Source organism: Sinohyriopsis cumingii, chromosome 2 (assembly GCF_028554795.1).
Source record: "Sinohyriopsis cumingii isolate HCF-2022 chromosome 2, ASM2855479v2, whole genome shotgun sequence".
Taxonomy (NCBI): domain Eukaryota; kingdom Metazoa; phylum Mollusca; class Bivalvia; order Unionida; family Unionidae; genus Sinohyriopsis; species Sinohyriopsis cumingii.
The window spans coordinates 62,800,176-63,076,038 of record NC_142962.1 but is presented as its reverse complement, the minus strand read 5'-3'; the positions used below and the strand labels follow the sequence as shown (position 1 = coordinate 63,076,038).

Sequence of the window (275,863 nt, the reverse complement as noted above, 5' to 3'; positions counted from 1 at the left end):
ATATGTTTAGAACTATTTTTTAGCTTAGCGGTGATGGTGCATAGTACCATACTGTTGGGGAACATGCAATAAAGAAAGGCAATGCTGCACAACACAAGGCTCTCAATTCCGTTTGTTTCTGTGGCATTATTTTGATTTGTAATCAATACAAACGGCGTGGAAGAATTCAACAACGGCATGGAAGAATTCAGCAACTTGAACTTGACATGCACATACCCTACTTTCTCTTCCGTTTATGTTTAAAACTTATTTATTTTGCATAAATTGTACCCTTTTTGGACGCGATACTGACACTAGTATGTTTTAGAGATGGAGAAAACCTGAACGTTAGGAGGAAGCCACCAATAATTAGGAGAGGTAGCCACTTGCCCTTGCACGTGCCGTATGAGGGTCCGGTGCTGGGGGTGGGTGGGTGCAAGAAGCAAGCGATGTCAGATTTGTTGAGATCGGATGAAATGTTTTTACAATGGATTTAACAGATGACGGTTCGATTAAACATTCTTTTGAAACAAATTTAAAACGTTTAGACTAAACTGTCTTACCAGAATGTATGATTTTCTCAAGTTGGTGAAAGTGCTTATATCTTACGAGCAATAGGGTTGTGCCTCTTACCGCTCCGGTGGCCTAGTGGTTAGAGCGTCCAACTCGGATGATGGAGGTCACGGGTTCGAACCATGGCCGAGTTATACCAAATACTTATAAAAATGGTACTAACAGCTGCCTCGCTTGACGCTCAGCAATGACAGGTTAGTGTTAGGACAAGTTGGCCCGGTGTCAGGATAGTGTGACTGCGTGGGTCATGATGCCCTAGTGCTAGGCATCACAATAAACTGCCACACTGCAGACATCGTAGCGATATGACGAAATTTGTTTTAAACAACGTTAAACATCCATATCACACACACACACACACACACACACACACACACACACACTTACTTCAACATCCGATTGCCATTCTGTGTGACTGGCATACCTTTAATATTTTAACCCCCGTGTCCATTCTGCGTGACTGTCATCATCGTTGTCCTTATTTTCAGTTAAGGAGGTATATATGATCACAAGTGGAAAATATGGTTACAATAAAAACGTAAGATAAACTTTAATAAGCGAACACGCATAAGCTTTTGGACAGAGTACATGGAAGCAATAAGAAAAAGTGTGCTGATTATAAAACATTCTGTCGCGATACATCAATACTGCATTTCTTGGTACATCTTACAACCATCAGCAAGGATATCCATCAATGATATTACTAAATAATCAGGACAAATAATGAAGGAAACAACAAGGAGCAATATGCATATCATTATATTATAAATTCCTCTGTTTAAATAATACATCAAGTAGTTTTGTAAAGTGTTATAACAGATTACACGATACAAATGATAACGTGTACCAGTCCAAGATGGCAGAAGGAACACTGGCACACAGCGGTCAACATATAATTTTACAGTAGGATGATTTTATTGATAGAGGTAAATTGATGTATATTATGGTTCGCTGAGAAAGAGAGAGAGGGAGAGAGAGAGAGAGAGAGAAACTTTGTGCAACTATTAATTTGTGATGTATGCATCGACTTCTCCAATAATCAATTCAACAGCTGAATCTGACAGAACGTCAATTTACTGTTTTTCTATTATATTGATTTATTAGGTTTACTAACATCATTGTTACAAATTCAAGATTTTAAAACGCCATTTGTTAAGATACAAACACACGTACACCACCAACAATTATCTGAACTTTTCGGGCGACACCAAAAAATGTTCGAATCAGCGGAAGATGGTATTTATGACTTTTGGCTATAATAAATCTGCATGTTTTGAAGGCAGATGTGACTTTCATAAACCATTCATCCAAATGAATGAGGTTAGCATAAATGAGTTTCTACTATAGTTATAACGCATACATTGTGGATAAGTTATCATTGCATACTGGCCTGTAAATCTATTGCGATGCGAGGCCATAACGTGAGCTTTCTCAAGATTTGCTGCAGCTTGACGCCATGGCATATGCTTTCTCAAGATTTATGAGATTTCAAAATTAAAAAAATTCCTATATTTGTTAATATACAAGACAAGTTTATGTAAGCTTTTTTACAGAAGAAGAAAAAAAAATCCCATAAGATTATACATAAAATAAATATAAATAATTATTATGGCACATTGAAACCATTGTGCCATGAAAATGTGGTCTCTCGAATGAATCATATAAGTATGTAATAATCATGATCCTGCATGGAAAATCTGGTGTTTCACCACAGGTGAACACAGTGATCTCTCAAGACGGTTTTTACCTTATTAGCATTGTACATACTTAAGTAGGAAGCACCAACAAAACACCCCAAAGTTTGCAGTAGGAACAATTTAAATCAAGTTTCGAAAGGCATTGTGATAAAATTTGTTTTAACATTGACGTAAACATTACAGTTGTTTAAAGTATTCATACCTCTGATATATTTTCGAAGTAGGTCCCCGGGTGGCCGAGTAGTCTAAATCGCTCGCCTTGACCGATCACCTCATCTCACCCCTGTCCACGTGGGTTCGAGTCTCGGCCAATGTGGATATGTGTGAAAGCTTGCCAATAGCTTCCCATGGATCGGTGTTTCTTACCGGGATTTTCCAGGCTTCTTCCTCCACCAGTTATATTGGCCGCCATGTATAGCCTATTTTGTGCACGAAAATGGCGTTAAACAAACAGCAACAACAACATTATCGACTTTCTTAGTCATATTCTTCATTTGTTTTCCAATCCACTAAACCTGCTTACACAGGCGATTGAAGTTAGACAGGCGATTGAAGTTACACAGGCGATTGAAGTCTTTGATCTACCGTCGCATAAAGCGCTGACATATCATGATATTTTCTTATGTATGATATATTTTAAACGCAAAATGTAGACACGGATCACATGGTGCATTATACGACGGAGATCTGGGTCAGCATTATTCGTATTTTGGCGCGATTTATTCACTTGCAACTACGGTGAGTACGATTCGAAACCCAAGTCGTGCAGATGCGTGAAAGAGATTGACCGAAATAAACCAACGACTGCAATAAAGCTATCAAAACACCAGGTTGGAACTGTTATTTTTAAAATATTACATCTTCCGGGGAATAAGTACAATTTCATAGAAATTGACAAGCAACACTTGTTGTGCGGACAATTAAGTTTTATGAGGTAAAAATCCCTTCAATAATGAGGCTATGAAAACGTCAAATGAGGGTGGAAAACGTTGGGTTACACTCTCGAACAGACAGGGATTGATTTCCGTCGTGTTTTGTTGAGAATTCAGCGGCGTTAGGGGAAACTATACCGGAGATAAGACTGGTAACTTGGGAAACATGAGACCAATTAAAGAAGAATATAAACAAATTGCTTCTGGCAAGTGTAGATCTTGACATGTTCGGAGAGAGAGAGAGAGAGAGAGAGAGAGAGAGTTCTGTTTTCAAAATATCTTTTTGAGCAGAGAGCAGACTAGATTTACCAATCTGGTAAATTATAATGACAGGTAGTTTGGAGAAAGTGAGCAGTTGAATTTACTTTAAGCATTTTGTAACATTAGCAAGTTACAAGTGACACAACTTTAACCAGACTTTCTAAATATATACTCGGCTTCGAATAACTAAAACGATGCCGTTTAATCTAAACGATCCTAACAGCGGCATCAGGCTTAGAGCTCACGGCTATTTATATGTAATCACAATGTCATACCGTACCTCGCTCAGTTTGTGTTTCGTTTGGTGTGTGTGTCGTTTGCCTCTTATTATGGCAGGATTAAATTTAAATAGACCTATCGTTGTTGAATATATCTGACAATTTAGGTAAAACGTCCTTAAAATCGCCTTGACCGAATTTCATGTTGCTACATGCGTGTCCATGGTAAACAACAGTACCATAAAAGTATGCCCGCCAAATGTCCTTGATTTTGATGACTGAAATTTGTATGCAGAAACTACTTTTCTTCTTTCAGTCACGGTGACCATGACCTTTGACCGTTTCATTCCAAATTCGATAGGCTTCCTCCAAACCCCCACATGTAAGCCAAGCACTAAGTTTAGTCGGGGTCTGTATATAGAACTAATGTCATTATGTAGAACCCTTTTCATCCCAAATCGACAGACTTTTTTCTTACCCTAAGTGCAACCCATCCGTAATGTTTGGTCTAGGTATGTGATGTAAAACTAATGTTAATTTTCAGTCACAGTAAATCTGGACTTTAACCATTTCATCTCGAATCGAAAAGTATCGTCATTACCCCAAGTGCAAACTAACCACAGTGTGGTAACTGAAGATGATTTAGAATTCAAGTTATTGAGCGTAACATTTTTTTCCTCAGTCACAGTTATCTTGACCTTATCCTTTCTGAGACCCACATCGATTGTGTTCTTCCACATCGATTGTGTTCTTCCACATCGATTGTGTTCGATTGTGTTCTTCCACATCGATTGTGTTCTTCCACATCGATTGTGTTCTTCCTTATTCCAAGTGCTAGCTATCCACAAAGTGTGGTAATTGTAACTGTTGGAAAAATTTGACCCAATGGACAGGCAGTCGCACGGACAATTCAAAATATAATACTCTCCGCACCGTATTAAAAGCCTCCATGATAGCTAGGTCACAATACCGTTCACACCACTTCATTCAAGGGAACTAAAAAGATTCAGTTATGTTCTGTTCGACTGGTATTTCTCCATCTGCTTGTACCCGATCGTCCGTCTAGCGCCTGCAGAGGCTTACAAACTTTAAAAAGTGTTTCTTTAAAATAAAATGTTACTCATCAAATTTCTGCTAACAAACATGTTTTCAAAGGTATTTTTTTAGGCAAATAATGTATTTGAACGATTGTTTCGGTCAACAAGATCGGTAAATCAACCTTATGTGTAATGTTACGTACTGTGCACTACATCGGATTTTACTAGCGATGTTGAAATCGTCTATCCTTCAAGATAAGAATTTATAGAATAAAAAATCGTACTAACAGCACTCTTAAGCAGAGATGAGGAAATATATGATTTAATTGGAAGGTGTAGATCCTGGGGCACTGAGAGCCATGTTCAGTTACAATGTGGTCCATTATATATATATATATATATATATATATATATATATATATATATATATATATATATATATATATATATATATATATATATATATATATATATACACATATATATATATACGCACACCCAAAATCATCGCCAGATTTATTCAACACTTCGAAATATCAAAATCTACGGCAAACGACGAACAAAGAAGATATTTATTTCATAATCAATTTTTTTTTAAATTATATATATTTCTTTATTACCAAAACAACATTACGCTGAAAAAGTTGGATGCCTTGAATTTAGGAATTTATCGATTACAGTTTAAAAATTGACATGAATGTGAATGTGAATTATTATTATTATTATTATTATTATTATTATTATTATTGTTGTTGTTGAAAATGCTTTCAAAATTAAATATTTTTCTTTAAATATTATAAGTTATATGATATCTTTTATCAGTTTATAACTTGACGAATCTCATCATGGTTAGCTCATTGTTAAGTACCTTTCGGATATTTCGAGTGGTCATTTTTAGTTTAATTTCAAATGTCCATCTTTATGGCTCCCTCTTTGAAAGGAAATATGAATTAGAATTGTATTTAGGATTAATTTTACGACAGCAGAAGCTACGACAGAGCCAAAGGTCAACTAGCTGCATCCTAAATGACAACAACAGGAATAACATCATCATCAACAACAACAACAACAGCAAGTACACCAATAATAAAAATACTCTTAATGATAATAATAGCGACAACAATAGCTACTAAAAAAACCATTAATTTTAACCTTCTAGATATTCCAAACTTTCAGTGCTTGCTTATACTGTGCGTCAGATATATGTATTGAAACTGGACTCTAACAAGTATATTTAAACATGCTGGTTGTGTGGCCATTTGGAAGTACCAAACTAAATATAAGAAATAGGACGTATACTCAGCGTTATACTGTACTGTAGGACTTCAATAACTCGAAGTACTGCTAACCTAAATTTCCAGTTTGTTATTTCGAGTTTCTGAGATCGCATTATTGAGAAAGCGGGACTGAGCGAGCCATTCGAGTTTCTGAGATCGCATACAAGACAATGCGGGATTAGCCGAATCATTCGAGTTACTGTGGTCGTTTCCAAGAGCATGCGGGACTGGACGAGTCATTCCACTGATGCTAAATATTCTGGTGATTCATGTTTGAATTATCAAAATGGCACTGTGTTTCAATAATTTATTTTTTCCTTGGGATATGGACAATGGCTTACGGCTATCTTATTAGCTTTCGTTATATTCTTACTCAGAATATAAACTATCACACTCTGATTTAAATATGTTGAAATTTTTTTCATGCCAAAGTTACAGATTTTTAATTATTCATTCAGAATACATGAATATAGGTAGTTCGTAAAGTCGAAATGGTAGATTCATAAGAAATTAACACGTGTTTACTAGGCGTCCAAAATGTTTACTTTTTCTGTTGGTTGATGGGGAAGGGGGTATCTTTGCCAATTGTGCGCTTACTCTTTTACTTTTTATTTTAAAAGTGATAGAACTGAGAAGTTCGCGGAAGTTGTATTGAACGTAACATCGTCGAAGTGCGTCTAACTTTTTTCTAAATTAATTACAATATATGTAACTCAGAAAAGAAAAATAAGAACAACAGACCCGCGCGATTTCTCTTTTACATGGTTGAGAAAACTTTATTAAATCACTTTTACATTTTCCATCATGACCTCGTCTCCGCGAAAAAAGAAAAGCAGCAAGAATTAAATTAGGACATAAAAAAGAGAAAAAAATAAAAACTCAAAGAAGCAGATATTTATGTCTGCAAAACCTGGTCCGCCAAATTGTTGCGAAATGTGTTCTGCGTCACCATTTGAGATAAATGAGAAGTAGAGTGGGGCTTTACAAATCCCATATTTATAATTATATAACACACTGAATTTTAGAGAAGTGTTCTTTCTTTTTCGTCTTTTTGTAGTATTTTATTTTAATATACCTATTATGACAAAGATATATATATATTTTTTTGCATTTACAACCATTCTTTTTACATTTGTAAGTGCTAGGTATTTATATCGTTTTTGTTGCATTTTTAATATTTAATGTCCTACAAATGTAAAAAAAAAAAACAAATTCTGTATATGTGACAAGAATTCAGCCATATATGTAAAAGCAATCAACCACAAATATGAAAACATTCAAAAAGGTAATCAGTTTTGTTACAAATGTGAATGTTCAAAACCATGTTTTGAAAAGACAATGAGACCAAAGTTATAAAAAAAAACGTCATTGTCAGTGCTTCTGAAACTTTCCAATCTGTGAAAAAGACAACAAAGTCAATGCTTTATTTTCGAATGTATTTCGAAAAAAAGGAAATTTGAGTACATATCAAAATCGACCATAAATGTAAAATTCGTTTTCCATTTATTTAACTATTTGAAACTTAAAAATGTTTTAAATAAACTTATAACGGGTGTCAAAAGAAAAATACCACATTAGTGAAGTAAAGCTACAAATGCAGCAAGAAAAGTCACTGACATTTGTATTTAGCCTTAGTGTTTCCTTTTACATACATAGTAAATTATTTTTGTCACTGTTGTTACTTTATTACTTTTATGGATCATATGTTTGACACATGTAACAAAGAGTCTACAGATTTGTATTTCATCTCTACATATGGAGTCAAATTCTTTCGATCGTTTCTACAGGACACATATATTTTCAGTAATTTATACATGTAACGGTGCTTCAACCTACAAATCCTAAAATCTATAAATTTCAATATTGTTTTGACAGTCAGAATGAAATTAAATTTAATTTAATGATTGTTAAGCAGTCAGTATCATCGATTCTAAAAATAAATCTCAGTATGAATCTAGAACCATAGAACAATTTTATCCATTCAGCACCCCACCCCACCCAAGCAAGGGAATGGCACCGATATAATTACAGGGGCTGGTTAAAAAGTCCTTTGCCTTCGCCGAAACGATGTACATACATCAAACCTTTACTTAATTTATTATTAATAAACACACGTGTGCGACATTTTTGTGCACATGTTAAATATAAAAAAATATACTGAAGTTTCAGTTTAATTTATATCTAGTCCTTTGTCGAAGAATGGTTACCGTTTTACTGATATTGTTTGCATAAAAAATGTTGTTGGCCGAATTAAATATGTTTGTGCGTGTCTAAATGCAGCAAAATACACACTTATTCAACACATTGTCAGAAATTCATTTAAGTTCCAGGTCCGAAAAGCGACATAGATTCCGTAATTCGATAAAAATCGGCATGTTTGGTCAGCCTGGAACAACGTTTTTTTTTTTAAACATAATTTACAGTGCGATTTCTTTTATTGCAAAGATGTAAATGACGCAGTGATTATTGTGAACACAACTAACCGCACCTAAGGCCGTGTATGTGACATGTTTAAATTTGAAAATATGTATGCAACGGTAAAACTGTTCAGAGAGATGCCAACAGTACAAAGCCACTTCATTTACAGTTATCATAAACAGCGTCGAATCAACCCAGAAATCTCAAATGTTTCATCAAAAATTATTTTTGTTGACCTTTTCCCTGTCAAAGATACAACTTTGGCTATATTTCTACGCGTCCAAAACAAACCAGTGTCACAGAATTCAAGGTGGAATTCGGCGTTTGTAGATTAATAATGAATTAGTTCCTTGCTAATCACCAAAATTGCCAAGTGATTGTTCTCATGGGGAGGGGTAATCATTTGCTCCACTAATGTCCTCATCCTCCCTCGTTGCTTTATTGGAAACGGACAGAATTCCTAGCGCCAGTTTATTTACATTTCTATTGTCAGCGGTCTCGGCTGCATTCAAGAGGGAAATTAATATTGAGTGTGTCACTGTGATTATTTGTATTGGAAATAGATGGCTTGTTAATTTTACACATAGCGTAACCAAAACATTATTGGAATTAAATGGAGATAGTCTGCTGAAGTGGGGAGATGGCGATATATGCTGAATTACTACAATCGAAGACTTCATAAACATAATGTGTCTTAGAAAGCAGCCCGACAAATGGGGTGGGGGAGGCATTGGCGAAAAGCTCTGCAAATTTCTTTGTTATTCAGAAGAAACAACCACTACTGAAATGTTTTAACTATGATAAAGTGCCACGCTATTTCTAAAGTTTCTCATCTTTCTACCCATGTATGCATGTATGTATATGTCAGGTTTCACAAACATGTACCTTTTGCTTCGATTCTATAATATTGAAAACTTGCCTTTTCAGATGTTGTCACTTGTTATTTTATTTATTTATTTACATATGTTTTACTTTTGTATTATCTAGAGAAATATTAAATAAACATATGTTATTTCTAACAACATTATTGCAAATAAACATGAACCACTTGCTTCACATATGACATTAAAATGTGCGTGTTCAATTATTTCGAATTGTATTTATATATTTGTTTATCTATCTTCATATTAATTTTGCTTTGAACCTATGGTATAAAACACGTATGTATGTATGTATGTATGTATGTATATATATATATATATATATATATATATATATATATATATATATATATATATATATATATATATATATAAAGACGTACAGTTATTATTTGTAGTAATATTTCAGACACACCATTTGTAAGAAATTAATGTTCATCATTATTTTCACATATTTGGAATTTTTTTAAAAACTCACCAGTTTTTAATTATGGATCAGTTGTCAAGATTAAAATCCTTTAATAATATCGTCTAAAAATTTGTATTATGTCTGTCTGCCGTTCTCATGTATTCTTTCTCGTTTTTTCTACTTAAGTTCCAGCGCTTGTAGTGGTGATCCTTTGCCTTTATGATTAGCTGAAGAAAAAAATTATCTTCCGTCAATTTAATTTTTATTCAAGGTATATACATCATTAAAGGGACTCAAATGAGTATATTGTCTGCAATCGCACTTCCTTGCTAAAGTTAAAACATAGTTAACAATCAAAACACAATGAATTAAATGTCCCCTACTTCAAATGCTTTGCTTATTAATTTTACTTCCAACATCTCCTCCACACACAAAAATTAAAACATCCGAATCAAGGATCCTGCAACATATTGATCTACCATTTGTTGTTACCGTAAATGCATTCTCATTTTGTACCTGGCTTTATTACTATACCGTCGTTAACTTTTTTTTTAAAGCTTTTCCAATTTTATTTGGACTATTTGTTAGCATGTACTTTTTTGTACTATTCTCATTTTATACCTATTGTTTGTTTTAATAAGACTGTAGCCAAGGAATCGTCATTTTATCTTTTTTTGTTGTATTTTTTTTTCTCAATGCAGAATATGCTATTTACATATTGCTGATTTTCAGAAATTTACACATTGCATGTGTGCATCTAATTTATTTACAGTTTAGTCCCGTATAAATGTATATCCAAGTCGTCTCATTCTAAAACACTATATACGTTTTTTAATTATTGCTCGACACGTCAATAGTGTCCTTTAAAATATATCTTTTTCATCACGGATTTGTTATATATCCAGATTTAGTTAAGGTTCGTTTATTTTGAACGTCAAATATTAATGTTGTATAAGGAATTCTCGAATGCAGATGTTACATTACTAAATCTTTATTGGACGGAATTCTCATATTTTATGTGTTCTGTAATCGTACTTTGATACAATTGCATGTTGCATTTTCTACAATTTATCTACGTAAACTAAGGTAAATGTAGGTTTCATGAACCTCGTGTTTCATTAATATTACATGCAGGTATGCAGATCAAACACTGCCCTCTATCAAAGCTCGTACTGATTCGAGTTAGCATGGGGAGAATCGGCTCTTTTAATACGATTATCATAATTCCTAGGCAAAGTTATCTATGTCTCAATTATTTTGCTTCTTTCGTTTCATTTACCTCGCGACGTATTCTTGAATCTCTGAAGTCCGAAACTGGAAGAAAAAAAGTAATTGTAACTATAAAGTTATATAATGTCAGAAAGAAATAACTTTCATTTTCTACATAACAGTGTGTTAACCTTAAATGACGTTCTTGTGCTAAAGATTACCTACCTTTCTGTAATCTGGGATTTAGGGCTTAAGATTCATACTCAAATTGTTGCGAGATTATAGGGCCAGGACTTCACGAATATATAAATTAATATGTTTATTTAATTTATTTGTTAGTTATTTTGTGTATTAAGAGACGGTTCTGATATATATATATATATATATATATATATATATATATATATATATATATATATATATATATATATATATATATATATATATATGGAAAATGCCTTGAAACACGCACACATATACACGCATACACACACAAGTACACATTACACCGAAAGTGTTTTCTTGCGTGGAGGTGGGAGGGGGATCAGTGACGGTTCTTAAAGTGGGCGATTGTATGTAAATCAAGGGAATATCAAGTGACTCTTAGATTCGGGAGGGGGAGAAAAACAATTAATCAAGTCAAGGCCCACCCCCAAACCCTCTGCTCTGTGGGCGATAGCAGAATAATTACGCAGTAATTGACGGTGCTGAGTTCATCAAAATGCGATGAGGTTTAGCCCGCGACCAATCACCGTGCTGAGAGTTGAAACAACTTCTGAAACTTTTAACATCTGTGAAATGGAGAACTAAACGAAAGCTGTCAAAAGCTGATGTAGGGTCACTACGGATTTCGTTTTATATTAGTATATACTTGGTTTGTACAAACTCTTAGACATAAAGATTTTATGGATCATAGCCCTCGTCAGATCTTCAAAAGGAATTTAAATTTGGAGAACCGTGTGATCAGGAATTACCACACATAGTATCTGAGGACTTAATTTGCACGGTATATAAAGTGTATAAAAATGAAGCGACCCTGGATCTAATGTCAACGTGGTGAAATGATTATGCAGATTTTGTAACTGGAACTTAATATTCAAAGAGCTTACATTCTTCTGCTTTTCTTATACTATACAATTTAGCCAATATTTTCAGTTATTGATAATTAGGAAGTGACTCTATTAAAGCAAAAATGTTCGTGAACAATTGTTTAGGATGCTATCAATCGTCTGCTCCTGTGTATTTTTGGACACCATTTCCGAGCAGTATTGCTATGGAAACTCACATGGACAAAAAGGTGTCATCTTTTCAGATATCTGACATTTTACAACTGTCCACCTCGTTAAACGGTTATTGTGGGGACAACAACAATATATATTCAAAGATGGCGCCAAAGGAACTTCCCTTGAGGACAGGCGACACTGTGTCACGTGATCGCCCTGCGCCTTCTGCCCTGGGGCCGTTACAGGCACTGTGTGCATCAGATGTAAGAGGCTTTTTGTCCCGGCCTCTCGGGCAAACTGGGCATCGACACGGCCCTATTCATTTTTCGGGAGGAACGTCAGCTCAGTTAAAATTTGGTATTAGCAGAATTCTGGCGGATGATTTCGGAAAAGCACAAGAGAAAGCAGAGAAAGGTATCTATTATTTTGTTTTAAAAAAAATATTTTGCATGACTGTATGGTTAGCTTTCAAAACTGATTTTACTGGTGCCAAAAGTTATAACAATCAAACATTGTCAGTTTCGTTTACATAGTTCTTCATCCGTGGAATATAGCTACTTCCACATATAAATAAACCGTGACAATGTAGAAGAAACTCAAATGTTTATACAAACTTTATTTCAGTGGTTACAATTTTTGTTTTGTCAAATCAGATCAAACCGATAGGTGAGGTTTTTATACGTATTCAGTAAAGTGCGATATGGCATAATGTATTATCACGACTTAGAGCAATGAAGGTTGAATAGTCAAGTTTGAAACAAAAACACAACAATACAAACAATAATGAAGCTTCTTTTTTTAGTTTGGAACACATGCTTAACCAATTAAATTCATTATATGGAGCATCTAGAAGACTTGTTGGTGTAAACATAAATATTCAACATGCAGTAGAGGGTATGTTGGTGACATTCGCACTATTTACGATGCTGTACTGGATATTTTGGTGAAAATATACAAATTTAAATGTACTGTTGTGATTATATTGGTGTTATTCCTCCCACTATTCACTAAGCTAGGGGTCTTAAACTCAAACGACCCTGAGGGCCACATGAAAGCATTTTCGATGGTCCAAGGGCCGCGCCACCTCCTTTATTACTTCTCGTTAAACTTTGTGACGCCATTCACTTTGCGGGCCACATGATACGCTTGAGACCCCTGCACTGTGCAGTAGTGGGTATGTTGATGACAATTGGTGGACGAAGTACCAGGGAAACCCCAGAGAAGATAAACCGACCCACGAGAAGCTACTGACAATCTTTCTCATGTACCCAGGTTAGCTGAGCCCGAGACTCGAACGCACGCAGAGGTGAGATGGCATTCATCCGGTGCCCCAGTAATGAATATGTTGGTGTAATTCCAAATATTCACCATGCACTAGTGGGTATATTGTTGAAATTCCAAATATTCGCCATGCATTAATTTATATATTTCCGAAATTCCCAATATTCATCATGCAGTTTGGGTATGTTGGTGAAATTCCGTTTAAAATTCACAATGCAGTAGTATGTATGTTTGTGATATTCACAATTTTCAGAATTAGGTATGTTTTGTAAAATTTATGCACTGAGCTTCTTTTTTTGAAGAAAAAAATCAGTGACTATTTGGTTACACATCTTTTCCATTATTCAGACAATGGATTCAAAGCTAAATTGCAATGAATAATAATAATAATAATAATAATAATAATAATAATAATAATAATAATAAATGGACTTATATTTCATGGACTAAGGAAATTGTACACGTATCTATAAGACTAAATCGACTTGATATATCGATATGGTTGAGGACGTGTTATATGTAATTTTCGTGAGCATGGCAATCTAACAATTAATATAACAAAAGCCAGCCACATTTCAATGCTAATAACCCTCCATTATGAACAGCATTTCAATGCTAATAGACCTCCATTATGAACAGCATTTCAATGCTGATAGACCTCCATTATGACCAGCATTTCAATGCTAATAGACCTCTATTATGAACAGCATTTGAATGCTAATAGACCTCCATTTTGAACAGCATTTGAATGCTAATAGACCTCCATTTTGAACAGCATTTAAATGCTAATAGACCTCCATTATGAACAGCATTTCAATGCTAATAAACCTCCATAATTACCAGAATTCCAACGCTAATAAACCGCCATTATGAACAGCATTTCAATGCTAATAAACCTCCATTATGACCAGCATTTCAATGCTAATAAACTTCCATTATGAACAGCATTTCAATGCTAATAAACCTCCATTATGACCAGCATTTCAATGATAATAAACCTCCATAATGACCAGCATTTCAATGCTAATAAACCTCCATTATGACCAGCATTTCAATGATAATAAACCTCCATAATGACCAGCATTCCAACGCTAATAAACCGCCATTATGAACAGCATTTCAATGATAATAAACCTCCATTATGACCAGCATTTCAATGCTAATTGACCTCTATTATGAACAGCATTTCAATGCTAATAAACCTCCATTATGAACAGAATTTCAATGATAATAAACCTCTATAATGACCTTCAGTTCCAATTCTAACAGACCTGCGTTATGACCAGCGTTCCTGTTAAAAGAGGCCTCCATTATGACGAGCGTTGGATAATTTAGAGTCCGTAGCCATGATACTGCTACTCTTATTAACCCGTCGAGTTTTTATCCGATCCGTAATTCATGCGTAATTATTGGAATCTCTCAAAATGTTCTTGCAAAACTAAATTAAAATAACAGGTCGCATTACTCAAAAGTCTGAGATTTGTTAACGTAAGAACTCGTTTATGGCCTCGTTCAGTAATAGTGTAACTAGTTTTCTATTTCTTATTAGATATTTAGATTAGATTTTGATACTGTATCAGAGATGAAGACCAGTTTTCTGTACCTTATAGGATTGTTAGTGATATAGTATATTCAAGTCCTAATTTCTACTACGTTTATTATAAGCATCAAATAGTTGTCTTATTTAAATAGGAATTTTCATTTATTTGACAGTGTCAATTTCTGATATTATCTATAAAAGATTGAAATGGCTTATTTCGTTTATCCTCAACTGTGCACGCAGAAGCATGATTGGTTCAAATTATTAACGTACATGGTTATTTCCTCTCAACCTGTAATACATCGCAGAGCTGAAAGAAATTACGTACAGATCTTAATTGGAATCAGTAAGCAAGATCGTGTTTTTTGTGTTGTTTTTTTTTAAGGAACTTTATTTACATCTTTAAATCATCGTAATGTGTGCGGTGTGGTGCAATTACTATTCCCAACAAATCGTGCATTAGCAAAATATCGTAATGTATGCCATGTGATGCAATTACAATTCCTGATATATATTGAAATCGCAAAATATCGTAATTTGTGTGAAAATGTATGTTTTTAACACTACAGCGAAGTCTAACAAAGCAGCAAATTAGTAGAGAGGAGAAATACGTAAGATTAAGAAAACTATTTTGAATTGTAACATTTATTCCCTTCTATGAAAATTGCAATAATTCTGTATGGCCCAATTCGTAGTACATTCTGTTTCTACTGTTTGTCTTTGAACGCCATTTATTGTTTGCATCTGAGACTCCGTGTACGACTGTTAGCGGTAATTCAACAATACAATAAATCAACACTTAAAAATATAACGAATTTTATATATACACACACAAGTGCCAATCTATCCAAATTATAAAATATATATGTCCCAATATTTTTAAATTATAAAATATAAATTCATATTTAAATTAGAATCAGGTGAACTATTTAAAAGTATTTCAGCAAATTTTGTAATTAAAAGGGTAGGATATCGGTATTGACATAATTTGTGCGTACCATGCATGGCAATGAATTCATACACAGTCAATACTGTGACTGGAAATTTAATTTAAACTTTGAGATCAAATATCTCCCAAGGGATGTGTCCATCTGCACACAATGTTGAGATCAGATATCTCCCAAGCTATTGATGATTACGGAACTTTTGTAATCGAATATGCACTAAACTATTAATGATAATTACATGCAATTTTTAGATCGAATGTTTGAAACTTTTGATGATTACTACATGCAATTCTTAGATCGAATATGTCCGAAACTTGTGATGATTACTACATGAAATTTCCAGATCGAATATGTCCGAAACTGTTAATGATACTTTCATAATTTGAGATCGAATATGTCCGAAACTTTTGAAAATTACTACATGCAATATTTAGATCGAATATGTCCGAAACTGTTAATGATAATTATATAATTTGAGATCGAATATGTCCGAAACTATGAATGATTACTACCTGCAGTGTTGAGCTCGAATATGTCCGAAGCTATAAACGATAATTACATGCAATTCTGAGATCGAAAATGTCAGAAACTTTTGATGATTACTACACGCAATTTGCTATTTTCTCCTTTATAAAATTCGTGATATTTCTATAAGCTTTTGATTGGGAGATATTATAATTTCTAAATACCTCGTTTCGAGCATAGTCTCGTTGTTTAAAATATTATTTGACTTTTAGTTTAGGAAATTTTCTTAGGAACTTGTCATATTTCCCTTATTTTCAGAAAACAGTCAAACAAGAAATGATCCGGACCGTAGTTTCACAACTTCTAGTGGCTTCTGCGGTTGTTCTTCAATCAATTGTCCAATCAATTCAAACTTGTCTCATTCCCGCCATGCATTGTCAGCAGTACACGCGCTACAGCCGCCGCAGTATCCTGTCCCTCCACAGGGATCAGACTCCCTACCAGGTAGGTGGCTTGTACTGAACTGGCACTCATTCACATATTAAAGTTTTCAGTGATTATAATTCATTCATAGAGTATGTCCGCAACTAATTCTGCACACGAGTTTGCCTCTTGGATACTGTTAGAGACATGGTATAATTGTTCTGTTATTATTCATGAAGGTAATGATTTTCTGTTGGAAATCTAATAATAGCAATACTAGTGTTCAATAAGGTTATCATCGAATTTACTGAAGGTACTGTAAGATAATGGGTCATTTCTTAAATGACATTTATGCCAATTTTACGCGCAATAGTTAATAAAATTAAATGCGGACAATACTGAAATTATGCTATTTCCCATTAGGGACATTAATAATCGTCCAGATAAGACACATCAACAACAAAGTGTATCTATCTCTATGTTTCAGTTTACAAGCATTCGGGTTTGCGCAGTTTTGTAGTGATTGCAATGTGTTATTTTAAACTTAGTTAAAGGGGGAATGTAATACTATGAAATAATTGAAGATTCCGATCTTTTGTATTCAAGTACAACAAACATATGCAGATAACTAATAAATGCACGAGTAGACATACCATCCCAAATTAAATTGTATAAATTTACCTCAAATAAATACATCATCCTATTCAATATCTGCCATGCGTCTACCACTTTTAAAATATACGTGTATGACTTGGCCATCGTTACACTTCACGCGAATCTTTAGACGTGGAAATGCAGCAAAGATGACTTGTTTATGTAAAGGTTAAGAGCAGAAAAGCTGAGTGTGAAGAAACAAAGTTGGAACCTATAAATATCGGGGGGAAATGTCCAGAAACCATATACAAATTATTACACAATCGGTGACATTCTCTGAATATGTTGGAATTTCTTTCATCAGCCATTTAATTTCAAATTTAAGGCGATAAAATCTGCTTGAAAGTAACTGTATTATTTGATGATACCATGCTTTCTCAAACGACTACATCTGATTGACTTTCCAACCGCAAAAACGGGGAAACCTATGGAGAATAATTTGGAAGCTTTTCACCAATGGTCTTTTACTCTCTCTCTCTCTCTCTCTCTCTCTCTGCACATTTCTGTGTCATCTAGACACAACGTGTTATTAACTGATAGCGCTGTTGTATTCCAAGAAGGGGACTTTCAAACTGCATTCAGTAACTTTAAAAGAAAGAAAATGCAGCTTGTCTCAAGTTCTTTTGGATATTGTGGGCAGGTGAAAACTAAATGTTATTTTTATCAATGTTAATATATCATGCGATTCGTTTTGTTGTTATAAAATGTCACTAAAAAGCCTTACAAGTAGCTAGTCGGACTTTTTGTATCTTAAGATAGTGACATGCACAAGTAACAAAGTGATGATGTTACTAATCTAGATTTTGACTGTAATGCCATGTTTCAGGTTTTGCAACAGTAGCATGTTTACTGGTATGGGTTGTCAATAACTAAGCTGCAGTGACATTGGTCCATACTTTTGCTTTGTATTAGAAAGACACTGCATTATGTTAATTAAACATACATGTACTTCAATCAGAATCTACTCACATCTTTTGCGCATTTTGACAACGTGTGACTTGCGTGTCAAAGTCGGTTTAACTTCTGTATTGTTTTGTGTATTATTAAATACTTTATTATGCATACGTATAGGCATCATTTTATTTCTAATATATATTATTTTTCATATACTCTAAAGAACTCGGAGTCATTCTCCGTGAACTAGTGTCAAGTAGGTTGCATACTAATGTTTGAGTTCGAATCTGAGAGGAAAATATTGGTACCTCCAGGAAATAAGTATTGTCCAAATACACACAGTTCAGGAAATACACACAGTTCAGGAAATACACATAATTCAGGAAATACACACAGTTCAGGAAATACACACAATTCAGGAAATACACACAATTCAGGAAATACGCACAATTCAAGACGGCGTTCAAATGATGGAATACTATAATGGCTCTCACACACACCCACCCCCCTTGTGACCAAAACATGTTTGACAATAAGTAACATTTCAATATATTGCATAGTTCAAATAAAAGAATAATGAGAAGAGGAAAATATGTTATATCAGGTTTGTGCTAGGATACAAAATTAAAAATCTACAAATGTAAAAATAGTAATTTAAACGTAGATATTTAATTGCATTTGGAAATGGAATGACCATAAACCTTGTTAATAATAATAATAATAATAATAATAATAAAAAGAAGAAGAAGAAGAAGAAAAAGAAAAAAAAGATCCGTATCATCGTCATTCCAAGAAGTTGACAGACTTATACAGATAAATAGTATGGACAAACTACAAATAAATATTTTTCATGGTATGGTCGATTGATCTTCGAAAAGGAAATAAGAAAGAGTCACTTCATGCCATACGCTTAATCTTACAAAATCAAAGGGACCTATAAATTATTCTTTTTTTTACAAAAACACCAACACCAATCAAAAGAAGAAGAAAAAAAAACGAAGAAAATGAAGGAAAGTTCTATTTCACTGTGACAGTTCGTTAAATTAATGCATATGGATTTTTGTTTTTGACTTCCGAAACACGTACTCATTAAACATATATTCTGAATCGACACTTAAGTCAAGTTTGCACAGAAGCTGGGTCCAACTTCAGCTAAGGTATCGTTTGCCAGAAAGAGCTTTTAAAATTGACATAACCTGCAAATTTCCTACGCAAACTTTCTGAAAAACTGTTTCGTACATATAAACTTGCCATAGTTAATATAATATTTTTAGCTAAATTGGTGTATATTATAACTGTGTGTACAATATGGCACAATACACTGATTCCACACTCATACAGTTTAAAATGTCTTAAATTCCGTTGAATTTGATTTTGTTTTAAATTTACGAAAAAAGCTGGATAGAAACGCGTGACAGAAATGTGGAAATCACTTTTGAATTATTTCCTATTTTCTATATTACCTTTGGTAAAAAGAAGAATGAATATATTTGTCTAGCCTGTAAGGTTATAAATCGAAAAAATGGAATAAACATGTTTTTGTTTGCATACATTTCTAATATCCTCGAACCCTTTAAACGCTCCAAATGATGACGCCGTTATCAAGAAATTTATTCAGTGTCAAAATTATAATATTATAAGTTCTAATTTTAACTCTGTAATTTGAAATCTACCATAAGAACTGGGCCCGCTAGTTGGTTCTGGAAAAAAAGGCTATAGATTAAACTCTCGTTCAGCATTTCACGGAACAATTTTGCCACTTTTTTAAATGAAACAAATTACAAAATGTAAACAAAGTCTCAGAAATGTCTTTTTTTAGGCTTTATAAGTTATATCTCTGTATAGTCTGTTTGATGCATCTTGACTGTTCTTAAAATTTAACACATTTGAAAAGTTCAGGACAACATTTTCAAGCATACTCGCGCATGTACATGGTAGTTTTTAAATTTAAAATTTAACAATTTTGCCCATTGTTATAATTATTTTTATATGCATCTAAGACAACTAGTTGTCCAATCCATAAAAACAGCAAATAACACGGATAACCTCTAAAAAGAAGTAACCATGTACTTTTTGTGTGCAACTGGATATGGCCACCACCAGTCCCATGTACGTCATAACAGGTTGACGTTGGGTTGCAGCCAATCACTTTTTGTCCTATTACAGTTAAATCTAACCAGTAACACCTACTTGGTAATTATTATAAAGTGTTTGTGAACTATTGAAGAATAGGGCAAAAATTATTACAAGACTTTAAAACAATTATTGAATAAAATCTACCGGAATACATCAAAGAATGGCTTTAAAATTTAGTGGGGTCATAATTTCGTAGACTTAAAATCTTTGCAGAGAATTGAATTGTATATCCAGTCAAATGACAATAAACGGACAATCAATGGCAAAAATAATGTTGTCCTGTATGTATTCTGTTAATATTATAAATAACCATATCAGGGGAATGTAGCATTAAAGTTATTATTATTTTTACATGTTTTAGTTTTATGTTGGATCATACTTAAGATGTTAATATTTTATTCTAAAATAAAAAGGTTTAATAAACATACAACGCGGTCTATTTTCATCGGTAGGATTATATCCACGATAAAATCGTAAGTATACCATATATAAACATGAAGCAGAAGCAAGAAGAAGAAACGTTCCCAAAAGTAAACATTTAACAGTTTTTATTGAGTTTTACTAATAAATTCTTTCATTGTCAAGATGAAATATTCTGAACAAAATTAATATGGGATGAGATAAGAATTCCTTTAAACAACTGTCCTTTATAAGTGGAATAAGAATTCCTTAAAACAATGCTCATAAGATTTCCTTAAGACATTGGTCGTATAGAACTAGAATAAGAATTCCTTATGTCAAAGGTAATATTAAACCATAACAAGAATTCCTTAAGACAATGTTCTTATAAAAGTAGAATAAGAATTCCTTAAGTCAATGGTCATATAAAGTAGAATAAGAATTCCTTAAGTCAATGGTCATATAAAAGTAGAAAAAGAATTCATTAAGTCAATGGTCATAAAAATTCCTTATGACAATGATTATATACCATTAAAATAAAAATTCCTTAAGAGAAGCTTCTTATAAACGTGGAATAAGAATTCCTTAAGACAATGGTCATATAAAAATAGAATAAGACATTCCTTAAGTCAATGGTCATATAAAAGTAGAAAACGAAATACATAAGTCAATGGTCATATAAAGTAGAAAAAGAATTCCTTAAGTCAATGGTCATATAAAAGTAGAAAAAGAAATACTTAAGTCAATGGTCATATAAAAGTAGAATAAGAAATCCTTAAGTCAATGGTCATATACCAGTAGAATAAGAAATCCTTAAGCCAATGGTCATTAAAATTCCTTAAGACAATGGTCATATACCAGTAGAATAAGAATTCCTTATGGCAATGGTCATATACCAGTAGAAAAATAAATCCTTAAGTCAATGGTCATAAAAATTCCTTAAGACAATGGTCATATACCAGTAGAATAAGAATTCCGTAAGACAACGGTTATAAGAATTCCTTAAGGCAATGGTCATATACCAGTAGAAAAATAAATCCTTAAGTTAATGGTCATAAAAATTCCTTAAGACAATGGTCATATACCAGTAGAATAAGAAGTCCGTAAGACAACGGTTATACCAATTCCTTAAGACAATGGTTATATACAACTAGAATGAGAATTTCTTACGACAATGGACATAAACCAGTAGAATAAGACTTCTTTAAAACAATGGTCAAACACCAGTAGAATTTATTATTAGTAGCTATGTATTATTAAAAGTAGTTTTTCCTTGTACATATTTAGGGAGATTTTTATACCTTGTTAGGTCCATTACAAATGAATGAAGGAGAATCGGGATTACACTGCATGTCTTTTGATTTACATGCATCCCAACAATTCCAGATAATTCAGAACATAATTTCGAGTTTTCATATTAATGCATTTAAGTTGCGTTACAGTACGTCTTTTTCACTGTTTAAATTTAAGTTAATCATAAAACGTAAACGTCAAATGAAACCAGACAAGATCACAATAAATTTCAATATATAACATATATGGGAGGGGAAAAACTGACAAAGTGCATCGAAAATTGTAGCTCTGTGGTATAGCTTAAGGGACGAAAGGAAAAACAAAGGGCGAATAAGCATGATTGGAAAACTTCAAATTCATCTGTTTATTATGCATATTCAAATAAAACAAGGTAACCTACATTTTAATTTGGTTCTTAGCAATAGATAATATTGAAAATGCTTATTTAATTCGTCCCCTTACTCCTCGGTTGTGTCATTTTTATTATAATTGCTCATACGACATTTTTGACCTTAGTTATGTTAAATTTATGCTTTGTTTTGTTCTATTCTGGTTTAAATTTAATGTAAAAATGAAAATAACCAGATAAAAGAAGAAATTCACAAAAGACTTCAAGGATTAAATGACAACCAGCGTGTATGTATGCATGCATGCATGCATGCATGCATGCATGTATGTATGTATGTATGTATGTATGTATGTATGTATGTATGTATGCTTGTGTGTGTGTATGTATGTATGTATGTATGTTATATATGTATGTATGCTTGTGTGTGTGTATGTATGTATGTTATGTATGTATGTATGTATGTATGTATCTATCTATGTATGTATGCTTGTGTGTGTGTGTATGTATGTATGTATGTATGTGTGTGTGTATGTATGTATGTATCTATGTATGTATGTTTGTGTGTGTGTATGTATGTATCTATGTATGTATGTATGCTTGTGTGTGTATGTATGTATGTATGTGTATGTATGTATGTATGTATGTATCTATCTATGTATGTATGTTTGTGTGTGTGTATGTATGTATGTATCTATGTATGTATGTATGCTTGTGAGTGTGTATGTATGTATGTATGTGTGTGTATGTATCTATCTATCTATGTATGTATGCTTGTGTGTGTGTATGTATGTATGTATGTATGTATGTAAAGGTTTAACAGAACATCAGCACAATCGCGCTAATTAAACTAAAAGTTTTGAAAAAGTAAAGGTAAAAATCCTCTAAAACATTCAGAAGATAAGCTCTTCCAATCAAACGTAAACATCGAGTCCTACGAGATGGAAGATAAAGATGCTTACATCCTTTAAAAGGAATATAAAATAAAAAGATGAAATCAAAGTAGATAAATAAACACGCCGAATAATACACCCAAATCAAAAATACATTCTCCTTTTGTTCAGTTCTACTTGTATTACGAAATAATAAAACAAGCTAAAAAGAAGCGGCGGTTCAATGCATGCTTGCTAGAGCAACCCCGGAGGCATAAACGCATACATTGGTGACTTCACAAAGCTAAATGTATTGCAGTTTCTAAAATGAGGTAACAATTTTCAAGCAGGATGAAAGCACACGGATCTAATCCCGTCAGATATTTTCTAATAATGCTGACATAAAATCCCCAAAAGATCTTACAAACAGCTGTCATCATTTTATTTTAATATTTTTGTGTAATTAATTGTGATTTCACCTGGTTTCAACATCTTTCGTACGCATGGCAAATGGATCAAAAACAAGTTGTCCAACTTAATGGTTTCCATCCATTATAAAATTACAAGCAAGTTGGGACAGGTAGACAAACTTTAATTATTAGATTAACTATGTATGAACAATCTGAAAAGATAGAGACAGAAACTGAGACAGTGAACTTTATGTTGGTGTGGTCAGTTGGTACGTGCTTTTTTTCCAGTTTAGAGTTTGTGTTTAGGAGATTACCACAGAATAGGAAGATTATTGTGTGAACGACGCATCTGTTTGTGCAATGGTAAATCGTCTTGTTTTGATAACAAGTTTTCATTTACTTTTGTATATAGACGTTTTGTTCAAAAGCATATTAACCATTTCGTAGAAAAGTCGTAGTTATAGTTAATATTAAAATTAAGTATGTCTTTTATTGTTTAAATTTTACATAATCTACACTAAAATATTAAGTAGCAGTTATTTTATAAGATATGGTAACCGCAACAGGAGGGATAAAACATTAAGTTTGCCCGAAACAAATCATCCATAAAGTACTAGATATATATCTCAGCCTTGCTGATAAAACAGTGGCCACAGGCTGTATAGGAAGATGCTGAAACTGCGGTTTGTTACACTATTTCTTTTACAAGTTTTCATATTGGGGCCGTTTTGTTTTTCGTGTTTACATAAGTAATCTTAGTTGGCTTATTAGTAAGAAATAACAATAGTGACTGAAATAAAATGTACACATACGCGGGTAAAAAAAGTACCCACCCCCAATAAAATTCGATTCGAGAAGAATCAATATATTTAAATCATGTATACTGCAGTGCTGTCCAACCCGAGGCTCCTGGGCTGATTTTAAATGGCCCGCTAGAGCTCGAGCAGCTATATAGTCGTTGCTTTTCAGTTTTCTGCTGCGGCCCTCGGCTTCAAGAAAAACATTTTTCAGTGGCCCATGGTGTCAGAAAAAGGTTGGACAGCACTGCCGTATAGCATATACATAAACCGGGCATGTGATATGGAATTAGGAAGGCTAAATAATAATAATAATAATAAAAATAATAATAATTATTATTATTATTATTATTGTTGTTGTTGTTGTTGTTGTTGTTCTTGTTGTTGTTGCAGCAAAACATTTCGAAACTGACGGATAAATAATGGCGGTTTGAGCAGGGTATCGGTGTATTAACATAAGCGTAAGGAATTTCAAATACACATTAGGGTCAATAATTATCTTTAGTACTTGTAAAGTATATAGTCCTGTCCGTCAGAACGAAGTTATCTTCAAACACAGAACAATCTGTATTTTATGAGTTAAGATCACATTACACACTACAGAATTACAAAGAAATAGTGTTATTGTAATGTGTAGACAGTGTTCATATAAAGAAATGTGTACAAGAAAATTTAACTGTAGTTCCCTGTTTGGATACAAATGAAGATGAATAAATTTTAAAAATTGGTTTCCTGGAAGGACAGTACCAACTATTATAAGTTCTTGAATCAAATACCAACAACATCCAAAACAACAACAAAAGAGAAAATAAACCCCCAACAAAACAAACAAAAACAAAACAATAAAAACAAAACGTACATTAAAACATTACTTACTGTGGTAAGACTTCTTCAAAGAGCTGAACAAATCTGTTTATATATATATATATATAAGAACGAGAAAGAAACATCCTTTGAAAATGTTTTTTTTTTCTGTGAGTACTGATCAAAGCAGTACTTTAGCAAACAAATTACAAATATTGTTGCCGAATGAAAGAGCTACAACATTATGATAATAATATTTGTACTATTTAAAAAGTAGGTCGGTTTCCAGATTGCACAGGTATCGGTTTGCCGAGGGTTACCTATAATGTTTAGATAATTAATTGGCAGGATTGGTTTAATAATAATAATAATAATAATAATAATTTATATTATTATTATTATTATTATTATTATTATTATCATTATTATTATTATTATTAATTTTAATGCGTTAACCATGATACTGATGCTAACAATAACAATAACGATACAGAAACAATGTGCCGTGTTTAACCGGTTTGCAATCAGAACACAAAATTACGTTAATTTTACAGTATTATATTCCATATGAAATGTATGGTATTTATTCTCTTGCACGCCTTATTAAAATGTCAAATGTAAAAACGGTTCAAAGGAAAATCGTCTGACGGAGTGAGATAACGAAGAGACGAATGGGAGTTGCCTCGTTTCGGAACACCGAATGTGTATGCCAACGCGGCGCTTTGCAAGTATGATACAAGCTTATATCAGACAGCTTATTTACTTGTATGATATAAATAAAATCCAATACACAATCTCCCTCCTGATATGCATCACATATATTAGCAAAATACTTCTGTGTGGCCCGGTTTGTTAAGCTGCTAATCACTGCTACAGTGATACCCTATAAATTGTCTGTATCTAGAGACGAGAGAACGTGCTTTCAGACATGCACTGGCTTCAATTACCGCCACAAATGACACGTGACGCCCAGGTTGAGAAATAAAATATCACCGAAAGATCACGAGGAGCACATAAATTTCTTCAATTAGGAACCATTCTGCAATCAGACAAAACATCAATTAGCAAATGAAAGAAATAAACAGGATTACAAAACGCAATCATTATTCCTCTTTTGTGTTTTTATTAAAATAATTGGGCTCATAATGTCGGTAAGCGACTTGGAAAGTAGTTAATTATTAGGGTAAACGTTTCTCTGTTAAATACAGAAAAAAATACAAGCATTTCAGCCGTCTTTCCCAGAAAGCAAATGTTAAATAGTACAAGTAGTATTATTATCAATAGATAACTGGACATAAAATTGTCAGATTTTAGTCTAAATATAAAAACGTATCTGATTATGACATTTATTTATTTTATACTAAAAAAAATGATTGCGATTAAACCAACGCACATATTATCTTCCATCACTTTTTGAAGCCAATTAGTTGTATACTTCATCTAGGAAATTTCAGAAGTTATGAAATAAATTTTAAAACGGGATGCGTGTAATAAATTTATTAGCACTACACACACACACACACAACATATCTACCACCTGTGACAAAAGTAAGGAGATCATATGCTTGTCATTTGGATAACCCTTGGTCTTTGGGTCAGCGTCTTCTAACTCGTGAGTAATGTAATACAGCTATCGTGTTCCAATAGCTGGCCGTTTGGACCGCCATTAAATTACTAGAATAATATAAAAAGGCAAGTTAAAAGTTGAGATAAGCATCAATTAAATCCACGGTCTAATATTGCTCTAATTACCAACACCTGTTTTGAAAAAAACTATATGAATAGTAAATGATAGATTCAATAAATTTTTGTACCAGCAAATGTGTAAAAGCTGTGTTCAAAATATCTTAAAATAGCAGCCGGATTTTATTGATTATAAAAGTCCCTTGACATTTGACATTTCGGTTTAATTTTAATATGCGCCATTGCTGCACACGTGAAAAATGCGTACAGTTGGCATCAGTTTTCATACATTTTTAGGTAATACTCTGTCTAACTGAACTATTTCACGTTGTTTTCATATCTCTGTTAAACAATGATCGGTTTTCAGCTAAAAGGTTTCTAAGACAATAACAAGCCGGGTTTCTCCCAAATTAAACGCGTAAAGCAGTTTACAGTGCATGCACAATGTGTCAAGGTATAGACAAACCCTACCCATCATTCATAGCGGTAAAACATTTGTTGATACCAGTTCGACCCTAACCTGTATCCGTTTAATTGCCATATGAAGCACTGTCTTAATCAGCTGAACCATAATATGTAACAACATAATTATCAATTCGGAACATTCATAATACGAAACTTTGTGTCAAAAAATGTATCATCACATCCATTTATGTTACATGAGATAAACTCTCCCAGGTAGGTAAAGACTATTAAATTTATCGCTCATACAGCCAGCCTGCAGCACATGAATTTTGACTGAAGACGCTGTACTCTTTTCTTAAACTTGTTATTTTAGCGTATGTGTGTTTTTGGGCCTTTTTATTCTTTACAATGAGAGTACTTTTTCTGTATGGCGCCTAAGTGGTTGGAGCGCCCGACTCGGATGCAGGATGTCATGGGTTCGCATCCCGGCCAAGTCATACCAAAGACTTAAAAACTGGTACTAACAACTGCCTCGCAAGGCGTTCAGCATTAAGAAATTAGTGTTAGGACTGGTCGATCTGGTGTCAGGATAATGTGACATTATGCTACATGTCTGCGGCATAATGCTACAGTGCTAGACATCACTATAAACTGTCACACTGCAGACATTGTTGCGATATGACTGAAACACTGTTAAAGCTACGTAAAAAAATTCAAATCACGCACACACTCTTTGTCGGACTGTCCTTTTCATACATACACAAACTGAGACAATATAATGAATGAATACTGTACCCATCACCCCCTCCCCCCCCAACCGCTTATATTGAATAGAGTAACATATAGCTCATTTACTAGGGTGTAAAAATACCGGATTTCCTTGATCTTTCTTCGCGGAATGCTGATTGCTGAGCAATGCAACACACTGCATCTAGTGTTTAGTTCTTGCTGAATGTAAAACTATATATACGCCAACGGAACCGGTGTAGGTAGATACAAGTTCTTCCTTTTTATTGGTAGATCAATTATAAACTGAGATAAATTATTTTAATTCCCTTTAAATATATACAATTGATTAAATATTGTGAATTTGTTACACATCATATTTTAAATTTAAGAATTTAATTTTTTGTACAAATTATTTTAATAAATAAATAGTTAAAAAGAAGCAGTATAGATGTAATAGTAGATATTTAAATTGCAGAATAACTTCTAATTATATTTTGATCACTTTTCTACAAATAAAAAATAAAATAAAATTTCAGTTCTGTTGTTATCTACAAGTAAATTTTCATTATGTACACAACCACTGGGGAAAAGATAGGGCCAGTTGGAATTTAAACATGTAAGACAGATAAATAGTTTTCAGACGGTAAATCCAATAGATTTTTTCAAACAGACGTTCGATTCTGAATCACCAATATCTTGTAACCTTAATTGAAATTTCCGTAATGGAAACCGTCATTCAAACGTGTGGAGGCATTAAATGAAAAATATGGATAAATAAAGTTACTTATGTTAAATCTGTTTGTTTCATGCTTTTAGATATTTACTGACGGTTTTGCTTAACAAATTTGTGTTTAAAAGTTATCAAGTAGATACCATTAGTATCATAACGCATCTGTAATGTTTTGTATTTGTTGTGGTATTTACTGTTATTTAAATAATTATTTTCATTAATGAGAAAACAGTGAAACATCTGGCGTTATTAATAAAAACCGTAAATAATTTTGAAATATGCTAAAATTGTGAAATCTGATGTCAGAAACAACATGCCCTACTCTCCGATTATATTTTTTTTTGGCATAGTTATAGTTTATCTTAACTCCTGTTATTATTTATGCTAATGTACATATAAGTTCTTCCATTCAACTTTATTTCATTACTGTGTTCCTTATACACTTACAAGGCAGTGTAGGTAATAGTTACTTGTCCCTTTTGTAATAACATTTTTTCCTTTTACCCCTGCTTCTATCGTACTTTTCTTTATGCGATAATACATCTTTCTTTTACGCTCTCACAATATGCAAGACTTTTCTGTCCTATACCCAGCAGTGCCATCAATTCGTATACAAAATAATGTGTTAAAAATACCATCAAAACCATGCAACGAAAAATTTCAAACAAGGAACTAAATTCTTGCCTATTCACATATATTATTAGTAATCTCTGATAAAAACGTGTTAGATGCTATTGCTATTCGTTATATCCAATTGCTAACTCTTTGTTACATGCAATTACTCGCGGTTACACTGCAATTACTTTGTTACATGCAATTACTCGCGGGTACACTGCAATTACTTTGTTATATGCAATTACTCGCGGTTACACTGCAATTACTTTGTTACATGCAATTACTCGCGGTTACACTGCAATTACTTTGTTATATGCAATTACTCGCGGTTACACTGCAATTACTTTGTTATATGCAATTACTCGCGGTTACACTGCAATTACTTTGTTATATGCAATTGATCATTGCTACATGCCATTACTCTTGCGTTCTCTGTTAGTACATTTTGTAATGTACCAACCTTATTATTGCTTACACATTTAAAGATTATGTTGATCGTGTCGCACTGTCCTGTGTTCTTTGATTAAAGTGGATAAAGAAATATATCAAAAGAAATTAATAACTATTTTCATTTGCTCATTACATTATTTCGGAAAAATGCGAAAACCACGGCATATAAACGTTAACTCTTGCATGCAAGGAAGGCTATACTTGCCTTCATTTTGTTTCATAACTTTCAGAAGTGATAAATGCTAGAATTTCCTTGAGGTCAAGTTACAGATAACGGGTCTAAAAGCTGGAGAAAAGTTTCAACGTTCAAAATGAAAAATTACACCTTGCTTAAGTCATTTTGGTTCTCAGATAACATCTAGCGCAACTTTTATAAACGATTTGATGAGATTTATTTCATGTACACGCCACAATTTACAAGTACCTTTGACTCTAATAAAATTATATCGAAATGACAGCTGATGTAGAGTAAAGAAATAAAATGTGCAAATTTATTACAAGATGACAATTTTCCTTTGTTTCTCTGTAGGACCATACTCGGTTCTAAGTACGGACACTTCTATTGGGCATCATGCGAAAAGGAAGAGGTCATGGTCACGTGCCGTATTCTCTAACCTACAGAGGAAAGGGCTCGAGAAGCGATTTGAAGTGCAGAAATACGTCACAAAACCAGACAGACGACAACTGGCGGCCATGTTGGGTCTTACTGATGCACAGGTATGATTGAAGGAGAGGGTGATGTTGATTTCAGCAATAACAAGAACGTACAACCCTATATATATATATATATATATATATATATATATATATATATATATATACACACACACACACACAGAGCAATATATATATATATATATATATATATATATATATATATATATATATATATATATATATATATATATATATACACATACACACACATAGCAAAATCGTCGCCCTCTGGAGTTTAGTTACTGTATTAAAACTTGAGTAACGACATATCTCTCGATTCTTTAAAAATGCTTTCACCAGTTGTTCTATACATTTTGCATACCAGGCATCAGCTACCATGAACAAATGTTATTTATTTAATTGAATGATGAGATAGCAAACACAGCAAGAAAGATATAACATATTTTAAATCTGTAAAGCACTGAATATACATATATACATGTACACGCTTTCATAGAATTACTGCTACTACTGATACTTCAGAAATATTAGACAACCAAAATTTTTTTTTTATAGGTAAAGGTTTGGTTCCAAAATCGACGAATGAAATGGCGGCATGCGCAGCAACAAAAAGAGAACGAGAACAAAAAGGACCCCAGTAATACCGAAGGAGTATTAGAGAAAGAAAAGGAGAAAGAAGTTATGAGTGACAGTTCTTCTTCTGAGGCAGAAATAGACGCCACTGATGACGAGGAGGTAGCAGACGTAAAGACTCCAGAGACACATATCAAATTGGAAACGCAAAACATTTCTTAACTGTGACGTTTTATGTCTTCAAATTGATCTATTGTTTCTTTCGTTATTTTCGCAAAAATTGACAGATTAATTAATATCCGAGTGTTCATAAATATTTAACCACTGTTCACAATCATGACTAGGAAAAGCCTAGGAAACGATTGAAATGTAATCCTATTTCATGGTGCTAACAGTGCTAAAATGAAGTATTCCATGTTGAGGTATTTGGATATAGGTTGCATTTCTCACATAACGATGCAAATTTATGTGGTGTATTGAGACTGCATATATATTCATGCAGTGGTCTTTGTAGAGATATATTTAAAAAAACAAAACCATTTTTCGATAAACTATTCCAGAATCTAATGAGGAAGACAACGATCATTAGGGTACACAATGAGAGAGAGAGAGAGAGAGAGAGAGAGAGAGAGATGCTGCATTAACATTAAAACTATGAGCGTGATACTGGGGTGGGTGGGTGGGTTGTTGTTTCATTTGAATATCCTCGTAGAGGTGAGGACATTGTAATGTTTGCAAAAGCAAACAGTCAGAATACCTGGCATCGAACATTTAAGCTTTTTTGGTGAATATGATCTTTTAGCAATAAAAACCTTTTCAAACGTTAGTTCACGAGTATTCCACTTAATCTCCTTTAGACTAAATATCTTAAACGTTGACTCTGGTGTGAGCCAGTAAAAAGCCAAACCTTAAGTTTATGAGAGCCACTGCTCATATCACTTTGTTTGTTCACCTGTGCCCCTGTAAGCCATAAAGGTGATTTGGAGATGAGTATTCCATTGATATGATTTAGTGCAGAAGCTATGGGGGATATGAAGATGCACTCACTGGAGTAAATTGACCAAATCTGGACGGGCATGTTGAAATATTCCAAAACCCCAATACGACTTATAAAACGGTTAAAACTTGGGCAAGACCACCCAACGAAACGCAGTTCCACCACTATAGGGAATAGCTACGATGTCATAGCCTCAACTTGAATTGTTGTGGTTGAGGCTACGAACATATCCCATATCATGTAATGGAGCAAAAAAAAAAATCATCACTAAAGACAGAAAAACAAACAGTGTAGAAATCAACTACATAAGTATAATCATGTTGTGAAAGAAATTTGGCTGATTTTGAATTTATTAAGCCCTTACACGATAAAATAAATTGGCATGGTTACTCTAACCGTATCCTGTCCGCCATGACAGATAACGCAAGACTCTCGCCGTGACCCTTTTCAACGTAAGGCTTGCCAGACCATATTTTGGATATTATTCTACGCTATATTATTATCAATTAAGTGCGAATAATCGCTTCTTGGTGGAATTTCAAAGTTGCCGATAAACCGTATTTACTTTTAATGCGCAGAATTTCTGACCCAAACGGAGACAAATTTTTATTACGATTTGTTTACATTTCCAAATATGGCGTCAATGTCCTTATATGGCACACAAACAAACGAGGCTGAGAACGGAAGTAATCATTATTTGAAATAATATGGCGGACGATCTAAACGAAAATATCGGCTAAAAAAGGTAAACGAGATTTTACAACTATTTCTACAATGATTTTCGATACTTCCGGTATTAAATATGAGAACTACTCAATTTATTGGATTATATGCATGGACTATGTTTAAAGTGTTATTATTAGGCTAAAAGAGTGCCGGGTGTGAATCACACCCGGCTTGCTCCATTAATACTTATATGCTCATGTTAGTACCCTGTCCACGAGGTACGAGTAAGGGTACTAATATTAGTACTATATAGGGAACAGATGACATTGTATTCTCCTGTCTATATTTATTGCCGAGAAGTATTTGACGACAGAAAATTAGAGAATGAAAACGGGGGGAAAAGCAGTAAACCCGAAGTAAAACCAAATACAGCATAGAAGAATGACGAAGACACGAATTATTAGTACTTAACATAATATTGTAACACATATGTATATCATCTCCTCTCTAACACATATAGATATATTTGAAAATCATTTTCTATGGTGGGAATAGAAAGGAAATGGAACGAATGGACGAGAAACGGGTTAAACTTTTGCGAGAAAAATCCACCAAGTTTTCAATCCATCCACATAATGTCTGCTAGACTCTTATCAGGAACGTAATTTATCCCTTTCTCGAACACAGGATTTAAAAGGCTCTGGCGTGATCAGTATGGGATTGTAAATGTGGCCTTGTGATGAATGTCATAGTCTGGTTCTCGGTTTCATCAACTGTTATGCATGCTTGGTGTTTAAGAATAATTTAGCTATCAGTCTCAAGCAGATAAATTTCTCGTTAACCCTGATAATTTAATTTGTTCATTAAGAGATTAGCTGTAATATAAAGTGAGACTGAGAGAAAACTGGACCAGTCGTTTGCTGGAAACGTAACACCCAATATAATTGCTCCATTACCACCGCAGTCGATAGCACAATTACAAAGTGATGGGCTACAATAACTTAAAAGGTGACCAATCATCGATCCCAGAATCCAGCATCGAGCGTACATAAACAAACATATGAACTAACGAGCCTATTATCATCACATGATGGTATCCCCTGGGATAACCCATTCTGAATGACCTTTAGATTCTTCCATGGACATGTAGGAAATGGTTTTAAAATTTGCTGTACTCTGAATAGGATGATGTTTGCAACTCGATTTGCCAAGAACATTTTTCATTAATGTTTATGCTCATTTGTCATTAATAATAATAATAATAATTAATACTAATAATAATAATACTAATAATAATAATAATAATAATAATAATAATAATAGTTGTTGTTGTTGTAGCAGGGTTTAACGCCATTTTCAGCACAAGACAGGCTACAAATGACATGCCAATATAAATAGTGGAGGAAGAACCTGAGAAAAACCCGGAAAGAACCACTGACCCACGAGAAGCTACTGAAAAGCTTTCTCGCATACCCACATAGGTCGAACCCAATGCTCAAACCCACGCAGACAGAGGTGAAATGGCAGTGATCCGCAGCGGCGAGCGCTTTAGTCCACTCGGCCACTCGGGGCCCCCGATCATGTGTGTGTGATCTGGATGTTTAACGTAGCTTTAACAATTTTTCAATCATATCGCTACCATGTCTGCAGTGTGCTAGTTTACAGTGATGATTAGCACTGAGGCATCATGCCGCCGACATGTAGCATGATGTCCCACCCAGACACATTATCCTGACACCAGGCCGACCAGTCCTAACACTAACCTCTTAACGCTGAGTGCCAAGCGAGGCAGCTGTTAGTACCAGTTTTGTAAGTCTTTGGTATGACTCGGCCAAGGAACGAACCCACAACCTCCCGCATCCGAGGTGGACCTTTAACCACTAGGCCACTGGAGCGGTACACCCCCGATGATAATAATGATAATGATGATGATAATAATAATAGTCTCCATTGCTTTCAACGAAAATGCGTGAATTAGGAGACCCGGACTGTGCATAACTATATCTATAAAAAAAGAAAAACACTAGCGTTTTATTTCATATCAAGTTAGAAAAATATCAGACAATGTCTTTAATTTGGCGACCACGCCTATGTCTTTCTTAATAGCAGTAGGGTCCATATATCAACTTCTTTCCAATAGGTGGCAATGAAGTCCTTGAAATAACTGTTTGTTAGTGGAAACTAAATGCCATGTTGTTACTCCTGAACATCGTATCACTTATCTACATTTTTTTTTATAAATTCAATGTCTTTTGCAGTACATGATTAGCTAAGAGAAATATCGATTTTTTTTCTTTATCACGGAAGTTATTTTACGTTGTGTGTGTTGTACGATCAACCCTCCTCCTTTATCCGGGCTTGGGACCGGCAGGGACTCCCTGGCGGAGTTACTCTTGAACAGAAAATCTGAATGAAATATCCCCATATTATCTAGTTTACAATTCGACAATAACTTTAAACAGGCTGAGAAGTAGTGCTTGTATTTATTGTACAAAGCATGGATTATCTATGACCTGAGACGTCAAAACATTTTTCGTGATGCGAGGAAGATATCTAAACCTGAAACCGAAGCCGTCGAAATTCTTTTCCGGGTAATCGACAAATGGCAAATCATATGGCGGTTTTTGACACACACACAAACGCTATATATATATATATATATATATATATATATATATATATATATATATATATATATATATATATATATGACGCGTTTATTTCGTATAATTACAGTAAATGAATGATAAAAAAATGAAAGATATATTTTTTACACATTAATGTAAAATATTAATTTTAAAAGGAACGAATTTTATTTATATCGATAAACAAAACCCCAGTTACGTTCATGAAATGGCACTGTTCGCCATTAATGAGATGGTAAAACAAGCACAAATGAGGTAACTGATGCCCCATTCCTTTCGTCGACCTCATCAATCAATACCAAGCTGACAACAAACTTCGGATAAAATCCACAAACAATAAACGAATTACTGTCCGGAAATGAAAACGGGTGGCTGACAATTAAGGCCTATAACTCTGCTATGGGAAAAAATGCGGACAATCGAACTCGGCCAATGTCTAATGAAAATAAATTTGTAACCCAAACTTGGATGAAATCCAATAAATAAAATAAAGGAAGTTATTGTGTGGAAGCAAAGGTGAGTGGTCTGATAACGAGACACTATAACTCTAATAAAGGATGACGCAGAATGATTACTCAAAACCAAAAAGGGGTGCATGAACATAAAGACGCATATCAATATATTATATGTAAACATAAGTGAGTGGTACTATCAAGGGGCTATAACTGCGCAAAACCGAAAACGCTGATAATCCAAGTTAGCAAAGGTGTAAAAAAATCGAGCTACGTACCAAATTAGGACGAGACCCAATACTAATGCTGAAAGTGGGGGGAGGGGGTGTCAGAATCCATAACTCTGCTAAATGATGGCGCAGAACGCTGATACTATAACTCAGCAAATGATTATTCAATATCAAGCTGGATATCAAGTTAGGTTCAACTTACTGTGCGGAACAAAAGGCAACGTGACCGACTATCAGGGACTATAACTCGCCTAAACGACGGTGTAGAATATTTACAAAGAAATCGGGTCAAGGTCTCATCATTAACAATCTAACTATAAACTTCAGTTGAAAGCCAATAATAATAAAGAGAGGTACTGTTTGGTACGTTCACAGCGCAGAACAGCTTCTCAATATTTTAACAGGGGCACGAACAATTTTGACGTCTGAGACCAACTAACGTCATACAATGCCGCTCCTCAAACCAGCTGTAACGGGACTAATTATAATAACTATATGTATACTCAAAGTTCACAGATTTTCAGTAAATATCCTTGCCAAGCTGATTTCACGCTCCCCCCCTTTAAATTCAGGTTTAGCCACATGAAAGAGAAAGAAAGTCATATACTTGCAAGAGACACATTATATCACAAGACAAATTCCCACACTAAATTCAAGCTGTATTTCTGCGACGCTTTGAAATGTGGAGTCCACAGGGAGTTTCGCATATATATATATATATATATATATATATATATATATATATATATATATATATATATATATATGTGTGTGTGTGTGTGTGTGTGTGTGTGTGTGTAAAATTCAACTATTTATGTCCCTAGAATACAAAGTGAAAATTTAAAAAGTACAGTATCCTGGTTTAAATCCCAATTAGTCCTAAAAGTTTAATCACAAGTCCAGATGTATAAAGTTCCAACTGAATTCCAGTGGTATTCCAAATAAGTTACAATATTTAACGTGTTGCTGTTCCTGTAGTCTCGAACGTGGTAATGTGTCAACAGCTTGGAGTGAGTGATGTGCTAACAGTCTTTCGATATATCACAATAATATAATCCAAGGATGTTCTTGTCTGAATTTACTATAATTCCAAATTGATATTCCAGTCCAAGAATATTATGGATGAGCACTTTGTATTTCTTATGAATAATCTTTTGAATAAATAGTTCCACCCAAATAAAAAACTGAAGACAACAATAAGACTTATTCTGCATAACGCTGTAAAGGCAAGAATGAGTAATTTCTCAAGCAAATAACATTATATAAAAGCTAAGACACAACAAATATAAACAGGACGAAGGTCAAAAGTTCATTTCTTTAGCATTCTAAGCTGTCAACAAGATAAGGACGATAAAAAAGAACATTGCAAACATCAGGTACAATTAATTTTTTAAACGTCCTATACTCAGCTGAAGATAAACATGTTTACTCCCATTGATAATGATCCTAATATTTAATCTACATTCATAGAGAAATATTAGCTAAGTAATATGCTGTTTACAAAATCAATGTCCCTAATTTGGTCAAGGTCAAGCACAAATGTATATAGCCTATACTCATTAATAAAAGCCAGCAAATAATACAATTTAAATATACAACGCAACTTCCCTCCATGTCCAGAGTAGGTCATATCAGTGACTGAATGACCACTAATGACAGTGCCGTTTTAGACACTTTGGACGCATCAATCGTGTTTCATAATCCTCTGTGTGTGCACTGGTTGACTGCACATTATTGACCATCGAATCCCAATGGCCGGAACCTTTGGTCAAGGTCTGCAATCTTGAAAAATAAACTTACTGTGCAAAAACCATTGTTTTCTTATTTAATTTATAATAACCTTTAATCTTATACTTCAAAGACTTATGTATTACCCTAATGCAAGCCAACCACAGAGTTGATTCAAAGAGATAGCACTACTGACTAGGACAAAAGTTAATTTGCAAAACTCATTTTTCATTGAGCAACAATGGCCTTCACCTTAGAACCACAAATCAACTGGATTCTTACAAACCTTATATGAAAGCCCTCCATGAAGTCTGGTCAAATAACTAAACTAAAGTTATCATACCCCCAATTTTTTCCCCGTCACTGTGACCTTGACCATTTCGCCCCAAAATAAATATGCTTCTTTAATACCAAACATGTGTATCAAAGGCAAACGTTGGTAAAGGTGCAATGTCGAAAACTGAAATTTTGGTTTAGAAACCAGTTTTTCTTCTTCAATCGGTGACCTTGAACTCCGACCTTTTGACTCCAAATTCGATATACTTCTTTCTTATCCAGTGTGCAAGCTATTCGCAATGTAGGATCCAGGTCTGTGATGGTAAACCAATGTTTATTTTGTGGAAATCAATTTTTCTTCTTTAATTTACGGTAACCTCTGTCTGCGTGGGTTCGCGTCTCAGGCTCGGCTAACGTGGGTATGTGAGAAAGCCTGCCAGTAGCTTCTCCTGGGTCGGTGGTTCTTCCAGGGGTTTTTCCAGGGTTCTTCCTCCACCATTAATACTGGCCGCCATGTATAGCCTATCTTGTGCTGAAAAATGGCATTAAACCCTACAACAACAACAACAACGGTAACCGCGGACTTTTGACCTCATGAGCTTTAAATCTATAGGTTTTACTTCTTATACGCACACCATCCATATAATTTGGCAACTGTAGATAGCGGAGACCTGGAGTTATTGTGTGGAAACGAAATAGGAAAATGGTAGACGGCCGGGCAACATAACACGCTCCATAGAAAAAGGAATGAGTGTGTGTGTGTGTGTGTGTTGGATTTTTAACGTAGCTTTAAAAAAAATTCAGTCATATAGACAACGATGTCTGCAGTTTGGTAGTTTATAGTGACATCTAGCACTGGGGCATAATGCCGCAAACATATAGCATCATGTCGCTCCAAGTCACATCATCCTGACACCAGGCTCAACAGTCCTAACACTAAGCTTTTAATGTTGAGCGCCAAGCGAGGTAGCTGTTAGTATCATTTTATTTATGTCTTTTGGTATGACTCGGCCGGGGTTTTAACCCGCGACCTCCCGCATCCGAGGCGGACGCTCTAGCCACTAGGCTACCGGAGCGGTCTAATAAAAGGAATGAAAAAGTGCCCGTGGGCATATCTTGGGTTATACTTCATTCGATGGAAGGCAATGAAAAAGTGCCTGTGGGCATATTTTGGGTTATGATTCATTCGATGGAAGGCAATATTTGGTATTAGACTGAGTATCACATAAAACATTAGAAACCTGAACTAGCAAATACCGGTTTATTCGTCTATTTTGTCCTTTTCTTAATTAATCGACATAAACTACTGTAAATACGTTCCAGCAAACTTGTGATTACTGAATGATTTGTTAATTTAGATCATATTTGCTGACATGATGACGATGAAGATTAAGTTTTCATTCCCACAAACATTTCACTATTTTATTAAGATACACTAGTGTTCACTGCTAAGAAATATAAACGTAAGCTCACAGACACTTAAATTTCTGACCGAAATCCCGTAGCCCCACCAAATTTAAAGAGTGAAAAATAAAAGAGGCAGAAGTGGATATACACACCCCTCCCCCCGCCACTCCTATAGTTATATATTTAGATTCTTGAGAGGAATTACATTATTACATGCTCACGTTTTCTCAATGATAAAAACAAATCGCCCAAAGACTTTGTACGAATAAGGTTCTCGGCAGCTGAATTCTATCTTAAAACACCACCATAGGAACAGCTGTTTTATCCAGCCTACACATCTCCTTTAATTACCCCATCATCAATTTGTCAAACATAAATTACAAGGCACAAGAAGTAGCTAAGTTCTGTGCAGAAAGCTCCACGGAGGAATATTACCACATATATTCACTTACGAGTCAGACCTAAATCCCAAACGGCAGTATACTGCACTCGATCGTACACAAGACTCCCAAAATAAGATGGTTCAAGAACTCACACTGCATTTCTCGGGTTCCGATCGATTATCCGTGTCTTCACATACAAACCGTAATTGTCCATCCATCCATGGTATTTATTTTCTGAGTTTCTTGGAGTAGTTGTCATCTCCTAAAACTATTTTGATGACCATACGAAACACATTCGTTTCTGTACGAAGTGTACGAAAGAGAAGACCAAAGAGGCTTCGACTGTTTCAAGATAGCAGCTCCGCCACAAAGAAGACCTAGACAAAAAAACCACGAAACTTGTAAATGATCAATATACATCAATTTCTGTAACAGAGTCGATATGAAAAAATTAAAATCGTTATAAGTAGACAAAACTAGATCTCTTGGTAATCAACCGCCGTATCAGGGTGAATTTCCTTACTTACGGATTGCCCAAGGTGAGATAACCTATACCACCCAGTTGGTGGATCATTTCTAGATTTCATTTTCTAAACCTACCGTAATAGATATTTGATTTTATGGAGAAAATATCACGAATACTGCGTGAAAGACTGGGAGAGGGGGTGTCATAGCATCCTGAATGTATGCTAAATTGTAAAAATTGCAGGGGTGTCTAACGACGCGTACTCAATGCCGGTAAAACCTTAATTTTCCACGTGTAAATTCTAAACGATTCACAGGCAGTCCGATATTAAATTGGATAGATGTCCTGTTTAATTAAGAATATGCGGACCTTACAGATATCCAATAATAGTATATATGCTGAACTTGGCTATACGTCCACTGGAACGAATAAGAGGTCATGTACGATAAACATGGTATAACAAGAAGCAAGTTATATGTCATGAGCAACACACCTAAGTTTTACAACAGTAAGCAAAGGTCGAGCCCATGCACGTAAAGAGGATGTCATAATTTAGCAAAGAGTTGATAAAGCTGCAACTGTGGCAAGCATTAAAGATTAATCCATTCAATAACTAAATGGGCGAAGTCTCAGAAATATCGATATACTTGCCGGTTTGAAATGAAGGAGTAAAGTTTCAGAACTAGAGGGAAAAAAAATCACACACACACGCATATATATATATATATATATATATATATATATATATATATATATATATATATATATATATATATGTGTGTGTGTGTGTGTGTGTGTGTGTGTGTGCATAGTATTAATAAAGTTCAGCATGCTGGGACGTAACGGGCAAAATGGAAAAATAATTTTAGTGCTCACTGAATTCGTGTGCTTGCGTACAACATTGGGTGTCTAGGTTAGGTTCGGTTTGGTTTGGTATATTATGGCACGGCAATGTAAGTAGGTTTTCTTTCGTGTCAAGGCAACTGGAATAAAGGGTCTTGCCCAAGGAAACATCAAGACAGCAGATCGGGCTGAGCCGATGGTAGGGTTCCAATACGCGCCATACCGGTAACTAGTCTCTTACGCTGACCACTGAGCTCACCTCCACGTCCGAGTAAGACAGCCTCTACCCTTGACAAATTCAAAAGATAGAAGCAAACAAAGTAAAGAGAAATAAACTCTTCACTACCGATAATAAGCGCGAACTCTTCAAAAACTGAATGTCGAAGGTATGTAATTATTTGGCAATATTATCTGACATTCCCCCCACCCCGTCTTTTATATTCCCTACTTAGCCTGGAGAAAGAGAAGCATGCTTACAATAAACAGTTGAGTGCATAAATGAAGCAGGTGTCATAATAAGGCAAATGCCCCATGCAGCCAGAGTAAGATGATATATGTTTTACTAATCAGTTTGATGATTTGCAACTTTATTTAATACGGTTCGGCTGCATACTGAATCACCGGAGAATGGGGGGGGGGGTCATGGCTTTTTTCATTGTGACGTTCCAGAGTGATATATACAGGCATACATCAGCGTCAAATTTGAATGAATGAGTAATAATTGAAGCGATTTCATCTTTCTGTTTACTTATCCTTCTTCTTAAACGGGCTCTTTAAATCTGCACAGAAATCATTAAAGTGATTGCAGATAATAGGTTTGGAATCGGTTAGCACTAAAAAGCAATTCGGCGCACTTTGAGTGACGGGGCGGATGGATTATTTCCTGCCTTCTTCGCGTTTGATACAGATCAGATGGCCCGCCAAGTAAACTCGATAGAGGTCGGGGACAAGCTTATAAATTGCTCCTTGCATATTTTTGGAAATTTACTGAAGGATGTGTTATATCTGTCAGCAATCCAGATACCAAACTCAAGTATTATTTGGAAAAGTCAAATAAGAAAATGAATTTATTTCAGGGTTTTGCGTTTTCCAGTTCGAGAATAATGGAAGAAAGGTCCGCTAATACGGAAAAGAAGCAATTATAAAGCTGTAAACGTATCAAAACAAACAAAAATAGTTCAATTTTCGAAACATTTTCTCCAGTGGAACTTTTCCATGAATTGTCCAGAGACGACTGGCTTGTGTGTGAACTAAACTTAATACCGCAACCCCAAACTCCATTTTATTTTTTTAAATAACATATTAGTTGTTACGGATAAGATGATCTCGAATTTATATTTCAAACATCATTTCCTTTTACTAATTATCTACTATTCGAATTTACTGACTATGAAAAGGTCCAAACTTTTTATACCGTTCTCGCGGCAAAGGAATTTTTAACACGGGTTTCGTTGCAATTGTATTTTTGTTTATCGCGACAGTGACCATATAGAATATTCAGAAACCGACTCGACGGTATATTTCGTTGTTGCAACGGTATATTTTATCGTTGCGTCAGTAATGTAACAGACATAATTGTAACTATAATGATTTCAACGAGAAAATTATGTTACTCCTGCGATGGTAGTGTTGCCGTTGAAACTAATTTTATTGCCGCAGAGCTAGCATGCTGTTGCAACCGTAACGTATACAGTTGCACACACACACAAAAAAAGGGAGAATGAAAAAAAAAAAAGATCGTCGCATCGATATTATCGCTGCAACGGTATCCCAATACCATTGCAACAATTATTAATTCAGCGGCAACGCCACTGGTGTTTAAAATACCGTTACAACAGTAAACTTTATTGTTGCAACGGCAAAAATGACCGCAGCGTCAACAAAATTTACCGTTGCAATATATGGATATCGTTTAAAAGGTACCGGCAGTTTAAACCCTTTTTGTACACTACGAGTTGTTGATGTATTATGGCACAAACCCAGGGCCCTTTGCAACAGCCTGTTACAAATGAACGCAAGACCCAGTGCTAGCTGCACGAGAGACTCGTGGAAAACTATACAAGTCCGCTGTGTAATCTGAGAAATAGACGAAGGGCGTCAATATTTCAATCTGATTTATAAGGAAGACAGATATAAAAGTTATTCTATGCTGATAATTATAATTTCATCACTTAAAGGTATGAATATCTGACGCAAATGATGTATTTTTAATGTTTTAACACCAAGACTCCCTCATATTATCTCAAAAGATCACAGATGGCTGTTCTTGCATTTAAATCTTGGCATTAACCACAAAAGTCTAATTAAGTACTGGTCGGTGCGTATCTAATCTTCGGGATAAGAGGAGCAAACTGCATTTTGAAGAACCACTGCTGAATGTACTTATAACTGAGTTGATTAGAAGAATGCAAAAGTTTCTTTTCATCTATTACTTCTCCAAATTCTTAAGTCGAAACTGATCCAAATCGAACAAAACAAATGAAGAAAGAAATGTGCAATGTAAAAGTGTGAATTTGGTTTTAAATTAAGGAGGAAAAAACCGCCCTTAAATTTGTTTCTGATTGAATTCAGAATGTGCCACAAAGTAAATGATGATTTTTAACTTCTTGAAAATTCCCTCTAAATATAAATGGACAGGGGAACGAAAGAATATGGGCTCATATTTAGTGTCATTATATCCATGTATACTTCGGTATGGTGATAAATATTCTAACTGACAAGTAGGGGCGTAGAACGTGCCGATAACGGGAATTCTGAGCCATCAGGGGGACACAGGGGCAGACCTTTCAATGTCCAGTGTCACAAACAGCTGTTACTAATTTACTGCTTTCCTGACGTGTTCCCAGGGTTAAACAACATAAATAATCATCAACTACCGTACTTTGATAAAAATCCAATACGGTGGCACTTTTGTTACTGAATTAATAGAAAACATAAAGCTAACCCGAACCTCCGGCTTTCACTACCGAGCTGACTAAAAACAGTAAGTAAACCATCAGTAAATTCCAACTTCAAACAAATCCATAAACGTTCACAGAAAGTAACATTTCTGTACAAAACGGCAAAAATTGGTACACTTAAGAATCTCCGACAGTTTGTCTTTCAGTAACTACACGACAAATATGATATTGTAGGAATTACATTTTCCGTACTTCTGGTGATAACTCGTACATAGTTATTGACGATAAATAAAAGATAACGTCATTTTTAACTTTCAATATTGTAAAATTCATATTCAAATGGCCATTTTTAATGGGACTTTTTTAAAAACATAAATAACACTTTCACAGTTTCAATTTCCTACAAAATAAGGCCATTTGAATTTTACTTTTTCATGCCTCATGATAAATTTTCAAAAATCTCCATTTACCACACAAGTCCGATAGATTAAAAAAAAAATGGAAACCTATTATGTCTCATTAAAGCATCTACAAGTCCAACATATCGTTTCGAGGTTTCGGTAATTCGAAATTTTTATGTTGCAAGCAAAAGTATGTTATACACCTGGATTTAACCAGTAATTCGATCGATTCGGGGAACTCTAATGAATTATCTTTCTGACACACCGATTCTTTACAAAGAAGTATATCAAAGGATTCCTAAAAAAAACCCTTTTTTCCCATGATTTTTCTATTACTTTTCCATGTTTATTTTCTGTAATGTTTACGATGAAGAGGCCGGAAAGTTGGCTTCTACACGGGAAATAATGACAATACTGATCAAGATAGGAGAGATAATCAGCCTTCAGTAGGTAAAGATGGCCATTTCTTCCATATACAGTCATCTGATGCACCCACACAAAAGACTGACAAGCAAGTAAACGGACTTTTCAATGATTTTTCCATTATTTTTCACGATTATTTTTCTTCTAGGTTTAATCATGATGGTGAGAACCTTGTAAATACAGTTTTCGTATCTATTGGTTATCTCCGTCTATTACCTGTTTTCATTTCCATTGTATAGTGTATACATCACCCTATTTCATATTCAATTATCTCACAAGAAAGAAATGCATTTCGAAAAACTATAACAACACGTTTTGTTCCATTTAACGTCATAAAGATATCAGAAATTGAACATATAAAGTTAAGGAAATGTAATTAGGCATGTTACGAGTCACCAATTTTCGACGTTCATAATAAGAACTAAATTCTCACCAAAGACTAAAAGCAGTTTAAATGAAGGCAAGATCTAAAAAGAAGACAATTAAAACGTTATTATCATTTGTATTTACTACAAGTGTGGAAATTAGTCAAATTAAAGATATATTTACTTAAAGTTTTACGAATAATTAATTGGAAGCTGTTAAAATACATTCAACGTGTATAATATATCAAATTAAAATAAATTATTTCGACAGTTACTTAGCATATACAAAAGCATTCACGTAAGAGAGGAAAATAAATTAAACAGATGTTTAAATTCAAAATTTACGAACATAAAATTTATTCTGTTCTTGTACTTTTTCATGCTGCACAACACGTTTTTGTCATGAAGATAAATACCAAAAAAAATATTGTAAAGATTTGTTTATTAAGGAATTAACTGAGTATGTATGCATGTTAAAAAATTTATTAAAATATACTTTTAACAAAATATATGAAAGTGGTCACTGGCTTCATGCGATAAGCCTTCATGAATTAATGGGGGGTGGGGGGGCTGTATACTTTGTGTTAAATATATAAATCCAGATTATCCAGTAACGTGTATTAAGTAGTTATCACTTTCATTTTTTCCCAACCGACTTCACTGTGGTTTTAGTGTGTTTATTTTGCGAAGGAACCATTCAACTTTTTGACGTAAATTAAGGTTAAAATAAAACAAACTAAATCTGGTACGCATTATCGTATGAGTTATTTCCAAGAGTCATCTCAATAATCATTTTCAACATGCACGTGGAAATATGCAAAGGTATACGAGAATAATTACAACTGAATCTTTATGCACGTTACTATACTTCTACTTCATAACCGTATCTGCTGTCGTTTTCTACGTATAGGATACATAACCGTATCTGCTTTCGTTTTCTACGTATATGATAGAAAACCGTATCTGCTGTCGTTTTCTTCGAACAGGATATGTTGTTGTTGTAGGGTTTAACGCCATTTTTAGCACAAGATAGGCTATACATGGCGGCCAGTATAATTGGTGGAGGAAGAACCCTGGAAAACCCAGGGAAGAACCACCGACCCACGAGAAGCTACTGGCAGGCTTTCTCACGTACCAACGTTAGCCGAGGCTGGACTCGAACTCACGCAGACAGAGGTGAGATGGCAGTGATCCGTAACGGCGAGCGCTTTAGACCACTCGGCCACTCGGGGCCCCTCGAACAGGATATGTAACTTATCTGTTGTCGTTTTCTATGCATAGGATAAATAACCGCATCTGCGGTTGATTTCTGCTTTCAAAACTTAGTTTCAAGTGCTGTACGACCACTCTGATGTTCTGCTTTTGTATCCTCTTTGACTATGCAAGTCGTCAATGAGCACACACATAAAAACAGTCGATAACCCCCACCCCCAAAAAATTAGCCATAGGGATGAGAAAAGCATTAGCTAAATATTTATTTCTACAGTTCAAGCCCGTGTAAAAGTTAAGACCATGCTTTTACCAATGGATCCTACCCACATGTTAAAACAAAGAGAGACTAGTAACGAGTACCAGACACATTTATAAAAGTTTCTAAAGACAGAAAACTCATAATTCAGACTACTATTAAAATATGTATGTTAAACATGCAGTTATCTGTTCAATTCACTGTTATCTTTTCTTGCGGTTATCTAGTTTTGTCGTTTTCCAATGTACAAACGAAATGTTTGTTTCTTGGTTTCAACAGCACTTTTAACACATCGCTGGCCATACTATGCGGGGGAAGTGAAAACTATGTGCCTTTCCAAAAGACAAACCAAGGTTGCCGACCCATACTGACCTGGGTAGGTATCGAATATAATACTTGGATTACGAATCCGGCACAAAAATTTAGTTTGCGTGGCTCCCTTTACATCGCGTTACGTATGTTCATGCATCTAATTCATGACAAAAATACTTCGTTCAAGCCATTATTTAAGCCTACGGACGCGATACTCCCGCGAACACAGAAAGCGTTTCAAAAACGACGATTTAGACTGAAGTCCATGCTCTTTAGAATTGTTCGGGTGGATCGAAACTGAAGTAGTGGAAGCTGTGGGTGTGGAGTGGGATGGACAGCAGTGACAAAAACAAACAATTTGCAAAAGATTTATAGTATAGAGTAATACAGTAATACATTTTTATGGAAACCTTTTAATGTATTGGCCATACGGGCAGATGCACAATGAGACAAAAACAAATGATATACGTCCGTGTGGACGGCTTCCTGAAAGACTGAATGTCATTATGGCATCAAATATTGCCCGATGTATTATTGACAGCGTAAACTATAGCAAAAGTAGCAGTGCATGTTATGTGTACGGTTATGGCATTGATTTTTCATCGGAATGACTTCCCTTGATGTTGAATTAACGACAATATAACTCATAAGATCAGCATATCTTTCCTTTATCAAGAAAACCCCAAACCAAGGTACATACAATCAGTAACTGACTCTACTTGACAATATACGGCACATCACCAAACATCGTATCGAAAGAATCAATTACGCGGCTCATAGACCATCGACAGGACTACATACATTAAGGCATCTCTTATCGTGAGATAACTGATTAGTACTGGCATAAAACAAATCGAATCCTGTACTCGCTAAATCCGCGATAACAAATACACCCTTTTTTGTACCATAGCGCTACTTCAGGGAATACGGTGCCGTCAGTTTGTAAACACGCATAAGCTGGCTATTAATAATTTTAACAGAAATCTAAAAGGATACAATATACAGTTTGGTTCAGGCTCCCCCCCCCCAATGTGATTATATATATATATATATATATATATATATATATATATATATATATATATATATATATATATATATATATATATATATACCCCCCCCACCCACACACACATACATACATACATACATACATACATAACAGTACAAATAAATACTAGTTTGAAACTAGCATCAGCGCTGCCAACTCATAGAATCTTTATCAAAGGTAAAATTACAAAACTGTCTTAAACTGGACAAACAATAAACGCAAAAACAACCCGTTGCATTTACAAGATTTTCTATGGTTATGGATCCGATGGAAGCATTATTTCAAAATATTGAAGACTGCGCCATATTGGTTGATATTCGATGATGCATATAGACTTCCTCATTGGTCCTGCTATTGTACAAGCATCTATTTAATATCTCCGAACCCGAATACCTCCGTTCCATTAAATGCTGCGAAGTGGCAACAAAGGGATTAGGGAAACTTTCATCGTTTGTTAAAAGTGTGTATAAAGCAAATCCAGACTAAACAGTGTTAACGGGGCAGCAGTTTGTTGGCAATTAATAGATAGCCTTGCGTGTGATCATTCCTTTACCATCGTTGCAACGGAGATACGGCTGCATATAAGCAAGTTTAAAACTAAATGAGACTGATTAAGGATAATGAATGTTACAGACGTTTCCATTAATTTATGACACAGCCTAATGACAAGAGGCTGGTCAGTCTTGAAGAAGCTGGCCATGCAGACATATTAAGATACAGCAGGGACAGTATACAAAATAGGGACTGGAAAACTCGAGAGAACGTCCGCTCCCTTACGATATGTAAATGAGTGGCTGGTTGAGCAATAAGATAAAATGCACACCAGGGCTAAATGCCTACTGGCTAAAATAAAAAACAAACAAAAACAACTTGTGATAACACTATAACTTACCTAGAAGTGTTACGTTGGAAACGACTTAGATTTTCTGCCTTTCCGAATCTAAACAATTAAAACGTTGAGAAAGTTGGAGCAATGATAAAGTTCAGTTCATTTTAAAAAAAACCATCTCGTTAAGGTCTAGTTTGACCATGAGTACTGTCATTACATTTTAAATTATATCTTCTAAATATTCAGCAAACAACATAAAAATTGATTCAGTTTTTAAATGATACAAACATATCTTCGGTGCATACAAAATAGGAAATAAGAAACGATACACAAATTCGAGCAAGATTTGATTCTAAAGTCGTTTCATAACGTAGATTGTGGTTATTTTTATTGTGTTTAGACCCTAAATAATGTCCTTAATTAGAGACGAGTTTTTCTTGTGCAGACCGCTCCGGTCGCCTGGTGGTTAGAGCGTCCGCCTCGGAAGCGGGAGGTCGTGGGTTCGATCGCTGGCCAAGTCATATCAAAGACTTACAAAAATGGTTGTTGTTGTTGTTGTTGTTGTAGGGTTTAACGCCATTTTTCAGCACACGATAGGTTATACATGGCGGCCAGTATTAATGGTAGAGGAAGATCCCGGGAAATTCCCGGAAAGAACCACCGACCCTCGAGAAGCTACTGGCAAGCTTTCTCACAAACCCACACTGGCCGAATCCGAGACTCGAACCCACGCAGACAGAGGTGAGATGGCAGTGATCCGCAACGGAGAGCGCTTTAGACCACTCGGCCACTCGGGGCCCCTACAAAAATGGTACTAACAGCTACCTCACTAGGCGCTCAGCATTAAGATGTTAGTGTTAGGACTGTTCGGCCTGGTGTCAGGATAATGTGACTGGGTGGGACATCATGCTACGTGTCTGCGGCATGATGCCCCAGTGCTAGACATCACAATAAACTGACACGCTGAGAAATCGTAGCGATATGACTGAAAAATTGTTCAAGCTACGTTAAAAATCCTAATCACACACACACCTTTCTTGTGCAGTCTCCTGAAAATTTTACTTAACAGAATATTAAAAAAAAAATGCCTAAAATAGAACAACTGATGTGAAAGTGATTCTAGTCACTTTAATACCAAAATTTAACGCTCATATTTAAACCGTAAATGAAGCCTTTAAAATTTACTTTTAAATGATACCAAAAAGGACCTGATTTATTAGAAGAGGAATCAATGCATGAAATAGAGTAATTGATATGGATTCGAAAGCTCTGACAGAAAAGAGGTTCACGTTATCTCAAGGACAGAATTTGTGCGCTTTGTTTTGATCCAAGCGACTGTCTTTAAATCAAGTTTAAACCGTTCTAAATGGCGTTCAGTCCTCCTAAAACAAAATATTTATCTTGTAAACTGTACCAAATAGGACCTGATATAACAGAACACGAAGAAATGCATAACACAGTGCAATTGGTAGGTATTTGTAATTGACAGTCGTAAAACAAAGTGGTTCAATTTATCTCAAAGACAAATTCATTGACTCGTGTATAGATCCTTGATACGGCCCGTACAATTACAATTAGCTTTATAAAGGCTTGAGCATTTTACATAAACTTTATATAACTTGTAAATATATCGAATATGACTGGGTTTAATACAATACGAAAAATGAGTCAAAATAACAATTTGATCCGCATATACTAGCTTAGTCGAGTCCAACTGCAAAGAAACAGATCTGCTGTCGCATAATGCGCCGGCAGATCAGGATCTTTGTTGTTTTCAGTTGACTCGACTTAAAAGCGAGTGTATACAGTATATATTTGAGAGCTGCGAAGGAAAAGTGGTTTAAGTTATTTCAAAAATAAAGAAGTGCATTGGTAATGAATATATTAAGCACACACACACACACACTATTTTCAATGTCGATGTCAGACTCGCATTTTAGACTCGAAATAATGGCCTTTTTTAAAACAAAAATTTCAGAGAAAACACAAAAATGAAAATACCATTTTTATTTCCGTGTGAAATGTCGATGATATATTCCATAGATTTTACAGAACAATACGATCAAATCGCATATCAAGACGGAATTTGAAAACGCGTGTTCTGGCGACATAATTGCAATACGGCTTTCCAGAGGTGCTCTCGCTTAATCACGAATGTCGACATTTTGTTACAAGAGAGCTTTTGATCCGTCGCGTATCTCTGTTACATGCCTTTTCTCCATTGCAAAGTTCCGAAACCCGCTGGTCTTAACGAATCTGTTTCAACACCACCCAAAACGAATTATGATTAAAACCTTTCGTTTCGTTTGCATTTTTCATACAACTCTCATAAATCGAGCAACAAGGGAACAATGACATCCCTAAATATAAACACTTTAAGGGTCTGAAAGGGTCGTTTTACTGAAAGCTCATAGTCGTTATCACATGAAGCCATTTGCGGTTCGAAGCGGATGCATGCCATATATGCGGTTTTGCGAACCTCAGTAGTAAATGGGGTCACCCTAGCGACAATGGGAATTAGCATTACAGAGACCCCTGGGTCACTCTAGCGACAATGGAAATTTAACATGGAGAAAAATCGTGGGTCACTCTGGCGACAAGGGAAATTTAACATAGAGAAAAATCGTGGGTCACTCTGGCGACAAGGGGAATTGAACATGGAGAAAAATCGTGGGTCACTCTAGGGACAAGGGGAATTGAACATGGGAAATAGAGTTTGGGTCTGTCTAGGGACAAGGGGAATTGAATATGGGATTATTTTTTTTTTATTTTTTTAAATTTAAATTTAAATTTAAATTTAAAAAAAGGGGTAGGCAATTGAAAGGCTATCTCTTTTCGAGAAATATGGCTGGCCCTGAAAAGGGCCTTTGGGTTTTTTCTTCTTCTTCTTTTAACTTCTTAACTTTTTCCACCATCCTCTTATTTTGTCCATCATTCCTTTCTTCTTTTTCTTTTCTGTTTCTGGTATCCAGTCCGGGTGACCCATGGCTCGGAACTTGGCCTGTATTTTCATCCAGTTGTTATTCAGTTGGTCGAATTCTAATTTCTTCTTCTTATTCTGTTCTTCCTTTCTTTCTTTAGTCCACCTTTCCTTTATGTTTTCTACTTCTTGGGTCATCACTTGTTTCATTATTTCTTCTCCTTTTTCAACCTGTTCAGTCCCCTCTTCATATATGACAACTCCGTCCAATACACTATATGTTCTAGGAAGCACCGGACTTGGATGACATAATCCAGTGCCTCCTTCAAACTCCCCACTCTTACATAAGATGGGTCAATAAATCCTCTTGATTTGTTGATTTCATCTTCTATCATTCCTTCTATTATATTTCTGGCGGCCTTTATACATTCGACTTGACTGGTTACCAAGTGTTCTTTATCTTCATACTCCCATTCCTTTTGTATCCTTTCTATAGCATATTCTGCATCTATTATCCAGAAATAGATATGCCTCAATTGATTAAATAAATCAGTCACTTGCGTCATCTTGTCTAGATTATTCTTTGTAGAATGGTTTGAACGACGAATACTGTGGGTTCTTATACGAAAAGCGCGGACGTGAAGGAAAACATCCCCTACTTTTATCATTTCATATAACAAAACCCTAACTATACTCTCCACATACGCTAAGAAACAATAAACAAAATCCATAATCTACTATCCACACAATCGTACGTGAGCGCTTACAGAACCCTAACTATACTCTTCACCTACGCTGAGAAACAATAAAGAAACCCATAATCTACTATTCACACAAACATACCTTAGCTCTTACAAGCACCAACACACAAACACATACCCTCACACTATCTTAAAAAAGAGTTAGTGTTTATATTCGCACTACTCTACCTACACATTGGCAAATCGATGGTTATTTCTTTTCTAGAGTATTGGGTAGCCCTGAAAAGGGCTGTTTTTTTGTTTGGAACTTCATGGACACCTGGTTAATGGTGGCACCTTCCAGGCCTGGCGCCGCATACACATCTTATCCCCCAGTTACTTTTTACCTTTTGGGGGGAGAGAGCAGAGGCAGGATATGTCGCTTCAGAATCCCAATTTTCGCTCTCTGGGATTCTGAAATTTCTTCTTCTTCTCTCCTTTTCCTCCTCCTCCTCTTCTTTGTATCTTCTCTCCTCCTCTTTGTATCTTCTTTCCTCTTCTTCTTTATATCTTCTCTCCTCCTCTTCTTTGTTTCTTCTTTCCTCCTCCTCTCTTATCCTTCCCTCCTCCACAATGGCTTCCGCGGCCAGTTCATTTAATATGCGCCTGGCATATTCCAGATGCACATGAAGTTCCAACAGTTTCTCCAGTCTCGTGTTCATTTTTGGTGTTGATCAATCAACAAGGGTAGCTGGACTGCCGAACGAGTTTCAATTTATAGTGAAAGCGCGGACTTGAACGAAAACATCCCCTAAAAACATAAAATTGATCTTACCTAGATCATGACCATAAAACAACGCGCCGACCTAAAAGAAACACTCACTCACTTTTTATGCTACCCATCACTATTTTAAAATTTTTTATAAATCACTTCAATAGACTATCCACATACGCAAAGCAATCCAATCTAACTCCAAAGATACACCTCAAACACCAAAAAAGACATCATTTTAATCTACTATCCATACCAACTTACTTAACCACTTACAAACACAAACACACAAACACATACCCTCACATTTTTTAAAAAAAGAGTTAGTGTTTATTTTCACACTACTCTACCTACACACATTGGCAAATCGATTGTTATTTCTTTTCTAGAGTATTGGGTAGCCCTGAAAAGGGCTGTTTTTTTGTTTGCTATGGCATTCTTTTTAGTTTCTAAGAATGCGATGTCCTCTGAGGAAAGACTTTCTGGCGATAGGTCTGCTTCTTCGGAAAGAGAAGAAGAACTCTTTGGTGTCGATACGACAATCGACAAAGCCTCTGTCAGCTTCAGGTTGCTGCTGCTGCTCTTGTTGTTGTTGTTGCTGCTGTCTCTGAAGTCTGTACTTCTCTGTCCATTCTTCTTTTTCCCTGTTCATTTCTTCTCTGAAGAGCTCTTCTATCAGGTCTTCAGTGATTTTTAACATTCTCACATTCTCTATTTCTTCTGGCTTCGGTATCAGACTGTGTCTGACCCTATGCAAATTCACGTAGGCTTCGTTGAGTTTAGCTAGTTTGGAGCACATCTTCTTAGGAGGATGAGTCGACAATGGATGGTTAGACTGGAAACAACCCGGTTCTTAAAGTCAAAGCGCGGACGTGAAGGAAAACATCCCCCACACGGTTTTTGAGTCGCAACGTTTAGTGAGTGTCATGAGAGGGATAGTAAGAAATGAAAGAGCATCAATCCAACATTCTTATAGCTAAACAAAAGGCAAAGGCATTTTTTTCAAAACACAACATTTTTTATTCAAAAATCACTTAACACTAAACAACAACTCTAACATTTTTAACAATAATCCAACAATATAACATCAAACAATTTTTTTCAAAACAGAACATTTTTTATTCAAAAATCACTTAACACTAAACAACAACAACTCTAACATTTTTAACAATAATCCAACACTAAAAGTTTCTCCACTACGTAAAGAGGGATAACAGTCTTCCATGGTTTCTAGTAATCTAGGATGACTTCTCTCAAACTGTTGATTTCTATGGTATTATCGAATTCTGCATACAGGATGACGTTCACCGTTTCATCAGGGTCTCGGTCTTTAAACTGAATTTCCACACGAATCTGACCGGATTTTATAGGGTGGAAATGTCCCTCGTCGCTGCCTTGGTCTGGAGTGAAATCGAAAGCCCACAAAGCGTAGCCTCCTGCATAATCCTCGTACGTAATACCGTGACTGGTATTGGTTCCTAACTGTCCGGTGGCTTCGTACAGGGACAAGTACGATCTCAAGTAATTCTTCTTGGTAAAGTCAGGTTCGAAAGGTCGGGTACACAAGGTCTTGCCATCGCGACTGACTTCGATTTTGGACACGCCAAAGTGTTGAAAGTAGAAAGGATTTTTTTTCGGCAGCTCCGTTGAAGGCTGTATTCTCGACGATACCAACGATCAAACGTTTGGGTAACTGTCCTTGTAACAGATGATCTTCAATCATGGATCGCTGTCCCTTGGGAATGGTGAAGGTTTTCACTTCCACGCGTCGTATGGGATACTTGGCGGTCGTTCTGCTCAACGTCTGACTGATGTCGTTTCCCACTTTAGGTAACACTTCCACACGGCGTACGTAGAGTCTGGCTTCTAGGATTTTGGTTTTGTAACCGTCACTATCAGCCATCAAATGGAAAGCGGCAATGCTACGATTCAGTCACAAGGTGGACATCCACCCCGTTCAGCAAATACTTTTCTTGCAACCACATGTCCAAATGCAAACGATCCATCAGTTCTAAACTTGTGTCGGCTCCCGTGATTCTCTTTCTTCGTTCTACAAATCCATCATTGTTGTCTTTCTTTTCATCAGTTTCCAATATTTCAAACTTGGTAGGTTCGTCAGCTTCCCATACCACACAGGCATTGAGATGAGTGTTCTTGGCATCTATTCCGTACGTCAAGAGATTTTCCAGGTAGGCACGATAAGGGTAAGTATCCATGCTGCTACTGACCAGTTTGTTATTCAAGTACAAGTCCACTCCACTGAACAAGGAATGCATGAAATTGTTGACGGGAGCTACTGCTTCATCGTCTATAGCACCTCCAGTCTTATCTAGAATTTTGACTTTCAGGTACAAGTAACTGCTATTCAGATCGATGTAATCTTCAAGCTGTCCTTTGATTTCAAACTCGATGGGAGCGGAATCGGTCAGTGAGGAGACGGGGTGAAATTCCACCCACTGGGATTCTTGCATCGTCATCATCGTGGGGGGCATGGCAAACAGATCCAGTTTCGTCTTGGAACAAGCGCAAGATTCTCGGTGCATCATTTTTTTGTCTCTTTTCTCAATAATCGAAAACGTCTAAGTCTCGAACGGTTCTTCTTTTCTTGGCCTTTCTCGCTTGAAGTCTGGTGAAAGGGTGTTTTCTTCGTCGTCTCTTTCTGCCTTGTCCTTGCTGAATGCCTGACTCGGTAGCGTGCAGGGCATTTATAGGTGTTTCTCGTTGGCCTAAAATGTCTTTGCCCGTTTGCAGCAAGACATTTTTGCCTGCCCTCATGAAGGCTTCTTTAGGGTTTTGTTTGTCGATGATGACATTTTGGAGAAATTCTTTGCCTTGCGTCAGTGCCGCATCTTTCAAGGCGTGCAATCCGCGTGTCACCATCGGTTTCAACACCGGGGCCACCGAACGAAAGGCCGATTTTAACATATCTCCTAAGCCGTGTCCTCGCTGTCGAGCAACCCCTCGGTACACTGGATACATGACTTAAGAGTCGTGAGAGAACCGTTTTCGAAAATGGAGTTTCACCGTGACTTTTCCTTTGGTGAATGAAATATTTTGTCCCAGATCTCCTTTTATAGCAATGTTGACCGTGTCCAAATACGACTTACTGACAGGCAAATAGTGAGGATGGACAAATTCGCGGTGGACGTGGTAAGTGTTTCCACCTTCCTCGTCAGCGTTCGTGGCAGAATCCACTTTGAAAGGAATGACACGCAGTAACGGTACGGAGGTGTGTCCCACCACGTTGTACTCCACCACATCGGAGTACACAAACATCAAATTCAGTCCTTGGTTCAGTTCTACCGGGGCACGAAATAACTTGCTAAAAGACTCGTTGTCGTAAACGATGGGTAATTCGCTTTTCTTCATCATGCTCATTCTCAGGTTCATGTCTCCGCCCAACATGTCATACAATTCAGGACAAAATAAAATGGACAGGATTTTACTCCGTTCAAATTTCATCAAGAAGCGACGACCTGTTTTGTGGTACTCCATGGTGACACTTTTGTTAACATGCTCCAAAGCTTTCAGAAACACGGCATTAAACCTGGAGGCTATGGTGCTGACCAAATGTTGACCACTAAAATAATAGCCTGGGGAAATGAACAAGTGATAGGTGGTGTACTTTTGTGTACGGGTTTTCTTGTCATATTTGACATTGCTATCCATCCACTGTTGCAATTGTTCGTCATGAACTTCCACATCAAAAAAATTTTGATTGGGAAGGACATTGAGGACTTGGGTCGGGTGAATCATTTCTACTAAAGCCACTTCCCAATGGGCTTCGTGATCTAAGGGGATGGCTTGAGGTAATTTGGCCGTGTAACAGCACAACGTGTTCTTGGGAAACACCTCCATGGAACTGTCACTGGGTAAGGTTAAGTAAAATTGGTTTTGGTGACTCATAATTCCAGAGTTCTGTGGCTGTCCGAGGGGTTACTGGACGTCAGAGGCGTGTCTCCGCCCAAAATGGGGTTCTGGTTGTGGTTGGAGTGGTAACTGGCACTGGCACTGGACACAAGGTTCCCGTGGTTCCCGTTCGAGGTGAATTTCAGGGAGGGATTAGGAAGCAGGTAACCGATGCAACTGCTCAATAAAATGGTCCACAATTGTTTGTCTCCTTGTTGCAAACTCAAATTGGCGATGGCTGCCCCGATGACACAATACACCACGAAGATTTGGCAGAAAAAGACGATTTGCGTTTTAGGCACACGTTCTCCACACCACACCCACAAGGGTTGTTTTTGTAAATCTTGCACAGAAGAACTAGGGGAAGGAGGAGTGGTCGACGTAGCTGCGTCTGTGTGAAAAGGCATGATGGTCACTTCTTTTTATAGTCGATGACTTGCGAAGCGTCGATCCAAGAATCAAAACTGGGTGGATATCCTTTCCAACGTACTTTGACTTCTTTGACACGTCGTTTGCCCACTTTACGGGTTCTGCGTTCGAGAATGCTTTCGATGTCGTACACGTCGTCTTCTTTTTTGGTGACACGTTGTAACTCGGGCAAATAAAACGTTCCTTTGAGCACTTCTCCGTTCATGTCTTCCAATTTATAGACGGCAGGATGACGGCCATGCACTCGTCCAGTGACGCGAAACAATTCGGTCGTCCAGTTAGGTAAGTAACCTTTGTCGAAAGTGCGTTTGGTTTTGCCAATGCGCACCCAATCTCCTACGGCCAACTCTCCACTTTTCTTGGGGACAGCCCTCGTCGGGGACGTACCAAACAGGCGCTCAAACACCAACACTTCGTTGTCGGGAGTCACGTCTTGCGGGGCACGTCCAATGCTTCGATGGTAAGATTGGTTGTACGCTTGCACCAGGTGGGGTAAGATGTCGATGTACTTCAGAGTGTGGTGATGCGTAAAATATTTCCACATGCGTTCTTTCAAAGTGCGTTGAAAACGTTCCACGATGCTGGCTTTGGTTTCGGGATTCTCGGTGGTAAAAAAATGAATGTCACGTTTCTTTAATTCTTTTTGGAAAGCTTGGTTCAGAAATTCGGTGCCTTTGTCCGTTTGCCATCGAAGAGGGTGACGACCGCTTTGTTTCAGCACTCGTTGCAGGGCTCGCACTAACTCGCTGCTCGATTTGGAAGTCAAGGGTACGACCCAAGCAAATTTGGAAAAGACGTCGATGACACAAAACAAATATTTGTAGCCACGATTGTAGCTGGCCAAATGAGAGACATCGGCTAAATCGGCTTGCCATTGATGATCGATGCCTTCCACTCGGGTGCGACTTCTGGCAAACTTGCGTCGAATGGGTTTGTGTAAAGTGTAGGTAGCATGTTCTTGTAACCATCGTTGCACTTGAGGTAAACGGAGACTTTTCAGTCGAGTTTTGGCAGCACGATACAATTTTTGAACTCCTGCGTAACCTGCAGGATGCGAGGGATCGTAGTAAATGCTGGCTAAGACTTTTTCCATTTTTTTTGTGTTGGTTGGTGTGTTAATAAGACACCCACTCTTGGAGGATGCTACTCTTTTTCTCTTGGGGTATTTTCTTGGATTGCAATGCTTTGCGTGTGCGGCCAGCAATAGGCGTCGAAGAGGAGAAGGATGTCTGAGCGGGGGATATCGGTTCTTGTTTCACTTCTGTCTTCACTTCTGTCTTCACTTTCTTGTTCTCTTGTGAGGAAGAAGGGGTGGCCATCATCTTTTTAATCCATCCAATTCTGGAGGTAGGTGGTGTTGTTAACTTGCGTACTTTTTCTGGAGGAGTTTGAAACCCTTCCTCTTCTTCTCCTTTTTCTGTCTTGGTCACGGGTACTGGTGGTACTGGTACTGGTACTGGTGATGGTGCTGGACTTTTCATCAAGGTCTTAAAATCTTTCAGAGTGGGTAGAACTGTTTCGTCTAAAGCTTTCTGGTGAAAGAGTTGCAGCCGTTGCAAGAGTTGACCGTACTTTTGCGATTTTTCTGTTTCGGACAAATCTTGGCGATCCATCAAGGACTGCAATTCGTGTTGTAACTGGGACATCTCGCTCAAATGGGGATTGGGAGGTAAATGCGGGGTGTGTTGTTCTTGCCACCGATGGTATTCGATCCATCGTTTGTAAGGCACTAAAGCTAGTTTTCGTCCTTCCATGGGGTTGTCAGGGGTCGATTCTGAGATCTTGGGACTTCCGAGGCCTTTTTATCTTGCTCCCATCAGTCCTCCCAACATGGTTCCCAAGACTCCTTTCAGTATGGGGCCTAACAAGAGAGGTAAAATACCTCCACGTTGCACTAACATCTTCTTTTTTTGACGAATGAGAATTTTCTTTTGAACCATTTGGCGAAGAACGTGACGATGTTTGCCTAAGCATTGTTTCTGGTGTTTGGACAAAGGGATCGTGCCTTTCAAAACGTTCAAACAACATTCGCACACGGTATCGATGACCTCTTTGGAGGCTGTTTGAATGAGTTTTTTTCGTAGGGGTGGAGAAGCTTTGGACAGGACAGATAACATGTCCCCATGTTTGGCTAAACGTGGTGGCAGTCCTTTCCTTTTCTTTCCTTGGGGTTTTCTGGAGGGTGACATCTTTGAGTCTTCAGGAGCACCAAAAAACACTGATACCCGACTTGGTCACAGGCCTTTTTTATACTGGAACGCGTCGCCACTGATTGTCTTTACGTCGTATTAGTTTGAGGACAGGCATGACACGTCGTGCAGGGGTACGTAACGGACTAAATCGAGCCAGCTCTTGCTTGGACAAATCCAGTAAACTTTGTAACATGCCCGATCTTTCTTGAACTTTGATTTTAGGAGAAGGTACTTTGTAAGCAGCAGCCACTGCCACTAAATTGGAAGGTCCTGCCACTGGGGAAGTTCTTTTGGGGGCCATCAACGGAGAATTTCTTGGTGTGATCAACGTCTCCAAGTACTCTTCAGTTCTGGGTGTCATTAACGGAGAAGTGGACAAACGTGAAGCTGCCGGAGACGCAGTCACCGCCGTGGCAGGTCGTGGTTTGCGAGTGTAAGGTTGCGTCCTGGCCGAAGTGCCTCTCTTGCGACTAGTTTTCTGTGGACTTTTCTTTTTCTGGGGGCTTCTTTTCTTTTTCCGGGGTGGTGGTGGTGTCTGGTCAGAGGAGGGTCCTGCCACTGGAGAAGTTCTCCTTGGAGACCTGGTCTTTTTCTTCTTGGGGCTTCGTTGGACTTTTGTCTTGGGTATAACTTTGGGGGCATTAGGATCCCATCTTAAGAGTGAGCGAATGATGACCCCTCCTAGAGTACCGCTCCCTCCAGGTTTCAAAATGATTTGTTTTTTGGTTTGAGTGTCGATGCGGGGATCGGCCAGTTGGACCAAAGCGACTTTGTTTCGATCGAAAAAGCGTTTGGTTTGATGAGGAATCTGAATGATTCCTTGGAGTAATTGACGTGCCGTCACCGTGAACCATCGTAAGACTTCTTTGAGACTAGCTTCTAAGACACGAGCTCGTGTTTGTGGATGTTTTTCTCGACTGATGCCATACAAGGCACGAATCAATTTGACGGGAAGATGCGACTGAAGGGACGTCATGTTCGCACTGAGAGTGAGACAGACGAAAAAGGGTCTGAGGTTTTTATAGATTTTTTATGGGGAGTGAAATGAAGTCGAGGACGGAGACGTGTACAGGACAGGCCCTCCGTCTTGGCACCAGTGGTGAAACAAGTGGGTACGAAATCGCAAATCCTCGGGGGTCGTAGGTTTCAAATCGACGAGTAAATAGGCGTGTGGCGTTTGAGTGGCATCGTCGTACGCCTGAGTCAGCCAAGGCGTTCCTAACTGTTTGGCTAAGACTTGCACTTGCGATTTACCTCGAGGGCTTTTAAACAAGACCACGTAATGCGCATTGAGACTGATGGTGCGATGGGCTTTACTTTGTTGAAACAAATTTTGGGTGATGTAAACGACACTGACATTACGGTGATGCCCTTTGCGCGTGAACCACAGTTTAATTTCTTCTTCGTCTTCTCCTAACATGTCGTCGAAAATGACCAAATGGGTTAGACGGGAGTCAGAGACGATGCCATCGTCTTCTTTAGGAATGCCTTCCACAAACACGATGGAATCGCCTTGACTTTCTCGCAAGAGGCTGTACGCCGATTGCCACTCTTTGTAACACCACACGATTCGTTGAGGGGGTCGATCGATCAAATGATGTTTATGTTCGATCAAACGTTTGACGAATTCGGTTTTGCCTGAACCGCTAGGTCCAGCAATGAGCATGTTAAAGGGATGGCGAAGATACAAAGCCTCCCAACTGGCACGATCTAAGTGTTCGTCGATGACTTTGACAGTAGAGGAAGAGGGACAGAGACAGCAGAGGTAACCATGGTGTGAGAAATGTCACTTGTGACACGAAAAACAAACAAGACAAGAGTTTATATACTTTTTCAGAACACGTTTATTGAATGTTTCAAACATGAATACGAAAGACAAAAATACATAAAAGCCAAAGGCTTAAGTACAAGAATAAAAGGCACATGATAACCATCAACGTGGAATAAACACAAGTGTCTGTACAACATGTTTTGGGTAAAGTTCTAACCAGTTCTATAGTAGGGGTAAGGTCACACAAGTGTCCTCCCGAAAGGGTCTTTCAGGCCTGTCCACGACAGTCCTGTCCTGGGTGACGGGTTCTTCTGGCACCGTCACTAATACAGGTTGAAAAGTAACTTTTTTCCTTGAATAACTCTCGTGCATACTGGGCCGCCTCTTGTGTCCAAGCCTCAAAACCCTGGTCTCGGTGATGTCCAACATCTGACTCCTAACCAATCTGGTTTCTTCTTCGTCAACGACATGGTAAGTTACTTCAATGAACAATGAACTATCGATCTTGCCTAGGGTTCCTTTTTATATACAGACCAATACCGACGTGACAGTACGGTAAGGTGAAGTGATTGGGAAGTCGCACTCGCTTCTGGTATACAATTTGATAGACTTTTTCCAAGGGTCGACTGACGATGTGGTGAGTGGGTAAACGTACAATCTTGTTTGGTTGATAGGTGTCACTTTAAAGTTTCCATCCTCTCCCGATTGCAAGGCTTCTTTCAATACCCCAAAGTTGACCACTCGACTGGTACGATGATTCAGAGTCAGTCCTTTCACTTTGCACGTCGTGTGCACTTCTCCTTGTTTGTCCCGGTATTCGTAGCCGTAATTTTTGGGACCACCACTGACGAAACTTAGAATCTTGTCGTCGGGATGCTCGTCTGTCCAGGCTCCTAAACGGTCTCCTTCGATGTCAGGGTGCTGTTGAATCGGGTGATGGATGTAAATGCAACTGTCCGTGTCAAAGTACAGGACGCGTTCTTCTAACAGTTCTAAAGCTTCGTACAATTTTAAGCGAGCATGAGCTGTCACGTAAGCCGCAATGATGACATTTCCAAAAGGGTCGTCTTGTACAAAGTCCAGATCTTCTTCGTAATTGACCAAGATCAAATCCTCTCGAACGACGTCCACGTGTTTCATGTATTTGGTTTTGTCGTGAATCATCTGGAAGTAGCGGGAAGGTTCTGTCAAATATTCCGTCTTGGGTAAACACGGTCGTTGTGCCATTTTACCCCACAAGCAATTTAACATCACTTTGGCAAACGATCGCCTGCCTTCGTTTTTTTCGATGTGGTCTAAAGAGATGCCTTCTTGTGCGTAGTATTTCTCTTTGAATTGTATTTGGTCTTCGGGAGTGTGACACCAGGAAGGATAGCCGCTGGCTTCTTGTTTCAGTTTCAAAAAGGCATCCACGTAGTCGGCGAAAATGCCTTTCTGAGTAGGGTCACCCTTGTGGTACTGTTGTGTCTTGGGAAAGTGGCAAATTTCGTACACTTCTAACAGTTGGTATCCCATGTCCAGAGCTTTGAACAATTCCACGCTGACCCAGGTTCCCGTCAAGGCACGTTCTTCCTGGCTGTGATGGCAAGGTTGGTCCTGGTTGCACGTTTCGGCACAAGTACGGCACAAGGGAAACATCAGTTTGCCTTGACAATGGTGAGGTAAGACGGGATGGTATAGGTTCGTGGGAGGCAAAACTTTACACTTGATCAAGCCTTCGTATTGTCGAATGTTGGCCAGGTCGATGTGTTCCGTCAACAATTGTGGGTGCCCTACAGGAAAGCGACAATATTTGCACACGTAGGGATACAGCGAACACACGTCCAAGTATTTGATTTCTTCTCCTTTCTCTTCGTCGGCTTGGTACAGCAAACAGGTGGCATTGGTCCTTCCTCCGTACAAAGTATCCCTCGGGTTCAGCGGGTCCATGAACTGGTAACTTTCCACGAGGCGTTTAAACTCGGGATCGGTTTTCAAACGGTGATCGTACTCGTGTTCCCACATTTCCACCACTTGGTATCCTTGCTGTTCTAACTTTAGGCGTCGCTGACAAGTGTCCTGGTACAAGTCTTCCATGGTTCGTTGCAAAAACTGATTTTTAGTGTCACGGTCAGGGTAACAGACGGGACATCCGTGAAATAAGCAACCGTTAAACTCGTACACGATCTTGGGGTTTTCTAAGTCCCAGCCATCTACCGAATACGTTCCGATGGTCTTTTCGCCTCCTCCGTTGCGGACATGCTGAATCCATTTGTCTTCCTTGTCGCACAAGTAATGTAACCAACGTAGGGCTTTGACCGAGTATTGACGCTTGACATAGTGGGTCGTTTGAGGACTGATGACAGCCACGGTCTTTTCAGGCATGAATCGTTGGCGGTACACTAAGGAACACGCTTTGGCAATGGTGCAAGCTTCTTTCAAAGGATCGACCCCTCCGTGTTCCATGAACAGTTCTCGAAATTTTCCACAGCAACGTCGTAAAATGTCCACGTCGGAACGACAATACTTTAACATTTCTTCCTGAAAGTCGAAGGGTCAGAGGCATGAGCCTGGTACCAAGCGTAGAAAGCTTCTCGTTGTTCGGTACGCATGTTGTCGGGGTCGTAATAGTGAGCCTCAGGTAAATGGGGTAGAACGGCATGTTGATTGGCTTCCGTATTGAAAAAGTGTGGAAAGTACCCTTTAGCCATTTCTGTCATTCCAAACGTTTTAGGCATTCGACTCAAAGGCATGGCCAAGTAACTCATCGAATCTTTAAACTGTACTTGTCCCACTTGCATGAAAATGATTTTGGCTCCGTTGAAAGTGACTTTAGGACGTTCGGTGCCTTGTTCCGTATAGTATCTGAGAAGAAACTGTCCATCGTATCCGGAGAAATTGTGAGCCATCACCGTGGCATGACGATGACAATCTCCGTAACGTTCGATGTCCTCTTGGCTCCACGTCTTGTCGATGGGGTCTAAGACCCATTGGGCAAAATCGGCTAACGTGTTTGGTCCCCGAAAGATTTTTTCACGTCCTCCAGGAATCTTGCTGCAGTGAGGGCAATGACTGAAGATAGGTTCTTGAATGCACTTCTCGCACGCTCGATGAGCCACGCAGAAATTAGGAATGTGAATGCCAGTCTCTTGCATGCATTCGAAATCGAAAAAGATGAAATTGCCTTTCTTCTTGTGACCGTCCTCTTTCTCTGGTGGGGGTTGGTATTTTTGCACGTAGCATTCGTGTTCCAAGTCCACGATGTGGTGACAAATGTGACATTTTTTCTTTCCTCGACATACGTGTGCTTTGGTACTATTGGTACGTATGCCTTGTCCACAGGTAGGGCACATTCTCAGCAGGTGACAAGCACATTTCTTCTGTGAACCTTGTGTTTTCAAATGTTGTTGGTAACAGGTAGGACTGACAAACGTGCGCAGACAAGTTGAACAAGGCACTGGTTCTTCGCTCAGACAGGGTGGAGAGGCTAAACATCCTGGGCATTTCCATCCACAATGTTTGTGTTGCTCTCGATTGTTATAACGATAGTCACATTTCTCACAATAATAAACATATCCCAGGAATCCGGTGATACTGGTAATGGTATCGAAATGTTCATCGTGATGATAGACATGAATGTATTTTCCGTCCTTAAAATCTTGGCCTCGAAACAACAGAGACCCACGCATTTCTTGAGGGTGCACTTTCAAGGTGTAGCGTGGAGCTAGGGCATCTTGCAATTTTTGCATCTCAGGAATGCCACATGGTGTGTCTTTGGACAGTCCGGCTTGTTGTAACAGGAGTTCTGCTTCGTTTCGTTGTTTGGCTCGGTCCGATCGTTGAATAGTTTTCCAGGTTCTTTTCCATTCTACAGTGTCGTTCTTGTTGGCATAGGTTCGTCCCACCACGATGGCACGGGCTAAACACATCTGGTCTTGAGGGTTGTTAATTCGGACGAGACTTGTTTTGGTGTTGCGAAGGTCGTCCACCAATAACATCTTTTTGCGTCCTGTCCCTTGAGGAAGAGAGACGTGGGCCATTTTCAGTGTGGCTTTACCATCGGTGATGTCAAACTGGTCATTAGATTGTTGTACGTGTTGAATCTTGTCCATGATTTTGGAAGGGGTTAGTTCTGCGGGTCTGCTAAACTCGATCCAAACAGGGGATTTCAAACCGTCGTGATCTATGGATAGTGTCAAGCGATCGTCTTCTTTGGGTTGACATTGTCGCTTGAGTGCGGTGAGCAAAGAATCCCACATCTCGGTGATAAACCCTTCTGCTTTCTCCAAGGGTACGTCGGCCTTGAAATCTTTAAACTTCACCGTGTAGGTGTAAGCCGTGGTTCTAAATTTTCTAGAGGAGCGCTTTTCCGTCTCTCGAATGGAATAGTACTTTTCAGGGTTGACTAAGGGTGGTGAACTTGGTTTAGAGGGTTCGGATTCTGGTTCACTCATGTCCTCTTCAAAATCACTGGCATGAATTTGTGCCAAGATTTCAGCCCTGGTACGAGGCGATAGATCACGTTTCTGCCTCTTACTTTCTTCTTCTTCTTTCTTCTCGAATGAATAGGATCGTTTCATCTTGAGTGCAAAACGTCAAATGACTCAAGTTCAAACACCATAGACTAATTTATAGTCATGGCAAACCAGCGTATATAAAAAGGGTGTGTCTTGTCCTTTCACTATTCATTTCACTCTCAAACCGAGGAGAACGATGGAAGAGACTACCCAGATGGAACGTTTCGTCAGAGCTTTGCGAGGGGTCATTAGAAAATTCTCTTCAGACCAGCCGACGGACTACTCTCCTTCCTTTCGAGATAAAAGTCAAGATACTTGCTATATCTGTCAGAAGAAAGGGCATTGGTCTTCAGAGTGTCCAGACCGTCAAAAAAGAAAAAAAAACAGGGGCTAAAAAAGACAAAAGTCAAGATACCTGTTATTATTGTAAAGAAAAAGGACATTGGTCTCCAGATTGCCCAAAAAAGAAGGATTCTTCAGAAGAAGAGAGAGATTCTTCGAAAGAAGAGAGGGATTCTTCAGAGGAAGAAGAGGAAGAAAGAAGTCAATTCTATTTACAAGAGGCAAAGAAACAGGAGAAGAAAAGAAGGGAAGAAAATGAGGAGAAAGAAGAGGAAAAGACGGTGAAGAAATTCAAAAAACAGAGAGACTAAATAAGGAGAAAGAAGAAGTCAATGAACTTTTTATTAAAGTGTTCTGTGGTGCATTGTGAATTGGATTGTAAAAAATGGAGAAAAGAATACATGAAAGATATAAGGTAAGTGTCTTTGAGTTTTGATTTTAAAATAAGAAGCTACACTCACGCACTCATACACAGACACGTACTATAAGGGTAAAATGGGTGGGGTTTATTTTTGAGTTATTGGCAAATTGAAATTGTATTTCTTTTCGAGAAATGTGGGTGGCCCTGAAAAGGGCCTTTTTATTTTGGTGTAGGGGTGAGTTTAACCAATCAACTTTAACTGCCTTAAGCCTTTGCCACGGCCAAGGCCTACTTCTGATGATTGGGTTGAAATCACTAAGGGTGGTACGATAGGCTTAGTCACAGGGTTGGCGTGTTTAGCTCGGGAAGGTCGTATTCTCTTCGGTCGTGATAAAGAAGTCTGATACATTTGTTTCAGACTTCTTAACTCCGCTAAAATGTCCAACAGTACCGTAGCCGTTTGATTTTCACCCTCTTGTTTCTTTGCTGCTACTTCTTCTTGCTGTTGTTGCTGTTGTTTTTTTCTTACCTCTTCTTGTTGCTGTTGCTGTTGCTGTAGGAGAAAAGCTTGTTCCGCTTCCTTTTGTCGTTGCATAAATTTCTCCAATTCTTCTTTCTGTCTCTGTCTAAAATTCTCCACTTGCGGTAATGAAGAAGGTAACGAAGGTTCCGGAACAAATTCTTGCGAGGTAAGAAAATCCACAAAATCCCAATGTACCTCTTCTGAAAGTAAGTCCGGGTTCCCTTGGGCAGTCTCCCCTGCTGGTGCACCCCAATGGATCGTTTTCTGAGTTTCCGTCATGTTGAATCACTGTCGCATAGATTGACTGCACACAAGCGCTAACGAATCTATATAGACCACGTGACGTCACAGACTGCTCTCTTCGGATTGGATGCGAGCTGACTGAATTTTGTAACGCGTGTTCGGATTGGTGAATGAATTCAATCCGTTTCAATCCTTCCTGTACCTATAAATAAGCGCAGTTCACTGCATTGATTCACCTATTCTCGTCGCTTCAAGATGTGGACCACAGTTGAGTCATCCACCCTTGTGTCTTCCATGATGTTTAGGACGGACATGCTCATGTATGTCAGGTCCAAGTGGACTGTTGTTGATAGGACAGATACTAGTCAATGGATGAGGAGAGTTTACATAGAAAGACAAGGATGTTTCAAGAGGGTACTTGTGTATGGACCGGCAGTTAGAAGGAGTTTAAGAAGAAGAAAAAGAAGATGTGACAGATGCCATCTATGTTAATATTAACATAAACCGAAAGGCCCTTTTCAGGGCCAGCCATATTTCTCGAAAAGAGATAGCCTTTCAATTGCCTACCCCTTTTTTTAAATTTAAATTTAAATTTAAATTTAAAAAAAAAATAAAAAAAAATCCCATATTCAATTCTCCTTGTCCCTAGACAGACCCAAACTCTATTTCCCATGTTCAATTCCCCTTGTCCTTAGAGTGACCCACGATTTTTCTCCATGTTCAATTCCCCTTGTCGCCAGAGTGACCCACGATTTTTCTCTATGTTAAATTTCCCTTGTCGCCAGAGTGACCCACGATTTTTCTCCATGTTAAATTTCCATTGTCGCTAGAGTGACCCAGGGGTCTCTGTAATGCTAATTCCCATTGTCGCTAGGGTGACCCCATTTACTACTAACCTCACTTGAGCTTTACGGTTGTTTTGCATTCCTGTCTTCAAGTTAGCTAAAACATATCGCGATGGGTAAGAACGAGCGACAAATGGTAAAATTATCTTATCACCTAATATAACATAACAATCAAAAACGTGCAGTAAAAATACGATCGCCTATTTGCATAGGTCACCTGTACGAAGCTTATAGTAATCTCCAACAGACTCGGTAAACATTAATTATCTCAAAGAAAATAATTTCAAACTAAAGCGATCGTGTGAAACAAATGTTAGCCAATACTTTCATATATTTTTCTTAAACGTTTTCTTTTAATTTTAATAACTTTAAATTCAAACTATATAGCGATTACTGTGCTGACGTGCCGGAAATCAATATACATATATACTAACTTATATATATATATAGTGTCACAGTGCATAAATTACAAAAAGTAATATAAAATTTATTCCAGACAATAATTTGTACAATGGATGCAAAAAAATGCCATATCTTCATGAGCTAAACGCTAAAAATATACATAAGCCTACAAATTGTGAAATGCAGGTCGCAGTGGTCGTCTTTTGTTGCAATAGTGTAGTGATAATGAAGATCTAGTTTGATGAGTCTAACATTAACAGATGCTGAAAAACTTCAAGCACAAAATTTAATCAATGAAAGCCTTGAATATTAGTCAGTGTGATCTACTTTTGTGACATGGCTATTTTTAAGATGAAACCAACCCGCCTGTTCCATGATTCCAAGATTAACAAATACTTAATACCGGTTGCAAAGAAAACACGACTTAAAACGAGAAGCCAAGAATGTACAATGTACATGTATATATATAAAGCTAGACCCTCCGCAGGGGATAAGTGCTACGAAGTTCACTCCAAATTGTTGCCTATGACGTAGGAAAAGAGAATGGCCCGGATCCACTGATGCTGAACATAATAAGTATATGCTGTTGTATGTGTGGACGCCGATGTTGACTGTCATATAAATAGCTCCACTCTACTTCGTAAATGCGTGCTAAAAAGAGAAGAAAGAAAACATGAAGGAAATACATGAAGAAACTAATTAGTGTAGTGACGCCAGTAACGTATAATAAAATATTAAAACACGTTATCTCTCACCTGTTATCGATATTGTGGAGAACACTACCATTGTTAAAATGCGATCGGGTAGCTAAATAAAAATATTTAATTTTAAGAAATGAGTTAATGACAATAAAATATAATCTTGGGATACAATTTTAATTTAATAAGAATTGATAGCTAGGGCAAATGATAAACTAAGACGATATCCTTTCATCATTAAGTTGCTTTGAAATTTTGAACTTAACGTATTAGGAATCCGCCCGTAACCTCTTGAGATGCCACATACATTTTCTCAAACACACCTATGTATTTAGTGAACTTTCCAATTAAGTGGGTACTTTATGAAAGATAAATCGATCTACCAACAATGTGGCTTCTTAAAGACATTCCTCTCTAGTTTTCCCGATAAGAACGACCTATTGGAAAGAAAATATTTAAAAATATATCGATGGACCTAAATAGAAAGAGCGACAAGAGTATACTTATATCTGCTTCTTTTAAACGCTTCTGGTATCTTAATCTCCAACAATCCTAATACGTGCTCATTTGTACAACACTGAAGCTTGTGTCCTCTGCTATTCAGCTACAAGGAACATCCAAAAACCGTACATTTCTTCTTTCCTATCTTCAATATATAGTCGTTTCTTACATGGCATTTTATCCAAACTCCTTAAACATTACGTGATTCACAAGGACATCGAACACCTTTGATATTCACTAAAGTTGACGAGGTCACCTGCTTTATTGTCTATTTGTCCTATTCGTATTGTATTCATTTGAAAACGTGACACAATCCAACATCGAATAAGGAGTCAATGGAAGTCAAAATAGTATTCTTATTAGAAGCAATTCATTTGTTATGGATTATATGCCACCCCTACTTCAGGTTCCCGATAACCCTCCGACTAATAGGCAATAAAGAAAAATGTCTATTCTGATAGACATGAGAGAATCGGGAGTGCTCTGTCCCCCCGCCCCCATTTTTCGTTGCAGGATTTTAGTTTTACTTCTTTGTGTGTTCTCTCCATCTCTCTCTCTCTCTCTCACACACACACACACACACACAATGAAATTTTTTAATGATTATTTCAATCGTTATCATTTACTTACTTTTCTTGTTATGTTTAGTAGCACCTATTCAACATCGCAGAGGGGTGCGGTTATTCGTGTGTTACATGGTTTGACTTCCAAAATGTCAACATCTGAATTTAAGCTCAATCGCAAAATGCGTGTCAATATTGTAAAAGTTCAAAAAGGGGTTTTCTTACATTGTTCTAAGCACTATAGAGAACCCTAGTAATACTTAAATTGAGAGAAGTCACCAAGCACAATACTTAACTCAAGATGTCCTGCAAAACATACGTCAAAAACTCTCGAAGACAAAAGCAGGTACTTTTTAAAAGTGACTGATGCAACTCGAATTTATAAACCCGTACACGTTTTGTGAAATAATCAAGCGACTCTAACCCAATCCAAAGACTATATTTTTGATACTACCTCTGTGAGAACATATTACTCTTTGGTTACTTTAGTGTTAATCTCCTACGACAAACGGATAGGCTGCATGACTCCGGGAAAAAAAAGCCTTAAAAAAAACACCAAAAAACCCCCCAAACAAACAACAAACAAACAAAAATAAACGCAAAACGTAACCGAATTCCCTGCCGAATGAAATGAAGGTTTCGCTGACCAAATTTGCGAGGGTCTTAATGTAACTGACCAGAACACTTCAACAAAGTTATAAGTTTCTGTGGTCAGTAATGCTAATATTGATCTAAACAGAATACTTAACCCAAGTCACTAAGACGTGAAATATATGTCAGTGACCTACATTTGTTAGGGAGATGCCGTAGTCACCAAGACGAATCTAATTACCAATGTCACGAGACAGAATTATCTGTACCGCTTTGTCGTTTCTGTTATGTTTTAAAAACTTTGTTAAGGACTCTTTACGGCGAAATGGTCTATGCCTTTTTTTCCAGCCTTCTAAACCTAAATAGCATACTGTGGTTTACGTCTGTTGCGAGTTCCTTAAACGTTTAGGTTTCGATTGCAATACTTGCTGATTTGTTGGAATTTCTTCGGTACATTTCGCCTGTACTAGACATGACAGTGTTACGTGTTTAGGCCTTACAAAACGTAACAAGAAAAAAGCGAAGAAAACAAGCTTTGTAAAATTTAACAAATAATTTATTTCCCTTGAAAAACAAGACAAAAATGAGAAAAGGAGCTGTCAAATCCAAAAATAATCCAAGAACTAAAAACTAAAAGTCCTAGTAATAAAAAGTCCTAATGAAACCGAGTTCGAATCCCGATGAACTCCAAAATGGAAGGCGATGATGTATGTTGTGGTCAGCGTCGTATTGATGTGATGTGTCAACAGTTCTTTGTTGAATATCAGAAAATAATATTCTAATTTGAATTCTGTATAAGTTTCGATAAATGTTCTTATCTAAGAATTAATTTAGAGCACGTGTATTTCCAGGGAAAAAGAAACTTGAAATCCAAATAAATTTAAGGAAACAAAATAATTAGCCCAAAACTGGTGAGAACATATAACACTTTAACTTCTCAAGTGTTAGGCAAGAATGAATATTATTTCTCAAAACATCAACACCAAATCTAGCAACCACGGAAAACAGATACCCGGATGTGGGTGAATTCTCTGGGAAAACATAACTGATACATGTTATTTAACACGTAGTCCAAGTATGGCCTCAACTCGACTTTATAAATCTTACTCTGAGAAAGAATTTTAAAAAAAAATTGTATTCAAGCAAATAAAGTTACATTACAATAGCAAGTAATGGAATAAAAAATTAAACTTACAAATAGATTAAATCAAATATAAATTAAATCAAATATACATAACAATAGAGCTTATGTAAATATTCTGTTTCACAGTTACTGTTAGTAAAGGTAAGATAGCTCAAAGACTATCTTGAACTGCGGTATATATACGACGATTAAGTCACAAGACAACACATTGTAAACAAAACTGCACAGGATGTTCAAATCACTACCTTTCATAAATCCAACTTTGTATGTAAAACAAATAAGAGAATCTTCAATGCAAAAGGCGCGAGCTTGATAAATATAATAAATGTTAAAACGTATAGACACAGGGATACTTCTAATACTTCTATACTTACATTCTCGCTGTCATGTAAAAATTCTTGATAGTGGAATCCGAATCAGTAATTGTAACTAATGGGAATATATATATATATATATATATATATATATATATATATATATATATATATATATATATATATATATATATAGTTACTTCGCTCGCAAGGTGAAGCAAGATTCCCTCGAAGGCACTGGCACTCTGTTGTCCGAAAAGAATTTCCAGGAATCCAAGACGAGTCCGTTTCTCCATTTAGCTGCAGAGTACTGAAACCATCTGACATTCTTGGGCGATAAAAAAAATTAAATCAGAGGATGCTGCGTTGATACTGGCTGACAGTCAGTACAATTTTCATTTAGGACCAATCTGACACCATAGGAGGGGGCCGCGTAGTTTAAAGTGCTCGCGTTTACCGATTATAGCCATCTCACCTCTGTTCTTGTTAGTTCGAGTCTCTGGCCTGGTCAATATGGTTATGTGAGAAAGCCTCCCAGTAGTTTCTGGTGGCAGGTGGTTCTTACCCGAATTTTCCCGGTTCCTCCTCTACCAGTTCTACTGGCCGCCATGTATATAACCTAGTCATGCAATGAAAATGGCGTTAATCCCACGACAATGACACCTTAAGAAATCTTTCCGTGAAAACCTCATGTTGATATGAACATTCTAGACGAGTTGCGATAACATGATTTTCAAGATGTTGGATGTTTCAGTTAGGGCATGCGTGTGTGTGTGTGTGTGTGTTTTAACGTTTCATGGCACGCCGCCAGGTAGTTTAGGAGGTGTAGCGATAACAAGCATGCGGTGACGGACAACAGGCTATTCCATAAATCCCCTTTGATCTATGACCAGTAGAGCTCAAAATCGGCTGTACGTTAAGAACACAGCTTAACGTTATGTATTAGTATTCTTTAGAGTATAAAGTACAGAGCAAATATCATCAAACTCGATCAATAGGTCTTTGAATAGTGACAAACTATTCTTTCGAATGTTTCCTCAACAAGTTCATAGTAGGTCACTTAACAAATTTACGATAAATCGTTTTCATATTTTGGTCTTGCAACATCTCTAGCCCAGTTTAGATTATCGATTGATTCCTTCTCAATATTATAGATTATCGACTATTGGGTAAATTCTACTTTGGAAAGCTGGGGTGGGGGGAGGGGAAACAAAAGTTTTGTATTTTAAAAAAAAAGATATCGGCTTACCCGTTTTGAAGTTACAAGTTGTTAAATACAAAATTAATTCAACTTTAGGCCAAGTCAGTCGGACACAATAAACGCAAAAGTATTGCTTGCTAAATGTTGAAAGGCGAATACAAAGATTATAAATGGGCAAAAAGAACAAAGTCTCTATGTTCAATTTACATGCATACACGTATTAGCAGAACCCCATCAATAAGGTTTGATCATGACGCGAATCTTTAAACACGTATGAACGCAAGCCGAATTCGCGTTTGTCGACCGTCGCGAAATTTTACGTGCAACATCTTTTGCAAAGTTCAAATCTTCTGCACGCTGAAACATCGCAATAGATGGCAAGACACGTACTTCAAATAGCATGGCTTTCAACTTAAACCAAATGTTATTTAGATACTTAGGTACACATAACAGTCTGCATACGATAAGTACGATATTTTACAGATTATGATACCGAACTGAGGTGGGATCCCCTGTGCATGGTATCTTCTCGTTCAACCCTCACCAATGCGGAGTACACTGCACCACATTTTCGTTTCCATTCCAAAAATTATTTCTTGATTCTTAAATTTTCAAATTGCAAACGCAAACTTGCCGGAATCATAATCTTCCCGTACTAGTTCCCGATACAAAATATTTTACTGAGGTTAAAGTAGCCTGTGGTAAACTTGTTATGCAGTTTATAATTATTATCTATAAGGGTATTTTATCATTAAATTTCTCGGCCTATGTCGTCTAGGCCCAATCTCAGTGAACACGAATTCCGCGAAATGCCTCCTCCGTCATGGCACAATACAGAAACGCATCAAAATCATTCTGACCAATTTTTGCTCGCGGTATTAGTCCCCAGTAAAGAACCATGGTGAGTAGTAAAATTCAAGATGAATACAACCATCAAGGTGTATGACTGTATATCCAACAGTACAAGAACAACAGACCTAAAGTGTGGTCACAATGTCAATGATCAGTTTTGGTGTTCTTGTCGTGGCTTTTTGATCAGGTCTAATGCAGTGGATAGAGATTTTCTTTGTCTTTGTGTGTATTATGGCACAGCAACACAAATAGATTTAATGTCGAAGGTTTTGAAATAAAATGTCTTGCAGAGGGACACAATTCGGTTGCGGACACGGTCTGATCCAACGGTAGGACTCGAATCCACACCCTTTTATCACTACTCTGTCATGTTTGGCAATTATGTATTGCTTGGCTTGCGCTTTCTACCCCACCCCACCCCGAAAAAAGGAGGTGCGTGTGTGTGTGGAACGGGAGAAATGGTAGCAAGCATGCGTGCATATATATTAAGTGATTAAAAAAGAGTGAATGCAGATGATGGAAAGTTATTCTCCCACTGCCTATTTTCACCTCCATGTACTAGACTTCCCTGGCCAGATACGCGACCCATGGGCTGGTACCCAACCAATACAGCTCTGGTCGTCTCTGAAACCACTAAGCAGGAGGTCCTACATTAGATTCATATTCTAAGATAATTAAGCTCCCACTTAAAAGATACCAAGTCGTAAGCTTTACCAGCTATAGCTAGCCGACAATTCCGCATTAGGATAGTCCTTGGAAATAAACTACTTATAATATCATTTTTCGTAAGGATGTGTCGGTACTTCTATTGATGATTCAATCTTTTCCTGGATGACGATGATGTGAATACGAGTGTCCAAGGGAATCATGTTGTTGCCAATCTTGTAGAAGAGTGCGAGATGGAGCATGCATCTTCTCGTCCCTAAGATTCCCCAGTGTAAATTTGAAACATGGATGTCATTAGGACCGTGCTCCAAATCTTGCAGCTCATTGTTGTATTATTTCAATCCTTGTAACTTGCTATCTCTTGTATGGGGTAAACACAGCAGCACATTATTCCAAACCCGATCCTACCACAGCGATGTCAGCGTTCGTCATAATTTTTGTACGCTTTTCTGATTTAGATTCTGAGAAATGTAAGGGCGTTGTTAGCCTTTTAGCTTATACCAAGTGGTTTGTCTAATTTTAATCAGATGATATATCGAATCGTATGAACGTGGAGGAATTCACTCACTGTAGGGAATGACCATTTAGAGTGTAATTAAGGAACCGGTCATTTAATTTTCTGGAGGTGACCTGGGATGTGCTTAAAAATATTACAGCCCTTAAATTGCTTGAAAAAATATTCTTGCCCTGATTAACATAAACAAAATCCTGTTATGTGCATTGTATTAGTTCAAATACTTACATTAGCCTGGGCATATATATATATATATATATATATATATATATATATATATATATATATATATATATATGCATGCATGCTCGAATGAAAACCCCAGCCCTGGCTCACGAATGTCAAATGGTAGGTCCCTAAATGTGAATGAACTATGCGCTCTGCTCATTCTAAGCACATTACATTTTGATGGGTAGAACATTAACAGATCTTGCAATAGGTGCAGATCTTATTTTACGATCTGACAGTCAGTTCTGTTTTTATTTTATTTTTTTATCTTTCTGTACACGATGCAATCATCTGCAAATAATCGTATGCGTGATCTTTCACTGGGGCAGGTAACTGATAACATGAAGAAATTAAAGTAGTACTAATACAGTTCCTTGTGGTACTCTGCCGATGAAAGGTGCCTGTCCACAATTAACTTGCTCGGCTCGGTTTCAGAGAAGATGTTATATCCAGCTACATGTTTAGTTTCAAACGCCGCATTAATGAAACTTGTGTTGGTGGGATAATCGGTCAAAAGCTTTTGAGAAATCTAGTATCATTAGGTCAATATGTATTTGTGCAAATTAGCGATTTTGTCATCTATTGTGCCCAATAAGTTGAGTTCGATGCTCAGAGCTGGAAGAGCAGTTTCAGTAACATCGTGGGAGAGTAGTGTGTACAATAAGGCCAAGAAGAGCACGCTTTAGTTCCAACATCGTGGACGCACTATAAAATGCAAATCATAATGATCACTTAAGTATGAAATAATACATAATGTGGGCTATTTTGCCAGTAGTGAGTATAACTTTCCAAGATGAATACACCCATCAAACTTTATGTACATACAACTGTGTCAAAGAAACCGAGCTAAAAACGTAACATAATCACTGGAATATGAACAGTAGATCACTATATCCAAGTTGAATAAGGGAACATCACGTGTCTTATCCAAACGGACACAGGAGAGTGATGGATATCTGGGAAAAGCGAATGGATGTTGCTTTGATCCATGTTTCTAGTTAACATATCTGCCATTCTCTAAATTTTGTCTAATATTAACATTTCTAATTTGCATTATTATGTATTATCCGAACTGTCGCAGCTGATATGAAGTCGCTTCTACTTATCTAACCCACTGATAGTCGAATAAGAAACTGTATTTTGTTGTTGGACGTATTGGATATCACTTTATATCGGACGCGTAGCCGAGCAACCCGGGCTGTGCAAAAGTGTAATCGCATCATTCTCGACGCGGAACGAAAAAGTAAACTTGGCGTGTTTCATCCAACCGGACGCAGAGCGATGAGATGGATTTTTCAAATTTGACCTGCTGTATAACGAATAATATAAACAAAAATGCCGTACATCACTTAGAATTTGTAATCCTTATGCTTAGTCAACACGTCGCGGAGCGTACAAACGCAGATTTTGCATAGGCATGTACTTCACCAGAAATTTGCATACAAACTCATTTTTTTCTTTCTTTGGGAAGCCAAATATCTCAAGGATTCCCTGAAAAATCATTTCTATCGGGTCCCTTACATCTGTTTTATCGTAACATACATAATATACACTCAAACATAATTGTAGATTTATTATTTCCTCAAATCATCCTACACTGAAAAAAAAAGAATCAGTAACTGAAGACGTGACTGATAAGAGAAAATGTAACCCACAGTTCCATGTCTATATGTTAATGTGACCAAAAAGGAAACAGCGCAAAAACCAAAAGGTCTTGTGGTTTTGCGGCCGTTGATTTTAACTATATCTTATCAAATGTGCTATTGGCTTTGATGCAAACATTCTATACTCCTTAACACGGCTTTTGACGCGAAGACCGTTGAGATCAGTAATACGGAAATCTACATTCGGATAATTGGATTTATTTGGATATATCAACTTTCCATCAATTATAATTTCTCTCTGTGCATGAAAGACCGAAAAGAGAGACAACCTGTTGTAATAAGATCCGACTTTTTAATACCAATATTTTATTTACAGATAAATTTATTAAAGAATTTTGTCTTCATTAGTATATTGGTACGTTTTGTTCATACGAAAGTCCCAATAGCCATTTTAACAAGGTACCGTTCTGAGTTTTAACTCAATCAAAATGGCAATGCACTGGTTGTGCATTATTTTTCAACTGGCAGTTTAGTTTCAAAGATCAGCAGTGTTCAAACAAAGATTTTATGTGTGTGACACGTGTCGAGTTTGCAAGGAGTTAAATATTTCGCTTACAATACGTATATGACCATTATCCGGGCTGCGTTTCTCAGAACTATAGCTTAAAAAGATTCAAATGCAAAATTAAGAATATTGAATTACTGCAGGACAAAATGTACATGGTCGATTTTATGAGTTCACGAGACAAGACCCATTAAAAACAGTATGACAGTTAGACTGAAACATAAATCTACGATATTACCGAAATGTAGTCTTTAATAATGTTTTCTTCTCTGTCTGATAGGGTACATTCAGGCAAATACGAAGTCGATAGCGGAGGATAGATATCATTGGGGTGGTGATGGGGTGAACAAGTAGGCAAGGGATCCATGGAAAAGGTTACACCACAGGTGGAGGCCCATGAGTCTAAGTCCCTAGAAGCTATTGCATTTCACATATTTCCAAGACATACTTTTAATCAACTGTAAAAAAAATTAATAACAAATACTATCTGACACCTTCCGATTGTTTTATGCTCATGTGTGTGTGTGTGTGTGTGTGTGGGAGAGTTGATCGATACAAAAGGTTTTGCAGACTGTGTACAGAAATAGATAAAACAAAGTTACATAACAAACTTTCGCATGTACATATACCATGTTTTTGAACCAATGTGTACAATGCGTAAAGAATTCGTTATGGTTTTATCAAACGGATCTACTTCTTTACGGTCAAGTACAAAAAATAGACTGCGTGGGTTTGAGTCTTGGGCTCGGCCAGTGTGGGTATCTGAGAAAACTTGAGGTAGCTTCTCGTGGGTAGTTGGTTCTTTCCGGGGTTTACCGGGTTCTTCCTGCACCATTTATACTGGCAGCCATGCATAGCCTATCTTGTGCTGAAAAAATGGCGTTAAACCCTATAACAACAAAAACTAGAAATTGCCGTAAACGTCACGAGTCGCGCCAACATGACCTCGTGTAAGGAATATATTAAGCGGTTTTCAAATCATTCAGGGCCTCCCGTGGCATTGTGGTCTAAAGCGCTCGCCGTTAAGGGTCACTGCCATCTCACCTCCGTCTGCGTTGGTACGTGTCTCGGGCTCGGCCAATGTGGGTACGTGTGAAAGCTTGCCAGTAGGATTGTATGACTTATTTTGTGCTGAAAAATGGCGTTAAATCTCGTAACACCACCAAATAATTCTTCCAACTCTACTCTTATATTTCTTCTCGTGTGAATCTCTGGAATGTCCTATACCCAAGATCCACGTTTCTCCAAGTTAATTTCGTAATGATAGTGTCCTCCTCTGACATCAACAAATGCCGTTTTTCTCAGTGGCATCTCTAATTCTAATCCACAATTCTAATGCACCTGTAATGAAATACAGTTTATGTTTCTAAATATAAAAAATAAGACAAAAATGGAAACGTAAAAAAAAATGCAATTGGAAAATGTAAGGTTTCTGATTAGTTCACAGGTTTAGAAATGGCCAATATTATATTCTAGTGACAGATAACGACTCTGGTGTTAACGTCCCTTTATCTGCTGAGCACCCATTTCTAAATGTGTTTCATATCCTGTTTGAAACGTGTCAAATCTGATAACAGTAAATTTTCCCTTACCAAATGCCCCTCTCGCCAACACATCTAACCCTGTAACACTTGACCTCCATACCGTTTGATCCGTCAAACAAAAGAATGTACTGCTTAATTTGTCCTCAAATCTGACGCATCTCAATATACGATTTTGATTATAAAATAGGTGGCCTTGGTCGTTGACCTTTTTACACCCAATCCTATATATATTCTATATCCAACAGTAACCATCTTATGTTTGCTGTTACCATCCGGATTTTACTGTCACACACATATATATATATATATATATATATATATATATATATATATATATATATATATATCCAGGTGTCGGGCATGCTGCATGTGCAGATCACTGTATAAAGCATTCTTCTATCTATCCGACTGTTATCGATGTCGACTTTACGAATATCATTCTCCGTCATTTACTACAATTTTAATGTTATTTCATCGTTTCAAAGATGGTCACGATTACACGTCATGATTACAGTGAAAACGATCCACTTTCTAAAAGACCGCTGTCTGCAAAAGGTGAGTGTGAAGTGACTGCTGTGATTGAAGCAACTGATGAAGAAGCTCTACACAGTAGAAAATAATTATGTTATCACGGGCATAAATCCGTCTGCTAATTTTAATATTGTGAAGAATCTTTGTAACTTTGTCCGAAAACCTGTCCTGGCGGATAGATCGTTTGCGATGCGCGAAGCCTGAATGTAGAGAATGATGTGTGCTCTTTTGTAGGAGACAGCCCTTGTGCTGCGAAAGACGATCACTCTGCTGTTGCAAAGTCTTGGGCTGTTCTACTCGCAGGGCGAGAAGATCGTCGAACCAAGATCGTTGAGGCCACAGAATGAGTAAGCAATCGAGATTAGTACTATTAGAAGTAATGTGGGAACATCCTGAAGGATGGGATAGCGTAAGAGAACATGCGTTCCCCTTGCAGGCTCAAAGCGTTCACTGTCCAGATTGTCTGGGATTGGGGAAGTGTAAAAGGTAGCTTGTTTTTTTCAGTCTCTTCGCAAACAAGACCAGCAAGGGTCTCCCTAAAGTCCAAACTGGGAATTTTCAACGGACTGACGCAATGAGCATTCCGTGAGGAACACTGCATCTTCTGGATAGACTGTTCACCAAAACATTCGTCTTGCCAGGAATGAGACGAATCCGTAGGATAATCGCTTCCGAAGATGCTCATCGAAAGAGGTTCCAAATTTCCAGAGAGAGAGAGAAGATGCATGTGTGTCTCTTTGTCGCAGTAGGTACATCTTGTCCTGTCGACTCACCCTTGTATGCTAAGATCACAGCTCTCATTTTCAAAGTGTTGATGTGGAGGGCATATTCTTCCCGGGACAACGATCCCTGAGGATCTATCCTTTCCGGCTCCAGATGAGCGCCTCACAGGTAATCTGACGCGTCTGTGACCAAGAGTGGGGTTCGGAAATATGCATGGGGATTCTAACCCGAAACTAGCCCACATTTGCTCACCAAACCAGGTGATAGTGGAAATCAGGTACCGGATAAATCTGAGCTATCAGTTTGCCATTAGGATAAACTGGAGGGGCACATGTGCAATCAGCCCAGGGGAACCAGGTCTGCCGTACATAGAAGGGGTTTCAGAAGGAATAGACGGGCTGGCGATGAGACCTGGTTTTTCAGTACCGCCAACATGGCCAGGATTATGTTTGCTGTGTCCTGCAGTACACGGAACTATCCTTTGTTAGGCAATTTTATCTCCACGTATAAGAAATCCTGAGATGAAACCATTTACTATTTCTATAAGTTGGGGATAAGGCCAAGTCTTCTCACTATGGACCAACTGCGAGCCAGATCTAATCTAAGGGATTCTAACTGGTTTTTGTGGATAAACCAGCTGTCAAAATACTGGAGGATACGGATTCAAATTGACCTTAAGAGAATGGCAACTACTCACATGACTGATAAAAGCTCTGGGTGTGGAGCGCGAAACTGAACACAAAGAAAAACGATTGAAGAAAAACCGAAGATACACATCCCGAAGGACGATGGAGACTCAAGCCTCAGCACTTAATAACATTCCCAACTGAGGCTGTGATCTCTTGAAAGGGTCCTCAGGCAGAAACGCGTTGAAGGTGGAAAGGTCGTCTATTAGAAAAAACTTTAGACCTTTACTAGGGGACAATAAAAATCAGAGAATGCCGGAGACTTGTTTTGAACATTTTCTCCACTGTACCCTTCTGCAGTAGGGAGTACACCTCAATTTAATCGCACCAGACTCAACTGTTGATGGGGTTCCTTAACAGAAGAGGAAGTTTACGAACTGAAACTTGTATATTATATGGTAGAGTGGAGCCACCCATCGTCCATTAACCTCGAACAAAGCCCGAAAAAGAAAGTTTGACACACACGGGAATCGAAGGAAAATGGATACACCGCAGGAGAGAAAGCAAGTCTCTGGGACTGCTATCCCCGTTCCTTTGGAAAGTGAGACGTGCCAGCAAACTTCCTCCCTTGGCCTCTCCAGTCAACTCTTATTGGGTCCAACGTCTGGTCGATGGGTGGGTGTCTGAATTGAGTTCGCTTTTTGGATTGGGACTGCAAGACATCGAAACGCTTCACTTCCTGATTGTTTCTGACAATGCCAGACGCGGATGCGATGGACTAGTGTTCCTGGTCCCTCGGGTCTTGGAAAGCCACGGAGGGAATGAGACCGAACAAGGTCTCTGCATCCGAGGAAGCGGCCCATATAAGGTTCCTACTGTGTTCCAAAAAGAACTCGAGAAGTGTCCAAAGCAAAATCCCTGCGGAGGTGGAGAAGGTCCGCTGGTAATACCATGGATATGGACAAGGCATGCCGATATGTCTTGACCACTGCTTTCAGCAAGCGCTTAAGTGCGGCTAGCGTCAGCGTGTCCTGTTCTGCAAGCTAAAAGGGCAACCAAAAAAGATCATTATTTGGGGATGTCATGTAACCTAGCCCTAAGCTCTGAGGTCTCCAATATATTGACTGAAAGGCGAGCCCATCTCCCTGCGGAAATACTCATTTGTGATGCTCTGGCATCTTTGGTGGGAGGCTTAAGGAGCCAGGCAGAAGTGTGAACCCAATAGCTTAAGGGTCTCTCTTTGGGGAGGGGGACTGACCATCCTTCACGAGGACTAGCAAACTCATAAAAATACTAAAGTTTTGTTGTTGTTGTTGTGGGGTTTAACGCCATTTTTCAGCACACGATAGGCTATGCATATCGGCCAGTATTAGTGGTGGAGAAAGAACCCGGGAAAATCCCGGGAAGAACCACCGACCCACGAGAAGCTACTGGCAAGCTTTCTCACATACCCACATTGGTCGAATCCTAGACACGAACCCACGCAGACAGAGGTGACATGGCAGTGATCCGTAACGGAGAGCGCTTTAGACCACTCAGCCACTCGGGGCCCCCACTAAAGTTTTGAAAAAGCTAATTAAGAATAGCATAGTAAGACAGCACGCGAAATTCTGTGCGGGTTATTACCCCGGGAAGTTTTTCCAAACTGGAGAAAACGTTGAGCCAGTGTGAATGGGTGTACAGTATGCTTTTTGTGTCCACACATACCTAGTCTGTCTCCTAGACATTGCTGAAAAGAAAACATCTGAAAACAAGAACAATAATCTTGGCTAAAAATATAATCTAAAAGTATCTGCGTGGAACGAGAAATCAATGCAATGTATAACATTACTGTATCTACCCAGGGGTCTCTTATTAACATGAATTAAAAGAACAATACTGATGTTTCAATGACAATGATGTCAACGATACTTAATTCAGGGTACTGGAGACGAAAAATAGAATCCAGCAAGCCAATATGAAATACTAAAAAGGACTACTATTCTTCACTGACTATAATCAATGAAACCGTGTGCGTACTACTTAATATATAAACGAATAAAAATTGGTGATGAGGGACCTCCTTCCGTGAGTACAACTCGGCACTGAACAATTGAATTGAAAAATATTTTCCTGGTGATATGTACTCAGTAAAATTAATGAAGGGTAGGCCTCAAACCAGACTGGCTAGGAAAAGGAACCCTAAATACCAACCTGAAGTCTGGAAGAAAAAAAAAAGTAAACAAATCAATTGTCACGATAAAAGTTTACCCCAAAATGAAACATTAAACAGCGAGCCAATTCTGACAAAAGAATAAGCAAAGCGACTTTTTAAAAAAAAAAAAAAAAAAAGAACGTAATATGCACCACTTAATTGCTACGTATGGAAAATAGATGAGGACAACTGTGTAGGAGTCAGTCATTCAAGGTCGACTTTCATAAATTTTTGGAGTTCAGTCTTTTGGAGGATGAATTCTTACCCTAAGGGTGAAGGTAATTTCAGTCCAAGAATGAATAAGCTATGCAGCAGGGATGTATTAATGACATACTTTTCCGAACTTTGCTTTCGAGAAAATAAAATCTGGATAGGAGAAAACAAGTTGAAATCACAAATCTTTCATTGTAGTCAGACTGTCAAGTGAGTTTTTATGCATTATTTTACTATGCAAACCACCTGGTCGTCCATGTAAGTGAGCCTGACTCGGTTAGTGTCAATAGACATTTGTATGCCTTCAAAGTTTTACCAAAAGTTGTGGAACATTACCGAAAAGACCCGTCCGTGTACTGGTACCTGATGTATCCATCAACTATACCACATAAATCGGTCACTGTAATTGACTTACTGAAGGAAGCCAGATTCCAAGCTCTGCCACATCCTCCACACAGCTTGAATTTAGCTTCAATTGATTTTTGGCTAAATCCCATTTATAAAAGATTGCTCAGAGGCAGAAGATTTGAAAACCACCATGCACTTGAAAATGCATTTTCCAGTGTATGAAAATATATATAAAGGTTCATACAAAGTTGCATTTAATAACTGGATAATCAGACTGAGAAAGGGAGTAGAGGAGCACGCCGAGTACTCTGCAGGGATGCACTGACGTCTTATTTACTAATAAAGATCTTTCTTGCACTGCGAATTAATATTCAGAACTTTTTAAGCATTCCTCATACAATGAAATGCCACTACGTTGCAAAATAAAATAATAATTTTACTACAAGTGAAGCAGTCAGAACATCTGTAACCCATTTTACGATGATAAATCTAGCATTGCCAGTCTTACTAAGTCCACTCTTTCCTTTATTTGGCTTGGTATTTATTCTTTTGGGTGTGGGTGGGGGATGGGGTTTGCATCCGCCTAGAACCAGTGTTCTGTGTTTGTGAAGTGACCAATGCTTGTTCACTGTAAATGCAATAATTAACATTCACAGACTTATATTTCTAAGATTTGAGAATTTCATTCCAAACATGGGACTGAAATATAACTTTGAAGTAAGTGTGATAGGTGCATCTCTAAAAATCTGTGTGTAAAACAGATGACATGACAAAAAATTACTGACGAAACTATTCCTGAAACTGTAAAGACATTAATTATATGAAATAAGGTATGGGGAAGTGATGAAAGAACTAAATGTGTGGAACAGAGGTAGATATAACACCATATTTATTCATAAAACCTACCTCCTTTCAATCTATTTCTTTTCCTGTATGCATGCATCTTCAGTACTAATCATTCTACACCCTGAAATAGCCGTGATATTCATCTTCCATAGCGTCATGGAAAAGGCGGAACGATATTCCAATAACTGTTTACAATAAAAATTAACAAATTATTCAATAACAAGGTTTGTACATTAAAATCCACAGTTTATTTCAAAACTCTCATTATAATCTGGGAATTTACATCGATTTTACAATTGCCAGCTTGCATTTGGAAACATGTGAAAGTAACTTTTAAAAGAGCTAAATTTAATGCACAGGAAGTTGGTAATGAATGCTAGTAATGTAGGTCCATCTATCATAAGAATCATCCAATTAACAACCCATTACTCCTTTCATACGTACATAAACTTGTATATATTTTCACATACAGTGCATAATATTCCCTTTTACACGTAAACAAATACATTTTGCAAACAAACACATACAATGGATCATTATAAAAGAAATATGTGAACATTAGAAATGTCAAGTAGTGAAAAGTGAAGACTGATGATGACTATGCTTTAGTATGGTGTATAATTAATTTTTAATTTAATGTAATTCCCTAACTTTTGCACCATATGGATCATCTGTGAAATCTTGGTTCTAGCATAAAATACCCCTTTACACTGATCTATATTCTGTGTGTCCGCATTCTCTAATGCTTTCATCTCTTACAGTCATGCACTTTTTTATTTTACAGCATTACCAATATCCTGGTCCAATCTAAACATGAACATTTCCTAGTTTACATCATGAATAAAAGCTACAACAACAAGACCAAAGATAAACGAAAGATCCAGATTTAAATCAATGCAATATATAGAGTCATGTGATACACAGACGGAACTTGACCATTCATAAAACAGATTCAAGAACCTTGATAACTATCTTCCAAAACAGGCACAATGTCTGCCAAAAATAGTTCAAATTAGATACTCTACAGGGGCAAGTTACTGTGTATATTTGCTTATAAGTCAATCTGTAAACAAATTAGCACAATGCACCTGCCGATCAGGGTCTATGTGGTTTGTTCCACTGATTGCTCCTAACAAAATGCAAAGACCCAGATCTGCCAGAGCATTATGGGTCTGTGCATTTTCAGTTATATTTATAAGTGAGTATATATGGTACCACTTCATACCAGTAGCAAAATATAATTGGATTTTCCCATTCTGTATAATTACTGTCACAATGTAAAACAAATATGCATTCCTCAGTCTGCATCTAAAATAGTAAAAATGATAAAATTGTGAACCAATGTGTGTCATACAGAACATTCTGAAACAATTATGCTCAATGCAAATTTTTTCATACATTTCAAATACATATACTGAAATAATAGCTTACCTAATTACAAACACCAAGATATTCACATGCAATATTTTTATGAAGTAATACTGTACTTTATGTCTAGCACAATACATCATTAAAACAAAAATTAAATGCTGGGAGATCATCCATTTATATTGTAATATGTATCCACTATATTCAGGCCATCTGTTGTACCTGGTGAATATGCATGCAACATGCTTGGAAATTACCTCAAGTAAGAAAGAAAACTGAAAAACTACCAGTAAGACTACAATAATAATGTAAACATGTCACTATCAAGCAGTTTGAGAAGAATGAATCATGTCCCATAATATGCAACATTCCTTCAGTGGTGTCTCCAATCTTCTTGACAGTTTCTTTCCACAAATCAGTTTATCTGTCATATTTCCTCTTCTTTTTATTTTAGATTTTCACAATCTCACAAAACATGATGCCATTACAAGTAGACAGGGAGATTCCATTAAGAACAGAAGGGATGCCTTCTTTCTGTAATGATTATCCCATCTGTAATAGAAAAGAAACAGCACAATGGGATGCCTTCTTTCTTTAATGATTATCCCATCTGTAATAGAAAAGAAACTGCACAATGACCCTCATAAACCTTTCCTTGGTGGTCCTTTGAGGTAAATTATATACCATATATACTTGCTTATATGACGAATCCAACTGCAGAGACCCAGATCTGCTGCTGCATATTAACACTGGCAGATCTGGGTCTGTGCAGTCTGTAAGGAATAATCAGCAGAATAAACAGCACATACTCTGATCTGCAGGCACATTAGGCTAGGGCATATCAGAATCTTTGCTGTTTGCAGTTTGACCCGACTTATAAGTGAGTAAATACAGTAGTAGACTAATATTACCTTCCAAGTGCAACAGACACTGTACTGGCCTGACAGAATCAAGATAACACAAGCATGCAGGACACATTGGAATAATTGAACTTAACAATGTCTTATCAAAGAAACTTCCAATGGAATTTATCTCACTTCAAGCTTAAGAATGAAGAAGCCACTTGCTACAAACTTTAGGGCAATTAAAGTGTATTATGTGGAATGATACATGAGAAAGATATGTAATGTGACAATTACAATTTAGTAGTATAGGAGGAACGATGAGAAAAACTTAAATCTACTCTTAATGAAGCATGTTTATTGAAGATAACATAAGACTAGTGGAATTAAGCCATTTTAATCTTTAACATTTATCTGATGCACAGGTACACCACCTACACAGATCTGATGGCATGTATGGATTCTGCACAAATGTAAACATTTATGTAAACAATGATATATGGTAACTCTTAACTACACTTCAATTTTAAGCATGTCACTCAGATTCCTGAATTAAGCTTTGAGATAGTGCACAAATACCTTGAGTTAAAATATCAGTTTACATTCTGTCAGCAATCGGAGTCTCACAATGACAGATACCTGAACTCACCACATGGTTCAGTCATATGGCCTAGCCAAGCTATTTTTCAAGGACTTCAAAGTTTTCAAGCAATATTTTGGTAATGAAATTTAACTTTCTCCATATCTTACTTTGATTATTGCTGCATAAATAGGTACAATAAGTAGATGAAAATTTTTTGCAATCTGCACCACTACAGCAATGGGATACTAATACATAAGGGAACTACCCATGTTGTGTTTCATTCGAGTCATCCAATTTTATCTGATTTAATATATTCATCTATTATTTTGTGAAGACATGAAATTACAAAAATACTGAACTTAAAATGCAATATATTTTGCACAGCTCAAACATTCTGTATTCTCAAAGATAAATGAAAGGAATCAGTGTAAAATTTTAGAGTTTTTCTACAAACTGAAGGAGTTTTCACAGCATCCCATCATACATCAATCATTTTTTAAGGCTGTTCAAACCATGACACTTTTTTATACTTTATGACACCCGATCTGTGTAGAACTGTATATAAAAATGCAAATACAACTAAACTAATACCATTTTACAAATGAACTGTTTACAACATTCACTGTTCTTCTCTGGAATAAAACTGCACAATATCAAACTCATGAAATAATATACAAACAAAATAGTTAACGGCAAAATATACTTTTTGAGTATAAACAATTTAAAGGGGAGGCTTTGGAAAAACGTCTTACCACCAATATTAAGACACATAAGCTGTGTAAAGGGGAGGTTACTGAAGCCCGTCATACCAATGATATCATGGTTACATAATTGGTGTAAAGGGTAGGCTATGGAAACCCTTATTGATATCATGACTACATAACTGGTGTAAAAAGGGACACTTTGGAAACTTGTTATAACACTGTCGTCATGACCGAATAATTGGTGTAATGGGGAGACCATGGAAACTTGCCTTATCAATGATATCATGACCATATAACTGGTGTAAAGGGGATACCCTGGAAACCTGCCTTACCACTGTTATCATGACCACATAACTGCTGTACAGGTGATGGATGCTATTGAAACTTGCCTTACCAATGATATCATGACCACATAACTGCTGTAAAGGGGATGGATGCTATGGAAACTTGCCTTACCACTGATATCATGACCACATAATTGGTGTAGGGGAGACATGGAAACTTGCCTTACCACTGTCATCATGACCACATAATTGGTGTAGGGGAGACATGGAAACTTGCCTTACCACTGTCATCATGACCACATAATTGGTGTAGGGGAGACATGGAAACTTGCCTTACCACTGTCATCATGACCATGTACTTGATGTAAGGGAGACATGGAAAGGGGATGCTGTGGTAATATGACCAAATAAATGGTGTAAAGGGGATTCTATTGAAGCTTGTCATACCACTGACATCATGACCCCATAACTGGTGTAATGGGAAGGCTATGGAAGCTTGTCTTATCAATGATATGATGACTACATAACTGGTGTAAAAGATATACTATGAAAATTTACCCCACCAATGATATCATGACTACAACAAGCTTATAAATCATTATGAGGAAATACTCACAAAGAAGATGCTAATTATATTATTTGCAAGCTGTACACAAGACACAAAATGACTATTTGAAAGAACAATAAGAATCACCAAACAATCTTTCATTGAAAAAACAGAAAAAGAAAGAGCTTGGCGTTTATAATAAAGTGCCTTAAATTGTGGGGGAAAATATCTGGCTAAAAGATACAGATATCAAATGTGTACCCGAGGAATGAGGAAAATACATGGGTGGGGTTGGGTGATTCAAGCATTTAGCTATTTTAATTATCATTTTATAAAAGGAAGCAAAGTTTAATGATTTCTATTAAGCTTGGAAACAGAAAACTTCTTTCTGAAGAAAATGAGATCAGACTAAATGGACCACATTCAAAATCTGTCACACTTTTAATGGTTTCAACCATTATAATATTTACTAATAAGAATGCACATTTTCTCTCTTACTAACTGTTCATATATAACTGATTGAGAAGATATGGCAAGTGGGGCTGGTAATTATCTCTTGAGGTTCCTGCTGGAGTTTTCTGGCTTAACAAAGCAGAATAAAGATTTCAAAATCTTTCCCATTTTACACACATACCCATCCCTTTTTTGGATATATATATATATATATATATATATATATATATATATAGCTGGATATATATTCTAAACGACATAATCATCCACGACTTGATCAAAACATGTCTCTGTAAATAATTTTCTTCACATTTATATAGTTTGAAATCTCTGAAAAACTGCAGTAACAGATAATTAATGAAAATTTGGAGAGATATTTTCACATTAAAACTCATCAAAATAGCTTTTTAAAATGACACGTTTCATCTTAATGTGGAATGCATTCTCAGCATAACAATACATCACCAGTACAAAGGTAAGTAAGAACATAAAAACTCACAAGACACTGTGTAAACTTGCTTATAAGTCATACCCAACTGCAAAATGCACAGACCCAAATCTGTCATCACACAATGCACCTGAAGATATAGGACTATGTAGTTTCTTGGGACTAATCAGTAAAACAAATAACACATTATGCAATGGCAGATCTGGATCAATGTTCTTCTGCAGCTGGACCTGACTTTTATGCAAGTATTTACAGTCCCTCACCTTTGTGGCACAGGCTGGAACTTTTACAACACTTATATTTACATAAGGAAAGTACTCAATGTATTCTAACAAAATGGATTCAAAAGCCAACTGCAAAGAGCCAGATCTGCCACTGCATAATATACCAGAAGATCTGGATCTATGCAGACTGTTAGGACTCATCAGTAGGGCAAACAACATAGACCCTGATCTGCGAGCAATTTGTGCAACATCAGGCCTGTGTGTATGTTGCTTGCAGTTGTACTTCACTATATATATATATATATATATATATATATATATACACACACACACACACACACACACACACACACACACACACACACACACACAGGTAGCCAGTGACTTATTTTTAGTGTTTTGATCTCATTGCCCATTGTGTACATTGTAAGAAGAATAAAAGCAGAGACAGGGACAAATAAATGGACAGATGGAGAAAGTTATTAATATACTTGTTCACTTTTTCAAGTGTGGACATAATAAAATAGTTTGCAACTATATATATATATATATATATATATATATATATATATGAATGAATGGGCATTTCAATGACTACAATTTATTCTTGCTTGTAAGTCGAATTGTAAACAACAAACCGACCCTGACTGGCCACTGCATAATGCATCGACAGGTCAGGATCTATCTTGTCTATTCTACTGATTACTTCTAACAATCTGCATCTGCCACTGAATTAAACGACCTGGATCTATTCAGTATGAAGCAAGATTGAACTTCTAAATATACATGTCAAAATTTTGAAAATCAAATTCTTCTGTCTTGATTTCATATTCTGTCCATCGTGTGTATATTTTTCCTTCAATGCTGATACAATTGCTAGGTCATGCAATTCAACATTTAATGCAGGTTACTTCCTTGTTCCATCGAGTCAGAGAACATTCCATATTAAAATTTCAAATATAATATGCATTCACATACATGGTTTTCTGCATTGTTTCATTTCAGCTCTTTTTTAAACCAAAGTTTCACATTCAGCCTTGGGACTAAAATAATCTATGTCTATCACAGCAAACCTCTCAAACAAACTTTACAAAATAAGTCTGTATTAAAAAGAAGGTACAATTTATTTTTTAACACGATTCCGGATGGGACTGGAATGATCATTTAGTATTTGAAAAATATGTGAATAAACTTTCCAACTTCTACATGATTTTTAAGTAAGTGATTTTAGGATATGGGTACAACTGAAAAAGGTCCTCCTGTAGCTCATAAGGACCTATACAAAATTCATGCATTCCTTTAGTGAATCGGGTAATACACGTAATTTAACAAATCTAACAGTACATAATCTAAACAACTTGCAATAATTTTGTATCCCATAAACATGTGTACATAAACGAGCCATGAAGATGACATGTCAAAATAAAAATTACTGAAGAGTACCAGCATTCACAGATCTACAATAGAAGTGAATAGGAAAGTTTTATGTACTGCAAATAGAAAACAGAACAGCACTAATTTAGTCTTTTACACAGTAAAAACTCAAACTGCTTCAATGCTTTCAGTTTAATTAAAGACAAATCAAAATTACAGTCAAGCAATCTGTGAAGGGTTACTGATAAGGTATTCATCAAACCAAAGATAGGCAACTGCTAGTAGCAATGGAGCTAATTGGGGAACAAGAGGTCTGTATTAATATAAACACCACTTTCACAAAAAATTACTATAAATTTTACTTTTAATATCATTATTTGTAAGACCCCTGGGGCTTTCTTTGCCTTCATTACATACTAAGCCCCCCCCCCCCCCCCCAAATCCTTAGGGATGAGGTAAAGAGAACAATATCCTCACTCAGGTGCATGAGGAACAAAACAAATAAAGACCAGAGTCTGGTCTATTGCAGGGGTGATTTATGTTTGTTAAATGGGAGTTACAATTAACTACAGCCTGATTCAAGTACTGACAATTTATTATTTGCCTGTTTCTCTGTAATGAGATAAAACAAGCTCTCCTCTGGCTCATAAATCAGGGGCTCTTTCAAACACTGTGGAGAGAAGATAGTATTTAAGAGTGTGAATGACACTCAACACATAGTGTAGGGTGATTAGCAATGACTAAGAAATCAGCCTGATGTATACACAGACAGGGGATGGGGGCATCTCAATTAACATCATGGGGGACTGGGGGAAAATAAAGATTGCATCTTGTACAATACATATGGATGACTTAATGAGGCTGATGCTGGTGAAATATGTCAGGCTTGATTTTGATTACTTTCACAGGTGTAACTTAATCTTCATTCTATCTCAAGAAGAAATGCAACTAAATACATCATGTGAATTTATTGGATGGGTAGTATAGATATTAATTAATTTGTACATTGCATGGTTGCTATAGTACTAAGAAAATATTTTCTGCCAACTACAAGTTTAATTAATCAATATAATTGTCCTCCTGATAAATGTCACAGGAATATCTACTATATTTAATTAAAATCCTGAAGACAAATGTCACATGTGTATATACATAAAGTCCTTTTCATAAATGTCACAGGTATATCTACTATATGTAATTAAAGTCATGATAAATGTCACAGGCATATCTACTATATAATTAAAGTCCTTCTGATAAATGTCACAGGTATATATGCTACATGTAATTAAAGTCATGATAAATATCTCAGGTATATCTACTTTATATAATTAAAGTCCTTCTGATAAATGTCACAGGTATATGTACAATATGTATTTAAAGTCATGATAAATATCTCAGGTATATCTACTATATATAATTAAAGTCCTTCTGATAAATGTCACAGGTATATCTACTATATTTAATTAAATTCCTTCTGACAAATGTCATAGGTGTATATACATAAAGTCCTTTTCATAAATGTCACAGGTATATCTACTATATGTAATTAAAGTCATGATAAATGTCACAGGCATATCCACTATATATAATTAAAGTGCTTCTGATAAATGTCACAGGTATATCTACTATATGTATTTAAAGTCATGATAAATATCTAAAGGATATTTACTATATATAATTAAAGTCCTTCTGATAAATGTCACAGGTATATATGCTACATCTAATTAAAGTCATGATAAATATCTCAGGTATATTTACTATATATAATTAAAGTCATTCTGATAAATGTCATGGGTATATCTACCACATAAAAATGAAGTGCAACTGCAAAATATGAAAATAATACCCATAAAAAGAAAATCACACTATGTTAATTTGTTTATATTGCCTTATGGTGAACTTGTCAAGTCTTATCTATAAACAGTCCTAATCTCTGGCAAGCTATCAGCTCTAAGATTTACCATAGTTCATCTTAGCTACCTGTGTTGCCATTATATCACTAAGTGTGCAAAGCATTATGCAGGTTGCTTGTAAGTGCAACTTAGGGGCAGTAAAGTCTCTATTATGGTCACCATCTCTACCATAAATTGTATATGTATGCATATCATCTCTACCATAAATTGAAATGTATGCATATCATCTCTACCATAAACTGAAATGTAAGCATATCATCTCTACCATAAATTGAAATGTATGCATACCATCTCTACCATAAATTGTATGCATACCACTGCTGCATTTTTAGATATCATTTTGTCTCTTAAGTGAAAAATCAAGGTTAGTGCTGCCCAAAATGAACATTTTGAATGCTACCAGTTACCATGTATTAAACCTCTGGAGATTCAAGAAAAGTCAGCCCCCAAGGATATATCATAGAGAGGGCTGGGAGCCACCTAGGGAGGGCAGGGTACAGCACCCTCCCAAAACATGCGAGTGACAACACTGCCTTCCATGTACTAGATTTGACAGTCATCACATAATGTGCCAGTAGATTAGGGTCTAAGTTATTGCTATTATTTCTACTGCATAGTCCTAACAAACTGCATTGACTCAGCCCTGTTAGCACATTATGCTACTGCAGATCTGGGTCTGTGCAGTTGGATACCACTTATCTGCGAGTATAGATGGTAATAATACTGAAAAGAATTAGGGTAAAGAGTGTGACCCCAGTTACATGAAACTTTTATCCCCATGAAATCATATGTTCATCTCAAACTACAAAATGGAGCACAAAAAAAGGCAGTATTATAAGGAATATGTGTAATATGGTTAACAAAGAAAATCAAGTGGTAGTAATGATTATCTGAATGTTTGTCTTCATCACTGTTTCTCACTTTCTTGTCCAACTACAGTACAAGATGGAAAAGCATAATGTTGGTCTTCAACTTAAATCTGGAGACAACAATTTGTGTATAGGTGATAGATTTCTATTTATCAACCTATTTTTTTGTACCTGACAACAAATATAAATACTGCAGAAAAAGTAAAATGTTTGGGAGCACTGTCAGAAAAGGCTAACAGGTGTATATCATGATTTTCTAACAAAAAACTTCTTTGCCATATAAAAGCAAATGTAACAAATTTAAAAAAATTAAAATTTTCATTCATCAACTTCTGAGATTAAAAACAATAAAAGAGGACACAATAATGAAAACAGTGATGACCTTAAATTTGGTCAGTACTTGCTTTCAGAAACTGAATTAAGAAAACTAAGATGTAACTGACAACTATATTTTCAACAAGTGGTCCATGCAATTTGCCACAGAATAAAAACTGACAACAAAACTGTACCACATACATGTATATAACTGTAAATGTCTCATGATGTTGATAACCTTATAATTATGGAAAAGGGGGAGGGAGAGTTCTGCTGATTACTTTATGTCTGATCTACCCCACAAATGCTAGAATTATAATGTACACATTATTAAACATTAACAGTCTTAACATTCTTGATTAGCTGCTTGAAAGACAGTACTTGTATCTAGCCATCTGCTAATGTAGGCAAGACACAAACTGTGTGTCATCTTAAATATATTTTTCTGATGATACATCCAAGCTTGATAATAGCCCACTCCCATCTTTTACAGTGATAAAATTTATGCAAACGTTTACTCAAGAAAGCCTTATCCAAAGATACCTGTCCCCCAATTTTCAGTGCATCTACAGAACTGGTCCTTGGGCTAATCCCAGTAGAAACAGTGTATGCTGCAGGACCAATATGTTAGTCATACTTTTAGTCCAGTATCACTGTATTAAAAAGGTTACATAAACTATCATTTTTTTTCCTTCTATATTATCTCCACCTCAATTCTGATCAGAACCACAAATGGTCTGCCGCCTGGAGTCAAATTAACCAGCTTTTAAGACTATCATTTCAATCCCTAGCCTGTGCCTCAGTATCTTGATAATATCTGCCAAGTGCTTATCTGGCAAACTAATAGTTTGTTTGGATCTTGAATTAGCTTGTTGTGCATAAATCTGCTTTATTACTTCTCAGTTTGAATAGCAAATCCACAATTGACTACCAGGCTCAACCTCCTGTCACAAGTATAACACAGAATGGGTGGCAGATGTATTAGAAGGAAAAGACACAGAACCAGTCAAGTTCTAATTCATGTATGTCAGAGGATTCAAAAACAAAATTCTGTGAAATGCCTTTTTATCAAATGACATTAATGAGCTTAATTATAAATGTTATTATGGTTTACATTAGTTTTTCAAGCAGGCAAACTGTGGAAAAAAGAAATATTCTTTTTTTCACTTAGCAAGCATTATATATTTCAACATGATAAAAATCATATTTACTGTTTCAGCTTTATTTTAAGCACAGACATGTAATCTTGATAGTTTAAACCAAAAAATATCCCATGATTCTCAAACCTAGATGGCAGACAGTCTGGATCAGGCATAACCACCCTCTTCTTCTAATCTTGGATGTTTTGCATCTCTCAACACTGTGTGAAACATCAACAGGAGGAAAAAGCCCATTTCTCTGATCTTACAACTGCTTGCTTCAATCTTAAACATACCAGTACAGCTATTTCTCATCAAAGATTTCCAATACATACATACACACATACTCAGGTTTAGGTCAGAGCCAAAGCACAAACAGTTTAAATTAAAATCTGCAATTACAGATCACCCAATAGGATCTCTCGGATGATAATAGTGTTGAGAGCAAGCATCAAATCAATGATGCAAATACTGATGAGTGAGTCTACCTATTTGACAAAAAAATTTGGAACACAAATTTTTAAATCATCAAGGATGTATTTATAACCCATTATCCCTGTACACTATTCCTTATATGTTGCTCTTACTTGTCCTCTTTTTTTAGCAGCCTATATTACCTTATTCCCTTTTCCCTTAATTTGGGCCCTTCATTCCCTAAACTGTGCTTCCTTTCCATGAGGCATCATGTAAGTTGGTTTCTAATTTTGATTTCCTTGTCATTTATTCTAGAACTCTGAAAATTTGGCCATAATTTAAAAAAAAAGCATTAACCTTAAACTATGTAAGCAATTTCTATTAACTAAAATCAGAGTGACTTACATGTGCATAAAATGTTTTAACAAATTTAGGCAAAAGCTAAATGTGCAAAAGTTCATTTAACTCAACAGCAAAACGTTACTCAAGATATGCCTTGTTTTTTGGTGTAAGTTTAGTATAGTAATATATATATATATATATATATATATATATATATATATATATACACACACACACACACACACACACACATGATGATAAATAGAGGCTATTTCACAGTTGGAAATTTTATCTCGAACATTTCTCTGTTGGTTCAAAGATATCTTTTATATGGGCATGTACAGCACATGCATCTATATTCAGTCTCTATCTGCATGAACACAACATGAAAAGCTGAAATACTGCTTTATGGTGGGAGAACTACATGATAAGGATCATAAAACCATGTTTATAAATCAAGTGGAATAAAGGTCAGAATAATCAACCTTCCCACCAGCAAGGTTTGTGTAGGCCTGCCATATCATATAAATATTATTACTTAAGTATAAATAATCTCAATTATGGAAACCATTTGGGCTTGATGAGGCTGTAATAGATGGTAAAAGTGAAGACTGATCATGCAAGGAAATCTTAAGATGCTTGCACCTTATAATTCTTACTTTCTGATTGTTTATCTTTCTCATGTTTTTCCCACAAATTTCAGTATAAGAACTATAAAAAAGGAAGACTTTGTCAAGAGGAATAATGTCTTTATCACAATATTATCAATTTTATTTAGGATTCCCAATATAGCAAAGGGAGGTGGGGTGAGCTATTTCTTTTGACATTTCACTGTCATCAAGTGGAGAGACAGAGAGTAAGACAAGTTTCTCTGCTACATACACCATAAAATTCAAGAAGCATGTTATAGGTTGTATACAATTTTTAGACCCACACACTTCAGGTGGTACAATGTATAAGGGAAAATGATTTTTTGTGGTCATATCTTTCATTTATAAATACCATGCAGACTATCAGATCCAATTGCACTGATCAAGATCTGTCAGTGAATAATGCACCAACAAATCTATCTATGGAGTCTATTAGGCAAAATCAGTGGAACAAACAATACTGATCTTGATCTGCCCACACATTATGTACAAACTAATCAGGATCTATTTTGTTTGCAGTTGGATTGGAATTGTACAGATGGATGGGACTTACACACAAGTATATACAGTATATATATAGCAGAACCAGACTGGAAATATTTTTTTGTACAGCAACAGTTGTGGATACCATGTGACACAATGTGTATCTATTAATCACTCATCATCCAAGGCTTAGTCTTATCATAAAATACTGAGATTATCATTTTTAAAAAAAATGATGCATTCAGTTACTTACAGATGAGATTTAGATAACAGAAATTTATATAACAGAAAGGACAAATAAAATCCGAGTGCCTCCCTTATTAATAACTGAAATGTTACAACCAACAGGACATAAAGTATACAGGAATATTTTATTTATAACCTTCCAATCCTAAACCTTCACATTTTTTTGACTTTATCAATGCAAATTTCAAGATACATCTTATTTCCAAATGTAGACCTTGCATCTGACTGCACGGATCCCAACTCATTTTAATCATGATTTCAAAAGTCTGCATTATTCTGATTGGTTAAATTGCCACTTGTTGTCTTAACTAAAACGTTATTGCAACCTCGCATGCACAAGTGAGAGTGTTACAAGATTCTGACAACTCACCAGACATCTTGCCTGTGTACTGAGTTAGAGCATGCAAGTTGGCTTGAGTGTGCATAATGTATTATTAAGCACTGACGGAAAGTATTTTCCATCTACCTCCCCCTTTCAGCAATCCATATTTGCAGTTTTTAAAACTACAATTAACATGGATAAAGTAAAATTATCTTTTTTCAAAAAATATACTGATATTACTAAAAATTTAAATAATTATTTACCTAATTAGCTGAAAAGCACACCCTTTGCATCACTTCTTTGCTTTTTAAATTGTTAATTTTTTTTATCAAGAGCTCTCTTATTCCCAACAAGGCAAAGGACAACTACAAAACTGTCATATCATAAAACAGCTGCTGACTTTGATTTCAGCTGACTTGAGGCTTTATCAATTCCCCAAATTTGCATGCATCCAAGTTGAATATGATTTTCTGTCAGTAGATAGATTCATGCAGCAACTCTACAAATAATATAATACCCTGGCAGATCAAGGCCTATGCTGTTTGTTGGATTTCAAGTGAACAGTTACTGCAATCTGATTAAGAACTGACAGGTACTGACAATGGTTCCTATTTAGGTGACCTTTGGAATTCCAGGTCCCATTTTTAGTAACCTATCCAATAAAGCGTTGCATTTTGTAGGGAGCTGTGAGAAACAATATGTACCAGACAGCATTATTCACTTTCATAAATGTAAAAACTGTAACCTGTTTGGTAATTTGAAAGTCAACAGAACATAACCTTGTACCAGTATTGATTTTATTCTAATTTTATTCTAATTGCAGTTACTCTGATCTGTCTTAAATTGTTTGCAGCTGGATGAACATCAAGAATGGGTAAGACTATTGGGTTCTTCTCTGAATTTTTTGTATCAATCTGTTCCTAGATCAGGCACTGTAACTAAGAGACAACAAAAATTAATGCCAGCATGCTATCAGTGTAATATTAATCACCTGAAGTTCACGATCATGGAATTTAAAATAAAATGTCCACAATGATTTTGTAAAGATGAAATTCACATGCATTCTATGCCATAGGTTTCTTTTTATCTTTATAAAAAGTTGAGGAAGTTCCAAAACAAAACATCAACATTTTCCCCCATAAATGTCAAGGAATATATGCAGCTAAACAAAGTACAGTTATACATGCTGTAATATCCCCCCACCCCAGGCATGCCTTGTAAATGGTGCTCCATTCTGTGTGTTACATTTACCTACACAAAGAAAGTGCTTGATAGATGGGGCAAAAATCATGCAGGTGGCATATACAGCTTTCTCTCATAACAAGGTCATTTATTAAAACACAGTTCCAAGTAGAAGGTGGATATTGTTGTGGACCTATGCCATTTAAATGTGGTAGAAAAATTATATGTATAATGTACTTCACTATTATATGCTCTCATTATAAGGTCTATGTACTTCACTATTGGGTGGTGTCATTATAAGGTCTATGTACGTCACTATTTGGTGGTGTCATTATAAGGTCTATGTACTTCACTTTTAAGTGGTCTCATTATAAGTTGATATATATAGTTTACATAGCATTATAATGAGAGAGAACTGTATTTCACATATTTTCCTTCATGCTTCCTGGTTGATTAAAACAGTTTTAGAATCCTTCTAGATATTTGGCAAAATGCTAAATTCAAACAATTCTACAAAAAATACTGTCTTGGCACAAACCATGTTTTGTTGTATCCCAAAATGTGACTGTCAAAAACTGAGGAACAAACTTCTACACAAAATCTTAAATTTACAACAATTCTGGCAGAAGAATCGTATCTCTATGGCTCTACCATCTAATGCAAGCTCAATAACAATGGATTATGTTCCAAAATCACCACACTCTTCTTTCAAAAGAAAAAGTACATAGTCCTGACATAGACTCTGAAAGAGTTCCAATCCCACTTTTACTCTACTCCCAACCACTGCAACACTGATATTATGGGCACGGAACCCAGTGATGAGAAAGTTAATACAATATTTTATTCATTATGGTGGGAGAACAAAACAATGTTAAAATCAAGAGTGGTATAATTGTCTCAACCCACAGTTTAATTACTGCTTCCCAATGATTATTTAACACATATTTGCACTGAAGCTAAAACACAATGTGCAAGTTTCATGAATATGTAAAATGGCAGACTATGATCCTTAATGATTCATTTAAATATGAATGTCCATACCATTCATTATTTTCTTACAAAAATGTGTATACATACACTGACAGTAATTTTGAGTCTATAATCAAAGATTTTGCTGAAAGTGGATAAGAAATATCTATACAATAAAGATACAAGTTTATGTAATATAGTGAAGGTCACCTAATTATTATCAGAAATGACAAATAAATCTGTGAACAAATGATTATGTAATGATTAATCTGTGATATACATTTTAAATTTAGGGTCCATAGGCAATATTGATAAAAAGTCATTCGTCAATGATTGCAAATTTAAAAAAATATTCCATTCCCAAATGCAATTTTGGACAGTCTTTGTTCTGTCTGATGAAAGGAAGAATTGGTGAACTGTAAAAATCATATTCTTCATGTGCGACCTATTTTTAAATTATCTCCTCAAATAGGCATGTCAAGGAAAGTGAATATTCCCTCTTATGCCATCAATAGCTAGCTATTCCATTCAAACGATTCATAAAAAAACTGGACTACTGCTGAAAATACTGCCTGTGCTCATCTGAGCAATTACACCTGCACTCTTTCCTTCCAAAGTCCCACTGATAATCTCAGTGGTTTTGGAGAATGTTGTACCTAAACAGATAATGAATATCCATGCTCATGAATTTGTATTAGCAGGTAATTGTCTGTGTGTGATTGATAGCAACATGATCTTATTCATAAAGTTCTGTTTGGGCACAGATTCGAAGAGTCTTACATGACATTAAAAATTGTTTTTATTATCCTGCCCAACACCAGTACCCATCTACCCCAATCCTATAACAAGACAAAGTGAACACATGTGACACTTTTTGTTTATTTCAACAATGTGAATGACACAGATGATTTAATAAAAGAAAATATTCAAGATACGAGCTTTACATACACATAACAGGCTGGTATTGACTTATAGTTGTCCTGTGTTACAATTAAAACTTTCAGATCTTTATACCAAACCATTTCGTATAAGCAGGTATTCACTATATCAAAGATTTCTTGGTTTTTATGTAGAAAGATATCAATATATTTGTAAATGAATGAGATTCTTCAAACAAAACACTACCTCGGTACAAGAAATTCTATCAGATCACAAAGGGTGTCATAACTGCATAGGTTTACTCAACAAGTGAGTCATTATATCAATTTCAAGAGTGACAAAATACCAACAAAATCTGGAATCCACATATTTGAATTCACTTACCTGAAAACATGCATTCAAGCCAACCATCAGTAAGATAATGTAAGGGAGGCAACCATTTCGGACTGCACTGATGTAGGGGAAATATTATGTTACAACCTGGACTACTATTCATAAGTAAATAATGCACAAAAAAAAAGTCGTCAAATGAAATATTTCCTGAAAATATTTGATACATTTTTGACAATGGTTTATCAGTCTCTAGACATGGAGAATATCCTGGTGAGTAATTAAACCCAATAGAATTAATCTACTCCTATGTCAACCAGAAGTGGCAAAAACATTGGCTGACTGGTTCAGTACTAACCTCCCACCTTTCCAAGATCCACCATATCCTAGTTGTTGTAATATGTTGTTACTTTAAGAAATTGGGAGTAAAATTAAGGTTTAAGGGTACAATAAAACAGCAAAAAACATTTCCATGTAACTCTGCATGAAAAGTAATACACAAATTGTTGACGTAGTAATTCTTATTGGGCAGTATTGTTTAGTTTTATGCTGGAATTTAAAAACAATTTTGTTATATTATGCACAACATCATTATGAAGCTCTTCTCATTGGAACACACATACAGATAACACTTTTGAGGATTAAAACAATAAAGACGTAACAATTGCCAAATAATACAATAATTAATTTTACAAAAATGATAATGAACAAATATAAAACTTACCTCCAACCTTACCTTTCTTTCATTTTCAGTAAATGCATTCTCAACCTTGAAATCTTACTTAACAAGACAAAACAACATAAAAAGTAAGCATATACCTTTATTGTTAAAAACTTAAAAATATTTTGTTCTGTTCAGCTGTCTGTCTGCATAAGAGTCATCTGTAATCCGTTCCCAATCCCTCTGTGTTTGACCAACAACAAATCCCAGCTCTCTACGTCTTATCTGTTCCTTTCTCTCCTCAATATCTGCCCAGCGAACCTAGATAATAAAAAAAGCAGATACTGATGGCGGAAAGCTGTTCTTTCTGTCTATATTCTAATTAAATCTGTTGTGACTATTGAAACTGTATAACCATTCTAATTAAGTCTTCTGTGACTACTTAAACTGTAAAGCCATTTTTCTAGTCATTATTTAATAAGGGAGTGGCAACCATGTTGTAGTACATCCAATCCCTCCCAGAGCTGACAGCGCTACAATTCACTTAGGTAAATAGTTACGTCATATCACTGACATCATAAAACAACCAGTTCCTTTCAAGCTGCTATTTAAAAAAAATAACCGACATCCTTAAGATAACTGTCATCATATGATGCAGCAGTGGGACATGGGTCTACATGGTTCTAGCGATGATTTCTTGGAAATGGCTCAAACACAGAGCTACAGGTGTATTCAATATCTATTTTGTTTGTTCTACTATTGATTTCAAGGAAACTGCATAGACTCTGATTCTAGGTCTATGCTATCTTTGTTGATTCACGCTGTACACTGAAAAGCTGAATATCCCATGGATGACTACATTTCTTGGTTTTAAACCTTACCCTCTTCTTTCCTGGCTGGGATGTTCTAGTGTAATAGTCATCTGTCAGCTGAAGAAAGTCATCCATTGATTGAGGAGAATGGGCTTTCCTCTTGTTCCCATGTACCAAACCATCCAGTTTGTCTGAAATGATGGGCATTTAAGAAATTTTCCAGAATTCTATTGCTTAGGTTGACAGTACAAACAGTTCTTACAACATAAGCTCTACTTCTGCTTAGATAGATCAATAAAATGGTTACAATGATTACACCGTTATTTCTGCTTAGATAGATCAATAAAATGGTTACAATGATTACACCGTTATTTCTGCTTAGATAGATCAATAAAATGGTTACAATGATTACACCGTTATTTCTGCTTAGATAGATCAATAAAATGGTTACAATGATTACACAGTTATTTCTGTCTCAATATCATCTATCAACAATATTCAGATATAATGAAGTCATTTTTGGAATCACACACATTTCACTGCACGGTAAGTGCTCACAGTGGCTCAATTTTGTGGGATTAAAACCTTCCCATGGTGAAGAAAACTGCAGAACAGGAATGAACAAGAGTCCCTCAAAGGGTCTGACACTACTCTCCAAAAATAATTTCCAGGAACAAGATAAGACCATTTCCTCTTTTTAACTGCTGAGAGTTGATATACATCTCTGATGGTCTTGAGTGAAAAGTTTCAAATTAGCTGCTCTGGCAGCCATATTGACAGCAAGATTGCCACCATTTTATTTTAGGACAAAACCAGACGCCATCAGAAGATTTTCAACGACAGCCCCATTCCAATATGCACATCCATTCAGGAGAATAAGTTTCAAGATTTTCAGTATATCCACAGTGGCAGCCGTACTGGATGCCTGTTAGGCATCATTATCATTTAGGTCAAACAAAGTATTTTAAGAAGTCTTTGTTGAAAACCTTATATTAATATGACCATCAATTCTGGAGGAGTAGTATTAACAAGATTTTCAAGTGGCCATACTGAATGTCATATTGGCACCAGTTTTTTTGGGGGCCAACAAAATATCATAACAAATCTATTAGTGAAAACCCCATAGCTGATATGACTTTCTGTTTAGTAAAGAAGTAGCAATAACAAGATGGCTGTCATGGCAGCAATTTTGGACGTCAGACTGGCACCATGGCACCATTTCATTTAGAACCAACTTGACATTATGAGAAATCTTCTGGTGAAAACCCGATGCTGATATGACCATCCTTTCAGGAGAAGAAGCAATAATGATTTTCACTACAGCAACTGTGGTGGCTACTTTGGGTATCTGAGTGGAACCATTTTCATTTAGTGTCAACTAGCTACTATAAGTCTTCTGGTGAAAACCCATGTCATTATGACTTTCTGTACAAAGGAGTAACAATAACAAGATTCTCACGATGACTATTTTCAAAGCAAATTGAACTTCAGATTAGCACCTTTTTCATTTAGGACATCATAAAAAGTCATTTGGTGAAAACTCCACGACAATATAATTTTCCATTTAGTAGGAGTAGCAATAACAAGATCTTCAAGATGGCCACTGTGACAATCATAATACAAAATAATCCTTTAATAAAAAGTGGATGCAAAGTGTGTGTGTGTGTGTTTTCTTTTAAGTATTATCTGTTTCTTCTTTATTCCTTGGAAAAAGCTCTGGGGCATATGGATCATCCGTTTTTCATGCAGAAAACAAAAACCAATGTATCTTAGGGAGTACCTAGTTTTTCTCCTGATACATCAAGTTCCCAGCGACTCTTCTTGTATGCCTGCAAAGACAACATGACAAGTTATTTCAATTTGAATGGTGAATGGTAAACATTAATTACCTATGAGAATAACATCAGTAGAGTGTATCAAAACATTATATCTGGGGCGGTTGTTTGCAAGGTACAACTTGTTTTAAAACCCATTCTATAACAATGTTTTCTCTAGGACAGGTGATTGTATGAATACCCCTAAATTTAAGAAAATGCAAGCATGCAATCTGTGCATGTAAGCACCTGATTATCAGATCAACTGCCATAACTAAACAGTGGCTTCACACAGAATTAAATTATCTTAGCATTTAGCAACCTCACTGGGTGGACATACAGTTTCACTACTCTGTAGTAATGTCTCTGATGTAATGTGAAATAATGATGCATACAATGTAGTGCCTTTGTATTAACACAAAACTGCTGCCACTTTGCAGATAATGAAGATAATTGCAAAGTTTAATGTTGATTCATTAAAACTTACTTATCACACATATTTCTTGGAACATACTTGTAAGGGTCTATACAGAGATACACTTCTCATAAAAAATACTCTTCACCTTAAAAATTAAAAATCCTCCCTTACCAAAATGCCATCCTGAAAATCCTGGAGAAATTACTACCATTTTACTCGTAGAAAGGACAAGCTAAGATGCCTCTTATGTATTTATTGGAGGCTACACCCTTTAAGCAGTCCTCACCCCCCTTACCTTTGACCATTAAAGACTCGCCTGTCAATCATACTAGTATCTATCACATGTGGCAGTATGGATTGGAAAATTCCACCCGTGGGATAATAATTTGTGGGAACATACAAAATTTGACCAATTTCCTGCCCATGAATTAGGAACCTGAGAGAAGGATTTTCTTATATAACACATACTTGTACAAATGGTTGATTATTTTTCTGATATTCCCATGTAAAAAAAATGTGCATTCTAAACAACATGATGACTTACTGGTACAGTAAAGAATTACATGGGCACAGTATCCACCGATATTTTGGATGTCGAGAAATTCAGCATCAACTCTGCAATTTGTTTAAAACACAGATAACTACAGTTACCAAGTTAAATACAAAAGAAAACAGGATACTCCCTTTTTGTTGCATCTGTCTTTTATTTATCGAAGTAATACCTTTAACATTGAATTTAATATACCAGTAGGGTGTAGTAAGGTTAGTAATGTATAAACAGATGGATGGACATAAACATGTATGCCACAGTGATCACTATATCAATCTGCCACCAAAGCAGAATTTATATATATAAAAACCACAGCACACATGATATCATGTGACGATGTACTGAAAATGTGCAAAGGTATTGAAGAAACTTTGCCATCAGTAAGCTTGGATAACAATCATGTGTGATGTAGGATAGTGATTCTTTGCACGGGCATTCCACCTGGAAAATTACTAACCAGACTGATATGGGTTATTTCATGTCCCTGCTGAACATTGCACAAATTTGGGAAAGTAGAGATGGTACTTTGAGCTAGAAGGTGTACTGACACTGTTATTGTTAATAGTGCTCAGTTACTACAGAGAGGATCTTACATGAGTGCTCATTTCAAACGAAAATTATGAAACAAGTCGATTGAGAATTAGACAGCTAAAGATTGATATTTTTATACAAGTTTAATACATTTCACTGCAAACAAGCACACATCTAAAATTCCATTTACCACATTTAAAAAAATGGATTTTATTTTATGAAACCACTGAAATGACTTTACATTCAGGTGGCCTTGAGCATTACACCCTTTACTTTGAATGACATTATGATGTCATCTGATGTCGTTATACATGTTATTCATAAAAGAATTATGAAATAAGTATATCAATGTAAATAATACAGTAATTATATGCTAAATAAAGTATGAAATGAACAAGATGTATTCTTTTCAAGCCTCGGCAATCAAATAAGTAGAATTAATGAATAACTTTAAGTAAAATGAGACGATCATGAATTTAAGAATCTACTTACAGGGCTTTTCCATGGTGATTAGGAATGATGTCTGGGCCCATCATTTATGGACAGGTTTATCCCTCCAACAAAATATTTCAGTGATGGTGCCCTTTCTCATCAGGATCAGGGCCTTTTTTGGCCCCTGATGGCCTCTTAAAACAAATCCCTTTTTTCACTGCCTGATTTGGTTCAATAAACCACGAATACTGTTCATTCATATAGTGTTTTGACTCAGAAGTACAACTGTATGCATCCTGTTATGCAATTCCATTAAACAACATCAGAACAAAGTATTATCAATGTGTCATAGTTTGATACTAAACAGGTATAATAACAATATACGACACATTTATGAATTTTCTTTTCAGTGATGATATTTTAAAAGATTTTACGAGGAAATTAATACTGACTGACACTTGATTGTTGACTGTGATTAGAAAGTCTTATTTTTAAGATATTTAACAGCAACAACAACAAAACAATCTGTTACAACCACTGTGCTGTCAAAGAACATAATACAGACATGTTCACCATGACAGATGTTTATCAGTAGTTCACCAAAATCTGTCTGTAAGTTTAGCTATCCATCCATAGCTTGTCTTTGTAAAACTGGAAGCTGGACTGGGCCAACAATGACAGTTTGTCAAGAAACTTACAAAATATTCATGTGGCTATTTCTAACATGGATGATCCTCTAATCAGTTGTTGCCCCCACCCACCCCCAGCCACCCAAGCCCAATCTTTATAATAATCATTATTAGCATACACTAACTTAAGGATGGTCACAAGAACATCTCATCTGTTACTCAGCAAGAACATCTCATCTTGTTACTCAGAGTGACTATAAATCCTATTGCATTTTTAAAAATACTTGTCAGCAGTTTATGACTGCATCATATGTGTAGGCTTAACCTCAGTCGTTATCCTACAGATGCCTGAATTTAATATATGTAATTTTCAACCAATTCAGTAATCAGGTAGAAAAGCCTAATAAATGAATACAACTCTGGTATGTAAATCTTTCAGAATAAAGACTCAGCCTGTAAAAATGATTTTAAAAAAAACCATAGCTTGTATTTTTGTAACACTGTCAAAAGAAAATATGGTGAAATCATAGAAGTAAACAGATCTGAAAATAATAGAATTTAATCTGTACCCTTTGGAGTCTTCCTGGTTTCTTTCATATATGCATTCCCCCGTCTCTGACAACCTATTCTGATTCAGATATTCTATTAACCTGCCCTGTATACCCAGTGCCAACAAGAGGCCCAAGTGAGCATGAGATCACTAACTTGGTTAATATCTGCTTAACAGCCAAATGCCAGCAGTTGGTCAAGAAATTTGAATCAGTAGGCTGCTTTCTGTTATCAACTGCATCTATTATGAAAATATTATAAAGTTTCTCCAATTTTTGTACCTTTATCCATATCCATGGCAGATTAAGCATTATTTAATACTGAAAGGTCTCTATGCCAGGACATGTAGTGTCAAAGTTGGTCGAATTCTGTCTGGTTGTTTTTAGAATAAAGTTATTTAAATACTTGTCAATGATTAATGGCTCAGAGGCATTTTTTGTACAAATCTGAAAGCACTCAATGCCAGGACATTTTCTGTTACATGTGGTCAAATTGAGTTGATTTTGAAAAATCCTTTACATTTCTAATTTTAGTAATGGTGACCATACTTGATAAAGTTGTTTCAAGGTACAGCAGCCATATTTGATAGTAGATCATTATTAGTTGTACAAACTTGAAGCCTCCACTGTCAGGATGACATATGTCAAATCATTTACTGGTCAAGTATTTGTTTTTGTCTAATTTTAGTAATGGTAATCATATCTGATGATGGAATCTTTTGAACAAATGTTAAAGGTCTTGAATTCAGGATGACTTCTGTAAAATTTGTTCTTTTGAGTTGTTTAGGAGAAGTCATTTGAAGATTTTCTATTTTCTAACTAGTTTTTCTTCAATGAAGTGTCTGCATTTCATCATTTCTTCTTCCTTTTTCACCCACTGGTCTAACAAACTAGGTTCATGCAATTATGTTCTCTATGTTATGTTGAAAAACTACCTTCTATGTAATAGTCCATCATTTCAATGCAGAAGTACACTTCTCTATTCCTGCACTGACATAGAAAAAGTCTTTTCAAATTTTTACAATCCCCACTCTGATTTTAAAGAATTCTGTCAATAAAATTTGGAATGTTTTTCATGTATCCTTTATTAAAAATGTGTAATAATTCAATAAAATCTGGAATGGTTGGCATCTCTACATTAGACAAGTATATAACCAACAATCTGGGATTCATACATAATGTTATAGTAAAATACATGTACAGTGGTGTCTCCCTACAAAGTACCCCAGTATAACACCATCCCCACTGATATAATATGGATGCCATATCCATGGCCAAAATACTGTTTGAGTTTCACAAGAAACATTATATTGAAGTCCCTTCATACTTTGTATGTGCTTGTGTATTATGCACTCCCAGTTGTGAACAACATAAATTCAGACCTGATGTCACAATGTGTCAGAAAATCACAGTTCACGCCCTCAGTTCTACTCCTAATTTCAAACACAGAATGTGTAAACCTTGATTTGCTGTTGCGTATACAACCTCAAATTTAAGTCTCTGTTACAACAGTGTAAATACTGTATGGGTCACATGGGGTCTGAAGAAGGCAACTGTTCATGGTGTGACTTTGCCACAGCAAGCAACAGTACTGAAAATGTTTGATTATTTTCTTTCAATAAAAACTAATGGACAGATGGATATTAGATGGAACCTCCCATGGGCATACATGACAAGTTTTCTGAAACATATCAGGGAGATCAGTGTTCAAAATCAGAGATCAACATTGCAACCATTTTTCTCATAAATTGATGAAAAAGTGCACAATCTGGCAAAATTAAGTAAATTAACTACAACGAATAATAATTACTAAACTTTATTAATTTTCTTGTTATTTTCTCGATCTCACCAAAAAATGTTTTAAGAACCTTCTCAAGAATCACTGTCTGTGCTTCAAAAACTTATGACACACTGGTACCTCAAACACTCAAACTTAATTTTTTTCATGTACTATCTTTCAGTCATGTATAGAAGCTATTTTTTCAGCAGTACACAAATCATTTGAAGGTCTGAGTTGAAAACAATCACACTTTGCATTCATCTTACACAATATTAATGATGAGTTTCACTGCACACATTTTACATATGATCCATTTAAATCTTCCTCAAAATGCTGAAACAGCGCTCAGGATTTGCAATCGCTGGATTCTGGTAACCAAGGGTCTGCAAGGTCTGTTCATGAAATGTAAACTTAGCTATCATCTTTGCTGTAACTTCCTCAAAGAAGGATCTCACACTCCTGAAGAAGCAGCTCAGCTGTGTTGGAGAAATGTCATCTGGATTGCTGTCACTTAAGGCACATTATGTGATGATTTCTCATTTGTAATTTGCTGTATACTTTTCAAGATAATTTTTCCTTTACTAGAAAGTTTCAAAGGTGTGTTGCAAGTTGTGCAATACACAAAGTTCTCTCTCCCTGTTTACTACACTTCACACTATTAAATTCATCTATCCAAGCGCACTTGAACTTGCAAACATGTTTCTTTTTTTCAATGGCATATTTTCCTTTGAATCCATTAGTGTACACTTCCAAATAGTACCAAAATTATTAATTTCCAAACAGAGCTGGAAATACCTATGTCTGGCAGATGTTGTTTTAGCTGGAAAAACCTATGTTTGGCAGATGTTTTAGCTGGAAATACCTATGCTTGGGAGATGTTGTTTTAGCTGGAAATACCTATGTCTGGCAGATGTTGTTTTAGCTGGAAAAATCTATGTCTGGCAGATGTTGTTTTAGCTGGAAATACCTATGCTTGGCAGATTTTTTTATTTCTGGGAGTTACTGTAGATAAATTGGTAATCAAAAGATGGTGTTGAAAATCAAAAGACTACCAGACAATGGAGACATGGCTTGGGGAAGGGGAGAAGAGAGATGCACAAGTCATGGGGAAGGGGAGAAGAGAGTGGCATAAGTCATGGGGAAGGGGAGAAGAGAGAAACATGTCACGGGGAAGGGAACTATTATTCCTTTACATCTAAGTGAGCTAGGAGGTGAATGCAGCACATGCTGGTCCCAATTGTTATTTTTACAAATTTCATCTATGACTGAACCACATGTATCTCAGACCATGTTCTAATTCAACGTTCTCCTTATATAAATTTATTTAAAAAATATAAAATATATGCCAATAATATAAACATTATATAACTAGATATGCAAAATCAGAGATGGATGATATACTAAAACCAAAATACTGGGCAATAAGAAAACCAGGGCCTCTATGTTATGGTCACACTCAAATTATTTACATAAACTTTTTACCTTGAACCCATGGTCAAAAGGACAAGTAAGCACATCGCAGAATAAACTGGTCTTTACTTTTTAATTATTTACCCAAGTATAAACTGAATCCATTAACTGGTTATGAAATATAAACAAATGAAACCTTACCAAAACTGTTGACTAACCACCCCAAAAATATCAACACCTGTGGAAAAGTGACTTATACATCTTTCCTACTAACCTGGGCTTGACACTAATACCAAAAAACACTTTATGTAAGTCATGTACAACTGCAGATCAAGGTCTTTGTTGCTTGTTCTACTGATTGCTCCTTACAAACTGTGTATTGTATGACAGCAGATTTGGGTCTTTGCGGCTTGCAGATGGACCCAACTACTAAGTGAGTATATATGGTACATATTACTATAATGTGTATTCACTATTTGTGAAATTATGAATGCAGAACATGGGAAAATATAGGAACATGTACATCTACAACTTGTACCTGAGAGACAAGAAAAATGTAGCAATTCAGCAGGTGATTTAAACAGTTAATCAATAAAGGCTGTGTTTGGCCTGACCCTAATGACAGCTCATAAGGCTACAATTTATCCATGAAGTCTATCTCATCTCTTGGAGCATGAATTTTTCATCTAAATGGTAAATAACCCCATCTCCAACCCAAAGCTAATGCTTTTGTTCTGCTGGGTGAAAGAGCAGAATATCACTACTCACATGGAACATTATGCATGGGAAAGGGCACTGTCTGCTTGCACCATGAGAATGCACATCAATATGACCTTGATGTCTCGTCATTTGATAGCAAGACATACTAATATGTTACAAGAACACAACCTATTATAAAATCAATTATGACCCTATGGTATTCTCAAATTGTGTCAAATACAGGAAATTCAACCAAATGCTTCATAGTGGAGTAATAAAAATGTACAAAATAAATGGCCAAAAGATATTTGAACTCTTCATAATTTGTGCAATTGAGAATGGATGCAGAACCTGTGTAAAAACAATATACTGTGTGGACAGTAAAAAAAATGACAGTGACCATAAATTTTACAAGTCTTTAGCTGTCAGTAACAGCTCAAGTCAATTAGCACACATTAAATATGCTCAAAAGATTGTGTGCATGATGTTCTAATTTTATATCAAAAGTGGATTGGATTTTAATGTTCACATATGCAATAAAACCTCCTAATTCAGACCACCAACTGGACTAGGGAGATGTGGTCTGAATTTGGAGGTATTCGGATCATTATTTTGTTGCCTTACATAATTCAAAATAATAAATGTGATTGTTATTGAAAAGTGATCTCAATTCAGAGGTGGTCAAAATATTGGGTTTTCTTCACTTTCTTCTCTCTCTCTCTCTCTCTCCTGTATTACTTGAACAAAGTATGCATTTGGTCATCCTCCATTATTTGTAATTCTTTGCACATTGATTCCCCGAATGAAAAAAGTGAAATTAAAATTTACCTTTATAGGTAACATACAGGAAAAGGTGTTTTTTGTTTTATTTTCCTTTAAAGTGGAAGTCTTGGAGTACAGTATAAAACATTTTGGAAATGGAGGCTCCAAATACTATAGATACTGGGTTTCCTAAGTATCCTATAAGAAATAATCAGGTGTTATTGAGTCCTGTATAAAAGTTCAATCAAAAACTTTGGGTTACTATTACTAACGTTTACAGCAGGTTTAACTGATCAACACGCATGGGGAAATTCTGACACTCAATGACAATGAAGATGACATCATTATGCATACATCATGAATGTCTGCAATTATTCAAGTGGTTTTATTATTGAACCAAAAAATTTTGCCAGTCTATAAAAAAGTAATCTTTGTTTACAACAAATTCTTTCTTTTAAGTTAAACTTGTTATGCTCTTTCTTCTGATGTAAAATATTCTTTATTTGTAAGGTAATACTGGTATTGATAACATGCCATCTCCCCCACCCCAATGATACTATATCCTAGTGTGAAATGAGATAAAAATAATCAATGACCTGGATGAGAATTTGTTAGCATGAACTCCAGGCCACAAATTCTGACCCTCAGGTGGGATTTCTCTATTCCACACCTGTGCAAATGATGCAGTCTATTATTAATGTTGCCTATTCTTCACAGGTAAGATTAAAAGCTTCAACAGATGCAACTTACTTCTATGCTCACACAATAATCAAATGTTCAAAGTACATCTATATCTGTGATGTTTACACTGATGTTCAACAAACAAGTTAGTCATCAAAATGGTTCAAGAAAACATTTCCCAACCCTTTCCCTTCCCTTAAATGAGGAAATATGTATGGTAAGTTGGTACTGTGCTGGGGTACCTAGAGTTCAGGGTATAAGTCGTGAGTTGAAGCTTACCACCCCCTCACCCCACCCCCAGTAATTCTTGGTAAAATGTTTTTTGTTTTCTCTCTCTCTCTCAGAAAAACTGAATGTATAAAAGCTATGAATCCCTTGGCTCTCGATATACAAATTAAAATTAGAGAAATATGAAGTAACGACAACTTACTTGACCTGTGTCTTCTCTCCAGGTGGGCTGAGAACTAAATGATGACTCAAAATAGCAATATCAGTCCAAACATGTCAGTTATGTCCACTTTTACACAGACACAATTTTATAGGACAAAATGCAGGTAACAGTGTGGTACGTGACTGTAACACATGAATCAATGGTGAAAGGACTACTGTACAGAACTCCAGCATATGGTCTACCCAAGCTGTCTGGGTTGAAGAGAGAACTCTGCACATATATATATACTACTTACCCCAACCTCCTCTTCTTCCTCCTCCTCTTCCGCTTTGGGTTTGGCAGGGGCAGCTGGAGGTTCAACAACCTCCACTGTATCCTCCATCTCTACCTACATTATGTCAAAGAATAAATGAATGGAAGAATCATATATAAATATATAAATATATATATATATATATATATATATATATATATATATATATATATATATATACATACCTACTAGTACCTATTACCATCAGCTCTAGGAGAAAAAAAAAAAGCAGCATGCAATTTACGGTGAAATGAATCTTATCCTGATGTTATGGGAGCCAGAAATTGTACCTAGAATATATATACAGATTCAAGCAGCTGAGTCATGTGTACTGCTGAGTTTGTCTGGATTGGACAAAGACCTGGAATAGCTATAGTCTAGATTTGACTGGTTTCATTCAGTGTGCATAAAATGAATATGAGGCTAATAATGTTATGTAACTTAATTTGTCAAGTACCAAATTACATGGATTTGTCAAGTACCAAATTACATGGATTTGTCAAGTACCAAATTACATGGATTTGTCAAGTACCAAATTACATGGATTTTGCAGTTGCTACAAAGGAATGACTTTCATAAATGAACCTACATCCATCTCAGAGCCACATCAAAGAATCTACAAAAAAAACACATTTTTTTATACACAAAACTATGAAAATTGCTTCTCATGAAAACAAATGATTTCACAGTACCGAAAAATAAGCTCCAGTTTTAATACTTTATGGCCACAAAGGAAGTAGGTCTTACTATTTGCGACAAGGTGATCTGGATATTCATGGTTCCATGATGCCAAGGGCTTGGTCATCAACAGTAGCAAGGGGCAAATCTACTTCCTGTATAGCCATGAAGTTATTGTTTTATTACCTATGGCTAATTTCAGTCATCTTTATGAAGCAGGATATAATTAATAACCAATGAGAAGGTTTTAAAGCCATGGCCACTTCTTTGTACTGTCTTGTAGAAATCCTTTTTTTCTTCTGTGTAAATGAACTATATTTTTTTGGTCAGAACTGCTGGTAAGAAGCTTCTTCTGTTGCACAAGCTTGAAAGTGTAAAGCATCCTTGTTCACTGAATGTTTTAGGTCTGCCCTGACCATACATATTTTCTGTTTTCCTTCTGATACTGCAAAAAAACCTCCCAATAAAATAGAGATCTGAACAACCAAATAGGAATACTTCAAATCTGTATTCAAACATTTCTTTTTAAGCATGCAATCTCACTGATTTAAAGTGTTTCTTGGTTGAAACATGCTTTCCTCATTCTTGTTCTCACCATGTGTTACACTGAAGTCCCTCAAAAAAAGATTGCTATTCATCGGGTGTTGATGACTCGTAAATCCCATTTTGAATTTCTTTAACATATATTTTTAACCGAGGTCTAATCCTCATCAAAAGCCATTTGCTTTATTATTTTTCTTAATAAGGGCACTAATCTTTTAACTGATCAATATTAAATGACCTCTGTGATACAAGTGCTTGGACACACTTTTACAAATCAATTACAGTCAGACAATACAAGCATGTCAGTGATCTAGATACATCAGTTGAAGTTTGCCTATGCAAAATTCTACTGGACATGCAATCAGAATCTCAGATTAGAGATCACATTGGTTTAATCTTAAGTTAAAAATAGGAAAATTCAGAATAGTTGGCATCTCTGCATCTTGCTTTAGCTTCAGTTTTTCTCAACACAAGCAGATGATCTGAATATTTCTGCATTAAATAAAATTACAACTCTTTACAGTTTTAATTTACAGGTGATTCAAATGCCTGATCTCAAAACAAAAATAACCAGGATCATGAATCAAATTTATTTCTTGCATGGTGTCAATACATCCTTCTCTAATACATTCAAGATTTTAAAAAGTATATGGGTCTCGACAGGGTTTATTATAGTTACATCACAAAGTTTCTTCGCAAGCTCTCAGGGCTGTTCCATTAAAACATACATGCCAGGGTAGTTTGGTTTCAAAATTGCTTCTGTGCCAGGCTGTTTTTTCAATAAAACCGCTTCATCAGGTGGTTGAAAAAACTAGTTCAGGAGGTCTATCTAAAAGTGCAAGCTAAACGTAATCAAAAACTTTGACTTTTGATATCCAGTCATCAAATTCGTATTTTATGTTATGCATGATGCAGTTGTTGCCCGTCATGGGTATTTGAACAGACAAAGACTATAAAATCTTGTCACTGGTCAGATATAAATAGGTCAGGGAAAGTCTACAATGTCACCCTGCATTTGAAGTTTTACTAATCACAAAGAGAAAAAAAATCTCTGTCTTTATTTTCTTAATCATAAGGAACACTAGCAGACTGATGAATAAATCTGACAAAATGAAAGTAATAATTCTACGGCCACATTAATTTTAGTCTCAGGAGACTTGGTTTGCATCATTCAGATCAGATACAATGCACGCTGTGAAAAGAACAGAATGTAGCTGTACTGTGACAAAAATGGCATTGAAACATGTTTTCGACTGGGGAAGAGGTCAGTATTAGGTTGAGAAAGTACAGCCTAGAGAAATAACTGACAGCCTTGGAGGTAAGTTCTGCTAGTTGTTCAGCAGGTTAATCAAAAAGTGTTAAAAGACTAGTAAAATTCCGTTTATTGAATCAGAACAAATGCTGTTGTCGTAGACACTCGTTTTTGTTGGTCAAAAGCCATTATAACAACAAAAACTTATCTTCATCCAATTAACTCAAAATGACCAACATGCACAGTATCGGCGAGGGGCAGATTTCACATTAGTTACCTTGTGCTAATTGGTTTAAGGGACAGAAATGAATGCTTGTGTGTAAAAGTCTCCATTGGAAATTTTAACTCCAAAATGTAATTATTCCATGTCCAGTTAATATAGATAATTAAGATGTTTTGGAATGCAGCTTCACAAAATTTAATTATTTAACGGTTATCAGAGCAAAATTCAGATTGATGGCACTTTAAAGACGGAATGGAAGAAGTACAGAGCATAATAACACTGGAATTACCATTGTATGTTTGTATGAAGTATCTTATGAGACACTTTAAATGAAATAGTTTCATGGATTCAGTTGCATTAATTTTAATTATTGTGACAGTTTAAAAGAAATTATAGAACAAAAATAAGAATTATCTTGAAACCAATGAATTGGTGAGTAATGGATCATTGTTCACCCAATCTTCCAGTTATTTCTGCATATCCATACCTAATAAAAAGTAACTTTTGGTAATCTAAGTCTAAATGTGTTGGGTTTGTTTCCCAGTGATCCTTCAGATCCTTAATGGGTAACAGTTCTTATTTTCATTGGTGTTGGTCATAACCATGCAGGTATTTATTAACAATGTGGTCGGTTGTGGCTTGTATACAAGCAGATGATTATTACAACTTTCTGCTTAGTATCCAGCCATCTCATTTTCTCCACACAATTTAAGCACAAAGATGCCATAGTTGCAAGTTGAATAAAAACATTGTTGACTTTATGTTTACATTTTCTCTATGTACATGTCAAGTTGATAAACATTTAGACAGTACACCAGGCTATCATCTCCAAAATATACACAGCATATAACGTAATTGCTGCTTTACATTTCATGCCTATTTTTTATTCACCTGAATAATTTTCATAATGACTGCACTAGTGGTCATTTTTGAGTTCACACATGTTAGTTTCTGTGTGAATCTTTTGTTGCTTTTGGATTAAATTTTGTTTTGTTGAGGACTGTCCATTTTGTATATACACACATTCATAAACACCCCCCAACAAATTATATCGGTGGGTGATTCTATTGTTCAATAAATTGTCTGTGGGTCCTGAAAGGCATTATTCATATCTTAGGGTGGCTTCCCAATTTCAAAACTGCCTTCCTCATGTCCCATGTATGTTTTAATGGAACAGCCCTCAGTTTAAATACACATATAACCGGTGATATACCTTTTGTTAGAACTTACACACAATTTGTAGCAGTATATTGTCTTACCTCTGTTATAGAAACCTCTTGTAACAAGGACCTGATATCTAGGCGGATAAAATGTCTTGGGGTGTCTTCCCATTTGGACTTCAACTGTAATCATTGTGATCAAAATCAGTTTAGATTAAACACATTTATTTCTTAATCTGTATGAATAATATTAACACCAGTAGAAAAAATTAGAAATTATTGATCAGAACATAAAATTATTTGGTTCTGCATCACAAGCCCTTTTTTAAGAACCTTATGATGCCCAATGTCACCTTGAACTCAAGGTCAAAAGGTTGAGTGACAATGTATCAGAATAATCTGACTTAGCTTCAATAATTATTCATCCAGATTAAAAGCATAATCCAATAAAGGGTATAGGAAACAAAAGCAAATGAAAAACTTAAACCAAAACCTCAACCCAAATCTTCAGATAGTAATCTTGACCCAACAGTCAAAGGGGCAAGCATGTCACATGACATCTTGTATTAGCTTCATAATTATTCAAACTAAGTACTTGATCCAACAGTCAAAGATTCAAGCATGTCGCATGATGAATTGTCTTAGATTCATAATTATTCATACTAAGTAAGAACAAAATCAATCATGGGGTTTTGGAAATATAAACAAAAGAAATAAACAAAAAACAAACAAAACTATAATGCAAATTTATGTGACTTTAACCCAAGGCCAAAGAAGTGTGTCATAGAATCAAGTCTCTAGGTTTCATATCAATTTGTTTCATGTATCATCAAAATCTATCAAGAGATTTAGGAAATACATGCAACTTAAATCATCAAAATCTATCAAGGGAATTAGCAAATATGTGGAAACTAAATACTTTAACCAAAGCCTTAATAAACTGTTGAATCTACTGGTGGAAAATTAACTGCTTTGTTCTGTGCCAACAAAAGAAATCAAGATATTTTAACTCCTTACACTTGCAAACTAAGCTGCTTGTTTTTGCCATCTTTACTTGTATTCTCATTTTTATCAAGCAGAGTGAAAAATCCCTGAAGGGAACAAAACAGATTTTCCCTGAATAGTAAAATATTAATTCCTTAAGTATATACATGGTGAAAAATATACCTGCAGATCGAACAAGTTGTCATCTAGTATTTAACTAGTATATTAAATACCTCTCATATCTAATGTCTCTTCTATCAACATTGGTTGCAATTTGTGTCAAATTTTTACTGTTGTTTAGCCTATAATTTTCCTTCTTGTGTTAATCATACTTTCCATATAAAAAGTGTGTATAAAACAGTTTTAAGAGAACTGAAGAATTTAAATTTAAATGTCTTAAAGTATTACATACCTTTTCTATTTCTCTTTGAGTTCTTTTGTGTACATTCCTCTTTACACAAGTTGACACATCAGCTTGCATCTCAGACACGTATACCTAAATGACATTAAAAAAACAATTCATAGATCAAACCAGTTTCACATCAAACAAGTGAACTGAAAATCATGATATAAATGCCAAAAGAAATTTTAAGCTGACAAATAAACAAATAAACCGATCAATTAATCAATAACTATTGGATCAATAAACAGATGAATGTATCAATCAATCAATCAATCAATCCTTCAATCCAACCATCCATCATACATCCATCCATCAACGAATTCATCAACCTGCAAATTATGATTGAATTTTATTGTTGTTGATGGGTTTAACACCATTTTTCAGCACAAGATAGGCTATGGTGGCGCTCACCAGATAATATGTACTTTTGAGAGAGTGACGTATGTAAGGTGAAGTAGTTCGCATTTAAAATATGCACAGTGGAGAGAATGTTTGCATATCTCTATGCTACATTAATGTAATGTGGATGATGTTTCTTTTGGATATTGTACTTTTGGAAATTTTACACGATTTAAGCACACTGCTAACTAAAATGACTGCTCCCTTGTGTTAAAAAATCAGTCTGAATTAGTCTAAAGTACACTATACATAGCAGCTATTAAAATAGGGAAAATGAATTTTGCCAGACTAGACAATACCAGCTTCTGAAAGTGCAATGAATGAATTACCAAATATATAAAATGTAAAAAAAGTTATCGGCTCTTTTTTATACAACTGACCTCTGAAGTTCAGGAAGTGAAAATGACCAAGTAGAGCTAGCACTTTTTTGAAAGGTGCACATTTGAAGTAAGGCCAAGCTGTATACTCTATAACCCATAGTACACCCATCAATCATACACCAAAATAAAGGGAATTAAAGGTTCTTTGCATTATACCTAAGATATACAAGGTCTTTATTAAATAGCCAGTATAACCAGTGAGGAAAGCCGGGGACATTCTTTTTCTTTAAATTCCTAACCCTATGCAAAATGTGAAACTGTATAGCGCCACCTATACATGGCTGCCAGTATAAATGGTGGAGGAAGAACCCAGGAAAACCACAGAAAGAACCACCAACCCATGAGAAGCTACCAGCAAGCTTTCTCACATACCCACATTGGCCAAACCCAAAACTCAAACCAATGCAGACAGATGTGGGATGGCAGTCATCCGTAACAGTGAGCACTTTAGACCATTCGGCCACTCGGGGCCCCAACTGAATTTGTGACATACATATGTTAAGTATGAAAAATATGGGCTTTTCCCTTTAAAAGAGCATACTAGGGTTAAAGTGTTAGTTTCATTTAAAACCCACAGCCAACAAACAAGACTGTCCCTTTCTACTCATCACAAAAGGGAGTACATTCTGGGACAACATGAACCTAGTAATTTAAACAAGAGTCCCTTGAAAGGACTGATGATATACCCTAGGCAAATTAGCTGCTGTGTTATATATAAGGAATGTCAGACTGGCACCATTTTCACTGCACAAATAGAGGACATCTTTTGAAGTCTTTTGGCAAAAACCCCATATCATAATGATGAGAAAGACCATCCCATACATTTTATTGGTCAATGACCAGATTAACTAAAATACTGTTAACAAAAAGGTTAATCTAAGGTGTAGATGGATGCATGGATGGGCAGAAATGTATACAGATAACAAAGTGATCACCACGTTAAGTTTCCATAATTGCACACTCAACAAAAACATCTACCCATACCAATCATCCTATCTTCCATAACTTGTAAACTGTTTTAAACAGAATAGCCTTAAGAAATTCTGACAAATATTAACTTGGAGTAAGTTTATGAATAAATTTCTCTAAATGCAATGTATAAATAGTGATGAAGCAGCATCTAGTATTACCTTCTTTGACATAATCTCAGAATTTCTTCAAATTGAGATTTATACTGGATACTGCAATGCATAACCTTTGGTAAACCATCAGAATTTTACCAAAAGAATTGGGGCCCCGAGTGGCCAAGTGGTCTAAAGCGCTCTTCGTTACGGATCACTGCCATCTCACCTCTGTCTGCGGCGGTTCGAGTCTAAGATTCAGCCAATGTGGGCATGTGAGAAAGCTTGCCAGTAGCTTCTCGTGGGTCGGTGGTTCTTTCCGGGGTTTTCCGGGTTCTTCCTCCACCATTAATACTGGCCGCCATGGATAGCCTATCGTGCTGAAAAATGGCGTTAAACCCCACAATAACAACAACAACAACCAAAAGAATTAGTATAAATATAAAACCTGGACAAAATGGATGAGATACAAAGCTGAAATAAGAGACAATTTTTCTAGAAATAATTTAATCATAGTGAGATTTTCTCTATCATTCTATAATAAAGTTGTATAATTTTTTTTACAATCATTGCAATTACTGGGTACCAAATTTTATTATTCGCAAAGATACAGGAATATTTTTCCCCACCCCTGCTTTCCAAACATAACAAAGGTCAGTTGTCTTATAAACTTAAAGTTCATAAAATACTTGTAGCTCCATAGCTGATCCCATCTGTGCCAACAAGTGGTGGAACATGATGGGTTAGAGGTGTCAACTGTGAAATGAAATAACAATCTAATTAATGGACCAGTTTCACAATTCCAGGAAAACAACGCTCTCGATTATCTAGCAAAATTTCTTAATTCCAAAATGAGGCAGTCACTGCTGGAAGATTTACAAGCAAATAAAATGCTAGAATGTGAGAAGTAAATCAATTACAGCCTAGAAGATTTACAGTGCTTAACCATCAAACAATTAAAATAAATCTTAAATCTGAACAATGATAGTATTAGAGGACAAATGGCCACGCTAGTATTGTGTACCTATGCCCTGAATTTGCATGGAAAAGATGACTTGCAGTTAAAATAATAGGTGTAAGTGTTATGTTGACATCCAACATTTCACAATGTTATGCCTCGGCAAAAATGCTGAATGGACTGGAGATTTCTTTTTTAAAATATCAAAAACGAATTTCCATTAGATTTATGACTATTTAGTAGAGAAAATGAAAACAGTGATGAAAGGAACCAATTTTGAAAAAACAGATTGCATCTGCATTATTAACTGAAAGGTCTGTCATTGAGATTAAAGTTTCAAGGAAGAGACCTTATCTGTATACGTGAAAAGTATCCATGAAAAATAAAAAACCAAAATTATAGAATAATCTAATTTAAAATTAAAATACTAAAATTATAGAATAATATTATAATCAAAATATTAAACTATGGAATAGTGTTATTTTATTCAAAGTACTAAAACTATAGAACAGTATTATTTTAATTAAAATACCATAACTATAGAATAATGTTATTTTAATTAAAATACCAAACTAAAGAATAATGTTATTTTAAATTAAAATTGTTTAGATAATTGTCAGACGTAGATCCTAGATTCTGAAAATGTGTTTATATGGACATTTGTACCATTTGAAACTAACATCAGTACATTAGTCAGAGACACGTAGATTTCACTACAGACTAAAATCTTTACATTTGTATTAGTCTAATTGGACCAAGGAAAATTTATTTTAAATTTAAGTTCGAAAGAAGTGGGGGGGGGGGGGCCTGCTGCTTTCTGAATCTGCAAGAATAGTGATTATTTTTCTACAATGAGTGTAGCTGCAATTAAAACTGCATAGGCATAAACATACCTTGATAGCTAAGCTGTATATGCATCAAAACATGATTTGACAAATATTATTAAAACTAAAAAAGAACCTGCTTAAAATGATTTTGTGCAAAATAAGATAAAATATATTCTAAAACAAACTTTTAATAAAAAACCAATTTTTAAGATATTTTTCATTTGCTTGGCTGCACGTTATTTTTTAAAAAATAATTTAGGAACAGGTTTCATTATATTATGATTATGATTATTATTATTACAGATCTATGTATTATGAATGCTCTTATCTGTGTATCAACACTATATTAAAGTACATGTACATGATGTCATTATTCAGACTGTCCAACACAGATCTCCACTTCCAAGTCAATATAAAGAATGTCCATCCAGCAGTGTTAGCCTCATTTTGATTTTTATAAGTCAATATCAAGAATAGTAACTGGTACAAAACGTGTACTGTGAAAGGGGTCTATTGTCTAACATTTCTATAAGATGGCAAATTAAAATCTTAAGATAAGTTTCCTTTGCATATAAGTCATTAGAAAGGAACTGAAACAAATTCTGTCACCGACTCACCTGAAAACCTTTTGATTTGGCATAACTCCAAAAATCTTCAAAATGCCGTACTTTGTCAAATACAGCATCTATAACAATGAATGGGAAAAACCCATCATCTATTGTCTTCTTAAAACTTTTCAACATGTTCTGCCTGTATGTGTGCTCCATATCTGCTTCATATTCATACTCCAGGCTCTGAAATAATATGCATTCAATAATATTGCTATCCTATCATGATTGGCATTTAACAAATTACAAGCCACTACACTGTTTTGTCTCTTTACAATGCAATTCTATAAGATGTTAAAGCAAACTGCTCTATAAGTAAGGCCATGTTACAATGAGGTAAAATATGGACATTATGCCATTTTTGGATAGTACACTAATTGGTCTACAATACAGGTGTGCTTGACCGTTTCTCTTCTTATTTGTTAGTGCTTAATATTTGTACATGGCTTTGATGCTAAGCATGTCTTTTAGTGTTGTAGTTTCTTACATGGCCCATGATCATGCTTTATCTGACTATTCATTCAGATCTAAGAACACAACATACTACATGAACCAAGTTAAGCTCCAGCATTTAAACATATTTGGACAAGCACAACACACATAAAATATATCTCAGTTTCCATATTTTACCCAGACAATGCATTGTAATTATGATTGACATATCAAAACTTTAACTAGTGCATATCACCTTTGAAAAACACATGAAAAGTCAATGAAGCGTTGATTACTGTAGAATCAACAGAACTATCAAATAAGTGGTTTAAGATATGAAACAGAACCAAGAACTATAAAGTATATTTTTCAAAGAAAGGCAAATAAATTGCATATTTGATACATTACATTGTTATTAAAGCTTCATGAAATGTATCAATGTTATCACAATGCAGTATCCTGCACAGCTTGGATGTATTTATGACCTCATAGATGAACAAGTTAAAAGTCTCTTAAGTGTATTTCAAGTCTGTGAGATCAGGTCTAGGGTTTGCACATGTCTTTTAGAAGATAAAATCATGAGAAAAATGTTTTGTTCCCAAAAATCTGGTAGAAACAGAGTAAACAGTCACTAAAACACTGAGTGACCTGGGGAGGAAACCAGCTGTGCTACTGATACAGATCCCATCATGTCAAATTTAATCTTTTGGGATCTCTCAAACAAAAGTTAGAGAACAGTAAAAATGTATTCACAATGGTTTTTACCTTCAGAAGACTGATGTGTGTGGAACAAGAAGGGCAAGAGATGGGCACCCCAGTCAGTCATACTGAAATCCAGGTGAAATGATTTCTAGCAGCTTATGCTAAAATTGAATACCTGCTGTGAGCTATGAGACAGAGCCTCATGTAATCCAAAGCACTGTTGGGTCTAGTGGCAAAACTGCCACTGAGATAGAATGACTGTAAACAGGGTTTTCATATTTTAACAGGCAGACAGATCCATAGCAATGTTGGACTAATATATGGGGTTCCTGTTCAAGTCTCTATATGTGGGATTCCTGGACTCATATTCAAGTCTCTGTGAATGAGGTTCCTGGACTGATACTCAAGTCTACATGCATGGGGTTCCTGGACTGACATATATTCAAGTATCCATGAATGAGGTTCCTGGACTGATATTCAAGTCTCCATGTGTGGGGTTCCTGGGCTGATACTCAGGTCTCCATGAATGAGGTTCCTGGACTGATATTCAAGTCTCCATGTGTGGGGTTCCTGCACTGAAACTCAGGTCTCCATGCATGGGGTTCCTGGACTGATATTCAAGTTTCCATGCATGGGGTTCGTGAACTGATATTCAAGTCTCCATGCATGGGGTTCCTGGACTGATATTCAAGTGGAGTCTTGGACTAATATTTAAGTCTCTCATGTGTGAGGTTCCTAGACTGATATTCAAGTCTCTATAAATGAGGTTCCTGGACTGATACTCAAGTCTCCATGCATAGTGTCCTTGGACTGATACTGACATTGCCATGCATAGGATTTTTGGACTAATATTCAAGTCTCCATGTGTGGGGTTCCTGAACTGATTCAAGTCTCCATGAATGAGGTTCCTGGGCTGATATTCAAGTCTCCATGAATGAGGTTCCTGGACTGATATTCAAGTCTCCTTGCATGGAGTTCCTGGACTGATATATTCAAATCTCCATGCATGGTGTTCCTGGACGGATATTCATCTCCATACATGGCATTCTTGGACTGATATTCAAGTCTCTGTGCATGAGATTCTTGGACTGATATTCAAGTCTCCATGCAGGGGGTTCTTGGACTCGTATTCTGTCAAAGAAAGATTTTCAGTCCATACATATAGAGGACGACTTCAAAATTCCCATGCCTGCAATATTTCTGTCAATGGCTGAGATTCTGGTATTGAAAGAATACATTTGTGCTGGTCTTGAGAATGCCTCTGAACCAGTGCAAGATATCAGCAACTCAACCAGACTGTAGTATCTGTTTGAATAAAGGCTGGTGTTTCTTGCCTTTAAGGCCCATAGATGCAGGAATTTTATAAAAGGGCATTGATAGAGCAGGAGGGGGAAAGAACTCTAGGCAGAAGCTGGAACACTTCTTCAGTGGGTTTACAGATGGATGTCATCTTCGACATAGAGCAGAGAAGGGATTTGTGAACATACATCTTCGAAGTCAAAGTTAAAGGGTGATAAGGTAGCCTCCTTTGTTGGTAGTGAAGGCCGGACAGGGAATTATGATGACTGGGGCTGGGAATATGTCAATGTTGTGAAACAGTAAACTCCAGATGTTGGCTTCTGATTGTCTTCAGAAGTCTAAAATGGATACCGGGTTGTTGGAAAAAGGAAATTGCCATGGCTAGTAATTGATCATGATGGAGTCATGACCTGAGATGAAACTGTCACAATCTGGTCCATATTGCCTTAATTGGATGGATATTGTGGGAGATATAATCACCAAATCCAGTGCTGGTTAGGTTGTGCATTCAAGGCAAGGCTGGGGATTGTAGTGGTATGACCAGGTGCCAGAAGATGTTTGAATCTGGAGTCTGGGATAGGACATGCTGGAAAGACTTGAGTACAAGTCAAGATAGTTCCACAGCTTGAGTAGACAAGGCATAAATGTGGCTGATTTCAAATCTGAGGACTGGTATTGGCCACTGAGGGACAGAATACATGACTATAAATGGAATACAAGTATGGTAATGACTTGTCCAATTGGGATGCCGTGTTGTGTTGGTACTGGCACATTAGCCTATTAAGTGTTGGTGTGACCAGGACAAAGTGTGGAAATGTGGGCAACAATCTCACTGCAGTCATGTGGACAGGCTCTGTTTTGGTAGATAATGCTGGACCTTTCACTTGATCAGCAACTTTTCAGCCACTGGTAAGTGCATAAAATACAAAGTTAGCAAATGAAGCAGAATTGGATGCAAAACTACCAACATCTGAATCCTCTGAAGACTGCTTTTTGATTTCTGACTCTCATTAACCCAAGATAATTGTTTGGTAGAAACCATTGCCAGGTCACATCTGTCCACTGTGAGAGAATTTCACATGTATGGTCTGAAAGGAACACCACCTACAGCATACTTATCAGTGGGGAAACCTCTTTTGGTTAGGATAACACGATTGCCATAATAATTTTAATTTTTGATGTAAATTTCCATCTGGAGAAAACCATACACTTTGATAACTCCATCACACACAATTTTCACTGCATTTGCTTTGACTCTTTCTCTACAATAGCTTAAGTCTAGAATGGCAAAATTTGCCCAATAAATAAAAGGAAAATATAAAGAACTCCTTACCAGTTGTCTTGCATCTAAAGGCTTTTAATGTTGAAGGGTAACATGTTACAAGTGGCACCTACAAATCATGTAGGTGGAGTGATTATCTTAGCCACCTCAAGCCTTTTATATGCCCTATACTTTGTCCTGCCCATTGTAACCAGGATCTGAACAGAACCAAAATATGGCATACATACATGTCAAATTAGTCAAGTGTTAGAACTCTAAGATTTCGGTGAAACAGACACTAAACAAATGGAATAAAATAATGGAGAAAACTACTCCTATGGTCTAACTGCTAAGAGTATGTGAACATTTACTTGGAATAAAATGTAATAAAGATCAAGTACAGAGTTATATAATAAGCAGTTCGATCCACTGGATAATTATGATGGTAACCCATATGAAGAAAGAGTCCAACTGAAGTGTAAAATATTCATCTACAATGCCTGCACCAAAGTGAATGTACTTGGGATGCCTTTTAAGATGCATGCTAACCTGACACAAGAGGAAGTAACTGAGGATTGACAGGGTTTGGTACCAATATTTCTATCCATGGGGAGACCATTCTTACCCAAATTCTGTCTTGGCAAGAAGATTAAGTTTGACCACTTTTCTTGCTAAAACAAGCAAATCAATGTAGAAATGTCTTTTTCACTTGAAAGGGTTGCATTTGCAACATAGTGGATGTTCAAATAACATTATAATCAGAAAATGTATTTGATGAAATTCCATAATTATAGTAATTGAGCATTTTCAGGCAAGAAACATTGAATACTTTCACCTACTAGAAATATGTCTCTAATCCATGTAAAATTTATGTAGAAAAAATTGTTTTAAAAAAGAAAACATTGTAAATCATATAATTTTTTTATTTCAACACTTGCTGAAATTGAGCCCTCACACTGTCACAGGAAAAAAACAGACTGAATTTGTGTTTGTAAAATAATGCAAAAATGTTCACAAAATTAGAAAAAGAGACACTCAAAGGGATTGACACTACTGGGATAAAAGAATTTCAAGGAATTCAAGATAAGACCATTTCTTTCAAGTGTTGAAACCTTCTATGATATTCTATAGCAGTAAGATTTTGAAATCAGCTGCTGTGGTATGCATATCAGATGTCAGCTTGGCACCATTTTCATTTAAGAAAAAGTGGACATCATTTGAAGACTTTCGGTGAAACCCCATGTCATAATGATCATATATTCAGAGAGAGTAATGACAACAAGATTTTTAAGACAGACATCATGGCAGCCATTTTGGATGTTCAACTAGTACCATCTTCATTGAGGACCACCCAGGTATAATAAAAAGTATAATGGTGAAAACTCATTTTGATATAACTATCCATTTGGAGCAAAGTAAAAATAATATTTTCAAGATGACTTTACATTCAGGAGTAACAATATAATGATTATCAAAATAGCTGCTTTGATGGCCATAATGGATATCAGACTGGCCTCATTTTCATTCAAGACCAACTGAATACAATAAGTCTTCTGGTGTAAACCTTGCATCAGTATGACTTTTTGTTACAGTAGAGTTGTGACAACAAGTCTTTTATGATAGCTGCCATGGTAGCCATACTGGATGTCAGACTGGCATCATTTGTTTTTAGGACCAGCAAGACACAGTAAGTCTTTCTGTGAAAATCCTGTGTTGATATGATCTTCCATTCAGGATGAGTAGCCATAACAAGATTTTCAAGAAGGCCATCATGGCAGCCGTATTCAGGTTCAGATTAGCACTATTATCATTTAGGAGCAAGTAAGCGTCTTTCAGTGAAAACCTGATGTTGATATGTCCATCCATTCAGGAGGAATAGCAATAAAAAGATTTTCAGATGGCCACCATGGCAGCCGTATTTGGGTTCAGATTGGCACCATTTTCATTTTGGACAAAGTAAACAAAATGCTTGTGTTGATTATACAGACATTTCATCTGGAAATTCAAGCACTTTCACGGACAAAAATGTAATTTTCAATGACCATAATTATCTATTCATGCATTAAGGAAGAATATTGATTATGGTATGTACACTCCATACAATTTCAGAATTAAATACTTTACTTTTAAACAAGAACTCTGAAATATTTTTTGTTAAACTAGGCCCAAGTGAAAACACAAGCTTTAGGGGCTTTGGGATATGGGCGGTGGGTAGGTGGGGGGAGGAAACAGCCATTTCATTTATATCAGTTTGGGAGTTAGCAGTCTTATTTTTAATTCCTTCTTGAGTCTGTCATGCTTAAGCAAAATATATTCAAATTTCATTCTTGTTGTTGATGTTTCATTCTTTTTATGATTATCACACTTACCATGGAATTTTAAAGCACTTTTACTCATGTATCTGGCTAAGGTAACTATAGTTCTGCAAGTCAAGTTACATTGATGGAGGGAATTTATAACTGTGGTATATATATATATATATATATATATATATATATATATATATATATATATATATATATATATATATATATATATATATATATATATATTCAGTTGTCAGATCTTAGCGATATGGCACTTGGTCCTATTTTGAATGCATTTTTCCAGCAATTTCACAGACTGACAATGATGCTGTCAAAAGTATGTCAATTTCAGTCAACCAATGTAGCCTGCTATATCAGTGTCAATTCTTAAACAGGTTGCAAAAGAAATGAAAAAAGTGCCCTCCCTTGCATTATATAGTACATATATGATACATAGGTAGATTATAAGCAATGATATGAGCCCCTGTGCACCATTCTAATGCAGCAGCTTTCAACAAATAAAAAATTTCCAACAGGCAATGAGCTTTAACCTCACATCCCAAAAAAATTACCAGAGTATCTAAAAAGGGGTAGGAAAGGTCAGAGGAAACTCAAACAAACGACTTTAAAACAAACCTATAAACTTGCACAAACTTATTCATTTCATTCATCAAATTATAATTTCTAACCAGATTGTCACCATGGGTTCCCAAATTCTATCAACTTGCTGTTGCTTAGAATCAAACTGGAGTTTCTGAGTTTCTTAATACAGTTGTCATACCTGCATAGGAAGGTCAGTGTTTTCAAGTAAAAGATGTAATAATTTCAGTAATTCTTGTTTTATATTTTTGATTTAGTTTATATTTGATTTAATTTAATTGTTTTGTAAGTTTTAAAATTTTTTATTGTTTAATTTCATTATAGGTCAAAAAAATGTAATTCTGTTTACTAGGAATTTGATATTTTCCAGAAATTAGTTTGACCTTAGAGTTGATCGTAAACACCAAACACTGTATCTTATGCTGACCTAGTTCCCGACCTTAATTCAAAAATCACTGAGACAAGTATACAACTTTTTATTTTTATCTTATTCTTAGAGTAAAATATCGGTTTTTGTCAAGGGATTTTTCTTTACACTGGAAAGTGTGTGTTTGTGACCAGTTTGGGAATTACATTTTCATTTTTATTTGAATTATTCTGATTCTAAAAAATTAAAATCTTTTTCCTGGAAATATTTGAGTGCTCATGCAGAATTATTGCACAAAGACATTTATTTAAATTTTATTCTGAAATTCAAACACTGGAATATTACTGACTGTGAAATAAAAAATGAACTGTAGATGATACAACACCATATGACTACAGTATACGTCATCACCTTCCATTTTGGATTCTTCATCAGGATTCGAACTTGAATTCATTAGAACATTTCATTATTAGGACTTCTAAAATTTAATTCGTGGATCATTCTTGGATTATTTTTGGATTTGATTCTTAAAACCCTAAGTTCTTATTTTTTTCATTTTTACAGCATTTTTCCAGGGAAATAATTTGTTACATTTTTAAAAGCTTGTTGTTCTCACTCTTTCTTTTGTTACTGTTTATTTGAGTCTAAACAAGTAACATAAGATTCTGTACTTTTTGACACTATATCTCTTTTACTGGTTGAATTTATTTTAGAAAAATTAAAACCAGACACTGCAAATATTGGACACAGTCGACACAACTTTTACTGAAATGGATGATTCTATAAACCAGAAAAGGACAGTGAGCAGTCTGTCTTCTTATTTACATTAAGAATTTCAATTTAGTTTGAAACACATATCTTGACAGTGTTAAGGACCTCCTGGCAACAATTCAGTTAGAAATTATTAATTGATGAATTAATGTTATGTGCATTTGTTATCTCTTAGATGCTTTTCAATTTTAAAATTGGTAGGGGTACAAAACAAACAGGAGAGTGTATGAATACTATAGTGAAGATTCAGATGAAACCAGAGTATACCACCTTATTGCAAAACCACAATAAAATGAAATCATGTTTGAGATAATTAGAATATTACTGAAATGAGCTACATGACGATACCTGCCTTAAACAGGAACCATGTTATAATGAAGCTTAATAGTGAGGTAATTATGTATCTCACTACTTGTGTTAATATGATTAAATCTTTCTGTCATGCAAAATAAACCTTTAATGTTGATGCCACTGTAACATTGATGCAGCTGTACAAGTGATACCTTACTTTCACTACGTTTATAGAAGACAGACATAATATATTTTATAAACAAATAAGTAACACACCTTTTTCTTGACTTTTTTGCCAGTCTCAGGGTCCTTTTCAATCTTGTCTACTTCCACCATGAAGTAGTCATCTAGGCAAAGCATTCTAGGGGCACTGCCACCATTGGCACATTCCTTATCCTGAAAATAGACATTATGGTTCTATCAGTGTGGATTTGTAAAAAAATACATTTTTTGAAATAATTCTCAATTTTTATTAAACATATGGCATGACCCCATTCCCCCAAAAGCTGCTGATGTATCAGGACACAACTTCATGTCAGACCCCAAGGCTCAGTTGTGATCATAATCCAAGGTAGGAATGCAATAAGTGAAGTATTCAATGTTAACATATTTTCTAGATAGGAAGCAACAAGAGATCTAGTTGAGAGTTTGACCCTGAAAGTTTTTCCGACCGGAAAGCATTTTAGAGTCACCAAAACCTGCAGGTTTGGGACACAGGCCACTGGGCAAGAGGGGATAAACCTCGCTGACCAACTTGTTGAAAGACCAGTTCTCTTCCTCCTTTACTTACTTAACCAATGGTTGAGAGTGGGGAGGGGACCTGAACGGAGGAGTACCACATCAGTTTGTTTTGTATCAAAACTTGTGTGCATCAATAAGGACAGAAAGGACAATTTCATCCCACTCTCTTTCCTGGAAGACAGGACTATGTGATCCAATGTCTCTGTTTCAAGAGAGACTCGAGGGGGAGAGAACTGGTGACTCCTATTGCAGAGTTAACAGGCTGTCCTTAGCAATGGACTCTCCACATATTTTGACCCAACTTCATAAGATGATGAAGCTCCACAGACTACAGTAATGTCTTCATTATGGTGCAGGTGAAGGCCAGAAAGACCATGTTTTCATGTAGGGAAAGGACCAATCACTTCCTGTGGAGGAAGACCACACATCCAACAAGGATTAGGAGCAACAACTGGGAAGGTGAGAATGCTAATCAGGTCACTTTCCCTAATCTGACATCTGTAAGTTGATTCCCAATCCTCCATGGGATGAAATGGCAGACTGGAAGGGGCAGAAACTTGGCATGATCCTTATCCCTGTACTATACGGGCTACACTCACTGGTGCCTTGTCACCAGACAAAGACATATCAGGTGACTCAAATCTGTAGAAAGAGCCTTCCTTAGACCTGATAGACTTAAAACTGAGCTCTCCAATTAATTACCAGGGGGCTCAATTCCATTGCCCACAACATAGCTTTGGTACTGAAAGCATGCTGCTCCCCTCTTATAGGGGTGGGGGTGAGACTCACTTTCAACCGATACTAAGCTCTTGGCTGGTAGAGGGTTCTGCTCCCCTCTCATGCAGATGGGATGACCCTCTGCCCTTGTGGATGAGACAGGTGCTAATCCACCCAGTGATGTGCGACTTGCTCTGTCCTACTGGAAACAAAAGGATGCTGCTACTGCCTCACAGAATGGGGAGGGTGCAACTCACTCTCCATCTGTTTATAACCTCCCTTGGGAGAGAGCCCACTAACCCTAAGAGTCTCCAAAGCGACATGGTTATTCATTCACTGAGACCTGAAGGACTTGGAGAATGACAACCCCAAAAACTCTCTAGAAGACAAAGATACATTTTCCCTCCCTTATTATGTGCATCTCTCAGTGAGATCCCACCACAGGCTACAGAAGGGACATGCATCTGTCCTCTTGGAGTGTGTGCAAGATAAGCATGTTGGGTGTGTCCCTGGTGTTTTCCTTAGACACTGTACCAGTTAATGACATGGTTTCTGAACCTTGCGTGGAAACTTATGTTTTTGTCCCTCAAGCTATGTTTCTACACCTTGCACTTCTGTCCATAATATGCAAAGTCCACCATGTATTTATGGAATGACAGCCATGATGATAGTTTAATTTATTAATCTCAGGCAACTCCAAAGTGCAAGAATGGAATGGAAACTGTGATGGAAAATTTTAAGTACTGAACTTTGACCTTGAAAATGGGACCCACAATGTCGTCTTTAACAAACTTCTAATGATATAAACAAGTATACCAAGTTTACATCATTCGTCTCAAATGTCTCTACATTTATTGAATAAAGGTGTGAGGGAAAAATAAAAACATGATGTGACCTTGACTTTGAAGACAGGATACCCCATCCCATGTGGTTTGCAACATGAATGATAATGTATAAATATACCATATGTCATAACTTTAATCTAACATGGCTTGAAATCTAAAGACTACTGAGCATTAAGGAATGTGCTAGGGTAAACTTAAAACACTGAGCCATGACCCTGACATTCCACAATGATGTCACATGTTCTCTTTCTTAAATGCAGGACCAAAGAGGTGCCTATCCATTGCCGGTAATTCATAATTAATAAAACAGTCACCTACCCATAAATATCACCAGATGGTATAAACTACACACCTTCTGATTTTACAATAAACAATCAAAACATCATCGATTATTTACAGTGGATTCCACAAATTAATTTTTTCTCTCCAGAAACTGACTTGTCTATGGTAGCTCTGAAACTGATTATGGCAACATCAGTGAAACACACCCATCTATGGGAGTTTAAGATTTTAGTAAGCACAACAACACTGCTGCTCTTCATAAATCATTAAGTTATCATACTTGAACATGCTGTTTTTATTATGCTGATTTTGTCTTTTTATTATATTGTCCTTAAACTTTGAAAGATTTAGCTGAAATATGAAACAATTACAAAATCAACATTATACTCATTTACTATTTCAAACTTGGTGAGTTGTTTGAAGTAGGAAACAAGTCTTTTAAAATATTCCTACAACATGGTAATATAAGTAAAAATCAAACTGTACAACATGCAGACATATATAACCTGCAGGTGTGTGTGTGGAAGGGAATAACTTGGATAACCCACATGTTATATTCACTAATTTACAGAATACTAAGTTTTATTGCTTGAATCTTAAATGGCTTAAAAGTTATGTAGCAGAAAGAAAACAGTGAAGGAAAACTTAAATAGTGATCCCTGACCATGTCCTTACAATGATGATCTATGGATATACCAACTTTCATCCTTTAATTATCTTTTTTTTAAAGGTTCTGTGAGGTTTGACACCATTTTTCAGCATAACAATCTTTACTTTGTGGCCAGTATATTTGGTGGAGGAAGAACCTGGAAATACCACAAGAAGAATCACCGACCTACAGGAAGCATGCAAGCTTTCTCATACATCCAAACTGGTTATCCAATATTGAAAGATTTTTATGCCAGGATGCTTTTATTGTTCAAATACTGTACGGTGAGTTTTGGTTGTAAAGTTGTTGAAATGTTTTGCCAGTTTGAGTAACAAGTCTGCATTTGATGGAGGACTGGCATCATCTGTATAGATCTAAAATGCCTTCAAGGTAGGATTCTGTCAAATATGGCATAATGCTGCCTAGTGGTTAATGATAATAATTCTGCAAGAAATTTTTCTATTTTTAGTCAAGCAGATATCTGACAGCCAATCTAGGGAAATACTAATACTTTAGAAAAAACAATGCATGCTGAACACTATTTATAACATAACTGCATTTAAATGAGACTCGCAGATATTGAGTGGAAATTTCTAGTCCTAACCTCACCTGTTTTAGTCATGACATACAGTTAATACATACTTCTGATGTAACTTACTCAAACCAGTGGTCCCAAGAAATACAAATTAACTGAGATCGACTGTGTAAGAAGTTTTACCTTGATCAGCTTGCTAACATAGGTTTTCCCTGAGCCAGGCAGACCACGGACAATGACAACAATCTGTGGAGGTCGGCTCTCTCTACCAGGTGCACATAACAAGTCCTCTATTTTGACAACTTCTATCTTGGGCCCCATAGCTGTTGGGGGAGGAGGCCCTGGTGGGGGTCTAGGCTCTCCATGTGAAGAAGACATGTAGGATCTGTTTGTAAATGGATCCCTGTTCATCGGGGAATTATAGCCCCTGTGAAAGAAAATTAAAGATCAAAATACATATAAACTATGCATGATACCAATTGGAAAATAATTCTACCAAAAAAAATCAACTAACTGTGCCATTCCAACAAGATCCCAATTTTAGAATAATACATGCAATAAAATCAGCATCAAAATATAAAGTCCCTCTTCTCACATTTGTCAATTCCACAACCCAGACCCAATCCAAGCAATAGATCAGTGCACACACACATGCACACACACAGACAGAGCATATACTCAAGATGAAATAATCATCTCTTTCATTATGAAAGTTGCAAGAAGAATTACTAACTTCATAGATTTTTTTCAGAGCTATATTTTGGTATCTAATTGGAAAACTGACCCCTGTACTTCTAAGAATACTTATTCTGGAATATACTTGTGCTATTCTTTGTCTGCAAATTATAAGGGTAAAGGTACTGATTTCTAATCTGACATAAATAAGAGTTGTGTGATCTAATGATTGCTGGTGTGTGATCTAATGATTGCTGGTGCATAAAGGTCGAGTTAAACTATAAACAATTTAGACACAAATCAGCTGTAGCATAATGCATCAGCCTATCTGGGTCTATGTTTGTTCTACTGATTAGTCCTAATAAACTGCATGAACCCAGATCTAGGTCTGTGCATTCTGCAGTTGAATCAGCCTTATATGTGAGTTGTTGTTGTTCTGGATTAAACACCATCATTGTCTGACAGGATATACATAGTGGCCAGTGTAACTGGTTGCAGAAGAACCTGGGAAAACCCCAGTAAGAACCACCACTGACCCAAAGAAAGCTACTGGCAAGCATTCTCACATACCCACATTGGCCAAGACTGGAACTTTATCCCACATAGAGGTGAGATTGCAGTTATCAATAAAGGAGAGTACCACACACACCCCCATCCCCATCCCTTATGAGTGAGTATATACGGTACAAATTATAAATTTTTCAGATATATGGCATGATACTCAATATATACCTGTGGTACCTCCCTGATTATCCAGGACACTCCCTGATTTGACTCTAACATTTCACATTAAAAAGTGGGAAAAACATGTCAAATTTCTCTTATGTGAATCAAGAATTTCCTCATTTATTGTGTAAATTTTGGAAAAATCTGGAAATGAAGATGTTCTTTAAATATTAAGTGTTAACATCAGAAAGAAAAAGCCCCAAAAGTGGTCTTGAAGACCTTTAACACAGGTTATCGAGCACTGAAATTTTATATATAGAATCAAATGTGGTTCCTAAAGGTAGCTGCTCTCTTTAAATAAATGACTTTAGCCTAGGTTTGACTGCAATTGTATGTACTTCTAGTTTAAAAAAAAAACAACAGAACCACTGCAGCAAGATTTTAAATATATCTAAAATATCTGCACAATAATCAGCATGAGATATCATGACAAATTACACAAATAAAGTACATTCACAATAAAATTCACTTTCAGAAGCAATGAAACAGAAGTGATTATGTTCTATACTTAGAGATGCTTGGTTAAATTATTTTTTTTTAAACAACTCTCTTGCCTTTGATGCAATTAACAATGGTCAAGTTGTCAGACAGAACAAGAGTACATTTTCCAGAAAATATTCTCTACCATAATTGAAAGGCATTCACTATGGCCTTATCTCTAGAAAATCAATGTGTAATGAACATTAATGAAAGGGCCAAACACCACTGACTTCTTCGTTGTAGGGCAGGGGGTAAAATTCCTAGCCCGTCATTCTACCTCTTGGACAGATCATAATTTCCCATGGTTGATCTTGCAGCAGGAAGCCAGCCGTAAGTCAAATGAAATCATCCCACATACCAAAATGGGACCTAATGTAGTCTGCAATTTGGATTGCATCATCCAGTCGACAAAGTTTCAGCTACATATGGAATAGAAGAATCATCTGTATAGGTCTCAAGAACACGAGCCAGGACAAGGAGATCTGTACTGAGGAAACCCAAGAGGCAAGGAAGTTTCAGGTTAAAGTTTTATTCTGTAGTAGATGGTAGACACTACTGAGATACTTTTTGAGGCAAGTTCCTTTGGGAGAGAGACTTGGTTTAAGAAGATTCAAGTCCAGTAAGTGAAATTTTGGGATGGGATGGAATTAGATCAGATCTGCCCTTGTTGACAAACAATCCAAGGTAAAGCTGAAGCAAGCAAGGTATATTTGTCCTGACACAACAGATAATATGCCTGGTGTCCATGTAGAATGATGATCTGGTTGTTGGAAGTCACAACTTGAGGTAAATGGAAATGCAGCAAGACCCAGGAACTGATATTCAGAATGAATGAGAGAGCCCATAACTGGTACACCATGTCCCTGGAACACAAACCCCTGGAATTTTTTTTAAAGACCCATGTATGAGAATGAGAAAGAACACATCTTGCAAATTTAGTCTACATGCAAAATTCTTCCTCCTGAATGGTACTGAGAAGTGATCTTGGAATCTCCATTCTGAACTGTGGTGTCCAAAATAAATTGGTTGAGAGAGTTTCAATTTATAACTGTAAAAGATTTGCCACCGGCTTTGGGAAATAAGAAAAATCTAGTAAAGTTTCCATCTGGAACAATTTTTATCCTGTTTTTATAAGTATTTATTTCTTATTGCAGAATGGTGGTTCTGTACAGATCTCTTGGAATGTCTGTAGTGATGAGAGCCCCTCAATGCTGGCAAAACCAACTTGAACATGGATTGTATTGCTCCAACATTCTGATAGTCCAAACTAGCTGATGAGTATCAAGGACATCCTCTGATCCATATGAATGGTCTTGACATTCTCTTCCTGCATCTCTGAAGCCAAAAATCTCTTCAATCAATGTGCTGAAGTCTGAGAAGCCTCATGCGACATGTGCAATGACTGCTGGCGAAGCAGGTTTGGAACAGCGAATAAGTCTGATAGTTATCTCCAGGCATTATTCTGTGCATCACCAATGGTCTAGAATTTTGATATTGAACATCTGGGAATGAGGCCTAAATGCAATAGGTACTGGAACAGAACAGAGCAATAACTGATTATGGGCCTGTTCAATTACTGACCATAGTACTAGAGTCTGGCATTGAGTAGCATTTTACAATTTACCAATTCCAGTGCCAATCATATGAGCTCCCCCCCCCCATGGAATGGTCATTATCATGTGTTGGGCAGTATCTATAGTATGAACCTGAAATGGGTATACTGGGAACTAATATCACCATAACTCATCCAAGTAGGTTGAGGTTATGTCAGTACTGGTGAGGTCCATAGGCAGCTGCTGTCTGCAGCCCAGGTCCAGAACTCGCCTAGGAACGATCACCATGTACAGAGGTGTATCCGTGTTGCTGGCATATTCACTACTAGTTCAGAATAGCCACTGTAAAAAACTCGGTAATGGTTCCTAGGGTATGGCTTGTTGGCACTGTGCAAGAGGCCCAGGATGCCCTGGACTGCTGATTTTTCTTCTGAATGGGAAAGCTTTCTGCTCTCAGAGATTCTGTCAATGGAAGAAGCCTATTCATCAAAGTTGTTTGTTTGGCACAGTTTTGGTTACCCTTATATCCTCAGAAACCCAGACCAGCATGAGCACACACTGAATGTATGGCCTGACTGACTTCAGCCAACTTGAAAGATTTGTATCCTGAGCACTTAATAATGAGAGAGACGATCAATGGCATAGCCTGGGGAAATCAGTCAAGCATTACTTTAAATTTACTGTAAAGAGGATGCTATGAATGAAAAAAATATAGCCAGGGATATTACACGCATGACATTACAACATGTAACAACAGAACAATTACTGGACAGAGTTTAAAAATAAGGTAAAGGAACAAGTTAAATTAAAATTACCACAGACGATAGGGCAGGTAAGTTAGACAAATAAATTACAAACTATCAATCTACTGTAAATAAAGCAAGAAATCAACAGAAGGGCAATGGAGCATATGCCCCTGATGAGCTAAAAACTCCATCTACTCAACTGATAAAAAGGCATAAATGCATTAAGACTCTTTGAGGTCTTGAAAAAAATTGTGCTTCCAAGAATGAGCAAAGTAGTAATAGATGACTAAAGGGATTTTGGTGCCAAGTTCTTTATTCATGGGAAGACCACACTGTTATGTATACCTCATTTAATTTATATTTGAATTAATTTGTCTGTCTGTAAGTTTTAAAAAAAATTATTTTTAAATTTCATTACATGCCAATGTAATGTAGTTTTGTTTACTAGGAATTTTACAATTTTTCAGTCATATCGCTACGATGTCTGCAGTGTGACAGTTTATAGTGATGTCTAGCACTGGGGCATCATGCCACAGTCCCATTATCCTGACGCCAGGCCGACCAGTCCTAACACTAACCTCTTAATGCTGAGCACCAAGCGAGGCAGCTGTCGGTACCATTTTTGTAAGTCTTTGGGATGACTCGACTAGGGATCAAACCCATGACCTCCAGCATCTGAAGCAGATGCCCTAACCACTGGAGCAGTAAAAATACCTAATAACAGAAACACTTTCTATTCCTGATTTTGTTCTCAACCTTGATTCAGAGATCACTGAGACTGTTCTCAACCTTGATTCAGAAATCACTGAGACAAGTAAACAACGTTTCATTTTTATTTTATTCTCGGAGTAAAAGGATTGGATTTTATCAAGGTCATACTAGGAGTACGTGATTTTTTATATGTAATGGAGTATATGCCCCTGAGGAGCTAAACTCTTTTCTATTTTGCAATTCTGGGTTTTCCGAAATTGTGCAGTAGTCAGGTTTTATACTAATGTCTATAGAGATATTTCTCAGTTGGGCTTCTAAACAATGGGATGTAAAGATGTTCATTTTGTTTTGACAGTTTGGAGTTATAATTTTTATTCAAATTATTTGGATTCTAAAAGATTAATTCTTTTTCCTGGAAACATTTGAGTACTCATACGTTATTTTTGGACAAAAACATTTATTTAAATTTTATTCAGAAATTCAAACACTGGAATATGATTGTCTGTGGCTCACAAAGAACTGTAAACACATCAGCTCTATAAAGATAACAGAATATATCATCACCTACCATTTGGGATTTTTCTTCGGGACTCAGACTTGAATTCATTAGAACATTTCATTACTAGGACTTCTAAAATTTAATTCGTGGATTATTCCTGGATTAATTTTGGATTTGATTCTTAAAACTGTAAGTTCTTATTGTTTAACTTTAACAGTTTTTCCAAGGAAATAAAGTTGTTAAGTTTTTTCAAAGCCTGTTGTTTTCACTCTTTCTTTTGTTACCGTTTATTAAAGCCTAAACATGTAACAACTCTCATCTAACTTTCACTTGGCAAGCAGCTGACTCTTTTTTACCACTTCTGCTGCTAAAACATGCCAAAATATGAAGTGAACGTCTTATTAGCTTGACAGGCTAGATTGAGAAGGTAAGGATATGCTCTTAATGCATGGTAATTTATCTTGACAAAATATTTTTATTATTATTAATTTATCAGTTAACCTGCTAATGACACATTTACTTTATTACTTTCTCCACACATAACTTCATGAAATATAATTTTTAGCATGTACTGATGTTTTTTTTTTTTATCTTTGTTGGTTTTATTTTTCATTCTTTGTAAAAAGTGTCATTGGTAAAGGCTAAGTCAATATGTACTGAAATCTGTTTCTGATGGGGAGTGGTGTGTCTTTAATTCTTCATTGGTGGATCATTTTAGAATGGGTCTTTCCGGTCATGGAATGCAGGAAAAACAATGTAACCTCACATCATTTCAATAATAAAATGTACAAACTTGCAATGAACATTAAATGATATCTGAAAGACTTCAACTCCAGATGTGATAAAGCAATAAGATAAATAAAATGTAGTCTGTAGAAATTTTTACCCCCCCACAAAAAAAACTTGATAACTTGATTTGCAAGTTGATCGATGTAAGCTGCACAATTACCTGTCTCTACTGTCGGCACTGTCTAATGGTGACTGGCCATGTCCATAATCTATCACTGTCTGAGGGGCAACAAAAGGTCTGGGAGGATCAGCTAAAAGAGATTATATATATATATAATATTAAAAATAACAAATATGATTAATTGTTTGTACAGACTCATGGTATTACAGTCACATTAGATACTCTTTTTGACAATTAGCAAGTTGCCAGTTCAGATCAATAAATAAGTGAATAATCTGGCTTACCAGCAATTAGACCTGTACAGCATTAGCAAATCCTAAGTGTGATGTGTGTACAACAAATACACATACAGAAATGATGCATATCACAGCAAGTATTGATTTGGTAACTTTAACATGAAACTTCAACATGATGTACATTGTGATACTGAACTTGTGAGGAGACATGCATAACAATATTGAAAACTTCATACTGCAGACATGACAAATGTTTTTGTGACCAGGACTAATGAATTTTCCCTAAACTAGACTGGGAAATTATCTTCAAAGAGAAGGCCATACTCTACACAGGGAGGTATTCTTGTGCCTCATTTAACATTATTTTGTAGCAAACGAGAGCAAAATGCAGCTTTATGGCAATGTGCAGGGTTTGAAATTAAAGCTTAACAGCTATCCTGTGGTTAGTGACTTTGTCCACAGACCACTACAACTAAGCCATCACTAATCTGCTGGTGCATTGAAATGTTGCTATCATAACAGTTATTAAGTGGTCATGAGCTGTTAATTTCTTTAAGGGATAATTGATCTGTTTATACCTTCCAACATTCTACACTTGATGAGATACAAACATGCTCATGACACAAATGGACTGGTGTTGAACTACTCATTCAATAAATTACTGTGATTATTGTCCATGCATACTTCTTACATGTGGAATTAGCTTGGTGTACTACCACAAAGCACTGATTCATTTCCAATGATAACAAATGATATAGGGTATCAGGATAGTATTTACAAATTGGAAAAATTCACATGTGCCTACTTGGTGAATAATTCAGAATCCTATGAACATTGTGTTTTAATAGTGATATTGTTACTGATACACATTCAATGCACTGTGCAGCGACAATTGTAAAATATAAGTATCTGCACCCACCACAAAAGCAGCAGAAATAAGATGAGAAAGCACGACTGCAAATATGATGAAGAGAAAACACAAATGGCTGAAGTATGACCCAGGAAAGACTGATGTTATGAACTTTCTGCTCTGAGTATTCAGAGAAATATGAAAGTTGGTGAGGTACTGAATTTGTGTCTCACTGAAATACAGTCATTGTTGTTTTGAGTTATCCTTAATGAATAAAAATGTTAGATCAGAAAATGAACTGGCTTATGTTTGACTTTAGCTGGATCAGTGAAATATAGGCCAGATCTGCACACATTTTAATTTGGTGATCCTGACTGTTAGTGAAAAGAAAGATCCTGATTTTGAGCTTAAATATGCTACAAAACAGGATATATTTCTGGAAACAAAGTGCAACTAATGATTTCATATATATTTGCATATAACTCATTTGTGTTTAGAGAACAAAAATGTTTACTCTGCTGAATTACATATGTTGGTATGAAGACAGTATTTACTTTATAAAAGGGTTATATAAAATTTGGCAAAAAGGATCTTAAAAATATATACTTCTGTATAAAAAGATATGTATATCCACTTATGTCTGGTTGGTTCCCTATCAACTACTTTCAATGTAATCTCACATGACCTGTATATTAAATGGAGTTATTGTTAACGACACCCACAGCATGGGATTCTGCAATGAAAACTGCCTGAGTCAGTAGATTTCTAAATATTTCAATGGTAAGATTCACAGCAAAGGCAAATTTGGGATTGTGAAGATTACTATTGATGATAATGCTTAACAACATGTTCCCACCTTGGACTGACTATACAAATATGTGTTGGGCATGCAACCAAATGATCTAAACAGCAACTGTACCTCTGTTGACTGAATTCCACATCCTCTGAAAATAACAGTAATAAGCTCAATAAAATCAACTTGGGATCAATTCACCTGACTCTCTTTTTATTTCTTCCACAATGAAGTGGCAGCCCAAATTTCCCTGTTGGTCAATATTGCAAAATTATGGGGGTTTTCCAATCAGGAACAAGTTTTTCTCCTGACCGTTTCAGAATTTTCCAGAAATTTGGTAACCCTGGCTTTCTGTAAACTTTGGTATAATTCTGCCAAGCTGTTTAAAACTTTGCACTGTTGTAAAATGGCAGCAACAGAAGAAGGTGGATTGGAATCATTTGTTTAAGTCTGAAAGTCCTTTATGCCCAAATGTTTCCGTAAGGTCTGGTCAAATTCTATCTACTAGTTTTCTGTAGGTGTGTAAATGTTAACATATATTATTAATAAAAGTGTCCATCTCTGGTCAGATTGGCATCATCTGCTAAAAATTAAAGGCTGCCAATGCCAGGATGCTTACTATCTATTACTTTTCAAGAAGCTGTTTCAAGGTTTTTCAATTTTTAGTAATTAGGGCCATACATGATGGCAGATTACCATTATTTGTAAAGATTGAATGGTATTCATGCCAGGATGCTTTCTGTAACATTTAATTGAATTCTACTCTGCAATTTTGGAGAAGAAAATGTTTCAATATTTTTTAATCTTTAGTAATGGCAGCCATACTGGATGACAGTGAGCATAATTTTAAAAGTCTTCATGCCACAATTCTTTCTTTCAAAAGTTGATCAAATTATGTTCAGTGTTTTTTTTTTTTTTAGAAGAAGCTGCTTCAAGGTTTTCTATTTGCAGTAATGTCCGGTACATTTGATGGTTCAATAACATCGTTTGCACAAATATGAAAGGATTTTATGTCAGTATGCTCTGTGCCTAGCTTAGGTGAAATTGGTCAGCTGTTTTTTTTTTCTGAAACAAACGATGAATGAGTTTTTCTACTTTTTACTTAACGATGGGTATTTCTGATGCTAAATCAGCATCATTTGTAAAAATGTGAAATTTGAGTGCCTGGTAAGCTAACCAAGAATATATGTAATTGAAAATAGGTCTCAGCTTTATTCATCAGAGAAAAGAAATGTTTTTAATTGGTATTGCTGTCTTGAACACTTAAATATGGATTATAAAATTAAAGTTACTTAACTTCTTGAAAGTCATAAATATGCATCCATATAAACTTTCATTACTATTCATATACAAGAAATTCCCTAACTACACCATATTTTTAAACTAAGCAATTCTGTTTTGATAAGACAAGTGACGAGTTAAAAACAGTCAACTATTCCAAAAGAGAAAGCTATAAACTGGTCAGCTATGCATAACAAATACTGACTGGCAGTAACTGCAGTGAAATGCTGCAATTACCAATATAAGATGCAATGTACCTATTTAAGATGTAATGTACCTATTTTAGATGCACCCAATGGAGGAACCGAAGCAGTTGGTTTGTGTCCATAGTCAATAGACTCGGTTGGTTTAAAAGGGCCAGCAGCCAATCTAGGTGGGTACTCCACAGGTGGTGGTCGCTCACGGTAATCTCTGTATCTGTCATCATAGTCCATCCTAGAACAGAATGAAAAGTAGTTTACAACCAGATGTATTCCTCTCTCATACAAAAGAAATAGTTTCGGAGTTTCTCTTTCCCCCTCATTTGGAATATGGAGAAATGATTATTATTATTTTTCTAAATAAGGAAGCAAATTATACTTCTTTTAAGTCTTGTATATGTGTTTATGTGTTTGCATGTGTATATGGACTGTATTTGTGTACTCAAGTTGAAGAGATCTGGGACCCGGATGTAGACTGTAATTATAAGGCATACAAATTGGCAGTAAAATGCAAATATTGTATCAAGTCACAGATATCATTGTGTTTAAAATTGCCAAAAGTCTAATAATTTCATGTTAAAAAATTACTCTGGAACAATATAATAATAATAATAATGAGGACTTTGTATAGCACCTAATCTTTAGAAGCTCTAAGCGCTTTACAATATTAGACAACACCTATAAGATAAAAAAAACATAATAATATTATTACAAAAACAAACAACATGAAATTAGAAAAACATTAACAAATAAAAAACATGCTGAGAATATTTCAGGTAGGAAACATTATTAGGTCTTTAAGTTTGTTCTTGCAGTCGAAATAAGTGAGTTTTGAGAGCCCTCTTGAATGTGATCACCGTGTCTTTGTGTCTAAGTTCAGTGGGCAATTCATTCCACGTTGCTGGGCCCTGGTATATAAAAGAACGCTGACAATATGACTTTGTTTTCATAGTGGGAATAATGAGTATACGATTGTCAGAAGAGGAGCTTAAGTATCTTGCTGGTGTGTACACATGGGTGAGGTCAGATAGGTATGTTGGACTAGAGTCTGACAGTGAAATGTAGCAGAGAGAACAAATTTTGTGTTTGATTCTGGATTGAATGGATAGCCTGTGTACGGTACAGAGCAGCGGGGAGGTGTGCTCTGTTCGTGGTACTCTAAGTATGATCCAAGCAGCTGTGTTTTGAACTTTTTGAAGTTTCTGGAGTAGATGTTGAGATGAACCAGACAGAACTGAGTTACAATAGTCCAGTCTTGAAAGTACTAATGAACACACAAGTGTTTTGGTGGCATCAACTGAAAGATATTTGCAAATTGAGCTGATGCGTCTCAGCTCAAGATATACAGCCTTGCGTATGTTCATGACATGCTGGTACAATGTGAGAGTACTGTCCAGAGTAACACCTAGGTTTTGTACTGATTGTGTGAATTTAATATTGGTGCTGCTGATATTTATTGTTTGAGGTTAAGGATGTGAATGAGAAAGTCTTTGTGTTGTGATCAGAATGGCCTCAGTTTTATCATCATTCATCTGCAGCTTGTTACAAGTCATCCATGATTTCACATCAGAAATGCACCTCTCTACACCTTGGATGGTAGCATCAACTTCAGTTGGGTGGCTAGATTTGTATATTTGGGTGTCATCAGCGTACAATTGGTGAGACACTGGATGATGACCTATGACACTTGAGAGTGACTGAGTATACAGAATGAAGAGAACAGGTCCAAGAACAGACCCCTGTGGAACACCACAACACAGATCGACTGGGCTAAAGTGTATTCCATTTGCAGATACAATTTGTGTCCTGTTGACCAAGTAGGACTTGAACCACAGTAAGGCTGTATCACAAATGCCAAATACATGCTGGAGACGGTGAAGTAATATATCATGGTCTATTGTGTCAAATGCTGCAGACAAATCAAAGAGGGTGAGGACTGTAATCTTTCCGCTATCCAACATAGAGAGAATGTCATTAACTACTTTTAGAAGAGTAGTTTCAGTACTGTGGCAAGGGCGATATGCAGATTGTACATTGCTACAAAGACTATTTGAGTTTAGATGAGATACAAGCTGGTATAGAACAACCTTTTCTAAGATTTTTGAAATGAATGGGAGATTAGAAACTGGGCAGTAGTTCTTTAAATCGTTATGGTCTAGTGTTGGTTTCTTCAGCAGAGGCTTTACAATGGCAGTTTTGAAAAATGATGGGAATTCCCCGGATGAGAGGTATTAATAACATCAGTTAGTGAAGGCAATACTGGATCTAAGCACTCAAGCAGCAGTGATGTTGGAATTGGATCAAGTTCACATGACTTTGGTGCACTCTTCATCATGATTGTACGTATGAAATCCATAGAGACTGGTTCAAATGCTGCTAATGGTTGCCGCTCAAATTCTGTATCCCAACTGTATGGTGACGAGTCAATTGAAATTGTGGTGTCAAGCTTATCTCTAATGGTTTGTACTTTGTCACGGAAGAAATTTGCAAACATGTCCGGAAGGTCGACTGGAGAGAAGGTAGTTGGAAGTGGTGTTGATTTGTTCCTTGACATTAGCTTATTAGTAAAAAATCTCGAAAAGCTCTTTGCAGCTGGAACTTGGCTGGAATATGCCAAAATTTAAACTGTATAATAATTGGCATTTCATATAAACAAAATTTAATAGTCATTTACAGTGAAACACTGGTAATGTAAAACTCCACTACTGATTGTAACTGAGTTTTTATATACATGTGCTAAACAGACTCAAGACCTTCATCCACTAAAACTTCATCAAAATGCCCATAACAACAATTATGGCAACTTACATTTTTGTTGATTTTATATTCATTTATACCAGTCATACAGTTCATGAAAGTTTTCAGTACAGATTATTTCAGTAATGGGTCATTTTTTCAGAATCTGATTACACATATGGTAATTATTTGCTTTACTGGGATCCTCCTACATCCATATTCCTCTGGAAGGTTATTATTTACAAGCCCAGAAAAATACGTAAGGCAAAAGCAACATTAAAGAATTTGGACATTTTTGGATGAGGTTAACCTAAAGGTGTGATCCAGTACAAACTAGACTGGTTGTTGAGCACAGTGATGTCACAATGAAAACTCTGTGTTGAAAAAATTAGAACTACACTTTTATTTGTTATGATAAATCCAACGTCCTCTTTTCTTGACCCAGTTCAGTACCTGGTCGCCAGAGCAAAAGTGAATAGCTATCAATAATTTTTATCGGGCAGATTTTTAAAAGTTGAGGTGCAGAGCATTCAACAACCAAGACTGAATAGACTATATTAGCATTAAATTTTAGAACAACATATATTATTTGAGTGAATGTGCCTACATGACCACAATGACATACACTTTAATAAATATCTGTCACAGGGAAATATATCTAATTGGATTGAGGCTAGAACCAGAGACAGATGCTATACCATTTGAGCTATCCAAACCAATGTACACAATCCATTCCTGCAACATTCCTCATGCTGTTTGAAGACACATCCTCATGTCTTTATTATCCATGATCATGCAGACCTACTACTGAGGTTTATTAAATCAAACTAATGATATGTAGGACAGGTCTATATTGTGTGATCCCACCACTGCCACCAAATAACAGGAAAATTATGTGGACAGACTGGGTCTCAAACCTCTGATATCCTGAACTATAAACAGCACCTTACTATTTAAGCTATCCGAACTGATGCACCTGACCAGATCCCGTGACAAATCCAGTATTAAAGACCTTAAGCCAAACATTAAATATTTTTATTTAAAAAGTAGCGCACCCACGCAAATTTATTCAGGTAAGTTACATGAAGATCATCTTCTGTACAAACTTTCATTACCATATGTCCATTTTTGTGTTGAACAGGACTTTGGAAGGATGGATGTTTGGAAGGACATAATGACCCAATAAAGCTTTCAGGTGACTTAGAAAATTCTTCATTACAGTAATGAACATTGGCTCATCAACAAAGTTAAAGGTGCTGAAATCTGGCCTTTGGGCCTTCAACATTCAAGTTGGGGAAACAGCCAGAAATTTATTCCTTGCATTACATAGTTATAACAGTAAACAATATAATTGTATGTACCTGTAAGGATCATCAAAATATCCCCTTCGTCTCTCAAAATCATATGATGGTAGCGGTAGTGGTGGTGGTGGTGGATAACCAAATGGGTCTCGTCTATCCATGTAGGGATCTCTTCTATCCCAGAAGGGCTCTCTGAAGGAATTTGGTGAGAATCTTTCCCTCAAAGGTTCCCTGTCATGGGAATCAGGAAAGCGGTCAAAGTGATCTGGACCTGTTAGTGGCGGTGGGCCCCTTTCACTCAGTCGAGTTGGTTCCTGTTTTTAAATATTAGTGTAATTAAAAAATCATTAAACAATAGAAATATGAGTAAATTATGTCAATTTTGAATGCATTTTAGTCAAAGGATTTACTGCGATTCCAATTTTTGTGGGGTACCAATTTTTTTGTGTGCTACAGACCACAAAATTAATGACCCAACTAATAATGACCCAACTAATAATGATCCTTCTGTGGAAAAATCAGACATATTCTGAAAATTATTGCACTTACCGTATATACTCGTGTATAAGCCCATTCGCTATAAGCCGACCCCCAAACTGAACAGGTATAAACACAAAAAAGTGCATGACCCGCGTATAAGCCAACCTACAACTCCGAGACATCTCAAGATGCAAAAGGTAAGTTCTAAATGCATTTATTTAGGCAAAGGTATATTTTAAAAAAAGTATGTGTATACTTATCCCTAGGGTGGCGTGCATGATTATTAAAAAGAAATGGTATACACTTGTTTGAAAAGTAATTTATCTAATTTTCTGTTTTCTTATTGTTTCTGCCTAATTTAGATTTGTGTATAATTTGATCGAACAATGACAAGAATTTAGCATTCGGGAGTTGCTGTAACACTACCTCTCCCTTTTGACTAAATTACTGTTTGTTTATGCATTACTGCATTGGACATTCTATATCAGTGCACCTGTAATTATGTTTTTACATTGCTTTGAAATTGTAAATACCTAACTCATTAAAATGTAATCCCAGTATGACAATACAACGAACAAACAATACGATTTGATGCTAATACTGTAAAAGCTGAGTTGTTGTTTGCTTTGATGTAAGCGACCTTACACCGCACCTGCCAACTTTCATGCTGGGAGGGAAAAAAAACCTCCCGATTTTTGTGGTCGCTCCACGCTTACCTCCCGATTTCATAATAGCTTCCAAGTTTTGCAGAGAACTCCCAATTATTACATTATGTCTTTGATTTTCATTTCTTCTAAACAAGAAAAGTTCTACATGTTCTGTTGTATCACCTGTGAATTATTGTTGTGATGAAATAATTACTTTACTATAAAGAATTCGCTTCTTCACTAAATAGAATGTTAAGTTTAAACATTATTCATGTAAATTACTGATATTTTTTACCTATCCAATAAAAATAAAATAAAAAAAGCAGAACCAAAAGATAAACCACAACAATAAAATCATCCACAATTAATTTCAATCACAAGAATGATCACTATGAATGCTTTAACTCCATCTGCTATAGCACCATTCCCCGAAAGAAGCTTACACAAGTGAACACCTGACATTTTTATACCGTATATACCAATGATAATTAAATTAAAAGGAATGAAATACATACCACGCAGCAAATGTGTCCTTGAAAAATTAATTCAGAAAACATGTTTTAAAATAAACAGTACTAAATGCTTTACGAGTTGACAATAAGGGAATATGGTCAGATATATAAAGAGGGGAAAATAGTTGACACATGTACAGTACCATGAGGCTGGCTATAGTGGTACCTTTAGTTCAACAAAATTGGGAATCCTTTATTTGCCAATCAATTACTGGTGCTTGCATAATATGCAATAGTGTAAAACGTGGTTTCTTTCAATTATGGCGGAAGGCCAATCGTTTTCACAAAATAGTTGCATGGATAAGGATTAACTTTTAATTAGTCGTGCTGGCTTTCTTGCTTGTTTATTTAAGACTAATCTTTAGCTATTGTGCAGTTTGAGCACAGCTGACCAGAATATGAAAATAGGGCACGTCACAGGGAGAAACAGCAAGTCTTCTTGCAAATTTCACGCATATTGGACCAGGAAGATCAATCAATATTGAGTGAAAACATTGCCTTAAAAATGCCACAAAAAAACAGCCCAATTTTAGGTCCCAATCTCTTTTTATTTTTAAATTCATTCTCCGTCTTGGCTTTTGAAAAGTTCATAGGTATATGCCTTTGACCCTGTTTTACAAAAATACTGTAATCGTGCTAATATTATGGAATAAAAGGCAATTACACATCAATGTACTTGTAAAATTCGCCGACTATCAACATAGGAGATGCCAAAATATTCAAACTTTCCATTGTGTGTAAAGTTATGATGTTTGTTCAGCTAAAACAAAAAACTAAAATTGATTTATGTTGATCTTAGTTGAACTACATGAAAATTTCAGCCTTTATCATTACCACTCTTCCTGAACATGTAAATTATGATGGTTATATGCCTTGTACAATTAAACGTGTGTACCTTTTTAAAAAAAGTACCTCAATTTGTAGGATCGCTTATATCATTGAAAATGAGTAACTCGTGAATGCATGATTCAACGTAAATGAAACAGCTATTAAGGACTAGCTGAAATGTTATCTGGAGTTCTTCTGGTCGAAACAATGAATAAAGCAAAATCTGCATCTTAATATGTTTGGGAATAAGTAAGGATTTAAGTGAGGCTATGCACGCTTTGCACTGTGTAAGTACTGTATATTATACTTCAGCATGGTCTCATTGGTAAGCTTAACTGGCCCGTGAATTATTAAGTCTGTATTTACCTTTATTTAACTTCGTGCTGGAGAAATCAGAAAATATGCACATGAAAAAAAAAAATAACAAAATTAATCATAGTACTGTATAACAGTTTAATAATGTCGGGTCAGCAAAAGTTACTCTTTTCTACATGCCTATGTCTTAGGACACGGAAAGAAATATTGCTTCGTGTCCCAAGATTTACAGCCATTAAAGTAGTCAACAAAAAGATTTAAAAACAGTCAAGTTTAGACACTGGCCCGCAGATAAGCTGACCCCCCTTCTTCCAGGCCTTTATTTTTTCCTAAATTATTCGGCTTATATGCGAGTATATACGGTATATACCGATGAAAATGTCATTCTTCACATAGCCACAAAAGCTGATGCCCATCAATGGTTAGGCATATTTTGTTTGGTTTTGTGAAGTTGCAAACCATTTTTCAGCACTATAGGCTATACTGTTAAGCTTTCTCGCGAGTCGCGTATCACTATTGGTTGTGCTGAAACCTGAACTCAGGAGGACAGAGGCGAGATATGTGAGTGATCTGTAAAGTCAAGTGCCTTGACCCATTCAGCCATGCAGGGCCTCCTAATGCCCGTGAAATTAAATGAACTTCTGTATTTCTCCATGGGGTAATTTCTCCTGATAGATGGAAATGTGTATGCATAACCTAAAAACAGTGCATGCATAACCTAAAAAACAAATATTATTCTCACAAAATCCTTTCTGAATATTTTTCAACTGCAAAACATGTTTCACATGACACACCAATACCATGGTTTTAAACTTGACATGGATGTATAATGTATACCATAATGAAAACAGTGCGGACCCAAATGTGCTCTCTTAAAATGCACAACAGCTCAAGCACTATGTTGTTCAATTAATACCATGTGTATAATGAAGAGCACTGGTGCTGATCTGCCATGTATTTTGGCAAGAGAAGATCAGGGGTTATGCTGTCTGGTTCTACATTTGACAAATGTAACTAGAGCGTCTTCGATGCCCAACAATGGCAAGCCCTTTATATTGTATTAAATATCCCCTTCAATGAAAGTGACCTGGAATCATAATCCAAGATCTGTTATATATTATATATATATTATCTACTGAATTCTTAATATATATATATATATATATATATATATATATATATATATATATATATATATATAATCTACTGAGTTCTTAATATATATATTATCTACTGAGTTCTTAATATAACACAGACTACCACTTCATAATGACTTCATTATGACTTCTCCAGCAAAATGCACGAACAAAATGAGGCAAAAATAAATAACTCACAGGACTCCAAGAAATGGCCTACATGTCATACACTCTTGTAAATGGCCAACCAATTTACAAAGTTCGGTGAATTATCATACATACTCGCTTGTAAGTTGAGTGCAACAATAATAAAAGTCATATAGGTAGATGCATTTACTAAAGTTAAATTTTAATTGGTGCTCTAAAATTTATTATTAAGATAGTTTAACCAAAGCCTATTCAATCCTAAATGTTGAATGCTCTGCACCTTTAACATACATGCCAACCACTGACGAGAAAAGTGTAATCCAAGTGGATAAAAAGAGTAATCTGAGCAGAAAAAGAGTAATCCGCATATAACATGATAAAAATTCAATTAGAATATGTACAAAATGATTTATTTATCCCTCTGGACTTTTAACATCAAATAAAGCTTTAAGTTTTTGTATATAACACTTTGAGATTTAAAAAGCAACAGACTCTCATACTGCATTTTAAAACACTTTATACCAGCTGAGACTATGAATGTTTTGCACACCAGTAGAGCACTAAGTGCTGGGTTACAGAGCCTGGATCTGAATTCAGTTTTATTTTTGTTAACAACACTGAAAAATCTCTCAGTCAACTTTAGAATGGTAAAGAACCAATATTCCTGTCATAACCTGACAAAGAAGAAGAAAGTTATATCTTACAGTTAATGGGGCTTTTAACTGGGAAATAAGATGAAAAAACTCGGTCCACATGAAGTACATTGTCAGGCAGAGTGCCAACCTGATACTTCAGGAGTTCTCCTTCTAATTTATCAGCAGCCTTTCCTGCAGCATGGTGCATCATAAGACAGAGACAACCTGATATGTACAATGATGGAGAAATTTTTCAAAATACAGAATGCATACTAAATTGCCCAATTTTCATGGCTTCTGCAATTTTAAGTGAAGTATCTTCTGCTAAACACCTAACAATATTAGATGATTTTGTTCTTGCATGTGCATTATTTCTGCAATTTTGGGATCAGGAAACATTCATCTGAACAAAGGACCAATGCAGTCTTCTACCGCTAGTGGTAGTCTGTGTTATATTAAGAACTCAGTAGATAATGCCTCTACATTTATAAAATTTGTGTCCACAATTAAGTTCTGCTGTAAAAAGTAAGTTACCTTAGTATAGGAGTTAGTAAAATGAGCTAATTCAATGTTTCTTTGTTTTACCACCATGACCAATATTAAAATCCTTTCCATGCAGCCTGCAAGGGGCATGAAGCTGCCCTATAATGGAATGCTGTAGTGTGTAATTCATCTATTTATCTCTGAATCGGTTTTTCATCTTTTCCTAATCCATCTGTGAAATTATCTGAAAAATGTTTTTGCTCTAACACAAGTATTGACTAGAATAAATCTGACTTGGCTTTTAGCGCCAAATACCTAGAGTGGTTCTGTACCAGATATGAATTAGAACAAAGAATCTGCGTGCAAAGATTACAAGTTTGAAAACCAGTCTGTTCTCTCCTAACTAAGCCATACAGCTGCTATAAATAGAAATCGAGGTCAAAAGTAGAAACCAGCATGTTTCTTGGAAATAGGGCAAATGCTATAAATAGAACATACTACTGTTAGGAAAGTGCATGCAAGTCTTTGGTCAAGGGTACTCTTATGTTGTAGTTACTAAGAAGCCATCACGTCTAGAATATGGTCTGTAGGATTAATGGGATGTTAATAAAAACGAGAAAACAAATTATTAAATTTTTTAGGGGGATATACCGAAAATGCATAATCCGAATACAGTTGCTTGTAAGGCGTAATTTAGTGAGAAAAAAAGCGTAATGATTATGCCAAAAGCATAATGGTTGGCACGTATGCTTTAATCTCATCAAAAATCTTCCAAAACATTGTTGATTGCTATTGACTATGGTAACCAGGTGCTAAAAATTTGGTCAAGAAAAGAAATCCAGTTTATTGTAACAAATAACAGGGTAGTACAAATTTGTTTTCAACGTGCAGCATTCACTGTGAGATAGCTTGTGATGTTCAATCTGATATGCACTGATTGACACCTGTAGGTTGACCATGTCCAAAAATGTCCACATAACTTAACACTGTTTTTGCCGTAAGAAATTCTCAGGGCATTTAAATAATGACATAAAGGAATATGGATGTATGTGGATCCAAATAAAGCGAATAATTACTATTTAAATGTCTGCATAATCAAATTCCAACAAATGATACCTATATGTGAAATAGTCAAATCTGAACGCTACATGACCTGTATGACTTTTACTATAAATGCATCACAGACCCAGATGACCTTCTGTTCAGAAGAGTACAATAACAAGATGTTTAAGATGGCTGCTGTGGTGGCCATACTGGATATCAAATCTGTACAATTTTCATTTATGAACAACTAGATATCATTAAGATGTCCTTCATTGAAAAGCTGATGATGCTATGACCATCCATTCAGGAGAAGTAGCAAAAACAAGGTTTTAAAGTTGGCTGTTGTGGTTGCCAACTGGATATCCAAGTCAAATCATTTTTATTAATGGCAAACAAGACATTAAAAAGCAGTCTTTGGTGAATCCCATTTCAATGCCTTTATGTTCTGGAGTGTAGATTTAAAAAAACTTTCAAGACAACTGCCAAAATGGCCATATTGAACATAAGATTGGTGCCAGTTTTGCAAAATCGCCATTCATGCTGGAGAAGTAATAATAACAAGATTTTTAAGATGGCCACAGTGTCAATCATTTTGGGTGTCTGAGCAGCATCATTATCATTTAGGACCAACAAGACCTTTGGAATATTAGTTCTTCAGGTATATGACCACAGGAACTAGAAAAAATAAAATAAAAGTACAGCTATACCCTCTCCTCTGGCAATGTATCCTCTGGTCCTTCTCCTTGGATTGGACCTCTTCCTTGGTCACGATCATAATTGTCTTCTTCCCAGCCTCTTTCTTCCTCTTCCCAATTTCTCTCATCATTCCATTCTCTCACATTGCTCTCAAAGCCCCTTCTTTCACTGTACCATTCCTCTTGCTGGTCTTGTGAATCCTGACCATGTTGTGCTTCTGGGCCAGGTTTATTACCCCAACCCTTTCCTCGAGCTCGCCCTCTGCCACGCTCATTGCCGCGCCCTCTACCACGGCTACGGCCATGATCTCCATGATGAAATTTCCTGTTGGTGTTAAAGTCATCTGACCAGCTTTGTTCGCCATGCAAATTATTGTCAAACTGAAACAGAAACATTGTAAATGCAATATATACATTTTCACTCTCATGCCACCATAATCTTCCTGCAAAAATCTAAAAGTGTAAACAAGAGATAAATATTTGAAATAAAAACAACAAAAAGTTAGATGAATTGCAATGGTAATTTATAATAGTATCATGGTTTATGCATCTAAATGTCTTTATGAGTTAAGACATGTTTGAACAAGAGTAAGCAAACAGAATGTCACGAATAATGTTATTTTTTCCAAAGAACAAATTGAATGAATATTCATTACATGTTTAACAATACATGTGTCTCAGAGGTCTCACAGAGATTTTAAAACTGGAGTCCAGGACTCCTAGTTTGGGAAAAATAGGAGTTCCACCAGCAAATGTTGCAGTCCACTACCAGAAGCATATTGGGCATACCTGAAGTGGCTAAATTTCCATATGAGAAGAACCAGTGGTTTCCACATCTTTGCTAGCCAATGTTCCAATAACCCTATCTACACCTTGGCAGATTGAACAGCTATAGAGGTGCTTTGTCCTAGCAACATCTATTGGATTTCATGTGTTGCCTTCCTTAGTATGTAATGCAAACTAACCTATAACATGGTACATTGTACACTGGCTGAAAACGGTGGTAGCAATTGACCTAAACAGGATACTTTGCAAGTTTAACATCAAAAGTATGACTATGTACCAGAGGGAAGTCACTACAGGTCTATCTGAGTGAAAGGTATTTGTGCAAACATGGATTGGCACTGGAAAACTGCTTATTTATCAGTCCATTCAAGTTGTGTGCTCCCCTTGTCTCAATCATGTAGGAACAGTGCTCAAATTTAAACAACTGAATTTTCATTGGATGCGGTGGCTTGCTGGCTTGGATACGGTGGCTTGTTGCCGCATCCAATGAAATTCACAGACCCATAGCACAGAAATATCTGCTTGATATGCCAAGGTGTAGATAGGGTTATTGTAACCTTGGCTAGTGAAGATGGTAGTTTCCATTCAGTTTAATTTTCTAACTTCTTTACACCACTGACATACAGCTCTAGTTTGTCCATCAGAGTGAGACTGAATTATATCAGGCCAAGGAAATGTGTTAATCCAAGCACTAAGCTATGCATCACACACTTTCTTAAATCTGGCTAGTGTTCCATGCGAACTATCAGTGCTAGCAACTTTAGCGCTCATCTGAATTGTATTACAATCTTCATCAGTTTGCCGTTTAACTCCAAAATACTTGTCCAAATTTGCAAACAGCATTTTGTCTAACTTCAACATGTCTTGATTTCGAGGCCACATGGACTTCTTCTTTGGTTACACTTTGAAATGAACACAATAATGAAAGCTAAAATTGTTCATTGAATGCACTTTTATACACATGTACATCACTGGGTTTTTCTGCCCACGAATTCAGTCATTGTAAATATCAGCACATTTTCCCACTCAGCAGGTCTTTGAAGCAGGACTGACAAGCCTTTGAATTTGCCATTCAGTTACGCATGCTTATGGAGGACTCCTACATAAGTGATTTTATGCATCCCAGATTTGAAAAAATTGCATCCAAATACGTGTTATTAAGCGTTTCCGAGACCTATGTGTCTTATTAAAAATTTGAAAAAATTTCATATATCTGTCACTATTTGTTTCAAGGTATCCATGCCAGTCTTAGTAAGATATAATTTACATACAAACCTAAAATCAATGTTTTAGATGTACATCAAACTGACACGAAACTCCATCCTCAACCTATGAATGGTGTAAATACAGTACCATAAAGTCAGTAGCCACTTGCATCAATGTCATACATAGAACACTAACATCATTGCTATTTCCAAACAATCTCCCGACAAAAATATAATTTGTACTTGCACACCTAATATTTTGTAATTAAAACCTTGGCTTTAATTATTTTTTGTAACTGCTTATGCGTGGAGTCTTCAAGTCCACTTATATAAGACTGACTGAAACTGACCCAACTGTCAAGAAAACTTCAAATAAAATATGCCCAAGATTTAATTTCATGTAGTCTTTATTCAAACTGGAATTTAATTGTCTGTCTAGATATCTAAAATATATAATGATGTCTGGGGTCTGTGATAGTCAAATTAAGGATTCAATGTTTTATCTATTTCCACTGATTTGTCCTTCTTGTGACACTGGCCAGATAATATTTCTCCTAGACAGATAATTTTCCATTGATCTGCCTTCTTGTGATACTGGCCAGAAAATATTTCTCCTAGACAGATAATTTTCCATCGATTGATTCTTCTTGCGACACCTGTCAGATAATATTCCTCCTTGACAGATAATTTTCCACTGATTTGTCCTTCTTGTGACACTGGCCAGATAATATTTCTCCTAGACAGATAATTTTCCATTGATTGATTCTTCTTGCGACACTGGTCAGATAATATTCCTCCTTGACAGATAATTTTCCACTGATCTGTCCTTCTTGTGACAATGGCCAGATAATATTCCTCCTAGACAGATAATTTCCATTGATTTGTCCTTCTTGTGAAATTGGTCATAATATTTCTCCTGGCCAGATACTTTTCCACTGATTTGTCTTTTTGCGATGCCGGCCAGATAATATTTTTCCTGGACAGATAGTTTTCCATTTGGAAATAATGGTACTATTAACAGAGACAAACTTTCATCAAAGTATACTCTAATACTTGTCAGAGTAAATGTTACTTTCAAATTGGGTAAAATTTCCAACAACTGTTGATAATGCACCCACAATACATTGCCAGATATAGTCCTAAATGTAGAGGGTGCCAAAATAAATACTTTACATGCCAGTCTTTATCGTTCTTTTGTTCTTCTTTTAAACATAAACTTTTTGACTCTTGTCCAAAACAACTTTAGTTTCAACTTTCATTTCTAAAATTTCCTCTTTACCACTGGTTTTCAACTGTTTTGGTTATGTCTCTTTATACCATGAAATAACATTAAGGTATGCACGATTTTGTTGAGAAATAAATGTTTTCTTCCTTTAATCTCCTGAATCGCAAATTCTTTAAACAAAGCTTCCAAAATCATTAACACACGCACGATTATTACAATTTTATACTTGGACCTTGAAAGATTGTCTAGGAATATCGAAGACTGCAATGAACAAAATGAGAAAGAATAAAAGCATGCCATGCTGCTTGAGATTTTTGGTCTCACAACATGTTACTTGTTTCTAATTGCCACCATCTTTTACAAAAAGTTCTGAATTGCAGAACACAATATTCCTGTAATTTCTACATTCAAATTTTTGTTCTGGATAACTGAATTACTGTCTGTTTCTGGCCATCTGTCAGTTCTTCAATGTGAGGTGCCAGGTTTGTTTACATCACCAGTGCTACAAATTTACAACTTCTGACTAAAGTTGGTATGTTCTAATATATATACACATATATAATCAGACTTACATAAGGATTCTTCTCTAGGTTGTGATCATTTGGTATGTTCTAATATATACACACATATATAATCAGACTTACATAAGGATTCTTCTCTAGGTTGTGACCATTTAAACTAAATTTCTCTAAATGACATTGACTTTTCTTACTCCAGTAGTTAGTCACCATCTGACCCAACACTGGAAGTGGTTCAAGCATGCAGCATTAACTTATTCGGCCACAGCACTGTTTTCAGTATTTCTGATGCTATGCCTCAGAAGCAAAAAGGTGTGTCTAGTTGCTTGTGCCGCATAGTTTTTACCTGTTTGAAAACATCATGCACATGCATTCACTCTTACCTTAATTTCTCTTCTTATATCCAAACAAAATCCACAGAATTTTCACCATTTATTTCAAATGAATTTGTCGACACATTGATGTAATTTTTTCCCTATTTGTCAAAGTCTTTCACAACTTATTTATACAGTATTTACAAAATTATGTGCAACGTTTATCCGCAAGAACTCCATCATCATCACTGTCAGCATCATCATCTTCGGACGATTCAATCTCAGAAACTTCTATGTCCAAATCTAAATCTCACAAAATATCCAACTGCTGAACATATCTGTCCTCAGCTTGCTCTATATTTTCAAGATCAAACCCGAGAAACTCCACATTTTTGCTCTCATAAAAAATCACTCTTCCGTCTGCCATCATTTATGATTTTTCATGAACAGAACACGTGTAGTTAAACCGCTCGCAAACTTTAGCCCTTGGCTTCTGAACAGTTCAAATTTCCACAAATGAAAGTAAAATCATTTCTGATTGGTTTAATAGTTGTTTAGTTCTTGGAATAAACCATTTCTAACCAATCAGAGACATTGTATCTAACACACATTCATCACGCCTGGAGACGGGATCGGCCATTGAATGCAGTAAACAATTCACGACTACAGGCAGGATCAGCCAATGAATGCAGAAACTGGATCACGCCTACAGACGGGATCGGGGCCGAATGAGTTAACATCATCTAATAATGAGTTAGCAAAACACCACGAAGGCATATCAACTGTCAGTGCATCATAATTTCAGCTACAAAGTGAAAGGTCATCCATTTACTGAGTTGTACATTACTCAAGCCCAGGAAGAAGATTTACTCATGTAAACTCCAGTGCAGTGGTTAGGAATACAAGGGCTGTGCATAATTTGCACACCCATTATTAAAAACTGTCCATGAAAATGGACAAATCAGGGCTTTCTTTATCAGCCAGTAACTGGGTGATTTACCTGGCTACTTTTACTTTACACCCCACTATTTTAAAGAAACCTCTATCTTCGTTGGGGGAGGTCCCCCCAAATCCCTGCCTAATTTTGTTAACTCATCCTCTAACTTTAAATCTAATGGTCCAGGAGAAATCACAAATTCTATTTTAGAAACAACCAATTACAACGAGCAAATCCACTGAAAATTTGTATACAAAGTTCACAATATTAAGTTGTTCTCAAAGACAGGGAATGTCAGTCAAAATTTGACAATTCTTGTCAGAGTATCTTGATGATTGCTAAGGAAAATGGCACAAAAGATTGACCCAAAACAGTTCAACCTACACACAACATTGTGCTTTGAAGTAAAAAAGCTTTATCAAAGTAATTAGATTACTGATAGAGGACTCAACTGACTCTAATTTACACAAGATGAGATGGATGAACATAACTCCAGAGATTGTCATTCATTGTCCTTTTTAACTGTCAAATAAACATTTAATTATTATTAATACTTTTCTAAATTTTCTTTCTTTGTATGTCACAACAGGATTTATCTTAACAGCTGAGACATTAGAAGCATTACTGTTACTTCCTTCCCAAAGCATTTTCTACAATACGAGGAAGTTTATCTATGGGAGATACCTACTATCAGATCTAATCATTTACATTATTTAGAGTTGCCTCCCATGACATACAACTGACCTGAAAGGCCAGTGGATCTACACTTTGTAACTTATTTAAGCATGGCATGTAAGTTTGTCTTATTACTGGTTAACCCCTCCCACCCACCCCGAAAAAAAAAAAACTATGGTAGTATAACTGAATGGACACTATGGCATAGGCAAGATGGGATTCACCCCACCCAGCCACAACCATGATGTACCTTTAAACAATATAACCCTAAAATCAATCATTTGAATATTATACACTACTTGAATCAGAGCAATTGATTAGTCCCATCATACACTCTTCTTTTGCCTACAACCCTCAAAATCTTTTATATTTAAAACTGGAACAAAAATCAGAGCTAATAGCACTGCAATGTATTGTTGTATTTACCCTCTCTTGTTCATCATTCCAATCTTCTTCTCCCATACTTTCTCTATATGGCATGTTCCTCTCTTGTGAGCGATCACGAAACTGATGGTGACCTCCTCTCTCAAATTTATTTTGTTCATTTCTCCACTGGTTTCTTTGCTGCATATCTCTCTGATGCTGAGCTTGCTGGTTCTTCTGACTATCATATTCATTCATACCTGGTCCTTGGTTTGGTCCAAATCTACCCTGCCATGGCCCCTGTGATGGAATTCGTTCCTCTTGTTCAGATTCTTGCAGCCACCCTCGGTCACTCATATTCCAATCTTGACTGAAGTTATCATCTCTATAAAACTCATCAGTATATTCTTCAAATTCATTAAATGGAGGTTGATTTTCACTGTTGTCCTGACCAGGCCCTGTAGACTGAGGACCAGCTTCAGGAATAATTCCTGGGCCAGACAGAACCGGTTTAGGACCAGATGAAGCTGGCTGTGACTGGTTTGATTCGCCAGGCGGCTGCTGGGAACCAGATTCTTTACCTTGTGGCATATCAGGAGGCTTGGGCACACTCTGCTGAGTTCCTCTGGGCGACTGTGGAGGTTTATCTTCAGGCTTTTGCTTAGAATCTGCTTTCTGTCCTTCTTTCTTTTCATCCTCTGATTGATTCTTTTTGTCATCAGTCTTCGCCTTAGCAGATTGATCATCCTGTTGTGGTGTTTTAGATTCTGCTACTCCCTAATATAAAAAAATGACAAAAAAGTTAATAAATAATAAACTAATCAAACCAAATTTATCTGCAGTGTTTCATCACTGCAAGTCAAAGTGTAGAGTCTTGACTGTGAGATTATTTCATACATACATTTATTTTAGAAGAGATGAATATTTATGTGACTTGTATTGTCCTTCAGGTATGTGGATCTTATATTGGAAAATGTATGTCCTTGTTTTTATTATACAAGGTAGAGTCCAAAAAAATTAACAATATCCATCCTCAATGTCCACAACAGGATACGATCTTCATTTATTTTTTGCAACTGCTGGTCTGAGGGTACTAGGTTTAAGGTATAAGATAATAAGTATATTTAAAATGCCATATACAATTCATTTTATTTACAATGAACGTGAATACCATTGAAAGAATGTGGTTTCTTGTTGGAATTCACAAAAGTATGAAGAATGCAGCTTACATGGATCTTGATGGTGCATATATTTGTGGGGTATATCCAAGGTGTCCCCTTTTCTAAAATTAAGTTTACACTAATATTATGTATTTATAGACACTGAAGAAACACATATTTGTACATGAAAGAAATTTAGTGACATATGCTGCAGCTGAACCAAAACTACACAATTTAGGTTTCAGACACTTTCTATGTTAAAACATATGGGCTTTTTTTTGGCAATGCTGATATGAAAGAAAGCAACATGCAAATAATAGAAGCATATAAGACAATTCTCTTTCATTAATACTTGGTGTAAACAAAGAATTACTTTTATGATGGTCAACACAATGAATAATAATTTTAAAAATAAAATCTGGCCTACCAATCTATCTACCCTACAATTTGTTCTGGATGAAACCAAAACACACACAGATCAAAGTTTTATAGCCAAAACTAACTTGTGGAGGGAGGCAGAAACCAACTTGAGTCACTGAGACAATGACCTTTGACCCTTCTGATACCAAAATTGATAGCCTTCATCCTTACACCCAGTGTAATTCATCCCAAAAATATATTCCTGGTCTGTTATGTAGAACTAATCTTAAACGAGAGCTCCACAACATTTTTGGTTAAACAAATCCTGGATGAAGACACTGTAGCTCAATGGACTTCGGGACATGGGGATACAGGTGTGATCAACTCATCTACATCATCCTGAATTCATTCCTAAAGTTGATATTTAATTCTTATTAAGCTTTTCACTCAAGAACTTTAAAGCACTTTACTCACTGATCTAGCTGAGGTAACTTTAGGTCCAAGTCCTCAGTTAACTTATGGTGAGGACTTTAAAGCATATGGTCAAATGCACATACATTTTCTGAAAAGTTGCCAGACCCTGTTGGTTCTGTTTTATTTCTTCACCAATTTTAACTAAATAAAATATAATAATGTAATGTAAGCAATTTTCACTTGTGTCAACTTTCAAGGACTGCTGAGCATTTTCTTTTCCAATACATTTTGGAGCTGATCTCAAAATTAGGTACTCTCAAGGCAGCCAAAGTTCAAGCATTTTTCAAGATTGTGCAAACCTTGTTCTGACACTGGCATCAACAGGCTTCTTTCTTACCTCAAAACTAATGCTATTGCACAGAAACCAAATTTATTCCTTCCATCAATAACCTTGACATTTGACTCCAAAATCAACTGGGTTCTTTGTTACTAAGTGCAAACCATTTGCAAAGTTTGCTAACTGCAGATGACAGAGGAATCAAGTTATCATGTAGAACCCCCCATTTTCTTCTTTTAGTGAGAGTGCTCTTTACCTTTGACTTTATGAGCATAAAACTAGGATCTTCCCTACCCCCAAATTCAGTATCATAACATTATATGCTCTGCCTGATGGTGGGCATATAAAAATGAACCAACCTTTGGTCCAAATGATGGCTTTCCATCAGGTTGGTCTTTATGTTCATTGTGTGTGATGCTGCTATCCTTCTGATTCTGAGCTCCAGGTGGACAAGCAGGTCGACTGGCTCCACTTGGTGAAGCATTAGGCACACCTGGCTTATCTTGTGTTACACTGGGTCCAAGTAGTCTAGGAGGTGTTGAATTAGGTCCAGGCATTCTAGATGGTCCTAAATCAGGTCCAGATGGTCTAAATGGTGCTGCATTAGATCCAGGTGGTCTAGGTGGTGCTGCATTAGGTCCAGGTGGTCTTGGTGGAACAGCATTAGGTCCTTGCTGTCTGGGTGAAGCACCATCAGGTCCAGGCTCTCTGGGTGAAGCATTACCAAGTTCAGGCATTCTAGGTGGTCCTGCATTTGGCCCAGGTAGTCTAGGTGGTCCTGTATTAGGCCCAGGTGGTCTAGGTGGTCCTGCATTAGGCCCAGGTGGTCTAGGTGGTCCTGCGTTAGGCCCAGGTGGTCTAACAGGTCCCACATTAGGTCTACCAGGCCACCCAGTTATAGCACTTGGCCCAGGAGGTCTGTAAGGTCCACCTGAAAGTCTATCCATTGGGCCACCCATCAGTCTTCCACGTCCAAAATTATGTTGACCTCGAGGTCCACCAAATCCAAAAGGTGGTTCGTCTTGGAGTCCACCTGTACTTTCCATAGCTTCCTCACCTTCTCGGTCATCTTGATCTTCTCTGAAGTAAACAAATAAATAAAAAAACTATTGTTAGAATTCTAAATATAACAAAGTAAGGCATAGTTAGGACTGAATTCATCTGCGACCAAACTGGACAAATCATGTCTAGCAGCTGGAACTAATGAAACATTTTAGTAGGCATGTACAATTTCACATCAATTACACAGAAATTTTTTAATAGAGCGAAACCCACTGTAATATAATGGCTGGGGTCCACAAAGTGCCATAATGTTATATAATTTATTATTCAAAATTGAGACAATGATTTAGCTGAATAAAATATTAAATGTGTATCATCTTGGTTATACAAGATTGTAGGAATGCAAAATGGGCTTTAGTGACCCAGTTACCAACTTTAATTGATGCATATTAAATACAAATACTTCAAACTGTGACACGATGCATTGGTACATAGATGTATATGACAATTTGCAACACAATAGTGTAAATACATGTGCTTTGCCAACTGATCTAATTGCATCCAAATTACAGTAGTAATCCCATTAAAGATACATGCAAACAAGCATAATTTATAGAACTTTCTTCCCAATAAACTCACAAACTTATGGACACTATTATCATACTTTTTATTCAGAAATTTTCATGCTGGATGTGTCAGAAGGAACTCATTTTTCTACTGACAATGGAATACCAAAATCAGACATTAGGAATTTCTAAAAAGAAACTTGTTTTTAGCTAATAAATTAAATGAAAGTTGCACAAGAGTATCTGACCCTGTAATATACTCAAGATGAAAACAGCAACAGAGATTTTCTGTACATGCATATGATACACTGTGACCTCTTAACTAGGCTCAAGTTTAGAATAAACGAGCAATCTTCAACAGTCTAAAAGAAAGAAGCAAGAATAAACAAAAGAATCCTGTTATGATTTGAAACATACATTGGTTCTATGACTTTGCATTACTACACAGCAAAACTGGGAGTAGCAAATCTTTCTACCACAATAACTTGTCTAACACAGCCTAGTAGCCTGCATTTCTCAGAGTAATGTGGGGATATATTTATATTCATGGAGTCAACTTTCGAAGTTAAGATGCAGGGGTGGCAGGAGCTGTTGAGGATATATGTACATGTTAATGATCAAAACTACTTCTAACTAATGGTTGATAAGTCGTCAATTTTCTGGACCACTGCAGTACACTCAAACATATCTCATTCCAATTTTTATAGGATAAACAATGGGGATAGAATTTAATGTTTACCAAAGAATGGAGTTATTTTCAGCCACCAGTCACATAATTAACTGCAATACATTAAAACGTTTACCAAAGAAATGAGTTATTTTTAGCCACCAATCACATGACGATTGGCTGCATATGTTCAAGCCACATGTGCATGAAGGTGGCAGCTTTTGTTCATGATTGTTTACAAAGCAGTGCATCATCCATTTGCTGTAGAAATAATGTCAACACTAAGCAGGTACTTCTTGGGTAATAAAATTTGTCCATTTGGGAAATAAAACTATTTTAACTAGGACACTGTCTGATGCATGGGCGTGTACGCTAGTTCATTATGCAGGCAAGGATGGTCTATTATTTTGCCCCAATTTAACAATAATTTACACAATACACTGATGACAAGCAAAATTTATCAATAATATTGTTGATGGTTTAATACACACAAGATGAACACTTATCAGGTTCATTAAAGAGCTGATGTCTTTCAAAAATGACTAGTTAACAATAAGTAAAGGGACAGACTACAAAGATACTGAATATGCAATGAACATGAACAATTAAAAACTTTAAATGTCTTTAATTATTTTGAGAAAGGCAAATCCATTTTTCATACAACACGTTTCACCCGATTAAGAAATAACCTCATTCATTCTGACAATATGACTTTGGTGCAGTTAAAAAATCAGTCATGAGAAATTAGTGAAGAGGTTGTGTAACTTCTGCAGCAAAGCCATGACTTTGAATTCATGTTAAAATGAAGCATTATACAATGTGGTGTCCCTATGAAATTGAGCAAAGTTTTATGAAAATCTCAATTTTGGTCAAATAGAACATATTGTATCTTTCACAATCCTTACAATTACAGTTTGTTTCTAAAACGAAAACTGAGTTCAGGAATGAGCACTGCTGAAACAAGACTGGGACCTGCATGCCAAGTTCATGATCACAGTATTGCTTTAAAAATGTGTAAACTTAACTTCACGGTCAAATGTAGAGCTAGTGTGTTGCTGAATGAATGATCCAGCTAATATCATGATGATGAACCTCCAGCATAAAGGAGTCCATTAAGAATTTATCAGTTTGAAGGGAGACTGATGGCATTAAACAAAAACTAAAATAACAAGCAAAACAAATGCATTTACCCTTACCACAGATGTATTCACTATTGTAAGCTAGTAGGTGGTCTGGCCACATGCTATGAAGTGAAACAAAAATTAAAGGTAAAAAGATGAAAAGATCATCAGAGGGCAGCTCTCATATCACTGAGAGAAGATTGATTCAAGTAGGTCCAAGATACTGTTTTTGAACTAATATCATGAAAAAAAGACCCTCTTGCTCTTGGACTGACAGGTTTTCTTTATAGTGAGGACAATCCACCTAGAAATGGTGGCTGCCAAATTATATGAGGAACATTTAAGAGGTTGAAAGGAATGATTCTGAAACTTTCTTGTCCCTTCAGAGGAAGCCAAATAAAACATTAGGGCCCTAACTAAGCAACGGTGCCTATCTTGATCATCACAAGCAATATACATGACTAAAATTGGGAATCTCAGTAAGAACAGGAGCTACTGAAAGTAACTGATTTTTAGACTGTAACCCTGGTTGGCACAGAAAAATCTAATCATACTAAAACATAAACAAACCCTTTTCCATGGACAAAAACCCTGCCAACCCTAACAAGACCTTTGAAGTAAGGCAGTTGATAGTAGTTTTCCTTAAGTCTGACCAATTTTCAGCAAGTTCCAACAAAATATCAAGTACTGCCATTGCCAATTTGGAATACATGGATTTAAAAAGTTTTCATTAAATCTGACCAATTTTCAGTAAGTGTGTGTGTGTGTGTGATTTGGACTTGTAATGTAGCTTGAACAATTTTTAGTCATATCACTATGATGTCTGCAGTGTGGCTGTTTATAGTGATGTCTAGCACTGGGGCATCATGCCGCAGACATGTAGCATTATGTCCCACCCAGTCACATTATCCTGACATAAGGCCAACCTGTCCTAACACTAAACTCTTAATGCTGAGTGACAAGCAAGGCAACTGTTAGTACCAATTTTTGTCTTTGGTTGATTGGAAGATGTTCTTTAGTCGCAGCCAATATGCACAAAAGTCCAGGGGTGGGGGCTTATTGGGCAAAGCATTGATATCAACTAGATTACTGGAGACAGAGTCCTGTGACAAAAACAAAGGGGGGTAATAGACCTTCTGCTGCCAAGAGGACTCTTTGCCACAAGAAAAATTCTGCACAAGCTCCCAAACCATAGAAGAAACTGGGAGCAGAAGATCAAAATGAGAGTGGGACCCAGAAAGTCTCTTCAGACTGGAGAAAATCTGAGCATACTCAGCACCTCAGTTATTTTACTGGCCAAATGTATAATTGACAAACAATACAGCTGAAATGATTTTTTTTGAAAATCCAAGTGGCACTGTGGTGGTGGAAAGTGAGTGGAGAGGATTAAGAAAAATCCCTCCACCATCTCTCTGTGCATCCTGATCGATTTGCCACGATGGCTCATTTGCCACAACGGCTCAGAGAATTGCTCTGCACACCTGCTTTCTCACAGAGTCGGTGTGAATGACCTTACTGTTTATGAACCCTGCAAGCAAACTCTTTAAAGGCTCGCGGAGAGAGATAGTGTGGCACTGATTTATTCACATCATTATCAGCTTATTATAAACATTTCCTAGTTCTAATGTAGATAATGTAATTCCATATAAAATTTTAGATAATATTAACACATTAACCCCTAGCGACGACTTTACGGGGCAGGAGGTAGTAGCCTACTTCCAAGCTCTGTGGCGTCATGGTCATGCATGACACACTAAAGTGGGTGGTATTATAGAAAGGTAGATAGATGTAGTTCTATAATGATACCAAATAATCTGGAATATCTAGTTGTACTGCAAAATACAGATAGAAAAACCTCATTTTTTGGACCCGACTTTTTTATAACCCAAAATTAGCCTGTGGTCGGAATCCGATTTTGTGTCCTGATTTTAGACTTTTTGGTCTCAGATCTAAGGCAAACTGGTATGAACTGCAAACAGACAGATGAGCCTTTGTAAAAAGTAGGATAAGATGGGCATTTGGAATAAAGAGTGGTCTCCATAGAAAAATAATGGCTCCATTTAGCAACAAAAAAAAGGGCCAACTTTTACCCTTCTGCTCATGTGGGAGTCAAATAGCCAATGAAAAACGATGTTTCTAACACAACTAGGCAGTATGTTATTGAAAGATGACTGGGGATTTGGTATTTTCGAGTCTATTCAGAAATAGCTTTCAAAATGTGTTTCCTACTGGATTTTCAGGCAAAAATGACAAAAAGCTCCAGGGGTTAATGTGTTAAGAGAATGGCAATGCCTTGCAATATTATTATTACTGGACATTTTTTTAATCTAGAAGAAGTTGATCAACTTCTTTTGCAATAAGTTTAAGCTTTTACTTTATTCAAAGAAATATGAACTTGCACACAGACTTCACGAGAGGCACACCATCTTGAGCTTTTCTCGAACAGTATAAATTTATCCTACTGTTTAAATATGAAAAGTAATCCTCTGAGGTATGGACAATCAAATTCCAGATGACAACTGTTTCTTTTTAAAACAAGCAAACAATAAAACGGAAAAGCATGCATTAAGTCCTTAGGTAGAAATGGTTCAGTCACAGGGCTGAATATATATGTACACAACTATGGATTATTACAAATCTGATTACATGTGTACTGTCAGGACTGACCATTTCATTTATGGGGCTCTATTGTTCTTTCTGACTGGTATGTTTTTTGTTCTTTCATTCATCAAGTATGACAAAAAGGATGGCACAATGTCCCTCTTTTACAATACAGATCAGAACAAGACAACTGTTATCAAGCATTTACCAACCTCCCTTAGAATCTTAAATGGGCTCTTCCTAATACGGACTTTACTTCAATTGATGTTCTGCATAAATCAAAGCAGTGCCCATTTTATAAAATATAAAAATCATAATAAGATGTTGTTGTAGGGTTTAATGCCATTTTTCAGCACAAGATAGGCTAAACATGGCAACCAGTAAAAATGGTGGAGGAAGAACCTGGGCAAACACAGTAAAATATAAACGACCCATAGGAAGCTACTGGCAAGCTTTCTCAGCACAGATCTAATTCTTATAACAATTCTGATGCAGTTTCCTGTTTGTGAATGTTGGCGTGTCTGGCTATTTAGACAAAAATAATGAACATGCAAAATCAATTTCTCGGATTAGTATTTGGCATGCTTCCATATGTGGTGTACTGTTTTACAGCAGCTTACTGTGGCTGAGTGGATAAACATGTATGCATGCGCATGTGCACACCCAATCATTGACTATGGAACACAAGGTCATGAGTTCATGCCCACTGGCGGGAATAATCATTCTTTTTTCTTGATGACACTGTAATGTCTTGTACAGTATTAATATTCTTTCCACTGATAAACTTTTCCAGATTTCAGTTTTTGTAAGTGTATATATATAATTTGTAAAAAAAAATTTTAACTAGGAAGAGTGCCTAAAAATGTCAAAGATAAAAAAGTAAAGCACTGATGCATATTTTAGCTATTATTTATTAAATTTACATGGGTGAAAATTCTTTAAAACATAACCAGAATTATGAAAAACTTTCATGACAAAAACATCTTTTTGGCCTGGTGTGAATGATAAAGGCAGTAAACCTGGCAATCAGGAAATACTTAAACAGTTACCAAAGGATGTAAAAAAAAATGTTTCTAATGATAGCTGGGTCATTACATAGCTTGCATTTAAATTTAAATTCATTATTTTCTGTTGTTTTTGTTGTTTGTTATTTATTTAAACGAAAGAGGCTGTCATTGGGAATTTTATTGTCAATACCTCAGATGATTACTTTTCATGTTTAAAGAGCATGACAAATTTACACTGTTCAAGAGAAGATCAATAAAGTGTGCCTCTCATCAGGTCAAAATGTTAGTTTGTTCAGACTTCTTTGAATAAAGTAAAAGTGTAAACATATTGCAAAAGAATTCAATTAACCTATTTTAAATGTGCAGAATATGCAAGACTTCTGAAATTATTTTTTTGTATTGTCTAAATACATGATCCCCAAAAGTATCACTTGAATTTTGAAATGGTATCTGATTGTAAATCACTCATGTCCCAGTTTTTCCACGGGTGGTCTTCATTCATTGGCTGTTCAAACGTCAAAAAGTAGTATCTACCAGCCCCTCTATGGTGCAAATGCCACCAGTTTGCCAGCCAAAGCATGGTGATGATTTGCAGAATGGTAAAGACGATACTCTGTTTGGTACCTAATTTTGAACTATTTTGATATTTTGGTCTTTCTTTGGTGGTCTCCATGCATCGTCTACTCAAATATTAATTATGAATTTTTCCCAATCCCCGCTGCATTAACTGGTCACATTTGTATTAGCTGAATAGTTAAGAGGAGGAAATTTGGGCATCCGATCTCTACTTCTGTTACCTACTGGCTGATCAAGTGATAATAGTCCCCATATATTTTGGTGTACAGACAGCCACTCTTCAACCTACGAGTTAACACAGCTGGGGGTTTTGATTAAGCTCAGTTAACATTATATCTGATGTGATGCTTTGAAAATAAATAAAAAACAGATGATGTGAGAATTATTGGACTGTCAGAAATAAAGAATTCTACAGTTTTAAAAAGGTGTGAATAAGTCAACTTACAATGCACTGAGTTAATCATTGACATTGTCTCAAATCTTGTACCTGACAATGATAATAAGTTTCATGGCCCAATTTGTGCTTTTTTTTAATGCAAAATGACATGCTCTATTAAAGTTCTGCAGAGACTGGACTGTAGTCAGAAGGGAAAGACAAAAATTGTCTTTATATGGATTCTGGGATAGTGGGATTAAAATCTTAAGAGTAAACATGATCAAGTAATGTATTCGACAAAGCAGAAAATTTTCCATTCATTACTGTACTAATATGGCTGCCAAAATTTAGTAAACATCTACTGGGTACCCATTGATTCTATGAATGGTTACCCAGCTACTTGATCAAAGGCAAGTTGTCTTAAATGTATACGAATCTGAATAAGCATTCATTAGAAGAGGCAGACCTCTTCTTGAGACTGAACAAGTACATATATTAAATTTGCAGCTCAATCAAAAGGTTTGTCAACTTGAAAACAAAGTAAGTGATGCTTTACAAGCCAAGGGTTTTGAGGCCACATGCACTGGCAGAAAACTTGGGAAATATCACTTCAGAATTAAACCTGACTTATGAAAAGGAAAATACAAAAATTAAAACTTCTATTCCATCAAACAAAGCATTATACAGCAAATAATGGCTTATAATACAAATACAGGTTGTTAGTATTTGCATGAAAATGGAAGCAATTACTTAGAAGCCAGGACCTTCCATTAGATTTAATGTTGGAGGGTGAGTTGCCAAAGGGGGGGGGGGCAATGGGGATATAACTTTTTGTTTTAAAGTAGCCAGGTGTAAATTAAAAGTAGCCAGGTAAACCACCTGATAAGGAAAGCCCTGTGAAGTGATACACTTAATAACAAATACCAATGGTAAACAACACTGACAGACACTTCACTTTGCAGTGGTTTGTATTTAATTTACTCATATTGCTTTCAAATTATTAAAATCCAAATAACTGTCAATACAAGTATTGTGTAATGAATACTGTCATGCAAAGGATAAACACTGTGCATACCATAAACACATTTCATTTCTGAATGGGAATAGAGGCACAAAAATGTCAAATTATTTGAATTGAAAGTATTTTTGTCTACTGCAGACATCCAGAGTTTTCAACATTACTCCCAGATTTATCAATTTTTTTTGTATGTCACACTTATAAGTTGACCCCTACTCTGCATGAATAAAATTTTTAGTAACAAAAGGTCAACTTACAAGTGAGTATATACAATAAACAGGTACCCTATGGATCATTTTATTAACGGGTTATTATCAATGGCCAGGTACTGGAGTACCCAGGCATACTTACCAACTACCCTATGTAGACCAATTAATGTTCAGCAAAACTGAATCATTAAATAATTTAGAGCATTCTGGATACAAAACTTCATTACAGTATATGAAAATATTCTGAGAAATTAAGAAAATTTACAAACTTTGAAAAGCCTTCATTTTTACTGTCAGGGTTATTGTACAAAAAATAGTATAACGGGATGGGGATGGTCAGAATAAGCTTAATATTAATTGCATATTGATAATGACGAGTAATCCAGACTATTTTAAATGTTATATTGATTAACTTCATTAAAATCTAATGGGTGCTACTCCCTGAAAACAATGCCTTCTAAATCCATCTCATCCTACCTTTTCTTCCACAGTCATTTCAGCAATATATCTTTGGTGCATGCTCCATCTGCAATGCTGTAAAACCTGACAGAGGCTAATAGATAATTGATCCTCAAATATGTGTGTAAGTGTGTGATTTGGATTTTTAACATAGCTTTAAAAAAAAATCAGACATACCACTATGATGTCTGCAGTGTGGCAGTTTATAGTGATGTCTAGCACTGGGACATCATGCCGCAGACATGCAGCATGTCTCAACCAGTCACATTATCCTGACACCAGGCCAGCCAGTCCTAACACTGACCTCTTAATGCTGAGTGCCTTGTGAGGCAGCTGTTAGTACCATTTTTATGTTTTTGGTATGACTTGGCCAGTGTTCAAACCTGCAACCACCTGCATCCGAGGCAGACAATCTAACCACAAGGCCACCATAGTGGTCAGGATCCTCAAATAAAATGTATAGATAAAAGTATTTAGAATACTGATGGTACAGAGGCTTGAAGTACTTACCAATCCTCAAATAAAATGTATAGATAAAAGTATTTAGAATACTGATGGTACAGAGGCTTGAAGTACTTACCAATCCTCAAATAAAATGTATAGATAAAAGTACTTAGTATACTGATGGTACAGAGGCTTGAAGTACTTACCAATCCTCAAATAAAATGTATAGATAAAAGTATTTAGAATACTGATGGTACAGAGGCTTGAAGTACTTACCAATCCTCAAATAAAATGTATAGATAAAAGTACTTAGTATACTGATAGTATGGAGGCTTGAAGTACTTACCAATCTACACAAGACCAGTTAGAACTCAGAGATATTGTTATTTATGGTACTTTGTACTATCGTAATCATACTGCTCTGAATAATCTGTATAATATCTGCCCACATTATCTTCACGTCACTAGAGAATTTTATATTAACAAGTGAAATATCATTTGAATAATTATTATGGTCATCTCATTTTAAATGCATTTGCTACTATTGTTTCAAATGTTGCCATCAGCAGAACAGTAACTACAATCAGGTCGACTCATTTACATAAAGATCTATACTTTGTTACTAAATTCAATAAGATCATTTAGATCTGAGGTCTCAAACACGTTGCCAGTGGCCCATGGGTGGCCAGTGGCTCATGGGTGGCCTGCAGCCTGTCAAGCCTTATCCTGTGGCCCACAAAATGATTGGTGTCACAAGGTGTCATCAGAAATAACAAAGGTGGTGCGGCCCTTGGGCCATAGAAAATGCCCTCATATGGCCCTCAGGGTGGTTTGAATTGAGACCCTTGATTTAGTCTGATACTATGATTAGTAATACAAACCATATTTGGTAAAAGAGAATGGACATACTGACATTAGCAATGAGCAACTGAAATCCTGATTGTCCAAATGGCACCAATTACATAACTTTGTACATTTTCTACTAGCAAATTTGCAATATGCTGCGAACAGAACCACAACCCAGCTGTACATTCAGTATTATATGACTTTTAATTGTATCTATGCATTAGACGAGATGAAACTATTTTGATAAAGAAAAGGGTGTTAATCAGGATTTCTTTCAAACCACAAAAAAAACCAACTTCCTTTTCATGCCATTTGAATTTCAATGAGAACAAGTCAAGGTCTGAAAATAAGCTTTTGATGGCCTTTTGACTTATTTTAGGGTATTACATATAAAAGTACTCTTGATGTCTATTTAGGTATAAGCCATCGAGTAAACTACCTTGTATCATAATTATTATCATCCATAACAGTACAAAGCATACCCTTATTTTTATTTACTGCATGTCTAGATAGTAACAGCATTAGCAATGTGCTTGCCAAGTACCTCTGCTGTCCTAGAATCTATTCCAATTAAGCACATTCAAGGGCATTAAAGCAGTCACCAACCAAAGTTTGATGGTTTCTCCTGTTTTTTCATGTTTCAGCCATCTCAACATCTGAGTTGTTAAAATTGTGTTATATGAGTTGTTAGCAGGAATCGTAGGATTAATATAAAATAAATTCAATTCAAATTTAAAACTTTCTTTCCTGCCTTATGATTCTTATAATACTTCAGCAATAAATCCCCATGCCAATCACCTACCACAGTTGAATTTACTTACTGTTCCTCATTCCACTCCTCATTCCATTCCTCTTCCTTCTCTTCACCATAGTCTTCATCAACTTCTTCCTCCTCCTTCAACTGCATTGGAGGTTTGTCAAAACTAAGTTCCATCAGGGGAACAGGACCCCTTGCTCCAGCCCCTCTACCACCTGGTCTAGGTCCATGCATACCTTCTTGACTAAATCTTGGACCACCAAATCTTGCACTGACATTAGATGGAGCTTCAAACCTTGGTCCCTGAGGACCACTAAATCTGTTAGGGAGTCCACCAAGTCGGTTGCCTGGGAATCTTTGTCTTGCATCATCTGGTCTGGGGTTATCCATTCGAGAACTAATTCCATCAGGTCTTGGTCCCCTCTGTCGGAATCCAGGACCCTCTTGGGGAGGTCCACCAAATCTTGGTCCTCTGGGGCCATCCATATTTGGTCCCTGTGGACCACCAAGAAGTGGAGGATTCTGATTCATGCTTTGTCCACCAAAAGGTTCCCTTGGTCCCATATTATCCCCTGGAGGTCTTCGACATTTCATCTTCTCCATTCTAGCCCGAATTTCATCTGGATGTGATGTACCAAATTCCTCTTCTAGCCTCTTTTTGGCTCTATACATCTTATTAATATCTGAAGCATTCTTTGGCCTGAATTGGCCTGGTCCATATCCAATTTCTGTAACAATTTTGAGATCTCCCATAATTTCCTTTTCAGCCATTTCATCAAAAAACGGTTCACTACCTTGCTCCTCTTGATCTTCGAAAATCATGTCCTCTTCTCCCATTTCAGTGCTATCCTGGCCTTCTTCTCCTGCATGGAAGGGCCCCTCAGATGGGGAACCACCAAATCTAGGCCCTCCTGGGCCTCCAATTTGTGGTTTCTTTCCTAATATGCTTGACCTTGGTGGCCTTGATCCTCCTTCAAAATGAGGCATCCTAGGGCCACCCATTTGTGGCTGGTCTCTTAATAAGCTTGGCATTGACGGCCTTGATGCTCCTTCAAAATGTGGCATCCTAGGGCCACCCACTTGTGGTTGGTCTCCTACTAAGCCTGGCATTGGCTGCCTTGATCCTCCTTCAAAAGGAGGCTTCTGCTGGCCTCCAACTTGTGGTGTGTCTCCTAGCAAGCCTGGCATTGGTGGTCTTGATCCTCCTTCAAAATGTGGCATCCTTGGGCCTCCCATTTGTGTTTGGTCTCCCACTAAGCCTGGTCTTGGTGGCCTTGACCCTCCTTCAAAATGAGGCATCTGAGAACCTCCCACTTTTGACTGGTCTCCTAATATGCCTGGCGCTGGTGGTCTTGATCCTCCTTCAAAATGAGACACCCTAGGACCTCCCACTTGCGAGTGGTCTCCAACTAAGCCTGGCATTGGTGGCCTTGAACCGCCTTCAAAAGGCTTTTGAGGACCTCCCACTTGAGACTGGTCTCCTAAAAAGCCTGGCATTGGTGCTCTTGATCCTCCTTCAAAATGAGGAATCTGAGGTGGCCTTATTTCTCCTTCAAGACGTGGTATCCTAGGGCCTCCCACTTGTGGTTGGTCTCCTAAGCCTGGCATTGGTGGCCTTGATCCTCCTTCAAAAGAAGGCATCTGAGTACCTCCTGCTTGTGACTGCTCTCCTAATAATCCTGGCATCTGTGGCCTTGGTCCTCCTTCAAAAGGAGGCATCTGAGGTGGCCTTGTTTCTCCTTCAAATGAAAGCATCCTAGGGCCTCCAGCTTGTGGTTGGTCTCCTAAGCTTGGCATTGGTGGCCTTGAGCTTCCTTCAAAAGGAGGCACATGAGGGCTTACTGCTTGTGGTTGGTCTCCTAATGTGCCTGGCATTGGAGGCCTTGGTCCTCCTTCAAAAGGAGGTATCTGACTTCTTTCCATTGGAGGTCTAGGACCTGCATCTATCAAAGGTCTTGATCCTTGAGGGCCAGGGCCTCTTGGACCTTCAAATCTAGGAGCTTCAAATCTTGGGCCTCCTAACCTTGGGCCCTGGACACCTAATGGTGAACCTTGATGCCCCTGGTTTGTAATTGCTTGTTCTGCCTCTCTTTTCCGATGCATTATATCAGCCTTTTTATCCTCCATCTGGGTTTCATACATCTTCCACTGCTGCAGGTACTGATCAAACTGTTCTCTATTAGGATGATCTGAAATTAAACAGAAATTACCCAATTACAATAGTATACATGTAACAGGCTTTAAAGCTATCCAAGTTAAAGGAGATCAGTGCTTTGAGTAGATTTTAAAAATACTTTTGAATGAAGTGGAACATGATATTTTCTTAAGCAGTATGAATCACATCACTTTACTTTATTCCTTAAGAAATGGTAAGGAACTTTATTTACAGGATAGCATCAAGGACTTCTCTGCACCAGCAATACTGAGGTTTAAGTTCATTAAACTTGTTCATGGATGAGACTACATAAATGAAACTACAAGTATCATTGATTTAACATAAACTGTTGCCACTGAAAATGTCAGAATAATTCAACTGTTAGATTTGTGGTATTTAATTGTCAATGATTCTCAAGGTATAATGAAGAATGGTGTGCAATTTTCTCATGTAAATATGCCCTTTACCATTTCCATATCCTACTGATGGAGGTAAGTCTAAGACCATAATATGTACTAAGTATTTGCATTCACAAGTTTCTCTCTTATTCATAACATTCTGTCATATTCTGCCTTCAGCGTAAGTTAAAAAGGGCAATAACTCCTACAATAATCATTAGAACACAAAGATTTGTCAATGCATGCATCTTTAGACCATAAGATGAATGATCTATAAAGCAGCTGCAAAACAAGTTGTATTCAAAAGATTCTGTCTTTTGCTGCTTTCAGGAGCAAAACAAAATGGTACAATGGAACAATGCAATGCACATCCCTGGATGCTCATGATACAAAGTTTTCTTGGTGATTCAATGACAAATGAAACATGTTGCATTCACAGTATTGTCATACACTACATCCAGCAATAACCTTAGCACATTAACCCCAAGAGGTTTTTGTCATTTTCACCTGAAAATTGAGTAGGAAACACATTTTGAAACTTATTTCTGAATAGATCCGAATACACCAAATCCCAGGTGATCTTTTAATAACATACTGCCTAGTTTTGTTAGAAACATCGTTTTTCATTGGCTATTTGGCTCACGCATGAGCAGAAGGGTAAAAGTTGGATTTTTATATATTTTTTTTGCCAAACGGAGCCATTATTTTTGTATCGAGACCATTCTTTATTCCAAATGCCCATCTTATCCTACTTTTTGCAAAAGTTCATCTGTCTGTTTGCAGTTCATACTGGTCTGCCTTAGATCTGAGACCAAAAAGTCTAAAAGCTTGACACAAAATCGGATTCCATCCATGCACAAATTTTGGGCGGAAAAAAATTTGGGTCCAAAAACGCGGGTTTTCCCTCTGTATTTTGCATTGCAACTAGAACTTCCAGATTATCTGGTATCATTGTAGTGCTACATCTGTGTACCTTTCTATAATACCACCCACTTTAGTGCATCATGCATGACCTTGACGCTACTGAGCTCAGCAGTAGGCTATTACCTCCTGCCACGTTAACTTGTTGTCAGGGGTTAATGTGTTAACTCATTCAGCCCCAGCACTGTTATCAGTATCACTGCTGCTATGCCCCAGCATCACTAAGCTTTGTCTAGCTGTGCCCCATAGAGTTTTTACTTGTTTGGAAAATTTTGTAAAGATCACGTACATGTATTCACTCTTACCTTAATTTCTCTTCTTATATCCAAAAAAATCCATGAAATTTTCACCAATTATTCCAAATGAATTTGTCCGCACAGTGATGTATTTTTTTCCTATTTGTCTAAGTCTTTCACAACTTATTTATACACTATTTACAAAATTATGTGCAACATTTTTTGAAATATCATATAATCAGCCCTTAATTTCACTGAAATAAACCAGGAAAATTGAATCTGTGGTACGGTTTGAAACATTTTACACATAAATTTACTTGGCATTGTTCACATCCAGTTGTTGGTTCAGATCGACCACTGGCCAATGTTGACATTGCTGTTAAGTTGTATGCACTTGATCTGCATGTCTACTCCATTCATGTACATGTTGTACAGTTTGACTGGGAGTGGACATGGAATATCCTTGATGAAACCACCCGTCTGCTTCTGCCTAATAGCAGTGGCCTCACTGTCACATTTGGTACACAGTATAGCGATATTCTTCTTGTCACGCCAAACTGTAACTCTCATGTCTCCTTTCTGTTTAATTATGCTTTGGCCCGGCTCCTTCAGCTTTACTTTTTGTAATCCACATGGAAGACTCTTTCGATCTGATCGAACTGTTCCGCAGCCATACATACCTTTTTTGTCAAAGCTGAAGAAATAGGTCTGGAGAGGTAAAACAAACTGTCAGAGTAGACATGGTGTCCAAGACGAAGCAAAGGTTCCATCAAATCAAGAACAACCCTTTGTCCAAGATTCAATTCTGGATTGTTGACAGTCCTTCCAGTATTAACCTTTAAGTCACCAACATATCCATTATGAGGATCCACTTGAACCCATACTTTGATGCCTCTCTTGGTCAGTTTTAAAGGCACATACTGCTTAAAGCCCAGTTGTCCTGAAAATCAAATCACTGCTTCGTCAATGGACACCTCACAATGTGGGTTGTATTTGCTAGTGCAGGTGTTGCAAATATGCTCCCATATTGGTCAAATGTGGGCCAGTTTGTCGTGACCAGGTGTTCTTCGAGGTGGGTTGTTGCTGGTGTCAGTCACATGAAAATATTTCTGCAATTTTTCTAATCTTGTACAACTAAATTTCAGTTCAACGCAGGAAGGATGGAAAAGTTTGTCCTTATACCAATACATATCTAGGGCTGATGCTGGAAGGAATCCCATAACAACATGAGCCCCAATCAGAGCTTTTATCTCATCTGGTGTTGTTGGATTCCACATTTTGTTTCGTGATACCAAGATGCATTTTTGGGCATATGCATTGGTTTCATCTCTGTAGATAACAAATGAAAAAAATCAATTTCTCTTTCTTCCTTGTCCATGTTCACTGTAGGTCCGGGATTCGGTCCACTAAAATCATCGATTTGGACGGGCCAAAGATGATCGCTCCAATCTGATAGATCCATGAGAACTCTATGATCATCGCTATCAGCATCCTCTTCTTCTGACGATTCAATCTCAGAAACTTCTACGTCCGAATCTAAATCTCACAAAATATCCAACTGCTAAACATATCTTTCCATTGCTTGCTCAATATTTTCAAGATCAAACCCATGAAACTCCTCATTTTCACTCTCATTGTCATCATAAATCACTCTTATGTCTACCATCATTTATGATTTTTCATGAACAGAACACATGCAGTGAAACTGCTCTCAATTAGTAACTGCTGGTTTCTGAAGAATTCAAATTTGCACAAAGGAAAGTAAAATCATTTTTGCGTGGTTTAATATTGGGCTGATTCTTGGAGAAAAAAACATTTGTAACCAATCAGAGACATTGTATCTAACACATTCACCACAACTGGAGATGGGATCGTCCACCGAATGCAGTAAACAAACCATGACTACAGGCGAGATCGGCCAATGAATGCAGAAACCAGATCATGCATACAGATGGGATCAGGGCTTATGTATGGATGTTGCTCACAACTGAACCCATTCCAAAATATCACATATACCGGTAAATATAGTTAGTTTCTTGAATCAGTAGGTTACTGTCGATTTCTTATCTGTTCCATAATGCTGCATTAGAGTTTTTAGTCAGTCAATGCCATTGTCTGCTTCTGCAGACAGAGGTATTCAAATAAATATCTTTACTTTTTATTTCATTTTTTCATCCTTATTTATTCAATTTATCTTAACCCTGATATGGATATATGGTTTTATAGCAAATGATGCGCAGAGCTAAATCGATTTAATACTCTCCCAGCTCCAGTAATCTGATATACTTCATAACTTTAAAAATCAATGTCATCAATACTATCATCAGCTAGTATTTGGCAAGCAAAATCATAATATAAAATGAATCACTCTGGGAATCAGACATTTTAGGTTTTTTAGGTAGCACATATTTTAAACATGCATTTGTTAAACTTCCTTGAGAGAAGGTTCCAACCATACCATGATGGTTATTCCAGTGCCAATCAAATTTAGTTAAACAACCATTTGTCATGCTTGCAGAACACAGATGTGTAAAGAGTTGCCAACCCGAAAAACAGACGTCTTAACAAAAACAGTTGAATAAAAATTGTAAACTTTGCAGAGTGCATTTTTGGATGCAAAAAATTTGTGGGAGTTTTTGCGTATCACTTATCAAGTAATGGCTTTTGCATGAAGTTTCTCTGTTACTTTGCCAATACTTCCTGTCTGGCACACAGGGAACAAGCTACATTCGTTTCTGATTGGTGGTTATTGTTTAACCTAGAACAGAACAGGCAATTTACCACCAATAAGAGTTGATTGTAACATATTTCACTGATACAATTCAACGCAGAAACTTCACAAAACAGTGGTGATTAAATGACGAGTAAAGTACTTCATTATACATGCTGCTGGATTAAGATAATTAGCAGGAAATGGAGGAGGGATGGCAGATAACAATCCATGTCACTTTGTATTAATTTGTAGATGGTGAGCGAGTATTCGCAATAGCCTTTTTTTGTTTTTACTAATAACGAGTGCTTGTGACTGCAAATGCCATTTCAGAATAATTCTAAATTTAAAGAATAACAAGGCAAACTAATAATAATTACTCAAGACTGCAGTAAGTATTGTTTTCTATCGAATCTCCTCTCCTGTATCGATGTGTATCATTACAGTTAAAGTACTGATGCATTAATAGATCAGTGAATTGTTTCACCTTATTGCATACTGTCAACAGATCACATATAAATAGCCATTAGTTACTGTAAAGATTGGGAAAAAGGTTGATTTTCTAATTGTTTCAATTAAATAGCATAACTTTCTTTATTACCATGCACAAATTTACAAATGTTTGCGAAGACTGCAGTTTTATGATGAGCTAAATAAAAATACCAAACCTATGTTAGTAAACAACAAAATGCAGCCACAATAAACTTTCACTCTTAAGAGTGTAGAACAAACAGATATGAATCCAATTAGCAAATTCACGAGTCAAACAGCAGTCAGTAATAAACTTTACATGCAAAATTTTCAAAAAAGACAGTAAACTATGAAATATAGATTACACAAACCATTTTAGCAGTAAGTGTAAAAATACTTATAATGATGATTCCTCTAATCAATTTTCATAATTTAAGGTAAGATACATACATGCCAACCCCTGGTGAGGAAAAAGTGTAATCCAAGTGGACAAGAAGAGTAATCTGAGCAGAAAAAAAGAGTAATCCACATATAACATAACAACTCAACGAGCACATGTACAAAATGATTTATTTATCCCTCTGGACATTTAACACCAATTACTGCTTAAAGTTTTCATATATAACACTTTGAGCTTTAAAAAGGAACAGACTCATATTGCATTTCAAAACACTTTGTACCAGCTGAGAATATAAATGTTTTGCACACCAGTAGAACACTAGGTGCTGGGTTACAAAGCCTGGATCTGAATTCAGTTTTACTGTTGTTAGCAATGCTGAACAATCTCTCACAGTCAGCATTAAAATAGTAAAGAACCAATATTACTTTCATAACCTGACAAAGAAGAGGAAATTTATATCTTCCAGTTATTGGGTCTTTTGGCTGGGGAATAAGATGAAAAAAATCAACTCTGTCTGCACGAAGTACATTGTCAGGTAGAGTGCCAACTTGATACTTCTAATTTATCAGCAGCCTTTCCTGCAGCATGGTGCATCATATGACAGTGACAACCTGATATGAACAATTATGGAGACATTTTTCAAAAAATAGAATGCAACTCCTTTATGAATTCCAGTCATCGCTGATCCAGCATCAGCTGAAAACCCCTTACAGTTCTGCCAACTTACATTTATTCAAAGCATTATCAAGCAAATAAAAATTTGTTTTCTCCAGTGGAATCTACTGTTATCTCTGGCAATGAAAGAAAAGCACTCTGACTTTGCCCTTTTCATTGTCAAAGTCTCTTACATAGACTGGGTACAATGTTTTGTCATCATAATCACTACTCCTGTCTGTTGCAAGACTAAACAGCCCAATTTTCATGGCTTCTGCAATTTTAAGTGAAGTATCTTCTGCGAAACATCTAAAAATATTAGACAATTTTGTTCTTGCAAATGCATATTTTCAGCAACTTTGGAATCAGGAAATATCTGTTTGAACAAAGGACCAATGTAATCTTCTACATATTGAGCTGCGATGCATCAGCTCAATTCGCAAATATCTTTCAGTTGATGCCACTAAAACACTTGTGTGTTCATTAGTACTTTCAAGACTGGACTATTGTAACTCAATTCTGTCTGGTTCATTTCAATATCTACTCCAGATACTTCAAAAAGTTCAAAACACAGCTGCTCGGATCATACTTAGAGTACCACAATCAGAGTACACCTCCCCGCTGCTCTGTACCCTACGCTGGCTATCCATTCGATCCAGAATCAAACACAAAATTTGTTCTCAGTGCTATGTTTCACTGTCAGACTTTAGTCCAACATACCTATCCGACCTCAACCATGTGTACACACCAGCAAGATACTTACGCTCCTCTTCTGACAATTCTATACTCATTATTCCAACTATGAAAACAAAGTCATATGGACAGCGTTCTTTTGCATACCAGGGCCCAGCAATGTGGAATGAATTGCCCACTGAACTTAGACACAAAGACACAGTGATCACATTCAAGAGGGCTCTCAAAATTCACTTATTTCGACTGCAAGAACAAACTTAAAGACCTAATAATGTTTCCTACCTGAAATATTCTCAGCATGTTTTTTTATTTTTTAATGTTTTTCTAATTTCATGGTGTTTGTTTTTGTAATAATATTATGTTTTTTATCTTGACATATAGTTTGTGAGAGTTGTGTAGTCACCAGACTAGGAATGCAAATGGCCAGATCCAGGTCAAATTTCAGCAACGATGTACTTTCGTCTCATCTGTTAGTGCATTAAAGACATAAAGAATGCTATGATAGCAATTTCTGAGAAAATAAATCATATTCCTATCAATTTCATGCAGGTATATCTCAATGAAAGGTCGTTCATGTTTGCTGGGCTGGCTAGTAAGCGGCTACCCCATGCTGACACCAAATGGTGTCAGAGAATTCCAACTTTTTGATAGGGAATGGTCTCTGACCCTACATCCCAACTTAATGTCAAAATATCAAAATGGGGTGAATGGGCCAGAGGAAACTTGGACTAATGAAAACCTTCAACCAAAACCTTACCACAATCTGATTAAAATCAGATTTCAACTATCGTATGTTAAGATCTGACAGTGACCACTTAGGGGTCATGTGTTGGTGACCTTTGTTATTACCATAGTCACTAATTTTATTGGCCAATCAAATGAAGTCTTATACCTTATATTTGGGAGACTGAGTTGTAGCGCAGAAGAGCATCAATGTGTGCTGAACCATTTGATTCATTTTCAAATTTTTGAAAGCTGTATATCCAATGGCTAATTCAAAGGTCACCAAAACAACACCCCTAAGTGGTCACTGTCAGATCTTCACATAGGACAGTTCAGATCTCATTACATTCAGACTGAACCTTACCACAAATTTTCTTTGATGGTGACCTTGACCACAACAAAGGGGTGAGAATCCATGTCACAGAATGAATGAGCTTCATAATGTTTTAACCAGGTTTGAATATAAACCAGAAGGGGTTTAAGAAATACAAGCAAATTTAAAACCTTTAATGAAACAGTCCATGTATATTGTCTTTGTATGTAACCTTTGACCACAAAATCAAGGAGGCAGAAGTGCCCATAGCAGAATGAATTGTCTTACATTTATTAGATTTATCCCAAGAAGAAAATCCACTAAGTTGTTTTACACAAATCAAAAAACTTGAACCAAAACTAAAATGCAAATATTGTGACCTTGACTCCAGGTCAAAGGGGTAAACAAACTGATCATGGAACCAACACAAATTTATTTTATATGACTGTGACCTTGAATCCAAAATCATGTGAGATGGAGTTAAGCTTATAGTAGCATACATTTTCTTAGCTTCCTAATGATTCATGCCAAGCATGATGAGAATCTTTTTGGGGCATTAGGGAACTGTTAGCCAATGAAATAACTTTTAACAAAAACTTCAAATGTTCTTGACTAGGATCTTAACACAAGGTAAACATTACAAGAGAAAATGTAGCGGAATAAATCGTCCCTGCTTCATAAAAATTCATGCCGAGTATTATGAGAATATATCAGAGGGTTTAGGAATATATGCAAATAAAAAACTTCAATCAACCCTTAGGAAACTACTGCCAAAAATTAAAAAGCTGTTGCTTCATCTCACTATCAGAAAATACACATGGCACTGGTGTTTGTTAGCTAATGTTATATCAATTAACTAAATCCAACAAACCAGTACATTTGCACTGCACAGTAATTTGTCAGGCTACTAAACAAATTCTGAATATTTCAAATCGTCAAATTTTATTGTTTTAACTGAAATATAACTTTTATTGCCTTTCACATTTTCGTGATCACAAGTGCCAACACAGATATGGAAGTTATGTATAATAATAATAATAATAATAATAATAATAATAATGAGGACTTTGTATAGCGCCTAATGTTTAGAAGCTCTAAGCGCTTTACAACATTAGACAACACCTATAAGATAAGAAACATAATAACATTATTACAAAAACAAACAATATGAAATAAGAAAAACATTAAAAAATAAAAAACATGCTGAGAATATTTCAGGTAGGAAACATTATTAGGTCTTTAAGTTTGTTCTTGCAGTCGAAATAAGTGAGTTTTGAGAGCCCTCTTGAATGTGATCACTGTGTCTTTGTGTCTAAGTTCAGTGGGCAATTCATTCCACGTTGCTGGGCCCTGGTATGCAAAAGAATGCTGTCCATATGACTTTGTTTTCATAGTGGGAATAATGAGTATACGATTGTCAGAAGAGGAGCATAAGTATCTTGCTGGTGTGTACATATGGGTGAGGTCAGATAGGTATGTTGGACTAGAGTCCGACAGTGAAATGTAGCACAGAGAACAAATTTTGTGTTTGATTCTGGATCGAATGGGTAGCCAGTGTAGGGTACAGAGCAGCGGGGAGGTGTGCTCTGATTGTGGTACTTTAAGTATGATCCGAGCAGCTGTGTTTTGAACTTTTTGAAGTTTCTGGAGTAGATATTGAGATGAACCAGACAGAATTGAGCTACAATAGTCCAGTCTTGAAAGTACTAATGAACACACAAGTGTTTTAGTGGCATCAACTGAAAGATATTTGCGAATTGAGCTGATGCGTCTCAGCTCAAGATATGCAGCCTTGCATATGTTCATAACGTTGGTGCAATGTGAGAGTACTGTCCAGAGTAACACCTAGGTTTCGTACTGATTGTGTGAATTTAATGTTGGCGTTGATGATATTTATTGTTTGAGGTAAAGGATGTGAATGAGAGTGTGAATAACTTTTAACAAAAACTTTAAATGTTCTTGACTAGGATCTTAACCCAAGGTAAACATTATAAGCTCTTTTATTCCACCTATACTCATGTAACAGGCATGGACCAAGGATCAACAAGGAAGAATGTTTTTTTTTATACAAGAAGGGATAAAGTTTAGAGGGACAAAGCACCAAAAACTGTGATAAACCTGTGATTCCACTCTCAAGGTCCAACCATGGTCAAAGCTATATTCCGTTCTAGTCTTATCACACCAACTCCCTGTGTCTATGTCCACAATATTATATTTACTCCACCCTCCTAGGTCAGATCAAAATTTCTAAATCCTGTCTTGTTTATGAATTATACAATGACAATCCAAACAATCCCAAACTTTTGAGGTGATTCATTTATAATGATGCTGGAGATGAAATGTATTATGCAGATATATAAATGTACCCAAGGATGACTGGGATAACACACTATTTACCATCTTTAAAAAAACACAGCCAAAACATGACAAGCAAACTACAATAACACTGATTTACAGTAAACACCGCTCTCTATTTGAATCCCTATATTTAAATCAGTCTGAGTACACACTACATGTATGTACATACTCTTGTTTTCTTCTTGCCAGTCTATGTACTGTTGCTTCCACTGAGCATACTGATTCTCAAACTCCCTCTCCTCCTGCATTATATCATGCATAGCTCTTGTGGGATCTACAAAAAAAAATTTACAAAAACTTATTTGCAAGCATCTTTTGTCACTGTAGCAGCTCTAAGTACTGAAAATTAAATGAATGAAAACTGATTAGAATGAACAAGGTTTATATTTTTAATTAATGGTCCATTTTAAAAACAATTATGATAAATATAAATCAAAAGTAAACACCAAGAAGTGTCCACATTTCATCATGGCATATGCACACACTTTATATTACATCCCCTATCACTTGCCACCTCCATTCTACAATCCAGGGTTCATAAATTTAAATCTGTGACATATACTATGTTTTGCCTTGCTACCAATACTCATACAAACTTTCATCTGAAAATAATAACAAACATAACTTTTGGCAGGAAGGTTAGACTTTTAACCCTCTCCATGGGACTCCCAAAAATTACACTACTCTTCAGATGACCATCACATGGGAAACATGTAATAAACTTGTGGATGTCCACTAAGCATACGTGTAATACTGATCAATCATTCTGTCTGTACTATTATTCAGCAGTATCTAAACACAATAATAGTTATGATTCCAGTTAAAAACTAAGTTTTAAAAGTGCAAAAAAATGAAGAATTACTCAAATCTTTAGCAAGAACAATCCTTGCAAAAAATTTAAGCATGAAGTACAAAAAAAACAAAACATAAATATCACAAGACATCTGATAATTATCTGTAATAAAAGGTTAAAAGCAATGATACCTTTGAAAGTGATGAACCTCTTTCACTCAGAAATTTCTCAGTGTGTTTTGGGGAAAGCCACTTTGCTCCCATTTCCTTATAAAGGTATAACCAATAAAGTGTTAAAAGTGCGATCAAAACCAAGAAAAACTCTGGAACTGAACCAAGATAGCCTGACATTACTTTCATGTTAATTAAAATAATTTATCCATGTCAATTTTACACCAAGTGTTTATTGTATATCAAAAGAATGACCATGACAAAGAAAATATACAAAGATAAATAAAGATTGCTGCCTCTATTTTTCTACTGTAAAATTAAAACTGCAGACAAATTTCACATTGAGAGTCCCTGACTTGTATATATCCAAAATAAACATATACTGCATGCAAATGTGTCATATGAGACTGTAAATTCAGCAGCAAATGGGATCTACTTCAATCACTGGCTCAAAACATAAAAACACACTGTGGATTCTCTCAATACACTGCTGAAATTTCAAACTGCAATGAAGCCTATACAATGACTTCAAAAAGATGGTATTAGTTAATGGTTTCCTACTAAAGGTGTATTTTATTTCATCAATTTGAAGGAACTTCAAAGGTTCAAATTACTGATAACTAGCCAATCACATTGATAATCATTTGTACATGTCTCACCAATTGATAGCTCAGTAAAACTATATAATGTTCCACCCCATATCAAGTGTTTAGGATGAGTTATGGACAGATACGCCGAAAGAGACACAGAGAGAGAAGTGATCACAATATCTGCCCACCCACCCCACCACTACCCCTGTCACTAAATCATGAGGATGAGGATGATGACAAATAGATTTAATTAACCGATTGACTGAAGAACTGAGAGACAAAAATTACAGAGATTAACAAATAACTTTAAAAACAAAACTCAAAATGCATCCACTATTGGTAATGATGTGAATTTGTGTCATTCTTCTGACATAACACAACAATCAAATGCCAAGATGGTTACTTCATCATAGTTTGTGAAATAAATGAAGCGATTACACCTGAGAGATGTCTATCAGTACTATTAGTAGTTTCCTAAAGTTTAATCCATAAATTTCACTACCTGTTTGTATTTTGCCACACCAACATGACTGCTGGTCCAACATAAAAAGTTTTTGAAGAAATTCACTAAATATGCAGCTGGCTATTTCTAGCACCATCGATTCAATAACTACCATTATTTATTGAATTTGTAAAAATTAATCACTTTTCTTGCTGTTCAGCTAATTTGCGCACAAACGAAAATTATAATTTTTCCATGATTTCTTGACCAAAAAATTAATATTTCTATTGTGAACTGTTGATCTCTGCATAATTATAGGTTGAAAAGTACTTGCATAACATCATGTACAAAGATGCATACATTATTCAGTAAATAAATTTTATGGAAACTTTTATTTTGTATACTTTAATCAGTATAATACAGTGGTGGTTTTTAGGTTTAAGGTTTTTGACTCACTAAGTTTTACTCTTCAAATTTTGGTTCTGACTCCATAAATTTAAACCTGCTGGTTCTTGGCTCAACATCCTGACTTCAAGCACTGGACAGACTGATACATTGCTGGACAGACATGTAGAGAAGACAATAACAAAATGTGGTGTCTCTCCTGCTATGACAAAGTGGCATTTGAATGTACCAAGTGAGATACTTTGAAATGGCATAACTATGTATGTAACTCACTATTAAATCGCCTATTTATAGGTCTGTTTACATATGAAGTTTGAAGATCACAAAGTACAGTTAAAATCATGTTTTATACCCAACAAATTGTTTTTAATCATTTTAGGCTCCTAAGTCATTTCACCTGAAAGAGCAGGGGGCGGACCTTGAGGGGGTCCCCCTAGGTAACCATACTGCCCCCACTGTGGTGTCTGCTGTTGCCACTGCTGCCACTGGTTGTTTGGCTGTTGCCACTGAGATACAGGTGGTTGCCACCCCATTCCAGGTGGAGGTTGCTGCCACTGTGCTGCAGCTGGCTGTTGCTGTTGTTGCAACTGTGTTGCAGCTGGCTGCTGCCACTGTACTGCACTTGGTTGTTGTTGCTGCTGCTGCCACACTTGTTGAGTTTGCTGCCACTGCTGTGCTTGTTGCTGGAGTTCCTGAAGCTTCTTGGACTCATCTGGGTCAGCAGGTTTCATGTCCTCCTTGAATTAAAAGACATTTAATTGTAAATAATATGTACAGGTTAAAAATTACAACAGTTTTACCAACATAAAAATTCTGATTTTAAGTATAATTATTTTTACATTATTAAAAGTGTTTTTATGCAAGTGCCAGTGAAAAAAACTTTAAATCACCAAGTCCCTAACATTAAAACCATGATTGTGATACATTTGATACAATCAAAAGGAGAAATACAATTATACCATGGCTCACTCCTGGACCTCAAACAGTTAACAAGATATAAAGCAAAAATGAGAGACAATAAAATATAGACTTCAGAACTTGATTTTAAAAGACAGAACTAAAAATGTCAAATGTAATACATCTTATGGTGACAATACGCAAGTATACCAAAATGCATCCAGTCATCTTAAAAACAACTTATAATTATGAATCTGATGATCCACCAACTGTGCTACTAGGATGTGTATATTGTGTCAATGATTACAGATTGACTTTAAGATAGTAGTCATTTGGAAACAACATGCTTACATAGCCAACTATTGTTGATCATTGTAAGTTGTAAATAATATACTGACATAACTTTTTGAGATTAGAACATTCTAAAACAGATTTGCTTACAATCTGATTGAAATTTTTCACTGAAATCACTCACATCAAGGTCAAGAAAATATACTCATACAGGGACTTGGTGGTAAACAAATAATTTTGTTATTTCAGTCTGGGAATCCAAGATCATAGTTTACAGGTATGTTTAGACATAATTCAAGAGGAATTATTTATTTAAATTATTCACTGGAATTACTACAGGCTCAATGACATTCAATTACATATTATTTTGGAATTACTGAGAACTCATTCAAAGACATTTGAGATAACATCACTGAGGACAATGAAGATTTGGAATTCATTCAGAACAATCTATTCTTATGGATATTTGATAGGAGATTTAGGATTATTTGGGATTTAAGTCATAATACATTAAGTGTTGATAAAGTTTTCACTCTGTGACTCAGAGATATAAATTGTTTGATTTTATTAAACTTGTTGGTTTGGCTTATTTCTGTTGCACAGTGTAACTCATTAATCTCTGGAGAATTTTTTTAATCATTTTTGCCTGAAATATGAGTAGGAAAGAAATTCTGAGGGTTACTTCTGAATACATCCCAATAATCGGCTTCCAAGAGATTTCCTTTTAGCCTGATGCCTAGTTGTGCTGGAAGCATCATTCGCTCGCACATGTGCAGAAGGGTAAAAGTCCTTTTGGACCCATCATTTTTATGTGCTGGCCACTTTTTACTCCACACCCCCAGATTATCCTACTTTTTGCAAAAGTTCAACAGTCTGTTTGCAGTTCAGTCTGGTCTGCTTTAGAGCTGAGGTCAAAAAGTCTAAAACCCAAACACAAAATCCAATTCCAACAATGAGTGAATTTTTGGTGCAGAAAAATTGGTCTAAAAAAATGTTTTTCTCTCTGTATTAATGCGAGTAGATTATTTGGTATTATTGTAGCGCTATGTCTACTTTCTTTAATACCACCCACTTTAGTATATCTTAAGTGACCTGGACAATACAAAGCTCGGAAGTAGGGTACTACCGCCTGAAGCACGAGCATGGGACCAGACATTAATAAGTTAAGACCTAGAGTTCTAACAGCTACTATGGCTCAATAAGGTAAAATGATACTATATATATATATATATATATATATATATATATATATATATATATATATAGTATGTAAACACACGTATGCATGGACATGTAACCCTGTTTTTGATGAAAGGATCTCCACTGGTATGCAAAGACAGGACTCAATAAGGCATGTGACACTTTATAATGATGAACATGAGGCAGTTCTGCATGAATGTACCCTTTACTTTAATCCTTTTGAAAATGTAGTCAATTGCTAAAATAGCAACAGAATTCCTATTCAGATTTTTTAGCTTTAATTTGAAGTACATGTAATAAACTACAGGAATGTTGTTAAAGTATAAATGAACAACACTTGAAACCAGTCAGAAATGTTTGTTGGAGAACAACAGTCTGATAGGCTCAAATTCAATGCAATATCACACTAAAACTAAACTATTTTCCAGCAAATAAAGTGTTATGTTTAAATATTATGCGTGTAAATTTTTAATTTTTATCCCTACAATATCATTAAAAACAAAATATAAGCCATAGCAATAAAATTATCAACAACTAGTTCCAATCCCAAGTATGGTCATTTAAATGCTATGACGTTTTCTCTGGAAGTAAATTACCATCTCCATTCACACAAAGAAACTTAAGTAAACACCTGGCATTGCACTGTACCCTGCCATAGCATGCTCCATAAAAACATAAATTTAAATATAACACAATCATGGCGTGGGTCCTGAAACTTCATATACATGTATTTTTCTCACACACTAAATATTTTTTACTCTCTTAAAATTATGAAAATTAATGTAAAACAATTTTTATCATTTTAGGAAGAGATCCCATATAAATTCCAACATAAGACACTTGTCGCATGGATCCTGAAATTTCATATACATGTATTTATCTTGTACACAAAAGAATATTTTTTTCTTCTCAAAAGTATGAAAAATAACATGTACAAAGTTTATTCAGAGATTGTGCTGGGCTTTACAAATGTTGCAAACTGCTGTAGTCTTCCTTACTGGCGACAAAATATAACATCTGGCGATTTTTTTGGCAACATACATGTATTTGGCTGTTTAAACTTGTATATACAATCTTGGTTTTCAAGTGGAGAAATTCAGAGGTACCATGAAAGGAAGCCGCAAACTTCTTATAAAATGAACTGGAATCTATCTATTGTTACATAAACAAATTCTCTGCTCATATTGACAAACCATCTTAACAAAGCATTATTATAACATAATCCATTTATGCTGACATCTTGCTTGAGTACTGTATGCTGTGATATACGCCAATAGTCAAGCTACTAGGACCATCTACAATCGACCAACCTTTGAAGACAGGAACAGTATCTGCTACAATCAACCAAATGACGGCCAATTCTTTTTTTTAAAATGTTCCCAGAAAAAGAGTTTTGCTAAAACTTCAAAGAAAACTGATTACCTTTCAAGTACCCAATGTTCTGGATAAATATTAAGCAAATGGAAAAAAAAATTCAGTCTCAATCAATGTTCTAGAATTATTTGATATTGCTGCAATAAAAAATGGGCATTTCTTTGATCTTCCAAAGCAGCTCTTTAGCAGTGGCTTCAATAACACATGCACCCTTCATCAAAGAAAGACTACAGTGTTCAATAAAAAAACCTGCATCAAGGAAGTTCGCACCAAGCTTAAATAAAAGCAATCTGATGGATTGTTGTATTTTCCAAAGTGAGTAGAACACGTTTATTGTGCTGTAAAAGTTTCTTTTTTGCAGGAAAAAGTTTATGCTTATGATTGCAAACAGAGGCATTATAAAACGTTAATTAAATTCACAATTTTGTGAAAACATATTTGGCTATCAATTTAAATGAAGATGGGGTATCACACAAACATGTTTGTTAAACTTTCAAAAATGTTCACGTTTTCTTTTGCCTATGAATAGCCTCATCCCCTGGGTAGCCTTGGCAAGATGATACAGAGGTCTCACTAGGATTTTAAAACTAGGAGTCCAGGACTCCCATTTTGGTAAAAATAGGAGTCCCACCATCAAAAGTTACAGTCCCTTCTTTCCTACAGAATCAACACAGACATGAGTGCATCTATTTTTAGATGGAGAGGTTTTTGTATTGTAATCACTCACTTTAATATAGCTTCATTACAACAGTCCATTGACAGGATTGCAAATTTATGGTTTATTTATTTGTCTACGTCTTTGTAGTAATTTTAGGCAATGGTTAAATAGTATCTTATTTGCTTTTCCCCCTGTATTTTCGCAAATACGTGTCAGGTCGGAAAACAGATTAGACCTTAAAGGAGACTAGAAATCAAAATTGTCCTTTTACGTATGTAATTCTCTACAGATTTTAATTCGACTGCAATGTTTATAAATTAAATATCGTAAGCGGGTAGTGATTATATTGCGTGGAAGATACCACGATTCCGTAAATTGCCGAGTTTTTCCGAGTTTTGATGAGACGACAGATCACGTGGTACCGTGACGCTATACTAGCCGGTCCTCGAATACAATCATAAACATTGGCGAGCGAGGCAGACAGGAGACCACATTTGGGTTGCACATTCAAAAGTTGAATCTGCAATCTGATATAACAGTTTATGTACTGTACTGGTAAGTGATAAAAGAAATTTGTTAGGCACAGGCCCCGAGCTGGTGACTTAAATAAGCTAAAGTCCTGAATGAAATTCCACAAGCCCGGACAGTTCATACCTGTCAGCTGTCAAGCCGGGAGAAAAACCTCCCGATTTTGGGGGTATTTCCTCATCTACCTCCCGATCTCGTAATATCTCTCAATTTTGCGCAGCGAAGTCACGATTATTACATTATGTCTGTCAATTTTAATTTGTCAGAATTAAAAACACCAACCCCAAACCATTTTTAAATATAACGTATGCAATCCATAGTCTAAACTGCCACACTGCAGACATCGTAGCGATATGACTGAAAAATTGTTAAAGCTACGTTAAAAATTCAAATCACACGCACACACGTCTAAACCGGCACTGGACGAAATAATTAATATCATACAACAGTTTTTTTTCTTCTTTTTTTCTTCTTCAGTAAACAGAACGTGAAGAGTAAACATTATTCAAGTGAATTTCAGATTTTTTAAACAACTACAACAGTACTATAGTATTTAAAAAAAATTAAAAGAATAAAATTGTCACCAATTAGCTTAAATGAATGATCACGTTGAAATTTTCACTGCAAACAAAATCGCATCTCCATTTCCGCCAAAGAAACTCGGCCAGTTAACACCTGACATTCCTCTACCGTATATGAAAACTTTAATTATCATGGTTAAATTACAAGGAATAAAACAAAATATACCATGCAGTATATGCGGCCCTAAAGAACTAATTCTGAATAAATATTTTATTCAGCAAACAGTGTTACATGCATTAAGACTTAAACCTAAGGATATAAGGTGGGGCATAAAACCTGAGAAAAACAGTTGCCACAAGTACAGTAACTTGTGACTGCATATTTGAACTGTTAAAATTAAGTCTATGGCATCGTAAGTAATAACAAAATAGGCATCGTTTATTTGGTGATCAACTTGCTGGTGCTTACGCATAAACACACTGTCGAACATGGTTTCTTTGATGTCCGAAGGGCAGTCCTTTTCACAAGATCAATGCAAGGATAAGGATTATGTTCATTAGTCACACCGGCTTTATCATTTGCGTACTTAAATCAAAACTTTAGCTATTTTGCAATTTAGCCAGAACTGACCAGAATATGCAAGAGGGGCTTGTCATGGGCGAATAATAAGGCGTATCACAGGGAGAAAAGGCACGTGAAATGGGCGGTCGCACATTGGGGCAAGGGGGGGGGGGGGTCAACAGTTCCACCCCCACCCCCCGTTCTATTGTCAGACAGTTAATGTGAAACTTTGACCTCTTTTTTTTAATCGCTGCTTTTTAAACTGCCCAAGGAATAGTTTTATATCAGTTCCAATTATTACAGATTACCGTTTATGCATACTACATGTATACAATGCATTTTTTTATTATAAATTTTTAATTTTTACTGAAAATTGTGTTTTCTCGAAACACGACAGGTTTAGAATCTTATTTTTAGCAAAGTTTCCATTTGATTAAAATCAAATCTAAATTTCACCTAGGACAGTGGTGATTTGATTTAGATTGTGCCGTGTTAAGGCATGTATGTCAACATTTTGAAAATACATTTACTCATTTCACCAGCGCGATCAAAGTTTCCTCAGGCAAACAATTTTTGTTTCGACAAGCCTGACGGGCACCTCACTTTGAATACAGGATGGGCCGGAACTAAAACCAGAAGGGGCCCAGGATGTCGGGCTATCAGATTTGTTTTTAGCACTGCTGTTTTTAGATAAAAGATGTGGATTGATTGTTGCATTTTGTGGTCACTTACTCGTCCTTCTGCCCGTTTTCGTAACTCACACATTTAACACTTTTCCCAGGATTTAAAATGTCCAAAGGTATGTCTGGAACAGTGCCAACTTTTAGTCTAGGCCTAGCATTTGCGTATCTTTGAGCTGCTATTTTTTCATGATCCCTCTCGTAACATTCCTTTGAGAAATGTAACAAGCACATAGTGCTGTATGGTGCTGCTTTGAAATCGACTCGTTTGTAATAATGTACCCAATCTTTCATTATGCCTTTATCTTTCGGAAAAGATTTTTTTTTTTATGTCAACAGGCTTTTCTTAATGTTCTATTACACCCGTAAGGAACACAAAACGGTATTGTCTTTTACTCTGGCAACTCCCACTTGGGCTGCCGAGTCGCTACTATGACGTCACATCCCGAAAGTAACCGAATAGGCGCGGAAATTTTGCATACGAGGTCACGGAAATTCAGCTCCTAGAAGATATGCCAATATTTAAATATTGGCGTTACGGTCGCAGATGATACTTCAGAATAAGGTTTTCTGCTATAGTACTTTTATTATTATTCTATATTTCCATTGGTTTCTGGTCTCCTTTAAAGCGCATCTCGCGAATTCCACAACATAGCATTGTCCCATATGTTTCTGACCTACATAATTTGCATTTAAAGTTAAATCTTTAATAAAATAATACATTGGCTTTGCTTTCAATGATCTGTATATTTTTCTGAAAATATTTTCCTGATGATTTACGAAAACAGACAATCTAATAAACTGGTACATCCCAGACTTAGCGAAGTCCGCCATTATTTCCCATTAGGCCTACTGGTTCACTTAGAGTTTCAAACTAATTTTATGATGAAATAGTGTATAAGAGGCAGTTAATATCTATCCAGATCACCGATTCTGATCTTAAAACACAAGTTTGTATGTTTAATCATCAAAGCATAGCATGCAGGAAATTGATAGTTGCTACCTTACTCAGAAAAGGGTTAATGGTCAATCAGCTATCAAAACATAATGCTTGTGAATGGGCAAGAGGTCGTTTGTCAACGTATTTGATATAAAAACTAGGCCTAGCTACTGATTCCTTGATGAATACATTTCGCTACAACACAAGAACTAACCAGGCTAAGGCGAGGGGCATTTAATAAAATAAAGTATGGTCAGTCAATGTACCTCTTAAATAGCTCTTGATCGTCCATCAGAGTGATACTGAATTTTGTCAATCCAAGTCAGGACTTATTCCAAACACTAAGCTATGCATCACACACTTTCTTACACTTAGTTACTGTCCTATCCGAACTGTCAATTCTAGCAGCTTTAGCACTCTTTTGAATCTCATTACAATCTTCGTAAGTTTGCCGTTTAACCCCAAAATACATATCCAAATTTACGAATGGCATTTTGTCTAAGTCTCAACATGTCTTGATTCTCATGCACTACTTATTCCAATACATTCAGAAATGAAGACAATAACAAAAGCTAAAGTTGTTTATTTGATGTACTTTTGTAAATGACCACATGTATCTCTGGGTCTTTCTGACTCTGAATTCAATCACTGTAAATATCAGTACATTTTCGCATCCGGCCGCCAGTCAAAGCCTTTGATCTTGCCGCCCAGCTATTGCATCATGTTCTTTTTGATGTACTCTTATAATGGCAACATGTATGTACATTAAGTGGTCTTTCAGTCACTGAATTCTGTCATTGTAAATATCAGCACAGCTAACTGATCAACACATTTTCCCACAAAGCAGGTGGCTGAAGCAGGACTGCCAAGTCTTTGAAATTTGCCGCACACCTATAACATGCGTACGGAGGACTCCGGCCTCAGGGATTTTCTGCGTCCCAAATCAAAAATTCGCGTCCAAATACATGTAATTAGGCGTTTCCAAGATCTCTGATGATTGCTGTCTTTGGCTGACCAAAATCTTGTCCAATTTAAGTACATGTAGCATATAAACAACTATAGCCACATACTACTGGCAACAATGAATACTGTAATGACTTGTTTAGTGTCAATCGGATATACATCAAATGAGGACTACCATTTTTATGTGTTACATGTACTTGTTTTCTAATGGGATGTGACTGATAAATGAAGTTAATAATATGTGATCTATACTCGAATTCAAGGATTTTTCATATACATGTACTAAGTGGATTATGGATTGTACTACACAAATGTAAGTTGTCAATAGACAAAAGTATTTCAGACTACTTTGTAGGGGTGAAAGGATACACCTGTGTTGTGTATACACATATGAATTTGATGGTCTTTCCATCTTTTGGAAAGCAGGTGGTGCCCTTTCATGTATACTGATATTCTGGTCTTATTTCCAGTATGCAGACTACAGATAGGCATATAGCTATCATATATTTATCTGCAATTCTCATTGATGAGAAGATAACAACACTACTTTCAAACCAACTACCTGTTGGTTACATTATTATCAAACGTTTTATACCATTTAATGGTGTCTCCATTTAACACCCTTTGTTTTGTTCAACATGAATGATTTGAAAACATGTCATTATCAATTTTGTGTCTCAGTTACATGTGGAAGACATTATGATATTATCTTCAAAAACAGAAGAAATAATGCAATTTCCTCATGCCAAGTAAATCTCATCTAGAACAAATTTGGGCATGGGAACAAGGTTGAATACCAACAAAATATATTGCATTTTACTTACTGAAGAGTAAAGGGTCACAGGTACTTGTATTTGTTAGTGAAGAAGGAAAACTACTGACTACACCCAGTCCTATTCTACAATTTTTTTTAACTTGTACAAGCTTGAAATCTGCCAGATGTCGTGACAAGAATGGTTAAATAAAAATTCTATACTTCGCCAAGCACTTGTGGGACTTTCAACGATATTGCAGGAGTTCTCATGTTTCTCTGATCTCCAAGCACACAAATTGATACAAATTTTGAACAATGGAGTATTCTGACAGCATTACGTTTAAGTACTTGACATATCTAATAACTTTCCTGAGGTGATTCTGTTGCTCTGCCGATACTTCTTGTTTGTCATGCAGAGAATAAGTTACACTGATTTCTGATTGGTAATTACTGTTTAACCTGGAATGGAACAAGCAATAACCACAAATGAGAATTCAATGTAAATATTTCACCATGCAACAAACCAGTAGCAAAGATTTCAAATCAACCAAAAGAATCAAGCTACAATTCAAAGTAGAAACTCCATGTGAAAGTAGTTATTAAATGAGTAAAGTACTTCATTATACATGTAGAACAAGTTTGGAATGTATAGTATATGCTGACCATACTTCTGGGTTAAGATAATTAGCATGAAATGGGGGGGGGGTCAGATTATGAACCATGTCAATGTGTTAACTTGTAGACTGCAAATGGGTATTCTAAATAGTCTTTTTCATTTTTACTAATAAACATGCATGCCTCTGACTGTAAATGCTGTTTCAGATGAATTATAATTTTACAGAATAACAAGGCAACTCAAAATAATTAGTCATGACTGCTGAAATCTAAAATAACATGCATATGGTAGTATCGGTTTGTATCAATTCATCGTTTATTGTATCGATATTCGTATTGTTTCAGCAAAAGTATAAATGCATTGATATGTCGATGAATTGTTTCACCTTACTACTTTGTCTTCATTTAATCAAAAGCACATTTTGCACCCACCTTTATCCACCCCAAACCCACCAACCCTGTTTTTTTTATATACAAGCATCATTTTTTTCATCTAAATGACTTGGTTGGATATAACACAGTTCAGTCTATAACACAATTATTAAGTAAATGGATAAAATAAGTTATTGCCCAGAGAAAATTTGTAGACACAGGACCAGGGCTGGCAACTTTAAAAATATGACATCACTAACTCAAAGTCCACAAGCCATGATTCCAATTTCCAATATGGCCAAAAACTGCTCCATTTTAAATATGAAAAGATAAAAATTCATATTAAATTCACTTGTGTATTTATTTGGATCTTGTAAAGCAATGTTTTCACTCAGGTCCTGAGGTCAGCCATTGTCTAACTGTTCTAGCAATGTCATTTTTTGCTTGGCAGATTAAGCAGATCAACAGTGATTATGCTCATTAACATCTGAAGCCTGTCTAAATTTATATAGTTTGTTTACACTTCTGATGTTTAAAGGTGCCACTTGATATGTTTAATCACTGTTTTACTACACTTGAGTAAGCGGGAGCAAGGGACAGATGAATTATTATATGTTGTTGTTGTTGCTGTGGGGTTTAACGCCATTTTTCAGCACACGATAGGCCATATATGGCGGCCAGTATTAATGGTGGAGGAAGAACCCGGGAAAACCCCGGAAAGAACCACTGACCCACGAGAAGCTACTGGCATGCTTTCTCACATATCTACATTGGCTGAATCTGAGACTCGAACCGGCGCAGACAGAGGTGAGATGGCAGTGATCCGTAACGGCGAACGCTTTAGACCACTCGGCCACTCGGGGCCCCCGAATTATTATATATTAAACTTTAACTTGAAACATCTTGAACAACACAATATAAATTAAACAAGACCATTAAGACAAAATCAAAATCATTACTCAAGTGTTTTCACCAAAATCATTTTAGCTGGTCTTTAATTTTTATCTCAACTATACCAAAGGACAGCCTATTTGTAATAAAAGACTCAAAAACCAAGGTGGCCACCTTTGATTACTCTAATACCATTAACACCTCAAAAAACATTCTGCATTTGACCTCCAGATTACAACAATAAACTAATCAATAATGCTTGTCATGCACACAAGCTAGCTTAATCCCATTAGGCAGCCATGCATCACATCACAGGTGACAACAAATACTGGAACAGTTCTGGCTGGTTTCTGGCACTTAAATATGAGTGTGTTACTGCCACGCATGAGCACAGGACCTCACCCTCACCTCATCTTTTGACTCAAAATAGCTGCTTTTATCATGAGTTTGTCGGGAATGCAATATCCTCAAACTGACTGGAATATGACAATGCTGATGTTTACTCTATACCTTCTGGCCTTTTTTTAATCTATTTTCTTCTAACCAACATATCTACAATTAACAGGGTAACTATTTAGATTAGGGATACTAACATAACACAATTAAAATCTTTTCCTTCTAAATTTAAGATCATCAATCATATAAAATCTTAAGCTAGGAGGGATACAGGAACCCTCATGTGGATGAAGTATGATGCACAGACGTTGCAGGGCTTTGTCACAAGGCGCCATGCAAAGTGAACAGGCTTGTGAAAAAGCATCAAAAAAACCCACATGAAGTATATGGACTTTCAAACATAAGCACGGGGATTAACATAAGGTTACCCTTTCTAACATAAGGACTAACCAATTTTGACCACTTTCAGATCTCTATTAGTATAATGAAGATAAATACTAAAAAGATAGAGCCTAACCCGAGCTAGGTGAAAAAACTAAATAAAGAAAATGTGGATCCACACTCGGGTACAGCCTGCCTTACTTACGATAAAACTAGATTAATGCGAGGAACGACACAATGTGATCATTCACATAGAACACTAGGTTTTCTTTTGATAACGACCCACACACCGTTTACTCGCCAAAATTCTAAATTAATAAATAAAATTTAAACAAATAACAACTAAACTGGACTTACAAATTCCAAATATACATGATAAATTAAGAAAACTGGGATAAATCTCATGAAGCTTTGACATCTCCACATACAGACTATATAGCACACATACAATATAGCAATGCCACACATAACATACATGGGACATAGGAGATCTCTGGCAAAGATCACCTAGACAAACAAGGGAAGGAACTCCAAAAATAGGGGATCAAACCCCATATCTGATTAACAACCCTTTAGAATACACTAGGGACAAAAAATACCCCATCAAAATTTAGTTAAACTAAAATTTTGATCAAAATTCTTTTCTAAAAGAAAACAAACATATACACCTTTGGGAGTAACACTAACACATAACAACACTTTTATCTTTTTTTTAAATAAGTGGCGGGGGGGCATCTGTCTGGTGCCCCCCCATTTGTTTTTAAATATCCCAGTGTTTCCCTTCATGCACAATTGTGCGTTAGATATGCATGTTAAAAAACAGATGCACACTTTTTATTACCATAATGTACACGTGTTCAATCTCCAATGCAGTGGACAAATGATGGCATCGTGTCTGAGTTCAAGTGTATGCATTCTTATGATGGAGTAGTTTCCCCATATCTTGTGAGCTCATACCAGTCTGGTTCTAGTGTAGGCTTTATTATGATGGAATAGCTTCCCCTAATCTTGCGATTACGCGATTTCCTTCAGGCTCAGCAGCATGACTTGGAAGCAAAGGAACATTGATACTTTTCTAAGTAGAAAAAGACCTCCAGAGGAAAACCACATGTACCAAGAATCATCAGCCAAGATAAATGGAAGAAAGAATTCCCCTGGATGGAATACATCTTATCTACTGGAATGACAAGCTTGACTTGTGTTTGGGTAAATGCAAAGACTTCCAAAGTGAAGAATCCTTTTGCGACTGGGTCAAAGAACTATCAAAAATCTGTCTGCCCTTGTTTGCCATGAAGAATCTGGGGAACATATTATCACAAAAGGAATTATTTCGCAGCGATATCTGGATGATTGCCGAGAAAAATGCAAAAAGCAGGTTGACAATAGCCTCATGGCGCAGATGAGAACGGCGGTAAATATGTGCTGAGAAAATATTCCAGACTGACAATTTCCTGGTTTAATCGAACTTAAGGTTTAAAAAAAATACTCTCGCTCTCTCTTTCTGCTTGCATGTGTCTGTGTATGTGTCTCATGTCTTATTACCTGAGATCGAATTAATTTATAAAGTCAAATGGTCAGTCCACTCCAGTTTACTTTTTTTAAATAGAATTTTCAGTTAAAGAACTATAACTCTGACTGAAGGGATTAACATTGGTTCTGCAATACTTAGTAAACTCATATCAGCTGACTTGTGCTCTGTGATAGGATGATATGAAAGTTTTTATTACTTTTTTTTTTAGAGGGACAATGGTTGCTCAGCCCTGAAGACAGAGACCCTGACATACAAGAAGCATGGGATTGTGTCTGAGATGCAGGCAGCAGCCTCTCTAGTTTGCAAGGAGAGGGTTCAACAAAGGGTCCATACTTCCCCATACCTGGGCATTCTTCTGAATGAGTCTTTGGATATTACTGTGCAAAAAAAATTGGTTATATTTTGTCGAACTGTTTATGGTGGGAAGGCAAACACTGAATATTTAGCTAACGTGAAGGTGCAAGATGGAAATGCTTTAATAATCACAAATGCCTTAATGGATATTCTTCAGGAATACGAGATTGATATTAAGAAGGTGATTTGTTTGGGCACTGATGGGGCAAATGTAATGATGAGTTCAAAATCTGGAGTGGGTGTACGGCTGAAAGAGAAGGATAAAAGAATGGTGAGTGTCTGGTGTATTGTTCATAGATTAGCCTTGGTAGCATATTGGACTTATGCAAGCACAGCATACACGAAAAAGTACCAGTCTGTTTCGGTCACAATCTACAACATCTTTTCATATTCAGCTTGTAGATATCAGAGAATAAGAGACATGTGCCAGATTATGGGAAAGAAAGCGAAAAGGTTCAAAAAACCTACCCAGGTGAGATGGCTGTCTCACCATGATGCTCTGCAAGTCATTGAGAGCTGTTGGGGATGCATAGTTCTCGCACCTGAGCAAGAAGCAGCTCAGAATGATTCTGCAAATGCTTCAAAAACAAAAGGCATCCTAGCTGAGGTACATACATGCAAGTTTCTAGCAGAGACAATGTTAATGCTTGATGTCTTTCAATAGGTAACCAGATGCAGCAAAATATTTCATAAGGAGGTAGCTGACACTGATCAGGTATAACATATACTTGATGTTACTCTGGAAACACTCAAAGATCATGTAGATGGATACACACCACATGTGACTGAACTAAATGGTCAACTTGACATGTCAGGAAAATACCAAGTTGTACAACATCAGCGTACTAAACAGTGTCAAAAATCTCGGAAAAGAGTTTGTAGCATGTGTTGAATCAGAGATGAGAAAAAGATTCTCCCCATGTGATATGCAGATTTTGAAAGACCTCTCTACAGTACTCAATCCTAGAGAGTTACCTCAAGGCACTGAAGAAATAAGAACCCATGGTTCCGAGTCCTTGGAGAGGCTCATTGAACAATTCGGAACAGGGGAAAACCCTCTGATTGACCCTGAGAAAACCAAGGCATCTTTCCTTTGCTTCAAACGCTACATTTCAAAACATAAAGAGAAGGGGGTGGCTGAAATCAGTGAACTACTTCTTCAAGAAGGAGGGATACTTTCCCAACTTTGCTCAGCTTGCTGCTATTAGTATGACCATCCCACTTCCAAATACTATACATTCACTCAAAAGAAACAATGTTTCACTGAAGTCTCTTTATGAGAAAATGCTTGTTAGATATGAAGCCAAACGTCTTGACTTTCACAAGCAAGAGTTTGCATCATATTTCAAGAAATATGTTCTAAGAAGAAATAAAATAATGGCAAGAGTGTAAATTTCCTTTCAGATGCATTAAAATGATTGTTTGATTATTGAGCTTGTTTGTTGATTTTTAATTTTAGTTTGAGATAAAGTGAGCATGCAATACACGTTGCAATTTCATATGTTCAGGTAAAATAGATTAGGGATGAGATGAAAATTTGTCAGCATATTCTCGACCCCCCAAATTTTTCATTTGACCCCCAGTTCTGACGCCAAAGGTTTTTTTTTTTACCCTCAGTTTTACACTCCTAGGGGATGCACTCTATCCAAAATGGTATTTTAGAATTACATGTATTTTAAAACCATGTGAGAACTAGTTTAGTTACCCAGGAAATAATATCCCCATTCATAAATCACATGCTTCGCTTTGGAGTCAAAGTTTAGGGTTTCTCAGTAGAAGTATGATAAGAGGACACTCTTCATAAAGTTAATGGGGCATACATGGGGATAAATATTAATAATTAATAGTCTTTCAACATCCTGAAATAAAGTTCCGCATTACATCAACACAGTCAATGTTTTCCCAGACAAATTATTTTTTTCGTCGACATTCCCTATGAGCACCTCAATGACAATACTGGATGGACCACATCTCAAATCAGAAGGGCTCCAGGCATCAGGCCAACGGATTTCTTGAGCACTGAGTAAGTATTCACAAATATTTCAGTTGTGATTTTGATATTAATAAAATATTACAAACAACACATTTCTGGCAATCTAACTTTTGTCAGAGTAAAAGCATGACTTAACCGCTGTTCTGTTGCAAGCATCAGTCAGTTCCTAGTGATATAGTCCTCACTAGAAGGTTTCCACGCATTACTCTTGCCTTGGAGTAATACTGCTTTTCATGCATGTATCAGCAATTTAATAAAAGGTCAGTAAATGATGGATATACTAGTGTTCTTTTCTGACAGGGATTAATACTAAAAATAAGTGTGTTCTCAGGATTTAATGCTCTGGATCAAAACAAGAAGGATTTTATTTACCATCCACATATACAAAGGTCAATCTAAATAAATTTATGAATTACCATGGAACATCTGATAGCCGGAACTGACTGGAGGGTAAAAACTTCATTATGAAATATGGCCCAGCATGGTTGGTCACTACTACCAGTAATGTCAGAAAAAATAAGTGGAAATCTACTTTTGAAACTTGTAAAACCTCAACGCTGATATTTATATTTTGGGCGTCAGGGTCTTACCGCCTAACTAACAGCACTGTGTAGCATGTTTTGATGCCGACTAACATCGTAATAAAAGTCAAATTTTCAGGAATATCTCACACAACTGGCAACTAAAATAACAACACTTTTCTGCAAAGTAAAGTCATACTGTTTTAGTCAGACTTTACTTACCCTTATGTCTTTTCTCTAATAAATTCAAATTCTCACAAAAGAAATGGACCTGTTTTCAAGTTTCGTTGGCCTACATTTCAGTTGGCTGGAAAGCCATGCAAGTCAGGAATGCCAAAATCAGGTTAAGTTGAAATATTATTCTTTAATGAAATAAATAAAAATATATATGCCTATTGGGACTGTAAAGCAACGTTTCATTCAAGAAACATATCCACCACATGAACCTACTTAAACATACTTCGGCATACCTCGACTACCTTTGCATTGCAACAAATTCAAAAGTATGTCAACAGAACATGAAAATGCGTCCAATTGCTAGTGTCATATTTTCATTCTGCCAGAATAAAAACTGCGTAAGTATATTAATTACACATAAATTAGTGGAAGATTGTTGATATAAGCTGCTAAATGTGAGATATTCCTGAAACTTTGATTATTCGCTATACAAGCCCGTTATTTGGATAGTAAGACAGCAATTAAACAAAAACAACGTGCTATGTCTTACATTGTAGAACTAGTTTTTGGACTACCTAGAAGTCACTTCTCCCCTAATAATCTGGTCTAGCTTAACCCTACACAATATCTTCTGTTTTTATAAACATATATGTGATTTAAAGACAACAGTCTGTATCAGTATGGTTTTAAATCACGCAGCAGCTTACCTTTTTGCTTTCATCTGGCGGTGGTGGATCTGGGGGTAACGGTGGTTTGTCATCCTTTGGAGGTGGTGGCTGATCTGGTGGGTGGGGAGGTGGAGCAGGTTGACTTCCCTCCTTAACACCTGGTAGTGGTGGTTGTGGTGTTGCTGGCACAAACTGGCCTTGCATCATGGAAACCCCTGTCTGCGTCTGAGTCTGAGGAGCCCAACCACCGGAATACATTCCTGGCCATTGATACATCCCCGCTTGTTGTTGATATTGCGCCATTTGTGGATCTACAGATACCGGCACTTGCTGCCAGGATGGAAACATTTTTTATGATGTATTTTTCTCAAAATATGTCAATTTTCAATATTAAACTTCTGAACACTTAATGGCGGCATGTGAGTGAAAAGATTGTTAGAATAAAGAAGCCTTACTCAATAGCAATTTAGAGTAAAGCGTCGTATCACCCTGATGGCCTTTATAAAACCCAATAAAGAGCTGAAGCGGATCATGTATAGTCCTGGCGTCATAACTATTACCCGGACTTCTGTGGACGATCATGTCGTTTTTTTTTTTAAAGGAAAAAAACATATAATTTTATTTTAAATCACTTATAACGGGTGCAGTGAGCTGATATATGGACCATTAAGTGGTATTTTTTTATGTGGTCGACGGCTATCCAAATTTACAAAAGGAGAGAGGACATTTGGCGGATGCACGATTTACCCAAATACACCCAAATACTGCCCGAATACACTCAAATACTGCCCAAATGTACCCAAATACTCCCAAATACTGTCCAGAAAAAGGTAAGTGATAAATTTACTACTAAAGATATTTTTCAATTTTCATTTAAATTCTGGGTTAAAATGAAATACGTTAAATTACTAAAGCAATTAGAAATTCTTTGTACGAAACGTAACGAACATCTCCAATTTCCATTTGCTCGGAAATTGTCGACAAAGTACGGGACGACATATATGTCCTTAAATTGCATACTTATTTACAGATATCTATATTCTAGAATGATGTTAAGTTTTATTTGTGGGCACACCTTCGACATTTAGATATAATTAGCTATTGGCCTCGAGTATGTCCCCGCTACTTGGTTCTTTGTTCGAAAAACTCACAGGCATTTATGTGCTCGTGTTCCCATCCTCTGATATTTGTGTGTTGTTTTTTTTCCCATAAAAAATTAAAAGGAAGTTTGAAAAGAAAATGTATTTATATAATCTTTTTTGTTACAATGGTTTCTCTTAATTTGCTACTTTCTTGGATGAGTCCTTCTCCGAGGTTCCTGTATATACAGACCCTTTATTTCCTCCTCTCCCAATACTTGATAGCTTATTCTGGAAAATTAATAACTTATTATATGTTTTGTACTTTCACCCATTGACATTTATACATGATGATCCCTATTTCCAGTGATTGTGGCCAGGGCCGGCGCTACCATATAGGCAAACTAGGCAGCCGCCTAGGACGCTGATTTCAGGGGGCGCATTTCTCCAAATCAACAACAGTTTTGAAAAATAAATAAATAAATTTCAGTTTTATTGAGGATCGCTTTTTATTCTGGTTTATTTCATACAGGGACAAATAATCGGGTAGATTCAGTCTGACCGAAACACCAGGCTGACCGGAACAATCAAAATTAGTGAGTGAAAATCGCGCGTATACGAAACTTTCAGAACGTAATTACATTCGCGTGTTTTTATAGGCCACGAGTTTTTCCGTGGAATCGCGCGTACAGATACCTTCAGTTTGCTGCGGAAACCAAACTGAGGGGGGTAACTCCTTATTTTAATGCTATAAACAAGGAAAGAATTGGGCAGACAAATTTGCCCATTTCATGAACTGGGCAATTTGACAGATTGGCCGTAACATATATATATATATATATATATATATATATATATATATATATATATATATATATATATATATTTTTTTTTCCAGCGTGCCATGGCGGAAAAAAAGAAAAAACCCTCTGGAGCCCAGTACCGCAAACGAAAAGCAGAACAAATTAAGGGGCTAGCAAGAGGGGTTCTTCCTGAAATACCTTCGTCTATCTTTATGTTTGTTTATTTTTGTCTTAATTTTGCAAATAAAATAGTATCAAGTAGTGCTTTTTGAGGGGTGTCCGGACATTTGAGCACAGAGGGGTAATTTTTTTTTCTAAATTACCCTTGGTCTGTGCTCAAATGTTGAATTTTGTGGATAGTGTTGTACTGGACTATTTTCTGTAGTATAGCTTGTTAAGAATGTGCTACAAATTTGTCTACCACGAACTAGGTACGTGGACCCTGCTTTTTAAGTCCCACAACTTTGAATTTAATACCTATCGGTTCTACATGCATGAAAGTACTTTCGATTTCCCAATGCATATTATTTAGCTATTAATACATGAATCCACAACTTAAGATGTGTCAGTATAAAGAGATGACAAATGAATAAATTGACACGGAATAGGAAAACTCTTTGTTGTTTACATATAAACAAAGTGAATGAAAACAATTGATTAAAATCTCATTAATTCTTTTCTTTTAATATTACACATAAAACTAACATGAAAAAGATAAAGAGATAAAATAAAATATATCATAGATTTAGTATAATTTTCTTTTCTTTGCATCTAAATACGATACATATACAATTTATGTATAAATTAGTCCACAAATGTGCGCTGCCCCGTCCCAAGAGTTTTAGAATCAACATCGTGGCTTTTCAACGAGTATATTGGTTAGGCTTACTCGCAAGACGATTTTGCCAAACAAACAGCATGGGACAACTTAAATTTTACATATATTTTTGTTTGAAAATCATTTGAACTGTCTTTGTAGCGCCGCGATGCTAACTGAAGTAGCGCGTTTGTACTTGGCTACTTGTGATTGTAACACGCGATAACACGTGTCAGTCTGATTACAGTAGCACTTCACTGTTCTATACCTTAAATGTTGTATAAACAGTAAAGTTTTTAATGGCATTGCGTGTCCGGTTCATTCTCACAACATTTAATTAGATATGTTTAGAATGTTACACGAGGACATGTTATGGTCAATACGAAAAAAGGAGAGAAAAGTAATTTCCCCATTTGCAAATATTTATATCAGTTAAGAAAAGAACTATAACGATCAACATATAGACAAATCAAACATTCGTAAGTCTTAATTTTGTATCAACTGTAAATATTTTCCAGTATTGAAAATATATATCGTCTCTGTGCCGCCTTTGCGCAATTAGTTTTTCTAGTACTTACTATATGTACATATAAAATATATCCTAACAAGGAACTTTCTGCAGATGTTTTAAATGCCATAACAAATTATAAATAATGATGATATTCCATTGTTTTGACAAACTGCTTTATTGAATGTTTGACATAATTCATTAAAATGTTCGGTGCAAATAGGTAATAATTTCCGAGCAAATGGTAATTGGAGATGTTCGTTACGTTGCATAAAAAGAATTTTTAATTGCTTTAGTAATTTAACGTATTAGTAGTGAAGTGGGGCACTATAGCCTCAATGGGAATTAGCATTACAGAGACCCCTGGGTCACTATAGCTTCAATGGAAATTTAACATGGAGAAAAATCGTGGGTCAATATAGCCTCAAGGGGAATTTAACATGGGAAATAGTCTTGGGTCACTATAGCCTCAAGGGGAATTGAACCTGGAGAAAAAGTCTTGGGTCACTTTAGCCTCAAGGGGAATTATGGGGGAATAAAGTGTGGGTCTATTATTTAGGGACAAGGGCAATTGAACATGGGATTTTTTTTTTTTAAAAAAGGGGGTAGGCAATTGAAAAGTCATTCTCTTTTCGAGAAATATGGGTGGCCCTGAAAAGGGCCTTTGGGTTTATGTTAATGTATCCATTAACATAAGGGGCATTTGTGGCATCTTCTTGTCCTCAAGCTGCGTCTTACTCGAGGGCCATAAATTAGTGTCCTCTTGAGGCAACCTTGTCTTTCTACGTACACTCTTCGTATCCACAGACTGGTGTCTGACTTGTCGACAATGGTCCACTTGGACCGGACATATATGAGCATGTCCGTCCTAAACATCATGGAAGACACAAGGGTGGATGATTCGACTGTGGTCCACATCTTGAAGCGACGAGAACAGGTGAATCAATGCAGTGAACTGCGCTTATTTATAGGTAGAGGAAGGATTGAAACGGATTGAGTTCATTCACCAATCCGAACACGCGTTACAAAATTCAGTCAGCCCGCATCCAATCCGAAGAGAGCAGTCTGTGACGTCACGTAGTCTATATAGATTCGCTAGCGCTTGTGTGCAGTCAATCTATGCGACAGTGATTCAACATGACGGAAACTCAGAAAACGATCCATTGGGGTGCACCAGCAGGGAAGACTGCCCAAGGGAACCCGGACTTACTTTCAGAAGAGGTACATTGGGATTTTGTGGATTTTCTTTCCTCGCAAGAATTTGTTCTGGAACCTTCGTTACCTTCTTCATTACCGCAAGTGGAGAATTTTAGACAGAGACAGAAAGAAGAATTGGAGAAATTTATACAACGACAAAAGGAAGCGGAACAAGCTTTTCTCCTACAGCAGCAGCAAGAAGAAGAAGAGGTAAGAAAAAAAACAACAGCAACAACAGCAAGAAGAAGTAGCAGCAAAGAAACAAGAGGGTGAAAATCAAACGGTCACGGTACTGTTGGACATTTTAGCGGAGTTAAGAAGTCTGAAACAAATGTATCAGACTTCTTTATTACGACCGAAGAGAATACGACCTTCCCGAGCTAAACACGTTAACCCTGTGACTAAGCCTACCGTACCACCTTTAGTGATTTCAACCCAATCATCATCATCAACATTACGCAGTCCAGAAGTAGGCCTTGGCCGTGGCAAAGGCTTAAGGCAGTTAAAGTTGATTGCTTGAACTCACCCCTGCACCAAAATAAAAAGGCCCTTTTCAGGGCCACCCACGTCTCTCGAAAAGAGATAGCCTTTCAATTTGCCAATAACTCAAAAAAACAAAAAAAAAACAACCCATTTTACCCCCTATAGAACGTGTCTTTGTATGAGTGCGTGAGTATACGTTCTTATTTTAAAATCAAAACTCAAAGACACTTACCTTATATCATTAATTTATTCTTTTATCCATTGTTACAATCCAGTTCACAATTCACAACACAACACTTTAATAAAAAGTTCATTGACTTCTTCTTTCTCCTTCTTTAGTCTCTCTGTTTTTTGAATTTCTTCACCGTCACACTCTTTTCCTCTTCTTCTTCCTCCTCACTTTCTTCCCTTCTTCTTTTCTTCTCCTGTTTCTTTTTCTTCACCTGTCTGCTTTCTTCCTCTGAAGAATCCCTCTCTTCCTCTGAAGAATCCCTCTCTTCTTCTGAAGAATTCCTCTTTTCTTCTGACTCCTCTTGTTTCATTTTGGGCAATCTGGAGACCAATGTCCTTTTTCTTTACAATAATAACAGGTATCTTTACTTTTGTCTTTTTTAGTCCCTGTTTTTTTTTCTTTTTTGACGGTCTGGACACTCTGAAGACCAATGCCCTTTCTTCTGACAGATATAGCAAGTATCTTGACTTTTATCTCGCAAGGAAGGAGAGTAGTCCGTGGGCTGGTCTGAAGAGAATTTTCTAATGACCCCTCGAGTGAAATGAATAGTGAAAGGACAAGACACACACCCTTTTATATACGCTGGTCTGCCATGACTATAAATTAGTCTATGGTGATTAAACTTGAGTCATTTGACGTTTTGCACTCAAGATGAAACGATCCTATTCATTTGAGAAGAAAGAAGAAGAAGAAAGTAAGAGGCAGAAACGTGATTTATCGCCTCGTACCAGGGCTGAAATCTTGGCACAAATTCATGCCAGTGATTTTGAAGAGGACATGAGTGAACCAGAATCCGAACCCTCTAAACCAAGTTCGTCACCCTTAGTCAACCCTGAAAAATACTATTCCATTCGAGAGACGGAAAAGCGCTCCTCTAGAAAATTTAGAACCACGGCTTACAAATACACAGTGAAGTTTAAAGATTTCAAGGCTGAAGTACCGTTAGAGAAAGCAGAAGTGTTCATCACTGGGGTGTGGGATTCTTTGCTCACCGCACTCAAGCGACAATGTCAACCCAAAGAAGACGATCGCTTGAGACTTTCCATACAACACGACGGTTTGAAATCCCCTGTTTGGATCGAGTTTAGCACCCCTGCAGAATTGACTGCTTCCAAAGTCATGGACAAGATTCAACACGTACAACAATCTAATGATCAGTTTGACATCACCGATGGTAAAGGCACATTGGACATGACCCACGTCTCTCCTCCTCAAGGGACCGGACGCAAAAAGATGTTATTGGTGAACGAGCTTCGCAGCATTAAGCGTAGCCTTGTCCAAATTCACAATCCTCAAGACCAGATGTGTTTAGCTCGAGCCATCGTGGTGGGACGAACCTATGCCAACAAGAACGACACGGCAGAATGGAAAAGAGCCTGGAAAACTATTCGACAATCGGACCGAGCCAAACAACGAAACGAAGCAGAACTCCTGTTGCAACAAGCTGGCCTGTCCAAAGACACACCCTGTGGCATTCCTGAAATGCAAAAATTGCAAGATGCCCTAGCTCCACGCTACACCTTGAAAGTGCACCCTCAAGAAATGCGCGGATCTCCGTTGTTTCGAGGCCAAGATTTTAAGGACGGAAAATACATTCATGTCTATTATCACGATGACCATTTCGATACCATTACCACTATCACCGGATTCCTGGGATATGTTTATTATTGTGAGAAATGTGATTATGGTTTTAATAATCGAGAGCAACACAAGCATTGTGGATGGAAACGCCCAGGATGTTTGGCCTCTCCACCCTGTCTAAGCGAAGAACCAATGCCTTGTTCACCTTGTCTGCGCACGTTTGTCAGCCCTACCTGTTACCAACAACATCTGAAGACGCAAGGTTCACAGAAGAAATGTGTTTGTCAACTGCTGAGATTGTGCCCTACCTGTGGACAAGGTATACTTACCAATAATGCCAAGGCACACGCATGTCGAGGAAAGAAAAAATGTCACATTTGTCACCACATCGTGGACTTGGAACACCAATGCTACGTGCAAAAATACCAACCTCCACCAGAGAAAGAGGACGGTCACAAGAAGAAAGGCAATTTCATCCTTTTCGATTTCGAATGCATGCAAGAGACCGGCATTCACATTCCTAATTTCTGCGTGGCTCATCGAGCGTGCGAGAAGTGCATTCAAGAACCTATTTTCAGTCATTGCCCTCACTGCAGCAAGATTCCTGGAGGGCGTGAAAAAATCTTTCGGGGACCGAACACGCTAGCCGATTTTGCACAATGGGTCTTAGACCCCATCGACAAGACGTGGAGCCAAGAGGACATCGAACGTTACGGAGATTGTCATCGTCATGCCACGGTGATGGCTCACAATTTCTCCGGATACGATGGACAGTTTCTTTTGAGATACTATACGGAACAAGGCACCGAGCGTCCTAAAGTGACTTTGAACGGAGCCAAAATCATTTTCATGCAAGTGGGACAAGTACAGTTTAAAGATTCGATGAGTTACTTGGCCATGCCTTTGAGCCGAATGCCTAAAACGTTTGGATGACAAAAATGGCTAAAGGGTACTTTCCACACTTTTTCAATATGGAAGCCAATCAACACGCCCTTCTACCCCATTTACCTGAGGCTCACTATTACGACCCCGACAACATGCGTATCGAACAACGAGAAGCTTTCTACGCTTGGTACCAGGCTCACGCCTCGGACCCTTTCGACTTTCAGGAAGAAATGCTAAAGTATTGTCGTTCCGACGTGGACATTTTACGGCGTTGCTGTGGAAAATTTCGAGAACTGTTCATGGAACACGGAGGGGTCGATCCTTTGAAAGAAGCTTGCACCATTGCCAAAGCGTGTTCCTTAGTGTATCGACAACGATTCATGCCTGAAAACACCGTGGCTGTCATTAGCCCTCAAACGACCCACTATGTCAAACGTCAATACTCCGTCAAAGCCCTACGTTGGTTACATTACTTGTGCGACAAGGAAGACAAATGGATTCAGCATGCCCGCAACGGAGGGGGTGAAAAGACCATCGGAACGTATTCAGTCGATGGATGGGACATAGAAAACCCAAAGATCATGTACGAGTTTAACGGTTGCTTATTTCACGGATGTCCCGTCTGTTACCCTGACCGTAGCACTAAAAATCAGTTTTTACAATGAACCATGGAAGACTTGTACCAGGACACATGTCAGCGGCGCTTAAAGTTGGAACAGCAAGGATACCAAGTGGTGGAAATGTGGGAACACGAGTACGATCACCGTATGAAAACCGATCCCGAGTTTAAACGCCTCGTGGAAAGTTACCAGTTCATGGACCCGCTGAACCCGAGGGATAGTTTGTACGGAGGAAGGACCAATGCCACCTGTTTGCTGTACCAAGCCGACGAAGAGAAAGGAGAAGAAATCAGACTTGGAAGTGTGTTCGCTGTATCCCTACGTGTGCAAATATTGTCGCTTTCCTGTAGGGCACCCACAATTGATGACGGAACACATCGACCTGAAAAACATTCGACAATACGAAGGCTTGATCAAATGTAAAGTTTTGCCTCCCACGAACCTATACCATACCGTCTTACCTCACCACTGTCAAGGCAAACTGATGTTTCCATTGTGCCGTACTTGTGCCGAAACGTGCAACCAAGACCAGCCTTGCTATCACACCCAGGAAGAACGTGCCTTGACGGGAACCTGGGTCAGCGTAGAATTGTTCAAAGCTCTGGACATGGGATACCAACTGTTAGAAGTGTACGAAATTTGCCATTTTCCCAAGACACAACAATACCACAAGGGTGACCCCAGTCAGAAAGGCATTTTCGCAGACTACGTGGATGCCTTTTTGAAACTGAAGCAAGAAGCCAGCGGCTATCCGTCCTGGTGTCACACTCCCGAAGACCAAACACAATTCAAAGAGAAATACTATGAACAAGAAGGCATCTCTTTAGACCACATCGAGAAAAACGAAGGCAGGCGATCGTTTGCCAAAGTGATGTTAAATTGCTTGGGGGGTAAAATGGCACAACGACCGTGTTTACCCAAGACGGAATATTTGACAGAACCTTCCCGCTACTTCCAGATGATTCACGACAAAACCAAATACACGAAACACGTGGACGTCGTTCGCGAGGATTTGATCTTGGTCAATTACGAAGAAGATCTGGACTTTGTACAAGACGACCCTTTTGGAAATGTCATCATTGCGGCTTACGTGACAGCCCATGCTCGCTTAAAATTGTACGAAGCTTTAGAACTGTTAGGGGAACGCGTCCTGTACTTTGACACGGACAGTTGCATTTACATCCATCACCCGAGTCAACAGCACCCTGACATCGAAGGAGACCGTTTAGGAGCCTGGACAGACGAGCATCCCGACGACAAGATTCTAAGTTTCGTCAGTGGCGGTCCTAAAAATTACGGCTACGAATACCGTGACAAACAAGGAGAAGTGCACACGACGTGCAAAGTGAAAGGACTGACTCTGAATTATCGTACCAGTCGTGTGGTCAACTTTGGGGTATTGAAAGAAGCCTTGCAATCGGGAGAGGATGGAAACTTTAAAGTGACCACCTATCAACCGAACAAGATTGTACGTTTACCCACTCACCACATCGTCAGTCGACCCTTGGAACAAGTCTATCAAATCGTGTATCAGAAGCGAGTGCGACTACCCAACCACTTTACATTGCCGTATGGACACGTTGGTATAAAACATTGGTTGTAAGAGGATAGTCACCTGCTAGAAGGATGACTTCGCCACAGCAAGAATCGAGTGAGAAACCCGATGAGAACTCCAAGTTCAAACCCTACCATTTTCCAGTCTTCTTACCTGACTATTGTGATTGTGCCCGTCGATTGGACACGTTTCAGAAATGGCCTACGGATAGGGAAGGATTACCTTGTTCGCATGTTTTAGCTAGAACAGGACTTGTCTACTTGGGACCTGAGTCAGGATTGGGATACGAGGTACAGTGTTTCGCTTGCGGAATGAAGTTACGAATGGATCTATGTATCTATAAAGATTCAGCTATTCTGGAACATACTCGATGGTCTCCGCACTGCCCTTACCTTTCTATGGCCTTTCCACCCATCACACTACGGTACAATGTTGACGGTACCTTAGAGACGGTACCTTCCAGCACAAGACATAAAAAACATAAAAAAGGAAAGATGTACAAGCTGGAGACTGCATTGCGACTAGTATAAAAAGGGGCTATGGTCAAGATCGATAGTTCATTGTGACTACCAAGACCGAGCGAACAAGATGAATACTTTCAGAGAAACACAAAACAAGTTGTTTAGAAAGGCACAATTCAAGTGTGAGGCTTCGGAAGTGGAATGCGATTGTGAGCCTTGCGATTGGTACGATGCTGTACGTTGTGACCTTAGCGATGCCGTAAAGCATCATGGGAACTTTGTTCTCAGGACCCCTATCATGGAAAATGATGCTGTGCGTGTCAAACCTGTGGGATGCGAAAGCGATGCCGCTCGTCCTCTTGGACATTTTACTGGGTTTCGTTTTAAAGGGGAATGTTCACCTTCACGTCTACCCCCCTACGGATGTCATCCAGCCCTGAGCAAACTCCTGTTCATGTCACCCAACCCTCATCGAAACGAACCTGTGAAAGACGAATATTCGTTTCCTGTGCGTTTGTCGGAATACTGCGACTTTGAAAATCGTCTTCAATCGTTCAAAGGAAAATGGCCTAAGTATCTGGGAGGCCCGACCCCCGAAGAATTAGCCAGAGCTGGATTTTTCTACTTGGGCGAAGGAGATAAAGTCAAGTGCTTCAGTTGCGGTGTGTCACTTCACCACTGGGAACCGCAAGATTCGGCCTACGTAGAACATGCTCGATGGTCACCGAATTGTCATTACTTACCCTTAGTGGGACCGAGACATTGAAGTAACTTACCATAATCTGTTCATGGATACTTTACAAGAGAACATTCGTGCTTTGCCTGTGGAGTTGAGAGAACGCATTTACCGAGAGCTGGTCAAAATACAAGTGAAACGTAAAGAACAATTGCATCCGTTACGTCACCGGTGTTTGAACCACTGGTACCTGAAGGCTATACAAGGACTGATTCAATTGAAAGTGTTCCATTGGACAGACATTGATCAACGATCCCCTAGTTTTAAAAAGGATTGGTTTGTTATGGACGATTCTATCTACTACATCATTGTAAACTTACTGCATCGAATTCCAGAGGAAGAGTTAACGAATTACCAACATCTTGAACACAATGTCAACTTAGTGAAAGAGGAAACTTCTGAACGAATTGTAATGTGTAAATTAGTGACTAAACGATTTAAATTCGACACTGAAGTAAAACCATGTTTGTGCAAAGAGTACATTTCTTGTGTCAGACCAAAGAGGATTTAGTATGACCTATTCATGGATACGTTGCTAGAGAACATTCGTGCTTTGCCTGTGGAGTTGAGAGAAAGCATTTACCGAGAACTGATCAAAATACAAGTGAAACGCAAACGCAAAGTTATTCAACCGTTTTTAAATTATGCTCTGTTCCAAAGTACAAGAAGACTGATTATGAGTGGATATTACATTAGGCACAAAGTTAAACGAGGCTATTGGCCACCACCCAAGGATTCCAAAAACAGTGTATATACTTATGGATACTTTACAAGAGAACATTTTGGGCTTGCCTGAGGAGTTGAGAGAAAGGATTTACCGAGAGCTGGTGAAAATACAAGTCAAACGTAAAGAACAATTGCATCCGTTACGTCACCAGATCTTTAACCACTGGTACCTGAATGGTATAAGAGAAATGATTCGTCAGAAATTGTTTCAGTGGTCAGACCTTGTTAGTGAGTTAGTGAATGAACGAAATGTTCATGATTTTGGTTACTTAGAGATTCACCTAGAGCAACGCATTGAGGAAGACGAGTTAAAGGATTACCAACATATGTTACGTGGAATTTACTTAGTGGAAGAGAAAACTTCTAATCGAAGTTTGAACTGTAGGTTACAGTATTCTAGGTTTCCTACTGGAGAATGAAGATATCTGGGTAGAATGTACGTGTATTGCTTCCGAAACAAAGAGAGTACAAAAACAGGAATCCATGCCACGGCTTATGTCACAAGTGATTGAACAGATTCCGTGGAAGGAACTCAATGACCATATTCAAACCGTGGATCATTACCATCGATTATTACAAGAACTGTATCCATTCAATTTGGGTCGACAAGTGGTGTGTGTCTTAGTGACTTGTTTTCTGGGATTTCGTTTACCAGCCGATTCCTTGTGGACTCTTTACGATCAGTACTTACCACCTCAATGGCCTTAAATGGTCACGAAAAACTCCTTTTGCTCAAAGCCTTGCGTTTTCATCTGGATACTTCTCGACCTCTACGGGAAAAAAAGATTCGTCAACTTTTAGCTACCCAAGACGTGTATGACGATGTGTGTGTAGCTTGTGACTTACATCCCCATTGGACAGATGTCCGTGCCTGGAAAGAATGGGATTTTGAGGCTTGGACCCAAGAAGTGGCCCAGTATGCACGAGAGTTGTTCAAGGAAAAAAGTTACTTTTCAACCCGTGTTAGTGACGGTGCCAGAAGAACCCGTCACCCAGGACGGGACTGTCGTGAACAGACCTGAAAGACCCTTTCGGGAGGACACTTGTGTGACCTTACCCCCTACTATAGAACTGGTTAGAACATTACCCAAAACATGTTGTACAGACACTTGTGTTTATTCCACGTTAATGGTTATCATGTGCCTTTTATTCTTGCACTTAAGCCTTTGGCTTTTATGTATTTTTGTCTTTCGTATTCATGTTTGAAAAAACATTCAATAAACGTGTTCTGAAAAAAGTATATAAACTCTTGTCTTGTTTGTTTTCGTGTCACAAGTGACATTTCTCACACTATGGCTACCTCTGCTGTCTCTGCTCCCTCTTCCTCTACTGTCAAAGTCATCGACGAACACTTAGATCGTGCCAGTTGGGAGGCTTTGTATCTTCGCCATCCCTTTAACATGCTCATTGCTGGACCTAGCGGTTCAGGCAAAACCGAATTCGTCAAACGTTTGATCGAACATAAACATCATTTGATCGATCGGCCACCTCAACGAATCGTGTGGTGTTACAAAGAGTGGCAATCGGCGTACAGCCTCTTGCGAGAAAGTCAAGGCGATTCCATCGTGTTTGTGGAAGGCATTCCTAAAGAAGACGACGGCATCGTCTCTGACTCCCGTCAAACCCATTTGGTCATTTTCGACGACATGTTAGGAGAAGACGAAGAAGAAATTAAACTGTGGTTCACGCGCAAAGGGCATCACCGTAATGCCAGTGTCGTTTACATCACCCAAAATTTGTTTCAACAAAGTAAAGCCCATCGCACCATCAGTCTCAATGCGCATTACGTTGTCTTGTTTAAAAGCCCTCGAGATAAATCGCAAGTGCAAGTCTTAGCCAAACAGTTAGGAACGCCTTGGCTGACTCAGGCGTACGACGATGCCACTCAAACTCCACACGCCTATTTACTCGTCGATTTGAAACCTACGACCCCCGAGGATTTGCGATTTCGTACCCACTTGTTTCACCACTGGTGCCAAGACGGAGGGCCTGTCCTGTACACGTCTCCGTCCTCGACTTAATTTCACTCCACATCAAAAAGTCTATAAAAACCTCAGACCCTTTTTCGTCTGTCTCACACAACGTCAACATGACGTCCCTTCAGTCGCATCTTCCTGTCAAATTGATTCGTGCCTTGTATGGCATCAGTCGAGAAAAAAATCCACAAATATGAGCTCGTGTCTTAGAAGCTAGTCTCAAAGAAGTCTTACGATGGTTCACGGTGACGGCACGTCAAATACTCTAAGAAATCATTCAGATTCCTCATCAAACCAAACGCTTTTTCGATCGAAACAAAGTCGCTTTGGTCCAACTGGCCGATCCCCGCATCGACACTCAAACCAAAAAACAAATCATTTTGAAACCTGGAGGGAGCGGTACTCTAGGAGGGGTCATCATTCGCTCTCTCTTAAGATGGGATCCTAATGCCCCCAAAGTTATCCCCAAGAAAAAAGTCCAATGAAGCCCCAAGAAGAAAAAGAAAAAGACCAGGTCCCCAAGAAGAACTTCTCCAGTGGCGGGACCCTCCTCTTACCAGACACCACCACCCCGGAAAAAGAAAAGAAGCCCCCAGAAAAAGAAACAGAGAAAAAGTCCCCAGAAAAAGAAAAGTCCACAGAAGAAAACTAGTCGCAAGAGAGGCACTTCGGCCAGGACGCAACTTTACACTCGCAAATCACGACCTACCACGGCAGTGACTGCGTCTCCGGCAGCCTCACGTTCATCCACTTCTCCGTTGACGACACCAAGAACTGAAGAGTACTTGGAGACGTTGATCACACCAAGAACTTCTCCGTTGATGACCCCAAAAAGAACTTCCCCAGCGGCAGGACCCTCCAATTTAGTGGCAGTGGCTGCTGCTCACAAAGTACCCTCTCCCAAAATCAAAGTCCAAGAAAGATCGGGCATGTTACAAAGTTTACTGGATTTGTCCAAGCAAGAACTGGCTCGATTTAGTCCGTTACGTACCCCTGCACGACGTGTCATGCCTGTCCTCAAATTGATACGACGTAAAGACAATCAGTGGCGACGCGTTCCAGTATAAAAAAGGTGTGTGACCAAGTAGGGTATCAGTGTTTTTTGGTGCTCCTGAAGACTCAAAGATGTCACCCTCCAGAAAACCCCAAAGAAAGAAAAGGAAAGGACTACCACCACGTTTATTCAAACATGGGGATATGTTATCTGTCCTGTCCAAAGCTTCTCCACCTCTACGAAAAAACTCATTCAATCGGCCTCCAAAGAGGTCATCGATACCGTGTGCGAATGTTGTTTGAACGTTTTGAAAGGCACGATCCCTTTGTCCAAACACCAGAAACAATGCTTAAGCAAACATCGTCACGTTCTTCGCCAAATGGTTCAAAAGAAAATTCCCATTCGTCAAAAGAATAAGATGTTGGTCCAACGTGGAGGCATTTTGCCTCTCTTGTTAGGCCCCATACTGAAAGGAGTTTTGGGAACCATGTTGGGAGGACTGGTGGGAGCAAGATAAAAAGACCCTCGGAAGTCCCAAGATCTCAGAATCGACCCCTGACAACCCCATGGAAGGACGAAAACTAGCTTTAGTACCTTACAAACGATGGATGGAATACCATCGGTGGCAAGAACAACGCACCCCGCATTTACCTCCCAATCCCAATTTGAGCGAGATGTCCCAGTTACAACACGAATTGCAGTCCTTGATGGATCGCCAAGATTTGTCCGAAACAGAAAAATCGCAAAAGTACGGTCAACTCTTGCAACGACTGCAACTCTTTCACCAGAAAGCTTTAGACGAAACAGCTCTACCCACTCTGAAAGATTTTAAGACCTTGATGAAAAGTCCAGCACCATCATCATTACCACCACCACCACCACCACTACTACCATCCCCAGGGGTCACCAGAGATGCTACCCCACGAAGGCCTGAGGAAGAAGAGATGCGAGAAGTGTTTCAAACACCGTCAGCAGCTCCCATTTCGAGTAAGATTGCAGCATCCTTGTTGACCCCGTCCCCCACACCCCAACGAGAAGAAATGAAAGCTTGGGTTAAAAAGATGATGTCCACTCCTCCTTCGACAGAAGTGAAAAAGAAAGAATGGAAACCAGAAGTGAAAAAAGAAAACCAAAGCCATTCCATTGCCACCTCCACCACCACCACTACCTTCGACTTCTACTCCCGTAGCCCATTGGACACGTAAATCCGTTTCCAAACCACCCTTTCGTCCCACCCAAAGTAGCATCACCGAAGAGTGGGTGACTTATTAACACACAAAAAAATGGAAAAAGTCTTAGCCAGCATTTACTACGATCCCTCCCATCCTACAGGTTACGCAGGAGTTCAAAAATTGTATCGTGCTGCCAAAACGCGACTGAAAAGTCTCCGTTTACCTCAAGTGCAACGATGGTTACAAGAACAAGCTACCTACACTTTACACAAACCCATTCGACGCAGGTTTGCCAGAAGTCGCACCCGAGTGGAAGGCATCGATCATCAATGGCAAGCCGATTTAGCCGATGTCTCTCATTTGGTCAGCTACACTCGTGGCTACAAATATTTGTTTTGTGTCATCGACGTCTTTTCCAAATTTGCCTGGGTCGTGCCCTTGACTTCCAAATCGAGCAGCGAGTTAGTGCGAGCCCTGCAACGGGTGTTGAAACAAAGCGGTCGTCACCCTCTTCGATGGCAAACGGACAAAGGCACCGAATTTCTGAACCAATCTTTCCAAAAAGAATTAAAGAAACGTGACATTCATTTTTTTACCACCGAGAATCCCGAAACCAAAGCCAGCATCGTGGAACGTTTTCAACGCACTTTGAAAGAACGCATGTGGAAATATTTTACGCATCACCACACTCTGAAGTACATCGACATCTTACCGCACCTGGTGCAAGCGTACAACCAATCTTACCATCGAAGCATCGGACGTGCCCCGCAAGACGTGACTCCCGACAACGAAGTGCTGGTGTTTGAGCGCCTGTTTGGTACGTCCCCGACGAGGGCTGTCCCCAAGAAAAGTGGAGAGTTGACCGTAGGAGATTGGGTACGCATTGGTAAAACCAAACGCACTTTCGACAAAGGTTACTTACCTAACTGGACGACCGAATTGTTTCGCGTCACTGGACGAGTGCATGGCCGTCATCCTACCGTCTATAAATTGGAAGACATGAACGGAGAAGTGTCAAAGGAACGTTTTATTTGCCCGAGTTACAACGTGTCACCAAAAAAGAAGACGACGTGTACGACATCGAAAGCATTCTCGAACGCAGAACCCGTAAAGTGGGCAAACGACGTGTCAAAGAAGTCAAAGTACGTTGGAAAGGATATCCACCCAGTTTTGATTCTTGGATCGACGCTTCGCAAGTCATCGACTATAAAGAGAAGTGACCATCATGCCTTTTCACACAGCAGACGCAGCTACGTCAACCACTCCTCCTTCACCCAGTTCTTCTGTGCAAGATTTACAAAAACAACCCTTGTGGGTGTGGTGCGGAGAACGTGTGCCTAAAACGCAAATCGTCTTTTTCTGCCAAATCTTCGTGGTGTATTGTGTCATCGGGGCAGCCATCGCCAATTTGAGTTTGCAACAAGGAGACAAACAATTGTGGACCATTTTATTGAGCAGTTGCATCGGTTACCTGCTTCCCAATCCCTCCCTGAAATTCTCCTCGAACGGGAACCTTGTGTCCAGTACCAGTGCCAGTCACCACTCCAACAACAACAACCAGAACCCCATTTTGGGCGGAGACACGCCTCTGACGTCCAGTAACCCCTCGGACAGCCACAGAACTCTGGAATTATGAGTCACCAAAACCAATTTTACTTAACCTTACCCAGTGACAGTTCCATGGAGGTGTTTCCCCACAACACGTTGTGCTGTTACACAGCCAAATTACCTCAGGCCACCCCCTTAGATCACGAAGCCCATTGGGAAGTGGCTTTAGTGGAAATCATTCACCCGACCCAAGTCCTCAATGTCCTTCCCAATCAAAATAAATTTGATGTGGAAGTTCATGACGAACAAATGCAACAGTGGTTGGATGGCAATGTCAAATATGACAAGAAAACCCGTTCACAAAATCAAAAGTACACCACCTATCACTTGTTCATTCCCCCAGGCTATTATTTTAGCGGTCAACATTTGGTCAACACCATAGCCACCAGGTTTAATGGCGTCTTTCTGAAAGCTTTGGAGATTGCCAAAAAAAGGTGTCACCTTGGAATACCACAAAACAGCTCGTCGCTTCCTGATAAAATTTCCTGATGGGGGTAAAATCATGTCTTTCTTATTTTGTCCAGAATTGTTAGACATGTTGGGCGGAGACATGAACATGAGAATGACCATGATGAAGAAAAACGAATTACCCATCGTTTATGACAACGAGTCTTTTAGCAAGTTATTTCGTACCCCAGTAGAACTGAATCAGGGACTGAATTTGATGTTCGTGTATTCCGATGTGGTGGAGTACAACGTGGTGGGACACACCTCCGTGCCGTTACTGCGTGTCATTCCTTTCAAAGTGGATTCTGCCGCGAACGCTGACGAGGAAGGTGGAAACACTTACCACGTCCACCGCGAATTTGTACATCCTCACTATTTGCCTGTCAGCAAGTCGTATTTGGACACGGTCAACATTACTATAAAAGGAGATTTGGGACAAAATATTCCATTCACCAAAGGAAAAGTCACGGTGAAACTCCATTTTCGAAAACGGTTCTCTCACGATTCGTAAGTCATGTATCCAGTGTACCGAGGGGTTGCTCGACAGCGAGGACATGGTTTAGGAGATATGCTGAAATCGGCCTTTCGTTCGGTGGCTCCGGTATTGAAACCGATGGTGACACGCGGATTGCACGCCTTGAAAGATGCGGCACTGACGCAAGGCAAAGAATTTCTCCAAAATGTCATCATCGACAAGCAAAACCCTAAAGAAGCTTTCATGAGGGCAGGCAAAAATGTCTTGCTGCAAACAGGCAAAGACATTTTAGGTCGACGAGACACGCCTATAAATGCCCTGCACGCTACCGAGTCAAGCATTCAGCAAGGACAAGGCAGAAAGAGACGACGAAGAAAACACCCTTTCACCAGACTTCAAGCTAGAAAGGCCAAGAAAAGAAGAACCGTTCGAGACTTAGACGTTTTTGATTATTGAGAAAGAGAAAAAAAATGATGCACCGAGAGTCCTGTGCTTGTTCCAAGTCGGAACTGGATCTCTTTGCCATGCCCCCCACCATGATGACCATGCAAGAATCCCAGTGGGTGGAATTTCACCCCGTCTCCTCTTTGACGGATTCCGCTCCCATCGAGTTTGAAATCAAAGGACAACCCGAAGATTACATCGATCTGAATAGCAGTTACCTGTATTTGAAAGTGAAAGTGATCAAAACGGACAACACCAATCCAGGAGGCGATGCTAGAGTAGCTCCTGTCAACAATTTCATGCATTCCTTGTTCAGCGAAGTGGACTTGTACTTGAATAATAAACTGGTCAGTAGCACCATGGATACTTACCCGTATCGTGCCTACTTGGAAAATCTCTTGACGTACGGAAAAGAAGCCAAGAATACTCATCTGGATGCTTGCGTGGTATGGAAACCTGACACGGCAGGTGTAGGCACGTTTATCGACACAGCCCTCACAGAAGATGACAATCCTCACAATGTGGGGTTTAACGACCGTCGTAAGAAAATTCTGCAAGGGCGAAGTTTAGAACTGATGGATCGTTTGCATTTGGACATGTGGTTACAAGAAAAGTATTTGCTCAACGGGGTGGATATCCGCCTGAGACTGAATCGTAGCAGTGCCGCTTTCCATTTGATGGCCCATGCCAATGAATACAAAACTATCATTCAAGAAGCCCGACTTTACGTGCGTCGTGTGGAAGTGTTACCCAAAGTGGGAAACGACGTCAGTCAGACGTTGAGCAGAACGACCGCCAAGTATCCGATACGACGCGTAGAAGTGAAAACGTTCACCATTCCTGCTGGACAGCGATCCATGGTCGAAGATCATCTGTTCCAAGGCCAGCTACCCAAACGTTTGATTGTTGGTATCGTCAAGAATTCAGCTTTGAATGGACTTCACAGCGAAAATCCTTTTGAGTTTCATCATTACAATGTCTCCAAGATCGAAGTCAGTCGCGATGGAAAGACCTTGTGTACCCGACCCTTTGAGCCTAAGTTTGGTGACAGAATTATTTGAGATCGTACTTGTCGTTGTACGAAGCTACCGGTCAGTTAGGAACCAACACCAGTCATGGCATTACGTACGAGGATTATGCAGGAGGCTATGCTTTGTGGGCTTTCGATTTCACTCCAGACCAAGGCAGCGACGAGGGACATTTCCACCCTATAAAATCCGGCTAGATTCGAGTGGAACTTCAATTTACTAATGCTCTACCAGACACGGTGAACATCATCCTGTATGCAGAATTTGATAATACCATAGAAATCAACAGTTTGAGAGAAGTCATTCTAGATTATTAGAAGCCATGGAAGACTGTTATCCCTCTTTACCTAGTGGAGAAACTTTGGAGATGGAATGTGAGGAGACCGTGGAAAAAGAAGAAGTGATCATGATGAAGTCAAGATGGCCAGAACAAGAAGCCCATTTAGTCTCCTGTTTTGCCAAACACTTGGTGGAAAAAATAACAGAATTGATCAAGAAAAATTGCTATGGATGTCAAAACGATCATCCCAGTCAAATTCAACACGATAAATGCCTGATGTTAAGTCAAGAAGAAAAATTGGACGAATATCTGGACGAAGCTTGGAGTCTCATCTCGAACGAAGACGTGTGGCATCAGTGGTATAAAGACTTGCGTGAACATTCTTGTCCACCATTAACCACTCAAGAGATCCATCGTATCGAAGCTCTCCTGAATCAAAGTGAGAAGACGAAACGAAGAAACGGTTATTTGTCAGACATTTTCAAGCAAAAAGTCAGGATCGAATTGATGACTTATTATTACCTGTGAAGAAGAAGAAAAAAGCACACAAAACATGGATACCTGGGAACTTTATTACCTTTTGAACCACAGTTCGTATACGGCTTCTTGGAATCCTGTCGTCTGTGCTAAAGATGAACTCCCTCATCGCAAACCTAAAGACCATCTAGCTTATGTGATCAACACGGACGACAGTCATCTCCCAGGAACCCACTGGGTAGCCGTCTACTTTCCTCAAGAAGGATGTGTGGAATATTTCGGTTCGTATGGATTGCCCCCTTTGGAAGACGATATCATCGACTTTATGAGAAGAAATGCTCAGACCACCCGATTCAATAATGTGAAATTACAAGGCACAGATTCCTTGGTGTGTGGACAGTACTGTGTGTATTTTCTGCATCATCGCAGCCTGGGCTATTCCTTAGAACATTTAGTGACTCATTTTGATCCTCGTTCTTCTTCAAGAAACGATGTGAAAGTAGATCGATGGTTTTGTGACCATTATGCTTACCTTTTGTCTCAAGCTAGGAAACGTAGTGTCCATCAATGGCCTAATGACTTTCAACAGTGGAAATCACAATTTCATTCACAACGTTGTCAGCCCTATTTAAAGTAGATTGTGAGTTGAGAAAAAATGTTTGTGATTTGAAAAAAATGTTTGATGTTATAATGTTAGAGTTGTTGTTGGTTAGTGTTAAGTGATTTTTTAATAAAAAATGTTGTGTTTTGAAAAAAATGCCTTTGTCTTTTGTTTAGCTATAAGAATGTTTGATTCATGCTCTTTCATTTCTTACTATCCCTCTCATGTCACTCATTGAACGTTGCGACCCGAAATCCGTGTGGGGATGTTTTCCTTCACGTCCGCGCTTTGACTTTAAAAACAGGGGTTGTTTCCAGTCTAACCAGCCATTGTCGACTCATCCTCCTACGAAGATGTGCTCCAAACTAGCTAAGCTCAACGAAGCCTACGTGAATTTGCATAGGGTCAGACACAGTCTGATACCGAAGCCAGAAGAGATAGAGAATGTGAGAATGTTAAAAGTCACTGAAGACCTGATAGAAGAGCTCTTCAGAGAAGAAGTGAACAGGGAGAAAGAAGAATGGACAGAGAAGTACAGCCTTCAGAGACTGCAGCAACAGCAACAACAACAACAACAACAGCAGCAGCAGCAGCAGCAACCTGAACCTGACAGAGGCTTTGTCGATTGTCGTATCGACACCAAAGAGTTCTTCTTCTCTTTCCGAAGAAGCAGACCTATCGCTAGAAAGTCTATCCTCAGAGGACATCGCATTCTTAGAAACTAAAAAAAGATTGCCATAGCAAACAAAAAACAAAAAAACAGCCCTTTTCAGGGCTACCCCAATACTCTAGAAAAGAAATAACCATCAATTTGCCAATGTGTGTGTGTGTGTGTAGGTAGAGTAGTGTGAATATAAACACTAACTCTTTTTTAATAGTACGAGTGTATGTGTTTGTGTAAAAAATTGTGTGTTTGTAAGTGCTCACGTATGTTGGTATGGATAGTAGATTAATATGATGTTTGGGTTTTTTTTGGCTGTTTGAGGTGTGGGGAGAGTAGATTTGGGGTTGGATTGGATTGCTTTGCGTATGTGGATAGTGTATTGAAGTGATTAATGAAAATTTTTTTAGAATAGGAATGGGTAGCATAAAAAAGTGAGTGAGTGTTTCTTTTAGGTCCGCGCGTTGTTTCTTTGGTCATGATCTAGGTAAGATCAATTTTATGTTTTTAGGGGGATGTTTTCCTTCACGTCCGCGCTTTCACTATAAATTGAAACTCGCTGGACAGTCTATCTACCCTGTTCATTCGTTGACAAAACAATGAATACCAGAATTGTGAAACTGCTAGAACTCCAGATGCACCTGGAATATGCCAGGCGCATACTAAATGAACTGGCCGCGGAGGCCATTGTCGAAGAAGCAAGAATGAAAGAGGAGGAGGAAAGAAGAAGAAGAAAAGAAGAGGAGGAGGAGGAGAGAAGAAACAAAGAAGAGGAGAGAGGAAATTTCAGAATCCCAGAGACAGAAAATTGGGATTCTGAAGCCACATATCCCGCCTCTGCACTCCCAAGAAGAAAGGTGAAAGGAGACTGGGGAAGAAGATGCGTGTGTGGCGCCAGGCCAGGAAGGTGCCATCATTAGATAGGTGCATCTGGAGTTAAAAAAAAACCAACAGCCCTTTTCAGGGCTACCCAATACTCTAGAAAAGAAATAACCATCAATTTGCCAATGTGTGTAGGTAGAGTAGTGTGAATATAAACACTGACTCTTTTTTCATAGTGTTTGTGTTTGTGTTTGTAACTGCTCACGTAAGTTTGTGTGAAAAGTAGATTATGGGTTTGTTTATTGTTTCTTAGCGTACGTGAAGAGTATAGTTTGGGTTTTATTATACGAAATGAGAAAGTAGGGGGATGTTTTCCTTCACGTCCGCGCGTTGTTTGGTCATGATCTAGATAATATCAATTTTATGTCTTAGGGGGATGTTTTCAATCACGTCCGCGCTTTAAGTATAAAACTAACAGTGTTTGCCATTGGAGCCCATTCTACGGAATAAGCAAACAAGAAGATGCCAGCAGCTTCAGCTTTGTATAACAACCTTATGGGAAGTTGGTATTGGATGGTGGATGGATTGAATGTAGCAGAAAGGCTTGAACAGGAATGGAGGCATGCAGTGACAAAAGACTTCGTCTCAAGACAAATAACCAGCCTCCACTTAGCCATCAATATTGTAAAAAAAATGATAGAGGATGAGGAGAAGAGAATCAGAGGTTTAATTAACCCACCGTATGTGAAAGTGGGTAAGTTGAAAGAAGCGATAGTTTATGTGACGAGTGTAAGGTGTTTTTTAGAAGACATTGTAGAATGGACAGATTGGTCTTTTGTGAAGTGGGGCTTAGACAAGCTTAAGAAAGCGGAAGAAGTAATGAGGAATGTGCTGACCGAAGAGGTCAAGAAGATCAAAGAAAAGTGGTCAAAGGAAAGAAAAGATGTGGAAAACAAAAAGAAAAAGGAAGAGTTTGAGCGGCTTAACAACAATTGGATGAAAATCCAAGAGAAGTTCCGAGCCATGGGTCACCCGGACTGGATGCCGGAAACAGAAAAGAAGAAGAAGAAAGGAATGATGGAAAAAATAAGAGGATGGTGGAAGAAGTTAAGGAGCTAGAAGAAGAAGAAGAAAAAATCCAAAGGCCCTTTTCAGGGCCACCCATATTTCTCGAAAAGAGAATGACTTTTCAATTGCCTACCCCCTTTTTTTAAAAAAAAAATCCCATGTTCAATTCCCCTTGTCCCTAAATAATAGACCCACACTTTATTCCCCCATAATTCCCCTTGAGGTGTTCGGATTGGTGAATGAACTCAATCCGTTTCAATCCTTCCTCTACCTATAAATAAGCGCAGTTCACTGCATTGATTCACCTGTTCTCGTCGCTTCAAGATGTGGACCACAGTCGAATCATCCACCCTTGTGTCTTCCATGATGTTTAGGACGGACATGCTCATGTATGTCCGGTCCAAGTGGACCATTGTCGACAAGTCAGACACCAGTCTGTGGATACGAAGAGTGTACGTAGAAAGACAAGGTTGCCTCAAGAGGACACTAATTTATGGCCCTCGAGTAAGACGCAGCTTGAGGACAAGAAGATGCCACAAATGCCCCTTATGTTAATGGATACATTAACATAAACCCAAAGGCCCTTTTCAGGGCCACCCATATTTCTCGAAAAGAGAATGACTTTTCAATTGCCTACCCCCTTTTTTAAAAAAAAAAAATCCCATGTTCAATTGCCCTTGTCCCTAAATAATAGACCCACACTTTATTCCCCCATAATTCCCCTTGAGGCTAAAGTGACCCAAGACTTTTTCTCCAGGTTCAATTCCCCTTGAGGCTATAGTGACCCAAGACTATTTCCCATGTTAAATTCCCCTTGAGGCTATATTGACCCACGATTTTTCTCCATGTTAAATTTCCATTGAGGCTATAGTGACCCAGGGGTCTCTGTAATGTTAATTCCCATTGAGGCTATAGTGCCCCACTTCACTACTCGTATTTCATTTTGACCCAGAATTTAACTTTGCAATGGATTTAAAAATTTATTTCGTAGTAAATGTATCACGTACTTGTTTTTGGACAGTATTTGCGAGTATTTTGGGCAGTATTTTGGAAGTATTTGGGTGTACTTGGGTAAATCGTGACACCCGACATTTGGAGTAATTGCAAAATGATAAGCAACACAACTAAATAATAATAATAATAATAATAATAATAATAATAATAATAATGAGGACTTTGTATAGCCCCTAATCTTTAGAAGCTCTAAGCGCTTTACAACATTAGACAACACCTATAAGATAAAAAAACATATAATGATATGATTACAAAAACAAACACCATGAAATTAGAAAAACATTAAAAATCATGCTGAGAATATTTAAGGTAGGAAACATTATTAGGTCTTTAAGTTTGTTCTTGCAGTCGAAATAAGTGAGTTTTGAGAGCCCTCTTGAATTGATCACTGTGTCTTTGTGTCTAAGTTCAGTGGGCAATTCATTCCACGTTGCTGGTCCCTGGTATGCAAAAGAACGTTGTCCATATGACTTTGTTTTTATAGTGGGAATAATGAGTATACGATTGTCAGAAGAGGAGCGTAAGTATCTTGCTGGTGTGTACACATGGTTGAGGTCGGATAGGTATGTTGGACTAGGGTCCGACAGTGAAACGTAGCACAGAGAACAAATTTTGTGTTTGATTCTGGATCGAATGGATAGCCAGTGTAGGGTACAGAGCAGCGGGTACGTGTGCTCTGATCATGGTACTCTAAGTAGCTGTGTTTTGAACTTTTTGAAGTTTCTGGAGCAGATATTGAGATGAACCAGACAGAATTGAGTTACAATAGTCCAGTCTTGAAAGTACTAATGAACACACAGTAATTAAGTTAGTAAATACATCTTTAATAAATGTGTTTTAGATAGGAGTAAAGAAGGAATGTTGCTTTTAAAAATAGATAGAAGAAATATCCTGGATAAATGTTCAACAGTACTTTATCGCAGTGCCGGATTAAGACTTTTCGGGGCCTGAGGCACTTAAGACACAGAGTCCCTCATAGATGTACAAATACACACTGAAAGCAGTCCTTCAGATATCCTTTATATGCATGTAAGTATTATAGCTATATTAGGCCCAGTTTAGATGATTAACTCCATGTATAGTTTATTTAAACACATGTAATTTTATCCATGTCAACGGGGGGGGGGGGTCTAACTGGTAGGGGTGCACGTGCCCTTTGTGTCATCCCCCCGCCAATCCGAGCCAGCTTTGTCATAACCTAAGAGATTTATATGATTGCAAATATTAGTAATGTGTGGTACTTGGGGGTCAGAGTGATCATAACATGAGCCATAAGTTTACATTATATGACACTTGGGGGTCGGTGTGAAGTTAATATTATCTGATCATAAAGGGAAATTAATACGCATGTGACTCTTTGGGGTCAAAACAGGAAATGAACATGATAAATGTATTAGGTCAAAATATGCATACAATCAACAATGTTTAGACTGTCATCATGTCAAGAACGTTGCTAGAGTCAAACATACAATGCAACACACACGCTACAATTCAGCAACTGCTTTTTATTGCAATAAAACACACTCGTCTACAAACCAACGAAAAGGCATGAGCCTTTATACATTTATTTTACTTACATACATATAAGCATACTATCACACAAGAGTGTGGTAGGATGTGAAAGAAGGAGAAGAAAATATACACCGATTCTCCCACGAAAACAATATACCATTAAGGTAGGAATGTTTATAGACTATCAAACACAGTGCCGGATTAAGCTAGTACGGGGCCTGTAGCATAAGTCATAAAGGGACCTAAATTTAGAAGAAGAAAAAAAAACAACATAAATATTAAAATACACAAATTGTTAACTTGCATAGTAAAGTAATTGTATTTTTTCAATTGCTACACAGCAAGATAATACGACAAATATGTCTGACATTTCAGTAATATTATTATCTACATGTAGGTAAATGATAGCGTGAAAGCATTTAGCGCGGGGCCCATGACTGTGTGGGGTCCGTAACATATGCTACTTTTGCTACCAGGATAATCCGGCACTGATCATACACAAGCAGGGTACTATCTTTCAGGCAAATGTAGATGTGTTTAGATACACACTTCTATACCCTCACACATGCAAACGCAACAGAGGGATAAGTGGTATTAAGTTTACTCGATAAAACCGATATGCACAAAAGACATACAAAACATAAAACACAAACTGGCAAAGGATTAGTACGGTCTCTCTGTTTTGTTTTTGTTTGTTTGTTTGTTTGCTTGCTTATTTTTTGCTAGAGATCTGAGTCGCCCTGAAAAGGGTCGTCGTGTGTTGTCACCGAAAGAAGAGGGTTAACACATAATGCTCCTGTTCATCGTTCTTTTCTTCAGACATCTCCTCATATCGGCTCAATACACAATACTCTCTTGAGGCACCCCTGTCCTCCGCATACACTGTTCTCTTCCAAATAGTTGTTGCTTTAATCTTGATGATGGCCCACAAAGCCTTCCCATATATCGGGTGTCGGGCTTGAATAGTACCCCCGAAACAATTGTCGAGGATTCAACAGTAGTAGTGAATGGGAATACCCTAGGGACAATGGGACTTACCATTAAAAACACCCTTGGGTCAATCTGGGGACAATGGAAATTTAACATGGGAAAAATTGCTGGGTCAATCTAGGTACAATGTAAATTTAACATGGGAAAAATTGCTGGATCAATCTAGGGACAATGTAAGTTTAACATGGGAAAAATTGCTGGGACACTCTAGGGACAAGGGGAATTGAACATGGGAATAGAGTGTGGGTCTGTCTAGAGACTAGGGGAAATGGAACAGGGTCGGGACCCTATTTTAATAGGGTCCCGACCTGATGGGTCTCTATTTTTTAAAAAAAAATAAAAAATAAAATAAATGGGGTAGGCAATTGAAAGTTTATCTCTTTTCGAGAGACTGGAGTGGCCCTGAAAAGGGCCTTTGGATTTTATGTTAATATTAAGATATATTAACATAAATGGCACCGCATTGGTCTTCTTCTTGTCCTTAGGCTGCGCCTGACTGCAGGACCGTAAATCAGGACTCTTTTGAGGCATCCTTGACGTTCTACATAGACTCTTCGCATCCACAGACTGGTGTCTGTCCTGTGGACAACTGTCCAGTTGGATCGGACATACATTAGCATGTCCGTCCTGAACATCATCGAAGAAACAAGGGTTGATGATTCGACTGTGGTCCACATCTTGAGGCGCCGAGAACAGGTGAATCAATGCAGTGAACTACGCTTTTTTATAGGTAGAGGAAGGATTGAAACGGATTGAGTTCATTCACCAATCCAAACACGCGTTACAAAATTCAGTCAGCCCGCATCCAATCCGAAGAGAACAGTCTGTGACGTCACGTGGTCTATATAGATTCGCTAGCACCTGTGCGCTGTCAATCTATGCGACAGTTATTCAACATGACGGAAACTCAGAAAACGATGCATTGGGGTGCACCAGCAATGGAGACCACCCAAGGGAACCCGGACTTACTTTCAGAAGAGGTAAATTGGGATTTTGTGGATTTTCTTACCTCGCAAGAATTTGTTCCGGAACCTTCGTCACCTTCTTCATTACCGCACGTGGAGAATTTTAGACAGAGACAGAAAGAAGAATTGGAGAAATTTATACAACGACAAAAGGAAGCGGAACAAGCTTTTCTTTTACAGCAACAACAGCAAGAAGAGGTAAGAAAAAAAACAACAAGAAGAAGAAGAAGCAGCAGCAAAGAAACAAGAGGGTGAAAATCAAACGGTCACGGTACTGTTAGACATTTTAGCGGAGTTAAGAAGTCTGAAACAAATGTATCAGACTTCTTTATCACGACCGAAGAGAATACGACCTTCCCGAGCTAAACACGCCAACCCTGTGACTAAGCCTACCGTACCACCCTTAGTGATTTCAACTCAATCATCATCATCAGAAGTAGGCCTCGGCCGTGGCAAAGGCTTAAGGCAGTTAAAGCTGATTGCTTAAACTCACCCCTACACCAAAAACCAAAGGCCCTTTTCAGGGCCACCCACTTCTCTCGAAAAGAGATAGACTTTCAATTGCCAATAACTCAATAAAACCTATTTTACCCCTATAGTACGTGTATATGAGTGCGCGAGTGTAGCTTCTTATTTAAAATCAAAACTCAAAGACACTTACCTTTTTATACCTAATTTATTCTTTTATAAATAGTTACAATCCAATTCACAATTCACAACAAATCACTTTAAAAAGTTCATAGACTTCTTCTGTCTCATTGTTCACTCTCTCTGTTTTTTTAATTTCTTCACCTTCACAGTCTTTTCTTTCTCTTCCTCCTCACTTTCTTCCCTTCTTCTTTTCTTCTCCTGTTTCTTTTTCTTCACCTGTCTGCTATCTTCCTCCTCTTCTTCTTCCTCTGAAGAATCCCTCTCTTCTTCTGACTCCTCTTGTTTCTTTTTTTGGGCAATCTGGAGACCAATGTCCTTTTTCTTGACAATAATAACAGGTATCTTGACTTTTGTCTCTTTTAGCCCCTGTTTTTCTTTTTTGACGGTCTGGACACTCTGAATACCAATGCCCTTTCTTCTGACAGATATAGCAAGTATCTTGACTTTTATCTCGCAAGGAAGGAGAGTAGTCCGTGGGCTGGTCTGAAGAGAATTTTCTAATGACCCCTCGCAAAGCTCTGACGAAACGTTCGATTTGGCTAGTCTCTTCCATCGCTGTGCTCGGTTAGATAGTGAAATGAATAGTGAAAGGACAAGTCACACACCCTTTTATATACGCTGGTCTGCCATGACTATAAATTAGTCTATGGTGTCTAAACTTGAGTCATTTGACGTTTTGCACTCAAGATGAAACGATCCAATTCATTTGAGAAGAAAGAAGAAGAAAGTAAGAGGCAGAAACGTGATCTATCGCCTCGTACCAGGGCTGAAGTCTTGGCACAAATTCATGCCAGTGATTTTGAAGAGGATATGAGTGAACCAGAATTCAAACCCTCTAAACAAAGTTCACCACCCTTAGTTAACCCTGAAAATACTATTCCATTCGAGAGACCGAAAAGCAGAAAGGTTCCTCACCGGGGTGTGGGATTCTTTACTCACCACACTCAAGCGACAATGTCAACCCAAAGAAGACGATCGCTTGAGACTTTCCATACAACACGACGGCTTGAAATCCCTTGTTTGGATCGAGTTTAGCACCCCTGCAGAATTGACCGCTTCCAAAGTCATGGACAAGATTCAACACGTACAACAGTCCAATGACCAGTTTGACATCACCTATGGAAAAGCCACAGTGGACATGACCCACGTCTCTCCTCCTCATGGGTCTGGACGCAAAAAGATGTTATTGGTGGACGAGCTTCGCAGCACCAAAACAAGTCTCGTCCGAATTCACAACCCTCAAGACCAGATGTGTTTAGCCAGGGCTATCGTGGTGGGACGAACCTATGCCAACAAAAACGACACGGTAGAATGGAAAAGAGCCTGGGAGAATATTCGAAAATCGGACCGAGCCAAACAACGAAGTGAAGCAGAACTCCTGTTGCAACAAGCCGACTTGCCCAAAGACACACCCTGCGGCATTCCTGAAATGCAAAAATTGCAAGATGTCCTAGCTCCACGCTACACCTTGAACGTGCACCCTCAAGAAATGCGTGGGCCTCTGTTGTTTCGAGGGAAAGACTTTAAGGATGGAAAATACATTCATGTCTATCATCACTATGACCATTTTGATACCATTACCAGTATCACCGGATTCCTGGGATACGGTTATTATTGTGAGAAATTTGACTATGGCTATAACAATCGAGAGCAACACAAACATTGCGGATGGAAATGCTCAGGATGTTTGGCTTCTCCACCCTGTCTGAGCGAAGGGCAAGAACCAGTGCATTGTCCAGCTTGTCAGCGCACGTTTGTCAGTCCCACCTGTTACCAACAACATCTGAAGACGCAAGGTTCACAGCAGAAATGTGCTTGTCAACTCCTGAGATTGTGCCCTACGTGTGGACATGGCCTACGTACCAACAGTGCCAAGGCACACGTATGTTCAGGAAAGAAAAAATGTCACATTTGTCACCACATCGTGGACTTGGAACACCAATGTAACGTGCAAAAATACCAATCTCCACCAGAGAAAGAGGATGGACACAAGAAGAAAGGCAATTTCATCTTTTTCGATTTCGAATGCATGCAAGAGACCGGTATTCACATTCCTAATTTCTGCGTGGCTCATCGAGCGTGCGAGAAGTGCATTCAAGAACCTATCTTCAGTCATTGCCCTCACTGTAGCAAGATTCCTGGAGGGCGTGAAAAAATCTTTCGGGGACCTAACACGCTAGCCGATTTGGCCCAGTGGGTCTTAGACCCCATCGACAAGACGTGGAGCCAAGAGGACATCGAACGTTACGGAGATTGTCATCGTCATGCCACAGTGATGGCTCACAATTTCTCCGGATATGATGGACAGTTTCTTTTGAGATACTATACAGAACAAGGCACCGAACGTCCTGAAGTCACTTTGAACGGAGCCAAAATCATTTTCATGCAAGTGGGACAAGTGCAGTTTAAAGATTCGATGAGTTACTTAGCCATGCCTTTGAGTCGAATGCCTAAAACATTTGGAATGACAGAAATGGCTAAAGGGTACTTTCCACACTTTTTCAATACGGAAGCCAATCAACACGCCGTTCTACCCCATTTGCCTAAGGCTCACTATTACGACCCTGACAACATGCGTACCGAACAACGAGAAGCTTTCTACGCTTGGTACCAGGCTCACGTCTCCGACCCTTTCGACTTTCAGGAAGAAATGCTAAAGTATTGTCATTCCGACGTGGACATTTTACAACGTTGCTGTGGAAAATTTCGAGAACTGTTCATGGAACACGGAGGGGTCGATCCTTTGAAAGAAGCTTGCACCATTGCCAAAGCGTGTTCCTTAGTGTACCGGCAACGATTCATGCCTGAAAACACCGTAGCTGTTATCAGTCCTCAAACGACCAACTATGTCAAACGTCAATACTCGGTCAAAGCCCTACGCTGGTTACATTACTTGTGCGACAAGGAAGACAAGGAAGACAAGGAAGATTCAGCATGCCCGCAACGGAGGAGGCGAAAAGACCATCGGAACGTATTCGGTCTATGGATGGGACTTAGAAAACCCCAAGATCGTGTACGAGTTTAACGGTTGCTTATTTCACGGATGTCCCGTCTGTTACCCTGACCGTGGCACTAAAAATCAGTTTTTACAACGAACCATGGAAGACTTGTACCAGGCCACTTGTCAGCGACGCCTAAAGTTAGAACAGGAAGGATACCAAGTGGTGGAAATGTGGGAACACGAATACGATCACCGTTTGAAAACCGATCCCGAATTTAAACGTGTCGTGGAAAGTTACCAGTGGGTGGACCCCCTGAACCCGAGGGATAGTTTGTACGGAGGAAGGACCAATGCCACCTGTTTGCTGTACCAAGCCGACGAAGAGAAAGGAGAAGAAATCAAATACTTGGACGTGTGTTCGCTGTATCCCTACGTGTGCAAATATTGTTGCTTTCCTGCAGGGCACCCACAATTGTTGACGGAACATGTCGACCTGAAAAACATTCGATAATACGAAGGTCTGATCAAGTGCAAAGTTTTGCCTCCCACGAACCTATACCATCCCGTACTACCTCACCATTGTCAAGGCAAACTGATGTTTCCTTTGTGCCGAAACGTGCAACCAAGACCAACCTTGACAGCACACCCAGGAAGAACGGGCCTTGACGAGGACGTGGGTGAGCGTAGAATTGTTCAAAGCTCTGGACATGGGATACCAACTGTTAGAAGTGTACGAAATTTGTCACTTTCCCAAGACAGAACAATACCACAAGGGTGACCCTACTCAGAAAGGCATTTTCGCAGACTACGTGGATGCCTTTTTGAAACTGAAACAAGAAGCCAGTGGCTATCCTTCCTGGTGTCACACTCCCGAAGACCAAATACAATTCAAAGAGAAATACCGGGAACAAGAAGGCATCACTTTAGACCACATCGAGAAAAACGAAGGCAGGCGATCGTTTGCCAAAGTGATGTTAAATTGCTTGTGGGGTAAAATGGCACAACGACCGTGTTTACCCAAGACGGAATATTTGACAGAACCTTCCCGCTACTTCCAGATGATTCACGACAAAACCAAATACATGAAAGACGTGGACGTCGTTCGTGAGGATTTGATCTTGGTCAATTACGAAGAAGATCTGGACTTTGTACAAGACGACCCCTTTGGAAATGTCATCATTGCGGCTTACGTGACAGCTCATGCTCGCTTAAAATTGTACGAAGCTTTAGAACTGTTAGGGGAACGAGTCCTGTACTTTGACACGGACAGTTGCATTTACATCCATCACCTGAGTCAACGGCACCCTGACATCGAAGGAGACCGTTTAGGAGCCTGGACAGACGAGCATCCCGACGACAAGATTCTAAGTTTCGTCAGTGGCGGTCCAAAAAATTACGGCTAAGAATACCGGGACCCACAAGGAGAAGTGCACACGAAGTGTAAAGTGAAAGGATTGACTCTGAATTATCGTACCAGTCGTGTGGTCAGCTTTGGGGTATTGAAAGAAGCCTTGCAATCTGGAGAGGATGAACACTTTAAAGTGACCACCTATCAACCCAACAAGATTGTACGTTTACACACTCACCACATCGTCAGTCGACCCTTGGAAAAAGTCTATCAAATCGTGTACCAGAAGCGAGTGCGACTTCCCAATCATTTCACCTTACCGTATGGACACGTCGGTATTGGTATGTATATAAAAAGGAACCGTAGGCAAGATCGATAGTTCATTGTGACTACCAAGACCAAGCGAACAAGATGAATACTTTCAGAGAAACACAAAACAAGTTTAGACAGGCACAATTCAAGTGTGGGGCTTCTGAAGTGGAATGCGATTGTGAGCCTTGCGATGGGAACGATGCTGTACGCTGTGACCTTAGCAATGCCGTAAAGCATCATGGGAACTTTGTTCTCACTACCCCTATCATGGAAAGTGATGCTGTGCGTGTCAAACCTGAGGGATGCGAAAGCGATGCCGCTCGTCCTCTTGGACACTTTACTGGGTTTCGTTTTAAATGTGGATGTTCACTTTCACGTCTACCCCCCCCCCCCTACGGATGTCATCCAGCCCTGAGCAAACTCCTGTCCATGTCACCCAACCCTCATCGAAACGAACCTGTGAAAGACGAATATTCGTTTCCTGTGTGTTTGTCGGAATACTGCGACTTTGAAAATCGTTTTCAATCGTTCAAAGGAAAATGGCCTAAGTATCTGGGAGGCCCGACCCCCAAAGAATTAGCCAGAGCCGGATTTTTCTACTTGGGCGAAGGAGATAAAGTCAGGTGCTTCAGTTGCGGTGTGTCACTTCATCACTGGGAACCGCAAGATTCGGCCTACCTAGAACATGCTCGTTGGTCACCGAATTGTCATTACTTACCCTTAGTGGGACCGAGACATTGAAGTAACTTACCATGTCGTTGACGAAGAAGAAACCAGATTGGCTAGGAATCAAATGTTGGACATCACCGAGACCGGTATTTAAACTTCATTTCAAAAACGATATTGAATCATTACCTACAGAACTGCAAGAGAAGATTTACAAGGAAGTTTGGCAGGGGTTTGCCAGAGTGAAATCTCAATGGGTGACTGTAGAACTTTTGTGCCGAGAAATTCACAAGAGGAAAGTGAAAAAAGTCAACCAGTGTGTTAGATTTCTTTGGGTCAAGTGTGCATTCGTCCTATTGTATTACTCTAGACCGTTTACATCAAAAGAGTTCAGTGACATTCTTGGACGTTACCGTGAATGGCAGTGGTCAGAAATTACTCACTATGTGGATTACGTTTGCTCTAGGAGAAGATTGTGAATTGTACGGACTGACCTATTCATGGATACTTTACATGAGAACATTCGTGCTTTCCCTGTGGAGTTGAGAGAACAAATTTACCGAGAGCTGGTCAAAATACAAGTCAAACGTAAAGAACAGTTGCATCCGTTACGTCACCAGATCTTTAACCACTGGTACCTGAATGGTATAAGAGGACTGATTCGTCAGAAATTGTTTCAGTGGTCAGACCATGTTGAACACTTTCAGTTAGTGAATGAATTAAACGTTCGTAATTTTGGTTACTTCGAGATTCACCTAGTGCAACGTATTGAGGAAGACGAGTTAAAGGATTACCAACATATTTTACGTGGAATCTGCTTAGCGGAAGACGAAACATCTAGACAAACTCTGACGTTTCGGTTACAGTATGCAAGATTTAGATTCCCTACTGGAGAACGAAGATGTCTAGTTAGAAAGTACCTTTATTGCTTCCGAAACAAAGAGACTATAAAATCAGGAATCCATGCCACGGCCTATGTCACATGTAATTGAACAGATTCCGTGGAAGGAACTCAATGACCATATTCAAACCGTGAATCATTACCATCAATTATTACAAGAACTGTATCCAATCAATTTGGGACGACGCATAGTGTATGTCTTAGTGACTTGTTTTCTGGGATTTCGTTTACCAGCCGATTCTTTGTGGGCTCTTTACGATCAGTACTTCCCACCCCAATGGCCTTAAATGGTCACGAAAGACTCCTTTTGCTCAAAGCCTTGCGTTTTCATCTGGATACTTCTCGACCTCAACAGGAAAAAAAGATTCGTGAACATTTAGCTACTGATGACGTGTATGACGATGTGTGTGTAGCGTGTGACTTACATCCCCACTGGACAGATGTCCGTGCCTGGATAAAAGGGGGTTTTGAGGCTTGGACCCAAGAAGTGGCCCAGTATGCACGAGAGTTGTTCAAGGAAAAAAGTTACTTTTCAACCTGTGTTAGTGACAGTACCAGAAGAACCCGTCACCCAGGACAGGACTGTCGTGGACATGCCTGAAAGACCCTTTCGGGAGGACACTTGTGTGACCTTACCCAATATAGAACTGGTCAGAACATTACCCAAAACATGTTGTACAGACACTTGTGTTTATTCCACGTTGATGGTTATCATGTGCCTTTTATCGTTGTACTTAAGCCTTTGGCTTTTATGTATTTTTGTCTTTCGTGTTCATGTTTAAAACATTCAATAAACGTGTTCTGAAAAAGTATATAAACTCTTGTCTTGTTTGTTTTCGTGTCACAAGTGACATTCCTAACACTATGGCTACCTCAGCTGTCTCTGCTCCCTCTTCCTCTACTGTCAAAGTCATCGACGAACACTTAGATCGTGCCAGTTGGGAGGCTTTGTATCTTCGCCATCCCTTTAACATGCTCATTGCTGGACCTAGCGGTTCAGGCAAAACCGAATTCGTCAAACGCTTGATCGAACATAAACATCATTTGATCGATCGACCACCTCAGCGCATCGTGTGGTGTTACAAAGAGTGGCAATCGGCGTACAGCCTCTTGCGAGAAAGTCAAGGCGATTCCATCGTATTTGTGGAAGGCATTCCTAAAGAAGACGACGTCATCGTCTCTGACTCCCGTCAAACCCATTTGGTCATTTTCGACGACATGTTAGGAGAAGACGAAGAAGAAATTAAACTGTGGTTCACGCGCAAAGGGCATCATCGTAATCGCAGTGTCGTTTACATCACTCAAAATTTGTTTCAACAAAGTAAAGCCCATCGCACCATCAGTCTCAATGCGCATTACGTGGTCTTGTTTAAAAGCCCTCGAGATAAATCGCAAGTGCAAGTCTTAGCCAAACAGTTAGGAGCGCCTTGGCTGACTCAGGCGTACGACGATGCCACTCAAACTCCACACGCCTATTTTCTCGTCGATTTGAAACCTATGACCCCCGAGGATTTGCGATTTCGTACCCACTTGTTTCACCACTGGTGCCAAGACGGAGGGCCTGTCCTGTACACGTCTCCGTCCTCGACTTAACTTCATTCCTCAAAAAAATCTATAAAAACCTCAGACCCTTTTCGTCTGTTTCACACAACGTCAACATGACGTCCCTTCAGTCGCATCTTCCTGTCAAATTGATTCGTGCCTTGTATGGCATCAGTCGAGAAGAAAATCCACAAACACGAGCCCGTGTCTTAGAAGCTAGTCTCAAAGAAGTCTTACGATGGTTCACGGTGACGGCACATCAATTACTACAAGGGATCATTCAGATTCCTCATCAAACCAAACGCTTTTTTGATCGAAACAAAGTCGCTTTGACCCAACTGGCCGATCCCCGCATCGACACTCAAACCAAAAAACAAGTCATTTTGAAACCTGGAGGGAGCGGTACTCTAGGAGGGGTCATCATTCGCTCTCTCTTAAGATGGGATCCTAATGCCCCCAAAGTTCTCCCCAAGAAAAAAGTCAAACGAAGTTCCAAGAAGAAGAAAAAGACCAGGTCCCCAAGGAGAGCCATGTCTCCAAGAACTTCTCCAGTGGCGGGACCCTCCTCTTACCAGTCACCACCCCGGAAAAAGAAAAGAAGCCCCCAGAAAAAGAAACAGAGAAAAAGTCCCCAGAAAAAGAAAAGCCCACGGAAGAAAACTAGTCGCAAGAGAGGCACTTCGGCCAGGACGCAACCTTACACTCGCAAACCACGACCTGCAAAGGCGGTGACCGCGTCTCCGGTAGCCTCAGGTTCATTCACTTCTCCGTTGATGACACCAAGAACTGAAGAGTACTTGGAGACGTTGATCACACCAAGAACTTCTCCGTTGATGACCCCAAGAACTTCCCCAGTGGCAGGACCCTCCAATTTAGTGGCAGTGGCTGCTGCTCACAAAGTACCCTCTCCCAAAATCAAAGTCCAAGAGAGATCGGGCATGTTACAAAGTTTACTGGATTTGTCCAAGCAAGAACTGGCTCGATTTAGTCCATTGCGTACCCCTGCACGACGTGTCATGCCTGTCCTGAAGTTGATACGACGTAAAGACAATCAGTGGTGACGCGTTCCAGTACAAAAAAGGTGTGTGACCAAGTAGGGTATCAGTGTTTTTTGGTGCTCCTGAAGACTCAAAGATGTCACCCTCCAGAAAACCCCAAAGAAAGAAAAGGAAAGGACTACCACCACGTTTATTCAAACATGGGGACATGTTATCTGTCCTGTCCAAAGCTTCTCCACCTCTACGAAAAAACTCATTCAATCGGCCTCCAAAGAGGTCATCGATACCGTGTGCGAATGTTGTTTGAACGTTTTGAAAGGCACGATCCCTTTGTCCAAACACCAGAAACAATGCTTAAGCAAACATCGTCACGTTCTTCGCCAAATGGTTCAAAAGAAAATTCCCATTCGTCAAAAGAATAAGATGTTGGTCCAACGTGGAGGCATTTTGCCTCTCTTGTTAGGCCCCATACTGAAAGGAGTTTTGGGAACCATGTTGGGAGGACTGGTGGGAGCAAGATAAAAAGACCCTCGGAAGTCCCAAGATCTCAGAATCGACCCCTGACAACCCCATGGAAGGACGAAAACTAGCTTTAGTACCTTACAAACGATGGATGGAATACCATCGGTGGCAAGAACAACGCACCCCGCATTTACCTCCCAATCCCAATTTGAGCGAGATGTCCCAGTTACAACACGAATTGCAGTCCTTGATGGATCGCCAAGATTTGTCCGAAACAGAAAAATCGCAAAAGTACGGTCAACTCTTGCAACGACTGCAACTCTTTCACCAGAAAGCTTTAGACGAAACAGCTCTACCCACTCTGAAAGATTTTAAGACCTTGATGAAAAGTCCAGCACCATCATCATTACCACCACCACCACCACCACCACTACTACCATCCCCAGGGGTCACCAGAGATGCTACCCCACGAAGGCCTGAGGAAGAAGGGATGCGAGAAGTGTTTCAAACACCGTCAGCAGCTCCCATTTCGAGTAAGATTGCAGCATCCTTGTTGACCCCGTCCCCCACACCCCAACGAGAAGAAATGAAAGCTTGGGTTAAAAAGATGATGTCCACTCCTCCTTCGACAGAAGTGAAAAAGAAAGAATGGAAACCAGAAGTGAAAAAAGAAAAGAAAACCAAAGCCATTCCATTGCCACCTCCACCACCACCACTACCTTCGACTTCTACTCCCGTAGCCCATCGGACACGTAAATCCGTTTCCAAACCACCCTTTCGTCCCACCCAAAGTAGCATCACCGAAGAGTGGGTGACTTATTAACACACAAAAAAATGGAAAAAGTCTTAGCCAGCATTTACTACGATCCCTCCCATCCTACAGGTTACGCAGGAGTTCAAAAATTGTATCGTGCTGCCAAAACGCGACTGAAAAGTCTCCGTTTACCTCAAGTGCAACGATGGTTACAAGAACAAGCTACCTACACTTTACACAAACCCATTCGACGCAAGTTTGCCAGAAGTCGCACCCGAGTCGAAGGCATCGATCATCAATGGCAAGCCGATTTAGCCGATGTCTCTCATTTGGTCAGCTACACTCGTGGCTACAAATATTTGTTTTGTGTCATCGACGTCTTTTCCAAATTTGCCTGGGTCGTGCCCTTGACTTCCAAATCGAGCAGCGAGTTAGTGCGAGCCCTGCAACGGGTGTTGAAACAAAGCGGTCGTCACCCTCTTCGATGGCAAACGGACAAAGGCACCGAATTTCTGAACCAATCTTTCCAAAAAGAATTAAAGAAACGTGACATTCATTTTTTTACCACCGAGAATCCCGAAACCAAAGCCAGCATCGTGGAACGTTTTCAACGCACTTTGAAAGAACGTATGTGGAAATATTTTACGCATCACCACACTCTGAAGTACATCGACATCTTACCGCACCTGGTGCAAGCGTACAACCGATCTTACCATCAAAGCATCGGACGTGCCCCGCAAGAAGTGACTCCCGACAACGAAGTGCTGGTGTTTGAGCGCCTGTTTGGTACGTCCCCGACGAGGGCTGCCCCGAAGAAAAGTGGAGTGTTGACCGTAGGAGATTGGGTACGCATTGGCAAAACCAAACGCACTTTCGACAAAGGTTACTTACCTAACTGGACGACCGAATTGTTTCGTGTCACTGGACGAGTGCATGGCCGTCATCCTGCCGTCTATAAATTGGAAGACATGAACGGAGAAGTGCTCAAAGGAACGTTTTATTTGCCCGAGTTACAACGTGTCACCAAAAAAGAAGACGACGTGTACGACATCGAAAGCATTCTCGAACGCAGAACCCGTAAAGTGGGCAAACGACGTGTCAAAGAAGTCAAAGTACGTTGGAAAGGATATCCATCCAGTTTTGATTCTTAGATCGACGCTTCGCAAGTCATCGACTATAAAAAGAAGTGACCATCATGCCCTTTCACACAGACGCAGCTACGTCGACCACTCCTTCACCTAGTTCTTCTCTGCAAGATTTACAAAAACAACCCTTGTGGGTGTGGTATGGAGAACGTGTGTCTAAAACGCAAATCGTCTTTTTCTGCCAAATCTTCGTGGTGTATTGTGTCATCGGGGCAGCCATTGCCAATTTGAGTTTGCAACAAGGAGACAAACAATTGTGGACCATTTTATTGAGCAGTTGCATCGGTTACCTGCTTCCCAATCCCTCCCTGAAATTTCTTTTCGAACGGGAACCACGGGAACCTTGCGTCCAGTGCCAGTGCCAGTCACCACTCCAACAACAACAATAACCCCATTTTGAGCGGAGACACGCCTCTGACGTCCAGTAACCGCTCGGACAGCCACAGAACTCTGGAATTATGAGCCACCAAAACCAATTTTACTTAACCTTACCCAGTGACAGTTCCATGGAGATGTTTCCCAAGAACACATTGTGCTGTTACACGGCCAAATTACCTCAGACCATCCCATTAGATCACGAAGCCCATTGGGAAGTGGCTTTAGTAGAAATCATTCACCCGACCCAAGTCCTCAATGTCCTTCCCAATCAAAATTTTTTTGATGTGGAAGTTCATGACGAACAATTGCAACAGTACTTGGGTACCCATGGCAAATATGACAAGAAAACCCCTGGCACAAAAAGTCAAAAGTACACCACCTATCACTTGTTCGTTCCCCCAGGCTATTATTTTAGTGGTCAACATTTGGTGAGCACCATAACCTCCAGGTTTAATGTCGTGTTTCTGAAAGCTTTGGAAAGTGTCAAAAAAAGTGTCACCATGGAATACCACAAAGCAGCTCGTCGCTTGTTGATGAAATTTGACGGGAGTAAAATCGTGTCCATTTTATTTTGTCCTGAATTGTTTGACATGTTGGGCGGAGACATGGACATGAGAATGGCCATGATGAAGAAAAACGAATTGCCAGTCATTTACGACAACGAGTCTTTTAGCATGTTACTTCGTGCTCCGGTAGAACTGAACCAAGGACTGAATTTGATGTTTGTGTACTCCGATATGGTGGAGTATAACGTGGTGGGACACACCTCCGTGCCGTTACTGCGTGTCATTCCTTTCAAAGTGGATTCTGCCACGGTCACTGACGAGGAAGGTGGAAACACTTGCCACGTTCACCGCGCATTTTTGTACATCCTCACTATTTGCCGGTCAGTAAGTCTTATTTGGACACGGTCAACATTGCTATAAAAGGAGATCTGGGACAAAATATTCCATTCACCAAAGGAAAAGTCACGGTGAAACTCCATTTTCGAAAACGGTTCTCTCACGACTTGTAAGTCATGTATCCAGTGTACCGAGGGGTTGCTCGACAGCGAGGACACGGTTTAGGAGATATGTTAAAATCGGCCTTTCGTTCGGTGGCCCCGGTGTTGAAACCGATGGTGACACGCGGATTGCACGCCTTGAAAGATGCGGCACTGACACAAGGCAAAGAATTTCTCCAAAATGTCATCATCGACAAACAAAATCCTAAAGAAGCCTTCATGAGGGCAGGCAAAAATGTCTTGCTGCAAACGGGCAAAGACCTTTTGGGCCGACGAGACACATCTATAAATGCCCTGCACGCTACCGAGTCAAGCATTCAGCAAGGACAAGGCAGAAAGAGACGACGAAGAAAACACCCTTTCACCAGACTTCACACGTCTAAAGCTAGAAAGGCAAAGAAAAGAAGAACCGTTCGAGACTTAGACGTTTTCGATTATTGAGAAAGAGAATAAAATGATGCACCGAGGGTCTTGCGCCTGTTCCAAGTCGGAACTGGATCTGTTTGCCATGCCCCCCATCATGATGACCATGCAAGAATCCCAGTGGGTGGAATTTCATCCCGTCTCCTCTTTGACGGTTTCCGCTCCCATCGAGTTTGAAATCAAAGGACAACCCGAAGATTACATCGATCTGAATAGCAGTTACCTGTATTTGAAAGTGAAAGTGATCAAAACGGACAACACCAATCCAGGAGCCAATGATAGGGTAGCGCCCGTCAACAATTTCATGCATTCCTTGTTCAGCGAAGTGGACTTGTATTTGAATAACAAACTGGTCAGTAGCACCATGGATACTTACCCGTATCGTGCCTACTTGGAAAATCTCTTGACGTACGGAAAAGAAGCCAAGAATACTCATCTGGATGCTTGCGTGGTATGGAAACCTGACACGGCAGGTGTAGGCACGTTTAGCGACACAGTCCTGACAGAAGATGACAATTCTCACAGTGTGGGGTTTAACGACCGTCGTAAGAAAATTCTGCAAGGGCGAAGTTTAGAACTGATGGATCGTTTGCATTTGGACATGTGGTTACAAGAAAAGTATTTGCTGAACGGGGTGGATATCCGTCTGAGACTGAATCGTAGCAGTGCCGCTTTCCATTTGATGACCCATGCCAATGAATACAAAACTATCATTTAAGAAGCCCGACTTTACGTGCGTCGTGTGGAAGTGTTACCTAAAGTGGGAAACGACGTCAGTCAGACGTTGAGCAGAACGACCGCCAAGTATCCGATACGACGCGTAGAAGTGAAAACGTTCACCATTCACGCTGGACAGCGATCTATGATCGAAGATCATCTGTTCCAAGGACAGTTACCCAAGCGTTTGATTGTTGGTATCGTCAGGAATTCAGCCTTCAACGGAACCCACGATCAAAATCCTTTTGAGTTTCAACATTACAATGTGTCCAAGATCGAAGTCAGTCGCGACGGCAAGACCTTGTGTACCCGACCCTTTGAGCCCAACTTTGGTGTCGCGAAGAATTATTTGAGATCGTACTTGTCCCTGTACGAAGCCACCGGACAGTTAAGAACCAACACCAGTCACGGTATTTCGTACGACGATTATGCAGAAGGCTATGCTTTGTGGGGTTTTGATTTCACTCCAGACCAAGGCAGCGACGAGGGACATTTCCACCCTATAAAATCGGGTCAGATTCGTGTGGAACTTCAGTTTGCAAATCCACCTCCAGATCACACAGTGAACGTCCTCCTGTATGCAGAATTTGACAATACCATAGAAATCAACAGTTTGAGAGAAGTCATTCTAGACTATTAGAAGCCATGGAAGACTGTTATCCCTCTTTGCCTAGTGGAGAAACTTTGAAGATGGAATGTGAGGAGACCGGGGAAGAAGAATCTCAAGACAAAGACGAAGAAGTTATCATGATGAAGTCAAGATGGCCAGAACAAGAAGCCCATTTAGTCTCCTGTTTTGCCAAACACTTGGTGGAAAAAATAACGGAATTGATCAAGAAAGATTGCTATGGATGTCAAAACGATCATCCCAGTCAAATTCAACACGATAAATGCCTAATGCTGAGTCAAGAAGAAAAATTGAACGAGTATCTGGACGAAGCTTGGAGTCTCATCTCGGACGAAGTCGTGTTGCATCAGTGGTATAAAGACTTGCGTGAACATTCTTGTCCACCATTGACCACTCAAGAGATCCATCGTATCGAAGCTCTCCTGAATCAGAGTGGGAAGACGAAGCGAAGAAACGGTTATTTGTCAGACATTTTCAAGCAAAAAGTCAGGATCGAATTGATGACTTATTATTACCTGTGAAGAAGAAGAAAAACACACAAAACATGGATACCTGGGAACTTTATTACCTTTTGAACCACAGTTCGTACACGGCTTCTTGGAATCCTGTCGTCTGTGCTAAAGATGAACTCCCTCACCGCAAACCTCAAGACCATCTAGCTTATGTTATCAACACGGACGACAGTCATCTCCCAGGAACCCACTGGGTAGCCGTCTACTTTCCTCAAGAAGGATGTGTGGAATATTTCGATTCGTATGGATTGCCCCCTTTGGAAGACGATATCATTGACTTTATGAGAAGAAATGCTCAGACCACCCGATTCAATAATGTGAAATTACAAGGCACAGATTCCTTGGTGTTTGGACAATATTGTGTGTATTTTCTGCATCATCGCAGCCAGGGCTATTCCTTAGAACATTTAGTGACTCATTTTGATCCTCGTTCTTCTTCTAGAAACGACGTGAAAGTAGATCAATGGTTTTGTGACCATTATGCTTATCTTTTGTCTCAAGCTAGGAAACGTAGTGTCCATCAATGGCCTAATGACTTCCAACAGTGGAAATCACAATTTCATTCACAACGTTGTCAGCCTTGTACAAAATAATGTGTGAGTTGGAAAAAAAATGTTTGTCATTTGAAACAAAATGTTTGATGTTATATTGTTGGATTATTGTTAAAAATGTTAGAGTTGTTTGTTAGTGTTAAGTGATTTTGAATAAAAAATGTTGTGTTTTGAAAAAATGCCTTGGTCTTTTGTTTGGCTATAAGAATTTTGATTCATGCTCTTTGACTTCTTACTATCCCTCTCATGGCAGTCATTGAACGTTCCGGCTCGAAAACCGTGTAGGGATGTTTTCCTTCACGTCCGCGCTTTGACTTTAAACCCGGGGTAGCCTCCAGTCTAACCATCCATTGTTGACTCATCCTCCAATGAAGATGTGCTCCAAACTAGCTAAGCTAAACGAAGCCTACGTGAATTTGCATAGGGTCAGACACAGTCTGATACCGAAGCCAGAAGAGATAGAGAATGTGAGAATGCTAAAAGTCACTGAAGACCTGATAGAAGAGCTTTTCAGAGAAGAAGTGAACAGAGAGAAAGAAGAATGGACAGAGAAGTACAGACTTCAGAAACAGCAGAGAGAGCAGCAACAGCAGCAGCAACCTGAACCTGACAGAGGCTTTGTCGATTGTCGTATCGACACCAAAGAGTTCTTCTTCTCTTTCCGAAGAAGCATACCTATCGTCAGAAAGTCTATCATCAGAGGACATCGTATTCTTAGAAACTAAAAGATTGCCATAGCAAACAAAAAAAACCAGCCCTTTTCAGGGCTACCCAATACTCTAGAAAAGAATTAACAATTGATTTGCCAATGTGTGTATGTAAGCACTGACTCTTTTTATAGTGTGAGTAAATGTGTTTGTGTATATGATTGTGTGTTTGTAAGTGCTCACGTACGTTTGTGTGGATAGTAGATTAAGATCATGTCTTTTTTTTTTTTTGCTGTTTGAGGTGTGGGGAGAGTAGATTTGGGGTTTGATTGGATTGCTTTGCGGATGTGGATAGTATATTATTGATTAAATGAAAATTTTTTAGAATGGTGATGAGTAGTATAAAAAAGTGAGTGAGTGTTTCTTTTAAGTCCGCGCGTTGTTTGGTCATGATCTAGGTAAGATCAATTTTGTTTTAGGGGATGTTTTCCTTCACGTCCGCGCTTTTAGTATAAATTGAAAATCGCTCGGCAGTCTAGCTGCCCTTGTTGATTGATCAAGAGAATGAACACCAGAATTGTAAAGCTTCTAGAACTCCAGATGCACCTGGAATATGCCAGGCGCATACTAAATGAACTGGCCGCGGAGGCCATTGTCGAAGAGGGAAGGATGAAAGAGGAGGAGTAAAGAAGAAAAAAAGAAGAGGAGGAAAAGGAGAGAGGAAATTTCAGAATCCCAGAGACAGAAAATTGGGATTCTGAAGCCACTTATCCCGCCTCTGCTCTCCCCCCAAAAAGAGTGAAAAGAGACTGGGGAAGAAGATGTGTGTGTGGTGCCAGGCCAGGAAGGTGCCAGCATTAGATAGGTGAATCTGGAGTTAAAAACAAACAGCCCTTTTCAGGGCTACCCAAACCTTTAGAAAAGATATAGTAATCGATTTGCCAATGTGTGTATGTAGAGTAGTGTGAATATAAACACTGACTCTTTTTTTCCTTGTGTGTGTGTGTGTGTGTGTGTGTGTGTGTGTGTTTGTAAGCGCTCACGTACGTTTGTGTGGACAGTAGATTATTGGGTTTCATTATAATGCTTTGCGTGTGTGGATAGCAGATTTGGGGTTTGTTAATTGCTGCTTCACTTATGTGGATAGTAGATCATATGAAATGAGAAAAGTAGGGGATGTTTTCCTTCACGTCCGCACGTTTTAAGTGATGATCTAGGTAATATAACTTTTGGGCTTTAGGGGGATGTTTTCCATCACGTCCGCGCTTTTCGTATAAGAACCCACAGTATTCGTCGTTCAAACCATTCTAAAGAGAATAAAAAAGAAGATGGCTTCAAACCAACTTGATAAAATGAAAACATTGCAAGACGTCCTGGACAATTTGGGTATGATGGAGCAAATGTTAGTGAGGCTAAACGAGGATCACTATTCTTATAGTCCCCATCGAGTGAAGATGGAGATCAACAATTTAAGAAAAGTAAAGGACATGATCAATGCTCTGATGAAAGAAATAAAGGAGAAGGAGGATGAAGAGGAAAGGATAAGGATGAGAGAATGGAACGAAAAATTGAAAAAGAAGAAGAAAATGAGAAGAGGAAGAAAGAAGAGGAGGAGAAGCAGAAAGAAGAGAAAAAGAAGAAAAAGGAGGAAGAAAAGAAAGAAAAGAAGAGAAAAAGTGTAGGACAGAAAATAAGAAGCTGGTGGAGAAATAGAAGAAATTAGAAGAAGAAGAAAAACCAAAAGCCCTTTTCAGGGCCACTCCAGTCTCTCGAAAAGAGATAGACTTTCAATTGCCTACCTCATTTATTTTATTTTTTATTTTTTAAAAAAAGTAGAGACCCATCAGGTCGGGACCCTATTAAAATAGGGTCCCGTCCCTGTTCCATTTCGCCTAGTCCCTAGACAGACCCACACTCTATTCCCATGTTCAATTCCCCTTGTCCCTAGAGTGTCCCAGCAATTTTTCCCATGTTAAATTTACATTGTCCCTAGATTGACCCAGCAATTTTTCCCATGTTAAATTTCCATTGTCCCCAGATTGACCCAAGGGTGTTTTTAACGGTAAGTCCGATTGTCCCTAGGGTATCCCCATTCACTACTAACAGTTAACACACACTGCACCTGTTCATCGTTATTTTCCTCAGACATCTCCTCACAGCGACTCAATACACAATACTCTCTTGAGGTACCCCTGTCTTCCCACAAACACTGTTCTCATCCAAATACTCGTGGCTTTAATTTTCACGATGGCCCACAAAGCCTTCCCATATATCAGGTAGACGGGCTTGAAGAGTAGCCCTGAAACAATAGTCGAGGATTCAACATTAGTGTCAATGTTGTCTCGAGAACAAGCGCAAGACTGATATCATTTTTTAATGTAAGTTTGGCTGATTTCCTGTCGTCTCCGCAAGATTTGTTGCCTGCAATTGTAGTGTTACTTGCACTTCATTCTCCATCATTACCATTGGTGGCTGATTTCAGAAAGAAACAGAAAGAAGAGCTGGAGAAGAATTTAAAACTTTAGAAGGAAGAAGAAGCATTTATTCAACAGCAAGAAGATTAAGAAGAAAAAAAGAAGAGGAGAAGAGAAGACAAAAACTTTGAACAGTAAACAGAAGGAATGTGTAAAACAAAACGTTGAGTTTTCTGCAAGGCATTTTGGCGGAATTAAATTACCTGAGAAAAAAATGTATCAGATGTCTTTAGCTGAACACAAGAAAAAAGAGACATTTTCTATTCAAAACTTCTCAACCTTCTTTGACTACATCGTCTTTAGCCACCACTGAGACTCCAGCATCAGCAGCAGCTGTCACTAATACCACCCATGACAGGATTTAGACATGGTGAGGCCCTAAGCTATGGGAAGCTGTAGAAGTTCTATTTGGTAAGTGCTAACAGAATAAGGCTGTGTAACAACTGAACTTGTCAATTTTTTGCTAATCATTACAATGTAAATGATGTAATTTATATGTATATAAAATTTATTGCATAGATAATAATAGTGAACATATTATGCAAAATATCACGGGTGGAATCATTACTTAAGCATAAACTATAATAAAACTGTATACAAAAAATTAAATCAGAAATTTTGAGAGGCCCCTTCAGACTGCGAGGACCTAAACTGTAGCTTATTGAACGTATGCCTAAATCCGACCCTGCTACGACCACTACTAACAGCAGCAGCAGGAGTATGAATGGACATTGGAAAAGGATTAACACATTTAAAAGCTAATGATATCAAGGACATAAGCTTTTTTGTCATTACAAATATATCCAACGATCCTATTCAGGGCAAGCTACATATCTTAGAAAAGAGATCCTACTCAATGATTGCCAAATCAAATTAAAAGTAAATCCCTCTATGATACTACGTGTGTCTGTCTGTCTGTCTTATCCATAATAAATGCGAGAAAGTCAAGATAAAACTATGCTTAATATTTTTCTTCTGGTATATTCCCTTAGAATAGGAATTATAATGAAATTTCATAACACATTACAAAATCTAATTTTCCTAATCTTTGTTTCTTCCACTGTTAATCTCTGTTTTATTGATTTTTTTACAGGTATGGGCTATTCCTATTCAGTTTTGTCTTTGCTTACTTAAATTTCTAACACGTGTATGGTATTCTGTCTTTAAATGCTCATCCATTTTCTTTTTATAGAGAACACCGATGTCTTTGATTTTCTCAACAAACAGGGCCAGCCTTAGGCCGATTGGACCGATTTTGGCCAAATCCGTCCAATAGGGCCCCGCGCTCACGGGGGACCGTTATTAATTTTAAAAAATAAATATTTAGAAAGAAAGTAATTTTAAAACGATGGAAGAAAATGTCAAGTTCAGTATCGTATAAAACTTGTAAAAGGTATATTTCCAAATGCCGTGCTCACAGTGGTCCTTTCTCGCAAATCCAGGAAACCCCGCCAACATGACCCAAATCGGGCTTTGCGTTTGCTAAAATCATTGCTGTTAACAGATATATTAAGCATTACGTGTCAGATGGAGTGTCCGAAAATTTGCATATATCGTTCTGATAATATAAATAACTATAAACATTTGAACCAGTTATCTCTGAAATAGACTTCGTGAAATACTGCTACTAAATTTCCATCACAGACTTTGTCACAGACTTAAAATAATCCAAAAAATGTAAATTAAATTTGAATTAGACTAAAGTAGTGCACAAATTGTTGTACCGCACTTAAGCGGAAACTAAAAAATATCTGAAAAAGGTTTAAAAGTGTCGCTCTACAGTTTCGTATTTTGCATAGGTTAGAATTTTAATGAAAAAGAATATCCGGGGTTTCCTCAATGGTTATACTGGCTATTTAAAAAAAGACATTGTATATCTTAGTTATTGTTAAAAGAACGTTTAATTCCCTTTATTCTGATGTACGATCGATGGGTATCATACGAGTTACAGAGTGTACTGCTTGGCCTTACTTCAGACGTGCATCTCTCAGAAACTGCTAGCTCCTCTTGGTCATTCCACTTCCTGGATTTCAGCGGTAAATTTTTAAAAAAATGGAGCCAATAACCTTCATTACAATTTATATATTTTGGTAATTCATTCATTGCACTTTCAGAAATTAACGTTGTCTATTCTGGCAAATTAATTTCCCTATTGTAATAACTAGTAAAAAAAAAGTGTACTTTAGACTAATTCAGGATAGATGTTTTCAGCACGTGGGAGCAGTCTTTCTGATAAGCTGTGCGCTTAGGGGCCGTCCATTTAGTACGTACGCATGGAGGGGTGGGGCAACCCAAATGTATACGCTTGCATGGGGGGGGGGGTCTACTTATAAAATACGTACGCATATAAAACGGGGGGGGGGACCTCGATAATGATTTGTCTAATACGTAACCTGTTCGACTGGGTTCAGTTGGCGTTTGAATTTTAGCGGACACTAGACAAACGTTTTAAAGTTACGCAGCTTATTTCTTTGAATGGGCCGGACATTCAGCGTCAGTGGGCTATCTGTTTTATTAAACACGTTAATATTATTAATCCTTTATCGTTTCTGCGTGGATGAAATATAGGCCGTTCTATAGAACGGGGGGCGGGGCGTCAAGCGTACGTACACAGGTGTTGGGGGGAGATTACACATGTGCACAGGGGTGAGGGGTCAAGCTTTGCCAGATTTTTGCGTACGTACTAAATGGATGGTCCCTTAGATCATGTACAATGTCAACAAGTATAATACCACCCCCACCCCCCAAAAAAAATTTCATACAGAGCACTTGAAAGTAACATAAGAGTTACGCCAGCATTCTCCTCACTGTGGCTGTTGCAAATGCAAACAACTCCACCTTACACCTCTCATTTCATAATGTCTATAGAGCGTGCCCTAAAATATTTGGCCTATATTTAAAATCATCGACAAGAATTATTTATATAATATGTTGTTCAAAAGAAAAAGACATTATCCAGACTCATACCCTCAATTATGGATAAAGGTCAATTGCACAATACAAATTAATTATACACAGCATAAAATCATGGACAAAGCCAACACACAATACAAATTAAATATACATAATAATAGGCTTGAAAATCGTTAGGCTTTTGATGTAGAGGTTTGCATTTAGCACGTGCCATAACATTCAAAGAAGTTGTGAGCCAAAAGATAAGGAAGCTCACATGCATCCATTCTTTTTTCTATTGTGCTTTTCAGTCTTGACACTGTTTGAAAATGGACATTTTAGAGGAGCACATGCCGACTCTATCTTCTGAGCTGCGAAAAGTCATTTACTACTGCACTGTACAAATTCATTTGAAACGCAAAGAACAATTCTTCAGAAACTGCATAGACTTTTGAATCATTGGTATCTGAATATTATAAGAAGGCTGATTACCTATGCAAATGTTTACATGGTCAGACATTTATCAACTATGACGACATTATAAGACTTACCATGCTACAGTCTATGTCATCAGTGTTGGGCGAAATTTCAAAAGAAAATGATACTGTTCAAGACTTCCTGGATTATAAAGTATCTTTAAAGTAATGCTTACACAAGACGAGAAGTTTCCCTTGATTTTTTTTTTAATGTTTTGCGTGAATGCTTTCGTGTACCAACATATTAATTTATCACAACTTATGAAGAGTACGCGCAAGGAAATGACGAGCATTGGGACTGAATTTAACATTGTAAGTGTAAGCCGTCGTTCTTCGTAAGATCATTATTAACTGGATGTTAACATGTTTTCGTTGACTTTCGACCTTGGAAGTTTCTAGAAGGAATCTTATTTATGAATTTGATGGGAAAATGACCCTCATTCTGATTCTGTTATTGTGTCTTTGTTTTTTACATTAGGGTAAAGTAAACAGAAATTCTCTATTCCAATTTCCCAACGATCACAGAATGGACATTTTTTTATTCTTATGGAATACTTCTTTGGAAGACGACAGCATTGACTTTATGAGAAGAAATGATGTATCGACTCGCTTTAATTATGTAAGATTACGAGAATCAGATTGCAAGGTGTGTGGGCAAAATGGTGTGTATTTTCTTCATCAACGAAGTCTTGGATTTTCTTTAGAACATTGAGTGACTTGTTTTTACCGTGTGTGTGTTTCTGTGTGTGTATGTGTCTGTGTGTTTATGATTTGAATTTTTAACATAGCTTTAAAAAGAAAAGTCCAGTCATATCGCTACGATGTCTGCAGTGGGTCAGTTTATAGTGATGTCTAGCACTGGGTCATCATGCTGCAGACATGTTGTATCATGTCCAACCAAGTCACACATTCTGACACTAGGCCGACCAGTCCTAACACTAACCTCTTAATGCTGAGCGCCTAGCAAGGCAGCTGTTAGTACCATTTTTAGAAGTCATTGATATGACTCGGCCGGGGTTCAAACCTTCCGTATCCGAGGCGGACGCTCTAACAGTAGTGAATGGGGGCACCCTACGGACAATGGGAATTAGCATTACAAGACCCCTTGGGGCACTCTACGGACAATGGAAATTTAACATGGCGAAAAATCGTGGGTCACTCTACGGACAAGGGGAATTTAACATGGCAATAAATCGTGGGTCACTCTACGGACAAGGGGAATTTAACATGGCAATAAATCGTGGGTCACTCTACGGACAAGGGGAATTTAACATGGGATTTTTTTTTTAAAAAAAAATTTTTTTAAAAAAAGGGGTAGGCAATGGAAAGGCTATCTCTTTTCGAGAAATATGGCTGGCCCTGAAAAGGGCCTTTGGTTTATGTTAATATGCCCTTAACATAAAGGGCATTTGCGACATCTTCTTTTCCTCAAACTTCGTCTTACAGCAGGGCCATACATCAGAGTCCTCTTGAGGCAACCTTGTCTCTCTATATAGACTCTTCTTATCCACAGACTGCTGTTGGTCCTGTAGACAACGGTCCACTTGGATCGGACATACATGAGCATGTCCGTCCTGAACATCATTGTTGACACAAGGGTTGAAGATTCAACGTCGGTCCACATGTTGAGGCTCCGAGAATAGGTGAATCAATGCAGTGAACTGCGCTTATTTATAGGGACAGAAAGGATTGAAACGGATTGAGTTCATTCACCAATCCGAACACGCGTTACAGAATTCAGTCAGCCCGCATCCAATCCGAAGAGAGCAGTCTGTGACGTCACGTAGTCAATATAGATTCGCTAGCGCTTGTGTGCAGTCAATCTATGCGATAGTGATTCAACATGACGGAAACTCAGAAAACGATCCAGTGGGGTGCACCAGCAGGGGAGACCGCCCAAGGGAACCCGGACTTACTTTCAGAAGAGGTGAATTGGGATTTTGTGGATTTTCTCTCCTCGCAAGAATTTGTTCCGGAACCTTCGTTACCTTCTTCATTACCGCAAGTGGAGAATTTTAGACAGAGACAGAAAGAAGAATTGGAGAAATTTATACAACGACAAAAGGAAGCGGAACAGGCTTTTCTCCTACAGCAACATCAACAAGAAGAAGAGGTAAGAAAAAAACAACAGCAAGAAGAAGTAGCAGCAAAGAAACAAGAGGGTGAAAATCAAACGGTCACGGTACTGTTGGACATTTTAGCGGAGTTAAGAAGTCTGAAACAAATGTATCAGACTTCTTTATCACGACCGAAGAGAATACGACCTTCCCGAGCCAAACATGTCAACCCTGTGACTAAGCCTACCGTACCACCCTTAGTGATTTCAACCCAATCATCATCATCATTACGCAGTCCAGAAGTAGGCCTTGGCCGTGGCAAAGGCTTAAGGCAGTTAAAATTGATTGCTTAAACTCACCCCTTCACCATAAAGAAAAAAAGGCCCTTTTCAGGGCCACCCACATTTCTCGAAAAGAAATACAATTTCAATTTGCCAATAACTCAAAAAAAAAAAACTCACCCATGTTACCCTTATAGTACGTGTCTGTGTATGAGTGCGTGAGTGTAGCTTCTTATTTTAAAATCAAAACTCAAAGACTCTTACCTTATATCATTCATTTATTCTTTTCTCCATTTTTTACAATCCAATTCACAATTCACAACACAACACTTTAATAAAAAGTTCATTGATTTCTCCTTGTTTAGTCTCTCTGTTTTTTGAATTTCTTCACCGTCACACTCTTTTCCTCTTCTTCCTCCTCGCTTTCTTCCCTTCTTCTTTTTTTCTCCTGTTTCTTTTTCTTCACCTGTCTTCTTTCTTCCTCAGAAGAATCCCTCTCTTCTTCTGAAGAATTCCTGTTTTCTTCTGACTCCTCTTGTTTCTTTTTTGGGCAATCTGGAGACCAATGTCCTTTTTCTTTACAATAATAACAGGTATCTTGACTTTTGTCTTTTTTATCCCCTGTTTTTTTTCTTTTTTGACGGTCTGGACACTCTGAAGACCAATGCCCTTTCTTCTGACAGATATAGCAAGTATCTTGACTTTTATCTCTAAAGGAAGGAGAGTAGTCCGTAGGCTGGTCTGAAGAGAATTTTCTAATGACCCCTCGCAAAGCTCTGACGAAACGTTCCATCTGGTTAGTCTCTTCCATCGTTGTGCTCGGCTTGAGAGTGAAATGAATAGTGAAAGGACAAGACACACACCCTTTTATATACGCTGGTCTGCTATGACTATAAAGTAGTTTATGGTGTTTGAACTTGAGTCATTTGACTTTTTGCTTTCAAGATGAAACGATCCCATTCATTCGAGAAGAAAGAAGAAGAAAGTAAGAGGCAGAAACGTGATCTATCGCCTCGTACCAGGGCTGAAATCTTGGCACAAATTCATGCCAGTGATTTTGAAGAGGACATGAGTGAACCAGAATTTGAAACCTCTAAACCAAGTTCACCACCCTTAGTCAACCCTGAAAAGTACTATTCCATTCGAGAGACTGAAAAGCGCTCCTCTAGAAAATTTAGAACCACGGCTTACAAATACACGGTGAAGTTTAAAGATTTCAAGGCTGAAGTGCCGTTAGAGAAAGCAGAAGTGTTCATCACCGAGGTGTGGGATTCTTTGCTCACTGCACTCAAGCGACAATGTCAACCCAAAGAAGACGATCGCTTGAGACTTTCCATACAACACGACGGTTTGAAATCCCCTGTTTGGATCGAGTTTAGCACCCCTGCAGAATTGACTGCTTCCAAAGTCATGGACAAGATTCAACACGTACAACAATCTAATGATCAGTTTGACATCACCGATGGTAAAGCCACACTGGACATGACCCACGTCTCTCCTCCTCAAGGGACAGGACGCAAAAAGATGTTATTGGTGGACGACCTTCGCAACACCAAAACGAGTCTCGTCCGAATTAACAACTCTCATGACCAGATGTGTTTAGCCCGTGCCATCGTGGTGGGACGAACCTATGCCAACAAGAACGACACGGTAGAATGGAAAAGAACCTGGGACACTATTCAACGATCCGATCGAGCCAAACAACGAAACGAAGCAGAACTCCTGTTACAACAAGCTGGCCTGCCCAAAGACACACCCTGTGGCATTCCTGAGATGCAAAAATTGCAAGATGCCCTAGCTCCACGATACACCTTGAAAGTGCACCCTCAAGAAGTGCGCGGACCTCTATTGTTTCGAGGGCAAGATTTTAAGGACGGAAAATACATTCACCTTTATCATCACGATGACCATTTCGATACCATTACCAGTATCACTGGATTCCTGAAATACAGTTATTACTGTGAGAAATGTGACCATGGTTATAACAATCGAGAGCAACACAAGCATTGTGGATCGAAATGCACAGGATGTTTGGCCTCTTCACCCTGTCTGAGCGAAGAACCAGTGCCTTGTTCCACTTGTCTGCGCACGTTTGTCAGCCCTACCTGTTACCAACAACATCTGAAAACGCAAGGTTCACAGAAGAAATGCGCTTGTCAACTGCTGAGATTGTGCTCTACGTGTGAACAAGTCATACGTACCAATAATACCAAGGCACACGTATGTTAAGGAAAGAAAAAATGTCACATTTGTCACCACATCGTGGACTTGGAACACCAATGTTACGTGCAAAAATACCAACCCCCACCAGAGAAAGAGGACGGTCACAAGAAGAAAGGCAATTTCATCTTTTTCGATTTCGAATGCATGCAAGAAACCGGCATTCACATTCCTAATTTCTGCGTGGCTCATCGAGCGTGCGAGAAGTGCATTCAAGAACCTATCTTCAGTCATTGCCATCACTGCAGCAAGATACCCGGAGGGCGTGAAAAAATCTTTCGGGGACCAAACACGTTAGCCGATTTTGCCCAATGGGTCTTAGACCCCGTCGACAAGACGTGGAGCCAAGAGGACATCGAACGTTACGGAGATTGTCATCGTCATGCCACGGTGATGGCTCACAATTTCTCCGGATACGATGGACAGTTTCTTTTGAGGTACTATACGGAACAAGGCACCGAGCGTCCTAAAGTGACTTTGAACGGAGCCAAAATCATTTTCATGCAAGTGGGACAAGTACAGTTTAAAGATTCGATGAGCTATTTGGCCATGCCTTTGAGTCGAATGCCTAAAACGTTTGGAATGACAGAAATGGCTAAAGGGTACTTTCCACACTTTTTCAATACGGAAGCCAATCAACACGCCGTTCTACCCCATTTACATGAGGCTCACTATTACGACCCCGACAACATGCGTACCGAACAACGAGAAGCTTTCTACGCTTGGTACCAGATTCACGCCTCGGACCCTTTCGACTTTCAGGAAGAAATGCTAAAGTATTGTCGTTCCGACGTGGACATTTTACGGCGTTGCTGTGGAAAATTTCGAGAACTGTTCATGGAACACGGAGGGGTCGATCCTTTGAAAGAAGCTTGCACCATTGCCAAAGCGTGTTCCTTAGTGTATCGACAACGATTCATGCCTGAAAACACCGTGGCTGTCATCAGTCCTCAAACGACCCACTTTGTCAAACGTCAATACTCGGTCAAAGCCCTACGTTGGTTACATTACTTGTGCGACAAGGAAGACAAATGGATTCAGCATGCCCGCAACGGAGGGGGCGAAAAGACCATCGGAACGTATTCGGTCGATGGTTGGGACTTAGAAAACCCCAAGATCGTGTACGAGTTTAACGGTTGCTTATTTCACGGATGTCCCGTCTGTTACCCTGACCGTGGCACTAAAAATCAGTTTTTGCAACGAACCATGGAAGACTTGTACCAGGACACTTGTCAGCGACGCCTAAAGTTAGAACAGAAAGGATACCAAGTGGTGGAAATGTGGGAACACGAGTACGATCACCGTATGAAAACCGATCCCGAGTTTAAACGCCTCGTGGAAAGTTACCAGTTCATGGACCCGCTGAACCCGAGGGATAGTTTGTACGGAGGAAGGACCAATGCCACCTGTTTGCTGTACCAAGCCGACGAAGAGAAAGGAGAAGAAATCAAATACTTGGACGTGTGTTCACTGTATCCTTACGTGTGCAAATATTGTCGCTTTCCCGTAGGGCACCCGCAATTGCTGACGCAACACATCGACCTGGTCAACATTCGACAATACGAAGGCTTGATCAAGTGCAAAGTTTTGCCTCCCACGAACCTATACCATCCCGTCTTACCTCACCATTGTCAAGGCAAACTGATGTTTCCCTTGTGCCGTACTTGTGCCGAAACGTGCAACCAAGACCAACCTTGTCAGCACAGCCAGGAAGAACGGGCCTTGATGGGAACCTGGGTCAGCGTAGAATTGTTCAAAGCTCTGGACATGGGATACCAGCTGTTAGAAGTGTACGAAATTTGCCACTTTCCCAAGACACAACAATACCGCAAGGGTGACCCTACTCAGAAAGGCATTTTCGCCGACTACGTGGATGCCTTTTTGAAACTGAAACAAGAAGCCAGCGGCTATCCTTCCTGGTGTCACACTCCCGAAGACCAAATACAATTCAAAGAGAAATACTACGAACAAGAAGGCATCACTTTAGACCACATCGAGAAAAACGAAGGCAGGCGATCGTTTGCCAAAGTGATGTTAAATTGCTTGTGGGGTAAAATGGCACAACGACCGTGTTTACCCAAGACGGAATATTTGACAGAACCTTTCCGCTACTTCCAGATGATTCACGACAAAACCAAATACATGAAACACGTGGACGTCGTTCGAGAGAATTTGATCTTGGTCAATTACGAAGAAGATCTGGACTTTGTACAAGACGACCCTTTTGGAAATGTCATCATTGCGGCTTACGTGACAGCCCATGCTCGCTTAAAATTGTACGAAGCTTTAGAACTGTTAGGGGAACGCGTCCTGTACTTTGACACGGACAGTTGCATTTACATCCATCACCCGATTCAACATCACCCTAACATCGAAGGAGACCGTTTAGGAGCCTGGACAGACGAACATCCCGACGACAAGATTCTAAGTTTTGTCAGTGGCGGTCCCAAAAATTACGGCTACGAATACCGTGACAAACAAGGAGAAGTGCACACGACGTGCAAAGTGAAAGGACTGACTCTGAATTATGGTACCAGTCGAGTGGTCAACTTTGGGGTATTGAAAGAAGCCTTGCAATCGGGAGAGGATGGAAACTTTAAAGTGACCACCTATCAACCGAACAAGATTGTACGTTTACCCACTCACCACATCGTCAGTCGACCCTTGGAAAAAGTCTATCAAATCGTGTACCAGAAGCGAGTTCGACTTCCCAATCATTTCACCTTACCGTATGGACACGTTGGTATAAAACATTGGTTGTAAGATAGTTACCCCACCAGAAAGATGACTTCGCCACAGCAAGAATCGAGTGAGAAACCCGATGAGAACTCCAAGTTCAAACCCTACCATTTTCCAGTCTTCTTACCTGACTATTGTGATTGTGCCCGTCGATTGGACACGTTTCAGAAATGGCCTACGGATAGGGAAGGATTACCTTCTTCGCATGTTTTAGCTAGAACAGGATTTGTCTACTTGGGACCTGAGTCAGGATTGGGATACGAGGTACAGTGTTTTGCTTGCGGACTGAAGTTACGAATGGATCTATGTATCTATAAAGATTCAGCTATTCTGGAACATACTCGATGGTCTCCGCACTGCCCTTACCTTTCTATGGCCTTTCCACCCATCACACTACGGTACAATGTTGACGGTACCTTAGAGACGGTACCTTCCGAAACAAGACATAAAAAACGTAAAAAAGGAAAGATGTACAAGCTGGAGACTGCATTGCGACTAGTACAAAAAGGGGGCTATGGTCAAGATCGATAGTTCATTGTGACTACCAAGACCGAGCGAACAAGATGAATACTTTGAAAAAGACATCGTTTCAGTTTGGGGATTGTAAAAAAGTTGTATCTTCCTCTAGTGTGACTAATATTGGATGGATAAGACCCAGGCATTGCGACGGAAAATGTCCGGAAGGAAACTGCGATTGTCCATGTGGTTACCATTGTAATTGCGTAACGGAGTTTGCAGACGAGTGCGATTGTGAGCCTTGCGATGGGACCGATGCTGTACGTTGTGACCTGAGCGATGCCGTAAAGCATCATGGGAACTTTGTTCTCACTGCCCCTGTCATGGAAAGTGATGCTGTGCGTGTCAAACCTGAGGGATGCGAAAGCGATGCCGCTCGTCCTCTTAGACATTTTACCGGGTTTAAAGGGGAATGTCAACCTTCACGTTTACCTCCCTACGGATGTCATCCAGCCCTGAGCAAACTCCTGTTCCTGTCACCCAACCCTCATCGAAACGAACCTGTGAAAGACGAATATTCGTTCCCTGTGCGTTTGTCGGAATACTGCGACTTTGAAAATCGTCTTCAATCGTTCAAAGGAAAATGGCCAAAGTATCTGGGAGGACCGACCCCCGAAGAATTAGCCAGAGCCGGATTTTTCTACTTGGGCGAAGGAGATAAAGTCAAGTGCTTCAGTTGCGGTGTGTCACTTCACCACTGGGAACCGCAAGATTCGGCCTACGTAGAACATGCTCGATGGTCACCGAATTGTCATTACTTACCCTTAGTGGGACCGAGACATTGAAGTAACTTCTTACCATAATAATCTGTTCATGGATACTTTACAAGAGAACATTCGTGCTTTGCCTGTGGAGTTGAGAGAACGTATTTATCGAGAACTGGTCAAAATACAAGTGAAACGTAAAGAACAATTGCATCCGTTACGTCACCGGTGTTTGAACCACTGGTACCTGAAGGCTATACAAGGATTGATTCAATTGAAAGTGTTCCATCGGACAGACATTGATCAACGATCCTCTAGTTTTAAAAAGGATTGGTTTGGTATGGACGATTGTAGTTACATCATTGTAAACGTACTGCATCGAATTCCAGAGGAAGAGTTAACGAATTACCAACATCTTGAACACAATGTCAACTTAGTGAAAGAGGAAACTTCTGAACGAATTGTAATGTGTAGATTAGTGACTCAACGATTTAAATTCGACACTGAAGTGAAACCATGTTTGTGCAAAGAGTACATTTCTTGTGTCAGACCAAAGAGGATTTAGTATGACCTATTCATGGATACTTTGCTAGAGAACATTCGTGCTTTGCCTGTGGAGTTGAGAGAACGCATTTACCGAGAGCTGGTGAAAATACAAGTCAAACGTAAAGAACAATTGCATCCGTTACGTCACCAGATCTTTAACCACTGGTACCTGAATGGTATAAGAGAACTGATTCGTCAGAAATTGTTTCAGTGGTCAGACCTTGTTCAACACTTTGAGTTAGTGAATGATCGAAATGTTCATTATTTTGGTTACTTCGAGATTCACCTACAGCAATACATTGAGGAAGACAAGTTAAAGGATTATCAACATATTTTACGTGGAATCTACTTAGAGGAAGAGGAAACTTCTAAACGAACTCTGAAGTTTCGGTTACAGTATGCAAGATTTAGATTCCCTACTGGAGAACGAAGATCTCTGGCTAGAAAGTACGTGTATTGTTTCCGAAACAAAGAGACTATAAAAACAGGCTGCCATGCCACGACTTATGTCACATGTCATCCAACAGATTCCGTGGAAGGAACTCAATGACCATATTCAAACCGTGGATCATTACCATCGATTATTACAAGAACTGTATCCATTCAATTTGGGACGACAAGTGGTGTGTGTCTTAGTGACTTGTTTTCTGGGATTTCGTTTACCAGCCGATTCTTTGTGGACTCTTTACGATCAGTACTTACCACCTCCATGGCCTTAAATGGTCACGAAAAACTCTTTTTGCTCAAAGCCTTGCGTTTTCATCTGGATACTTCTCGACCTCAACAGGAAAAAAAGATTCGTCAACTTTTAGCTACCCAAGACGTGTATGACGATGTGTGTGTAGCTTGTGACTTACATCCCCATTGGACAGATGTCCGTGCCTGGAAAGAATGGGATTTTGAGGCTTGGACCCAAGAAGTGGCCCAGTATGCACGAGAGTTGTTCAAGGAAAAAAGTTACTTTTCAACCCGTGTTAGTGACGGTGCCAGAAGAACCCGTCACCCAAGACAGGACTGTCGTGGACAGACCTGAAAGACCTTTTCGGGAGGACACTTGTGTGACTTTACCCCCTGTTGAACTAGTTAGAACATTACCCAAAACATGTGATTGTTGTACAGACACTTGTGTTTATTCCACGTTCATCGTTATCATGTGCCTCTTATTCTTGTACTTAAGCCTTTGGCTTTTATGTATTTTTGTCTTTCGTATTCATGTTTGATAAAAAACATTCAATAAACGTGTTCTGAAAAAGTATATAAACTCTTGTCTTGTTTGTTTTCGTGTCACAAGTGACATTTCTGACACCATGGCTACCTCTACTGTCTCTGCTCCCTCTTCCTCTACTGTCAAAGTCATCGACGAACACTTAGATCGTGCCAGTTGGGAGGCTTTGTATCTTCGCCATCCCTTTAACATGCTCATTGCTGGACCTAGCGGTTCAGGCAAAACCGAATTCGTCAAACGTTTGATCGAACATAAACATCATTTGATCGATCGACCCCCTCAACGAATCGTGTGGTGTTACAAAGAGTGGCAATCGGCGTACAGCCTCTTGCGAGAAAGTCAAGGCGATTCCATCGTGTTTGTGGAAGGCATTCCTAAAGAAGACGACGGCATCGTCTCTGACTCCCGTCAAACCCATTTGGTCATTTTCGACGACATGTTAGGAGAAGACGAAGAAGAAATTAAACTGTGGTTCACGCGCAAAGGGCATCACCGTAATGCCAGTGTCATTTACATCACCCAAAATTTGTTTCAACAAAGTAAAGCCCATCGCACCATCAGTCTCAATGCGCATTACGTGGTCTTGTTTAAAAGCCCTCGAGATAAATCGCAAGTGCAAGTCTTAGCCAAACAGTTAGGAACGCCTTGGCTGACTCAGGCGTACGACGATGCCACTCAAACGCCACACGCCTATTTACTCGTCGATTTGAAACCTACGACCCCCGAGGATTTGCGATTTCGTACCCACTTGTTTCACCACTGGTGCCAAGACGGAGGGCCTGTCCTGTACACGTCTCCGTCCTCGACTTCATTTCACTCCCCATGAAAAAAAATCTATAAAAACCTCAGACCCTTTTTCGTCTGTCTCACACAGTGTGAACATGACGTCCCTTCAGTCGCATCTTCCCGTCAAATTGATTCGTGCCTTGTATGGCATCAGTCGAGAAAAAGATCCACAAACACGAGCCCGTGTCTTAGAAGCTAGTCTCAAAGAAGTCTTACGATGGTTCACGGTGACGGCACGTCAATTACTCCAAGGAATCATTCAGATTCCTCATCAAACCCAACGCTTTTTCGATCGAAACAAAGTCGCTTTGGTCCAACTGGCCGATCCCCGCATCGACACTCAAACCAAAAAACAAATCATTTTGAAACCTGGAGGGAGCGGTACTCTAGGAGGGGTCATCATTCGCTCACTCTTAAGATGGGATCCTAATGCCCCCAAAGTTATCCCCAAGACAAAAGTCCAACGAAGCCCCAAGAAGAAAAAGAAAAAGACCAGGTCCCCAAGAAGAATAACTTCTCCAGTGGCAGGACCCTCCTCTTACCAGACACCACCACCATCACCCCGGAAAAAGAAAAGAAGCCCCCAGAAAAAGAAACAGAGAAAAAGTCCCCAGAAAAAGAAAAGTCCACAGAAGAAGAAGAAAACTAGTCGCAAGAGAGGCACTGCGGCCAGGACGCAACCTTACACTCGCAAGCCACGACCTGCCACAGCGTCTCCGGCAGCCTCACGTTTGTCCACTTCTCCGTTGATGTCACCAGGAACTGAAGAGTACTTGGAGACGTTGATTACACCAAGAACTTCTCCGTTGATGACCCCCAAAAGAACTTCCCCAGTGGCAGGACCTTCCAATTTAGCGGCAGTGGCTGCTGCTCACAAAGTACCTTCTCCCAAAATCAAAGTCCAAGAAAGATCGGGCATGTTACAAAGTTTACTGGATTTGTCCAAACAAGAACTGGCTCGATTTAGTCCGTTACGTACCCCTGCACGACGTGTCATGCCTGTCCTCAAACTGATAAAACGTAAAGCAATCAGTGGCGACGCGTTCCAGTATAAAAAGACCTGTGACCAAGTCGGGGGTATCAGTGAACTTGTAAAAGATGTCACCTCCAAGAAGCCACAAAAGAAAGAGACAAAGGCAGACGCGTCATCCGACAAAGCGCTTAGCCAAGCATCGACGTTACCCTAAAAAAAGACAGTCGTTCCAAGAAAAAGAGGCGCCAACAAAGGGGAGGATTCCTTGGCGATTTTCGGAAAAACATTGTCACCTTTATGACAAAGCGATAGTCCCAAAAAAAGATAAAAGGGTGTGCGTTAAGTCATCGACGTTAGTGTCTGTTCGGTGAATGTCCCGGAACCCACAAGCAAAAATGTCACCCTCCAGAAAACCCCAAGGAAAAAAAAGGAAAGGACTGCCACCACGTTTAGCCAAACATGGGGACATGTTATCTGTCCTGTCCAAAGCTTCTCCACCCCTACGAAAAAAACTCATTCAAACGGCCTCCAAAGAGGTCATCGATACCGTGTGCGAATGTTGTTTGAACGTTTTGAAAGGCACGATCCCTTTGTCCAAACACCAGAAACAATGCTTAGGCAAACATCGTCACGTTCTTCGGAAAATGGTTCAAAAGAAAATTCCCATTCGTCAAAAAAAGATGTTGGTCCAACGTGGAGGCATTTTACCTCTCTTGTTAGGCCCCATACTAAAAGGAGTCTTGGGAACCATGTTGGGAGGACTGATGGGAGCAAGATAAAAAGGCCTTCGGAAGTCCCAAGATCTCAAAATTCACCCCTGACAACCCCATGGAAGGACGAAAACTAGCTTTAGTGCCTTACAAACGATGGATGGAATACCATCGGTGCCAAGAACAACGCACCCCGCATTTACCTCCCAATCCCAATTTGAGCGAGATGTCCCAGTTACAACACGAATTGCAATCCTTGATGGATCGCCAAGATTTGTCCGAAACAGAAAAATCGCAAAAGTATGGTCAACTCTTGCAAAGACTGCAACTCTTTCACCAGAAAGCTTTAGACGAAACAGCTTTACCCACTCTAAAAGATTTTAAGACCTTGATGAAAAGTCCAGCACCATCATTACCACCACCACCACCACTACCATCCCCAAGGGTTACCAGAGATGCTACCCCACAAAGACCTGAGGAAGAAGAGATGCGCGAAGTGTTTCAAACACCGTCAGCAGCTCCCATTTCGAGTAAGATTGCAGGATCCTTGTTGACCCCGTCCCCCACACCCCAACGAGAAGAAATGAAAGCTTGGGTTAAAAAGATGATGTCCACGCCTTCTTCGACAGAAGTGAAAAAGAAAGAAGGGAAACCAGAAGTGAAAAAAGAAAAGAAAACCAAAGTCATTCCATTGCCACCTCCACCTCCACCACCACTACCTTCGACTTCTACTCCCGTAGCCCATCGGACACGTAAATCCGTTTCCAAACCACCCTTTCGTCCCACCCAAAGTAGCATCACCGAAGAGTGGGTGACTTATTAACACACAAAATAAAAAATGGAAAAAGTCTTAGCCAGCATTTACTACGATCCCTCGCATCCTGCAGGTTACGCAGGAGTTCAAAAATTGTATCGTGCTGCCAAAACGCGGCTGAAAAGTCTCCGTTTACCTCAAGTGCAACGATGGTTACAAGAACAAACTACCTACACTTTACACAAACCCATTCGACGCAAGTTTGCCAGAAGTCGCACCCGAGTGGAAGGCATCGATCATCAATGGCAAGCCGATTTAGCCGATGTCTCTCATTTGGCCAGCTACAATCGTGGTTACAAATATTTGTTTTGTGTCATCGACGTCTTTTCCAAATTTGCCTGGGTCGTGCCCTTGACATCCAAATCCAGCAGCGAGTTAGTGCGAGCCCTGCAACGGGTGTTGAAACAAAGCGGTCGTCGCCCTCTTCGATGGCAAACGGACAAAGGCACCGAATTTCTGAACCAAGCTTTCCAAAAAGAATTAAAGAAACGTGACATTCATTTTTTTACCACCGAGAATCCCGAAACCAAAGCCAGCATCGTGGAACGTTTTCAACGCACTTTGAAAGAACGCATGTGGAAATATTTTACGCATCACCACACTCTGAAGTACATCGACATCTTACCGCACCTGGTGCAAGCGTACAACCAATCTTACCATCGAAGCATCGGACGTGCCCCGCAAGACGTGACTCCCGACAACGAAGTGCTGGTGTTTGAGCGCCTGTTCGGTACGTCCCCGACGAGGGCTGTCCCCAAGAAAAGTGGAGAGTTGGCCGTAGGAGATTGGGTGCGCATTGGCAAAACCAAACGCACTTTCGACAAAGGTTACTTACCTAACTGGACGACCGAATTGTTTCGCGTCACTGGACGAGTGCATGGCCGTCATCCTGCCGTCTATAAATTGGAAGACATGAACGGAGAAGTACTCAAAGGAACGTTTTATTTGCCCGAGTTACAACGTGTCACCAAAAAAGAAGACGACGTGTACGACATCGAAAGCATTCTCGAACGCAGAACCCGTAAAGTGGGCAAACGACGTGTCAAAGAAGTCAAAGTACGTTGGAAAGGATATCCACCCAGTTTCGATTCTTGGATCGACGCTTCGCAAGTCATCGACTATAAAAAGAAGAAGTGACCATCATGCCCTTTCACACATCAGACGCAGCTACGTCGACCAGTCCTTCTTCCCCTAGTTCTTCTGTGCAAGATTTACAAAAACAACCCTTGTGGGTGTGGTGTGGAGAACGTGTGCCTAAAACGCAAATCGTCTTTTTCTGCCAAATCTTCGTGGTGTATTGTGTCATCGGGGCAGCCATCGCCAATTTGAGTTTGCAACAAGGAGACAAACAATTGTGGACCATTTTATTGAGCAGTTGCATCGGTTACCTGCTTCCCAATCCCTCCCTGAAATTCTCCTCGAACGGGAACGTTGTGTCCAGTGCCAGTGCCAGTCACCACTCCAACAACCACAACCAGAACCCCATTTTGGGCGGAGACACGCCTCTGACGTCCAGTAATATCCCCTCGGACAGCCACAGAACTCTGGAATTATGAGTCACCAAAACCAATTTTACTTAACCTTACCCAGTGACAGTTCCATGGAGGTGTTTCCCAACAACACGTTGTGCTGTTACACGGCCAAATTACCTCAGGCCATCCCCTTAGATCACGAAGCCCATTGGGAAGTGGCTTTAGTGGAAATGATTCACCCAACCCAAGTCCAGAATGTCATTGACGATCAAAGTGAATTTACGGTGGAAGTTTATGACGAACCATTGCAAAAGTGGATGAATGAGAATAACAAATATCCCCATAAAAAACAAAACAAAGTCAATCCAAAGTGGACCGACTATGAGTTGTTCATTCCCTCAGGCTATTATTTTAGTGGTCAACATTTGGTCAGCGCCATAGCCTCCAAGTTTAATGGCGTGTTTGGGGAAGCTTTTAAGAATTTCAAGTCCAAAGCTGTCACCCTGGAATACCACAAAACAGCTCGTCGCTTCCTGATGAAATTTCCTGAGGGAGAAAAAATCATGGGTTTCTATTTTTGTGATGAATTGTTTGACATGTTGGGTGGTAACTTAAAGATGAGGAAGAAAGTAGAACAAACACTAAAAGAAAAAACCGTCATTTACAGCAACGAGTCTTTTGGCCAGTATTTTCATACCCCGGTAGAACTGAACCAAGGACTGAATTTGATCTTTGTGTATTCCGATGTGGTGGAATACAACGTGGTGGGACACACCTCCGTGCCGTTACTGCGTGTCATTCCTTTCAAAGTGGACTCTGCCACAATCGCTGACGAGGAAGGTGGAAACACTTACCACGTCCACCGCGAATTTGTCCATCCTCACTATTTGCCGGTCAGCAAGTCGTATTTGGACACGGTCAACATTACTATAAAAGGAGATTTGGGACAAGATATTCCATTCACCAAAGGAAAAGTCACGGTGAAACTCCATTTTCGAAAACGGTTCTTTCACGACTCGTAAGTAAGTAAGTCATGTATCCAGTGTACCGAGGGGTTGCTCGACAGCGAGGACACGGTTTAGGAGACATGTTAAAATCGGCCTTTCGTTCGGTGGCTCCAGTCTTGAAACCGATGGTGACACGAGGATTGCACGCCTTGAAAGATGCGGCACTGACACAAGGCAAAGAATTTCTCCAAAATGTCATCATCGACAAACAAAACCCTAAAGAAGCCTTCATGAGGGCAGGCAAAAATGTCTTGCTGCAAACGGGCAAAGACATTTTAGGCCGACGAGACACACCTATAAATGCCCTGCACGCTACCGAGTCAAGCATTCAGCAAGGACAAGGCAAAAAGAGACGACGAAGAAGAAAACACCCTTTCACCAGACTTCAAGCGAGAAAGGCCAAGAAAAGAAGAACCGTTCGAGACTTAGACGTTTTCGATTATTGAAACACAGAAAAAATGATGCACCGAGAGTCTTGCGCCTGTTCCAAGACGGAACTGGATCTGTTTGCCATGCCCCCCACCATGATGACGATGCAAGAATCCCAATGGGTGGAATTTCTTTCTATCTCCTCTTTGACCGATTCTGCTCCCATCGAGTTCGAAATCAAAGGACAACCCGAAGATTACATCGATCTAAATAGCAGTTACCTGTACTTGAAAGTCAAAGTAACCGAAGCGAACAACGATGACCTAGACAATAATGATGCAGTAGCTCCCGTCAACAATTTCATGCATTCCTTGTTCAGCGAAGTGGACTTGTACTTGAATAACAAACTGGTCAGCAGCAACATGGATACTTACCCTTATCGAGCGTACCTGGAAAATCTCTTGACGTATGGAATAAACGCCAAGAATACTCATCTAGATGCTTGCGTGGTATGGAAACCTGACCCAGC

The 275,863-nt window shown here is 37.9% G+C and overlaps 2 protein-coding genes across 4 annotated transcripts; one reads left to right on the top strand and one right to left on the bottom strand.

Moving 5' to 3' along the window:
* Positions 1-11,388: 11,388 nt before the first annotated feature.
* Positions 11,389-32,064, top strand: LOC149805041 (uncharacterized). Its single transcript, XM_089946816.1, has 4 exons — positions 11,389-12,528; positions 16,666-16,851; positions 30,517-30,704; positions 31,221-32,064. The coding sequence occupies exons 1-4, from the start codon at positions 12,084-12,086 to the stop codon at positions 31,458-31,460; spliced, it is 1,059 nt and encodes a 352-aa protein (XP_089802942.1). The 5' UTR covers positions 11,389-12,083; the 3' UTR covers positions 31,461-32,064.
* A 53,592-nt stretch (positions 32,065-85,656) lies between these two features.
* LOC149805040 (uncharacterized) lies at positions 85,657-208,730 on the bottom strand. Of its 3 annotated transcripts, none has more exons than XM_089946800.1 (20): positions 208,317-208,730; positions 191,408-191,747; positions 188,780-188,884; positions 176,643-178,767; positions 165,289-166,009; positions 162,722-163,435; positions 156,648-157,016; positions 149,774-150,027; positions 145,754-145,911; positions 142,356-142,446; positions 136,200-136,443; positions 132,524-132,643; positions 124,228-124,404; positions 119,995-120,078; positions 118,698-118,781; positions 114,725-114,817; positions 105,565-105,613; positions 103,854-103,975; positions 103,131-103,293; positions 85,657-87,409 (listed from the first exon to the last, which is right to left on the bottom strand). In XM_089946800.1, the coding sequence occupies exons 1-19, from the start codon at positions 208,623-208,625 to the stop codon at positions 103,147-103,149; spliced, it is 6,306 nt and encodes a 2,101-aa protein (XP_089802926.1). In that variant the 5' UTR covers positions 208,626-208,730; the 3' UTR covers positions 85,657-87,409; positions 103,131-103,146. The 3 variants fall into 3 exon arrangements, with proteins under 3 accessions (XP_089802926.1, XP_089802918.1, XP_089802932.1); XM_089946792.1 differs by having other exon boundaries at positions 85,657-87,351; XM_089946806.1 differs by lacking the exons at positions 103,131-103,293; positions 103,854-103,975; positions 105,565-105,613 and having other exon boundaries at positions 85,657-87,351.
* Between the last annotated feature and the right edge of the window lie 67,133 nt (positions 208,731-275,863).

Excerpts from the sequence above, each read along its gene's own strand:
- LOC149805041 (XM_089946816.1), top strand. The coding sequence starts at position 12,084 with ATGTTCGTGAACAATTGTTTAGGATGCTATCAATCGTCTGCTCCTGTG. Across the intron at positions 16,852-30,516 it reads GGGATCAGACTCCCTACCAG|GACCATACTCGGTTCTAAGT; the intron begins GTAGGTGGCTTG and ends GTTTCTCTGTAG. Across the intron at positions 30,705-31,220 it reads TGGGTCTTACTGATGCACAG|GTAAAGGTTTGGTTCCAAAA; the intron begins GTATGATTGAAG and ends TTTTTTTTATAG.
- LOC149805040 (XM_089946800.1), bottom strand. The coding sequence starts at position 208,625 with ATGTTTCCATCCTGGCAGCAAGTGCCGGTATCTGTAGATCCACAAATG. Across the intron at positions 178,768-188,779 it reads CTGGCAAGAAGAAAACAAGA|ATCATCCTAATAGAGAACAG; the intron begins GTATGTACATAC and ends GTTTAATTTCAG. Across the intron at positions 124,405-132,523 it reads GCAAAAAAGTCAAGAAAAAG|AGCCTGGAGTATGAATATGA; the intron begins GTGTGTTACTTA and ends ATATTATTTCAG.